General features: G+C 41.7%; 5 protein-coding genes, 3 long non-coding RNA genes and 1 other non-coding gene across 28 annotated transcripts; 4 read left to right on the top strand and 5 right to left on the bottom strand.

Annotated features, from left to right (window-relative positions):
- Positions 1-8,415: 8,415 nt before the first annotated feature.
- Positions 8,416-25,709, bottom strand: LOC146767576 (uncharacterized). The gene is made up of 2 exons (XR_014955118.1): positions 19,561-25,709; positions 8,416-10,956 (listed from the first exon to the last, which is right to left on the bottom strand). It is a non-coding gene; the product is annotated as an uncharacterized LOC146767576 (long non-coding RNA).
- LOC146767577 (uncharacterized) lies at positions 10,946-19,449 on the top strand. The gene is made up of 2 exons (XM_085578745.1): positions 10,946-11,736; positions 17,753-19,449. Exon 2 carries the CDS (start codon positions 17,760-17,762, stop codon positions 19,116-19,118), a length of 1,359 nt encoding a protein of 452 aa, XP_085434871.1. The 5' UTR covers positions 10,946-11,736; positions 17,753-17,759; the 3' UTR covers positions 19,119-19,449.
- A 7-nt stretch (positions 25,710-25,716) lies between the features above and the next one.
- Positions 25,717-32,465, top strand: LOC144246123 (uncharacterized). Its single transcript, XR_013339807.2, has 2 exons — positions 25,717-30,138; positions 32,226-32,465. It is a non-coding gene; the product is annotated as an uncharacterized LOC144246123 (long non-coding RNA).
- Positions 32,466-39,323: 6,858 nt separating this feature from the next.
- ENPP6 (ectonucleotide pyrophosphatase/phosphodiesterase 6) lies at positions 39,324-72,399 on the top strand. Its single transcript, XM_021543890.4, has 8 exons — positions 39,324-39,879; positions 49,819-49,998; positions 55,588-55,699; positions 59,866-60,007; positions 60,913-61,092; positions 63,316-63,453; positions 68,784-68,907; positions 69,684-72,399. The coding sequence occupies exons 1-8, from the start codon at positions 39,624-39,626 to the stop codon at positions 69,905-69,907; spliced, it is 1,356 nt and encodes a 451-aa protein (XP_021399565.3). The 5' UTR covers positions 39,324-39,623; the 3' UTR covers positions 69,908-72,399.
- Positions 39,875-49,823, bottom strand: LOC146767578 (uncharacterized). 2 transcript variants are annotated; one of them, XR_014955117.1, is made up of 4 exons: positions 43,582-49,823; positions 43,399-43,447; positions 42,580-42,917; positions 39,875-41,147 (listed from the first exon to the last, which is right to left on the bottom strand). It is a non-coding gene; the product is annotated as an uncharacterized LOC146767578 (long non-coding RNA). The 2 variants fall into 2 exon arrangements; XR_014955116.1 differs by having other exon boundaries at positions 39,875-42,917.
- Positions 72,400-83,176: 10,777 nt separating the features above from the next.
- On the bottom strand, positions 83,177-225,817 carry STOX2 (storkhead box 2). Of its 16 annotated transcripts, none has more exons than XR_014955114.1 (5): positions 154,056-154,692; positions 102,476-102,628; positions 93,455-95,720; positions 89,949-90,078; positions 83,177-88,850 (listed from the first exon to the last, which is right to left on the bottom strand). XR_014955114.1 is itself a non-coding variant. In XM_085578724.1 (5 exons), the coding sequence occupies exons 2-5, from the start codon at positions 109,024-109,026 to the stop codon at positions 88,655-88,657; spliced, it is 2,688 nt and encodes an 895-aa protein (XP_085434850.1). In that variant the 5' UTR covers positions 109,027-109,087; positions 225,430-225,553; the 3' UTR covers positions 83,177-88,654. The 16 variants fall into 16 exon arrangements, 14 of the variants coding, with proteins under 14 accessions (XP_085434850.1, XP_021399938.2, XP_021399686.2 ...); XM_085578724.1 differs by lacking the exons at positions 89,949-90,078; positions 154,056-154,692 and adding exons at positions 108,954-109,087; positions 225,430-225,553; XM_021544263.4 differs by lacking the exons at positions 89,949-90,078; positions 154,056-154,692 and adding exons at positions 128,348-128,446; positions 181,512-189,819.
- A 16,032-nt stretch (positions 225,818-241,849) lies between these two features.
- TRAPPC11 (trafficking protein particle complex subunit 11) lies at positions 241,850-265,190 on the bottom strand. Its single transcript, XM_021544817.4, has 29 exons — positions 264,775-265,190; positions 263,662-263,831; positions 263,172-263,242; positions 262,216-262,330; positions 259,808-259,907; positions 258,999-259,072; positions 258,680-258,776; positions 257,736-257,869; positions 257,283-257,430; positions 256,739-256,832; positions 256,303-256,382; positions 256,126-256,204; positions 255,990-256,044; positions 254,794-254,939; positions 253,677-253,738; positions 253,442-253,574; positions 252,726-252,856; positions 252,018-252,173; positions 251,365-251,552; positions 251,012-251,160; positions 249,325-249,446; positions 248,541-248,660; positions 248,114-248,179; positions 247,858-248,014; positions 246,172-246,280; positions 245,824-245,915; positions 244,811-244,944; positions 244,273-244,440; positions 241,850-242,827 (listed from the first exon to the last, which is right to left on the bottom strand). The coding sequence occupies exons 1-29, from the start codon at positions 264,979-264,981 to the stop codon at positions 242,783-242,785; spliced, it is 3,402 nt and encodes a 1,133-aa protein (XP_021400492.1). The 5' UTR covers positions 264,982-265,190; the 3' UTR covers positions 241,850-242,782.
- A 265-nt stretch (positions 265,191-265,455) lies between these two features.
- RWDD4 (RWD domain containing 4) lies at positions 265,456-272,957 on the top strand. 4 transcript variants are annotated; one of them, XM_085577925.1, is made up of 8 exons: positions 265,456-265,531; positions 265,713-265,793; positions 268,128-268,237; positions 268,347-268,491; positions 269,256-269,370; positions 270,612-270,661; positions 270,829-270,831; positions 271,942-272,957. In XM_085577925.1, the coding sequence occupies exons 1-8, from the start codon at positions 265,508-265,510 to the stop codon at positions 271,972-271,974; spliced, it is 561 nt and encodes a 186-aa protein (XP_085434051.1). In that variant the 5' UTR covers positions 265,456-265,507; the 3' UTR covers positions 271,975-272,957. The 4 variants fall into 4 exon arrangements, with proteins under 4 accessions (XP_085434051.1, XP_077639027.2, XP_085434050.1 ...); XM_077782901.2 differs by having other exon boundaries at positions 270,829-272,957; XM_085577924.1 differs by lacking the exon at positions 270,829-270,831.
- Positions 272,958-286,065: 13,108 nt separating this feature from the next.
- On the bottom strand, positions 286,066-286,129 carry LOC146767579 (small nucleolar RNA SNORD36). The gene has a single exon (XR_014955273.1). It is a non-coding gene; the product is annotated as a small nucleolar RNA SNORD36 (small nucleolar RNA).
- Positions 286,130-288,358: the final 2,229 nt, after the last annotated feature.

A 288,358-nucleotide genomic window follows, 5' to 3' on the forward strand; every position in this document is an offset into this window, starting at 1 on the left:
TGCACAAAAATGACTGTGTCACAGGGAGATCTGTTACCTGTGCTTGCACAAAGTCATAAAAGCCATCCAGCCTTTAATAACATAACTGCCAGTTCAGCTCTAAAACACTGGGAACGAGGTGCCTGTCCCTTAGCACTACAAGCAATACAAAGTTAATCTTGTGCAATTCTGTGATGTGCTCAGCTGAGATGCCTGCGAGAATCTCTGATGAGAGGCAGGTTAAGGGCCAGGCTCTCAGTACATCCTTACATCTCACTTCCTTAGATGCCTCAGGAAGACACTCCCTGCCCCTGTGCTGCTTCTGGCATCATCCCACTTGGTAGTGCAGGTGGCAGGCCAGGTTGGCTTCATCCCTGCTGCCTCAGGTTAGCTGCTTTTGCCGTCTGTCTGTGAACTACTTTTGCCGACTGGATTTATTGCAAGGGGCTAGTGAGGGGAGTGCTGCCACATGTGTGGGTGTTTCTTAAGCCAGAGAGGGTGTACTGTCTCCCTGCTGATGCTGCAGCAGAAGAAACAGCTCAATGACCTTTCTGGTGAGTGCTTTGAGGGGGATTTCCACCTCTGCATTAACAGCAGCAGGTGCACAATGTTTCTGTCAACAATAATGAAAATAGTAGTGGGGAGGAAGGAAACCATGGGGACCACAAATAGTGCTTTGCCCAGGACCCCAGACTTTCTGAGGAGGCAAAGGCAGTTGCACAAAGGCTTGGGATGCACAAAATTCAGCTATGGTACATTACAGCTTTTCAAATGAGTTTTTTTTCTGTGTGTGGTAGCTTTAAATAACTCAGCAAAGGCACAGAAAGGCCTATCAAAGTTTGGTATATTACTTTTTGATGAGTAGCTGATAGGTCGCTCCTTTGTGCTAGTTCTGCTCTCAATAACACACCCATGATCTAAATAATTCAGCAGCAGCTAAAAGGTGTGTTGCTAAGCTTCTCACCACTAAAACTCCAAGCACTGCCCAGCCTTCTTGGTGAATTTGTGTTCAGATCTAATTTTGGACTGGTGTAAGAAGATGAAATGTCAGTGGAAATAGCTCCTTGTTTTATACAGGCTAATATTGCTGTAGAGACAGTGGAGAGGAATCTGAGTCACTGATTTTATTTTCATTTTGTAAAGAGCACCTCTCTCAGGCCTCTGTGCTCTAGCTGTTCTCGAGAACACCAGATAGTGCCTTCATTCCCTCCACTCTTGAGGTACGGTTTCTCTTATACCCCTCTTTCTGTCCTTTAAAGTTAGTGCCTTTGTATATATTTCTCCAGACTGATTCTTAGGAGAAGATGAACTTTTAAGGTGTCCAAACCAGATAGAAGTATTGGGATTTGCCAAGGTGCTGCCCTGAAACGTGGGGGAGCAGCAGGAAGTTGGGCGGGTGCTATGTGCCCGTTTAGAGATATTATCTCTCACAGTCAGTGGTGTTAAGTTTCAGTTTTCGGTAGTATTTTTACTCTCGGGCAATTTCTTTCTTTCTTTTTTTTTTTTTTAAGAACTTTAAATATTACTGCCACACAAGTCACTCTAACATTTTAAAGGCCACTTTTTGTTCCTGTTGCACATGACAAGGCACAAGTCTGTCAGATACTTTTCTGAATACAGTTCTCTTGAGGGCAAGAAAATATGGACATAGAAACAGGGGTGTAGGCTTGTTTCTGTTCAAGCCCTCAAGAGCTGATGGCTATTAAAGCGTATTTTAGTGCTTGGGGTGGGGTCAGCCTCAGTGCTCTGGAGGCTGTGTCAAGCTTCCAGGTGGTCATGGCATTTGTGTGCACATTCAGCCACCCAGGGATTTGTGGGACTGCTGCAGCTCAGCCCAGCTCCTCCTCCCTTCATTTTTGTTTTCCATTTGGCTTCTGTTATAAATGAAAATTGATCCAGCCAAATTAAAAACAAAAATAAAATATTTATTTTGCAATCAAATTCTATCTAGCCAGCCACAAGGAAAGAACAGTGCCGAGCCTGGGATCGAGTGTGCAACAAGAAGTCAGCCTCAGTAGAGGTTCCCTCTATGCCCACACAGCACCCTCCTGGTACGAGCAGTTTTATAGGGAAAATTCCACCCGAGGCCAGGGTTTCAGCAATCAGTCCTTTTCTTTCCCTTCAAAGTCCCACACATTGATGAAATTTCTTTTCTTGACGTTGGGGTGGAACAATCCAGTGTCCGGTGTTGATGAATCCCCTGGTGTAGGTACGGGAATGGCATTCACATGTATTGGCCCGGAGGATTTCCATGATATCAGTGTCAGGTCGTTGACGATGAGCAGCACCTGGGTGCCCATCTCCAGACCAGCCACATCCATTTACTTGTAAATTAGGTTTTAACATATGCCATGTTTCACTTACGAGGGTGAGGGGGACTCCTAATACAAACGTGTGTGTTTCAACAAATATTCAATATTACATATACCATATTAAAACTACCGTGAATTATATCCACTACACATAACACTTCCCTTCACATCTTTGGTTCCTTTAGCCATTTCACACGTGCACTATGTGACTTCTGCAGCTGGAGTTCGCTTCATATCCTTTCCGGTCTGGTCCTCCTTCGTCCCTCCTCCCTGGCTGCCTTCCTGCCCTCTCCGCCCATCATTCTGTAGGGCCCTGCCAACCCCCTTTGCCTCACCCTCCAATTTTCCCCAGGGGTGTGACTTGGTGCTTTCATCCTCTCCTAAGTAGCCTCCAGCAGTGTTCTGGGCATCTGTAGGGAATACTTCAATCCTGTACCACCCTTGGAGCAGTGTGCTGGTTTTGGCTGGGCCCAAAGTCTTGGACTAAATTAACTTAATGGACATTCTGGAGACACTTGATGGGCATTTTATGAGCATTTTGCAGGGAAAGATATATGTGTATTTTTCAAAGGATGGGAAGGAAGGAGGTGGTGGTTTATTAGGATGTATTGAATACTGTGGGACCTAAGCATGACACAAATGGTGTGGGGTAAGGAGTGGAGAATGTGCTGGTTTCGGCTGGGGTAGAGTTGATTTTCTCCACAGTACTAGGAGGAGTCTATGTTTTGGATTTTGAACCAAAATTGCCCACTGTGTCACCTAAGCCTTTTTGCCTCTAGTGGACAGCCATGTGATGGAAGGGGATAAACCAATTCACACGGACTACATAAAACATGGCATGGAGCAGCCCTAAGTCACCAGTGTGGGGCTTTCCCCTGCCCCAAAACACCGCCCTGCTCCTCCCAGTGCGGCTCACAAAGCATGGGGGTGTGCACCTGCCCCCTCCCACACAGCCCGAGTGCCTCTGGGGGTGCTGCATCCTCCCGTGGGGTGCTGTGGTACCCCACTGTGCACAGCCACAACCCTGCTGCTGCGAGGACAAGAGGACCCTGCAGATGATGCCTTTCTAGGTGGCTTTCCCTAAAAGCCATTTCCCTGAACGCTTCCGCTGCCCCAGCACATTCCGTGTGACTCATCCTTGTATTTGAACATTTTGCAGCTTCCTTTGGCATTTGCCATACTTTTCTGGAGAAAATGAGGTAATTCCTGTTTTGCTGGAAGGCCTTACAGTGCCATGGCTCTGTGCATTTTGGGACAATATTGCTACTCCCGTTTGGAGACACAAGTTTCTTGGTATCACAGAGAGACTTTGTGAGCATTTGGTGTTTATTGGTAGAGGAAAATTTACAGGGAAAATATAAATTATGAGCATTTCAAAGGGTTCTTCTAAAATGAAATATATAAAATGAATTCTATAAAATAATAGAATCTCCTGAGGTTGAAGGGACCCACCAGGATCATCAAAATCCAACTCCTGGCTCTGCACAGGACAACTCCAAGAGTCACACCATGTGCTTGAGAGCATTATCCAAGCACTTCTTGAACTCTGTCAGGTTGATGCTGTGATCACTTCCCCGGGGAGCCTGTTCCAATGCCCAACTACCCTTTGGGTGAAAAGCCTGATATTCAACATAAACCTTCCCTGACACAGCTTCCTGCCTCTCCTGTTAGTCCCATCACTGGTCACCACAGAGAAGACATCACTGCCTGACTCTGCTTCCCCTCACAAAGAAGCTGTAGACCACAATGAGCTCTCCCCTCAGTCTCCAGCTGACTGAGACCTCAGCCACTCTTCACACGGCTTCCCCTCAAGGCCTTTCTAACAGAATGAATAGTTCTACAATTAATTGTGTGTAGATATGGCACTTAGAGACGTGGCTTAGTGGTGAGCTTGGCAGTGTTAGGTTAATGGTTGGACTTGATCTACAAGTAGATGATTCTATGATTAAAATATAAATGCAAGTTTTCTGAAAGAAAAAAATTGAAATACTAGTTTAGAATTGGTTACCTAAAGATCAACAACCCACCCTGCCATGCCTGCCCCCTCGGCTGTTTGGAAGAGTCTGCCAGGGTACCCTCATGTCCTGTGTCAGGCTGAATACACCCTCCTTTGGGAATGCACCCAAATGTCCCAGCCAGCTCCTGCCACAGCCGGAGCCAGTGTGCTCACAAGTGGCACAGCAGCTGGTAAATGTGAGCTGGGGAGCTCCCCACACTGGGACAGCAGGGCTTCTTTCACACAGCCAAGTGGCCACCTCTGCTGAAGTTATCCTCACCTGAGCTTCTTCATTTCATGGGTTTATACTTTTAGGTTCCAGATGGGATAGAAGAAAAGCAAAACCAGAGCAGCATGATAAATAGTAGGGAATTACAGTTATGGTAAGTCTGCATTTATTCATGGAAATCTGGTTAACTAGGTTCTAAATAGTTTTACTTAGGTCTCTGAAGTTTCCATCTGAATAAGGTCTTTAAAAGCAGAGAGATGATAATAAATCAAGTTCACTGCAGGCTTAGCTGCAGGGACAAATTATCCCATTGCACTGATCCACTCTGACTGTATGCAGCAAATGCTAATTTGAGGTAACATAGCCTTGATGAAGGAAAAAAAAGGGGATTAGCTAAAGGAACATCCATCCCAGTAAGTCAGAGTGATGCAATTTTTATTTAGATGCTTTAATTAATCAAACACCATCTTCTTGTGTAAAGAAGCTTCTTGCTGCTCTGTGGGACCCAGAGCATTCAGGTGCAGGACAGCAGTATGCGAGGCCACTTCATCAGAATTATTACCCCTCTCAGTCCCTGTGCACATGATCACCACAGTCCCGCCGAGCTGAAACAATGTCCCAGCTGGGTCACTTCAGGTGAAGCCAACAGGATGTGCACTGGCTCCCCTTCCCTTGGCAGCAGCACAAACATCCCCAGCAGCACGCCGGGAGCTGGTGCCTGTGGCCAGATGCACGCTGTCCAACAGCTGCTGGCTCTAGACAAGAGGTGCTTTTTTTTCTCCTGTGCTAAATGACACACAATGCCAAGCCATTCAATTACCTTACAAAAGAAAGCCTGGTTTCAGCAGGCATGAAGCTGCCTGGGTTATTTGGTCCTCCTTTGGATGTTTTTTCATGTGCTAACTTGAAGTAAGTTGCTACAAAGACAGGCTTCAGCTTCAAAGAGCAGTGTGAGAAAGAGCAAGCTGCCTGCCCTGAGCCAGTTGACCCCAGTGGAAGAGCTGAAGGCATCAGATATGGTTGTCAGGTCATTGGGTGTGACTCCAAAGCCCCCAGATGGATCTGTACCCACCTGGAGACCAAGGATGGAGGAAAAGTGTGCTTGAGGGTTTCTAGAGAGCTGCTGTCATGGGATCTGGGGAGGAACGTCCTGCCCAGCACCTCTGCCACATTTTCCAATGGCTTTTGTTGATCTGGAGACCAGAACATGGTTTGTCCCTTAGAGCTACAACACCTGTCATGTGTATCTTTTTTAGGACAGAGACAGCAATGATATCCTCCAGGATATCCCCACATCAGCTCAGATGCTGGGGTACCTCTGCATCTGGGGTGCAGGGCCTGAATGGCCATACCCTGATGTCCAGAGGGTTTAGGCTGTGGGAACTGCTGTAACTCACAAGCCAATTGCATTTTTCCTAAACACCCCTCCTTGCAGCAAACCAGGTCTGTTTGGCCAAAGCTCAGGTTACCCTTCTGAATGCTGTGTCAGTTTGGGAAGAGTGGGGACCCTCTTTTTTGGAAGGGTAAATCATGCTCTTGAATAAAAATTTGTGCCAAACTTATGCTGAGAATTTTATCTGCCTAAATATAATAAAATTTATATGCATTGGTTGAGGCCAGTTCTTCTGGATTTTTGGCAGAGGCCAAATTGATGAAGACCTTACTCTTAGTAATGTCTAATGGACTCTTAGTAGTGTCCATGACTTCAGCTTCATTTGAAGATCTTTTACATGCTTCTTATTGTAGCAGCAGCACCTTTCACAAAGTTCACTATCCTTTGTTCAGGCAGTAAAGTCCTTCAGCTGCAACCTGCACACCTTCTTATGCATCCAGAAAATTGCAGTAGCTGCTTTTGCTACAGAGCTGCTCTGAAAACTCACACTTGATTGTTTCTCCAGTGGGAATCCCACACTGTCTATCACCTCTGCTTTCCAGGATCCAGGGAAGAGCTTGCCCACCTGGCTCCCAAGCTGCCTACCTTCATGGTTACAAAAAAAACCTGTTTAAATATTTCAGAAACTCTTCAAAAAACGAAATGTTTTAATGGGGTCTCTGACCCTGTTTCTATTTAAAATCCTGCCAAACTGTTTGTCTCCTGCAAATATGGGTGCAGTTACTGTCAGATGGGCAGTACTGCCCAACAGCATTGAGGTCAACTCCATTTTTGTCACAATTGGGCAGCAGTTTTGCAAAAGTCCAACCATATCTTCCACTGAGCCTGAACTTTCATTCTGCTTTTGTATATCTCTGGTAGGTGTTTCTGCTCTGCTTGGAGTCAAACTCCTTTTTTCATTGCTTTCCCTAACTGAGTAAATATGTACTCAGTGCCATGACATTGTTCTTTGGGCTTGGGCTGTTTCCAGCTGATTAATTATTACAGCCATGCCGTAGTTTTTACAACAGGAGGATGGGGGATGTGCGTCAGATTGCTGGCCTGAATGGACCAGTATCCTGTCTCTGAGATTTTGGATAAGTATTTGGACAAGATTATTGGAGCCAGGGCAAGGGAATTTGCCTTGCCAGAGTGAATTTGCCCTTGATAAACCCCCTGCCATTTGCTGATCAGCATTTTGAAGAGTTTGTGAGCTGGAGGTTGTATTCGAATGATTATTTGATCCCAATGGACACACCTTGCACAAATGGGCTCTCTGATATTCCCTGGCAATGAGTTTCTTCATCCAGATATATATTGTGTAAAAAAATACTGCTCTTCAACTGCTTCAGAGCAATTGACTGATAATTTAACCATAAAGCAAGCATTCTGATTCTGTCAGATATACAGGCTAGGAAAGTGATTACATGTTCCCATTTCCCAGAACCATGAATTCACGTGGTGTTACCTGGACAAGCATGTTAGCAAATGACAGTGTTCAGTGAGACTCTCTGGGCACACAGTACTGGTGGAGCCCAAATGACACCTACAACAGTTGGGTTTGCCGAGTCCCTGGGTGACCAAACGGAGACAAGCAGTTGTCCTTCCTCAGCAGTGCTCCCGGGAGAAGGGCGGTCAGGGAGCATCAGCTGGCACAAGCAGCACTTTCAAACTTGAGCAGCCGAGCATGAGCCACTGTGTAACCCATCCCTGCTGCTTCTGGAAGCAATCTGGAGCTGCCTGCCATTGTGCTCCCTGCCCAACCATGAGCTATGTCACTCTGCAAAGAGACAGCATATGCAAATGTCTTGAACATCTGTATTTCCAATTATGCAAGGAAAATAGCCCACTGTGTGCAATCAACAAACATATATTTGAGTTCTTAAAAAAAGATTTTCTTTCAGACCACTGTCTGGTTTTTACTGAGGAGTGTTACTTTCTTTCAGGGGGAATTTCAGGACGCTTGTGGCCACAGCTCGGCCCCACTTTGCCGGATGCAGAAAGCGCCGTGCTGAGCAGAGCTGTGTGTGCTGAGCACCCTGCCAGCCTGCAGCAGCCCCTTCCCCTGGCAGCCCACGGGCATGGGGGGCACACGGTCATGCCTGTGCCTGCACACAGGCTGTCCCTGCAGCGGGAGGGCCAGCAGGCTCTCCCCACCTTTTACTACCTGATAGAAAGCAGAGGTAGCCGAGAGATTTCTTTGGTGACAAAACGGGCCTGGAAACAAGTGTTGTTGTCAGTCACAGGCTGCACATGGCACCCTGTACTTGGGGAACCCCATAAGCTTTAGCCAAAAGCCTAGCCTTGACAGGGATGGGAAGGGGGAGGAGAGGAAGGTAGTACTGCCTGGTTTCTCTGTCCTCTTTGGCTACCCTTTCTTTCCTATTTGAGTGAAAGTGGCCACTGAGTTGAGAAGCTTTTAGGCAGGATTTTCTAACTGCTATGCCACCTGCTTCCCCACAAACCAGGCAGAATCCAATTATTTTCTTCTTATTCACAGGCCTTTCAAAGAAATAAACACAGGTAATCAGGTTTAAGCAGAGATTTATTTAATCTCACTGCCTCACCAATACTTTGACCATTTCAGAGCAGTTGTGGATGAAATGCTGCTTCATTACACAGGAATTGCTCACAAATGCGGGGAGAGCTCCCACCACGCACCCTCGCCTTGGCAGCAGTGTGCATGTGCCGAGCCAGGCTGGCCGTGGTGTCTGTGCCCTGTGCCCTTGGGAGCTGGCAGTGAGAAGGAGCACACTGAACAGCAGCTCTCCCAGGCTGTGTGCTGGCTCCCGGGGCAAGGCCAGCACAGGGGTGGGCAGCAGGGCTCAGCTCTCCCAGCACCCGTGTCTGGAGCTGCTCAGTGCAGGGGCTGCCTGGGCACGGCACGGGACAGGCACAGCACGCTCGCCCTCCTTCCCTCCAGCCCTTTGCACAGGCCTGCTGAATGGGAGAGAGGAGAGAAGAGAAACAGGAACTTCTCTTTGGAATCACATCAGCCCAAAACTGAGAGAAGAAGCGAAAGTTAAGTAAAAGGGACTGTTTTTAGCAAAGGCTGTTGAACTTCCTAACTTCGCAGTGAGCAGTTCCTATGCTACAGTCTGTGGAGGCATGGCTTGATTCAGTGCAAAAGTTTCAGCTCCATATTTCCTGTCACTAATTTGTATTAATTACCAGTTGGCATTATAAGAAACATTCTCTTGGTGTCTTCTAATGCGGAGGGAAATCTCAGACTATCTCTAGAGTGAAATTTAGCAAAAAAGTATTAAAGTCTCAGTTTCTGAGTTACTAGGGAAGCATTAGATGAAACTAGGAGCAGCTTTCTACACCCACTGTGGTTAGTATGACATATCACATACTTATCCTAGCCCAAAAAAGAAACAGCACCTTGACTATTTTTCAGTGCCTGCATCTCTCAAAAAACTCTGGCACAGTAGAAATATGGGCCTGATCTTCAGATGAATGGTTCATAGAATTTTGAGTTGTGAAGGCTGAGAGCAGCATAGTGGGAACTCACACTCAGTAGGGCTTCCAAAAGTGGGTAGGGGTAAGGTTGAATGGCAAGTCAGAAAGATTTTAGCATCAACTCTAGTGCAAATCTAGCTTGTAATCCTATTAAACTCTAGGAAGACAATGTTTGCAGGTACCAGTGACCTCACAGGTACCACCAGGCACTTGTTCACTCTGCTCCAGTGTGAAAAGGACCCTGATATTTCTTCTTGTTTTATCATTTCATGTCCCAGACATGATCAAAACCAATTTTGATCAGAAGAGGCAACCTTTTTTTTCAGAATACAAAAGGAGAAAAAAATGGGATTACCACAAGAATTCTGTTCTGTAGTGTATATGACTAATCCATGAAAGATGCACAGATTTACAACTTCCATGGGAAAATAAATGAAACTATGGCATGTTCCTCCACAGCTTACATAAAGTAAAACTTCATTGTGATGCAGGGATCAAAAAGCAATGTCTCCTCTCAGAGAGACTCAGGATAAAGAGTTTCTTGAAATAACATTGAAAAATACTGTACTGGGCACTTGATAAGCTTCCCATCCTCAGGATGATATTCACATCTGTTGCTCTGGGAATAACAAAACATTTCCTATTTCTTAAACAAAACTAGGCTAAGATGGAATTATAGCTGGGAGCAGATTAATAAATTTCAAAATTAAAATATATGGCAGGACTGTAGCAATTATCTATCAAAACAAAGTCTGTTAAAACTCTAGAAAAATCAGAACTGCCGGTAAATTTAAACGGAAATGTAAACACATGAACACAGAGAGATATAGGCAGCCAAGCACGGCAGAGATGATGGTGCCTCTGTGAGCATGGTGTCAGTCCAACCCCACAATTTTGCGGTAGCACCTCATGGGATACAACCTGCTTCATCTGGTGTGTTCAGCTGAGGGCCCTGGGGCCTTGTTCTTACACAGTTTTGCCTCCATTTATATGAAAGTATATGTGAAAAATTCTGCTGATTTGTTTTCATCAGGTCAGAGTTCCAGATGTTATCCTGGAACTCTTTCCCCTTAGCTGGTATAGACAGTAGTGTATGTCAGTCCAAAACCCCAATTTTATTATTAGTTCTATGAAAGGTCATACCACCATAAGGCCCTGCCTTACCCCATCTTTAGCTTTCCAAGTATGCTGCCACATTGGCTTTTTATAAATTTTTAAAGCAGTTATATCATCTATTTGTTTCAAAAAGCAGTTTAATCCCCCTAGTATGCATGGGAAGATAGACACAAATCTCTTCTCTTCTGATGTCCAGACCCAGCTTATGATTGGTTAGATGACATGCCTAGTTATAGCTCCCTCCCCCAAATATTTACTCTTGGCTGTTGTTACCAACAGCAATCACACCTAATTCATACCTAAGGAGCCAGAATCATCAGCCATTCCCTCAGCTCCAGTTCTGCCTGCTGGTTGAGGAATAAGCTTTCCCCCTCACACAGAGATTTCTTTAAATCCAAGCCTGTAAATAAACTACTTTGAAGTTGGAGTTTCATGTCATTTTTAGGGCAGACTGAAAAATGCTTCTAATAGCAATAAAAAAACTCCCCACCTGTGGGAGGGGACTTGGGAAACTGTCCCCCCGAATTACCCTGGGAGGTGACAGGTGTGTAGTTCCCTGCCTCCCCTGTTATCAATCAGTATGTCTGTCATCCCTTGGTGCTAGAAAATTCTTTGTTCTTTATACCTCCATTGGTTCCTTCCCTGAAACCGCTCTTTCCCTTTACCCTCATTGGTTATAACCCTGCCACTCGACCCTGACTCTGCCCCCGAAGCCTTCCCTCACTGAACGCTTCGTGCCTGGACCCTCCCTCTCTTGTCCCCGTTATAATCCCGATTCCGCCCCCCGTTCGAGGCTCTCAGAGCGAGCTCCCTCCCGGAGTGGTTGCTTTCCCTTCGCTCCCTGAATTGCTGTTCCTCAATAAACGCTCCTGGAAATAAAGCCGCCTGTGTGCCGTCCCGCCTTCATAGAGGAAGATTTCATTACGCTATCCGGCTTCCGAGGACTCGGCTCTCTGACAAGCAGAGTGGTCAGAGACCCAGAAGCCTCAACTGGCGCCCGAACAGACTGGCCCCTCTCACGAGTCAGCCGCAGAGCGTCTCCTCGGCTGCATCGGCTCTGTGATCCGGCTGCCCGAGGACGAAAAGCGCCGTTCGCCGCCAGTTCCACGAGCGGCTGCTCTTCGTTGAAGAAGATCGCCTAACTCGCGGGCTGCAGACACCTCGTCCTGGTTCGACTTCGAGTTTGGGAGCAGACTCCGAACGGGACGAGACCTGCAGCGCTTCCTCTCCCCCTCAGAGGCTTTTTCGTTTTGACAGCGGTCTTTTTGTGGTGAGTTCCTGGTGCCCTGTCTGGCACCCGACCCTGTCTCTTTTCCTTTTCGTTTCTCGCTTTGTCTCTTTGGGGATTTCCTTTTTTCTGCAGTGAGAATGGGCAATCGCTTGTCTCCTGCCCGGCGGGATTTTTACCTCCACGTTAAATCCTCCCTTGTTTTGGGTAACATTTCTTTTAAAAAGAGGGACCTTAAGGCTTTTGTTAATCTTATTTTCGATAACTTCCCTGACACCTCCAGGGATGATTTTTCTTCTCTTATTTTCTGGGGAAATATTGGGAAACTGTTATACGCATTACAAGTAAAGGGGAATTTTTCTGTGGGGCATTTTTTTCCACTTTTTCATTCTATTTACACTTTATTTAAACAAAAGGGTGAGAGTTGGGTTCCCGGTTCTCCTAACCTTCATCCCGCCCCCCCCACTCCTAACCCGGTTTCCCCTAAGGGTGGGTCGGGCAGCAGATCCTGCCATAACCAGGCACAGGGCTGCTACCGTCTCCCTGCTGCTCCCCGCCCCACTCTGTCCTCTCCTCGTCCTGGGACTGGCCATCCCAGTGCGAGCCTTTCCTCTCCCCAAAGCCCTCAAACCCCTGTACCCAGTTTAAAACCATGTTATTCGATTCCTGATCTCTGTCACCACACCTCACAAAATGGCGCCGGCCACATGGCCGAGCAGCCCGCCACCGAGGGACAAAATGGCGCCTCCTCTCCACCTCCTCACTCCCTTCGGGCCCCTGCCAGTCCCCCTCAGGCTCCACCTCCGTCGAGTGCCGCCCCTGCGTCGGGTCCCGCCCCTACCACCGCGTCGATTGTTACGTCGTCGGGACCCGCCCCTCCAGCCCCCATGGCCACACCCCTGGGTGGGCCCCCGGCGGGAGGGACCGGCCTGCAGGAAGGCCACACCCCGGTGGGAGGGACCGGCCTGCAGGAAGGCCACGCCCCGGTGGGAGGGACCGGCCTGCAGGAAGGCCACGCCCCGGTGGGAGGGAACCCCCTGCCGGAAGGCCACACCCCGGTGGGTGAGCCTGGCCACGCCTCCCCTCAGGCCTCTTCTGGTTCCCACGCCACCGGAACCGGAAGTCGGCCTGGCCGGAAGCAGGCCATCTTGGCCTGCCGGGCTTCATGCCACCGAAGCCCACCGGCCAAGGGGAAGGTCCGAGCCCTTGCTCGTCCTGCCTCATCCTCCGATGAGGATGAGGACAGCGGCAGCCCCCGGCACACACCTAGGCCGGGAGGTGGGTGGGCCCGGATCAGGGCAGAGGCAATTAAGGATGGGGATTTAGAACTCGCAAAAGATCTGGGGCCGTTCGCAGCACCTGTGGTGAGGACCAGGGGGCAGCGGCCACACTGGGAGCAACTCCCATATGTGGAGATTAAAGAACTGAGGAAGGCTGCCAAAGACTATGGTCGAGACTCTCCTTTCTTTAAGAATGTATTGGACCTCACTTTCTCGGGCCATACATTGGTCCAGCATGACGTTAAATATATTGCCAAGTCCCTGCTCACTCCCACCGAGCTTTTATTGTGGGACATTCAATGGAGAAAGCTCCTCAAGCCTCTTCTGAAAAAACACAATTTAGCAGAGGCAATTGGAGAGGGAGAGGAAGCCATAGAAGCCCTGGCAGGGGAGGGGGAGTTCAGCCAGCCAGAGGACCAAATACTGTTACCCACGGAGGTCCTAGATGACATCAAGGAGGCTGGCCGAGCGGCACTGTTAAAAATCCCCGATGGGAAAACCCCGCTCCAGAACTTTTCAGCTATTACCCAGGGCCCAGAGGAATCTTTCATAAAATTCGTGGACCGGCTGAGGGAGGCCATCGACCGGCAGATAGACCATCCTGCAGCGAGGGAAGAGCTCCTGAGAAAGATGGCCATGACCAACGCGACAGCCGAGACAAAGAAGATATTAAGGACTTTACCTCAGGACCCCGAACCCACCATCGCACAGATGGTGGAGGCCTGCACGAAAGCCGCCTCCACCGAGACCACTGTCGCCCTTGCAGTAAGTAAGGGGATTGGGGAGGCAATGTTGACGATGAACACCATCCGGTGCTTCGGGTGTGGCCAGATGGGCCACATACAAGCCAACTGCCCATACTGGCCCCCGGAGCAACCACACTACTCGTACACACCCTCCCCAAGACCAATACCCAGGAACCCGATGCCCTACCATCAGCAGGCGGGAAACGGGTCGCGGAGCGCGGGGAGGGGCCGCGCAAGGACAACAAGTGGCCCCTCACAGCGCCCAGGCCTCCCCACCATCCGGGAGGACCGGTGGCCCAGCGGACAGTTCCGGAGGGTTGGCGGAGCCACGACGACGGGCTCCGCCTCTTCCGTAGAATCCGCAACTTAGATTCAGACACTCACCGGGTCCTCAAAAGCTCCATCACTGTGACTCTCCAGGATGAGGACCTGGTGAGAGTTCCCGCTGGGTTCCTGGAACCCCCTTACCGTAATTGTGAGGTAACAGTATTAATACTCGGAGATTGCAGGCTCACACCAGACCGTGTTACCGTCGTTCCTGAAGTGGTGTGTTTTCAGCCGGGGTCCGAGGTCACCGTCTCAGTCGTCTGCCATCAACCACCTTGCACCATCACCAAGGGGCTCCCCTTCGCTGCCATGTACCTCCTCGACGTGGCCGACCTCACCGATCCACCAGCACAGGACTATTTCGCTGGACATGACTCCGGGGAAGACAATTTTGTCTTCCTCACACAAAATGTTTGCAAATCCAGACCAATGATTGAGACTGTTTTATCGCTTCAGGGAAAGTCCATCAAACTGGACCTGATGGCAGACACCGGGGCAGACGTCACCATCATACCCCGGTCAAAGTGGCCCCGCGACTGGGAGTTGGTGCCTCCTTGTGGCACAATCTCCGGAGTGGGAGGAGCTGTCAACTCCATGCGCAGCAAACACCTGGTAAGTGTGGAGGGCCCTGAGGGACAGATTGCCACCATTCGGCCTTTTGTTGTTTCATCTAACATCATGTTATTAGGCAGGGACGTTTTGTCCCAATGGGGTGCCCGCCTCGATATCCCTAGCCCTGCATGGGATTTTTAGTATGGGCCACTGCGGAGCGCACCTCCCCACCGCTGAATTGGAAGACCGATGTTCCAGTGTGGGTGGACCAGTGGCCCCTTGTGGAGGAGAAATTAAAAGCGCTCCATGAATTAGTAGAGGAGCAGGTCCGCCTGGGGCATTTAATACCCTCCACCAGCCCCTGGAACACTCCTGTCTTTGTTATTAAAAAACCTGGCAAAGACAAATGGCGCCTGCTCCAAGACCTGCGCAGGGTCAATGAGGTAATCGAGGACATGGGCCCCCTGCAGCCTGGCCTTCCCTCACCCTCCATGCTTCCCCGGGATTGGCAGCTCGCAGTCATTGACATCAAGGACTGCTTTTTCAACATCCCATTGTATCCCGGAGATGCCCCCAGATTCGCGTTCTCCGTCCCTTCCATCAATAGGGCGGAGCCTTATAAGAGGTACCAATGGGCCACTTTGCCCCAGGGACTGAAAAATTCTCCAGTGCTCTGCCAAACTTTTGTGGCCCAGGTGCTTTCGCCGATCAGAAAGCTGTTCCCTGAAGCGATCATCCTGCATTATATGGATGATGTCTTGATCTGCGCTGAAACACAAGCTTATCTGCAGATCACACTTTCCAAAACTGTTAAAGCCATTAAAGCTGCAGGGTTTGAAATTGCTGAAGAAAAGATCCAGCTGTCAGCGCCATGGAAGTATTTGGGCTTTCACATTACGGGAAGGACTGTCGCGCCCCAATCTGTCACCGTCAAAGACGACCCACGGACCCTGCGGGATCTCCAGCAGATCTGCGGTACCATCACGTGGATCCGACCTCTCCTGGGACTCACCACGGAAGAGCTGGCGCCGCTCTTCAACCTGCTACGAGGAGATGGCGACCTAGCTTCCCCTCGCGAGCTAACACCTGCTGCCAAAGGAGCCCTGGAGAGAGTCGCTGAGGCCATACGATCCCGTCAGGCCCACCGTGTGGATCGGCTCCTTCCCGTCACCCTTGCCATACTGGGTAAGTGCCCAAACTTCCATGGTCTGCTTTTTCAATGGGACGCTGGGCGGAAGGACCCACTCCTTATCATTGAGTGGCTGTTTCTCCCGCACCAACCAGCGAAAACTATTTCAACTCCTGCAGAGTTGATGGCTAGGATAATAATAAAGGCCAGACAACGCCTCCGGACCCTCGCAGGGTGTGACCCGGCGTGCATTTACCTACCTCTTAATTTGGAACAATTGGAATCCCTGCTTCAGACAAACGAAAGTTTGCAAATTGCTTTAGACAGTTACCCTGGACAGATTTCCATTCATTACCCTAAACATAAAATATTCAAAGACACGTTATATTTGGCCCCAAAGTCATTCAAAAATAAAACACCTATTAAAGGTGCTCTCACGGTGTTCACCGATGGGTCGGGAAAATCCCACAAATCGGTGATCACTTGGAAGGACCCGGAGAGTCAGAAGTGGGAGTCTGACATCCAACTGGTTGAGGGTTCCCCCCAGATCGCAGAACTTGCTGCGGTCGTGAGAGCATTCAAAAAATTTCAGCAACCTTTCAATCTGGTAACAGATTCGGCTTATGTTGCCGGGGTAGCAGAACGGGCAGAACACGCCCTGCTCAAAGAAGTTCAAAACAAACAGTTATTCGATTTGCTCACGGAATTAATCTGGCTGATCTCCCACCGAGAGCAACTCTATTATATTATGCACGTCCGGGCTCACACAGACCTGCCAGGAGCTATTGCAGAGGGGAACCGGATGGCCGACCTCCTTGCAATGACATCTCATTACTCTGCACCTGCACTTTCATTAACCTTACCAGACATCTTTGCACAGGCAAGGCTCAGCCATGCGTTTTTCCATCAAAATGCACCTGCCCTTGCCCGACAATTTAAAATATCAAAAGAACAAGCCAAAGCCATACTAGCCACATGCCCAAGCTGTCAGTCCTTCGCCCTTCCACCGCTGCCAACGGGGATAAACCCCCGAGGGTTGGCAGCATTGGAGCTGTGGCAAACAGACATCACTCACTATAATCCTTTTGGCCGCCTGAAATACCTGCATGTGTCCATAGACACATTTTCTGGGGCCGTGTTCGCGTCACTCCACACTGGTGAGAAAACAAAAGATATCATCAAACATCTATTCATGGCATTTGCCACATTAGGAGTCCCAAAAGCCATCAAAACGGACAACGGGCCTGGATTCACCTCGACAAAATTCGCACAATTTCTACAACAATGGGGAATTGCCCATTCCACCGGCATTCCCCATAACCCCACAGGACAGGCAATAGTGGAACGCTCCCACAAAGAGTTAAAAAGGCTGCTAGAACAACAACACGATTCGGCTCTGGCCATGACACCAGTTGAAAGATTATGCAAGGCACTTTATGTTCTTAATTTCTTAAATTGTTCTGACCGAGAGCCGAATCCCCCTGCACTCAGACACTTTTGCAATAACACCAGGGCAGTTTTGAAAGAGCGTCCGCCAGTCCTCATCAGAGACCCAGAATCAAAAATCATCTCAGGGCCGTACCCTCTGATAACGTGGGGGAGAGGGTACGCTTGTGTTTCCACAGCCCAGGGTCCCAAATGGATTCCTGGAAAATACGTCAAACCGTACCTGGAGAGCACTACCACGGACCCCCCAGCGAGGAGCAACCCAGCGACCCCATCACAATCACCACCAGATAATGCAGTGGCGTGGCGACGGAGAAAAAAGAAGAGGACCGGAAGACCACCCAACATCGTCTCCCGGGTCCTCATCACAAGGACATACCTACCTCTGCAAGACTTAACAACTTCCGCCACCCCATCCCCTCCTGTGCCGTTCCCTCTACCCTCATACCTAACCCGTCATCCCTTTACCCCTCCGTCCTGAAATTTATTTTTATTTTTTTATTTTAACCCAAAAGGGGGAGCTGGGGGAGGGGAGGGAACCAAATGTATGTTGGTAATATTGTTTTGTTTAATTTTAGTACTAGGATGGCTGCCAGAACATCATTCACCCAAAAGAAACAACAGAAGATGTCCCACTGCGCCCAGCTGGTTGCAGCCACGCTTTCCATCCTCCTGTGGCTGCATGTAGCAGATGGCTGGGTGGTACCACAGCCGAAAGAAAACGTCTGGATCACGCTGGCAAAGTCCTTGCAGCAGGATAACCTATGTCTGGCCATGGGCAACGTGGACAATCCCCTGTCCACTTGCCTGGTAGGGGTCCCCTTGGTAGCTGATGATTGGCCGGTATCCAATTCCGACCTGCTCCGAACCACGGGTAGGAGGCCTAACCCGGTCGATACTTGGGATGAGTGGACCAAAATTTTGCCCAACAGCAAAGAGGAACCCCAAGAATTGGACTTACTGGGGTCCTCCACAGCTAGATATTGTGTCAAATTCTATTATAGGAGGCCAAGTCAAAATTGGCACGGAATTGACTTGGCCAAAGACACATACCGGAAAGATGTAACACCTATCAGTAAAAAATATAACAGCCAAACCTGGTGCAATTATACTAGCCAGGTGATTTCGGTTTCATCCACTCATCCCAAGACATTGCCCAGGGGGATGTTTCTTATCTGTGGGGACAGAGTATGGTCGGGAATTCCATCTCGGCTCCAGGGAGGCCCATGCAGCCTTGGCAAGCTTGCTACCCTCACTCCAAACAGAACTCAAATTCTAGATTGGAAAAAAGAAAGACAATTGGCACGCACCAAAAGATCATATGCTCAATTCGACGAAAATTGTGACTCCGAAATTTACGATTGGGGAAAAACAAAGAGGGTCGCTGTATCCATCTTTTTACCATGGTATGCAGCAGCTAAGGCCCTCGGTGAGCTTTCTCACCTGGAGTGTTGGATAAGCAAGCATGCCAACGCCTCGTCTGCCGCCCTCTCCGATCTTCTGGCAGACCAGCAAACCACCAGGCAAGCCACATTACAAAACAGAGCGGCTATTGATTTCCTGCTGCTCGCCCATGGCCACAGCTGCGAAGACTTCGAAGGATTGTGTTGCTTCAATTTAACATCACGGAGCACTTCCATCCAAGCCAACATCCAGCAGATCCGGACCGAAGTACAGGACATCAAAACGGAAACTTCGGCTGTGGACCCCGTCCACAAACTATTGATGCAGTGGGGCATTCCCGGGTGGGCAGCCTCCATTTTAAAAGGACTCTTTTGGATTTTCATAATTATCCTTCTGATTTCAGTTGCCTTAACCATCTTCAAAAAGACGCTTACCAAGACTTTGGCAAATATTTATTTAATTAACAAGAACGGGGGAGATGTGGGAGGGGACTTGGGAAACTGTCCCCCCGAATTACCCTGGGAGGTGACAGGTGTGTAGTTCCCTGCCTCCCCTGTTATCAATCAGTATGTCTGTCATCCCTTGGTGCTAGAAAATTCTTTGTTCTTTATACCTCCATTGGTTCCTTCCCTGAAACCGCTCTTTCCCTTTACCCTCATTGGTTATAACCCTGCCACTCGACCCTGACTCTGCCCCCGAAGCCTTCCCTCACTGAACGCTTCGTGCCTGGACCCTCCCTCTCTTGTCCCCGTTATAATCCCGATTCCGCCCCCCGTTCGAGGCTCTCAGAGCGAGCTCCCTCCCGGAGTGGTTGCTTTCCCTTCGCTCCCTGAATTGCTGTTCCTCAATAAACGCTCCTGGAAATAAAGCCGCCTGTGTGCCGTCCCGCCTTCATAGAGGAAGATTTCATTACGCTATCCGGCTTCCGAGGACTCGGCTCTCTGACAAGCAGAGTGGTCAGAGACCCAGAAGCCTCACCCACCCTCCTTTCATTTCAGCTAAGTTTAAAAGAGATCTCATCCAAGTTGTTCATGTAAAAAAACCTCTCACTCCCTCTCTCAAGTGGTTTGATGGGGTTTTACATCTCTATCTGATCTGCAGGGATTTTTTCCGGGCATGTACATAGCGCTGCTGTCCCTGGGGCAAGTAACAGAGCTGCTTCTTGACTCTTGGGCTTCGCTTCAGCTCCTTTCTTAGAAAGTACAAGCCATGCAGAAAACCTTGCTGAAAAGTCACTGCATGCCTTAGAAAGTGAAAAACCTGCTCTTGGGCAGAGCCTGAAAGTCTGACTATTGTCACCATGCCCGAAAGCTCAGAGGCGATGGAGCTCCCACAGCCCTCGGAGGCAGTGGGTGGATGCAGGGGTGGCAGAACACCCCAAGGCCCACCCCTGTGCCCTCCTGTGGCATCACTCTAAGCAATTAGGGAGTAGGCATCATGCAGTTTAATCTCATATTATGTTATGCAGCAGAGACAGTTTAAAAATAGGTTTCTTGGTGCCAGCCCAAGCTTCCCATCCCCTGATGTGTGTCTGAGTCTGGCTATGACAGTCATGGAGGCAAGAGCTTTGTTCAGTAGACCATGAACTGAGCAACTTCTTCTAGCTAGTTTCTGCAGATACTTTGAAGGGTGCCAGTGAAACTGCTGCTGTGGATTTGTTTCGCCTATATTCTGGAATTGAAATTTATCTCTAACAAAAGGGTAGAGGGAAGAAGAAACACTGAGATCTGCACTACTGCAAGTTCTTTGGCAAAGTGGATTTAGATGCAAAGTAGGTGTGCCACGGCCTGGACCAGAATATACAGAAATTAATGTGACACTGAGAAGCAGAGACAGCCCCAGCAGCAACAACTCCTCTCCAGGAGTCCTCAGATGAGGAGTAAGGAAGAATCAGGTATGGCTGCCCTGAGGTGGGGGCATTTCCATCCCCCTCTCCACCAAAGCATTTTTACCATTTCTGGTTTCAGGCTGTGCTGCTCAAACTTCTGCAGAAACCAAGTTACTGTCCCACAGCCCAAGGTTGTCTTACTTGTCACTCCCTAGCAGGCTGAGAGTGTTAAGATCATTCTTGCAATGCATGTTCCCATGGGAAGGTTATCAGAGGGTACCTGTTTTACCATGTGAGTGTGAGTGAGACTACCCCATGACCCACTGGCATACACAAAAACCAGTACACACTTTGGAAAAACTGAACTTTGCATCAGACTGACTTAAATTAGATGTTTTAATGAGAACAACTTACAAGACACCGCCTGTTCTTTCTATCTTCCATATCACATAAAGTTTTGCAGATGGTTTATGAGATGTGATGGTCTGTACTCTTGACAGCTGCAAGATGTTCAGGTTGTTTATAGAGACTAGAAGAGAACAAATTCAGCCTTGGCCCTTTCCCCACCTACATGTGAAGCTATATGTGGAACAAAGTGTCTAATGTTTGCACTGAACCTCGCTTTCACTTGCCAAGCTGAAGACAGGAGGAAACAAGAGCAGAAGACTGCAGGACCTGAATACAATAGCAGATGTTCACTTGAGGCTTCTTTCAACACCCCATTCTGCAATACAGCTTTAATCTCTTCACTGTTATTCTGATCAATACTTCTTTCTGATATGATCTTACAGGGGAGAAAAAGTGCTTCCTGAGGGGATCTACAGCTATGCATCCAGAACAGACACACTAAAGTATCTGTAACCTCAACATGACAGGAAAAAACTTTGCTCTGCCAACACCAGCCCTTCTCAGGCTTGTCATCACTTGGCAATTTTTGGTGTTCAGACATGCTGCTGACAGAAATTGTGTGAGTTGCTTAAACAGGAGAATCTGTGCTCTGAATAATGCCAGTGAATCATCATCAAACTTCTGGGAAAAGGTTTTTACCAAGGTTAGCCAACAGAGCTGTAAAGTCACCTACCTCAGAGAAAAATGTCACACTTAAAGCAACAGAGGGGAAAAGTCTTGGCTAAGTGAGGGAAAGGCTCAAGAATTTATATTACTCTCTGAGGGAATGGATAACTATCATGTGCACTTTTATTTGCTGTGAAATAAATTAGACACAGCAAACAGTAGCATTTATAGAGAATTCTGCCTGGTGTTGCAACAGCTATGAAACTCAAAACTACCAGAAAAGCAAAATCTGGAGCTTTTGCTCAGTGTGTCTTGAAGGGATGGCTCTAAGCTGCTGTGTCTGATAGGTCAGCCTTTCCCTGCCACAAAGTGTGCCAAAAGCTGACACCACATTGTGAGGGTTGGTGTGGCTGAGGAGCTTCATCTACAGAATATGACCTGGCTGACTGAAGTAAGAGCAGTGATGTCTGAAGGCTTGTGTTCCATCCTCCCAGGAAAGGTGCTGTGGTGATCAGGAGCCTGACAACAGGCTGTCTTGCTCTGGAGCAGGTTTCTCACAACACAATGGGACATGGAAAGGCTGGGGAGAATTCTCACTCTTGGATTAAAGGAAAAAGTTTCCAGGAATTAATGATGAATGGCAAGAACAGCTAGGTTGATTTTTGTGATCATTATGTTAAGGACATCTGAGAAGAGTAAAATGTGATTGACAACACATCAAAAAAGTGACTTGCTCAGGGTTTTGTAAGGGGCACATCTTCTCTTGGGACTCTGACAACAAAATACATATGAAATGCAACAAACCAGGACCCCATGTGACTCCAGAACAACTCAAAGTTCCACAAGGATTTTTGAACCACAGAGGTCAGAGATAGATTTCAGGGCACTGTATGGCTGAAGCCATGCAAAAGTGTTACATTTAAGAGATTGAAGAGCACAATACCACTGCCTGAGTAAGGGATCATGCTGCAGAGATCAGGAATGGCATAACAGGTAATGAGCTAAGGTCTAAAGCTTTGCCTTTGTGGGTTCTTAACTCAAAACAAGTGCAACTCCTGGATTCCAGAAAAAGAATGGGTGGGAAGGAAGGGGAGGGGAAGGGGAGGGGAAGGGGAGGGGAGGATTTAAAATCTGATCCAAGGAAATCCTATGTACTTGTTGTAAGTTAAAAGCTTAAAAAGGTACAGTCACTATAGCCACAAAGGCACTAATCTTTATGCTATTTGGCTGGAGAGGCCCAGAAATTCCGATGCACAAGGCTCCTGTTTCTGTGTCACTGTGAATATTGCTGTGAACCATGAATATTTTGTTCATTTTGGCGCTGAGCAGATGGCAAGAAACTGGAAGGGATTCAGACAACAGTAGACATGATTTAGGAGACACTGGAAGAATTGGCTTGAGAAACAAGCAAACAAATGTAAAATGGGATGAGAAATGAGCTAGAGCTCTTTAGAGACTGTAAAACAACTGAGAGGAACTATTTAGTTTTATAGAACAGAATATAAACAAAAGTAATGTGCCATGAGTAACAAAGAGCTTTGCAAAATTAACTCTAGCTGGTCTCACCACACTGATTTAAGTTACCAGTCCTTTTTTCTTGCATCTCAGCTACAACAGGAGCAGCAGCAAGAAAGGCAGTGCAGCCTCCCTCCACTGGCAGCCCCCTGCATGGTGGATTTAAATCCTCACTTCTTCAAGGCTAGAAGTGCACACCAAACTTGGGTGAGCTTGGGTGGCCAGTGCAGATCTGCTGCCATTGTTCCTGCCCCAGTATCTCCAGCAGAGAAGGGATGAAGAAGAAACAGTGGTTGGCAATTTTCACAGCAAGAGCTTTTTGTTGCTGTAAGTAACTCACATCAGCAGATTCTCTGTGGGGGTCTTCAATACATCTGCATGGAGGTGAGTTAATAGAAGCAAACACCTTGATCTGGTGGCACATACCAGAATCCCTTTTTTGAGTGCTGCCAGCTCCAGTGTGCACTGTACACGACTTCACTTGCTCCTTCCAGCTGCCTGAGCAGCAGCTGCTGGGCACTGCTTTCCTCTTTGGCTGCATTACCTGCAGTGCACTAACAGACCAGGAGGCCCCAACAGTTTCAAATTATCTCTCCCACTCCTTCACAAGCCCTGTGCACAGCAGGAGAGCAGGCCAACAGGAGGGGTGGGCTGCCTCTTCAGAACTTCTTGAACTACTAAGGGCCTATTTTTTTTTATCACTTTCATGGCTTGCACATGCACAGAGAGCTGGCAGTGTGCTGAGCATCCTTGCAGCTCCACCCCCTCCCTTTCCAGCACTCATCCCTATTTCTAAAGCAGGCATGAAGCTGCAGATGCCCATACTGAGCCCATGCAAAATATTTCAGCCCATTCACAGCAGACCTTTTCTGTGAGGCATGACTTGCTCCCAGCTGCTGGCCCTTTGTGGGATGTCTGCCCTTGCATCCATGCACTCCCACCCCCATGCACTCATGCAGCAGTGCATTCATTCACCTGCACGCTCATGCACCCACCTCCCATGCACCAGGAATCTGTGTGCCCGGGGAGCCACAGCAGCTCCTGCCAGCACTGCAGCAGTGCTGCTTGCTGCCTCCACTTCAGTGGCCATGGCAACTGTTGTTGTGTAATGAAGTGCTGCCAGGATCTAGGCCAGGAAAAGAGCTTTGTAAAGGAAATGAAAAATAAAAAAAATCAAACCATGGAAAGGCATGATGTTAAGCCAATAAAATCCAAGCACCCCCTCTGCCTGGCGGCACACACACTTTTCCACACTGGCTGCCTGCAATTCAGCCTTGCCACGGCTGACCCGAGGACCAGCAGCTGAAGAGTCACTGCTCAAACCAGTGCATGTGGTTGTTTGTGCTACTATGTTTTCCCCCAGCAATAATGAAGAACAAATTGTATCCACCGCTCATCTAGTTCTTTAAGGAAGTGGTTCAGACAATGAAACACATCTCACTGAGCAGCTAAGCCAACAGAACAGGCTACCTACTGCAAGATGCCAGGCTGGAGCAGCTTAAATACTTGTTATTTTGACCCAGAGTTGTTTGCATTTGCTTTGCTGAAAATCCCTTCATTGAAAGAAGAGGTGTTCTTAAAAGTGTGGGTCCTTGAAGGTCTCTCTAGGTTTGTCTCCATGAGAGGCAAATTCACCAAGGAAGCCGGAGGCCTGGGTGCAGGGATGCCTGAGCACTTTCTGTGCCAGGCAGTTCAGTTCAGATGCAGGAACCTCATCCCTGCTACGGTGAGCCCTTGCCAGGCCAGGGCTGTCCCAAACAAGCATATGGGAAGTACACTGCATCCTATGGAGCTGCAACTCTGCTGGGTTTTGCCTGGGAGATTTCTGAATGCGGCTCATTGCATCATTGCATAACAGGACAGAAGGAAAGACAGGCAGTGGCAGGGAAACTCTCACACTTTTTTTTTTTTTTTTTTTTTTTTTTTTTTTTTTTTTTTTTTAAGTGAAAAAGCAGGAACAGAGGTGAAGGAGCAAGTATTAACTGCCAGCCTTTAATCCCTGGATTCCACAAGGGCATCTCACCTTGGTAGCCTGTAGCCCTTGCCAGGCTGGCCTGCCAGAGAGTGAGGTTGGGAGAATGAGAGGGAAATGGAGAAGGAAGGCTGTTTTCTAAACAAGGAAAGGGGAAATTGCCTCTGTACCCAGAGTGGAAATATGAGGAAATGCTATGTTTTCACTGGGCACTTTCTGTTTTTCTCTCAGGGTTTTCAATCAATACTAACCTTGGTAACTGGTGTCTGTGAGCTAAACACTCCGGGTCAACAATGCTGTGAGGAGAAAAAAGCCATTAACGGAGCTTTAAACTACCTGCAAAAAGTACCCTGGTGAGTGCTGTTTCCCTGCCACTGCTTTCACCCACTGTAAAACCCAAGGTGCCCCATGTCAGTCTGAGCCCAGGAGAGCCCACAGCTCGTGGTTTCTTCAAGGCAGCAATCTCAGCTGCTTTCCCTCTCAATGGCCATGGAACCTCGCCCTGTCAGCCTTCCCTGGCAGATTCCGCAGGTCAGCCTCAGCCTGGGGCGGCGGGGAGCAGGGAAGGTGCAGCTGATGGTCTCCAGGAGATGCTAGCTGCCTTCTGGCACGCCTGGGACAAGGGCAGGAACTTCGCCTGAAAGTTTTCACCCCTTAAAATGTAAAAAGGCGTGTTTATTTAAAAAGGGACTCTGTGCAAGGCCGAGGGAGAGCAGCCTCCTTTCCCCGTGGCCGTGGCAATGCTCCAGCCCCGCTCCCCGCCGGGCTGGAGGCTCCGCGGCTCTCCCCACGCGGCTGCGGGAGCGCCCGCAGCGCGGAGCCGCTCCCGCGTGTTGGCGCTGACATCTAGCGTCGGCAGCGCCCGCCCTCCCGGCGCGTCCGCCCTGAGCGGCAAGGAAGAATGAAGAGGGTTTTCCTTTGGATTAGGACTTTCAGTCTGGTTAGAGACCTGACCCATAAGCCCGCGAGTATCTTTGCTCCATTAAAGACCGAAGAAAATAAACACAGAGCGCTCAGAAGTGGAAATAAATATTGTTAAGGAAAGTTCTCTACCCCAGATTTCCTGTAGCAGAGCGCCGGGTGTCTGATTAAAGCATGGGGGGAACATTAGATAACTGAGTGGTACAGCAGTAGGAACAGCTCAGCCTGGTGGATACGGGAAGGGACCACAAACAAAGGAATCCCTGGGCTTGAATACCCTTGCAGTCTGTGTACCTGTTCCAAAGGTTATTTTTGGGTCTGGGGTCTTCCAGTTGTTCACTGGCTGGACAGTTATCATCCTGTGTCACCTTTCACCTGTGTTTTTCTATTTTTGACTTAGATCTGTTCTGACCTTTCCATAAGGTACAGTCAAAAAAAAAAAAAAAAAGTCATAACAGGCATTTTATCTGAAGCTGCAGAAACAGACTTCAGGCTTATAAATATGTGAAGGAAGAGGAAAACATGTTTGTGCTCTACTTTCTCCAGAAAACTGGGATTGATTCTTGTGCAAGAGGGTTCCCTAGGTCCTGTTGGTCAAAGTCCATAGTGTTTATGCAGCAGTTGACTTTGCTGAAAGGGACAGATGGAGTCAGGGAGCAGATCTTATCATCCTGACAGAGCAGGCATCCTGCCATTGAAGTTTCCCCAGGAAGTTTCCTGTTGCTGTTTAACCTTTAAATATGTGGTCTTTCTTGTCAGATTTCCCATCAGATATCCCATTTCAGGCAACCAGGGAGTTCATACTTTAGTTCAGATGGTGCAGGGAATCTTGTGGAACCATAAACTGTTTGCTCTGTACTCACACTTGAACTTCAGAATGTACACAGAGATACCTTATATTAAACTCTGGCCCATTTAAAGACAAAATAGTCCCTCATATTGGCATGGAGAAACAGCCACTGAAAACAAACCTCTGGAGAGGAACAAGCCTATCACAAACCCCTGCAGTCACTGAAAGCATCCTTTAGTGACAGGTTTCCTCCTGGCTCAGCCACAATATTAGGGGGTTTGGATGGTGGATCCTCTAAGGAGAAAATGGTCTGACATAGCACAGACAATATACATCAGGGGTAGGAGCAAGGGTTTGGGGTTTCATAACCCTGTGCCATACCAAGGCCATCATAGCAATGGGAGAATAAGAGTTTTCTTCCAGGAGCCTTATTCCTGAGCCAGCTATTGCTGGAGGTACCCATTTGGGCAAACACTGCCTCTGCCATGGCAAACTGCAGCAGGAGGGGCTGTTTTGAGGCCGCACCTGAATTATTAAATCTGATGTGTTGGCTCCTAAGAAGAAGACAAAACCTACTACTCTTTTACAATGTATTATTTTAGAGTGAGTGCTGTGGTTTCACATTTCATAAAACCATGTAATGCTCTTGTTTTGAGGAAAGGCATACTAGCAGCTGCACAAAGGCCATGTAAAAAACAATGACTTTGCATGAGTAATCATGAGTTTCTGCCTATGGGCTATCCAGAATGAAACTTAGTTCAGAGACTGGTGCTTCTCTTCTCTTCTTCAGAAGAGCTTTTCCAAGTTCCTCTGATCAGTATCCCATAGATGAAGTTGCTCATTCCAGTGTTTTGGCTGCTTGCAAGTGCTGACTTGCTTCCAGGGCACTTTTGAGTTTTGCCATTTCGCTGGTGGCAGCAATGCTGTGCCACTCTCAGAGAGTTTTCTAAGGAAAATGTCTCACACTGGTGTATGAGCAGCATTTCCCTTTCAGTTTCTTTGACTTCAGATGTGCTTCAAATGCCATCAGTAGGAAAACATTTAATGTCTCATGCAATGTATTTTTAATTCCTATTCATCCAGAATCTTGCTGATAGATGTTCATGTCACACATTTTAAAATAACATGCTTGTAATTAATGTTTAGAAAGTATTGGTCCAATCTACCACTTGCAGGTGATTCCTGTGGCACATTCCAGCATGGCAGCAGTGCTATGCTGATGAGGACTGAATGAGCAGGGGGTGGCACTCCCCAGGGATGTGCCTAACCCCTGTGCAATACTAGTTCCCAAGGGAGAATGGAAATTGGAAATCACATTCCCAGCCTACCAGAGCCTTGAAGGATGCTGGAGATGCTGGGCACAAGGAAGTGCCTGGGGAATGACACAGAGACTGGCAAGGGGCAGTGTGAGATGCTGGCCTTCAGGTGAGAGGAAACCACATCAGAGAGACTCAAGCTGGTGTCAGCTACAGTTACACTGACTCTTTCCCCCAGGAAAGGGAGTGGATAACTCCAGTACTGTGCACAAAGCAGGGCAGCATGTTGGCACATGCAAAGGACCATCTCCTGGATTTGGGCTTCAAACCCAGGTGTGGGAACCTCAATACTTCTCCAGTCCAGCCAGGGTAAGACACAGTTTGTGATGCTCCCTTAAGCATGTTGTAAATCCCTGCCTGCAGTACTGGAAATATTCCTGTTTTTCCTGAGACTCTGCTGCCTCTGGTGCAACCATTTCCAGCTTGTGGAGAAAACTGCAGCTGTGGAGAAGTATAACAAAATAAGTCAAACTCCAAACAAGCAGAGCAAACAAGTTCTTAACCTTATTTTTTTGGAAAAAAGATATCCATTTCAAATGTTTCTTGCACCTGCTAAATGCATTATCAGTGGTGTTGTATCCTGGACGAGCAGTCCTGATGAAAGACAAATAGCTTCTTTGTTGTGATCTGGTGTGCTTGTGACAGCCATTCAGGAGGTGATTTACAACTCTGTGCTGGAAGCTGGACAACCACACTCAGTGCTCACATGGTTGCTCTCCATCGTTTCCAAACTTCCTTGAAAGAGCTAAGCACTTTGCCACCTATTTTCTCTTTCGAAAAACCCTCAGAATGAGGTTTTGCATGTGTTGGACATGCCAAGGAAAATAAGTCCTTATTGGGAATTGGAGGCAGAGGGCCACTGGCCCTGGAGGTTATTACAGGGTGTCCAGTTCCAGCAGCTGACAGCACTGCAGGAAATCTCAGATATTTTTTGCTGCCATGCTCTGGATTAACACATAAGCATAATGTCAGAAGGAAAAACAAAGGAAGTTGAGCCACGTGCTATTAAAACAGACTGAGCAAAGAGCTTGTTTGGTGTCAGGCTGCCCCAGCAGACTGGTGCTGGAGGAACCGCCCGTGCTTTCCACCTCGGGCCACCAGCTGCCTCTGCTCTGCCTAGGTGACCTTAGCCATGCTCTTCCACCCCTCTGCATGGGAGGTGGCCAGGGACATGCCTAACAGGATGTAGCCCAGAACCCAGTACCACAGTCCTGGTCAGCCCTGACCTGTGGCAAACAAGAAGCCATTTTTTCAAATGGGTTTTCACTCAAAAGGCATGGTGGGGCATGGGGGCTGACTGCTTCTGACAACATATCAGAGGAAACAGTTGTGGCATCCAGCACTCACAGGCACAGCACAGGGCTCCCTGGAAACAAGGTGAAAATGAACCTTGGGAACATGAGCTACTTTGCTGTGGCTTTCTGTGCTGCCTACTTAAGGTGGCAGTGAGAGCACATCATTTTGTCAAGACGCATGTGCCATTTTTTGGTGCTATTTGTTTTGGGGATAAAAGAGGAAGGATGAAAAATAAAATTTTTTACTGGTTATCCTGAGCAGAGGAAAGGGCACACTTTCACCTGCTTGTCTGTTCGTGGTCAGTGTGGTGCCTTCCAGCCCATCCCACTCCTCCCTGCCCGGTGCCAGCCTCAGGTATAACTACAGGGAACAGTATGGGCAAACAAGAGCCTGAAGTGATTTGGCTTCATGACAACCTTCCTTGCCCCCAAACAGGTGATAGATCAGGCAGCTGATGTTAGAGGTCTACCAGAAGAAAAGCACCTCTCAGAAAGAATGCAAAGCACTCTGACTTCTGAGATCCCTTGGGATGATGGTTGCCCAAGAAGTAAGCCTTCCTACTGTTTATTTCTCTTCACTTCAGGTAATCAGAGCTTTGTTTAGCTTCTTCTCCAAGAAAACCATAAAACTACCTACAGCTTTAACTTCTCTGAGTCATTACAGCTGAAGGAAACACTCAAGAGCAGCCCAGTGTGGTGGCACTCAGGCAAAAGGGGCAACAGTGTGCACATACATGACACATGCTTGACACATGCAAGAGACACTTGACACATGCTCTCCCTTTGCTTGTTTGACAGTGTCCAGATGGGCTTATCTGGGCTAGAGGAAAAGCTGTGCCACCAGAGGATATGTAAAACAGCAGGACAAGCAGGATCCCCTTGGCTGGAGGCAGGGAGGTCTCTCCACAGGTAGGAGATGGCCCCTGGAATCCAGAGTAATTTACAAAAGAAGGAGAAAAGGAAAGTGGGAGCTCTTCAGGTTTTCAGCTTCTCCTGCCAGCATGAACTGTTGCTTTCTAGAAATGGTGATATTGATTGAAAACATATTGACTTCAGGATGTCCATAGAAAGATAAAAGCATTTTTACAGAGCACTAAATGGGAACCTCCACACTGGGGGCATGTTTCAGGGAAAAGAATGGTACGATTTCACTCAAGTCTATGATAAAGGCCTTGACAGAGCGCAGAAGAATGTCAAATGACAGACTGTCTTCACTACTGGAATTGAAAGATGTGATTATAAATCTCAGTACTGTGGAGAAGAGCAGTAATACAAAGCTACAACTCAAGGTAACAGAAATAGGATGCAGATGTGGCATAGTGAATTCAGAGCAGAAGAAACATCCTATCTGCAACACCCAGTTCCCACTGAAATCCTGCTGAAGTCTGCTTTGACTTGCAGTAAGAGTAATGAGGACAGAAATCAAGGGAATTTGTCTCACACAGAGACCTCTGTGTGTTACACTACAGCATGACATAACTCACACACTGACCCTAGATGCAAAGGGGAAAAGAAAAGAACCTAAAGAGAGATTTTATTTTCTGACTCTACTATTATATAGAATACCAAAAGTGACAGTGAATTGGAGGGTGAAATTACCACCTCTCTAACTACACTGGTCAAACTAACAGTCCATCAATTTTCTCCCCTGACAAAGAACAATGTAAAATAATCATTGTTTATATGAACAGTGTGTGAGAACTGCAGTAAATATATGTAAAGATCAGAAGGTGTAAGAAACTTTTAGGAGAACTTTGAAACTCTCGCAAGAACAGGGCAACATCTGGGTACTCAAATGGAAAATCAGATCAGATACCCCAGGACTGTGGGCTCTTCTAGCTCCTGTTCTCAGATATAAGATTCCTGCCATGGCTGAGACCAGCTCCAGCTATTGGTAATATGTTAGGGTTTTGTAACCTGAGCACAGAGCTGGTGAGAGAATGTAAGGCTGATCCTGATGTCCAGATATGACCGTGCCTTCCTCTAGGGAAGGACGTCATCCATGGTGCTTAGACAGGGATGGGACTTTACCTGTAAGAAAATCTGATGTAGATAAGGCTTTGCTTGAGACGTTGTAGCTTGTTGGTGGAGAAACACCCAAAGCTGGGAAACAGATATAATGAGAAGATTTCTTTACCCAGAGCAGTGGTTGGGTTGTAAACAGCTTCTCTGTGGGAGCAAACTCCCCAGGGGGGCTCAGGAGTCTGCAGGATGAGAACCAGACACTTGTAGTTTCTGAACAATGGGCAAAATTGAGACTTTAATTTGTGTCCTCCAGGTAAGGATTTCAACCTCCAGCATAGCCTTACTAATGAATAAGACACAGTAATGAAAAGCCAGGACTGATGAGATCAAAAATACGAAAGCCAAGATGGACAATTTGCAGTGGCACACAAAAAAAAGTAAGGGCAATTGTAGGCAGCAAACTCTCTGCAGCACAGGGCATGCTTGCTGCAGGCAGCCTGTCAGAGGCCAGCATTTCAGCATTTGGCACCTAATTATAAATATTTTCAGGTTAGCTTAAATAACTACTGTCAGAATAAAGGTCTGTTTCTCTGTTAGATCATGATGTAAGCCCAACTCCCTCAGTTCTTAAGCACTAATGTTCAAAAGTTAAAGCTGAACTCCCTGTAACCTCTGGGCTATAAAGGATGTCAAATTCCAAATATTTTTTACTTTTAAAATGACATTTTATGCTAAACCTGGATAGTTTATTTTGTAGGTATACTAAGCTCAAGCTAATGTTTTAAGTCTCTTTGTGTTCCATGTAGAAATCTAACAGAAAAATCAAACATAGAATATTTTTTTGTTCTTGGAAAGTAGGCACTGGAGTACTTATTTGCAAGATATTTTAACCTCTCAAATTACCCTTCATTTAATGGGAAAAATCTGAAACCTAAATACTTTGCTGAATAGGTCTACATTTGTCTAGCACTAGATGACCATAAGATTGTGCAAGATTGTTAGACTTTAATCTAATACTTTTATCATTTAAGGCTGATGCTTAAGCAAGATCATAAACTGGCAGGAACTGCTGTGCAAGGCACTGGTGGATGTGCAAAATACCAAGTTGTTTTCTTGGAGGAGCCACTACCATATGAATGGATGTGTTGAGTTCAAGTGCTGAGGAACATGTTAGTGGTACAACATAGCAGGATTAGTAACACCTGCTTTATTTGGTTGATTATAGTTTTGTCTTGTTATACTAAATAAACTAAAAAATCTTCACAAACCCACTTATCTTGCCAAGTTTTCATTCCCCACTCACACCATTACATGTTAACATCAGTTTCTAGAACAGCAGTAATCTTCACCACAGTCCCCCACCATTTGAGAAATGACGACACAGTATAGACTAAGTAGAATATACAGTATCCAGGTGCTTAGGAGTGATATCTGGTTTTGCTGTCTAGCAAACTCAACTTTTCTGATTTCAACAGAGAAATGCATTGCACAAGGTCTCCTCAATGAGATAAAAACTTCTGTGTTACAGAACACTGATGTTCAGACAAGCACAGTCTTGGGTTAATAAAGTAGTGATGTTGCAGAGATGTGAGTTATAAATGTTGGGGAAATAGTGGTGGTGGAGATGGGTTGATATCCACGCAAAACTCTAATTCTTTGGAAGGGTTGAAGACTAATTTCAGACCAAGAAAATGACACCCTCCCCTTGAGCTGGACAGTCCTGTGCTCAGGCTGACACATGGGGTGAGGGAGGAGCTGGTCTTGTGTCACATGCCACCATTGGCTGGTGCAGGCTTCCCAGTGTTCCTTGACATGAGTCCTACCTATCTTTCAGTGACAGAGCTTCCCTCTGGAGTGAGTTTAAGCCCACTGGTGAACTCTTTATTTTTTCTTAATTGCCTTCACGACTGCTCGAAAGTAACTCGTAACCCTCTGTGGCTGTGCAGGGTTCAGGTCAAAATTGTTATTCCAACCCACACTAGCCATGCTTTTCCTTAGGGGCCTCTTTTGGGAGCTTATTTGAAGTGAAATTTGCATCCTCTCCTTCCCACCTCAGGTGTGCAGAAGTTCAGCCACTGATATAGGGGGCTGACATCAGGCAGTGCTGACTGGATTCAGTCCTGTTGGAGACATATCCCCCCTGCTGCTGGCCCCCCAACCCTTTTCTTCTCTTTTCAGCTATGAATACCCCTGCAGCAGTTCAGGTATCTGTGTAAAGTGGGCAAGAGTGAGCTGCAATTACTGCCCAAGAGAAGCCATTAAGAGAAGGTTCTCTTGGAGATCTGGGTAGTGATCATATAACACTGGGTTAAGAGAGGGGTTAAGCAAAACACTTGAAAACTTGTCCCAGTGATTAAATACTCCTCTTCCACCCTCTGTAAGAACATAAAGTTCTGGGATGGCTGGAGTGTGTGCTGTTTGTGTTTACCAGCCCTGGGTGCACTTTCTTCCTGTGAATTTGTCCCACCTATGATTTTAGCAGTCAGGGTCTCCAGGGAAAAGGCCTTGCACACCCAAATAGTGCTATGGTGCAAAGAGCCACCCTCTTTGTTCATTCTAGTGACACTTCATGAAAGCACAGCCTGTTCCCCAAGGACACCATTGTCAGGGAGCATTCACAGAGCAGGGCTGACAATCATGTACCAAGCACATGCAGCTCCTTGCAAGGAAACTGGGAGCCAATGAGGGGTCTCCACTAGTTCATTGAATTTCTTCATCTCCAAGAGATATTCTTCAAATAGAAAAGTTATTGATATGACCTGTGATTGTTGTAGTGAAGGACAGAGTAAGAGATTTGGAGAGGTGCTCTCTAAATGTCACAATTGCCTGAACTGAAGCACTTCAAAGAACATTAAATAGCCCCTGGCTGTAAATCAGGGTGGTCACTGTCCCACTTTGATGTACTCCTTATTCAGCACGTTAATGTTTTCAGTAAGGCAAGTCTCATACCAGATAGTTAGAGGAAAACTTTGCCTCAAACAGTGAAAGATCTCTGCTTTCCTCCCGGAAAGCTGGAGTTTCTGGCTTTGAAATGCTCTGTAGCAAACAAGTGTGTGATTTTATTATCTGTACATGATTGACAGCAAGAGCAACCCCCTTCTTTTGTCTTGAATTCCTCATGGATGAACTACTGCATACCACAAGATCACAGAAATAACTGACTTGACATAAAGTATCATCCAGGAAGATCTGAAGGGGCAGCAGATGCTTTGCCTAATGCACACCCCCTTGCAGAAGCATTTGTGAGAATGCACAAGGCAGTAGCAAATAAACTGATACAAAACTTCTGCAGCCAATGACTTCTACCAAGGTAAGACCTTCTGTGAGCTCAGAGGGCTGATACACATATCGCCAGAGGTTTTCTGTGGAAGTCAGCAGTGGGCCTAGCACCATCTGTGACTTTTTTATCTTGGTTTGGTGGGCAGAAGAAGAAGAAGAACCTTAGAATTAAAACTTCAGACTGGCACAAACCCTCTTATTCAAAGAAATGCAAGCAGGTCAAGGATTTTATGTCTGGATGTGGCCTGCATTCTTCTCTAATGACAGAAAAGAAACAACTAAACTAGTCAGGCTGTATTGGCCAAAGTGTTCAACTACTCCTTTGTGTGAAGGAGAACAGGAACTGAAAAGGAATTATAAGTCGTCAATGAGTCATGTTATGATTTCTTTTCTTTCTTTCAGAAGACAAAGAAGGACAAGTTTTCCTCTTAGATTTTCTAGTTCACTGGGGAAAAGGGAAATGGTGTTTTATTTTAGCAGCTGTTGTTCTTGCATGTGCTCCTGAACCTAAGAGCACAGATAGAGTTGCACTGCCAGGAAGGCTGGTGTATCTGACAAGCCAGATGGAGCTATTGGTGTCAGCCCAGAGAATTTTCTTTCATTTCTATTGTTTGTTTGTGATTTCTGTAGGACTGGGGAAGAAAAAATAAATTCAAGGACACTGGAGGCAGTTTTTGCCAAGAGGATTTCTTGAACAATCTAAGTGGTTAAGGATCTTTTCTCAAACAATTTTGGATCAATGTTCAATTTGAGTTGAAGAATTTTCTTTCCTTTATGTATGCTTCTTCCTAAACCCTGTCTAACAGCTAACTAGTGAGGACTGTTGTCCCTAGACACCAGCTCAGGCTCTGTTAGCTTCTGTAAGAGCATTTGTATCAAAATATTGTTGTGCTGGAGTCTCCACGGCCATCTGGGGCTTTGTGCAGACAGGGTGCTTACAAATGAATGTGAACCAAAGCAAATCAACATTGCTTGGCATGAATGAAATGTATTGCTAGGATCTGTCTCTGCCAAGCTAGAGACTGTTTGGCTCCAATCCCACTTTTCAGGGGGATTGTCTGTCAAAACACAAGTTGGTATTATACAGCATCATGGTTACATGGCTCACTAGTCCTTTAACCCCTCTTGGGCCTTACTCTTATTTGTTGAGTGGAAACCTGTAAATTCCAATTCTTAAGGAAGATTTTGAGCTCTGGTACCTCACACCAATTGTCAATCATGCCACTGTCAGCTCAGACAGAGCTTTCTCTTAAGGGGCTGTTAAATAAAAGATTGCAACCTTTTTGAAAGGAAGGCATTATTTCATAATGCCTTAAAATGTTAAGAAGACGTATTTTGTACCATCTCATGATGGAAGCCTGGCTACTTGATCTAACCACCTCAAAAACCTGGTCATCCTTTCAAGGTGAGAGTTCATCTCAGACACTTTACTGTTTCTCCTTTATTATCCCATTCCTTCATGGGCAGCAGCTGCTGTTGCTGCTGAGCCCTGCTGGTAAAACCAGAGGCCATACATTAGAGGACAAGCCAAGGCATCAATGTAAGTGACCTCATGGGTCTGCCAAGAGGTGCATAATAATATTTCCCTCCCCATTTCTGGACATGTTCCTGAGTTCATTCAACATAAGAATGGACATAATAAATTACCACAGTGGCTTGGCCAAGACGTGACACTACAGGTGGCTCCAAGCCCATAACATACAGTTTTTGTTATAGTGAAAATCCACAGTGAGCACTAGTAGAAGTGCTGTCTCTGAACACAAGTTCTGCAGGGCTACCTCTCATCCTGGAAGTCCAGCCGGGGCAGCAGAAGAAGGATGTGCACATGTACCTCAGGAGGCAGATGAAGTGGCAGATCCACAGGCTGAGACCCTGTGGAGTCTGGAGATGGCTGAGAAGAGTGGTGGCTCTCCATAGGTGTGACAGGCAGCACGTGCCATCCCTCAGGCAGGCAGCTGCCCAGGCTGTCACGTCTCCCAGGCTGGTTGCAGCTGCAGCTCGTCCCTGCGGGCAGGGCAGGGCAGTGGCAGCCTTGCACAGGCTGGGACGCTCTCAGAGCACAGAGAAACTGCCCAGGTCACGCAGCCCCGTGGCTCTCCCTTGCACGGCAGGATTTGTGCTTCCCTTCAACGTTCAGGCTAGAGCATGCCAGTAGTGCCTGGCTCTCCCAGGCCATGTCTACTCAGAGGACCAGGACCTTTTATCATCCCATGGGACCACAGACCAGGTTTCCCTCTCATGGGCAGGAAGCTTTATGGATGCCCCAGGGCTCAGCTCTCTCTGACACAAGGTGCAGCACAGCTGTGTGACCCTGGCTTGGTTTTTGCTGAGAAAACTGCTGCTTTACCATGAGAAAATAAATTAACTACAGCCAAGCAAGATAAGGGAAGTCAAAACATAGAATTAAAGTTGTCAAGATGATGATAGCTAGCAATGCAAGGCTTTGAAAGCAAATGTTATATGAAGAGGGATGAAGCCCTGAATGGCTAGGTCCCTATGTTGCTTTAAAGATCCCTGACCTGGAGCTTAGAAATGGTCCAAGTTCTTGGCTCAGGTTTAACTGATGTGAGGGTATGTCCCAAGTGCTGGACTCCAAGGTGGGAATGGAAAAAGGGGCACATGAAAAAAAAAAAATAAAGAGGGGAAAAATGTGTCTGGGCACAAGTCAGAGAGGCACATGTCCATGAAGAGTGCATTTAGCCCACTGCTGGGAGAAAGCATGAGGAATTTTACTGAGACGGTGAACACAAGCACAGGCAGCTGAAGGGCCTGAGCAGTTCTGCTTGGCTGCACTCCTACTCCATCCTCTTCCACCTTCTTGAATGACTACCTCCTACAGAAAGTCCCAGCACCCCTTCCCTGACAGGCCACCTTCTTTCTTGAGGTGGAAGCCCTGTGGGAGAAGGGCATGGACAGAATGTCTCCAGCCATATCCTGGGAGTGGTGACCTGCAGGCAGCAGCTTTGGCTCATGAACACCAACACCCAGTGCAACTGTGCAGAAAGCAAGTCAGGACATGAGGGGGGGTTTGCAAGGGGCTAAATAAGTGTTTGGGGCAAATGGGGCTGAAAGCTGTCTTGCTGACCTTGCTGACCAAATACTGGGCACCAGCTCAGTATTTGCTAAGAGGTAACTGGGTGTGCAGTGGGGAGTTTTGTAAGGAGCAAGGAGAAATTCAGATGCCCACACTGGGGTGGTGGCCAGCTATTGCAGCCTTCCCCAGGTGGAAACATCTGCAAAGGGCATTTCCCACAGTTAGACAATGTTATGAATGCTATGAAATTCTTTTATTTGGGAAAAAGAAAGAAAGTAAAGTGCAGTTATGGTGTGCAACAGGTGCTGGCATTGCATTAGAGGTATAGTTAGGTTTCTGTGAAGGAGAAGAACCTGGTGGTAACTAAAATGTGAACACTGTTTTTTTGTGTGGTTTTTTTGTTGGTTTTTTTTTTTGTTGTTGTTGTTGTTTAAATATGAAATTAGGCACTATCCAGCACTGAATATCGAAATATTATCAACAGTCAATTGTTATCTAGCTGAAGCTAGATTTTTCTGCTGGTGCATCAGGAGCTAGATTAGTCCCAGGGCAGCACAGAGGAAACAGAGAGGACAGGGACCTTTGCAGGGACTCCAGGGCTGAGAGAGGAGAGCCTGCCCAGCTGCTCTGCGCTACTGCCATGCCACGGAAATGCTGGACCTCAGCTCACACATACTGCACTTCCCACCTGCGGAGATGCTTTGTCTTAAGCTCACTCTGAGTTCTATCAGAAGCTGCTGCCGGAGAGATGCGAAGCAAGTGTGCGTTCGCGCTGCTGGAGATGTGAGGCTGTGTTTCAAAGGCTGCAGCCCTTCTCTGCGAGACCCCTGCGAGCAGCAGCCCCGGCGCGGAGCTGGGCTGTGCTGTGCTGGGCTGGGCTGTGCTGGGCTGTGCTGGGCTGTGCTGTGCTGGGCTGTGCTGTGCTGTGCTGGGCTGTGCTGTGCTGTGCTGTGCTGGGCTGTGCTGGGCTATGCTGGGCTGTGCTGGGCTGTGCTGTGCTGTGCTGTGCTGTGCTGAGCTGTGCCGGGCTGTGCTGTGCTGGGCTGTGCCGTGCTGGGCTGTACTGTGCTGGGCTGTGCTGTGCTGTGCTGGGCTGTGCTGTGCTGTGCTGGGCTGTGCTGCACTGGGCTGGGCTGTGCTGGGCTGGGCTGTGCTGGGCTGTGCCGGGCTGTGCTGTGCTGTGCTGTGCTGTGCTGGGCTGTGCTGGGCTGTGCTGGGCTGTGCTGTGCTGTGCTGTGCTGTGCTGTGCTGGGCTGTGCTGGGCTGTGCTGTGCTGTGCTGGGCTGTGCTGTGCTGTGCTGTGCTGTGCTGGGCTGTGCCGGACTGGGCTGTGCTGTGCTGTGCTGGGCTGTGCTGTGCTGTGCTGTGCTGGGCTGTGCTGTGCTGGGCTGTGCCGGGCTGTGCTGTGCTGTGCTGGGCTGGGCTGTGCCGGGCTGTGCTGTGCTGTGCTGTGCTGGGCTGTGCTGTGCTGGGCTGTGCCGGGCTGTGCTGTGCTGTGCTGGGCTGGGCTGTGCCGGGCTGTGCTGTGCTGTGCTGTGCTGGGCTGTGCTGTGCTGTGCTGGGCTGTGCCGGGCTGTGCTGGGCTGTGCCGGGCTGGGCTGTGCCGGGCTGTGCTGTGCTGTGCTGTGCTGTGCTGGGCTGTGCCGGGCTGTGCTGGGCTGTGCCGGGCTGGGCTGTGCTGTGCTGTGCTGTGCTGTGCTGTGCTGTGCTGTGCCGGGCTGTGCTGTGCTGTGCTGTGCTGTGCTGTGCTGTGCTGTGCTGTGCCGGGCTGGGCTCCGTGCGGCGGTGGGAGCGCGCCGGGCGCCGCGGCCCCTCCCCGGCGGGGCCAGCGGGCAGCGTGCCCGCACTGCCTCGGGAGCGTCTGCGGAGCGTCCCGCGATGCTCCAGTTACTTTTATACTGGGTGTTCCCCATCGCTGCGAAGCATTTTTTTTCCGGCATCTGGGAAGGACCAAGCTCTTCCCTCAGCTCGAGGTTAATCATCTGCTTGCAATTAACCTGTGACCTCCCACGTCAGCGGCGCGGGGCAGCGCTGCAGCTTTAACGCGGGCTGGGAGCGGGAGGGGGGCAGCAGTGCCAGGTCCCGGAGCTGCCGCAGATCCCTCGCCCTGCCTGCCATGGAGAGCCGCAGCCTCCTCGCCGCCTTCCTGGCCGCTGTGCTCACCGCCCTCCTGCCGCTTCCCGCCGCCTCCTCGGCCCACCGCAAGCTCCTGGTGTTCCTGCTCGACGGCTTTCGCTTCGACTACATTGATGACAGCGAGCTGGAGGGTCTGCCGGGCTTTCGGGACATTGTGAACATGGGGGTGAAGGTGGATTACATGACCCCAGACTTCCCCAGCCTCTCTTACCCAAATTACTACACACTGATGACGGGTGAGTACTTGTATTTCTGTGCCGTGATGCTCCTCAGAGCTGCCAGCTCCCCGTGCCAAGGTGGAAGGCAGCTCCCTTTCTTCCAAAGATATAAAAATAACCCAAGTCGTGCTTTTAGCTGGGAGTTTAAAAGCACTGTGGCATTACAGCCCTGAATTGTTTCTCTGAATTGTGTTCCAAATTTGGAAATGCTGCCTAGGACTAATTTTTTAAGTTTCATTTTGCTCATCCAAGGTGTAGCTGGGTCCTTACCTGCTGCTATCTCAGCATCATGGTCAGCTCGCCTGGTGCAAGCACCAATGGGGCTCCTGCATATATACAGAACATAGAAACAACTGAGACTGAATGGAAAATGAATACAGAGACTGCTCAGGGGCTTTAATAAAAATGCTTGTGAACTGAGTGTGGTTACACTAAGAACTTATTTTCAGTCAGCGGGTCTGTTTTGGCAAGTTCAGCATTAAATTTCTTCTTAAACTTAGTAGATTTTCTGTTTCCTTAACTTTGCTACAAGTCCTCATATCTGTAATAATTCAAAATAGCCAAATGGAAAAACCGTCAAGATTTTTATTTTTCCTCCCCTGCATTTTTTTTCAGAATGTCCAGGGAAGGCTTTCATAAAATTGAGAGGACAGTCATAGATTTCATGATATTGATTTGCTTCTAATCTTCTGTGGAGGACACTTGATTACAGTGACACGAGGAAGGTACAGAGAGTAGAGCTGTGCCAATTCTTTCAGAGACAGACATCAAGAAAGCAAAAGTTAAATTTAAAAAAAACAACAAAACTATTTTTTTTCCCCTGGAGTTTCTAGTTGGATTGTTCTCTGGAGTTATTGACTAAGAATGAGTTTCCAGCCAATGAGGACTAAGAAAATCTATCCTCTCCTAAGATATGTGGCATCTTCCACTATTCTTGAAACAATGCAGTGCCCAGTAATTCATATACTGCTTGCTAGGAAAGCAAATAGATGCCATTGTAAAACAAAAATCTGACATCAATTGTGCCCAGCTTGTTTTGAAACTGCTTAACTCCTTCTTCCCTCTCTCTCAAGAGAAACACTTCTTTCTTGCTCATCTCTGATCAGAGATATAAAGGCATCACAGGGTTGGTTTCCATTCTTTTTTCATTATTTGGTGCAAATATATGAATGCAGAATAAATGTCGTGACAGAAAACATAGGTGTTCCACTCCAGGCCATGTTCTTTAGGTCTACATAGGCAAACAGACCTAACACTTCATAGGTGCAAAAAATCTTTGGATGGAGCTGTTAAAGAGAGAAGAAAAGTGAGTGACATTTCACTCCTAACCACATTTAGTCATCAATCCTATTAAGTGTCTATACATAAAGTCTATTATCAGCCCTTTGAAGAGTTTTGAAAACCTCCTACTTTGTACTCATGAAGAAGTTTTTTTAAGAGATGAAATACCACTATTGGACTTTTCATATTTTTAGTAGAGTCCTGTCCTCAGTCTGAAGCAATAAGATAGTCTGTGAGACCAAACTCGATCTTCTTGCAAGCCTCCTAGACTTTATGATGAGGATATCAATGCAAATACAGTTTAATTATAAATACCAATTCACCTCCCTAACACATGAGTCACAGTAGTGTTAAGTAGGTCAGGAACCAATTGAGGACTTAGTTTAGGTGATGAACATTGCCCAGAGGAAGATCCAAGACTACCCTTGAGCCCTTGGGGTGTTAGTGAACCCCATGACTGTGTCTTGGCCTGACAGCAGGATAAATCCCATATCTGCACTGTTCTTTCCCTTTGGGGCCATGGTGCCATTTCCACTGAAAGGAGGTTTTATGGGGTAGTGGGGTGAGGAGTGCAGAGCATGTGGCAGATGTAGTGTTCAGTCTGCATCCATTAAATTTGCAAAGCTGGGACAGGTTTTGGAGAAAATTCAGCATGGCAGTGTGACACAAGCATCATGCTATAATGACCTGCTCAGGGAGTGGCAAGCTACTGTTTCCCTGCTGCTGTATGGTCATGGGGAACTTTTCATCCTGTCTCCCCAGCCATGCAGCCCCTCTGCTGCAGGCCAACACAACTGCAACTGCTTTTATTTCTGTTTGTGACTGGGATGTCTGGGAGATAAATGCTGCCATATTTTTTTCTGAGAAATCAGGAACAAATTATTCTTCATGTCTTGTCCTACACTGCTGTTTCAGGAGCTGCTAAGAAAGTCACATTTTAACTTTGAAAACATTTGTATTTGTAGTATATTCAATATACTATCTTCGTAGTATATTGAAGTCTTTCAGCTAAATCAGTTTAAGAAATTGCACATTCCCACCCCTGGCTTGTTCATGATATCCCACTTTGGTTTTTTTTGTTTGTTTTTTGTTTTGATAAATACTCCTGTCCCTTCTTTCTCTGCTCATTCTCAAGGCCTTATGGCTCCACGTCCATCCAGGAGTATTCATGGCTGCCAGGTCTTGGACAACGTGCATAAAAGTGTTTTAGTTTGTGTGTATCTGACTTGCCTCCATCCTTGTGAGCAAAGCCTTTCCTTTCTGTCTACTGCCTTTCACCTCACATCCATGCAACTGTCATGACTCCAGCGTGGTTGAGTTGTTACCAAATGAGAGAGGTTCTCTCTCGTTTCTGTGGCTTTGGAGGAGGACAGTGGACTCTGCCCCTCAGATACCATCACTGCTGGGACAGGTCAGTCTCCTCAGACATGAACTCACCTCCTCTTCCTCCTCCTGCCCAGACCTGCAGGCGGAGGTTATGGAGATCAGCAGCATCAGCCCGAGCTTCTCAGTGCAGATGCCAAGTAGATGCAACTGTAACTGTTGACCAAAAGCCACATATCTAACAGCTGCTAACTAACATATGCTTATGAGAACCACACTCCTTTCTGCTGGGGCAGGTGCTGGGTCAAGCACTGACACAACAGGATGAACAGGGTCCAGTCTGGTGAAATTTTGGAAGGAAAACATGGGAGGGAGGTGGCTTGTTTGTGGTCATGCAGTGCTGCAGGGCTATGGCAGAGATCTTCATGGATCCCCCTCATGCAGCTGTTAACCTGTGAAAAGATAGTTGTTGGAGTTTCACCAAGATACACAGAAAGCCTCAGCCCAAAGCCCAGAGCCTGCTTAGAGGTATTTTCCTTTCCTGTCCAAACTATGAGAAAGAAAACCAGGGCATATAAAAATGTAAAGTCACTAAGTAATTCAGAGTTTGGGATGAAGCTCCAGTCTTCCTGCAAGCCAGGGCGTGGCATCAGGACCTGCTATTTGCTTGAAGAAGCATCAAACAAAAGCCAAATCAGGGCTGGTGCAAGGAGATTTCACTGGCAAGCAACCTGAGAAGCTGTTTCGTTACAAAAACCTGGTGCTGTGCAAGGTAGCTCAAGGATGTGCTAGCTTAAAATCCAACTCTTTGAAAAGCAGTCTTCTCTAGCAACTTCCATTATGCTGTGTTTCTCAGTATTGGCTTTTAGTGTGGCAGAAAGACTCATTTTTAGGTGGTTGGTTTGCTTTCTGAGTTGCTAGAATGAATCCTACCTGGTGTTCCGGCACTGCATGGTGCAGTTACAATATTGCAATTGTTGACCTGAAAAGCATGAAACAGAGAATTAGTAAAAAGGAGATGTTGCAGCTGTGACAGAACAGACTCTCTGTGGGCTTGGCAAGCGAGGTGAGAAGGAGTCCAAATAGGTCCATTCTAAAAGGCTCCCTTAATCATACCATGTGCTGTTTGTTTTGGAAAGGAAGGAATTAAGACCACAAGATATCTTGGGTTGTTATCCTGTGGGGAGTTTTTAATTTTTCCCTTTCCCTGCTGTGGCCTGGCTCTGCAGGGAGCTCTCATGCCAAGTTCAGTGGAAAGTCTGAGGTCTCCCCTGTAAGCACTGCAAGCAGGAGTTACCACTTCAGAGCACTTTGTGCCATGTGTCATGAAAGCTGCTCGTGCTCTGGGTTGGGTCTCCCTTACCTGACAACCTGCAGGTGTTGGAGGGGTGATGAAGGGCTCCCTGCAGCCCAGCTCTCCTGAAGTCCTCCCCAGCTGGGAGCACTCAGGGACACCTCACATTTCCAGCCAGAATAAACATAATCCAGAAAGGGTTTCTTTTCCAAGATCGTAACTAGAAATGAAGTCTTTCTGGCAGGTCTTCCCTTGTGGATGTGCCAGCTGCCTGGTCAGCTGTGCAGCCCCACCTCCAAGAGTCATATTTAACTTGGCCTCCATGGGAAGCAAAGGGAGCCCCTGATTGCAGAGATGGGTGGAGAACTGCTTGGAGAGGAGCCAGCAAGGAGCCTCCATGAGCCTCTTTGGAGAACTCTGATCTTAAATAAGTGACAGAGGGGCTGTGAGGTTCCCTGAAGCTTGAGGGGTGGAGGAAAAGGTAGACCAGAGGACATTGCAATCTCCTGCACCCAGAGTGAGGGCTGTGGCCTTTGCAGGGGTGCCCAGACTCACTGTAACACACTGATGACATGTTTGGCATTGTCTAAAATACAGGGGTGGTGTGTGGTGTTTTCTCAGCCACTGCAGCTCATCCCTACAGATGCCATCACCTTTTCCTCTGCATAGTGGTAGAGAGTGGGGTGACGTGGCAGAGCTCCCACAGATAGGTGACATCAAGGTCCACTCTGCCAGACTGAAGATTTCACCCATCTTCTATGTTTCAACAATCTTCCTTTCACTCCTCACTCTTGATTTTGGCATACTTAACTGCTGAGGGGATTTGGTTGATGATGCCAAAGTCTAACAGTCTACATCTGTTCCCCCTGAGCACAGCAAATCAACATACACTGCACCCCATTTATTCCATGTTTTCTGGGAGAAAATACCTTTTGGGCTCCCAACCCTGGAATCCCCTGGAGTCTGGCTGATGTGCACACATACTTGTATATTTACTGTTTACTGCAACAGTTCTCCTGATTAAAAGCACAGCAGCTCCAGGCCCTTTCCACTCAGAACCTGAAGGAAGCCCAGCCTGGCCATGGTTCCAGTGGATGCCTCTTTTCTGCTGCACAGTTAGTGGCATCCTGACTCCAGCCTCGTCCAGAAAAAGATGCTGACAATTTCTGTTCAGCAGTTAAGCAAGTTCTTAACTGTAAGTAATACCTGCATGTTTTCTGAGGCATAAAAAGTGGAAGGATAGGAGTATAACAGGGAAGTTTATTACATGCACATGAACTAAAACTATCTCTCTACAAGCCTAGAAAAAATCCAGAAGGGCACAAAGTGTACAATGAGTGACAAGGGAAAATTACTTTTTCTGTTTGGTCCTCTCAAACAGCTACAGATGCCAGGAGCAGCAGAGATTTAAAAGACTCTGTTTGTGACATAAAGCTCTGAAATCAAGCCTCTTCCTTTTCTTGAATTCATTAGCTTTCCACTTTTAAAACTCTGTGTTGGGAAGCAAAAGATCATGAGCTGTGGTAACACTGTTAATTGGCAGAGAAAGGGTACTATCCCAGCAAGAACAGGCTGGAAAAGATAGTGGGAACCAGGAGAATTTCCTTTTTCACATTCTTCCTTTCACTTTGTTTACTCACCACCTGCAGAAAAGTTGCAAAGCCAAGCGTCAAGGTTTTTCTCCTTCATACACAAAAAATTGCAAAAATCTGTGTTTGCTTTCTACCAGTTAAAAAAATGGGAACACTTTTAAAATGTAGAACAGAAAGTTTTTTCTAACACAAAGTTCACAATACTACAAATTAAAATACAGAGTTTTTTCCTCTTTATTAGCTACAATCTCACAGCTCACAACTAGTGTACCTACTACCAGCTGTTAGCTAAGTAGTCATTCATGTATCAAGGTACTTCTTAGCCCAGAGCTGAAGTCACTGCCAGAGACTCACACTCTGTCTCATAATGCAGGCAGCATCTTTGTCCATTGTTCTGCCCAGGGCTTGGAGCTTCAGTGCCCTCAAGCTGCATCCAGCTCTGGGGGTTCTGAGTGGTCCCTGAGCCTGCCACAATTCAGAAGAACAATCAACAGCTCAGAGTTCTGACTCTCCAGGGACTCAAGATCTGACTTCCCACACAAGAAAGCATCTGCAAAGCCTCAGCTGGGTGATTTATTAGCAATTATTGTGAACCCAGCCCTGGCCCCATGATGAAAGCATTGAATTAAGAGTTTCAAGCTCTTACTAAATGAGTTCCATTAAGGGGAAAAAAAAAAATAATGCTGTGCATAGCAGAGATTTTTTAATGTGCTTTTTGATGTGATCCTACTTGAATCGCAAAATCTTGTCTGACACAGACTAAGGTGTTCATACTTTGGCTTTGTCTAATATTAGAGGTCATACAAATTTGGACTTTGCCAGCAAACTCCTTTGGAATATGAATTGTCCATGCACATCATACAAGTACTGTTTTTACTTGGGGGTCTGAAGATGGCAGGGCTGCTTTGCCAGGCCAGCATTCCCCTGAGACTTCTCATAACTCTGGCCTTCTCCAGCCTACTTAGGGTTTAGCACATGGGTTTTGTTTTTACCCTGTGGTCTTTCTTGTCAAAGCAGAGCAGGTGAGGCCCATCAGGGGAACAGTAGAGCAGTGCATATATCAAAGCTTAGTTCCTGGGGACAGCAACCACTGTATCTGCTCCAGAACAGGAATATGGTGCTGGTGACTTTTAAGTCCTGCTTTCTTCATCATTATGGGAGGTAGCATGAGCAGAGCAGAGCATTTCCCAAGGCAAGTCTTCTAGCTATTTGCATGGAGGAGCTTAACTATTCCCCAGACTGTATAGCCCTGTGGCAGCCTGTGCTTGCATCTGCCCCCCGACTCATCACTTTCCAGAGAGTGGGAATATCTCAGTGGGACATGAGGAAAGGTCTCACCATAGTGGCAAGGCATAATATTGCATAGCACATTGAGCTAAATGCATGTACTGATGTTCACCATCAGATTATGGTGCCTTTGCTGCATTGGCTAATACGCACACTCTGGGTTCTCTGATAAATCTGATTTGCTCAGTGCAGAGATGGCAAATGGCCCAAGAGCACACACACTGGTTTCCAGATCACACACAGCCAGGGCAGGGTGCTCAGCACTCAGCACTCAGCATTACTGTGCTGCTGCTGTGGGTGGCCCAGTGGCTGTGGGTTCTGCTGGCCTTTTAAATTTCGTCTTTGTTTTGCAGAGATTCATTTGAAGGCTGAAGAAAGTGCCTGGAGACGTGGGAATGTGCTTTAGACAAATGCTGTATGGAGTGTAGTGTCCAAGTAAGCTGTAGCATGCAGACTTGCAAATGCTTTTGCTGGCTCTCTTCCAGAAGGATACAGCAGTTATCATATTCTTGGAAACTATACTATCTTTGTTTTCCTCTGTTGCTTGAGGAAGGAGTAATTTTTACTACAGTTACAGCGAGTTTAAATAGTGACATCTGTATGCTGAAATTGCTTTCTGACCTGTTTCTATTTTTGAAACTCTTAACATTTGATTACAGAGAAAAGCTGCAGTAATGAAAGAAATAATAAGTTCTGCATGTTATGGTGACTCTCTAACACCATGTTGCTATTTTGATAATGATTCAAAAGAAGTAGACTAAAGGTAATTTTCTTAGGCTGGAGAAAACAAGTGAAATTGGGATAGAAAGAAAAAGGGTTGGACGGATTACCCAAAAGAAACTTGAGAAATGGCCTTAATTCTGTGTACAATATCTTGGGGGGAGGGGGCAGGGGCAGAAATCCCAGTTATTCCAGGGCTTTTCAATCTAGTGAGCAAGGATCAGAATAGCCATGGTTGAAGAAACAAAGGCCAAAAATAAAATTAGACATCAGGCATACTTTTGAACATTATTAACTGATGACAAATATTGGGAGGAGCAACAGAAGGAAGAGGTTAATTGCTTGATTATTGATATCTTCCAAGGAGGTCTAGGGTCTTTTTGAGACACAGGCCTCAGGTAAGCAGACATGAATGACATTAAATGGTCAAGTCTTTTGATGTGTTGCTCACCTGATCTTCTTTTCTGACCCTGTTAACCAGGGATGTCTGCAATGAAAACTGATGCCTTATAGTCTTCTAGGCCAGTTTTTCCACAGTAAAAAAAAGGATTTGGAGTCCATAGAAAATTGAATTAATCTAATGTGGAGAACAGAACACTGTCCTCTGTATTAGTTCAAACATTTAGTTAATTTTCCCAACAATACTACAAAGAACAGTCTCCAATCTCTTCCTTAAAAAAGTGGACAAACAGTAGACCTTAAGTCCTATAGGATCAGTAGCAGCTAGAGCTCACTAATTCTATATGAAGACTACTCTATACATCACACCAATCCCTAATATGTAGGTTCCACGCTGACAGAGCTTCAGCACTGACCTGTAAGTTTATGAGGCTGGCACAAATTGCCTGCTGCAGTTAATCCTGTTGATAGATGCTTAGGAATTTGTGAACTTTAGGAAGCTGAGGTTGTCCTGTAAATTGTACAGCTGTGCTTTTGATGCACTATAGAGACTTCCCTTCTATCTCTTTTGAGACTTAGAAAGAGAGCACTTGGCAGCCTGAAGAGAACAGATTACTGCCCATCCAATCCACCAGTTCTCCTATATTAAACCTGTTTGTGTTAGTATGGTAAGTATTGACTGCCACAAACTGAGACTACTTTTTCCTCTGGGAAGGAGGAAATGTTCTGCATAATTGAAATACTTCTTAGTAAGGAAGAAAAGTTCAAAATCCGTTTCAAGATCACATGCCCCCAAAGTATACAGAGTCCTCTGCTTGAAATTACATCTTTTCAGAACAAGAATACCAAGGTTATTTCAGTTCTGATCACCATGCTCAGTTTCAAAATAATCAAATCTTGTTATCTGGATCCCTGCAATAACATGACTCACCAGCTAATGAGGACAGTGTCTATCACATGCTTCAGTCATTGCTTTGTAAGATATGTAAATAAGGAACTTCCAGTACAACTTATTCTTCAACATCTTTTCCCATTTCTGTTAATTCATCTTCAGAATCATTATTAAAATATAGCAGCTTCTCTTCTTGTACAATTACAAGAAGTAGAAGATATCTCTCAGTTATTATATACTAGTTTATTGTAATACAAAGTTACCCAAGGATCCCTCAGTACAGGAAGAGGCCTGAACATGTCTGATGAAGTTATTGCTGTGCCCACAAGCAAGAACAAAGCATGATCATTACAAGGAAAAAAAAAAAGAAAATAAAAACAAACAGTAATGGAAAATAACAGTAACATATAAATGTGCTTGCATAGTTTTTGCCTGTCTGCATAAAAACAATGTGCCCTATGTATCAAGGAAGGGGAAATGCAAATTTCTCAATCTTTATTCTATGTTTCGATATTGTGCTCTTATCACCTTCTGTTCACAGCTTGCTTCCCACAGCCCTCTGGTTGTGAGTGCTGATGGGTACCTTAAAATGGCCTCAGACTTGGCAGGTGTAGGGTGTGTAGAAGGAGCCAGGTGTCAGGCAAACATGTGGCACCCCTGGGCTGCTGCTGACATAGTTTCTGTGTGGGGCTGGGTTTGAAATGTTGAGCAGGACAGAGGGTGCAAGGTTTGTTTCTTCTGGCCTCAGCTGTCTAAAATTTGGCTGCCTGAAGCTGAGAAAAGGCTGTGTTCTTTCTCTACCAATAACTGAGAGCATATACACCTCCAGACACCTGAGATGCCTATCTTAGGGTGGCATGAATTGCTTTCTAGACATGACTCTTCTTATCTGTTGATTGTGAAAGGAACACAGGGGGCTGACAAACTTCAGCAACTAACTTTTGGGTGTCTGAAATGGGGGATTTAGTAATCAAACTGGAGCACCTCAGTGAAAGGTAAGAGTCAGGGAGGTTTTATGAATGGTTGCAAGGTAAGAGATCCCAGAATTCACAACAGGACTTTTCAGCTGATTTACTGGATGATCCACTGGTAGCAGTGGTGGTGCTACCAGCATCCTTCTACTGAAGGACACCAGGCTGATTGTGCTGCTTTTTTCTCCACTCTTGAAGGTCGCCACTGCGAGGTCCATCAGATGACTGGAAACTACATGTGGGACCAGAAAGCAAATGTATCGTTTGATATTGGTGTGAATAAAGAAAGCCTGCTGCCTCTCTGGTGGAATGGATCAGAACCTTTCTGGGTCACAATGATGAAAGCTAAAAAGAATGTTTCCATGTACTACTGGCCAGGTTAGTATGTGAAAAATTGCTGCAATGCACCTTGACATCTGAGCACTCCACATGCTGCAGAAATGGCTCTCTAATACAGCTCTGAAATACAGATAGGAATTTGATGTGTTTTACTAACCAGGCATAGAAATGAATTAGCTTTTATTTGGCCATGATAATTTGCGTATGCTTAGAAAGGAGAAGACTGAAGTGTCACTAGAGGCAGCTTTCCACTAAATGCTAGCTTCAGGAGGGTGCTGGCCTGAGGACTATCCCCTCCTCCATCAACTGCTTTTCCTCTTGCCCACCTGTAACTTCTGCTATGCTGAGTGGTTGCTCCATGAATGGTTCATGGTCCAATGAAAGTTAAACAGTAACCACTCTCCCCCAGTGCTTCTTTGGTTTTAATCTGGAAATTAGTAGCTGAGAGCTGAAGATGATCAGCTCTGTGAGGACAAGAAAATCCAGCTGAAAGCAAAGCATCCTTGTCCTCTAGTCCTCCTTCACTGTTAATTCCTCTGTAATCCCAGTTGCTCTGAGTCTGAGCTATTCATTTGGAGGGACTTGGCCTTTCTGTTCCTCATTTGTTAGATATTGGACCAGTGGAATGACTAGGGATGTGTTATAATGAGTCCTTTATATCAAACAGAAGTCTTGTATCCCCTTAGGCTATACATTTAGGGACTCACATGGAAATAGATGTTCCAGCTGAGCAACCAGACCAAATCCCTTGCAAAGCACCCAGATTCTCAACTCCTTTACCTTCTATCTGCTACCTACCCTGAGTAGTCTGCAGGCATCCTCAATGTGCAGGTGCAGGCGGAGGAGCAGAGCGCTGGTAGAAGAGCTGTACTGAATACAGCCAGTGCCAGCAGGGCAGGGGCAGCTGACTCACGCCATGGGCTCCTGTCCAGCTTGTCTCTGCACCCTGATGCCCATGTGCCTGGCCACAGCCTTTCCATGCAATGTGGCTAAGGCTGTCCTGGCAAAAAGCCCACAATTCTAAGGAATGGGAGGAAAGAGTGAACCAAGACGAAAAACATTGAAAAGCCATCCAAAGTGTTTCTATAGTACTGAAAGGCAAAAAGGTCTGAGGGTGACAATATTGCCTTATGGACCCAGAGGCAGTCAAAGAGTTTACCTCAGCCTGAAAAAAGACTGCTGCCTACTGAAGACGTCTAAGTGATCTAACAGCAAGGCAAATAGTAGGATATAGAAATTATACAAGAATGTAGGAATTATTCCAAAATTTTACAAAAATATCTATTTCTGTAGACTATTCATTTTTAACTACTATTGTAATTGCTCTCAATAGGTATAATTATGTACTGAATAGATGTAACAGCCTACAGAGAGCAGCTGAAATAAAAAAAACAGTATTACTTCCCAGTAAGTGCCTTTGGACTTTACCTAGGTCCTTCATGTTGCCTTTTGAGCAGTGTTTCCCAGGGAGAAAACACACATATACAGAGATACATAGATACATACACATATATATACATGTGTGTATATATATATATATATATATTTATATATATATGCACACATATATATATACATAGGTATCTCTGTGTATATATATATATATATCCCTTTCACTCTGCCTGCAATTTCTATCTGAAAATTGCAAGGAACAAAAGAGACGCCCTATCCCCACTGCTTACACTCCCAAGTGTATGCATTGAACTCTCTTATGACACAGAGGGGGAATTTTTGCATGAATCTGGCATTTTAGCTGTGGACTGCAATTATGATAAAGATCTAAACAGGAAAAGTTTGGGAAACTCTTAACAGGTACTGCAATATATAGCCAAATCATCACACTTTGTTCAGGAGGATGCTATTTTCTCTTTAGCCAGCAATAAAGACAAACAAGGTCAATGAACCATAGCAGGAATGCATTGGAAATGCCAGAGTACCGATTCCCAGGATTAGCTTTTACCAGTGTCATTTCCTTCTCAGAGTCAATTCCAAGATTTGCAATGTCTGAACCCAAAATCTACTGCTTCATTTTCTTCCCTATGTTCCTCTCTCATGTGTAATCACTGCCTAAAGGAAAAAATCCAGACCCCAGCACACAGGAACACAGAATAGGAGAGTTCTCAGATGTGAATAATCACACAGCTTTATCTGTGAGCTTAACATAAACCCAGCAAAGACAACTCATGGGCAGAATGCATTTGAGATCTCTTGATTCTAGAAGCAGAGGAGCCAAACTACTGCCATGCTGGGGGTCCCAAACACCACTTCTGACAAAACATACAGCCTTGCCTTGTAGGAGCGTTTTTCTCCTTTCTTCATGCTGTGCATGGGGTGACAGGCACAGCCTCACACCCAGGTTGCCTGTCCAAAGCACTGCTGCTCCAGCAGGTGGAGAATGCTCAGAGGAGTGCAAGAGCCTCCTGGGCAGTACCACTGAGGTCAAAACCTTGGAGTGGTCCTCACCCTCAGCCCAGTAAGAGCCATCATCCCAGATGCTCAAGCTTCTTCATTTTCCAGCAGCCTATGCAACTACTTTAGCTGAAGTGCAGTGACAACTTCTCTAAACACTGAAATGAGAGACAGAGGGGGGAAGAAAAAAGGCTCTAAGCTCAACTTCTGCCATTTGAACATAATATTTACCAGACAATACAGCTAGTCTGGAAAGTTTTCAAAATCTTCTGTTACGACATGAAGTGTCCAACTGTTAAATAAATGTTTAGAAATGCAATTTAAAGCTGGCACAGATTTAGGTCTCCATGTCAGATAGATAAAGAGGGGTTTATCACTCTGAAAGAAGTCCTTATTCCTGCTCCAATAGTTCAGGTTTTTCAATAAAGGTTTAGCATCATACAAAATGATGCAAAGGTATCTAGCATTGCATCTTAGTAAATAAAGCTTAACTATTTTGTTTAACCAAGAAAAACTTAGCATTCCCTTTGGCTAGCTGCAAATCTGTTGAAATTTTCTTTCCCATAATATCTAAAAGAGAAAAATTTACCATCTGTCCTGGCCTCTACCAAAATGAAATTTAAATATTAAAGTGCCTTCATTTCTTCATGGCCAGTATTTTGGACTTGTAACAAGCCTTAACATTAAAAACACTAATTTAAGTTCTATTCATCATAAAGGCTTTTAAAAAAATAAAAAGATAAAAGGGAAAGGAAGCTCTTGGTGTCTAAATGTCTTGAATTCCCAACGGTACTGTCAATGAACTGCACACTTGAAGACCACTATTTAATGGCCAAAATGATTAAATGATTTCTAATTCTTGCTGCCCTGTAGTCTTTTACATCATGTTCATCACTTGACAATCTAGAAATAGCAAAGATATCTCAGAAACTAAAATATCCCAGTTCCCCAAGAGGTTAATCTCCCAGTTAAAATTATCTCATGAGTAATTCTGAGGAATGTTATTTGAGAAAATTACAAAATCTGATGTCAATATCTGAAGAAAAAAGAGACAAAATGATCATATTAGTCACTGGCTCTGAGCAGTTATCCACCTGAAGTTAAACACAAGGTATTTCTAACTACTTTCAAATGCATTCTTAACTTCTTGCCTGTTTTTGGAGATAATCTTGAGCCAGACTCAACTATGAAAGGAGAAATTGACTCCAAAGTTCCAATTCAGTCCTGAAATACTAGTAAAGCCCACAGTGGACAACTACATCACCTCTAGCATCTGAGGTAGCTGAAAGCCCTTGTTTTGCAGAACATCCTACAAAAGACTGGCACTCTGTGCCTTCAGGGAAGGGGACTTGTGGGTATAACTTCAGGCCATTAATGGAATACATTTTTCTGATTATTTGGTTAAGTATTATCTTGGACCCATCTCTGCTGCATAGTGTAATTTCTTGGGGATGCTGTGTGCAGATGTATAGGAGTTTATTGTGGGGTGATCTAGACAGTCAGTTCTTGTCAAGTAATCTGCTGGCTGTTTATTCAGACTGCAGACAACTCGTGGTTGGATCATGGTGGAGAGATGAACACTGAGGTATTTTCATGCAGAAAGTGGAAGATTACATCATATATTTGGGGCAACAGGGGAAGAATTAAAAATAAGCACCATCCCATAATTTTAATAAAAATAAAAATTAGATATAGCTTCAAGAGTAGGCAAATGTGTTTTTACAGGAAAACAGTTGACTATATTTGATGTTTATTATTGCAAATAATTAATTAATCATGACAGATGGGGTCATTTGAAACACACAAATCATGTGGACACCTGGGAGCTGCTACCACAGGCAAAGAGACTGAATCTGTCATGTGTGCTATTGCCCTTTAACTTTTGGAAAGGATAATTTTCGTCTGACTTATCTGGCTTTCTGCAAATCATTGAAAGTTTTAAAAATTTAAAAAGCTTAAACATTTAATTTTTATAATTTTTCATGGTACTCTTGAACCATCACATCAGAAGACTCCTAGCCAGCTTGGCCTGCAAGCAGTGTGCTTTTCCCTGCGTCCCAGTACTGCACCTGAGTGATGTGAGCTCATGGGAACTGAGATGCAAGACAGACAGACTCTCTTTATTGAGTGTCCCAGTAAGCAAGCCACTGTAAATCACCTCTGCTAGTAGCTCTGCTTGCTCTAGAGCCCTCTCTGTACTTACACCTCCTTCTTATGCCCCAAGAAACAAGTCAACTTATGACAGTCTTTAATGCCTTTCACTTTCCTCCCAAAGGAGAGCCAGATGTCCAGATTCAGGCTTTGGCTTTGAGATGCCTTTTTGACCAGACTGTGTTGCTGTGTACAGAGGCCAATTTGCAAAAGGCGGGGTTTTTTTTTGGTTTTGATTCCTGCTTGTGCCCCTTATTTTCTGATGTGTTTGTGAATACATCAGAAAATGCCTAACTGTGATGGGAGGACTCTGGGGTTGTGGAATGATAATTTGCATTAATCCAGTGTTTCTGGAAGCATACTTCTTTTAAATATTAATATTATTCAGCAGCATAGTAACTGGAGAGCAAAAGGGCAAAGAAACCTCACAAAAACATGTTTTTCTATGTTCAGGGCCATGTTCTCCTGTAGGATTTGTTGCCATAAATTTTTAGGCCACAAAATAGACTTTATTTTGAAAGAAAGGCTGCAAGTTACCAAGAGAGCTAATTGGTTTACACTGTTTTAATAAGACCTCCTGGGAAACAGATACAATAATGGAGAGCCAGTATCACACAATAAAATACAGTTTATAGAGGATATTGCAATGTAAGATACAGCGTGTCTAACTGGAAAGTATTTGCTGAAGTTTCAGAGAACAATATCTAAACCTATTATGTTGGAAGCCGGGAAATGAGGCATTATGGCCATAGAAGTTAAAATATAAACCAGGTGGTGATTTAGGTGGAAATGGTCTGCCATGAGGGAATTAAGCATTTTATTGTGGGAAGGTCACACAGAGACCTTCCTTTTAGAGAGGGAAATAAAAGGGTCCAATGTACAGTTTGCTACAACCACTTGTCAAACTAACCTCTCTCCCCTTTTCCCTTGCCAACCATATGTTTTCCTGCAGGGAAGGCATAAGGTAAGTAATGTCACAGGAGGTTTACAGACCTCAACTTGGATACCAGGGTGTGAGGTCTGTGATCAAGGTGAAATAACAGAGCTTACCACGTTTTTTGCTTGTAGGTTGCGAGGTTGAAATCCTTGGAGTCAGACCAAGTTACTGCCGCGAGTACTTCAGTGTCCCAACAGACAAAAACTTTGCAGATGCCATCAGCGATGCCCTCGAGTCTCTGTGGTACGGCACTAGATTTTTGCAGTGTGGGGATTCCTCTCCCTAGGACAAGTATTTGGATTTACTATCAGGGAGATTTTCAGGATGGGCTTCCAGGTAGGAAGATGAGGGCTAAGACTGCTTTACAGTATCATCATAGGAACAACACCATAACAGATATAAGCCCTTACATTAAGAGCGGAGGGAAAGATGTGCTCCTCTGTTTCTCTGTAGGCTGCAACAAGGAGGAGACTTAACTGCTTTTAATTTGCTGTTTCAAACAACTTCAGGATGAGCCTGTGCATGTCTATTCACTGACCTGCAAGAAAAGTCTTTGTAATGCTTGTATTTAGAGAGGGAATTTGGAAATTCTGAAATTCAGCTCTAGTCACTTGTTTATGAGACTGATGCTTTGGCTTTTTCTTCATTTTAGAACACCTCAAACAAAATATTTTTGGAGAGGGCAAATATGGGTATAGAATAGAGTAGAATAGAAGAGTTCAGTTGGAAGGGACCTACACCAACCATATAGTCCAACTGATGGGAATATATATCTCAGATAACTCCTAGGAAAAACGTATTATCCAGACCCAGCTTTCAAGTTTCACCATCTCTCATCCAAATATTTACAAGAGACAATTCCACAGAGAGTGTAAAATCAGGGAAGATTGCACCACCACATGCAGCACCAATACCTTATTTTGGCTATAACTAACTTCCTCCTTCTAAAGCTTAGTTGGTTCCATAATTAATCCAATCCTAGGAAGCCCTTCTATTTTAATACTTGCAACTGCCATAGCAATTTGTATCCAAAAATTTTTGTATTCAAGTGCTGAGTGTTGATTTTTCTTGAAATAGTCTCCAAAATGGTGAGAGTGCTGTTGGAAAAGTTGCTCCCAGTTGCACACTGGGTCCTGCTGCACAGATGCTCACAAATAAGGGTTGTTTGCAGCATGGGATTAGACAGAAAGTTTCTGAGACCATGTGAGAGGTTTCTCCTGAAATTATTTAGCTTAGATTTAAAGAATATTACCTGCATGTGACATGAAGCCATATGTGCCATAGGAGGCTTTCTGGAGCTTTTGCAATGCTTTTAATTCAGTGAATAAAAAAGGGAATGGAAGATGTAATACAGAAATTGTCTCTGACTTCTGGTAGAAACCCAGAATCACTGTAGAAAGATTTTTGGTCTTGTATCATTTTGAGATGGGTCAAGATATATTTGAACCTTCTTGCCTGGTTTCTGTGAAGTACAGTGTATAAGGGTGCTCAGTGCTGTTTTTCAGCTCTGTAATTGTGAACATGGTTAAAAATGAGGCACAAACTGCTAAAAGTGACAGCCCTTCGAGCTGTTATTATGGGTAGCTGGAGAGTTTCAATAGCTAATTCTGTCCAAGCTACAAGGCTGCCTGTTGCTGTCTGTGGTGGAAAAGGCAAGGGACAAAACAGTGTTGGTGGAACAACTTGCAAGAGGTGAAAGCTGATGATTTCAAGAAAAGTGCAAATCCCTGCCACCAAGATGTCATAAATAACAGCTACAGTCTTCTGAAGTGCCCAAATCCTACAGATCATCGCAGGGCAGCAGGAGGTCCTGCTGGTTGCTGGTGCCTGTTTACACACCATCGCTGCTGAATTTCTTCCTGAGTTCTGTCCCTTTAAACTAAGTGCCCTGTCTCCAACAAGGTGGGAAAGAGGAAAAATGAATGATCTTAGGTAAAATTAATAATCAGGTTTGGGTGTAAATACTGCAGGGACTTAAAGTAAGAAGGGAGGGTATAGAATGAACAGATTAAAAATCTGGTAGGTTTTCCTTATTCTTTCTCTCATCCATCCTCTGCTTATTTCTTTAAGATTTAGAAGAAGTTCCATGCTGCTGTGCCAGTCCATAAGAAGTAAAGCCTCTGAAATGCTTTTATTGCAGGCATATTCATTTAGCAGGATTTAGCATCCCCAAGTAGAAGAGTCTTGAGCTTGTCATCTATATCTTTCACAAGTGCTTTTGACTTTTGAACCTGTTCAAAGGCTGGCAAATGCAGTGTGTTTCCTTTTCACACCCTAGGTAATTGAAAAAGCCCATTAGGCTGAGACTGTCCTTAGCTGTGGCCTGTGGCAAGGGCAGTCTGTTGCCTGGAGCAGTGCCTTGCTCAGTAGCCCTAATGGCAGGTATTAGTTAAAGAATTGCACTTGGGCTCCCAGCATTAGCAAACCTTGCAGGGACTCCAGGGTAGAGAAATATCTAACTCATCAGGGAGCCACTGAGCTTCTCTTGCAAGCAAAGGAAATCATCCTTCAGCAATGTTCTCCAGTCTTTTCAAATAGGTGCTTCAAGACCACTATTTGGACTAAGAATATTCAAAACAAAGTCAAGCATCTGTTTTTGGCAAGTGAAACTAAACCTCCCTTTGAATCTTTTCAGTAACCTACGGGCTGTTGTAATCTACCTACCTTCCTGGAGAGGTGTCCTCAAGTCTGCAATTGTACTTGCAAAGTCTGCTGGTAGAATATGAAATACATTTTGGTGTTGCCGTCAATGCTGTCCAACTTTCTTCAGCAATCTTTTCTAAGTCATTTATTTGGAAAGATACTGGTGATGGAGGAAGACAGGACTAACGGAATACCTCTGTCTAAAGACAGAAATACTTCTCCCATGCAAGCCATGATAAGGGTTTTCTTAGAAAACTCTTTTTTTTTTCCATAAAAAAACAGGCAAAAATGGAAACAAAGTGAAACTCCAGACATGCTGTACCAAATCCTTCAAACCCCTAAGCATGCTGCATTACTGGAGCATCTCCCATTGAAGTGATTAAATATTCTTCCTTACAGCATTGAGTCCTCATAGAGAAATCTCACCACAGCCTAAATGAGATCACTTGTTTTATGCAATAAATCTCTTTCTTAGCTTCTATCTTGATCAAAATGATAATTTACTTACAGGTGAGAAAACATAAATTAGTTTAAGTAGTTCATAATACAGGCACTGCAGCAGAAGAGAACTGTTTCAGTAGGTTCAATGACTGTGTATGCAATAGAGAAATTACAGGGTTAAATTTTAGAAAGTCATTTATGCCTCATACAGATGGAAAGTAATGCTTAAAATGAAACTGAGGAGATGGGAGGGCCACTTCATTTAAATTATTTTAAAATCTTGAGGAGTGAGAAACAACACTGTTCTGCAGGGCCAGCAGTGGAGAAATTCCCACCCTACCAGACATCTTCAGCTTCTCACAGGACTGCTTCTCTGAGGCCTTCCACAAACTGAGAAATGCAAATGACAGATGCTAATTCATTCACTCAGTCCCTCACCTCTGATTTTGCCTCCTCTGTCCCACTCATTACACCAGCCTACACAGGTGTCTTTAATCAGAGATGCTGGACTAACAAGTCCTTTTGTTGGGATCTTCATATGGATGAAAGCATGTAATGTGGATGGCATATTCTGCCATACATTAAGTATTGCACAAGAAGATTTGGTTTGAATTTCAGTAGTATAGGTTTGTGATTTTATCCACACAACTTCTCTCAGGGAGATTTGCAGTGAACAGTAAAGTGATCATGAAAATGAAATTAAGCACTGATGTGTGTGATATCTCCACTAATTAAGCTGAGAGCAATCAATGCAGAAAAGTGCAATCAGCTAAACTTGTGCAATTCTGAGATTACCTTAGTTTCCCTTGCTCATGTTCCTGAATAAAAGCCCCTTCTAAAATCTCATCCCGGTTCATACTGGTTGGTATTTTGTAAGGCAGAGCACATCCTGAGTTAACCTCTGTGGTTTGGAAGACCTCACACAGGAGAAAGCCAAAGTGCCAAACTTTAATTAAAGTACATTTGACTGGTAATTCCCATAATCCTTTTAATAGGGGCATTCAGCACAGAGATCAGAATTTCTTTGTTATTAAAGGGAAAGCTGCCTTCCTAATTCAAAGAGTTTAGTAGAGGACTGCCAGGCCAGCCTGTGCTTGCACGTGGCAGTTTCCACCTGCTGCCTCTGATGGGAGTCTCAGGCAAACTCAGGAGACTCTGGGTGTGAATAATGAGCCCAGCAGTGCAATAGGTGGTAGGACAGCATAGGCTGGAAGCAGAAAACAGGGTTTTGTGGCTCTACATGCTTGTGAAGACAACAATGCCAGTAGCCAGGAGGTCTCCATGTGTGTCAGTCTTTCCCTCCTTGCCCTCTCTCCCACACCCAGCAACAACAGCGCTGAGATGGCCGCAGTGTACTATGAGCGCATTGATGTGGAAGGCCACCACTACGGCCCTTCGTCCCAGCAGCGGAAGAATGCTTTGAAGGAAGTGGACAAAGCCTTGACCAACATGATCTCACTCATCAAGGTGAGTGGCATCCATAAACCCAGCTCCTGTGGTGGAAAAGGCTTTTAAAACTGGTCTTTAAATGGGCACTACCCATTAACTGGTCTTTAAATGGGCACTGCCAAGAGCCCATTTAACATGTGTAACTGAATACAGTAGCTGTAAATTTTTATTTCTTGAGAAACAGGCTACTGAGTTTGTGTGAAAGTCAAGGCATCTTTACCCTGATTATTATTTCCATTGATGACATTATAACCCTCCTGGTAGATTTATACCAGTAGCTCCAGGAAGCCACAAACCAATATATGTGTTGCTCTGTTCATTACTTGTGTTACCAGCTGAACTACATTGCAGGTGAATGTATCAAAACTGTGTGTTTCCTAAGGTTTGTGGAATCAGACAATTACCTTTTATACTGGTTTTTATGACAGTATTCAGATCCCTGTACTTTAAACTTGGTTTTTAAAAAGCATTATTGAAATTATTTTGCAGAGAGAAAATTTTTTGGATAAATGGCAATTCTGTGAATATTTCTGACAATGATAAATGCATGTTGGAGTTTTTATATGTTTCAGTGAAAAGAGGAATATGTATCTTCAATTTCACTAAATAGTAAAAGCTCTAATGCTAAGTGCTCATGTTTGGGAGGGAAAGAGAGAAACACCTCTTCCACAAGTGGTATCATGGCAAAATTGCTGCATGGACTTGTTTTAGAAAAACTCTAGTGCTAACCTCTCAGACTCTTCCAGAGCAGCAAGTAAAACTGGATGTGCACCATTATGGGTGGACCAAGCACATTGCAGGACATTCATGGGCATGATCCTTCTGGTTGACTTCTACAGAATCACTAGAGGTCAAAAGGTGATTTAAATTTTCCAGCAAAGCTCTTACATGGCCCTAAAACTTGTAATGCACTTTCTTCACAGAGAAAAGGCCTTCAGAATGATATCAACGTCCTCCTCTTCTCTGATCATGGGATGACAGACATCTCTTGGGCAGATAAAGTGATTGAGCTGAAAAAATATATCAATATGAGTGATACCATACAAATGAAAGACCGAGGTCCTGTTGTGAGCCTCTGGCCAACTCCAGAGAAGCATGCAGAGGTGAGTGCAGCCTAGTTATACCCCTCAGTTTTGTGTTTTCTCTTAACATCCAAATACTGCTCTCAGAGATGTGTGCGAAAATCAGCTTTTATCAGGAGTCAGATTTTGATCCTGTGACACCCTTGTGATGCTGGCTTCCAAAGAAAAGCCACGCCAAGCAAATTAAAAAGCATGTGTTACATGGCAAGGACACATGCTTTTAAACCCCACCCCTATTAGCTTCTGATAAATAGCTAAAAGATTATAGTTCAAAATGTACTTTTAGGCTTTTATATATATTAGTCAATTTATTGACACTCTAGGTAGGATGTTGAAATTATCTGAAGCAGGTTCAGGTGTTCATATTCCAGTAAACTCCCACTGAGGAACCAACTCCATTAGACCAGAATTGCAAAAAATATTTTTTACAATATTGTCCTTGGAGGAATTTTTTGATGAAGCATGTTGGATTGAGTCAAACATAAAAGCTCAATGCTAGAACTTCAAGGTTTTGAGGGATAAATTAAAACAATAGAGAAAATAATTGAAAATCACTTGAAAATAATCAAAATGTAGTTTCTCTGACTAATAGACAAGTATATTATAGTTAACCTGAAACCAATGCATGAGAAGTCATTACTGCTGTTCTCAGAATATAGATGAGTGGATGCAGAAAATGGGCAAACTGTTCCCCAGGCAAATAGTTTTGGTTTCTACATTATATTTTATCCAGTTACAGTATATTGTAGCCTGTGCAATTTTTTAAAAGAGAATATTTGCTGATCTTTGCTCCCAAACGGTCTCTTCAGGAATTGTGTGTCTGTGATATTGTGAACATTTCAAATTAGTGCCAGAACTGAAAGTTGTCTTAGAGGCATGCATGAGCAATTCACTCACAAGTGCACCACAGGGAATCACAGCATTGATATGCTTGACCCAGAGCTCCCTGGTTTCGTAAGCCAGACCTTCAAACAAGGGCATATTGCAACTTCACACAACCATGGGATTTCATCTGACAAAGTTCTTCCGCACATTCTTCTCTCTCGTTAAACAGCCTAATATTCCAAAGGAGAGTAAAGTACAATGCCTTATACTATAGTTTTGTTTCCTTCCTTCATCTCTTTTCAGGATTTCTTACTGGAGGTCTGCTTCTTAAGAAAAATAAAGTTGATTTTCAGTTTCCCAATATCTAGATTTTCTATTTCTAATGAATTTTAAAGAGCTATGTTTATGAGTTGGAGTGTATTATAAGATAGTGGTTATCATCTCTAAGAATTACCCCATTTCAAAGCACCAGAAGTACTGGTGACCACTCTCTAGCCCCAGTCATGGTGGGAAGAATTGTGCCATCACGCTCTGATCCTGTCCTTTTGGTCACTGCACGTCAATGCACATATCTGGCACATGTATATATGCACAAGGGTGACTTAGCTGAAAGGCTAGTGAAGAACCTTTCATTCTTTGAAGAACTGAGCTATTTATTCCTGAAGATTATTAATATTTAACTTGTTAAAGAACATTATAAAGTCTGGGAACTCAAATAGCTGCCTTCTCTTTGGCATATGAACATCTTTTCCAGGCACTTAAAATATATTTTCTGAATAATTTGGGATGTAATGACATTTGTGTGATTATATTTCAGACAGTATGATTAATATTAATAAACCCTTTGCATGGCATTGTGCAGATTCAAAGCTGCAGGCTTTGGCTAATTAATCTCACATCAGATAACTAACAAAGCAGATAACTGAGCACTATCAATCCCTTGATAGTGATTGACTGGGTAAGTACAAGAAACACAGGTGAGGTGACATTCATTCTCCACTCATGAGCACGAAGAGGGAATGAGTGGCAGATGCTGAAGACAATATCACTTTTCCACACCTGTACACAGTCCACATGGTGCCTTTGATTGTCCCACCACTCCACTTGCTGCCTCCTGGGAAGGTGTGGTTTCTCCTGGTCCGTTTCTGTAGGCTGGTGCATTCACATGTATACATTTATGAACTTGTGTATTATAAATTCACATATGTGTTTATGATCCAAGTTTTAGAATCTCCTAAACCACATAAGCAGCCATGTCCAGCCATGATCTTTGGACAGGCAAAGTCCTGATATGAAAGTGCGGATGATTAGCCATTACAGGGGATTAGCACTTTGCAAATCCAGGTGTTTCCATGTACCCATTAGTGTATTTATGACCTTTACAACCACATGGTGTCCTAACATTCATTCGTTTTGCAGATATATCAAAAATTGAAAGCTGTGGAACACATGGATGTTTATAACATACAGGAAATTCCAAACAGGTTTTTCTACAAAAAAGGAAAATTTGTGTCTCCACTAACTCTTGTGGCTGAAGAAGGATGGTTCATAGTAGAGGTAAAGTATAGAAGCAAAATACTTAGACAGGAACGTGAAAAGGGGCAATATATTGCTGATCATTGAGTTAAAGTCAATGGGCTGACGACAAAACCAATATCAAATTTAGCTGTGTGCTTAAAAGAACTTAACGGTATTGCAGCTATCCTAAACGCAGACAGTTAAGCAGTCAAGATGCCTTTTTTTTCTTTGTTGTCATAAAGCAGTAGTTCTTGTATTTCACATTCCAATTTTGTTGCCTTACTTTTCTTCCCCCCATGCCATCTACCTTCATTTCAGGCACAAAAATAGTGTTTCCATTTCAAGTCCTTATTATTCCCTCCATTCAGCAGTACCTTGTGGCAATTTTTGCTTCTGCCTGGCTTTTCTCCCACTAGACTGTTCTAAAAATGCCCCATTTCTCCCAAGCCCACCAGTCTGAAAAGGGTCAGACTGGAAATTTACTCCTCAGAGATTCCCAGTGCACACACTGAATACCTGGGAACTTGTTAAGCAAAGAACCCAGATATGAAGAGATTTTTCACACTAACTTATTTTCTTACTTTAATTGTTGTTGTTACTTTGTCCTTGTGTTACTACTGGGCACCTCCATATTACAGATACTAATTGCATCTCAGCATAGCTGTCATGGTTTGACACTGGCACAATGCCAGTGCCCCCATGAAAATGTGATCCCTCCCTTGAATGCTGTGAAGAGGAATCTAGAACAGAGCAAAGCAGGCAGGCCCAAGCTTAATAACAGAAAAAAACTTTATTAAACTACTACTACAAAAGAAAAGAGAAAACTAAAGAAGGGAAAAAAAAAAACACACAAAGATCAAATGAAAACCTTGCGAAGCATTCCTCCCCCCACCACCCAACTCCAACAAACCACAGTGAGACACAATCTGGACCCCAATCAGGTTTCCACCCTCCAGACAATCAATACTCAGTCCATCAAGGGAACAGAGTCTCTCCTGTGCCACAGACCCCCCAAGAAACACAGCTCCACATCCTGTGTTTCCATGTCACACATGGCACCACCCGGAGAAAAAGTTTGCCATGGTGACCCTTCTCCTTTCCATGCACAGTGCTCTCACCACTAACTGCATGGATGGACAGACTGCTTTTAGGATTTTTCCTTTCAAGGATGCCCTGCCAAGAGGGGAGAAAACAACAGTTCAGTTTTTCATTGTTTGGGACCACAGTCCCCCCCATTTTCCCCTGGGGCCGAGGGCTCAAGAACAGAGATCTTCTTCTCTTCTCTTTCCTTTCCAGGACAGGGGGCGCCACCAAAAACCCCCTAACCTTTTCTCTGTTCACTCCACTTCTGTCTCTTCCCAGCTGAAGCAGGTCTCTTGACTCACTGGCATCCTCCTAAAACACAGTCCCTCTTGGAGGAGAAGATTTGGTTCAGGTTGTGGCTAACACATAAAAGTCCAGCCAAAAGCCACTCCTTGTCCCCCTCCCATCTAGAATTCCTCCTTCTAACATCCCAGGGTCCAAGGTGTCCCTCTTCCTCTCTTTCAAACCGAGGAGGGGAAGGGAAAATTCACAAAGCTTTCATTTCCCAAGGAAGGGTTGAAAGTCCGAACTCCCAGGGATGGCTCGATGCCCGGACATCCAGCAACTCCCACGCAACTGGGCACCTTGGAGCTTTCCCCCCCCCCGGCTCCTCCTTCCTCGTGGTGGAATCGCTGACAGGACTGCCGCTGTCTCTTTCTCTCTCCCTCTCGGGAGAGAAACTCTGGGGGGGGAATGGAGACATCGCAGATTTCTTCCACCCTTCCATCTGCAGGGGCCAGCCCGGTTCCAGTCCCTCCACCCTTCGGAGTCACCTCCATCAGGCCATGGGCCTTCCCTTCCCCCACCCAGCTCGTGGCTGGGCAGGGGAGAGTTTGCACTGCGGCTGACCGGAACCAAAGAAGCGAGTTCCCCTGGGAATTCTGCTTTCAAACCCTCTGTGTTCTCAGAGGCATGTCTACTTTCAATTGGCCAATATCTAAATTGACCTCTTCCTTCCGTAAAAAATTCTCTTTCCGTGTCAAACCATGACAATAGCTCAGAGGGTGAGACAACTGTGTATCTTCTAAGGAGGTAAACTGAGCAGTGGTATTAAGTGATTTGCCCAAGGCCATACATGAAGCCAGTAAGCTGGCAACAGAACCATGGAGTCATGGATTTCTTTCATGTCCCAGCATAGTGCACTTCCTTGCCTTGTAGGTTATTGTAACTCAGCTGAGCATCTTTCATAGCCTTCAGAGGTACTGCTCACCAAGCTTTGCTCAGTCCACACTACAACATTTCTCACTAGCCAACATTAATTTAGCATAATAGTTTCTACAGCTGAATAAAAATGCACCTCTAAAAAAAACTGATGGGTTTTGAATACAGCTGGGTGAGTACCACATTTCTGATTAAAAAAAAAAAAAAAGCGCATAAAAAGCCAGAGTTAAGATTTAGACAGGTGAAGTAGGAATCTGAAACATTTTCTCCAAAATTATTTTTAAAAAAATACAACTAAACTCTCTCTTACAAAAGTTCAAAATAGAACATTTTTACATATTCTGTAGGAAATAAGAAAGCACTTAAAAATCATTGAAAGTCTGACAAACCTTAATAACAGTGCAGCAAACACTGCTGCTATGATAATTATTTCTGTCTCTCTGCCCATTCCTTCCTATTGTTTCTGATTTTCAAGAATGTCCTCTCATTAATGCTGTCAGATTTTCCTTCTCTTCGGTACATTTTCATTATCTGTGAATGGGATGTGAAAACGAAAGTTTCGTGTCATATTTTTAAAGACATTATTGAGCCTTCTATTATACTTCCTGCCCAAACCACTGAAGAGAGGATGTGCAGCTATTCCCTATCATGCTCCCAGGGTTTTTAAACTCTCCATTAGGTAGTGGAAAGTTAAAAGCTGTTTGAAAAGGGGGATTTTGTTGTTGGTGGTGGTTTTTGAAAGAGACAAAGGGGGTGTACCTGGAAAGTTGTTTTCCTCATGACGGAGCATAGGAACTGAAGCTGGATGAGGAGGGATTTTGTGCTGTATCAAAGCTGATCTGCTCAGCTCAGATATGACCTTGTTCCCTTCACAGGAGTGAGTGGCCCCCATCCTTTGGGCCAAAGATCCCCCCCAGCTGCTCTCCCCTGTGCAACAATGGTGTTAGCCCTCAGGGCTGCATGCTCACTCTGTACCCATCCCAGTGTACTTTCCTAACATTTAGATCAATTGCAGCACATTTTCTAAACATGCACATGCAGGGAAAAGTCCATGGTCTGCAGTCTCAGATATGCCTGTTTCATCTTTGACAAGGATTGCTAGCCCAGGTTTAGTCTGAGTATGAAAATTACGTCTTGGACAAGGAAAAATTACATCCCATTTGGACTTGCCAGGCAGGCACACTAGTGTGCCGCCAGTGTTCTGGCCTCAGAGAAGCCCCAGAAGTTTTTGGGGTTTGCTGTAAGGCAGAGCCTGCTGGTCCAGACAGGCAGTGCTGGGATGCTTGCACAGCCCTGTTCCTCAAGCTACTGTCATTAGTGGTTCCATTTCATGAGCTCTCACTTCAGCTGCAGTTAAGAAAGTTAGTAGTATGTTTTCTGACTCAACTGGCACCAAAAATGATGGTAATTACTGTGCCTTTGCACATTCTGTTGTGAGTAGGTGTCTCCTGATGTCTGGGTAGGTTATGGAAAGCACAGCATCTCCTTCTGCATTTGATATTTCTGTGTCCAGGACATCTGCTAGGACCATGGAAGGGTGTCGGTATGGCAATGTCATGATGCTGCCAAGGAACCACCAGAAATTTAAATGTGACTTCACTTGTCTGAAGCTGATGCTGGCAAATGCTGCGCAGATTGCCTCATGGCAAGCAGCACACTTAAACCCCAGGAATCATGGGGAGCTACAGCATAAGGAGGAGCTATGGCAGGAAGAGGAGAAGGAGCTGGTTTTCTCCTTGGCTTGCTCTGAGCAGGAAAATAGGTGGGGACAAGAAAATATATTTGTTAGCTAAAATAGTTTAATTTCGAACAGATTACCCAGAGAAACTGTGGAGTCGCTCACACTGTAGGTGTTCAAGAACTGTCTGGATGCAATCCTTTGCCATGTGATCTAGGAAAATCCTGCTTGAGCAGGGAGGTTGGACGAGATGATCTACTGTGATCTCTTCTAACATGACCCATTCTGTAGTATTCTGGAATTATCTGGTACTCTGCTATTACATTTTCTTTCTTAAGAAAGAAGATAAAAATTAGACAAAATAAATGTTTATAAGAGGAAAGGGATCCTCAATCTGCTTCACCACCTGCAGGAGCTGCAGCACTTGCCCAAGTGGCAATGTGGGAAACTCTTTTGGGGCATCTTCCGTCCTTCTGTGCCTGAGTGTGAAGGCTAGACCTGGACACTCTAGAGGACTGTGCAGCTCCTTCTCTGTAATTATCACAGAAATTAATGTCATGGGTCTGATGAACTGTCAGTTGATGCTCTTTGTTTAAGTGAAATTCCTGCCATAGTTTTGGGGTAATGTGGAGTGCCACATCTGTCTGCTGCTATCCCTAAGGAGCATGGGGCAGGAGAAACCCATGGACAGGTTGGTCCAGCATTTGATCAGCCCCTAGGGACTGCTGCTCTGACAGATATGGCCCTGTTGTTAACAGCTGTTAATACAAAGCAGGAAGGTAAGGAAGGAATTTGAAAATACATCTTAAGTGCAATATGGGTGAGGAAGAACAAGATTTATAATGACAAATTAATAAAGCATAGATCCACTGAACAAGGAACTAAAACAGAGTATAGGCCACAGAGAGTGGGACTGTCTCAGATCAGAGCCAGTGTTCCCTGGAACAAACCTCATTGCTTTAATATGAAAACAAGCATGGAGAAGAAATAATAATTAGAAAATATCTAGTAGGGGTGATATTTATATTGTTAGGATGACTACTCAAATGGAGCAAAAAATTACTTATTTTTCTAGGGTGTCAATGGCATGTGGGGCAGAACAGCACCCCAGTAAACCCACGGAAGTGCGCTGGGTGGGCGAGTAGTGCAGCAGGCATGGGGAGAGGGCAGCACCTTCCTTACACATGTCACAGATGACTGTTGTACTTTGTGCTTGTGGCAGAACTCTACGTGAGTTGTCCTTCCCTCCCAGCTGGGAGGTGGTTACTTGCTGAGACAGCAAAGCCTGTCAGGAGGGGTGACCCCTCCTGGGCATGAGCTCCTGTGCAGGTCACAGCACAGTGTGGGGCCTGAAGGGGTGGTACAACACATGGAGACACAACACAGCACCCCACAGTGCCCCAGCACAGCAGGCAGGCACTAACCATGCTCTGCTGTTGTCACCCAGAGCAGGGACAAGCTGCCCTACTGGGAGAACGGGACAGGGAGGAAGGAGGCCTGGCAGAATGGTTGGCATGGCTACGACAATGAGCTCATGGACATGAGAGGCTTCTTCCTCGCATATGGACCAGGTACAGTGACACCATTCCTGATGTTCCACTTCCACTGCAGCCCCGTGGCTCTCACCCCTGCATCTCTGCAGCCCATGGCACATCAGGACCCAGATGAAGCACTCTGCGACACCCAAAAATTACAAATAGATGGCAGGATTTCCTCACTATGGAGGGTTTGTTGCACTGCATCTATTTTATAGCTGAAGAAACAGGGCAGAGAGATGTGAAGGGATTTGGTCAGCCTCTCTCTGATGTCCCAGTGCAGTTACTAACTCTTTGGCCTGTTTTCCTAAATTTTGGGCTAAATTTTCAATTCTATTTGAAACGCAGACTTGAAATTCAGACTTGCTACACCAGGGCACTTTCTTTGGGAAGTCTACCTCACTCACCTGTCTGATGGGCAGACACAAAACTCCTGGTTTCTACTTCATCGGGCCCTTTAAACAGGGCAGAGCACCAGGCAGAGCACCAGGCTAATTGTATTGCACCAGTGAAAGCAGAATGTGCAATGCAATTATGTCAGGCTATTACGTCTATCAAGCACATGCACTAAACTAGCTCCTGTACTTAAAAATTCAGGGCTTTTTTTAGTTTTTAGAACAAAATTGGTCTAGAAGCAAAAATAATTAATAAATTTGTTTAAATTAATGTTTTTGCTGAGCTATGCTCTAAATTGTATAGCATGCCACATCCCAGCCTGGTGGGTAAGTCCCAAGAAAGGCAAAGGAGCCCTTGCCTCACAAAACCCCACATTCCAGGGTTGCATGATGCTAACTCCTCTCTTTTGCCTGCAGATTTCCGATCCAACTACCGAGCGCCTCCCATCAGATCTGTGGATGTTTACAACATCATGTGCAGCCTGGCAGGAGTACAGCCACTGCCCAACAATGGCTCCTGGTCCAGGGTGGAGTGCATGCTCCGAAACACAGCCACCCTGGCACCACTCCCACCATGCAGCAGCTGTGTCCTGGCACTAGCTCTGCTCTCCCTGTTCACCAGGCAGATCTCCTTACTGTGAACCCTGAACAATGTCAGTCAGTGTCACCAGCAACTCCATCCTTCTCTGTTTGTTTTCTTAAAGTTCTTCATTTGAATAACGGCTTCATTAATAGAGTGCTGCCCCCCACTCCTCCATTGTGCTCCACCAGGCATGAATCTGACCCATCCTGCATTTACAATGGTTTTAACATGAAGCCAGGTTTTGTGTTGCCCCAAACACAGCTAGGGACAGTGGGGTCACTCACCTAAATTTACAGCACTGCCAGTGAGGGCAGAATCCTGGCTGGGTATCCACAAAATTTTCTGGTGGGTGCACACTCTGAGCATCAAACACATCTCAACCCAGCATCTTTCACTGAGAAGCTCACTCTGGTTTGCCATACTGAGAAGTTCAGGAGTGGAGACCAACCTCTCTGCATTTAGCTGGGTTCATCCTGGCTCATCCCTACATCTCCAGCTCCACCAGCAGCAGAGCCCCATCTTCTCCTTACAGCATCAGCCAAGCCCTGTCTATACAGACACAGTCTTTAAAGAGCCAGGAGCTTTGCTGAGGGACCATAATGCTGAGAGAAGTGGGTCAGCAGGAGAGCAGTGAAAGCATCATAGTTCTCTCAGCTTTTCCTTTATTTTCACCAGCATGAGTACTGGCTCTGCCCATTTCCAGGGCCAGGCTTTCCTCACAGACCACAGTGGAAGGGAAGGCTGGGAAAGAAGAAAGTAACACAAATCTTCCACTTCAAAGCCAATGGAAAAATGAGCAGACATCTGGACACACAAGGGTCAGGAGAACATAGGATGAGGATGCCTGGCATTTAACAGCCTCTCTGCTTTTCCTGGTGAAGACAACATCATCTGATCATATTTTGATGTTTTATACCCAATTGAATTTCTATAGTTTTTTCAACATTTACTGCTCTTCTATCAGATTTTGCTCTCTATACCTCTGCCTGGTGATCAGCAGATGCCTTTATTCTGCAGCAGGGAGATGTACTGATAAATCTCCCACCCTTCCAGCTAATCCTGGTGATTTTTTCCACCATGGACTATCAAGCACAAGTCAAGTTGTAACGGCAAGAGAGGATAGAGCTGTTGCCAGAGGTGCCTTCAGGAGTGCACAGAGCTTTAGCTGATATACCTCTGAACCAAGAGCTTTCAGCAACAAACTGCCTTTGGAAGGACTGAGATCCCTTCCCACGTAAAACAAACCTCTAGAACTTACTACTCCTCTGGATCCAGAGACAAGCACGACCCCAGTATGTGTGCTACAGTGCATTTAAGGGTGAATGACTACACTGTGGGGGAAAAAAAACAAACACCAAATTGAACTTGACAAAAGACTTCTGTAATAGCTGTAAAGATTTATGTAATGTGTTATTAAAGCTCAAGTGAACCATCAAATCAGTTGGAGAAAAATGGAAAAAATCAGGCTTTGTTATTAGACTGTTGAGTATAAAAGGCAATTTAGTGCTTTCAAAGCATTTGCAGTAGCTGTAAAACAAGCACCTATTGTTCAGAGTTCCTTGTTGCTCTTTAATGGACCAGGCTCAATGAAATCACTGGAGCACATTTTTAAAGGAAAAAAAAAAAAAAGGAAAAAAATGTTTAAAAAAAAAAAAAAAGCCAGCATACAAGATACCTAAATTACCAAATTTTGTCTGAAAATCATCAGGATAGATGCCATCAATGCCTGCTAACCCCTCCACAATGTGTCAGTTTAAGTCTTACCAGTGAGCATAAGCCAAGGTCTTCTTACAGAAGAAATGTTTCTAAAGGTATAAGGGTAAAGGTATTCAGCTCCTCAGTTATACGAACGGAAATTGAAAATAACAAATTTGGTCCCTTGATTGTTCCACAGATGGGCTATGACACATGAAATCAAAACTGATCCTTGTGAGTACTTTGTGTAACTCATTTTTGTTAGTGTTCATGTGCAAATACTGAAGGGCAAATCCAATTACAATATGATTTGTTTGCCCTTTATGCAAGAATTGTGTGTATGTTAAAAGATATTTGGTCTGTAAAAGCAAAATTTGATGGCAGACCTTCAAGAAGCTCACTAGCTTCAGGTGAACTACAGCTCATTATTTTTTGGAAAGTGCATCTTTCTTCCTCAGAAATGTCATACCTCTGAATCAATTCACGTTCTCATTCAAAAATCAAGTGTCTTAAGTCTTGCCTATTTTTCCGTATCCTATGCAATGGAGGTGGGTGTATTTTAAAACCTATTTCTGAATGATGTTTTTATACAATGACTGTGAATGAGTAATTCTAAAAATGGTGTTAGAAAAAGCACTTCTTTGTAAATACTGTAAGATTTTTGAAGAAAAAAATAGCCCAAAACCTTCCCTTCAGCACTTTGCCTTTCTTGTTTAATTGCTGCATCAAAGTGTGATAAACAGTGTTTGAGGCTTGTGCTGATTAATTATCAGAAAGAAGAATGATAACATTGTTTAGAAATGGCAAAGTTGTCTGCACATAAATTAAGGACATTAAATGCATCACACAAGATAATGTAGCTTGTATATGCAGTCCTTTTTTCCAGATGTATTTCATTATTTAATAATTTTGAACATCTATCCATTCATCCTTTTGAACATGTCATTCCCACTAGGAAGTGGACATGACAAAACATTTTGCAATTCTAAGAAGAGAGGTGAGCCCAGGATGCTCTCTCCAGACCCACTTCTCTAAGCCTACTCTGCCACCATCACATCGGATGCTTGCACAGAAATTAAGAACATTGTCCCTGGTATGAGGGTGCATTAGGCTGTCCAGAGCACCCCTTTCTCAGTGGGAGATGGTGCAAATGTCAACAAGACCTCGAAAACCAGTGCTACAGGCCTCAGGGACAAGGGGGCCCTACTCCACTCTAAGCTCCACAAACAACAATGTCTATGGAAGAGACTAATTTAATAGAAGTCTCCAAGCCTACTCAGTAGAATTTATCTCCTATATTAACTGACCACAGAGCAGGTAGTGGATGATGGAGGAGGACCAGTGCAGGTACACCAAGTCCTTTAATTTCCAGCAGGACTCCCTCTGAACCAGTAGCACTGCCAAGGTCTGCCAGAGATGCTCCCCTCATGTTCTATGAATATGGGTCCTCAGAAAAGGGAGGTGCTGAGGAACTACCTGCACAAGAATAAGTCTCAGTCAGCTCCCTATAACCGTGCCAAAACTGGCAATTTCACAGCTAAATAAGATGAGCCCTTTTTACCAATGACCTTGGTGGCCATGCAAGTGGCATGGCTGGCTAAGCTCAGTGGGTGAGCCCTCCAGCAGCCTTCTGGATGCAGCCTGTATTGCCTGCACAGACTGCAGCCCCATGGAGACACTTTCTCATTGGCCCAGACACCAGCCTGCACCCCTTACAAGTACAGAGACTTTGCAAATAAGGGGTGAATGAGAAGGGTTTGTGGTGCTGGTCATCTTCCTTGTCTCCTCTAATACATTACAAAATCACAGAGTATTCTGAGTTGGAAGGAACCTGCAAGGATCATCAAGTCCAATTCCTGACCCTTCACAGGACCATCCCCAAGAATCACACCATGAGCCCAAGAGTGATGTCCAAATCCCTCTTGAATTCTGTCAGGCTTGGTGATGTACACCTCAGGGGGAGGTGCAGACCAGATGAACTCTGGCCACTGGGAAGTGAAAGGCATTGGAAAAACTCCGTGTAACATTTCCTCACCTTCTTTTTCCTGTAGGGCTGTAGCAGAGAGGGCAGGTCGCAGCAAATCCAACTGGATTTTTTAAAGAAAACATGGCTTAATAATGAGAAAGGTTTGAAACCCTGTTATTTTAGCACAATATGTCTTTAACAGCTGTTTTAAAAGACAGCTTTCACATACACAGGAAAAGATTTTTTTGTGTAAGTATCGAAACACATCTAAGTTAAAGGAAGGTTCAAAAATAAGAACCTTTCAGGATTGCAGCTGGCTGGACACAGTAATTCTCAAGCTTCACCGAGATGGACTGCATGGATTGTATGGATTGTATGGATTATTCTGGTATTTCAAACACATGGAAATTGCTATGGACTTAAAAACAAGTTTGACGTTATCCCAGATCTGTATCAATGACACCACTTCAGCTCTGCCAGCCCAGTTTCAACAGGAACCGCTCTGAGCTCCGGCACTGCCCTGTCTGTCCCTGCCCAGCCAGGTCTGCCCGAGATGCGGAGCGCCTGGAGCGGCCGCACCGCCGCACCAAGGCTGCTGCCAGTCTGCTGTCCAACGCTGGAGCCGGTCCAGGAGCTCCCCGGCTCTGTTGTACTGAGGAGCCCAGCAGGGGACACAGATTTCCCCACACACCGCCTCTCCCCGCTCCCGCCCTCCTCCCGCCCGCCAGGCGGAGCGGGGCGTTCGCGGCCCTGAGGGCGGGCGGGGGGAGCCGGGCGGGAGGAGCCCGCGCCCCGCCCGCAAACCGCGCCTGGGACAAACGGAATCCCTGCCTTCCGTGGGGAGAGGGAGGATTGGGACTTCTTCCTTCTGCGCTCTCATCGCAGCTTTTCCTCCTTCTCTCCTTTGACTCTCCCGGTACCCTTTGCGCTAGGGCCGATTCCTCCTCACGCCAAACCTGCTGCCTCCACGTAGCACTCTGAGCAAGCTTCCCTCCTGCTCCTGCTCCCACAGAAGAAAGAGTGGGCAGAGCAAGACCTTCCTGTGTTCGTGGCCCTAAACGATCCAAGAGAGGAACCAGCCGGATGTAATCCCCACTCTCAGCACTTGGGCTGAATCTCAAGCTGCCTTTGTTGTTCTTATAGTCTGATCCCACTGGTGGGGAACAAAATAACACAAAAGTAGGGAGGGGAGGGGAGCAGGGGGAGTGATGCGCCTGTGGCTCTTCTACTTGTGTCCACTTGAAGCTTGGCTCGAGGTTGAACACAGAATCCTTGGGTCAGATGTCCCTGCAGTGCCACACTGGGAACTCTGAGCTTTTGTCAGTGCAGTAGAACTCCGACTAAAACAGCCACAGGTAGCAGAGAAATGGTGAGGAGGGATAAGAAGAGTGGTCTGAGGAAGGAGAAATTCAGTGCCCACTTTCCACACCAGCACATTTCAGGGCTTAGCTGAGCTCCAGGGAGTTGATTTTGATCCTCCCTTGGTCGCAGCAAATGAGGCATTTTAGTATCACGATTCTATCTGACTTCAGGAGCAAGGGACACCAGTGCATGCATAGAAGATGTTCCTCTGTCCCTCACCAAGGGGTTGCAGTCAGCCAGCCCCAAAATGTCAGCATCCTCTGCTGGGAACACATAAACAACCAATTTTCTGTGGCTGCCAGAGTGGGCATTGACAGCTCTTGAGCAGCCTTCTGTTTTTCCCAAGAAATTAATAATACAGTAAAACATTACTCATCACCTAGATTCATTGTTTGATGAGTATCAATGAAGGTCTCAAAATTGGATGGAGACCCTGTCATTGTTTCCTTGCCAGATAGAAAAAGGGAGGCTGAGGTGGCATCAGCTGTTGCAAAGTCTTTGGAATGCAGGTCAGGCTTGCAGGGGATCATCCACAATCCCTGCTGAACACTCACTCATCCTTCTGCTCTCATGGGCTGCCTCCATGCAAAGGCTACTGGCCACATAAATGTATTTAACTGGACCATGTGTCCATTAGAGGCAGTTTTAACCTTTCTTCAGCAGTCCCACGTGCTGCCCATCTTACATCACTAAAACAACCAGTGCATTGGCATGCACTGTACCCCCTATTCAGGTTGGTTTTACCCCTGCAAGGACATGACTATACCAAGTGACTCAGCAGGAACCTGCTTCTGATTTCTAAGATGTGCCTCACACATGATCTCTGGGCAGAAGAAGGCTCTGACAAACTAAAAATTAATTTTTTGGAAGGGCATATTTGTTTCCCAATGTATCCATCCATCCATCCATCTGTAAATTGCACTATCCCTTGATACTTATTCCATATATTCTATACTGGTGGAGCTTTGGAGTGTAAGACTTTGTGTCCTTGCTTTTCAGAGTAGGCAGCAATGTGGTTCTCATTCTTACAGCTCATTCATTGTCCACGAGAGTGCAAGGGCTGAGAGAGAGGTAACCCTGCTGACGACATCCCAACTGAGTAGATTCTGTAAGAGAGAGCAAAAGCAGCCCTTGCCCATCCATGGAGGGATTCTCCAAGCATAGCTATAACAAGGAAATAATTTTGGGCTTAAAGATTAAGATTTTGTAGTAGTCTTCAAATAGCAGCTGTGAAAGAAGACAAAAAAAAAAAAAGCAGAATGTTTTTTAAGGTGGAATTCTAGCCAACTGAATTAATTCAGTTTATTAACTGGATTATACAAACTGCTTGCTTACACTGCTGCAGGGGCTGGGTAAAACATCCTGAAACATCCCCTCATTCCTTAATCTCAAGTGGCTCCTTGCAAGAACACATCTGACAAAGAAAAATAACTATTTTTCCCTCTCTAAACAGAATAAAATTGTGAGGGCACTGATCTTTCTTTGCATTTCATACAACTTCTTTTGTAAAAAACAAATGGGATGAACAAACCCAGGTCCTACGTGTCGAGAAGAAGATATTTAATATCCATAATGTGAGGAGCTTTCCAGCAGAAGAAACTCTTCTATGTAGAAATAGCTGAATGCAGCCTGTAAAGACCAGGCAATTAATCACGCACTTGAAGAAACACAACACGCTCATAGAGGCTGAATTTTAAATGCTTGCTGCTCCAGTTTGGACAGTGACAAATTAAGGCCCCCACAAAAGCAGGTGTGGCTCTTGAAGAAGCCCTCTGAGGGCAATTAAGAATGGGAAACCAGCTGGTAACTGTGCAGATGTGACAGCTAGGGCAGCTCAGGAAATTAATACAACGGAGAAGGATGGAGGAATAAATGGTGTAGGAGCCAAGGCAATAGAAACAGGACTTGCTCTCCACAGGGGGTTGCTCCATGGCAAGTGAAGTGTGGGATGTGCAAAGTGGTGACAGCCACATATCCCCATTGCCCTGGAGAGCTGCCACAGACAGGCTTCAAATGAATCTCTCACTGAAGGACCCCAAAAACCACAGAAACTGCTGCTTTTGTGTGTCACACAGTTTTCCCTGATGCCCAGGGGAAGGCTGCATTCAAGGATGTCTGAAGCAGATGGTTGGGCACATCTGAAATTGTCTGCGGTATACCTTGTGATGGAAAAGGCAAGGGATGAGGCCAAGGGTGGATTTTCCCAAGTCAACTTCAATGAGCTCCAATCCAACAGGTAATATCTAGCCAGGTTTCACATACAGTGCTTCATGGTTCCTGGTCAGTTGTCTCCAATGTTCACTGTTCTGAATCAGTCAAGAAAATGATAGTTTGTCCCATTGAAAATACAGCAAATAATTAAGATACACAACAGATTAGAAGGAATTTGTTATTTTCCATTAGGGGTACCATTTAGGAAGTGTGAGCAAAATTATAAATAGTGCAATGCAAACAAACTATGTATCAGTACAAGCCATAGCTCCTCATCCCATTTGCAAAATGATATCTCCATGATTTTCAATACAATTTCTCAGTGCTGTTCCTCACACATCTACTCCTACCCTGCCTCTCTCCACACATCTAGGGTGTATCAGGCATCACTGGGACAGAATTTGCCTTCTACCAAAGTGCAAGCTGGGGGACTGTTGCCATCAGTCTGTTCTTCTAAAGTAGTTTGTTGATAAAAATCTCTTTCCTGTTGTGAATTACATGGACTATTTCTCAGAAAAAGTTGTCAGCACAGATCATTATAGATTACCTTTTCTGTTGTTTTTCCCCCCCTTGTCCACAGGAAAGGTGTACTCCTGTTAATGTTAAGCTTTGGCATCCTTCCAGGAAGCTGAGCAAGACAGCATTTCATTTGAGACTGCTGATAAAAGGGCAGAATGGACAGGTCCTTTACTAGTTTCAACCTCTAAATAAAAAGATCTCTCTAGTGAAGAGCTGCTTGGCCACTTGCCTGACTCTGTGAAGCTGAGTATTCTCTTCTCTCTTGAAAAAAAAGTCTTGTTTTGTTGCCCCTATTTCCAGCACAGTGTTGAAGCATAGGAAATTTTCTGCGTAAAAGGAGCTCTCTTTCTGTGTTCCCCTCCAACATTGGCTGCTTGTCACCAGCATGGGTCATGACAGTCCTAACAGTGCCATTCTAGCCAGAATGCCACATGATAAGGCAGGTGGGCAGCTTCACTGTAAGAAAGTACCATCCACAGTACCTCAGTATCTGGGCACAGATAGTCATTGCAGCACAGAGACCTTCTCTAACAGCTTTCACATGATAAACACACCCTAAGACTGAATAAATTATTTTATAACAAGCTCAGCATCCAGGGTCCCAGCCAGGGACAAGGGCCCCAGCTGGCTAGGAACAAATCCAGCCTCAAAAAGCTGGAATTCTTTGCCAAAAACCCTGCAAGGGTGGGAGAAAGGATGCAACCAGAGAGAGCCATGAACACAGCTTGAGGCTGGACTGAGCACACCAGTAGCAGCCACAGGGTGAAGATTATCTCAGCCAGCACTTCTCCTCTGTTCAAAGGGATGGTAATGGGCTGATTTGGAACTGGCAATAGGCAAAGAGAAGAATCTTATAGAATGATCTGAACTTGTTCTGCATCCCCCTTCCAGTTCCTTTGACAATCACAGCTAGAAATGGAGAAGCTTTCAAGTGGTGTTTAAAAGGTTTCATGCACCCGCATGGCCAACAGAGCCAACAGCAAAACTTCCCTCCAAGAAGGGACAAGAGGAGAAGAAATTGCTTGGTGCTCATCCATCTTCCTGCTGTAATCTGTGGTGTCTTGTGACTGCCCTCAGTGGCTGCACCATCTCCTGGCCCCGGCTGGGCATTGCTCAGGGACACCGCATGCTTACAGTACAACCACAGATACATCAGAATATTCCAGTATCAGTTGCTATTTAAGTCTGCATAAACCATGAAGGCAGGCACACAATCTTCCTGCCTGCCCCACCTCAGCTGGCTTTTGGGAGTTCAGGATCCTCCAGCTTCCCAATAATGTAAAGAATTTTTTCTGCTGTCTTGAACTGATATTCCTTCTCCAGCTGCTGGTCCTAACTGTGAATCCCCTGTTTCAGAAGTACATACTCGCCTTCCTCTGCCCTCGAGTTTTCCCTCTTTATTTTGGTGGACTCTCTCAGGATTTTAAGCCCTGATATTCCAATTGCCTCATTTCCCTTATGGAGAGTGGTATCCACTCTCCTTCTCTTCCCTTTGAGTTGCAGAGATCCCAGTTTGGAAGAAATCTGTGCAGAAGCTGGTTCCTTCTACCTGCAAGCCAATCTGTTCATGGAGACCCATGCCAGAGTTGCATCCCTGACTGCATTATGCATGGCACAAGACAGCAGTCAGGAGACACAGAATTCACATAGTACATGCCAATATAGTCTAGAGATTATACTATTATTTTTATTTTTTCAAAGGAAGAAAGACAAAAAAAAAAAAAAAAAAAAAAAAAAAAAAGCCAGCAGGGGAGACTAACTCCTTTGCTCTTCTCTGCCTTGAGAACCTGGCGGTCTCAGCTGACTGGACCTGATGACCTGCTACTAATCTAGTGTCAAAAAAGGAAGCTTCCTCTTCCACAACATCCCAAGGAACTAATTTTTAGAAAGACAAACAGTTCTGAAACGACAATGGTCTAAATTTAAGGCAATAATCTTCCATTAGTTTCTGGATCAAAAAAGGTCTACCTATCTCCCAGCAATGGTTCCTGCCCCTCTCCTCCTGCCTGACCTGATGCTTCTGCCACGGACTTCAGAGTCCCCTGGAAATTTTCAGCACTCCTTTAGAAGAAAAAACATACTGCTTTGTCTAGGTTAAAAAAGAAGAGGGGAAAAATAATAGGTGGTTGCCGTTTTACTGAGCTGTGCCAGGGTCATGCTTTAGGTACATTTTACAGCTGGACCAGTTTCAAGTATCTTAAAGTCATAATCAGCTTGTGCCACAAAGAAGCACATTAAACTGCAGCAGGATGCACAGTAAGACTTCTCTGAAAGCTTCACCTTGGGCCCAAGCCAAAGGCTTGCACTAATCTGGACAGAGAAGAGCCTCTTGCTCATCACAGCCTCCCCATGATGGGGGTGAGTGGCAGCAAGGGGCTGTGGCCCCACAGCTTTTCAGAGAGGAAGCTGAGTCTGGGGATTTGGCTCAAGGCTACTGAGCAAGGAACAGTGGTGCAGAGGGAAGAGGAAGACCTCACTGTGGAACACCTAGCCCAAAGGTTTGCACTTCTGGGCCCTTAAGTTTGCAGTCTTGCTGGCGACTCCTGGCAGCCACTGCCCAGTGGTACATGCTCAGTGTGTGCGTGGTGCAGACAGCAACAGCAGGCTCCAGGTACATGGGTCATGGGTGTGATTTGCATTCAGACCCTTCCAGTGCACAAGCTGGCCTGTAAAGTTAATTACTTAGGTTCTCATTTTCCAAAACCCAGTTAATAGGATCCAAAAAGGCTGTAGTGCTGTGGCTCTTCTCCAGGTGTGCATCCTCTGGTACAGAAGTTTCATCAGCAAGTGGTGCAGCCCATCTATGCCGAGACTGCAACTTGAACCACAGCACGGTGTGTGGAGACACCCAGGACAGGCCTTGCTGGAACACAGCCCTGCTTGCATCTGAAGTGCCAGTGCTGGTGTACCTTTTGACTTCTGCATGAGGAAAGCCTATGTCCACAGGAGAGGCCCCTGGCTGTGGCTTGTCCTCTCACTACTGGTACACTACTGAACACACTGGAAGCTGCCACTTTGCAGTTTCCTGCCAGAGTGACCCTCTTTGGCACTTAGAAGACAACTGGCCTAATCTGACCAGAAACAAACACAGGGACAAGAGGAAAGAGATTGAGAACTTAAAACAAAAGGCTTCAGGTTTCCCGTAGCAAGCAAGCAAGCAAGCAAGCAAAGTATATAACTATTTCAGTGTTTCATGCACAGCCATGCTGGTAAATTTATTTACTGTCTTTGCTTACTTTCATATAGCTGGCAGAACAGGGTTAGGTTTTATGTGCTTATTAGGATGAGAGAGAAGAAAAAAGATGTTAAATAAAAGTACTAGGGATTTCCCGTTCCTTGTCCTCATTCATCACTTTTGTGACACATGGGCTAAAAATACTTTGCTAAACATGAGGACCTATGGGCATAGAAGAAAGATGCAAGCTCAGCCATCTCCACACAAAACTGCAGGCAGTTATCAAAGCCCCAGCATCACTGACTGCTCAAAATCCTTCTCTCTTCAAGTACCAGTTACAGTGAACACGCGTGTCAGAGCCATGGGCTTCTTCCCTGCAGTTTAGGAAAGGCTAGTAAGTAGAGGCCATTTTCTTCATATCCATTCTGCAAAGCAGAGCTGAATAAATTGTGTTTTTAAGCATTTACCTGAGGCCTTGCTTGATGCCCTGAGGAAGACAGATGTGACCTGGTGTTCCAGTACAGTTAGGGGTTTTGTATCTTCTCTTTGAGCCCTCAAATCACAGAGTTGCTGGACAGAATAGCACATAGTCTTTAAAAAAAACCAGGAGCAGCAGACAGAAGGAGGAAGAGAACTGAAAGGACAAAAATATGGGGCTACATTTACATTCCTAAACATTTTTAAAATTAAAAACTGCAACAGCATGGCTTGAAGGAGTGCTGACAGGAGCACTGCACCTTTCCTGAAGCAGCTGACCAGCTTTTCTTCTCTAAGGTCTTTCTGATGAGCAGGGAAAGTGAAAAAGGAAAAGTAATGGAAAAGTGGGAGAAAGACACTCTTAAGATTAGAATGATGTTTCGAGAGGGTAGGATGAGAAACGGGCCAGAAGAACTGCCATGTTAAGTAACATGTAGGGAAAAAACTCCTCCAACCTGAAGGAAAGTAAATGTCAAAAAGAAGCAGATGAGGGGATTCAATAGAAGAAGGATGTTATAGAAAATAAATTATAAAGAAAACAAGAGACTAAAGAAACAGCTGAGAGGCTGATGGCAAAAAAAGATCTGAAGAGAAGATCTTTTAAACAGTTATCATACAGATACAAGATATCCATAGATACAGAGGAATGTAAATCTACTCAGTGCTCTCAGCAAAAAGGTGTGACCTAACAGCAAGAGAGTAGTTCTTCACCCAAGCAGTGGCCCTAGCCACTTTCAGTATGTTACAGGACATGTTTGACCAAAAAGATGTCATTTGAGAAAGATCTTTAGTTTAACTGTCAGCAGACTAAGTATAAAGAGAATTCAAGCCAGGCTTGCAAGCAAGTTTTAAACTGCATGGTGTGGTAACTTTGGACAACAGTAGTTTCTTTCTAATTAATGATTAGCCTAACTTAGCACCTAAAATACAAGCATACCATAAGGAAAGAAACAAAAACAAAGTGCTCTGTGAGGAGGAAATAGTGCTTGCAAACTTCTCCAGTAACACTGAAAAGGCCTTGAAAGTCTGAGTCTACCAAAACCCCAAATTGACTTTGCCTGTGCAAAGCACTAATGCTGGCCCTAAACCAGCCCTAACCAGACCCTATCTGGTTTTGGGATTTTTCACCTCTGTAATTCAAAATGCACAATTTCATGGATATGGATTAAAGTGGAAGCAGATGCATGAAGGGGAATGAGCTAAGACTAGGAAAAGTGTGGTATTAGTATGTGCCACTAGCAGGTGACAAGCCAAGGTGCACCTATTTCCAAGAGATGCTGGTCTGTTTTTTATCTTACAAATATTGTAAATGTTCTCATGGCACAGCTCTGGTAAATCTCCTGGACCCTAAACTTCCCCCAAACCTTCTTTCAGGTGGTGGTAGAAGGTTGGAAAATGGCACTTGTATATTACATTGTCCACTTAGGCCTTTCCAATCAGCAGCTATCAGTTTTCTTGAAGAATGTTAAAAAAACTCCTTTCTAAAACCCTCTCTCTTGGGTGGACTGGGTCCTTCTTTAGCTCATGAGGATGGAGAGGAGAGGAAAAGAGGGATGTGACACCTGTTGCCCTTGGCATCAGGAGGTTCTAATGGACTTCTCATTTCTTGGAGCTTGGGTGCATCTCAGCTGGACACTCACATTCAGTGGAGATCACACTCTTCCTGCAGCTGTCAACTTCATATCCAGTCCAAGCCAGAAAAAAAGGTGTATTTTCTCCCTTGCACTCTTAATGGCCGAAAGAGCTTTATGGCCCAAAAAAGCATAGGGGAATACGGCAAGTTGTTACAGTGTTTGTTTATCTGAGATTTCTGGTTTGCTGTGCAAGGTTTCCTACGTGAGGGAGAGAAACAGCATGTTAAATGGAAACAGAAGTATACTCTCTAAAAATCACCGATGAGTGCAAAGAATCCACTTAGAACATATAACCAAATGTTATTTAATATCTTAAAAAGTAACACAATCCAAAATGGATATTTCACACAACACTACATAAACAACATGAACACAATATTACCATATGGAGGGACTTTCAAATATAGACTTACAAAAATCCCTGTCCTTTTTTTTCCTTTAAATTATTATACTAAGCATGACAAGTAATCATCATTTACAATATGGTACACTGACACAATAAAAACCATGTTACAAATGTGCTGTTATAAATCAGTAACGTTAGGGAAGACATTTCATGAACTGCAATTATTTCATATGAAATACTATACAATATAAACAGAACATCCATCTTGGATGACCTTTACAGCAACCAGAGACCAAGTAATTTTTAAATTTTTTTTTCAGTGCAAACACATTTATACAAGGCAGTCTTGGCTGCAAAACTCCCTTCTAACATACAGTAAGTCCCACTTGCATTTATTAACTCATTTAAACCTAATGCAACAGCCACATTCAGTCACTCACAGAAAATTACCTGCAGAATTATGATCCCTTTAAACTTAAAATCTCCTCCACATATAAAAGTAACATCTGTGCCAATTACTCCAAGGGCCCTTTCATACATCTGGGTGGGTATCCTTTGGGTGGCTCTAACTGATATACAACACGAGGGCAGTGCACCACATGGAAAATCACCCTTCCGAGGCGGGGCACGCTGGCGGCCGTCACGGATCCCGGCTGGGTGGCTGTGCATTTCAGCAGGGATTCAGCCCAGGCTGCCCTTCCAAAGCCAGGTGCGTGGCCTTCTGCTCCTGCTCTGTGTTTAGTGTCTCAGGGCGGGGGGGAGGAACACGGAAACCCTCAGCTCAGACCTGAGCTTCAATGGAGTTAACGACCCATTCCCATCTCTCTCAGATCCTCAGAGATCAGGGGAGTTATGCCAGATTTACACTCGCATAACTGGAACCAATGTTTAGAGCGCCACTATTAAAGAAGTGTGATAGTCCCATTTTCTTCTAGCACCAGCTTGGCTTTTGGTGGGTCCACTGCATGTGTCTCATGCAGCAATGATGCACTTTACTTATGCTGGGGGAAACATTTTAGATATATAGCCTTTTTTAAAAGAATTTCGTAAAAAATAGAACTTTTCTCTCTAATACTGTACAGTTTTCTTCAGAAGAGCAAAGAGAATTGTAAACTGTGCATATGACACCAGATCAGGAGTGCTATTTGCTTTCTCAACACATCTATTTGAATAATTGTGTAGGGAAAAGCACTATAAAATGTATTTGAAAAACAAATTTTTAATTAACACTACTGTTTCTAAAACCACTGCTGCCAGTACTCGTATGACTGCAAAATTGTTTCTGGAACTGCTAGTCCAACAGTGTCTACAGGGCCGTAAAGTAGTTTCTTACTTAAACAAACTGAATGTGTCTAAAGAATAATTTCAGAATATAGACATTAAACACTTTGGTTAACTGTTAAACTTCCTTCAGTAACTTTTAAAAAGCAGCTAGTTAATAAGTTAGTCTGCAGACTCTTAACCTTTGCTTTTTCCAATGGGCCCAGACAAAAAGCAGGGTCAGTGAACTCTGCCTACCTCACAGGCAAGTGCTTCCAGACCCTCAGGCAAAAAGGTGTGATATAAGTGCAAAGTATTATCTGTGTTCAAGATGGCCTCTGAATACTGGTTTGCTTGTTCTCTTTCCTAACTATGACTACTCCTGGCAAGCATATCGGCCAAGGTTTTCATTAAAATATTTGTTTTCCAATACATTTTTATTTTTAAAGTTGAGTGAACACTGTTTCGCATATAACAGTTATTTTACAGTGGTGCTGGGAGTCAAATGGCTAATGATTTATTCTAAATTTTAACTGAAGTACTTAAAATGGCAAAATTAGCTCAACTGATGATTGTATATTAATTTGCATCAGGATAATGGTACTAGGTTTGCTGAAAGGTGTTCATAAATCGGGATTTGTATATAATGTGATCTACTTAGGTTCAACTGCCACTTTCTTCCTTTGGTTTTTGGAAAAATCTTTCCTCTTGAATGGTGGCTTGCTGCAGCTGGCTACTTTTCAAAAGCCAGATTAATTTCTCTTGGAAACTTGCCCATATTCTTTGAACAACAGGCACATACCTCGAGTAGGGACCCTAATACTGCTCCCAGCAACGTCAGTTAAAGGCTGTTGGTAATTTCTATAGGAGCAAATGCTTTAGATGCACACAATCTAGAGACCAGAGTGCATATCATTAAAGAAAGAGCTGTTTTAACACCCTTGCCAGTTCAGAGAAACCATGACGTACTAATGTTGACAAAGATGGAGGCAAAATAGGGCCCCAAGTATCTGAAGGCTGCCAAGAAAATACCCAGAGTGTCTTCTGTTAAACCCGAAACTGTCAATCATATTTCATAGACTGTAGATGTTTCTAATTTGCTAAATTACAAATACATTTTCAAGTTCTACCAGGCAGAAATTTTAGCAGTAACTGGGGAGAGGATGGAAGGTTTCAGCCTCCCTTTCACTTTTATCCCAATTATGCAGCCTTGTCAAAGTCTTTAAGTGACTCATCTGAAAGCCATCTTTTTAACATTGTAGAAGGAAATTGTGGCAATGGAAACATGATGACTTCATATGCAAGCTTTGACACACAAGAGAACGCCATGACCTAATGCTTCAAAGTTTCTAACCTTGCTTTGTACAATACACTTTTCATGTTGCTGCATTTCATCAAATTCATGGAGGTAGTTATATGTGTAAAAAAAATTACCATAAAAGTAACATGTTGTATTATAATAATACATATTAAGTGTGCAAAATGCCGACAGATTTGTGTTGACCCTTTACAGTTGAACACAACACAGATTCAACCTAATCTAACTCTGTAAACCTTTAAATTGATACATTAGAAGAATGATAGATAAGCAACCACATAATACAAGGCTATGATTTCATCAAAGGATTAGGGTGACATAAAGCACTCAAGCTCCACTCTCGTGGTTTTGTTACCAGAACCTCAAGATGGAATTTTCTTATTTTCCATTGTTGATTTTAAAAGAAAAAAAAAAAAATCAAGATTAGAACGTTTCTATCTGAAACTTCTGTTTACATTCCATATTCCAAGAGTCACATTAATATTGGTACAATGCTATGTCAACATTAATATGACATTTATGTTGTCTGCTGGTCTCTGGGAACTTTAAGAAATAACATACTATACAGTTTATAGGTATGTACTATCACATTTTGTTGGAATTATGCCTTCTGTACAACCAGCTGCCTGCACAAATTCTGATTAGCTTATGACAAACAGTTAGTTCTTCAAAGGTGAAACCTGTTTCTGCTCTTCGCATTTTATACTGCCATTAGTATTTCAGATCATCACTGTAAATTTTTTTACCATTTCAACATTTTTATTTACTGAATTGATACATACTACTGATGTCAGAGCTCATCTCAGAAACAAAATCACAGTCAGCCACTGCATAGTATATGACAATTCCCCACAAGAACTCTGACTCTACAGTTCGCATGGAATAAGTACAGCTGGAGCTACACATCGAATAATAAGATGCGTCATGCAAAGCATTATATGGTAATTAGAGCACATCTTGGAAGGTATGATAAGGCAGAAGGCTAAAGGCCAAGTGACTTTGATAACCAACCAAAAGCACAATAATTTCCTTTATGTGCACTGAAAGGTCTTATTGCTCCTATGAAATGGAAATTATACACTGAAATCAATGAAAACAGACCTGTGCATTGACTATGTATTCTTGACAGAACTGATCGCGTCCAGAGTTAGAAAGCTGTTTTATAAGTAAATGATCTCTATCCGATGGTGTAACATAAGGCTGAATCGTCACTAAAGAATTCCGATGACAATAGAGAACATAAGCGAAGCTCAAATGACTTTGTATACAGAGTAATAAATGTCACCAGAACCTGATGAAAATACTGGGGTTTAATATGTACAGTTGGGTGTCATACCTGTTTACTACAAGAGCTAGATAGGGTAAATGTCCCTTTTCTATGAAACAATTTGGACTGTTGCACATTTTAGTATCTTTATTATTCCACCAATTTGTCTGTTCTGATAAAAAAAGTCAGTTTGTTGCACTACCAGGTTGCATGAGTACCAGAGCAGAATGTGACCCTATACCTAAAATTACTCTTGGAGTTCAACTATCTGTAGAATTTACTCTGCAGTAATTAGCATAGTACTAATTACATTAAAGTAACAGTTTAGGGAGAGCAATTAAGATGTACCATGCCTGCAGGACTCAGATTTCTACTGCAAACCAAGTGGACACATTGAATTTCTAGAAACCAGACATGTCCATAAAATGATAAATTGCAAATAACATCCACTGAATAAAAAGGCCAGAAGTTTATAATTCTCTAAATTTTGTTCTCTGATAATCATTACACTGTATGCTATTTTTAATAGCCTAATTTAGGCACTCTATTTAATAAGCTACATAAAATAGATTTATGTCCTTCCACTAGAAAGAAATCAATTCTTCAGGCCATACTTGTCATTTATATCATAAAGGATATTTTTGTTTCAAGAAATTAGTTATCCTGATTTCTATATTAATGGCAAGTTGCAATACCAGAAGTGACACAAGAATTAGATTATCTTTTTAAAATAAGTGAATTATACTGAAGACATTTAATATATTTTGTGTCACTCCACATTGTGGCTCCATGACAGTTACATCTTTCCCTTCCCTCCCCACTCCCCCCTCTCTGCAAAGGCCCACCTCCTCATGGATGACTACGGAAGGTCAAGTAACAAGTCTCATTAAGTAAACATCTCTTGTATTTTTGAAACAAAAGGAGAAGCTGCCTCCCTTCCCACCCTCCATACCTAGAAAAAAAGCAAATCAAAACAAACCCCAAACCTCCTTTTACTTGCTTAACTAGGTATTTGTAAAATTGTGTCACAAAAATGCACAGTGAAAATGACTGATTAGTATTAATAATTCACATATAGAGCTGAGGTCATGACTTGTCATGTTTGGCATTGTTTTTCCTCATGGTGATCCTGGCTGGTTACTTTCAGCAGTGGCTCAGTTTTTGAAGAAAAAAATTATGAACTCTGCAGCAGAGTTTAGCCTCTGACCAGGGGCATCACACATCTGTGGCATTTTTTTAAATGAAGTTGGCAACTGCATGGACATTGAAAATGCAGATTACACTTACAGTGTCTAGACTTTCATATATGTGCTCAGTTACAATTAAGTGAAGCAAAAAGTGTACATATTATCCCTACTGCTATTCTGTTGCTACAGAGCCGCAAATGTGAAAAGCAATACCTTGAAATAAAGACTTCTTTGTTGCCCCTAGTCTACATAGCAGCACAGTTTAAGTGAACACTAAAACTGTGGTTGAGATGCTTGTGTTATTTTTCCCCAAAGATGTAAACATCAGTCCCAGTGTCGTAAACTTTGCTGTATAGGATGAGACAGACGATCTGAGGCAGGCTGACTATCAGACACTAGTGACAGAAGCTTGCAGGCAGTTACCAGGTTTCTGCAGTTTCTCAGCTTCACTCGTGGGTGGGTCTGCAGTGGCTCGGAAGTTGAATGTTGGGCCTGCACCACCGTGTGCAGGGCTCAGAGCGGGGTTCTGACGTCTGTTGCTTTCAACAATACTTGAAGTGTTGGATGCCAGGCTCTCACGAGTACTGGAATGGAAAAGAAATATATACACAAATTCATATATGGTATGCCTATATATCTATTGACCAGACAGGAAAGGAGAACAGAGTGTTTTATAATCGGTTTCCTCTGTTTGTATGTAATGTCACGTCAATGAAACATTGAATTTTGACAGTACACATATGTTACTCCCAAAATGCGTCCCAGAGGTGCTCAGCAGTCATCATACCATAACACAGGTATAGCACTAAGCACAGATGAAACTGTCACACAAACTGTAAGCTGAACCAGTATCAAGCATCTGGATTTTTCACTCAAGGAAATAGCTTCCATCTTGCACTTGGAATGTGCTAGTTTTCTTTCCTGACTGGTGCAGTTTTGCACAAAGTAGTTCCATCAAATTAGCTCTGTGTCTAGGCAGAGTTAGGACAGCAATCATGTAACACAGCATCCTCTGTTGTCTCCTCTTCTACCTATGTTTTTGTATGCAAAATATTAAATAAAAGTTTTACCTTACATTAAACCCACAATGCTTCTAAATATAACATTTCAGTTTTGCTTTGCAGCTGAGATGATTGCAACTTACCAAGACAATGAGAAATCTTAACTGCCTGATCTGTGATCTTGCCCTGGACAACAACTACTGCTGATATTTCATACAGAAAATGGGCAATATTCCTTTAGTTCTAACGTATCAATTAACCACAAGAGTTACAGGACACGTAACACTTTTAAAGATTAGGCCTTTTAATGATACATCTAATTATGAATGCAGAGAAGCTTGTATTTTAGTCTACAGCTTTTAAAAAGCTCAGCCATGACATGCTAAGGGTACTTTTATCAGTACTACTGTTTCTATTGTCTTTACATTATTGAATAATATTTGATCTCTAAATAATGTGTGCCTGTTCAGGAGCAAATTTGCTTTCAAATATCCATGTAGCCCCCTGGTCATGTATTCTTCACCTCTACCCCTACTTCTTTGTAAAATAACATCACCACTTGCTATGGAGATGTTTGCAGAACACATTTAGAGGACTGAATGCAGTTATTAAATAAGCACTAGAAACAAGGACACTAATGACAAAAATTTCATAGTCAGTTTCAAGTCAACCTAAATTTACCTGCACTGAAAGGGGTAGCTCTTGCCTGCCTTGTGTGGACCTGACCCTGCCACATGTTTCTGCTGCTTCCCTGACTAAGCCTTGCAGGCAGCCAGACAGATCAGGAACCGCTCTCAGTTAAGTACTAGCCCTAAGAAAAAAAAAACAACATTAATGCTAGCATCAAGGGAAAAGTAGGAATGCACAGCTTTAGATGTGGCAGGGGAGAAATGTGTATGTGCATAGCATAAGGGAAGAAAAAAAAAAACTTTTCCTAGTCATCAGGGCAGATTTAAATAATCTTAAACTGACCGAGTCTGCAAAATCAATGAGGCTTCTAGGAAAACTCTCACAGATCTTTTAAACTGACCAAAATGGATAGTACCGATATTTTTCTGCCAATGATAGTTTTATGGTGCATAGTTCCAAAGAGCAATGATGGGTAACACACAGAGTAAATGATTCCTGTGAGCTGCAATGATGTATGGTGCACTTCTCTTCCTCATTTTTTATTCTTCTCCCTCTGCTTTTTAATGAAAATAGATGCAAATCTTAGTTTTCAGAGCTGATTTAGTATTGTATTATTCTTTTTGGGACCACCAATTCCATATCTTCAGACATGCTCAACTCTGATATTACAAACCAACCATTATAACATGTATACACAAAAACTGCATTGAAAATTTTGCATGCAGAGTAATGCCAAAATTAGCTTCCTTTAGGTGACAGGAGCAAAAGTACTATATAAACTCTAAAAATAAAGAAATAACTTTAATTTTGACAGCTAACATTTACTATATATAACTTGCATAAAAGTAATGCACGAAATATTGTGAGACTTTTTTTTTCCCAATGGTGATTAATACCTTCACACATTTTGCACACAAATACTTTGCAAGTCAAATGACCATTGCAAATGTTTTTAACTGCAGCCATTTCTTTCTAAATTTTTGTTACTGTCCTTCTTTCAATTTATCAGGTTTAAAAATATATTTTTTTTCTTTTATAGCGTGAAATTGGTAATTTTGGTTCCCCAAACAATGCTGCATACTTCAATTTGAATTAAAAGATACCACCTCACCTCAGGAAGCAGAGTTATATCACCAGTGGAAGCTAGAAGAACACACCTGAGGAACATCACTCTATGCACAACCTGTTCTTATATTCTTCCCATGGCATCTGCTAAAGGACAGTGTCACACCTACCTGAATCTTACCAGATGGATGCTGGAGGGCTACTTTGTATTTCTGGGAAAAAGGCCATGGAGTACATTTTTTTTAATAAGGTAGGATAATAATAACAACATTATTATTTAGCCAAAGGGCTGAATTCACCCTCAGCTCAATTTATTTTTGGAGACTTATACAAAGAAGCAACCTAAACTTAGCAAAATCACCAAATTTAATAATTTTGATGCAAAGCTAATGAAAAAGCTTTGAAATATCCTATTCTCTCCTAACTGTAGGCCAGTGTCCCAAAACAAAATACACTACAGAATGTTTTGGTTTGGGGTTTGGTTTTTTTTAAGCTTACTTTATGTGACTTTGCCAAAAAATGGTATTTGTTAATAAGTAAACAGTAAAATAAAAAAAAAAATAAAAAAAAAAAGGATGTGGAACACAAACATAATTGAAAGGTGCTCATCTGTTTCCCTTATGATTTAAACAAGGTGGTATAGCAGCACTAAATCCAATATGTTCACCACATCCTGTTCTCTTGCTAGTTAATTTAACATTAATTTTAGCTTTTGTGTAAATAATTAGGGAAGAAAATGTCTACCATTGCATTAATCAGAAACACAAGTTTGATATTTAGCTAGCATACAAAACAGTAGCTCAAGAACCGATTTTCAATCCAGTTGATACCCTATCCTGGAGGTGACTCTCATACTCTGTGGAGTGAGACAGGCTGAGCAAGAAGCAAACACCACAACATACTCTCCCACAAAAACTGACTGCAAGTATAGCACTTTAACTACCGGAAGACATCCTATTTAAAAAAGAAAAGTGCAAACAGTTTCATACGACAGCTCTATGTAAGAAAGATGTCAGGCATCTGCAGAACAATCAATAATATAAATTCAAAGCCTTTTCAAGCTTTTTTTTTAGAGTGGACTCAGTGTTAGTGGTATGATTTACTCAAACAATTTTTCAGGTTTTTTGCTCAGAAAAAATATACATTAGCTAGAATCTCGTTTGAGTTTGATACATCACTGCATGCTGCATCAGGCTCTCTAATTTCTGTCTTGTCATTAACATAAGTGGGACTAACCATCAAATCCAAAGGAATTTCTTTCAGAGTGACAGGACTTCAACTGAAATTGAAATTTAGTCCTGTGTAGAAACAGGAAATCCTTCACGTACCTTTCTGAGAGCCTTTGCTATTGATGTAAAAAAATATATATACTTCTGATGAACAAGAAAACCATTTACAGGGGAAAATAAAAAAAGTGACAAAAAACCCAAAAAAACCCACCCTATTTTTTTCACATAATACCAAATCAGTCTTGAAGGTTTTATTTTTAAACACAGACAATAAATAATTTAAGCTTAAGTAAGCCACTCTAAGAGAACTACTACTGTAAATTATTTCTGTGTTCTTAGAGTCACTGTTCTGAACTCTGATGAGTTGCTATGCAGGCCAAACAAAACTCGTCATGCTCCATTCCATCAAGGACCTAGGACTGCCAAAGGTCAGACAGACAAGGAAGAAGGCTAGCATAAAGGATTCTTAACCTGGAAATGAACTTTTGAAATCTCCAGGGCAGGGAATTCACCAACAACTCTCTCCTTCTCCTCCCTACATTTGTAAGACTTCATGCACACTGAGACTTCCACAATGCCTGAAATCCCTGGAACAGCAATTACTAACCAGTACCACCACACACAAACATCTGGATTCTCTTTCCAAGTATCTTAGACAAGGCACCTCTCTCTCAGCAGTGCTAAGTCACATCTGAAGTTCAAATATCCTTAGCACTTTTAATTTGTAGGAGGAGTGGCTATTCCAGTCTCACCAGTTTGAAATGGTGACCAGATACACTTCCAAAATTTTTGAAGAAAACAAACAAGGAATCCCAGACACATAACAATGTAATTTGTTTTTCTTTTTGTCTGAGCCAAAGATTATGCCACCTGGTCATAACTAGTCTTTTCATATGTCTTGTTGATGGTATCTTAGAGAGAAAGGGAAGGGAAGGGAAGGGAAGAGTATGCAGGAGCTCATCCCTTTTATTCTAAAAGCAAATACAAGTTTAATACAGAAAAAAAAGCATACAGGGAGGTTTTCAGCAAACAGAAAATGAACTAATACAGAGTCAATGCTGCCAATGGTCATTGGTTTCTTACTGTGTGGTGGGAAACCCATACATCTGAATAGAGAATTCCAGAGCTGTAGAAAAAACACTGTCTGAAAACATGTGAAATTTTTTAATACAGCCCTACATTCTGTCACCAATATCACACACCCATAAAACCATAAATGGAACTTCCTAGTCTGTAAAGCTGCAATGAATGTGACAGTCCTACCGTGGAGAGTTGAACCCGCTGTCCACAGTAATGCTGCTGCTGTCCATGCTGTCCAGGCGGGCTGAGTGGGTGGCTCTCTGGTTGTTGCTATTTTCCGTTTCCTTTGGGGTGAGAAGAGTAAGATTCTTCTCAAACTTTCGCTGTAGATCTCTTTCCTTTTCTCTCTCTAGGAGCCATTGCATCGTACCAACATCATCCCTGTTCTTTTCTTCCTCTGCATTTTTGTTGGTTCCTTCCTCTGAGTCGTCATCATCAGATACGTTGTAGTAGTCAAAGGAGGCCTCCTGGTTCCCAGTTGTCTCTTGCTGTCTCTGAGAAACAGGCATGACTTGTGTGACTGAGGTGACCATCGCTTGTTCAAGTTTCTCACATCTGACGGGCAATGTGTCAGAGGGGGTCTTTTGATGGGTTTTTAGCAGAGGTGTGTTAGACTTATGATAACTATTCACAGAAAGAGTGTTGTGCAGAGGCTTAAAGAGTGTATCCTTGCTAAATATTTCTTTCCTTTTATCAAGGCTGCTTGATTCAGTGCTATGGTGTTGAACCAGCCGCCCGTTAGCAATGACCTCTGGAGTTTGGCCAGCAATCACTGAACCAGTGCTTGGGCCTTTTGGGGACTCCTCCTTGTGCACCCCAGGCTCCCTAGAAATATGCTGAGACTGTCTTTCTGTAGGAGTAATTTTTTTTAGCCCATCTGTCCCTGTTAGTGTATCATGATCCTCTTTATTCTTTCCCAGGGGTGATGGAGCAGTAAGCACAGTCTCACTGGATGTGTTGCACTGAAAATAGTCATCAACTGCAGATTTTGTTGTGCAGGAGTTGAGCTCACTATATGATGGCAAATTGTCTGTAGGCTTGCCTTGTTCCAATAGGCTACAAGAACTGGGGGTTTCTACACTGCCACCGGCTATTTCAGGGATGCAAGTCTCTTTGTAGCTTGCGGATGAAATCAGAGCCCTTTGATGACTGAGCGACTGCGATGGTCTTAAGGTACTATCATCAATGTAGGTTTGGCTAGTTGTTTGGTCATCTGGGCTACAGCCTTCACCTATATCTTCAGGTGTACCTAAAGTAGCTGAGCCCAGAGGTCCCTTGGAGTTATCCATGGATCTAGACCTTTCTTTAGCCTTACTGGACCGCTCATTCCTTGATCTTCTATCCTGTGTATGGCTGTGGCTCCGATGGACCTTGGAGTGGGAACTTCCCCTGGAAGGTTCAGGGAAAGGCATTTCAGTTCTTCTTTTAGCCAGTTCACCAGACACATCCCATTCTGGTGTCATGGGAAAGTGAGATTCAATCATGTTAGGATTGCTGTGCATTATATAATTATCTCCCTTGTGTTCTATTATAAAACAGCCTTCCCGTGGGGATCGAGTCAAGGGATCATAGAACTCATACTCCCTTTCAGCAGGTATATCCAAATGAGAGCCATCTGATGGGTCTCCTTTGGACACCCGGGTCTTACTGTGTGACCTCGATTTCCCATGAGACTTTCTGTGATTCCTGCTCTTTTTACTTCGTCCACTGTGGTGAGCTGAAGACCCTGCTTTGCTTCGTTGAGCTTTTTCTTCTTCAAGTTTCTTCATTAGTGCAGTGTGTCTCATGACATTTTCCACAGTCAAATCTGGGTTAATGCGCCTAATAATCTCCATTTCTACCTCTCTAGGTATAGTGGTAGGGGTGTCCTCGTCCCTTAGTGGCCACTCTTCTGGAGGAAACTGGGCAGAGAAATTTGCCAGCTGTTTGGTCTTATCCTTCTTAAAACTTAATCGGAATAATTTGAGTCCAAATTTCTTAGACTGTTTTTCTACATCTTTAGGCTTTGTGAGCGTCTCTGATTTATATGAAAAATTGACAGTACTTTTACTTTTCTCAGTAGGTGGGACCTGACATAATGAAGGAGGACAGTATGAGTCTTTACAGTCTTTTGCTGATTTCCTCTGTAGGGTAGATGCATGCATGCTGTGCATGTCTTCTCTGCAACAGTGGCAGGAGTCGCAGTGGTTTTTGGGTAGTGTTCGGTCCCTGACACATCCCGAGGTGGAGGGAGTTATAGTTCCTTGTTGTGGAGAGGTACATTGAGACCTGTCAGGTATTCTCTCATCCAAATGGTACCATTTACTGTTAGTTCTTATGAGAGATGGTGTTATAAAGTAAGTCTGTGGGGTTACAATGAAATAACCATCCGGAGTTGGGTATATTTTCCTCTCCCGTACAAGCATATTCAAAGTATGTCGAAGGATTTCTGGACTGGGTGTTGGAACTCCTAGAAATAACAGTAAACACATATCAGGAAGTGCATAAAACTGTGTAGGACTCTGGTCTCCCCCTCCCCAGCCAAAAGCTAGTTATACCAATGTGCAAGCTGGAATATGCTGAACAAACAACTCCAGTAAAGCGTCTTGTTAGGCATTCTCTTCTCCGTTTATTTCTCCACTTATCTCCTACACTTCAGACATATCAATTATTAATTAAATAGTAGGCCATTAATAAAGTGCTAGAAAAAACCCCAAGAGAAGTTCTAGTCACTTCCAATGCGCAGGTGACCTTAAGCTACAAGATGGAATCACTGAAAATCAGAGTGTCAAGAAAAATATTCTACTTTTATTCTTCTTCCAACAAAGCATTTATATCCAAATTCACCAGAACTATTCTTATAATGCCTTGTCACATATAAAGCAGTAGTTATTTGTTACTTTGGATGCCTAAGCTGCTTCTCCCACAGAATACTGCAGAGAAAAAAAAGGCAGTTCCTCAAACTGTCCCTTTATCACAAACCTGATTTAACTGATAAGCTCCCCCATTAAAATATGCTTCAACTACATCAGCTGCTTCAAAACAGAGACATCCTTAATGACACAGTTCATCTTCCCCAGAAAGTCTTTTCCATTAGTCTGGAAGTTACAGATTTAGCTCCCAAAAATTTGCTTCTCAGAATTCCTCTTCTTTCAGGTGAGATGTGAGGGACACTATGTAAGTGCATGTATTGCATACTGAAAGAGACAAGTATGACTACCCCACTACAATGGCACATGGTAGACTTGGCACTGTGAACCAGATCCTTCCCATTACCAGTGCACCTGCTGGATACAGTGGCTTGACCAAGTCTTTGATACTTCATTAGCTAAAAAACGAAATTGCATGTTATGTATAGGAGAAAGTTCCATCTAGAGCTAAGGAAAAAAAGAACTGTAGTCCACAAACTAGTTTTTAAAAGTTTGTTTATGCTGAATAAAAAATTAAAATACTTCCATGTTTTAAGTGGAAAAAGCTATCTTCAATCAATACGTTTAACTGAAATGCATTTTAATTCTGAGTACTAGTCTGGTTTACATGTTTAGAACTAAAGACTTTTTTTTTTTTAACAAACATTTGGATGCTCTAATTTGAACAGAAAAAGTTAGTATTATTTATTTGGGGTGTTAGTTTTAAACAAAAGTAATATAGAAAATAAAAAAGAAACAGAGAGCAACTTAGGTTGGAAGAGAACTCATTAATTCATCTGGTCAGTACCTCTACTCCAATCCTGGCCAATTTAGATAAGGTTGGTCAGGACCTTGTCAAGTCAAACTCTGTCTTGAAGAATAGAATTTCAATGCATGCAAAAACATTTCAGTGAAGAATATGCTTTTACAAAAACACTTAATGGAGAAATCTCAGCCAGGGTACCTGCCCCAAACACAGTATCTCCAGGAGCATACAGTGTATGGTCACCAACTCTCCTCCAACATGTCAAAGGTTGGAGCCTGTAAGCTCACTGATCTCCTTGTGACAGCAACACCCATTAAAAGCAATAAGGAAAAGAGAATTTGGACCAATTCCTTAACTCATCCTGTTTCTTGCAACTGGGTTGGAGGCAACATATTCTTACGTCTGACTTTGAGTGTTGTTTGAACTTAGAGACATGACCATACTACTCATATCCGTAACTAAAATCTTAAAATGGAAACAGCAAAGGGTTAAGAACAACATGGACATGAGTGAAAGCAGTTACAATACAAAAGGCACCAGGGAGAATTATACAGGGACATGTGCTGGCTTTGACTGGGGTAGAGTTAATATAGTTCATCCACAGTCCATAGGGCTGAAATATTTGGGTCACTGTGGACACAGGAAGCAAGAGGCCAAGATACAATATAATTTGAGAGCATAAATGAGATTGAAAATTGGGGAAAAAGATATGAAGAATCAGGAGCTTGCATTTTCTTCCCTTTTAATGCAGGTGTCCACAATTTCTGTAATAATCTGAGTGAGAGTAAAAAAAATCCCCAGAACCTCTAGATGAGTTAACATGACAGAAACAACAACAGGTGGGAAAAGCTAAAATCCATGGAGCTGGGGGGAAAAAAGGATTATTTGTCCCTAGCCCAGAATTCTGAATCCCTCTGGACTAAGTAAACTATCTATGGGCTTCCTGTGGATTATGAGGCAAAGCAGGCTGTCCTCTGCGTGAGCTCTTGATAGCACATAGGAACAAGAAGAACAGGTGCACCTGCTCTGCAGCAGCCAACCTCTCTTCCTTCCTCTACATGAACAACCTGCCCCATCCATTGCACTTTCACAGCTTACAAGACTTCAACATGTACTTACCTTTGTGAGAACTTGGTCCTTCATCCTTATTTTACTAAAAAGACTTTTCTTAAGATACTGTTTCAAAAGCATCACAAGACAAATAAAAGGGATGTACATATTTCTCCTGGGAACTTTGAAAAAAGTTAGGGAAACAGACTGAAATGGATGTACTGATGCTTTACGGCAATTTAGGAAAAAATGCACTGCAAACACATAGTAAAAATAAGAATATGTATCTCTCACCCAGTAAACCATAAGTGCTACAATGTGTTGGGTGAGTCTCTAAACAGTGGATGCACAGTAGTTACTTAATTGAGTAACTCCTGTGAATGGAGAATGTGCAGATAAACACCAAGGAAAAAAAATCAGCATGCCTGGCAGTCAAAGATGCTGTAAAGTTAATTGTGTCAGCCTTCTCTCTGGAGGTGAAGCCTATCACTTTTATCACTCCCAGCATACAGTCCATGCTGTGGTTCACTAAGCCAGCAGGGATGACAGCAGATACAGATCTTGGGAGCTCAGCAGTGTCAGCTAAGGGTAGCTATGGGTTTTATTCCAAGCTCTTTTAGGTACTTACAAAAGCAGAAACAGACCCAAACTCAGCTCAGGCTTTCCTGCATGGCAGGACAGGAGCAATGACATTAAAAAAAAGGCAATGGGATACAGAGTGAATACAGATTTCTTGGCTTTCTCAAGACTTTCCTCTTTAAAGCCCACATACCGTCTGTACACAACCTACCCCCCTGCATTCAAAAGTCTCCTTATGATCTCCCTTCCTCCATTAAATAGGAACAAGGGAAAAAAACCCAGTGGCTTACAGATTCTAGCCCATAAAATATTGCATGACAGCAGTGGTGTTATTTAAGATTATGTAGTGGTTTAATAATTCAAAAGCAGAAACTGTCTGGACACTGAATCATCAGACATGTACATTTTCTGTATCTCAAGAGAGTCTACTAGGCCATCCACTGAGCTTCCAGACAGACGATTATGTCTTGTTTGCTACTCACAAAGAACACTGACCTAGTGTGAACTCAGTTAATGTAAGACACTTCTTTTAAGTGCTACACATATAATTCATATATTTAAAGAGTGAAGTTATAAAGGTGATTGTCAGAGGAATTTGCCAGCTTTCAGAAAACTGCTTGGTTCAAAAGTAACCTAGGCCAATATACAAGTATTTTCTACACTGAAATTTTGAAAGTCTTAAAATTATTTAAATATATATGTGGACAGAAATTATGAGGAAAAAAAAAAAAAGACAAATATCCTTATTAAAGGAAGCACAGACTAAGGTTTGGTGTTGTCTTCATCCAGGCTCATACAGATAAGAGGGTCTGTTTGCCAAACACAGAACAGGGGTTACATTCTTAGCTCCTTATACTGGATTTCAAAGATTTACATTTAATGTATGGGATTTAAGCCATGGTCAATAAATTACAAAGCAGGGCTGTTCAAACATCTCATTGTTTAATTCTAAGTTAGAATAATGGAAGCACGTGCATGAGCAGCCCTCTTGCTTTTTTAAAAACACTACAAATAACAAAAACCACAAATAAGACGTACATTATCAATACAAACTTTTTGAATAAAATAAATTAATGAAAAATGCATCTGAAGTAGTACTTAAATGGTGTTAAATCTGCTAAAATGATTTTCTCCTGAGCTGATGCTAAGGCTTAACAAGGGATAAAAGAAATACTCTGATTGGCTCATGAAATACTAGTTAAAGATGTGGAGTGGTTGCTATGTGATGTTATAAATAATTAGCATACCTTATTTCAGACAGAGCCATGGCCCAGATTTATGCCTGCACAATGGCTCAGCAAACTAGAGGGCCAGACAGCAACTGTAAGACCCTGCACTGAGGAAAAAGGTTTATTATTCTTAGGCACTTTTGAGAATAGCATCTGGGGTCCTAGGAAATTTATCTTCACCATGAAATGCAGTGAAGCATCTGTTCATTAAAGCACAAACAACACAGGCAGACAAGTGCTGCTACAGGAAGACATACAGTGAGGTTATGTGATAATAACAGACACATCTACAGTGGTAATGCTCTTCTCTCCCTCAGAACATCAGCCCCTAGTTAGGAAAAATAAACTATCCAAATATGAGAGGCTATCAGATATTTTATAATAGCCACAAAGAATACAAAGACTCAAAAAACTACAGCTGATTTATTACAGGGGTTTGGACAGAAAACTGAAAAGTGTCAGCACAAGTTCTTTTTATTGGAAAGGAGAAAAATTTTGGATAATCCTCATACACTGAGAGAACACGTATGCTTGCTATATTAAATATGTCGTGGCTGGGAGAGAAAGGCATTTCTCTAGTGAGGGGGAAAAATTGGTCAACAAAGGGTGGATGTTTTTTTCTTCAAGTAACTTTCTCTACATTTGGGAAGTAAGGCGCTCTTTTTTTTTTTTCCCTAAATCTCAGACTTGAGAAATTCACATGTTAATGGCTAGTGGAAAAAAAAAAAGGCAGCAAGAGACTATGTGCTAACTTGCCTCAGGCTTCGTCTGAGCAATGTCTACAAAATAATCCAGCCAGCTGAATTATTTTTTTTCATGTTTGGTTCTGTCTAACAAGAATAGCACAACACACCAAGTGAACTGATAATCATGCTCTCAGGAAACTCAAGGGATGTCACCAATAAATTATCATTTCCACAATAAAACAATGTTTATATAAAAATATTGATAGAATCATTGAAAAAATACTTGAAATCTATTAAATTCTTCTAGTACACAGCATACATAGAAAATATAACTTGGGAAAAAATAATCAAAATTAATTAAGAGAATTACAATTGTGAACTTTGCCTTCTTTGCATTCCAACACTTACAAATTTTGCCACTATTTTCAAAATCAGCCTGATAAACAAAATTACAAATAGGGAGAGAAAGCCAGCATTTCCAAAATATGCTTGTGGTGTTTTTTAAAAAGTGCAATTATTAAATGTCAGATAATTGTTTATTCCAAACATAGCACTCAATTGAGAATTATATTTTAAATTCTCAGAATTCAGTATCAGTTATAGCAAAAGACATGTAAATTTCAAGGCTTCAAGTAACTCTTGCTCTAAAATGTAAGCAAAAAAATTCCAGACATCAAAACATGGCTATGGTTAGGCTACCTAGATGAGACCGATGCATCAGTAGTTTTCCTACTGAGGCATTTTTAATTAGCTATGTTTTGCAGCTATAAATAGGTACAAAGGAGAAGTTTCCAAACTACTTTAGCGAACTGTAAACTCAGACACAGAATAAACATCTTGCCCAGGATCATACAAAGCACAAAAGAAAAAGTTCTGCTTTCTCGAGTAGTAAACCTCTGCCCAGCGTCTTAGCGCCTCAATGCAAAAATGTCTCTAACAAGATGCACTTTGCATGAATCACCCACTCCAGACACAAACAGCCAGTAGAGAAACAGCATGTTCAAGAGAACATTCTTGTTATAGGATTCCCTTTTTGTGATGTTACAGCATCTTTAATCCAAGATGGTTTCCATTTACCATTTGATAAATATCAAATGCAGACAAGAATGCCTCTGAAGAGTACACCAGCATTTGTGAACACAGCAAGTGTATCTATAGTTCTCCAAAACTTTTAGTTTAGTCATGGAGAGAGATGTCCTTTTTTTGTTGTTGATTTTCAAGCAAGAAGTAGAAGCCAGAACTGTGTCCAAGAAGCATCTGAGAACTCCTGGAAAGCAGGCTGACACAGTCCTTTCACTTCAAATATAACCTCCCTCCAACACAGGCACATAACTGTTACTGAACTATACTCCTTGCATCAGGCCACACATTGAGAGCCTGCTCTAGGTGAAGGAAGACATGCAGCTAGCTGTGTGGGAAACCTGGTCTTTAGAAGAGAGGCCTCTACAGAGACCTCCATGAGGTTACCTCTTTAGAGGTTGGACAATGACACTTGAACTGGCTGAATGATGTCAACAGAACCCTTATGAGTTATCTACAACTAGCTTGAAAGCCACAAGGTGAAATTAGTTTGCTCTGGCTATGACACATCATGCCTTGCTCTCCATAGTTACTAAAGAAGCCCTGCACTCCTTTGGCTATGATGATAGAAAAGGTTATTTTGTGAGAAAAATCACAAAGAAGCTTATTCTGATACTGTCTGAAAAAAGAAACAAGCCAATATTTTGTTGTTTAGTATTTCAAGTAATTTTTATTACTTACATAAAGTCAGGAATTTGCTCTGCAAAATGCATTTCACTTGAATGGTCTTATCAAAGACAACTCAATTCTCTATATGTTTAAGGATAAAGAAAAAGTTTCAAGATTAAAACCCCAATGTCTCCTTTTACTTTTGGTTAGAATGTCAGGATTAGTCAATATTCCCATCCAGAAGGTACGAGACTTCTTTAACTGCCTTTTCACAGACATGTGCTCATCCAACCGATGATTTATTAATGACTGGTTACCTGGGAAACAGGTGGTTAGGTGCTCCATTAGTGCTTCTTGTGTGACTTGTTTTCGGGCAGAGTTCATTGCTGAGATGGCCAGGCAAAGGATTTCCCCAAGTGGAATAAACTGTGACTGAGTGATGGGAGACATGCTGATGGGTGATACATCACCTGTAAAAAGACAAAAGATGTGCAATGAAGCATTTTGTTTAAAAATCAGCTCATAGGACAAAGAGGTAGAGATACAGCTGGTGAAAATTCAAAGATCTCTGTTTTTTGTACAGAACTGGGGATAAAACCCTTATAATGGAGAACCATCCATCAGCTTATTTCAAAACTTAAGACACAGAGAAGTTTGGAAAATGGGAGATGTATACTATGCAGACACAGTTTCTCAAAGGGTACAATTGACAGGCTCAGAAAAAAGCCAATAAATTAGCACTCATGGCTGCAAAACCTCCTTTTAACATCCTACCAGGTAACTGCACAAACAAAGTAATTGCAAATATTTCTGAGGACATAAAAGGGGAAATTTCACTCCTCTTTCAAAGTATAGATCACCCACTATTTCCATTTGATACAGTATTTTTAATTAATAGTAACAAAGATAAAAAAGTGTTAATGAATAAAAAGTTAATGAATAACATTTTAACTCAGCTGACAAAGCACAGAACACTCTTTAGAGGCCCAAAAAGCAACAAAACACCTTAAGTTTGATACTCTGAATAAACCTCTCCTGGATCTACATGTCAAATGTCTTTGTACAAACTATGTACTTTTTAGAAGAGAAGTTTTAATGGTTTCAGGATGGCCTGAATATTATGTTGTAGCTTTTCTCATTTTGCCTTACAAACTATTCATTAACCTACAGTTAAAAAAAATAATCAAAAAATGTTATGGGAGAAATTACAATTCGACAATACTAGCATGAATACACATATACAAGCCCATTTTAACATACTTCATACAAGTACATAAATCTTTGATTCTGCTCTGTAACTCTTCTTGAAGTGGTAACAGCTCCCTAGTGATCTCAAAGAAAGGAACTAAACAGGCTAAAATATTTTCCTTTTCCAGTGGAAAAGGAGTCATAAAGAGTAACAGACAGAACAAAGAGTCCTTAAATATGAATCCTATTCTGGCCACAGGTCAGTCAACAGCCAGGGATTAAGTTCTACCTAAATTTTGAAATGTCACAAAAATCATCCTATTTCTTGTGTCACAGAGCAACATCTTGTAATTAAATAGTGAATCAAATTACTAGAAATCAATTCAAATTCAAATTTTCATTCTCAATTCAGAAGATCTAATATTTGCCCCATTAATTCTGTATTCCTATTACATCCATTAAACAAGAGCAGCAGCTTCTAAAATTGATTATCAAAATGCATTTACTCAGACATTATGGTGGGAAAAAATTGGTAAGAGTAGTAAATTGCATAGCTGTCTCAGCGAGACTTATGAGCAATATTTTTCAATCACAAGCTCTACAATCTGCTCTACGGCAGTGATACACGTTACCCAAGACACAAGCATGATTTAAAACAACACATTTGTGCTATGCTATCTCCGTATTGCTTTTGCTTAATCAGGCATGACCAGATCAATGCTGCATTCCCTTCCCAGCACAGCAGCATTCCTACCCCTTCAACACAGTGAAGCCCAAGATCCTACTCATTCTTATCTCATCACAGAATTATAACCTTAAAATATAACATTTTCTGGACATTTTTTACTCAAATACACCTAAGAGTTTCTGCCACATGCATTACAGACAACGGCAAAGAAGACACACAGCTTACATGGAAACATGAGAGATACGATTCCATATGACTTGGGAGCAACACCATTTGTTCTCTCATCATTTGAGTACGGATAAAGAACCTCACAGTCATAATATTGCTATTTACTAACAATGATGTCTGCTGTCAGTTTAAACTTGTTCATAGACAAATCTTTGTAATCAGCCACACATAGACTTACCACCTTTGATCACCAGTCACCATAAACTTTGTATAGAGGATCATTTTCTTTAATGATTAGTTTCATGTCTAAGAAGCATCAAAATTAAGGTAGGAATAATACAGATTTAGCTAAGTAATTTAAGAAACTACTGTCTTTAACATAAAGATTATGTGTCATGGGTATGCTTGTGAGAACTGCTAAATTAAGTTCAGTGCAATGTCACACAGATTGACATATATTGGCCACAGCTGAGCTTTAATCTTACCAAGTCCACAGGGCACTGAAACGGGCCCTCTGGTGTCCCGGTTATGCCTGGGTTAGAGCAGCTTTAAGGGAGTCCAGGTAAAGGGCAGGAACTTCTTAATTGTTCTATCTGTATCAAAGACCTGGCAATTTCTCAAACCTAAGCAGCCTGGCAGGAGTATCCCTATGCTGGTTCCCAGCCATGCACTCTCACTGCACAGTGCCTGCACACAGGTGCCAGGATGGGAAAGCAGGAGGAAGACCTTTCTTTCCCTTGCATGGGAATGATCCATTCAGAGGTAACCAGAATGATACTTGGGATGTAGAGAAGGAGGCATAATACTATAATCAGCTTCCTGAAGTGGGAAAGGGACTCAAGGAGTTTTATACTGAACCTTTGCTCTGCAGCCTTGTGGCTGCCCCCAGAGGGATGCTTGGACAAGAAACCAATTGTTCTGCTCATGCCCAGGAGCAGCCCATCCCTCTCCCCTGACTGCCAAGAGCCTGCAGAAATCCACCTCTGAGATCACTTCCAGTCAGGACTTGTTAACTTAAAACTGGATAAGTACAAGCTAAGAAATAATAAAATTTGCCTGATTTTAGTAACTTTGCACAGTTCTTCCTTTTAAAGTAGGCCTTCAGTCTGGAATTGCTTTCTAGGTTAGTGAGTGGAAAACATTCAGTCTATGCTGAGTTTGACTCCCTGCCAGTAGGACTCTTGTCACCAGGAACAAGCCAGGAATTTCCATTGAAATACTAACTATACTTCATATAACTCCTCAATACGAAACATTTAGTATTGATTCTTTAATATTAACACAATTTCTAGAAAAGCATGTTATAGTTAGTATACCAGGGTAACACACATCCTGCTTGCAAATATTTGGGAGCTTGACAACCATTTAATTTACTACAAAGATTATTACAATTGCCTATAAAATAATAACTTAAGTGGCTTTAAATGAAATAGAGATGTTTAAAAAATATTGGTTTATGTGAGGGCGTTTCTGGTTTGTAAGGGACTGTTGTGAGTTAAGGCTTATTCTTTTCCACCAAGTGCTCTTCAGCCCTCTTCATTATGACAAGGAAACTGTCATTTCACCTCTGTCGTGACAAAATTATCTCCATAGCTTGTTCTTCATAAGTGGCTGCTGGAGATAGTTACTAGCTCTTGTTTAAAAAGGCTAGCACATATTTTGAGCAGACCTAGTGATAGAAAGCCAAACTCCCCTCACTCAGGGAAGCTCTAACTTGCCAGATTTCATCTTGTCTGTCCTGTGGCTCTGGGAAATCACACGAACTCTGTGGTTATAGTTAAGTCAACGAATTTCTTTGATGAACAGTAACAGCAAATATCTTGCATCTATGAGATAATGTAATACATTAAAATCAATTACACACATAAACACTGTTAGGCTGTTGAACAGAAGGTTTACTATGACTTCTTTAGGAAAGATCTGCTCAAAAAAAAAGCAGATATGCTTTTCCTAATTTTTTGAAGACCACATCACTTACATAAAACATCTAGCATATGGCTCCTGTTAGCTGTGACTGATGCTTGTCTCAAGCAGCTTTCTTTTGAAATAAAATTACTAGCCTCAACTTTCATATGTTTGTGTTCCCAATTAAATGAAAACTGGAGCTCAGAGAGCAGTTTTCACCAGCTGACTGTATGTTTTGTTCAAACATAAGAAATATACGTGTATATATAGCTCCAGCTCTGTTTCTGCAATGTCTTTCCAAATCTCTCTTAAAATAATAAAAAGTTTTCTAGACTTATTGTATTAAGTGACATTCAATTTTAAAGAATGCCTAAGCACGTAAGAAACAGTGAACAAGAATTGTACTCATGTATGCCTTGGGGATTTGTATTGCTAGCCTGGAGGAAAAATTATTTTTATTACTTAGAACAAAAGATAATGTAGAACATAAAATAAACACTTAGCTCTTACATAGCACTTTTCTTCAGTGGTTTTCAAACACTCTGAAAAACTGGGAACCATAACTATCCTTAACATACAGATGAGAAATTGATGGTCAAACACACCTGGGAATAAAAATTCCCACATCCTGAACCCATATGAGCCAGAACTTTTCCTATGCTCGTTTATCTAGTGTGTCTGTTCTCTGCCAGTCTGGGTAACACTGCTTTGAGAGAAAATGAGGCAGACTACATTCTGTACCATGTATCAGCAATTAATTATCAATTACATGACAGTGATTCCACTGCTGGGAAGAAGTGACCTGGAAGTCAAACTCTTTGTCTCATGAACTTTGCATAAAGATTACTTGAAAAATCACCTCTTGAGTTACAAATGGAACCAATTCAGCACAACCATTGTACATTAATTAAAGAAATTACAGTGCAAAATCATACTATATTAGAATTTATACAGCCTATTCTCTGAAATAGGGAGGAGACCCTCTGATTTACACTCTGCATCCTGTAAAGTACAGCAAGTCAAAGCCCAGTTTCACTTCTTCAGATTCTCAAAACCTTTTTAATCTTTTGTTTCTTATAGCTCAAGACAACCTTTATACATAATTTTTAGCCTGGTTTCCACATAAAATGAGGCTTGCACAATCAGAATCTGTGGATTTCTTTGTGTCAGGGAGATTGGCCCTCACTAGACAAGAGTAGTGATTCTAAAACAAGTGTTTGCTACATATTACATCTATACAGAGCTTCAGGCATAGCAACCTCCCACTAGATAGGACAGAATCCAGTAAAAAAACACTTGACAAGGGAAATCTGACTCCACTACTTTTGCTGCTTACAGAACTACATTATTAATCAGAAAACATCAAGCTAGAGCACAGTAACTCCATGGTATCTCATGATTATAGTGGTTGTTGCAACAGAAATCCCCTACAAAAATTTTCTTGCCAACAGCCTGTTCTCACCAACAGCCTATGATTTCACCCTGGGAAGAACTACAGAAAGGTAATTTTCTAACAAAACTACTTGTAATGGGCAAAGGAGGGCCTAGAATATTAATTTTTTTTTCCAATAATACTAAATGTAAAAAGTCTCTTCTGGGAAAAGTACGCTTTCAGATTTACTTAATGAAGGGACAGATGCTGAAGAACTTAACATGTCTGGCCTGAGCTGCACAGGCCAGACATGTAAGTAGTCTTTTTGCCTCTTTTTGCCCCAAACCCCAACTTGACTGAATTATGCTAATTAAAGAATACTTTGTAAGTAGATGTAGCAAACCTATTCTGATGTGAATTCACAACAAGGATATGTAATTGCCATTTTAAGTTAGACAGTCCCATTTGACTGAACAAAAGGAGGGAAAAGAAGAATATGCAGATTTCTTTGGTATTAACCAGAACTACTGTGAAGTACCTTGAATCTGCACTAGCATGCTTACACAGAAAAGATCACATTTCTCTGACAAAATCAGAAACAAAGAAAATTAGAAGAAATGTTGCTTGTGCTGTTTCCAGACATAGCCTAAATCCTCCTTTTAAGCTACATTTCCTGGAGTATTTTATAAAAAATTCTGTGGATTGTTTTTACTGGACAGATACACATATTAGAGGACTGTTAATAACAACAAAAAATACATAAAATATTTTTCCATTTATTCCTGTTTAAGAGCAGCTTAAACAAAGGCTCAACAAATGCAGTAGTACATTCATTCACTAACCAGCAAGTTCCTTCTGCATCTCTGAAATGCACACCCACCAAAATAAATAATGAATACTTCCAAGAATGTGACCACTCCAAATCTACACAGCCTGAAGAAAACACATCAAACTTACTATAACCAATATAACCTTAACAGAGTTCTAGTTCCTTACTAGTTATTAACTTCAACTGTGTAAATTGATCTTTTTAATCATTCAGACCCAGCTAAAGTCATGATCTCCAGTTTCACCAAGTGGCACCAACTTTCAGAAACAGGTGCTAAATTACCCACAGTCAGCAGACTCGTCTTACAGGCATTCATCCTGTGTATTTCCTGTGATTTAGTTTTCCTTTTCTTTGTTCATGTCCTGTGGCCAGCTGCCTCCTGATTCAAAGTGATATCCCAGCACGTGTTACAACTATGATCATAAAAAGTTTCTGCTGGAGCACGGAACTTTCCCAGAGGATTCAGATGAGGAGACTTCTGTAGCATTGCTTATCCTGGGAAGGAGGTGTGGGGGGACTGTGTTTTTTTAATATATTGTGTGCTTTAGAATGTGTTTCCCCAAACAATATTTTTCAAATGCATTTTTTAATAAATGTCCATGTCTATATTCCTGGCACACAATATGTTAAAAAAGGGGGACTTACCTGAACCCCTATGGTCTGGTTCCATGCTCCAGTACAGTATCCAGAGAAGCTGTGATGTAACAACAATGTGCATATTGGGGCTTTATATCACTGTGGAAGCTGGCTGAATGCAGCATAAGTCAGTGCCACAGGACCTGAAAGAAGAAAAACAAAGCATGCTTTTAGGCATTAATATGCTGAACACCCACCTCTTAAAGCAGGAAATAGGGACATACTGAAGAAAAAAATGCAGTTACCTATGTAGGTCCACTGAAAGGAACACTATTTCACACAATTCTCACATAAGCATGAGAAATAAATGGTTAAGAAATTACAAAGGAGGTGGAGGAGAATCTAAAAGGGACTACAAATATAACTCCCACACAGTGTTTTGCAAACATCTCTCTCTCTTTGCCCTGTTTCCATGGAATGGCTGAAATCACGTTCTGATACCACCCCCTGTTCCGAAGGCACTCACAGTCTTTGCAAAGCACCTCTCCACTGCAGTGCCTCAGGATTCTGCAGTGTCACTCCTCTTCTCCCTGGCTCTCTGCAAAGTGAAGTCATAGGAATGGATCAGCCAACCTGACTTCTCACTACCCTGCCCAGAATCCTTTGTGAACTGAAATGAGTCATCGCTCTGAAAAAATCCACAGCGCAATGTTCCAGGTTTCTCCCTGTGTCTGCGCTGGCTTCTTTGTCTTTGAAATGAAGTGCCTATGCTTCTGGAACAGTGCCCAGCTGCACTGTACAGGATAACAAGCCAGCCTTCTCATTAAGTGGACAAAAAGGCTATTTACATGCATTAGCACAGACAAGTTAAAGCTTTAACCCTCTAGTCAAGATAAAAAAAATCACCCCTAGCATATCTTCTTGATGTAAGGCACATCTCCCCCTTATACACATAAACAAATGCACAGACATATGTGGGCATTCAGATACTTACACAGACCAGTATTTTCTTTAGCTATTCACTATTTTTCATGACACTTACCAGTTTTAGGTCTATTAATTAAAAATAAAGATTTACTCTTTTGTCAGTCCTGAAGAATGCTGTAGATCTAAGTGTAACTCTGAAGCAGCTCTGCTGTACACTAGATCAAAGTTGTGCTGCTGTGAACTGTTAATCAAAAAATTAGCATAGTGGACAAGTTCCTGTAAGCTTATTTTTTATTATCCCATTCACCATTTGGACTTAAAAAAGGGTGAGCCCTGAAACCATGCCAGATAGAAAATGCCAAACTGTTCCAAGTGCCAAGGGCCAGCAGAGCTGCTTCAGCTTCTGCTGCCGCTGACAAAGAAGGTAATGCTTAGAACGAGGTCACTGTGTCAGGATCTCACTCCCAGTGCTAGGTTTTCCTTTACTTGGTGAGGATATGCTAAGGTAAAGTATCAGGAAAACACTGAAGAAATAGGAATATTATATGAGATGAGAGACAGATGCTGCTGTTTCAGAGGAACATTTTTAGTTGTTCTGATTTTCTTTTAAAAGAAGGAAACACTTAAAATTGCCTTTACTGAAAAAGAACTATTTCTAGTCATGACTTAATCATCTAAATCAGACCACTATGCCAAAATGGAGGTGCAAAAGGAAAAAGGTAGTTATGCCACAAAGCACTTCTTTAAAGATTCCTGCACTCCATGCATTCTGAAATTGTTTGAAGCATAGAAGGCACATAATCCATAAAATTTTGGAGCACAGCACTTTAGGATTCACTTGTGCTATGCTGGAATAGGCAGCTCTCCTATGTGTTTCACCAAATGAACACACCAGGTGCTTAGGACTGAATGAAATATAAAAGTCACTACCTCTCTGGCCCTACAACAACCCTGGCAGTGAAAGAGTCCAACCAAGCCTAAAACAGGTCTGAGTGTTTCAAGAGGACAAGTAAATAGCTTGGTTATACAGCTACAGTTTGTTATACCAACAAACATCACTTTTGGTTACAGGTCTGTGGTGGTTGTTAGGCAGCAAAGCCATATAGCAGATTGATTTACAAGTGTAAGGTTAACGGCATGCTTTGCCACACTGGTAGTTACACCAGCAGCCAATCTCTCCATTAAAAGCTGGGGGCTTGCTATACACACAGTCAAAAATTTTTGTGTTCCCTGAAAAGCGTCCTTGGAGGAAATCTTCCTTCAGCTTTACAGAATTTCTGCATTCTCTGGAGCCACAGCATCAGCCACAACACCTCTAATGAATCCAGCTTGACATTTATAACGTTTTGGGTCCCCTAGGATTGTCCTTCAGAAACTCTGGTTTGTCTACTAAGTATATACGCACTTTACAGCAACAAAACCCACTCCATGAAGAAAAAATTAAAAGTGAATTAGAACAAGCACTTATTGAAAGCATAAACAACAGTTCCAATCTTCTTCCTCTTTGCACTAGACAACTGTCACGCAAAGCTAAACGGGCTCATGCATGCAGCACTGTTTTCACAGACGTGCACAGGTTCTTGATGCAGTAGTCTTGCAACTAATACCAAAGTTAAAACTCTGGCAGAAGAAAGCTAAAGGTAATACTGCAGCCCGAATATCTATTCTCTTTACCAAATTTCTCTAGCACTTGAACCCATATTATATGCTCAGGATCAACTCAAGTATTCTGAACAGACTAATACAACTACAAGCTCTTTCAGTGAGACAATTCCTCTTGTATGTGTGATGCCTATGGATACCTGGAATGCACCAAGCACACAAAGACATCTTGTGTGCATGGGCCTGGGCATTCCTTTACTCAAATTCATCAGTTTACAGCACCATTACACAGCCCTTTAAAAAGCAGTATTAACAAAAGCAAGAAGTATCTGATACCTCAAACATAGCAGAGAGCAAAAGTGAGAGACCAGCAGTGGGAAAAATATAATTGAGAAGGTTTAAAAGAGCTTAAGTTGATGGACAAACCAGTGCTGCCATCATCAGTGATGTTATAGCAGTGTGGCCTCATGGGAGGAAGGCTTAGCCAAAATACCACAGGCATTCCCCAACCAGGGCAGATGCTCTGTTCCTCCATCCCACATCTCCCCCCACAGCACAACAGAGGTTGGTACTAAAACAAAAGCTGCCTTATTGATAGCACACAGTACAAACACACCACATACTTCTCTCTGTATAACTCCATGCATGCATGTGCATTCAAATATACCAGTACAACATACAGTATAGCCTAACATCAATCTTGATCACACACTGAGGAAGCAGATGATGTAAAAATCCCAATTTCTTTTTTTGCACACACTCCTTTGTCAAACTCTACATTAGTTTGCATATATCCTTCAGTCCTTGCAAGTCAGGGCCTGGGATTCCCCTGCTTTGCCACAGCCCTTTCCCGATCACTAGAGGGAACTCAAGAGATGGAAAGGAATGGGCTAAAATGGGAACACACGCACACAGACCCACACATGTGATAACACATGAGAGAAAACAAAAAAGCTTAAAAAAGAACATGGTCAAAAGAAGCCAAGAAGGTTATCAAGGGTGCAAGTCTGTCTCACCTGTACTAGTTACCCTAACTTCAGTGGCTAAAATCAGCCATCAGTGCTCAGCAATTGTAGCTGCAGAGACCATAGTCACCACAGGATCATAAAATATTCTGAGTTGGAAGGGACCCACAAGGATCATCAAGTCCAACAGTAGTAAATAGCTTATAAAGAGACCAAACCTGTAACCTTGATGTTATTAGAACCATGTTCCAACCAACTGAGCTTATTTCAGTGTCGGTCATCATGACCACCTCTACAAGAATGAACTTCACAAAGCAGGAACCACCCAGACACTACACTAGGAACACAGCTCAGGAACCCTGTGGCCTCAGAAGAAACTAGATTATGGAACATCAGAAAGATACCAATTTACACTTCCATTTCTTTAGGAAATCTCTTAATACTAGAAATGTTGACATATTATTGCTCTACTAACAACAACTTACTTGCAGTATGCTAATAAGTTCTGCTTGACTTACCTGAACAAATCTCCTGGTTCTTTAAGAAATCACAAGAGGAAACATGATCAGGGCATTAAGTTCACCAAAATCTCAACAAGTAATGCCCATCTGTTTCTGTGCTAATGTTGTCTAGGAACTAAATATCCTTCCTTGTTTTTTTCTTACTCCTGCTACTTACACCCCAGTTTATTAGCAGAGAACACACCTCCCCTCCTTCAGATGTCAGATCACTGGCTTTTAAAAATCATACTCTTCTAGTGTTCTTTTGTATGTCTGCTCTTCCTGTCCCTTTAACCTGTTAGAGGACTCCTCTACACTTTAACTTACGTAACTTTCCTTTAAAGTAACAACCAGAATTCTGCACCATATTCTAGTGTTCCAGCTGACCTCCCACCTGCATCAGAAATTGGAATTTCCTTACTTTTAGTATACCTTATACCTTACACCCTGCTTTTTTCCCCAAAGCTGTATTTTATTGGTGGCTCACTGTCACCCTACAAAAGAGCAAGTAGTTCCAGTTAACCTTTTTATGCTGACTGCAAGTGAGTTTGAAGCAAATATTCCTAGGTTTAACTCCCAAGACCATGATCTTCAACAGCTCACTCTGTGGATATGATTAAGGGTCTTTGATCATCCAATTCTTCTCAGCTGTTATCCATTTCTAAGCATGTCTGCTTACCACATTCTAAAAAAGAATCTCAAAACCTAAGACCAAAAACAAACAATGCTTCAAGTGTTACCTAATGCAGGACAGAATCATGATCCAGTGTGACACTTGCTAATACAACCGCCCAGGAAACAGCATTTGAATGAAAACATCAAGTCTTAAACCAAGGCAACCAATACAACTCCCTCCCTCAAAAAGCCCACTAGGTAAAACAATTGTGTCTTTTTAGAATTCAACTACTAAATGAGGCTTCTTTAAATTATAGCTCACTGGAAAGTATGTGATATTTTAAACCACACAGAAGAATCCTGTAACATATTTTGTTGCTAGGACAAAATGAGAAGGGAGAAGGGTTTGGGGCTTTTTCATAGAAATCTGCTATTATCAAATTAATTTGACCCGTGTTAATGCTATATTGTAATCAACCACACCAACACCCCACCCCCTCAAAAACAAAGCCTGCCTGTTCTCTGGCAGCAAACAGCAAACACAAGGAAAGATAGAAGCATTTAAAAAATCTGACACTAGAGGAGGTTTGGCAAGAGAGAGTAAGCAAATGAGAAACAAAAGAAACAAAACCCAACAAACAAAGATAAACCTAGATGTATTCTTATAAAAATTTTAAAAACACAGATAAAAATACTCCTTTCCAAACACTGCTGAAAGCACAAAACACGGCTGTTGAAGGTCTTAACAACATGTCTTCACTATCCTCTTCAATTTAGCCAGTACACATGCAGTGTGGCTGGAGATGCTGCAGCAAATATTCAGCAAGAATCTGGTCAGCAGAAAAAATTCTTGAAAGGTGATTATTCTTGAAAGGTGGTAATTATCAACATGGCCCAAAGACATAGTGCACTCTCTCTCATTTATATTGACTGCTGTAACCATTAAAAGATTTTTAGCCCAAAGACAGTACTGCAGTGGTTACAGCTTTTCAAACCAATAGTGATGACTGGCAGATAACATCAGGTTAAAATAAGAACCTGCAACACTGAACACAAGTCCCATGGTACTGCAGCAGCCTTTAACAGCTCAGTTTTTCCTGGCTAGAAGAGAACTGATGAAAAGGCCAGGCATGGAATCAATTAAATTAGTGCAAAAGTGCTTTTAAAGAGAAAAGGTTATATGCTCCAAAGACTTAGCAGTTGAGAGTTTACTGGGTCATTTTTTTCCCTGTGGTCGAGAGCAGAGTTTTCAATATGGCTGGAGTACCTTTAAGAATATGTACTTTAAAGTGAAATTGAAATATTTTACCCCTCAATACATGAAGAAGCTGTATTAGTATATTCTGTCCCTATGTTCTACCTGCATGAGGTAGATGCAATGACCCTTGCTCCCCACAGTGATTCAAAATTCTTTCAAATTCTGTCCTTTGGTCTCACCTGTGTGGGGGTTAGCTGTGAGGATGGGAACAAAGGAAATGCCAGGGCACAACAGTTCAGAAACTCACCAAATCTTCTGCCTCCTTCATGCTCATCAATCATCTTACAGAGGAAGCATTAGAAATCCAACAGCACACATTACCACCAGTGTATACTGCACCTTAAAAGGAAATGCTCTAATTCCAGACTAGAAACAGTTCTTTTGAGATCCTCAGGGACTGGCATATTTTGACTTTTTATCCCAATGAGTACAACTATAACCAAATGCAGCAATCAAAACCTACCTCCCCAGATAAATGACAGTACCTGGAATCAGGGGTTCCCCACAATTAAACGACTCACTGGATGAAATATTTCCTCCTGTCCATTTCACAAATCTTTTACTTTTGAATCTTACTGAGTACTTATTTACAGGAAGCACTAAACTAAAACCTACAACAGATGTTTTACTACTGTTAAAACACTAATACCTCTCTACCTGCTGCTCTACTATTTTTAAATGAAATTTTCTGAAATCTGAAAATTGCCTTGTACATGAGCCATAAAACCAAACACAGTATCCAAAAGGATAAAACTACCAATTTCACAGAGCAATCTCTCTTCCATGACTTCTTACATACCTCCTCATTTATAGTCATAAGTTTAGACTTTTAATTACCACTCCTGACTCATCTAACACATTCACCACTAACTCCAGAAACACGCAGAGACCATGCTCCTAAAAAAGCACAAAACTTAACAAATTTAAGCACTATTTTGTCAGTGCCCACTGCACTGCTTTATACTACAGTGCTGATGTCACTACTCTGCAGAATTGCTCAGCTGTTTCACTCAGCTGTCGCTAGTCCCTTCTGAAACCCTCCTCAGCAGTCTTAATGAACCTGAACAACTGCGATCTGACAGACAGGGTTACCACTTCATTACCCATTCTATCCTTCAGATTTTTCATATAGCTATTAAACACCACACATTTGGTATTGATCTGTGCTGCACAAAGCACCACTAACCATTTACAGGGTCCAGAAGTGGCCATCCTTCTTTTTTCTCCTCTGTATACTAAACTGAGCTTGACAAGACTTCTCTTTTGGACTTTCACCAAGCATTTATAAAGCACTAGAGCGTGGAGTTCTTGTGCTCCCTGAGTGTTGCTATGACCCATTTTTCTGAAAGATGAGAGCACATAAAAATAGTTGTCTCTTTGCCCTCTTAGTATAGAGAGACCTAAACTGGGATATCAAGGCTAGATCCCTGAGATGATCTCAGGAGCTGATGATGATGATCTCACCTTCAACTGAACTAAACCAAAAGGCTAGCAAAAGGGGAATCAAGATAACTTCTTTAATAGATTTCACAAGTAACCACAGGACACAGTGAGAAAAAAGTAATGCATCAAAAAATGTTGAAATCAAATAACAGAGGATATATAAACTCAAACTCTGAATTACAACATTTTATGCTCTAGCAAGATAGTAATTTTCTAACACACATTAAAACAACAAAGTAAGTAATTCCTTACATCTTATCACCATGTTGTAATTCCTTACTCCTGGTCATAAGAAAAAAGGCCTTATAGTTACCACCATATTCTTTCAACAAGCAATCTCCACAGGCACTACTTTAACTCACCCAGATCTTACGGGCCTGAGGGCACCTTCTACTGAGGTAAAAAAATGTTTTGGTCAGAACCAGAGCTTGAGAAGGCTCTCTACTGCAAAAGCATTTCTGATTATCAGTAAACATGACACTGCACATGGTCAAGGGGATGGTACATGCCCCTCTCTCACCTGGCCACCCACTTTGTGAGGCTGGAACTGCGGCAGAGACCAGATACTTCTACAGGGGATGCAAGTAATTCTGAATGCACTTTTTGAAACCCCTGCTGCTCTTCCCATCTGAATAACTACAAGCTTTAAAGAGTTTATATAGAGGCTACCTAAAGAAAAACCTAGGCTATAAAGACTGCATTAGCAGCAGCAGAAGAAAGAGAGAAAAACAAGAAACAATATAAGAGAGAACACAGGAAAGGTTAAAAGCAAATGTGAGGAAAGAGCTGGGTTTTGTTTGATTCTTAAAGCAGGCAGTGCAGCATCTGAGATGTTACTTCTGAAAGACTTGTTAAAACAATCTAAATGCTTAGCACAGCTAAATGGAAGCAGAAATAATAACCAAATGCTACGAAATAAAATTAGTACCTCCAGCCATAGGAAGGCTGGAGAAAAAATAAGGATCTACAGAATTGCTGGAATAAGCAAAGTGGGAATGGCTGCATGTATCACTGAAGAAATAAGTGAACAAAGGTCAGTTGTTTTGTGACAGCTGATCTGCATGTGCTTTGCATCAAGTGGTGCTTGCCTTTGTTTTGTTTTCTGGGCTGACCTTCACCACCTCCACACAAAGGATTCAGTGAAAGCCTTCACTCAAAGTCTCAATTAAAAGCCCGAAAAAACAAATATATCTTGTGCTGCAGACCCAAGCCTGAGCCCAGGTGTCAACGACCCAGCAAAGTCAGCATCCCCAGCAAGCACCAAGATCCTGCCAAAGTTACCTACATATTACTACACTGCCTTGGAAAGAGCCCTCCTCTCTTCCCAGTTTCTGGAACAGGCAGAATAGCTAAAAAGGAACATTTATCTTCATATCCAAAAGGCTGCTTCTAAGCTTTTATGATGAAAGATCAAAGCTAGGGGAAGGGTGGGAGCTTACGGGACAGTCAAGAAAGTTGAGAGTAAATTAGTAGTGTGCATGCTAATAAGACACACAACATCACTAAAGGAGTATGTTGATGGTTTGGGCAGTTTGAACAGAAACACGTGAAAGCAGTTCAGCATGTCATCACCAATACTGTCATTAGAAATGTTCTGCTGCTTTATGAGCAGCTCTTAAAAACACACATGCATGTGTAGTTTCATACAAAGTTGGTGTAAACCACAAGAACTTGAAAATATAAGGCTACCCAAAGTGTGTCATGCATGGTCTGCAAAGCCTATGCATAGTGCATGTGAATTTTTGCTTTAAAAAGTAGTATTTCATTTCTGGTACTGCATTTAACTGAGTTATTCCAACATGGATTTGTTATGCAGTATCCAGTTTGATACATGCTCAGAACATAATTTGGAGAACATCTGTGTAACAGGGATAAGATGGAAACTCACCTCAGGGCTTTGTTCTAAAGACTAATTTACTGTCAGAACTATCTTGGTGTAACTATACCTATGCAAATAGCCATTTATTCTGGAGTAAGAGTGTTTTGTTTAACCTGATTTAGCTTGCACAACTTCCAGAAGTTTTATCAGTGGGGTTGGTAGTACATGCGCAATCCTGCTAAATTCATCTGCATGACCTTTTGTATCATGCATAAAAGGGTGAAAGTTAAAAATTAAATAAACAATAGTAAAAATAAAATACTAATTTTTTTACAGGCAAGCATATGTCTTCCTGTTGTTCAATCATATGATCATGATGCATTCAAAAACTAAATGTTTAAACAAATGAATTAACTTTCTACTAGTATTTTTTTTTCTGGGCTCTGATAGCTTCAGTCTTCAAGAGTACATAACCACTGACACTTAGAGTCGCAAGTATTTAGAGGCGCATATGGCTTCTGTTGCCATATGTTGTTTCTAATAGTTGCAGCCTGAGTTTCAACCTTTATCTCCATTGAATGCTACTGTACTACCAGTATTTCTTACATCAAGACTTACTGAGAAGCCTAATTTTACGCACTCATCTCTGGAACATGGCACAGAAGCTCAAACTCAAATGTAAAAAGAATCCAGGTATGTAAGATATCTGGAAATACCGGGAAGTCTTGGACCCATATCCTTCACATTTCAGTTTACAAACAAGAGCCTAAAAGTCTACTTGAGGGCATAATGGTTTGGATGTGATTTACATTCTTTTGCCTTGCTCCTGACAAACATCTTTTGATAGAAGTTTTGATGTAACTACTGTTTCCAATAAAAGTTTTCAGGTTACAAAATCATATTCTTAAGAGGTATGCAGGGTTCTTGCTTTTAGAGAGTATAATTCTGGTATTCTTCATATCTTTGGAGATTGAGGATACAAAAACCTAGCGTAGCTACCCAGTGACAGTTTTCTTCCTTATGACATAACTTCCTTCAAGGGCAAAAATTACCTTGAAAACATAATCACCACGTATTTTCCGTTCACACGCAGCCTCTAATCATCTCATTCATCACCTAGGTAGACAGATATGATGCAATTCTGTTTGCCAGATACTGCTCCTTAGGAAGCACTTGCAGAATACCAAAAGATTATTAACTGCCCCCCAGGCCTCCAGGGTGAGTCATCTTCAACTATGGCTTCCACCAAGAGTGAAGTCACAGCATTGGCTTTCTGATATCACAGCATTCTCTGCGGCAACAGCCTATGAGGTCACAAATAAAGGATTATCACTTTGTTGCGGGATTAAGGGAACTAAGAAGCTGGTCTGTCAGGAGATGGGTTTTACTCCAAATAATGGGCATTAAGAGAATGCTGAAAATAAATGGGTTGTAAATTGTCTTTGTCTGGCATACATCCTTTTTTTGATAATAGTGTAAAATAAGGTACTGCTTTCATTAACAGCTCCTAAATAATGGAATGATCTGCAGGCTACCACCTGAGCTATTATATGGGAGATGAATTTGGAAACAACTTTCGTACCTTTGGACTCCTCAGTCATTTGATTTTGCAAGTGTAGACATCAGTCAGACCACTCTCCTCAAGGGTCTGCTGGTTAGTTTATTCACAAGCATTCAAAGCTAGTAATAAGTTTCAGAAAGCGACTAGAAAAAAAAATAGAAAAGGAAGTCTGGAAATATCTGCTGGGGGAAGGAGGGATAAAAGGAAGGGAGATACCGGATCACAACAGACTTATCAGATTATTCACAGAAATCCTATGGCAAATGCATGCTTACAGATGCAGACTTTTCCCATATTTTTGAAGTAATTACCCACTTTTCTAGATGCCTGGAAACTCAGGCTGCCTGATGTCTGGAAACTAGCTACTATATGTATATAGTCCTATCTCACATGTGCAGCAGGTCCAACACATCAGGTGTACTATGTATGCATAATTTATCCCTCAGGGACTGTCCCAGAATTTAAAATTAAGATCTAAAAATCCTAAAAGAGACTGGCTTGTAATTTTCAGTCTGACCTGTGATGCAATCAGTACAATCAATTGTACAGTGTGAGAGGATCTTGTAACTTCAGGAAGATTTTTTACTAAGGCCCTACAGGAGGTGTTAGGAGATACTTCCAGTACTATGAGTGTAGGCACTAATACCAATTTCCGTTCTAGAACTGGAAGAAAATATTAGACAGATTTGCAGCAGCTGATGAAGGCTTCACCTGGAGTCTCACCCACCAGTCTGGAAAATTTATATTTTTATTTTGCAGTAGGACAACTACTAAAAACGTTGAGAAAAAACAACACAGACGGGCTGACGAGATGTTTCACGATGTTGTAAATAGGCTTTGAAATTTTGCAACCTATTTAAAAACGTTGTTTCTTTTGCCCTTCAGCACTAGCAATAAAGAACCTCAAAGGAAGCGCTTAGATAGACCAGACTTACTCGCTTCGCCACTGAGCTCTGCAGCTTTCTAGGGCAGTGGGGAGCGGCCGGGCCGAGCCATGCCGTGAGACACGAGCCACCGCCGTGCCGTGAGACACGAGCGCCCGGAACGCTGCGGAGACGCTCGGCCGCTACCAGCAGCGCCACTCGCTGCGGGCCCGCTGAGCCCCGCCGGCCCAAGCCGATGCCGAGCACCCGGGCCAGCACCACCCGGAACGCTGCGGAGACGCTCGGCCGCTACCAGCAGCGCCACTCGCTGCAGGCCCGCTGAGCCCCGCCGGCCCAAGCCGATGCCGAGCACCCGGGCCAGCACCACCCGCGCCTCCCGGGGGAAGCACAGCCCGCCCGTCGGCGGGGCGGGAGAGCAGCGCGGCCTCCCGCCGCCCCGCGCTGCTGCCCAAGCTTTTAACGCGCAGCAAGGCGGGCAACCGAGCCAAATGGGGAAGGACCGCCCGGCCCGGCCCGGCCCGGCCCGGCCCGGCGGCTCCCGGGTACCGGGACGCGGCACCTCCGGCAGCGCCGAGGCGCCGCCGCCCGCCCCCCGCCGTGGCAACGCGGGGCCCGGTCCCCACACCTCCCATCCCGAACCCAGCACGGAAAGCTGACATCGCCTTAGGGTCCCCGAAACAGGGAGAAAAAGCAATATGCGCCTAGTCGGAAGACGGGACGTTGCTCCCACCTTTGCACGACATTTTCAACCAAAACCCAGCACAGTGTTCTCTTCTACAAAGGCCGCCCACGCCCCAGCCATTTTGGATGCATGAGCAACTCCCACAGGACATGCACCCCTGTGTGCTGCTGCTGCTTCAGGAACGGCCAAAATCCCGGAAAGGGAGAACTCAGGAATAGAAACAGAAGGGGGGTTTTGTTGATTGGTTTATTTGGCCTGCAGGTCGGGGGGCTTTGTGTTTTTGTTCGAGGTTGTTGATTTTACATGATGGTAAAGCAGATTTCCATCCCATTAATCTACAAACACTGTCCTCCCAAGAAACCCTGGGGTTGGTACTCCAAAAAAGCACTACAGGAACGAAAACACCTTTGCCTTCCTGAGGGCAGTGTTGTGATGGGATGTGTGCCGCTGATGACAGAAATAAATCTGAACAGACTAAATCCATCTCCCACTTCAAAAGTACTTCAGAACACCCATCAAGTATTTTCTGCAACTTTTCAATTCAACATAGCTTCATGATTGATCCAAGGTTTTTGCTGTTCTGTTTTTAGCGTTTAAGGGGGTCAAAGGACCAACACCAAAATGCTCCTCTCTGGCTGCTATTGAGTAGCATCTGAACTTGTGCAAAAACTTCAGCTGATTAGCCACCCATATTTAGAAAGAAGTTATTGTCTAAAAGGGCAAGCATAATGGAAACATTTTTGCACAAGAAGTCTAGAAAGACCCACTACCTCTATTTTTAATGGATACAGAAGGTTCTATGACCAAAATATGGTTTTTCCAAACAGTGATCAGCACACATGCTAAAAACCACAGCTATAGAGCAAATTGAAAGCTAAATCAAACCACATTGTCCATCTCCCTTGGTTCCATCAAAAGCAAGCAGGAGAATTAGTTTATGAAGGCAAATCACAGGGTAACAATAGGTGCCTCCTGTGGATCCTGAGGATGAATTTGAACTTTGCTCTGAACCTGGGCTGAGGACTTTCTTCACAAATGTGCATCTTGGTTTTTATCTCATTTACCATCGCATGGTCCTCAGGCATCAGCAACATACACAGTCTAACCACACCTAGCTGATGAATATTTAGAAGAAAGCTGAAGCAGTATTACAGTCACAGTAATTCAGTGTTTGGGACACAGGAGGTGTTTGCAGTGTGCTGTGGTCAAGAATCAGCACCATGACCTCGTCCTCCTTCAGCACTCAGGCACAGAGGGACCTGAGATCAGACTAGGAGCCAATTAACCACTCATTCAGCCTGAATTTCATTATTCCTCTCTTTATAAGCTTATCCATTGTTTCTAGTACTTAAGGAAGATGCACAATTTGTGCTTTAATGCACACATTAAAGTACAAATGCTTTAATTCCAAACTGTGACATACAAACCACTACTGGAGATAAGGTGAACTAAACAGAAACTTTCCACTTGAACAATAGATTAAAAAGATCAAGAAGGTAACTCAGCAGAGTAATACCAATTTTGAAAGGCAATTGCCAATCCCTCCAAGCAAGACTGAGAACTACTTGATGGCAGCACAAGTGCTAGGATCTCCCTCACCCTGCAACTACACTCTGGAAATGCACAAACAGTATTCACAAGACCACTGGCACTGCCCTTTCATAATAAATGAAGAGCTGAGTGGGGGAAAAAAAACAAAAAACCAACCAACCAACCAACTCCTCTGTAAATCAAATTTCCCCATGCCAGGCAGTATAGAAGAGCAAGAGCATGTGGTTCCTATGATCATGCAACCTCTGGCATAAAGGAAATCCCAGGCCAATACTCAGCATAGAAGCTACAAGCGAAGACAGTGCAAAATTGTTTTCAAAAGCCATATGACCATATTCTGTCTAGCCTATACATCAATTTCACATAATATTGCTTTGGCTTCTCTGTTTGTCAATAATCTCCAAGACCTTTGCATGCTGGCAATGGTATTTCCTTCACTAATGTCACTGACATCCATTGCTTTCTCTACAAGTCAAATATGAGGAACTGCTTCTTTAGTGGATGACAACAGCTCTGTCTGGCATTGTACAAGATCTAGAAGACTGGCAGTCCTGAAGGACTTCACAGCCAAGCTCAGACAGAGCCAACATATTTCAGATACAATGGTTATCTCTGAGGCCATGGAAGCAATACAATCACTTCCTCCTTGCAAGCTTCAGCTTAACATACTCCTCAATTACTGCTATTATTAAAGTTCCTTTGAAAAAAAAAAAAAAAGTCTCAAAATAATTTATCAGTTTTGGTGTATGACTTTGGGACCAATCACCTACCTTCAGTTATTAAAACATTTATGATTGCCTTTTCCCTCAAGTACAGGAGGAAGAATTTGGCAATCAACTAGGGAAGACAAGCTGACTGACAATAGCTTACAGCTGAACTAGCAACTGCTCAACCAAATTGTACCATCCATAGAATATGTGCCATGAATATTAGCTATAATCAATAGCCATGATTTCTATTGGCATATCTTGTTTGCATTTCAAGAAAATAACAAAAGAATCTGATGCTCACATATTTCTGCAGTACTTAAAAGTAAAGAATCCCTTAGTTTTCTCCACATAGTTTCTGTTAACTGAAACCCTGGAATTATCTAATTACTACCTCCATATACAGGATTTGCTGAGATACTAAAACTCTGAAGCTGTAAGCTTACAGGTGTTTTTGCTCTTTTCTCCTTCACTGCTAACAGGAAAGATTATGGCAAAGATTAACTAGACTAGGCACTCAATTTGTTCCAACATCTTACTCCTCTCAGATGCTGGTTTAAAAATGTCGACCTGAACTGAACCAATGATCATCAAGCAAATTAGTTACCGCAAGAACCAAATTTGAGACCCTACACTTACTAGTAAGAACTCTGGGAGTTTCTCAAACAGCAGACTTGGATTCTTCCAACCACCAGGAAAAGCTCCAGGACAGACCTAGCACACTCCACACTACTAACCCCTGCAGGAAAACAGCTTTGATTCAAAAGGAAGGGATGGTCAAGATGTTGGAAAGCTACTCAAGACATTTGTGTTGCATTCAGTGCTGTGACAGGAACTAAAGAGAAAGGTATCTACATCAGATTCATGCTGCCCATGTGGGAAAGCTCACTGGCCATTCACATAGTTTTTGTGGTCTGTATTGAACACTGTGGTTAAGCAGTTACTCAGCTCACATTAACAGAGCTGACCAGGTCAGAGAGAGCTCTGGCCTGCCTATACAGCTCCTAGTACATGCCATATGTTTGGCCCCTTCAGACTTCATTTATTTTGAAATTTAAGTCTCTAGAAAACCTTATTGAATAGTTCATTCAAAATGGTATCTCCCATGCCAGAAATCTTTCATTTATAAGAGAGTCATAGGGTTAAACAGGAAATAAAAAGACCAAACATACCAATTCTTGAAACACTCACATCAGATGTATGATGGAAATTATGTACTCATCTGTGCTAGAACCTGACAAGAAAATAGTGTTGGGTATCATAATTGCTACTTCAGATGGCCTGAGGAATTTATCACCATGCTGGTGGTATTCTGTGGTACTTCTCCTTTGTTCACAGGAAAATGAAAGTCCTTGCACAGACAAGTCATCATTTGTCTGTGTATTCATCATAGATGCCTAACTGCACAACAGAGCTACCCAACCTAAAGACCATCCATTGCTGTCCTCATCCAGGACAGCCCACATTTATGCTTGATCTGCTCTCATGAGTTAGTTTAGGGAGCTAACCTAGCAGGAGGCTACTCTTGCCAAAAAAAAAAAAAAAAAATGTATGCCAAACTCTGACTGGGTGACCTGTTAAAGACAGAGGAGATCCTGCCTCAGAGCAAAATAGGAGGCAGTCTGCCACAGGCAGTGGAGAAGCAGGACCTCCTGCTTTGGGAGGTAGCAGTTACAGGTAGGAACTGCTCAGTTATCACAAAACTGCATGGTAAAATGGCCACTCACCACTAAAATGACTGACGCAGACACCATCCTGACAGCGGGTCCATGTGACAGCTGAATTTTCAAAGGGCTTTAAAAAGGCTTGCTAAATTCCATTCATTTTCATGGCATCCAGATTCAGATCTATCAGCACTGGTTTCAACTACAAAGGGCAAGTTTTGCAAAATCAAGCTTTGTTTATCATATCTGACAGACCATCAAGACTTAAACAAAGTAAAGACATGCAGCTGGAATAAACAAGGATGTAAGTAGCAAGCACACATTCCAAGAATATGTTTAAAAATAGTGCTGTTCTTACAGAGACAGATGTATCCATTTTCATCAGTAGTTCCAAAGATCTGGTAAAAACCATTCTTTGCAATAACTGAGCTTCCCAAGGAATATGGTCTATTAGACATCAGATATTGACCATTCTAGTGGAAAGTAACATGCAGAACACAGGAAGGATCCTGCATTTCTCCATGCACTGCTGCAATATCTCCCCAGAACACAAATGACATAGTCTCAAAGAATGGCAGACGTCCTACTGTGTAGAATACAATTCCACTGATATTAAAATTTATTAGAAAACCATACTTTTTTACATATTAATTTTAGAAAGAGGGAGAAATATTTTGACAAATGTCAGAACTTCCTGTTATGGCATTCCTGCAAAACTGTTTCTTTCTCTCCCTTCAAATTAGGTTGCTCTAAAAGACTGCATTAGGTAGAGCAATATTTAAAATATTTAAACAGTCAAATTTGAAACAAACCAGTCTGATCCTGCTGGAATTAAGTGCTCTATGTGATCTAAATATACGGGGTTTTGGATTTTCTTCCACATGAAATCTGTCTACTTTGGAGGTCTGTTTCAAATCAGAAAACAATTTCCTTAGAATCCCAAAACCTCTACAAAATAGAGCCTCTACCTACTAGTCAACTGTATGCAAGCTTCAAATTTTACAAAACAAGTTTCAACATATGTCCTTAAAAAATATCAAGTATCATGTATTTCCTCATGTGAAATTTGAGAATCTTAACACATTAGTTTAAAATGAAAACTCTCGTTTAGTCTGAGCTGGATTGAAGAGTTTTTCCCTTGCTCTGTATCTCAATCTGTGTTTTATTGATTTATCTTGTGAACACAAGTCTTGATTGACTTGCATGTGTTTATAAATATGTATGTACAACTCAGAGTACGAAAGCAGAAACAGCATTACATCAGCCTCAACACCTGCACCATGTTGACTGAAGCAGAGAAGACTGTCTATTGTTTCTCCTCCTTATTAATGTCTGCCTTCCCAGCCTTACAAATGCCTTACTGCTCTTTCAGTAACATAAATCATGCTGACTCTCTCTGACTTGCAATTTCTACTGTGACTGGGAGAGGCAGGTCTTGAAAGGAAAAAAAAAAACAAACAAAACCCCAACAATAAACTGTGAAAATATCTAACAAATATCCTTATGATTTTTATAATGACATCTGCCCCAAGTGCCCATTTGTGTGGAAAATGTTTAAATTGCTTCATTTAAAAAAGTCTACAGTCCTAAGGGAGCTTTTAGAATTATATACAAAACATTTTCATGCAGATGGAGGACATTAAGTACTTCATGCATGCAAGAAGGAAAAAAAAAGCTTGAAGAAATGTTACAAGAAGAAAGCAGGAATATTTTAAGTCTGACACAGAGATCTTGTTCATCACAAACACAGAGAAAACAAACTGAAAAGAAACCAAAAGGAAACAGCTGATATACTATAGAACAGAGTCTCTCCAAAAACTTACTCGGCATCTAATGTGACCATCTCAACAATCCTTCTTCTAAGCTAAAATGTAAACCTTAAAAAGTACCTAATTTTGCACCACAGAAGTTTACTACTCTTTAAGCTGAGATATGCATTTAGGTAGAACAAAAGGTAAGGATCCAAGTCAGCCAGCACTGGGGGAGACACTCGCCATACGTCACCCAGAAAACAGCAGTTTCAGCAAACAGGAAATCCAGACTGGAACTGAGACCAAGACTGCTAGCCATAACAGCAGTGAGTAATGGCAGTAATTTTAAGAGAACAGTGGGGACAAAATCTGGTTTAAAAATTGACTACTTATGGAAATGTTTAATGGTCACCTGCAGCAGTTGCAAGAGGTGGGACTCAAAGACCCCAAGTGCATCTATCTTCAGAATCAGGCCCCTACCAGAAGGCAGCTGTGGGAAGGATGTTACCTGGAAAAGCATCTGAATACTTGGAAAACAGGCTACAAAGGAGCAAGCATTGAGACAAACCCCTGAAGGGCAGCACGACTGCTTTGAAATTTTTTTTTTTTAATTTCCAACTTGATTCTGAAGCGATAACATCATGCCACAAGCAAAGGAACCAGAATAGCAATGTTGTCTAGAGCATGATTTCATCCTCCCCACCTTTCAAGTTGCTTATCGGCTCCAAGGGACACTGACAAGCTTAGCCGCACAGGCTTGCTGCTGGAAGAATGTGAAGCTAGCAGGGTTTTTCAGGTCAGGCTGGACCCAGTACAATGCTGCAGATTAAGCAGCTTCAGTGAAAGAGGTGGAAGTCTTGGGAGCAGAAGACAATTTGCTCCTGGGATTAAGATTTGGAGCACCTAACCAAGCATTTAGGTTGGAAGGGACTGCCAGGTCTCAGTTTGTTCCTACTTTGATGTTCAAGCGACCCGAGAGGGTAACCTTTCTGGTATGAACAAATCATACTAAGCAAGGCATTCTGTATCACCCATTTCTAAAGTATACAAATATATCCTGGGAAAACAAGTTTTTGTTGCTGCATGGCCAAAGTTCCCAAACTGTTTTAAAGATCTGCTGTGGTTTTGTCTTAAAGCTCATCAATGCTCAAAGCCCATGAAAAACTGTCATATTCTCACTGCTTGTGAACATACCAAATAGCAATTATAAACAAGCATTGTGAAAAGAGGATCCAACTGGTGGACAGGCTCTTGAAACTTGAACACAACATTCAGACATTTTTCTCTCATTTCTGTGATCTTATGCCTGAGTTCTGCTGACAAGAGTAGATTATCTGCAAGTCTTTCTACTGCCTCTTATTGGAGCCCAGATCCTTAATAGCATTATTTGCTATGCATTATCTATTACCAAGATGTAAAAGAGACAAGTCCTATGACATAATTCCTGCCCCTCACAAAGTGAAGCACCTAACACCAGCTGTTTTAAATGTCAATTTAATGTTAAATAGCGTCTCACAAAACAAGGCAGACATACCACTGGAAATGTCCCCATGTTCCAAATGCCTCTCTTGTATTGGATGCATCATTCTTGTAACTTTGCAACAGTCAGGGCTATTCATTAAACAGCTATTAGCTGAAAAAAATAAAATGTCCATTAAAAAGTAGCACCAACTTTCTGAAAGTGCAGTAAATTGAGACACAGATAAACTTTCAGAAGCAGAAAAGGATTTTAGCTAGCAACTCCATCCTGAACCACTGTTTTATCTAAGTGGATTTTGTACTTTTATAGAAAGCTGCCACAATAATCCCGGTAAACTCTGAGCATGTGAAAAGAAAAAAAAAGAGGGAAAAAAAAAAAGAAAATAAAATTATGATCTTTCAGGAATACCCCAGATGCTGCCATGCAATCTCTTCAGAAAGAGAATTCCTTATATTGAGAGTTGATTTTGTGCCACTTTCTATTATAAACTCAAAAGATGTACATAATAATATATGGGTGAAAGTGATTTAAAATGTATTTCTAATAATGTTTTAATAAGGACCTGCTTCAGGAATTATTCATACAAACTATTTCCGTTTGTTAAAGCCATTATCCCTATTCTCTGACTAACCCCCTACACCCCTTTCAAAAGAGGAAAAAAACCAAAGCAAAACCCAACAAAACCAAAAAACCAGAGAACAATTTAAATGTTTTGATGTGACAAATGCCAGACTCCAATGCTCATAAATGTGCTTGAACAATGCATTTGAAACTCTCATCCCAGCACCTTGCATCTTCAAATCATCTCCTGAGCTCATTCAAAATGCAAGCACTTTAAATGTACAAACATGGAAAGAACCTTCCAGCTCTTGTAAAGAAGATAATGAATCACAAAGTTAACTTTTTACTTTCAAGATGACTCTCAATCGTTGCTTCTGTGATTTTAGTTTCAGCCTCACCCCATCCCGATCCTGGCATGTTCTGCTCCAGAACACACAGAGAGATCAGAAAAGCTTTGCTTAAGATTCAGAAATAAGATAAAAAGTACAGGTAACTAGAAGTGTGCTCTATCCTGCCTGAAAAGATGAGGAGAGGGCTGATAGTGATAGGGGACAGCAAAAGAGCACACAAGAGCACACATGATATAATAAAGGGAAATGCTCTTCCAGAATGAGATGGAAAATGAATGAAGCAGGGGTGGAGATGGAGCAGGAAGGGATCTAAACAGTTATGAAGAAAAAATAGAGACAGTTTTTAAACTAATGAGAGAAAAAACATATACAGCTTTACGGAAATGGATGCAATTTTTAAAATTTAGGCTAAAAGGCAAATGAACAAAAGCTTTAAAGTAAAAGGTGAGAGAGAGACCTATCCTGAGCAGGTTTCCAGTACACGTTGATACCGTGCATTATGAAGCCCTGGATTTTTAAGGGGGAGGTGTCGGGAAAAATTATTTTCCTTCAAAGCAAACAGAAGCTATGACTAGGGCAGACCTACAAGCAAACAAGCATCAGCACCCTTGGCTACCCAGACCAAAGAGACAGAATTAACAAACTCTTCAGCTGGCTGTGGGAATGAAGGGATGGCCCATTGTGGATGGCACATGTAAACCACTGCTAAATAGGCATCCTGAACACATTTTCTAAGCATCTGTTTGGATACAGGCCTCCACTGCTGGCCTGGAAAATGGCAGGACTGGGAGCAGGGTGGAAACCACAGCCTCCAATTGCTGCTCAGCAGTTTTAATCACAGGATAACCTGGTGATGTGGAGAGGAAGAATTTCTGCCCAGTTTACAGCAGAAGTTGTAATTCCTCCCAGGCAGCAGCACCTTCACTTCATTCCCACAACCCACTATCCAAAGCTGATTCTCAAAAACTTTTCTGGCAGTTGGAGGTTTGGTAATTTTCAGGTTTTTGTTTGTTGGTTTGGAGGGGGTGGGTGAGCTTTGGGGGCTGCAGGATTGTTTTGAAGGTGTTTTTATATTTTATTTTTCTTTCTTGGTCCACTATCAGGGTGTAATTAAGGTTCAAAGTTAAGAAAGAAAGAGAACCAGCTCTGAGTCAGCAATCAGCTCAACATCCTGTTAATATCATCCTGTTAATCTCTCCCAGTCTAGGCATGTAATCTACCTGAGAGGTAAATTAAGTTTCCAGTGGTTGCCTCCATGGGTTACCAATCTCTATTGCTTTTTATACAGGCATAATGTCTCCTAAGAATACACAAACAGGTATTACACTTTACTTCCACGAACCCCATTCACTTCATAGTAGAACTTATACCTCCAGACAAGGAATATAAGCTTAGTTAGAAATTAGAAGCTCTATTTCCCCATGCACTAAGACATCCCTTACTCTACTTTAGATTTAAAGAAAAATACAACTGAGTACAAGCAGCTAGAATTAGGTTTTTTTTTCCCTTCCAGTGTTTTAACTTGTTAACAAATCAAGCTTGTTTCACAGTCTCGAGGTGTTAGTTCTCAGGAAAAAAAAGATTAGCAAGCTATAGTCATAGCTTTTAACAAGTTCTCAAAGTTCCATAATACCTCATAAAACAAGTATCACTTACATCCCCACCACCCAGCACAGTGACCCATATTGAACATGTGCCACAACAGCAAATGCACACCATTTCCCTTACAGCACTGTTCAGTCAAGTCAAACTGAGATGTGAGAATATGGTACCCCGCATTTCCGTTTTTCCCCTTTTCCCATCCTTAGTGATGACAGGTATCAGGTCTGTAAACCAGCTTTGTCTTGAACAACCCTCAGGCAAACATTACCAAGTCTTGCCTTGCAGACTTCATGAGGAACTTCACCTGCAGCTGTGGTAGGACCATTCTGGCGATTCTGGTAGCCACAATGATTGGGAGGCAGACAGGCAATGCCCATTGCTCTCCCAATGTCTTGGGAAAACAGGAATTAATATCAAATCACTAGAAAGAGGTGACCTAGATGCTAAACAACATCCTACATCCTCGCTGCTGACAGGACTATTCATTTCAGAGTGGACAGGCTCTATTTTACCAACAGTTTTCTCCATTTATATGCACACACTCCCTAACGCACACACATGCACACACAGGTTCTCATTATCAGACAACGGTTGAATGATTGAGGGTTAAGAATTATTCCTATCTCTTTTTACCTTGTTGATAGTTTCAAAACAAAAATCAATTCAATGTATGTATCATTTATAGAAATTGGTTTTAACTCAGCTGTTCCACACAGGGATTGGGAAGCTAATGGCTCTGCTGCAAAAAAGACTGAATAAAAGCTCCCAAAGGATGATTTATTCCACACTACCCAAATTCCAAAGCGAGGTTTCTCTTGCACATAATAGTTAATAATCTGGATTCTTCTTTGCTGCACTATTATTTCACTGGCAGAATTTACTGGCAGTATAAAATATAGGAGAATATTTTATTCTTCATATATTTTGCACCTCCATCTCTTTTGCATCTTATCTCTTTCAGGACATACAGTTTAAGGCTTCACAGCATTTACAGTCCTTTATTTTATGCGCCCAACACAACAGGTACCCAAGTGCAATAAAAAATGAGTAATTATGATAAGAATAGAAGTGCAATTTCTCCTCAGGTACACATCAGGCACCTGAATTTAGGTGAAGTCTCTGTGCTTGTAGAGTCAAGACTTGAATTGCTGGTCATCGACAGGTCACTGACAATACAAAAGAAGAGCAGTGCTGTGTTGGGATAGTGAGGAAGAGCCAAGTCCAAGACTTACCCAGCAGAGGTCAGGCTAAACCAAAACTTCACTGTCATTATGGGTCCTAAGAAATTGTCTCAGGTCATTCCCACTGTTTCCCTCAGAATCAAACAACAAGTATCTTTACAATATGACAGATACCTAAGAATTACTCTGAAAATCAATTTAAAACAGAAAAAAATTAAGTTTGTTGGACAATATACCCTTGAAAAATACTAAGACAAAAGCATCTGCACCAAACATTTGAAGAACACAGTATTATTGTTGCAATAAAATTGGTTAATTAAATAAGAATGAAAATCCACTGTAGCAACATAAACAAAACATTGTGCATACTCTCCAAGAGTATTTCAAGCAAATTTTGTGCTGATACATAGTGATGTATCTGATATCCAATATGCTGATAGAATAGTAAATGCTTCTAAAAATGCACATTGATATAAGTATTCATAATGACAAGAGGCATCATGAAGGGTCTCAAGAATTTGGGAGTCATCTGTCCACAAAATCAAAACAAAAGCATCACACATTTAGCATAAAAAGCAGAAGACAGAAAAAACTTAAAACAAGACTCATGGAGATAGAATAAAGTAAGCCTGCATAATGTGCTCATATGCATGACAAAGACTCTATATAGCCTCCCACAGCTTTCAAATAAAAATGCAAAAATACTATAAAAACCCAACAAAGGAGATGCAGTGTTTAGTTTCTCAGTAAGTTGCATTGAAACAAACTAAACAGTAGAGAATGTACAAAAAATGCACAGAGAAGTTAAAAAGTGCAGCATCAACCATGTCTGTGTACTTGTGATATGTACACATATATGCAAACATGCATTACTTGTTAAAAAAACTTTTCTTCTACAGTCAACATAAGTGTTGGGGGGGAGGTCTGAAGCATGTGAATAAGATTTTAGCACAGGTAAGATGTTCAGTGATATTTCTTATGACAGCTAATACTAGAACATTGCAGACAATGCTAATTACACCCTGAATATTGTTTGAATCAAGGGGTTTGACACATCATCCAACACTGATTATGGCAAGCAGCAACACTGCATTTCACAGGGGAATACATCAGTGCTGTTACGCAATCATTACCTTAAGGAAGTAAAGCACCCTAAGCTTGACCTAAGCAGTTGGTAGGCAGTGAGTTGTTTATGCTTAAAATGCCTAAATTTACAATCCAGGGCAATGGATTTTACAGTCTTTCTTGTTGCAGCACAGGCACCAGCACTCTAGGTCATGCTCTAGTCTCCTTTTGTTGCTGCTTACCAGAGAATGTCAAGATTGGTGGAGTCAACTTTGGATTGCCTCTGGGCCTCTCCCCTTGCCCTGCTCTGTGGGCATAGAAAGGTTTGATTACAACTGTCTCCCTGAAGATGCATGCAGAAGTCTTGTCTCAGAACACACCTTTTTTTTCCCTAATAGTCACCCAACTCAGAGCTTGTGCACTGTCCTCTAAAGGCATTCCTAAAACTGCTTTATGGTCTCTGCGCTGAGGATCGTTTACTTTCAAGCAGATCACAGGCTTTGAGATGCAGCTCTATTCCTCTTGTTCCACACTAAGCGGACACATGCCGTTCAAAGGTTTGCAATTACAATATTTACAGCAGAACTAGAACTGGCTTGCAACCTACCTATATTGATATTTACACTTTTCTGAAGGGCTGCTTTCAAGTCTTGGCTGTGCAGAAAGTTTAAAAGAAAATGACCCACCTCAAGGGAAATAGCGAGTTCCTAAATCACTGCTCTATTTTTGTAGGACAGAGTTTTATCCACAGAACACATGTACAAACCTTTCAGCTCTGATTAATAAAGAAAATATGGTCACATAAAAGATACTGCAGGGATGCCAGAAACTGTACTTTTCTAAGTACAGTTAATGTGGAATCCACATTAATGTGATTTCTTTAGCATGCACATTCTACAAGGATTTAAAAGACTACACCTGATATGTTAGAGAAGCAACATAGAGAGTGTTATATTTATTAATTCAACAACAGTTTCAACTGAGGATGAAATGAAATACAAATGACTACGAAATACTACCATTACTCTTTAAATACCTCTTCTGCAAAGCCAGAATCAATTACAGTGATTGCAAAAGCTGGAACAGCCTCCCTCATTACCTGAAAACTACTCAAACTTGGGATGAAGTCAGAAAAGACACAATCAATGTAATGAAAACAAGACAGACAACACCAGTGCTCCTCCGGACATGGCCCATTCATCTGTGCATCCTGCAGACAATTCTTCTATCTGCCATGCCAGCCACCCTTGTTCCATCTTGCAGCCAGTGATTAATTACACTTCAGTGCAGCAATTCATCCAAGTCGGACCTTTGAAACAGAAAGACACTGTGGGAATCTTCTGCTTTGCTTTTTAAGCACTTCCCTCCAGTGGTAAAACTGAAAGTAATAAAGCTACATGGTATCAGAAGGTAGGATTTCTGTATTTTTGACTGCCTTGTGGTACAGAGAAAAAACCCCAACCTGTTATGCATCTTCATATTAAGTACTGAGCTGTCATTTATTACATCAATGTTCAATGAAAGATTCTCTGATGGAAGGAAAACACTTTCCAAACCCAACATGTGTGTTATACATTTAGATTTGAAAAGTGCTTTCCTTCCACTGAAGAAGCAACACTGTTCTGTTCTGCAGCAATGTGTGCTGATATCCCAGTTTAGAACTCACTGCACTTTGCCAGCCATGGAAATGTCTAATTGCATTCTGCTCTTCCAATCCAGAACTCCTTGTACTGCTGCTATCACCACTTTTTTGTGTACCTCCATGCTCGTTTTGACAGCTCCTGTTAAAAACTAGCCACAACGTAAGCCTAGTTTAGACAGGCAAATCACCTCACTCATACAAAGGCAATCTTCAAGCCTGCCTCAGTAAATTAAACTTATAAGAAAATAATGAGAAGCATTCCCATGGGCTCATCTGAAATGTGGTGCTAGCTATGAGATGCAGCCCTGAATAATTCTAGCACAAGTCCACCTTCAGAGACAAAATACACAGAATTTGAGAACAGGGTAGTGTTTTCCCCTTCTGTTTTGTTTATTCTTGCCAATGTAACTACATACTTTTTTGGGTGGAGGAAGAGCAACAAGTTACAAAATTGCATGAAAAATAAGAACAAAGACACAGAAGTGTTATGCAACCAATAAAATCATTATTCTTTGCAACTAAAGCAATAAATGGCTAGGTTTAACAAATTATTCTACTAGGTAAGATCATTAATGACAAAATGAGTAGCTGTTGAATTAAGAATGCAATTGACTTTAGCATGGTCTTCAAACTTTCGCTTGAAGCCAGTGTGATTTGATTTGCATGTAGTACTCCCCAAGTAAATTAACAGAATTTGCTTTGATTTAAAAAGCATTCTTTGAGCACAAATATTCAAATCCTCTTGAGAGGAATGCTGTGGCCTCACACAGGTGGACTACAATAATCTGATATCCATTCCAATATGAATTTTTCCTATGATCTTGATACTCAAGGTGTTCAGTCAGATGCCAGTCTGTACAGGCTATTGGGATGACTGGAGGCAGGGTCTGGAAGAGCCTGCACATTCTTACTGAATGTAATATAAGTTCTCATGGCAAACTTATTATGCATGTCATACAACACTCAACAGCAATTAGTATTTGCCAATTCAGATATATCTGTATCCTATGAATTATGTTATCATCTTTGGATGTGTTAGCAACAGCTATTCAAGTAATGAAAGTGTAAAATGTGGCCTTAATGCCATTAACCTACGTATACTTTGAATAGAATATTTATAATGAAAAATCAGAAGTCAAGACCTAAGTAGCGTTCTTGTTATATTTCTTGATGCATTGTTAGATTTTGCTAGTGATGCTACAGAGTTTGTGCATGTTTGGGATTTTCTCCTTTGTTTTCCTGGCAGGACCAGGGAAGTCCCAGGGCTGAGACTGGTGGAGAGGCAGTGTTCCCAAGGACTGTACAATAGAGCAGTGTTTCCTAAAGTAGGTTATGTGAAGGACAAGCAGAAAGGCATCAGAGGGAGGGGTGACTGTGGAAAATATGGATGACATCATCCTCAGCATTAGCAGATCTTTGAAAATACGTGGCAGTGATTTATTGTCCTGGTAGATGATAAGGAGCTATGCTTCCAAAAGTTGGAAAAGTGCAGACCTATCCCAGTGTTTCCTTGTTTCACTGAATCCTTTTAACTAACTAGTTCTGGAAACATGGACAACTTGGTTATAAATGACCACGTGCTCAGCCTTTGTCTTAAGCTTATGCCCAGATGACCCATTTTGCACATTTCAACCAAGAATAAAGTGACCTCATTTTCAAAAGTGCTGAGCACCAGCTGTTCCTATTGTATTCACAAACTGCACTATAGGTTCCTGTTTTCAAATTCTTGACCTCAAAAGAATTTTGAGGCAGCAGGGTAGTTATATATTCTTCCACTTGCCATATGCCTATTTATTTTAGTTCAAATATAAAAGTCTGGGTCAACTACTTTAAAATCCTGAATGTCCTAAAACCTGAACAAGTACTTTTGTCACTAGAACTTAAGTGCAACCTAAGTGAGCCACGTGATCTAAAAAAAAAAAATTTGCACAGAAGAATGACTAGGTTGAAAGTCAGAGAATTTTGGCTTTCACTCCTGGTTTCTTTTTTATTCCTTTCTTTCTAATGAATGGTCTAAAAATGGGGGAACAATAGCATCCCAGATGCTACATCTGAATTTGTATTTCTGGGATTAAGTTTCTGTGTTACCTGCTACATAAAGTTAGGTTAAAAAAAATTCAAGATCATTTTGCTATAACTTTTGGGTAGCGACTTTTCCCTAACAGGTATTTTGTATTTTTAAACTGTTATTTATGTAGTTTTAAACTGTTAATTGAACATACCACTATCATCTTCGGACAAAAGATCACACTGCTTGTGCAAACAATAAATACTACTACCTTATCTTTCCCTCAAACCATAAAGATTCAAATCAGCAAAATCAACAAAACAACTTACCCACAAATCACAAAACTAGTCATGCTGATGATCAGTGCACAATATTTGATTTTTAAATCAAGCTGGTTTTTAATAAAAAGATAGCAAGAAAACCTCAAAATAGATTGAACTTGCTATGACTTCTTGTTGATCTCTACTGAGAAGACACTGTTTTGCACTGCATTGCATCCCATAAAAAAGCATTTGGACTATCTCTAAGGAAAGCACTACTGCTTTTGGGCATAAAGTCAATGAATCTATATAAAGCCAATACATAAATGTACACCACCTAATAATAAAAAAATCATAAATAGAATTCTCTCTCCAAATACAGTATTTTATTATTCACAGTATTATTCTCTTCAACTTGAAAATAAATTTATTGTATCCCAAACCCAATCTTGATACCTTACTTATGTTAATTAGTCAGAGTTCTATTCTGATTCCCCTGTAAAAGTAAACCTGGTCTTGCTTTGTACTTCTAGCTCTGCCTGTGTTTCACAACAGTAGAAAGCAAAGTTGTGGGAAGGAAGCTTTTCTGAAAGCGGGGTCATTGGGTGGGACCCACCAACCCAGAAGAGGGGAGGGTGAGATAAAAGTAGGAGGTTTCAAGGTAAAGGCCAGGAGCAAAAATGTATTGCAGTTGCACAGATAGACTCTCAGCTCTGAGAACCAGAAGCAAAGCAGACATACCAGTAGCTCAAAATCAGTGGTTTGATACGGTTTTCTGAAATTCTCTTCATACTTGCTGACATTTTACAGGTCAAATTGTCTACAAATGCAACAGGAAACTATCTGAAAGTTGCTGGTAAAGTGCATATGAAGAGGTAAAACATTTTATTTTGAAAAGAATTATGAATAGACGCTGTCAGATCACCTAAAGTCCTAAGATGTATGAAGGTGTTTAAGAAGACAACGCAAGATAACAGCAGAGGACACAAATAAAAATTGTCTCTTTCTCTTGGTGACAGTCTTTGAAATACAACTTGTTTCCTTGGTGTGAGAAAGATTTGTCAGTGACCTTTTGAGAAAAAATGGCTATAAATCCTGCCAAAAACAGCTTATAAATCCCTTCACACATCAGTACTTCTGGCTTCACTTGTTCTGTACTGCTGATGCTCTGAGAATCACCAGAAAGCACATCCCATCCTTGACCTCCAAAGCCAGACCACAGTATTTCCAAGCTTTGCACTACTGGCAAGGCACAGAGGTTTGCTAACATCACAAGAAGAGCTGGCTGGTCTTGTTTGATTAACTATCCTAAGAAAAGCTATCAATTCAATATTAATTTGATCCTTAATGCATTTCTTCCATGTAAATTATAGCTGCAAACACAATGAGGTCATCTTCTATAATCATGAATGCATGACAAGCAACATAAGATTCCAACTTCGGTGATTCACACACTAAAAGAAAAAACTAAGCAGCAAATGTGAATTTCTTATCTACAAAAGCAGGCTGTCTTTTCATTTCAAAGAACAAAACCAATACAACAGACCCACCCATACCAAGAAATATCTGAGCAGAACTATGATTTCTAGATCACTTTAAACAAGCCATATATATACTCTTTATATACTCTCACTGCTGCTCTGAACTGGTTTCAGGCAGCTTTTGCAGTTTTTCAACACAACAGTAGCCATGATAGTCAACGAATTAGCTTGCAATACACCCATCCTTTCACAAATGCCTGGTCAGACAGACTTGGTGGCAGGCCATCAGCTCAAGGGGTCCAGTTCAAGGGGTCTCAGAGACCCACCACCCTACTCATGACTGTATCATCCAAACCCCTTTTGGCTGTGAAAGAGGTGGCAAGAGGGCTGGCAAAGGATTTACATTCATATTAGTATTTTTATACAAAAGACTTCAAAAAATGGCAAAGCTGAGATGCAAATATAAAGAGAAGATTTAAATGCAACTACCAAGATTAGTTCTTGCAATTAAACTCACTAGACTTTGGCCTTTTCCTTCTGATGACATTTGTGTCTCCAAATATAAAAGTAGTCAGGCCAAGAAAAATATCCAAAATGCTCACATATAAAATGCAGCTGCTTAGCATGTGTCATTACCACACTGACTTCAAAAATACTGAGCAACTTAAACCTGCAAGCCACTTGGCTTTAGCTAGAGATAAATGCCTGAGATAAGAGAGGTTTAATTGTTCAATGTAATACTGTCGCATTACTGTAGCATTTATATAAACATTTGCTAACACTGCACTTCATATATTTCATTTCAGTGTTGTCAAGTACTGCTAAATGTTCCAGCTTTATTTATGGTCTGCTCCTGTAATATTTACACATTCAATGTTCCCCCTGATGCCAAATTAAATATACTATCCTAGCTTCAAAGTAGAAGAAACACACTTTACAACAGAGGGCATAGCCTACAGGTTTCTAGCAGTTACCTAGCTTATTCCTCTCCACTGCTGAAAGAGGAAAGGGGAGAATTGGAAAAGAATGTGTTTGTTAATTTGTGAAGAGAACATGAAATTGGGATTAAGGATAGCTTTGGGTTTAACTGTAATTTTTCTATAACCTAACTATTAAGTAAATTATAATATATATCTGAAATTAAGATCCCCACAGAGGAGACATGTTTGTAGACTTCTTGGACAGTTTGGTTTCATAATGGAATGTGTGGTCTGACACTGCTGTCTCTCTTAGTACTGTTCTTCCACATCAGAGCTCTTGGACAGCCTCAAGCAAACTTGACAGAGGGGAGTAGCCTCAAAAGTCTTATGCTCCCAAAAGTCCTGGTGGCCCACCACAAGGTGTACTGAGGTAAGACTGAAGCCAAAGCCGACATAGAAAGAGACATCAAACTCCCTAGAAGGGAAAGATGAGAGAAAGGGATGGAAAACACAGCTCATAAAGACTTCCTGTTTATCCACTTTAATAGCTGGTTGTGACTAGCAGGGAAGAGTCCTGCAGCCTCCACTCAAAGAAATCTCCCTTTGAATATTTCAGTTTTCTGCCTGCTTTTCTATTGAAAAATCAAGGGGAGGGACTGCTATATTGCAATGACAGCAAAGCACAGGTCAGAATCATGGAAAGGAAAGGCAAACTTTGTGATGTCACACCAGCACACATTTCAGCAAGGCATGACATCTCACCACAAAACCAGGCATTGTGCCCTGATTTTAGGACCGTCTGCAAGTAATACTCAGCAGTATTCTGACTCCAGAATACTGGCTCCAGGTCTTCCCCTTCTGTCACCTACATGCTTTAGACATAAGTGCCTCAGGGTCCCACCCTCTACCTGAGCACCAAGAGCTGTAGATCCTTCCTTTCACCACTGTGCAAGCAGGGGATTGCCAGCCTACATGCACATGGGAGACCACACTGAGGGAGCCACTGCCACACTAGTGACAGCACTCGTTCCAATGACAGCTACTGCAAAGATAGGTATGGTATTACTCCATGGCAGCGCAATCTTCCTTATAATCAGACAATTAGGAATTAAAAAAAAAAAACAAAAAAAACACCACTAATAAGCCTGATGGTTTTCATACTGCAAATGATCATTGGTCTTCATGATCGTTGGTCTTCCCTGAGCATCAAGTGAAGTCCAATTTTGTCACCTGGCTCTGTCTACAGAAACCATTCTACAGTTGCCAGCAATGGACTCAACAGCCTTGCTTTTTGCTCTCATGTTACAATAAACTAGCAATAACTCAGGTAAAAATCAATAGAATTGTACTGGTATACAAAAGAATCTGACCCCGTGGTCTATTAGGTGATTTTTAATGATCCAACAATTAGAGAAACCAAATTAAACATTTAACATTTGACCTTTGCTGCTTCTAAATTAGCTAATAGAGATTAAGAGCACATACTTTTTTCAAGAGTTCACAAAAGAAGATTTCAAATCCTGCAAATGACATTTGATATGTTTTCAATGTGCACTAGAGTTTAAAATGCTATTTTTTAAATGTAGAATAGTAGCTTCAGACTCTAAAATCATGGACTTTGGAGGTACTCTGATTAAGCATCCACTAGACAGACTGGATCCTGGACTGGAGTGGATGGAAGTCAATGTCCTGTGAGAATCTCAGTGCTAAAATGGTGTTTAAGAACATTTATGCAAATAAAACAATAAGTGACAAATTCAAAGACTGCTGAGAGGAAATCCTTCAAATTTTTTTATACTGAAGTCTATTATGAATATTTCATCACTTTTATCATATTTACTATTTTATATATCCTATATTTTCTACCATTTGCATTGTTTTTTCTATGTTTATATTTCACTCTTGCTAGAAAACGTATCTCCAACATCAATTACAATTACTAACAGCATGCACATCTAAATAAACACCTGCACATGTACAGAAAGCATAAACAAAATACACTCATATTGGTATAAAATCCAGCCTCCTCAAGTAAAACATATTAAATGGATGTGCTCTGATGTTACATTAACAAGTAATATATAGAACCATCAGAAGAAGGGTGGAGAATAAAATGGGCCGTCTTAAAAAGAACATACATATGAATACACATGTGTAAAGTAAAAGTATATTAACATGTATGAATATATTATGGCACTCAGCACATGCAGCAAAGTTATTTTGAACATACACAGCAAATAGATGATTCCTGTGAGCATCACTGAATGTGCACAGTGGATCTCTTGGGAGAGCTGGACCATGTGCAGTACATTCACAATCTCTGGAAGAACCACTACACACAGTTGTCTCCATCCACTTCTACACAACACACCTGAAATTTATTTCAGAAAGCATATTTCTATTATGCTGGTCTATGAATTGACAGATCTTGGGGACATAATTTGATGGATACTTAGGCAGCTTTGCAGAGAGAATGGCGACTGTATTCAGCTCTACACTTCACCAGTGTTTTCAAAGGCAACTCACTGAGTACATGAATAGAGTTAGTTCAGGCCCATATGAAGATCCAGGTATGTGGATTTTGCAATCCATCCCGTGCATCAGTCTTCAGAGATGGTGAACATTTGCCTTCTGCAAAAAACACCACTTTTACAGATATACAATGTGTCATAAGCTCAGGAAGCCATGCTGTAAAGTTATGGCCTTTAGCTACTAGCTGAACCAAGATTAAAGTTGTGAGCCAGTCAATGCCTCCAAAATAAGGAAAAGGGATGCCTTGGAGACATGAAACATTAGGACCCACTTCTGCATCCTTTTCTCAGGTCAACAGCTGTCTTGAAACAGCAGTTCCGCTTTACCAATAAGCAGAAGACTTGGAAACAACTAATGCCTTGGCACGAGAGCCTGCTTGCAATTTGAATCAGGAGTTGACATTTTTGGAATGTCAAGAGTTGATACAACAAGAAATTCCTGCTTAATGCAAGCCTTTCATCTAGGCATGTCACCTTCAAGGTGAGATGGCTCATGAGGCCCAGAATTCAGAGGGAAAGGAAAGGAAGGAACTGAGAGGAGAAAATTATGTGAAAGGAGTAAATGGAATTACAGAAATAATTAACAAATGTTTCTTTCATAACTTCAGAAAAGAATGTGTGATGACATGAATCCTATTGATATCCTAGTTACAGGAATCTGCAATGTCTGTGTTGTTTGGAGAGATGGGATTAATGTTTCCTCTTGACCTAACAGCTTATCTGCTGGTTTTCTACTACCAAAAATACCAAGAACCTCAAAACCTCCTTCACATGTGCATATATTCCTCATTATTAGGAAAAGCAGCAAAAGAAGACTGGATGAAACCTAATGTCAGTTTAGTATTGACAATGCACACAACTTGAGGCTGCCACAGTGCAGCTCCTCTCATGCAAGCAAAGCAGTTGTCACTCCCCTAACACTGCCTGGTATCACAGGCAGTGATACCAGGCAGTGTACCTGTAGTGTACCTGCAAGCAAAACATCATGAGGACTGCTAAACCAACTGTATTGCCTGAACCAGCTGACAAAGGATGGGAAGCACACTGGGGGGAGCACCACACGCACTTGCTTTCTCCTTCCACTTCCTTAGATACCTGTTTGTGGTAATAGCTAGACACAGCAAAGTGGGCAAGACAGACCTGGGTCTTAACTGGCACAGCCACTCTCAGGTTCTTACTTGTTGCTGGAAAAACACAATCCAAAAGTGCTATTGCATGGCATCATATGCCAGAGCAGGTTTTAGATGCTTTTTTTCTCCTTGCTGGTCCCCATAGCAAAATAGCCCTCCCAAAGTTATGCACAGCAATCATATGCATGCATCCACCCATTCAGGAACACATAAGAGGTCAAATGCTCTGATCTGAAAAACAGGTTTGAAGCCAGTTTGCTGTTAGAGATAAAATGACATTTCCCATGGGTAACTGTACTGTCAGACAATTTTGACACGCCTAGTACTAACAAAGTTTGGTTTGACACCAACACACTAGTAAAATTCAGTATCACCACCTTTTTGTATGCTTTCTCACCACTCGATCCACACCATCCTATTCAACTGCTACATTAATTAGTGAATGAATTATGATGAAACAGGCATCTTGAGCTTTTTACCTCAACTCTTTTAACTTATCTTTTCATGATTTAACTCTAATTGCAATCTACAGTGAAACACTTCACTGTACTTAAGTACACTGCTGTGGGTGTGAAAAACGGATCACTGTTAGGATAAAAAAATAACCATGAAAAGCCAAGTGTACTGTATTGTAGAGCTTGTTAGTCTGTTTCGAACAATCATCACTGCCATGAAAACTGAGTAAGATTATCATCTGGTAGACAGAAAAAATGTATCAATTTTGAAATGAGCTCAGAGACATGCAAATGAAGGACTAATAGTCCTGGTTTAAATATAGCCAGTTTAATGACTTAAATTGAAATCTAAGGGTGAGCTGGTAAAAGTGAAGCATACTTCTTGTGACCAGAACATAACATCAGCCTTCTCTGGCAGAACAGCAACTCTGCCCATGACTCCTCTTTTTGTGCTCTGCCACCATACACACCCTTTATTTCTAGTAAACCTGCCTCAGTTTCTCTAGCTGTCCAATCTGTGGCCCTAATTCAAAGCCAGACTCCAATTAAAAGGTAGCATTATTCAGCAGTTAAGCTACATCCTCGTCAACCTTTCCAATTCTCCTATGTAGGCAAAGAATATGTGCAAGAGAGACGGGTACATGCATTGTTCATGGAAGGAGCACTGCTGTGTGTTAAAGTTTCCTATCTAAACAGTCAACCAAAACTTTGTGCACTTTTCCCACTAAAGGACCCTTGGGGGCTTAAGGTAGAACCATTAGCTCACGCACACAGAGCACAGGCTCACCACATATCAAATTAAATAAACTTACATAAATCATATCTGACTGTGCTGCACAACAGGCAATATGGCTGGTCACATCTGGTGAAAAGTTATTGTATGTGGCTCTAGTATAAACAATATACCTCACATAGCTACTTCAACTTCTTGTGAAAAGAGGTAGTTAAGAACAGGATTTTTAAAGCAAGGTTTCTAAAACATGCCAGAATTTTACACCTATGGTTGCTGAAGAATATTTCTGCAATTAAAATAATTACACAGACTGAACCTAAGATTGATTCAGAGAAAGATGCCTCATAATTCTAACAAAAAACAAAAACTGCAAAATGTTTCATTTAGAGATGGCTATATATTTTTCCAACAAAACTGGAAGTTGCTCAGAAACTGAGATTTCATTAAAGCTGGAAGGAGAAAAACACAGAAAACCATTTCTTGCTTCTCTGTTCTGTGAAAACATTTCAGTCAAATCCATTCCTATGCAGACATCCCATGCAAATACAATTTTATGATTTCACTCTTGAAATTCAATGCTTATGGAACATTTGTATCTAAAGAGAAAGATACAGTCTTTGACTGGCCTAGTGCAAGGGGAGGAGGTCAGTGCACAGACCAACAGCCAGCCAATCTGCTCCCACCTCCTCATCCATGAAACTGCCCTGAAACCAGAGGCTGAGGGATTGCTTGGGTCTTGGGTGAACTTTCCATGGCCACTGGTACTTGTCCTCCGTCTCTCAAAACAGATGTACTGCAGACACGCCCAATTTACAAGTGGAGGTTGCAGCTGTTCCAAACTTCATGTTATAGGCAATAAACTTCTGCTCTGAAGTTTCTGGCCACTCTACTCACCCAGCAATGCAGCAATTACACCTAAAATGACACAAATCTGAAGAAAACTTGTAAAAAATATTTCTGCTTCACTCTGTTTAAAAAAATATTTAGTTTAAGGGCTCACATGTTGTGAAACAGGTCACAGTATGGTCTAAGAATGCAAATTCTTACAAAAGCAGAATTTAGACTGTCCTATGAAAATGAAGAATACTACTTCACTCTAAAATATTCTGAAAATTTAAGAGGCAAAGTTAAGTATCACAATGAAATCTAGTACATCATCTTTACTGGCTTACAGGATAAACAGTCCAATTATAGCATTTACAACATTATCACATATTGTCAGAAGGTCATCTACAAACTAGGTCACAGGTCATCAACAGGAAATTCATAGGAAATTATGGAGGAAATTAAAAGAACACAAATGGGCAAAGAAACTAATTTATACAATCTAGGTTCTCCCAGCACAGCTTCCTGTGTTATGATGAACTCAGCTTTCATACTGAACTTTGCCTTTTCCAGGCCGCATTAGGTAAGTATTTCTGACTGTCTATTATACTCTCTATGCCTCAAAATGTGGAGGTCAGATTCAATAAAAAGAGCCATTCTGGGTTTTTTTTTTTCTTTAAACAATATAGCTGGGAAAGGAAATAGTAACTAGAAAATGTGTTTTGAGATCATTAAATGCAGATTTATCATTACTGGTACCTCAACAATGGGTGCACAAGATGCTTCATTGACACAAAGACCAGGAGGCGAGGACAAATACCACCCAAAGACAAGAAGACATTCTCATAGCCCTTCAGTTCCAGCATCCCAGACAAACTGCACCTTGATCATGTTTGAGAAGATGACAAGTAGTATCTGTGTGCCTGTTCTACTCTCACATTAGACATGCTTTTCAAAATAAAACCCCTGGTTAGTAAGGCATAGGAATAGAGAGAGCTACAGTTCATCTAGGTTATCTGGACAACTGTTGAAAAGAAAAACTGCTGAACAGAAGCAGTTACTGCTTAATTGTCTAGAGCTGAAAGCTGAATGCACTGTACTGCCTATACCTTTAATGTTATCACACAGAAACAAAAGTTAGGAGTAACTTTGCTGTCTCTCTTCTTGCTCCTCCTAAATAAAAAGACCTAATATAAATGTTATCAACTTTTCCTTCATTCTTTTTCACAATGTCCAAACACGCATGTAAGGTCCACAAAATAAAAGCAGTTCAAGTTCATTCTTACTCTGGTGCTTTTACACCTTATGAGATTCAATAAAGACACTGAGATATGTTTTCTCAGTATCACAGCTTGAAACTTCTAGTGAATTGTGCATTTGTAGCTATCTTCTGCAGATAGTATTTCCCACTGAAGCAACAAGAAACACTCATATACTTTTAAAATTATAGGAATCACATAATCTACAATTTGATGAAAAACAGAACTGTTTTTGGTTTGTGAGTTGATTGACAAGGTAGCAGTGATAAGCAGTACGGAATAACACTCATGTCACATCATTTACTGATGGTATTATAAAGAGGCTCTCTTTTTTGGCTTGCAGGAAGTGAGATGGAAAATTCTAAGAACTCAGTGTTGATTTGAACACAGGATTTCCCCTGCAGAACGAGGACTGCTACGTTCACACTAAACACACCTATTACTGGATGTCTGTTCTTACATGCCATTACCAAATCAAAGCCTGGGTTGTGAAAGGATCCTTCTTTTATGATGGGCAATATTACAGTATAAAACAAAGGAAAAGATTCTCCTACTGAACAGATTAAAACAGAAGTGCAGAGAACTGCAGAAGCAGTTAAAAGTACCCAGGAAAACAAAGTCAATGAGTGATACAACTGGGAATACTTCCCTCACCTACTAACATTCAAACCCAGTGATTTTAATCTCTCTTGGAGGGAAGGAAAAAGGAAAGTTGCTATCTTCTTTATAATGAATTCAAGCCTGTTGAAAATCAAGTTTTCTTCTTTCAGTTACCTTTTGCAGCCTGTTTAAAAGCTGCCAATACAGATCAGGATTCTGTCTAAACTAGACTGTTCTACCCACTCCATCATGCTGAACACCCAAATATACTTGCTATAAAGCCAGGTCTTCTATTTCCCCACCCCCCTCCACAGGCAAATTGAGCAAGATAATTCCAGCACCTATATGTCATCCAAGAGTGAGAAACAAAACAGCATCAGTGGAGCAGCCAACTCAATAAAATATGCTGAAAAAAGGAAGCCAGTAGCTATAAACTATTTTCATACCCTGCTACAGGCAGTCACTTGAGAGCAACAAATTCTGGTTTGGGAAATTCTTGCAAGTTCAATATTCAAGCATTTTCCCTAGGACTACTCTGGTTGCTACTGGCCTTGATATGAAAAATTCTGCAAGAACAAGTACAGAAGCACAATTTTCTGAAACTCTTAGAAAAGCTTTTAACCCTTGTTTCTGCTTCCCGACCTATCTAATTAATCTAGAAAAAAAGACCTATAAATGAAAGTGTACAGTTTAAGTTCAGGCACTCAGGTCTTACTTTCAATGGTCATTATCCTTTTTTCCTCTTCTGATAAAAATTAAACCCAATGGTTGGACAGAATTGCATGAAGTATTAATTAGTTACTTCTTACAAGAGGCAAACCATATTTCTAAGCTGAGATTTACATCTACACCACCAAACCCATCAGATATTCAGTTTTGGCAATTCAATGGTAGTTTTGTCATTTAAACTAATGGAAAGTATAATGTTTTTCAAGGAAAAAAAAATATTATTAACACTGTGTTATTTAGCAGTTCTTGCACAAGCTCTAACTTAGCTAACAATTTTGGGTCATGACTGATACTGTCTAGCCACTTCCAATAAGAAAAAGCATACATAAAAGCATGTAAAAGCATGCTTAGGGGGATCCAAGAGGAACTGTACCTGATATTTTTTCAGCACTGCTTTACTTGAGTCATGGCCCAGAATTTTGGATTTGATTTTGTTTTAATGCTGTTCATAGAGATATTCTACAACCTGCTATAGGATACAAAGCAGAGTCATGCTAAAGAACCTTCCAGAAAACTGAAATCCCCAATTTTTTGAGGATTTCTGCAGTGCTTAGTAAAACAGAATCTTTCTGGTCTTCTAATTGTACTTAAATGTCTTTAAACTGTGCAAAGAATGTTACAAAGATAGTAGTTTACTCTGGGATGAACTCTCCAGCATACAAACGAAGGCCTATTGTTCACAACTGAACAGGTCATCAAGCTAACCCAGGGTGATCTGCAGAATTCTCACATTTCAGCCTGCTCCAACAAATAATGCATTTTGCAAAGATATGGCTGCTATTCAATTCCAAAATGGCAAGATATTCAACACCCTTCAGGTTCATCAAGTGTTGCTAACAGGGTATAACCTCTACACCTGTGAAAGAGTGGAATGAATCAGTACTGTGTTCTGAACCCTTGTCTACTCTTGAAAGAGGAGCTTCCTGTATCTTCAGTAGTCTATCATGATACCTAGTGTGCATATAGAAAGATTACTTCAGTCACTGCACTACCACAAAACATAACTAGAAATGTAGTCAGATGCAGACTGACACTCCAATACAAATGTCAATGACAGCCTTTGGTGACTCGATCCTGGAGCACGTCTGTGCCCCTCAACTTGGCCAAAGATCCAAGCAAACCAGCAGAGAGAACATGGAGACTTTGAATGCAAGCAGAACAAGGGGCTAGGAAGGAAAAATAATCTGGAACTTAGCAGAGATGAGTGGTTTGAACTGAGATAGAAACATGAACGTGTCTAGGTAAGATAGGCACACACACAGTCTTCTCTTTTTTGATTTTACTCCTAATGCCATGAAGAAAAGAGACACTCTGGATCCCCACACTCACAGGTCACAACAACCAGGAAGAGCAAGGGGTACTCAACTGCAGTTTGGTCAGCTGAATGCACAAGCAGTGCTCAGGACACTGTCCCCAGCTCGGTCTAACAGTAAACTCATGGGTATGCAGAAAATGTCTTGGTACCTGGTGGGCAAGGACCAGGCACACATGTGACATAAAAACACAGGCCTGGGCACAGCACTGTATATGAGCTAATACCACACATACAATTGCAGGAATGAAAAGAGGGACTCTACAGGAGAGAAGAACTTGTCTTTTGTATTCTTTTAGTCAAGAAACAGAGGAGAAAACAAAATTAAGTAGAAACTGTGCAAAAATGACTGGTCCATGAACTAGAACCAAGTTTGTGGTCTGAACACACAGCATACTTAGATCCTTCCCCCATATCAGAATGCAGTCAGTGAAAGTTCCTAATCCTCTGTCAAGGTAAGTGGATGCCACAGAGACCAAAAGGGACTGGGAAGACACAGTGAGCCCAGTAGTAACCTCCCAAGCAATAAAGCAGGCACAGCCCCTGAACTAACTGAACAGAGTGACCCTCTCAGGGTTCACCAGTCCACGACAGACTGAAGCAAAAGAGACAGAGCAGGATCCAGGAGGTAAAGCTGGTTCTACTAGTCATTGACACCATACACTCTCAGTTTTTATTGTCCCAGCAATGGGTCTGGCATAAAACAACATACAACTATTCAGAAGTCAGGGAAGCAAAGAGATCACATTACTGTTAAGAAGATATATGGGAAGGTGTTTCTTAATACCTATTTAAAAAAAAAAGGTGATGCAATACTGATTATTTCATTAAATATTAATTACAATACAGCTGCTTTCAAGCTACATCTTCTTTTAGATAACTGAATTACGGGACAGGAGAACTGAATGAGCTTTTTGTGTATCTGGCACTTCTCAATTATGTTAAACTGAGTTCTTCAGTTAATGTGTAATTATCTCCAAATACTAATCTTTAGACTTAGAGGTTCAAGCTTAAAAAAAAAAAAATACTTAGGACTTTTTAAATTTACTCAGATGACTCTCAAGATCCTTCTTACTGTTGAAGAGTTTGTCCTAGACCTTTCATCAAACATTCCTGAAAGAGAGAATGAGGTTGCCTTTTCCTCCGAACAATTTTAATTTGCATACAGATACCATCAGTTGGATAGCAGGGTTACATACTTCTCTCCTTTCCCTTCTACTTGAACTTGGTAATCAAACTCCAGTAACAGCAGGGAATACTGAGACTGAATTTTACTCTTCAACTTTGAAGGACTGAAACCTCTGCACAGAAAATGTAAAGCAAAGAGCACTAAAGTAACTGCACACTTTTCAAAGATAACCTCCAAACAACCATGCTCTGGAATTAGTTTTTACCATTGCAGAAAGCTCTTCAGACATTCCTTCATGTTGTGACTGTCACCCTAGATCACCTCCATCTCAAACTGACATGTTACCTCCAACATCAAAATTGTCAATTAAAGTAAATTAAGCAGGCTGCAGGAAAAGTTGTTTCTTTCAAGAGCGTTACTCAGTTCTGGTAATATTTAATGGCTGGGTCAATCACAGGGTGTAGCTCCTCTCTCTGCTAAAACAAAATCCAGAAGTTGCTTTTGTATTTAGAAGGAAAAAAGGGGAAAAAAAATAGCAAGAAGCTTCCAGTATTTGAAAAGCTATATATATTATTTCATTTAACTATTTGGAGATCTCCTAAGTTGCATTACATTTTATCCTGCTTGGCAGTTGCATATGATTTTTTTATTTTCCCTTGAATTAAGCAGAAATATATCAAAAACTTCAAGTATACTTCCCCCTTTTCAGTAAGAGGTACTATATACATGTAGATGAATTGTACTGGATTCAAACTTTCACCCTCTCCTCTCACACAAGGTCGAAGCTCTACACTGTTGTAATTTTCTTTTTCAGTGTTTTTTTCTCCAAGACAGTCCTCCATTGGGAAATTAATATTCTGCATGAACAATGAACTCCTTGCATGGCCTTTGAACCTAGCGGTTGCTAGGAGGCCTAAAGAAACCCTGGAGTACAGCCTATTTAATAGCACGTATCAAGAGATTATTCAGAAGCAAAAATGTGTGATTTTCTAAATTGTCTGCTTTTTTCCCTCCTTACTTCCATCTCCATTCATCTGTCAAACAATCTTTAGATTTCATATGAATTGCATCTGCATCAATTTTCTATAATTATGGGCAGTTTGTTCCCCAAGTATTGAAAATGTGACTGGCCAGCCACCAATACTGCTTCAAATCAAGCAAATATCAAACTGCTCCTTACTCAATTTTACTGAAAAGGCTACTTAAAATCAGATGTGCTTCACCACTGTAGCATGAGGTTTGCACTCCCATTATAAATATGCTTCTGCTTAGAGACTATTTTCCTCATACAAAACACCATGGCATTGACTGCAGCAGCATTACTCAGTATTTCTCTGTGCTGAAAGAAATATATATAGCTTCTCCATGCTCAATTCAGGCATACTTGAATATTAACATTTCAAGCTTTTTAGCATCTTAATGAAGGTTGTTTGATTGTATGCATTTCCGTATTTCCCCAAGCACAGTAATTGAGACAAAACCCCAAGGTTTCTTTCCCAGCCTCCACCCCCATTCCAAACAATGAGGCATTTAATTAAAAGATAACCACAACAATGTTAATGGTGATGAGGTTAAATGGTTGGATAAACAGAATGCAGCCCTCTGAAAAGTCCATGTGTTTTGGGACCCTTTCTCCCCTACAACACTCTGGGTGACAAAGAAAGTATTTGTATTCCTCATCCCCACAATTTTTACACCAGTGGACTTCCTACAAATTTCCTGCAAGGAAGAGAGTTTCCCTCAAATAGTGAGAGGTGTTTAGACACAGTAGCTATTCCGCCCAAAACTAATATTTGGAAAGGCAGTGGACAAGGATCCTTTAGAAATAAATGAATGTGGCAACTATCCATTACGAGAGAACAATTACATTTCCAGATAAACACCTAACAACAACAACCAAAAACCCAACAAAAACCAACAAATATTTGCTGATTTGAATTTTCGTTGTGTTCTCCCTCCAAAAACTTCAGCAAATTAGTAAAACTTGATATTTGTTCTTCACCTTCAGTTGTTGCAATTGAAATCGGTATCCTCTATATTCATAAACAAGTATTCTTGGTCTGGAGATTACTTTTAAAAATCTATAGCAGATTGAAATTCTGTGCCCCCAACTACCTTTCAAGGACACAGGTATCTGCCAACAGATACAGGATGACATATCTGATTCTGCAGATTGCTGATGTTCAACTGTCTGGTTGGCTTGTACCAATCTTGCCAACATAAAGCTTTCACAGAGCCAGAACACTTTGCTCAAGAATTAAAAACAAGCAAGAACCACACCACTTGGCACAAAATGCTCACGTAAGCTCCTTCTCTTTTAAATATGGGCTTTCACACTGAAAGAAAGGCCTAAAAAGTACTGTCTTCAACAGATCTGACACAGGGTATCTTACACTGGGAATACCAGGACAGTCACCCAGAATAAGAAAAATCTTGGCACTATTGTCAGATTCAACTTTCCAGACACTTTCAGGTCCTGCAGCACCAACGGAACAAGTCAACCACTCCACCAACACAACCATTCTCCTCTTCTTCAGCTGTTCAAGCATAATTTATCCTTGTTGTTTCCACTCACTATGTGACTTCCCAGGAACCAGAGCACTGACTGCCAAAATGGCACAATACTCATACACAAGCAAATTTTTCAATAAAATTGAAAATTCATATTATTTCTCTTGTATTTGGGCATTAAAGAAAACAACAGTCGCAAGGCATTTTTTAAAGATGAAATACCAATCCTGACTAAAGAGATATGTCTATTAGGGCCAGAGACAGGAAAGTGAACATATAACTGAAAACCACAATATTTGGCTCAACCTTTGCAGCAGAAATGGGGTGGGAGGGGACAGCAGTACAGGGCTGGAGACATTTTCAGTAATGCATTATAAATACCTTAGTTTTCTCCTTTAAAGGAATCTGCCAACTCAACCTAAATTGTGCCTCAGAGGGAAAACGTGCCTTTGTGATAAATTGGAATTTGCCATCATAATAAAGAAACATTATGTCCTATCACCACAATAAACAGGCAGCAGAACAACAAAGGAGGTTTCCAGGATTTTCTGCCCCCGGCCCCCTCCCCACCAGCATTTTCCCAAGTCTTCTTTTGGGTGTTTATGAAATGCCTTAATTCTAAGGCCATTAAGATGTATTTCTGGAAGGAGCAGATTCTACTAACAGTACTGAGGCTTTCCAAAATCTCACCAGCACTCCATCGGAGGCCAAGCCTCTCTCTGATGCCTGCCTTTCCCTGCGCTGTTTTTTTGTTTTGTTTGTGCTTTCTCTTTCCCATGCACAAACATGTTGGTGCAATGTCCATTATTTCCCTACAGCCTTCCTTGAAAGCCACTGACAAATGACTATACATGCACGTGTGTGTTCCACCACACACACAGGTCCGGTCTCTTTCTACACCTCAAAAAGCAAATGCAAATGTGTTTACAGTCATTTTCACCAACACATGCCTTGCCATTGCAGAAACATGCAGCTGAAAGCCTGAGAGTCTGTAACAAGACAACTGCGTTTGCAACCACAAGTAACCCTTTTCCTTTCCAAAATGGAAAAACCATGAAAACCTGATGAGTTAACTAGAGTTAACTGCATTTAAAGAGGAATGTGTGGGAGAGCAGTAAATATCCAGCACATGCTTTTACGCACAAAAGGCGCAAAGGGCTCCATGCTCCGCACATCCAGTCATTTTTGTCTGCTCTTCCACAACATAGATGCAACCGTTTTTCTCACACATTTTATTTCACTAGACTAATAGATTTTAAACACCATATTGCGAGGACACCACTGTGAATCTTGCAGACGTACAAAATGGTGGATGTATGCTATTTTTTTTTTTTTTTTCTTTGCATTATTCCTAACAACTCAGCCTCCCGATCGCAGGCTCCCCTCCGTACCCACCAACACAGCCTTCCCGGGCAGACACACATCGCGAAGCAGCCTCGCAATCAAGCTCTCTCGCATACACAAATTATGTTACAAACCTGATGTCATGTAGCCCCGTGATGCCTGGGAAATAAAAGCTGGGGGGAAGTGCTTGTGCAGTCGGTAGTCCTTCTCGCTGCGGGACCTCATGCGATCTGAGGCCCGGTCGGAGAAGTCGGAGCTAGGCCAGGCCCGCCGCAAGGTCGTACTCCGCGTCTTCTTCATGCTGAGGATGCCCGAGCCTACTCCTCCCGCCGCAGCATGGGTCAGGGGTGCGCGCTGCCGGGCATCAGCCTAGCGCGGGCACCGCCGGGGCGCAACCTGCGCGCATCTCGCCGCTCCCTCTTCTAGGGCGCCAGCCGCAGGTCCCTTCCTTTTTTTTTTTTTTCTCCCTCGAATGATCCAATTTTACACACGTCCCACAATGCATTACACTTCATTTGCAATCGGTCCGGCTTACAGCTCCCAGATTTGCGTGGAGGAAAGGCACGTTATGTGGCTTCTCAGGCAAAAAAAGGAATGGGGGGGAGGGGGAGCTGGAGGGGGGCTGGGGACCAGAGATGTGCAGCGTGGGAGCTCGGGGGTCCCAAACAATGGCCCAATTCAGCCCGGCCGTGCTTAGCCAACTGTGAGCCCCGACACAAAAGGCCCAAACAAACGAGGAAAATCCCGCGGCCGCCGGCTGCGACCCCGACCGCGGCGCGCCCGGCGCTGGGGAGGAGGCGGCAGCTCCCGGCGCGGCGGGAGGAGCGGCGGGAGGAGGAGGAGGGAGAGGAGGAGGAGGAGGAGGAGGAGGAGGAGGAGGAGGAGGGCGGGCCCACAGACGCCTCTCCCGGCCGCGGGACGAGCGGATGCAGTTGCGACTCCCCCACCCGCCGCCACTGCCGCCGCCTCCTTCCACTTCAGCCCCGCGGCGCCCGGGCGGCCGGCAGCGGCCCGCGGCCCCCGGTAGCGCCGCGCCTCGCCGTGGTCGGCGCCGGCCCTCGCTCGCCTGTCCCCGGGGCTGGATCCCCGCCGGCTCCGCGCTGGGGAGGGCCGGCGCGGGGGGGGATGCCACCGGGGAGAGCGCCGGCCGCTCCGCCCGCCTGCCCGGCCCGCCCGCCGCCTGCCCTCCGGCCCGCCGCGCACGGAGCGCCGGGCGCCGCGCCGCCGCCCGGGCTCATGCCACTCCCGCCGGGCCCCTGCCGGTCCCCGCGCTCCCCCGCGCGCGTACAAAGCCCCGTGCACGGCAGGGACCCGGCCCCCTCCCTCCTGCTCCGCCTCCTTTCCGTCCGTTCTTCCTTCCTTCCTGCCTGGCGGCGGCGGGGACGGCGGAGCGCCGGGGCCGGTGCGCAGCGCTGGGTACCCCGCACCGCCGGGCTGCCAACACGGAGAGAAGCGGGCCGGGCCTGGCCATCGGCCCCTTCGGGCGCCGCTGCCGCCCCGGGACAGCCGCGGGCGAATGGACACAAGCGAGGGAAGGGCGCCGGGACAGATGTGCATCCCCGGGGCACCCCCGCGCAGAGCCTGCGGGGTTCACCCGCGCATCCTCCGCCGCCTTTCCCCATCGGCGCCTGAAGAACCGGCTCTCGCAGGAGGGCCCAGTCGGCCACACCGCCACACTGAAAAACCACCACACTCCGCAAGGGTATCCAGGACACCCGGGCTGCCCCCCTCGCTGGCGGGAGGGGGGTTCCCACCCTCTCACAGTGGTTCAGACATCTGCTCCCAGGGCACCCTCTTGAGTGGGGCCTGGCCACCCGGGCATTTTATGAACTCCAGTTAACCACAACTGTGCAAAGGGACTCGGTTCCTCTTCTGCAAGACAGCTCTGAGCACGCTTGGTGTCAGGTGCTGCCACCGTTATCCACGGGGACAACTGCAATGCAGGGATGTGAAAATGTTGCTTTTGCAGCTTTGTTAAATTACTCATATGTTTGCATTTTTATAATTAATCCTTCTTACAGTGGTTTGTGTCATGTTTCTAAGAGCATGGTAAAACACAGGACTGTAATTTTCTAACTGGCAATTTTCCATAGTGGTGAACCAGAAAAAGGATGACCATCAGTGATCAAACTTAACACCAAAGCCAGTGGATCATGAGATATTATCCCTTAGCTGTCTTGCTGCTTGGCTATGGGTTAGTCACTTCAGCAGCCACCTCAGCCCATCTGGCTGCGCTACTGCGGGCAGCACACACCACAGAATTATTCAGGTGTTCGTTTACAGCAGTCCATTTCATATGAGAATATATATGTTAATGAAACTCAGCAAGAAAGTTAAAAGCTAAATGCTATGGGATTCTTTCTCATTCAGCCTCATCTTTTTCCAACTGTGAAAAGCTTATCAGGAAAGACGTTTCCACTGATGCTTTGTATACTGGTAGCAACAGGAAAAAGCTAAGATGAGAAAAAAGATGGCCTAGAGCTTCTATAATAAAAACATAAGATTTTCCATCATAAAACTTACTCATCAAGCAATTTACTCATCAACCTACGCAAAGCTTGTAATAGAGCATGTTTTCACCCTTAGACCAGAAAAACCATAAGAACTTTCAGAATCATTCCATTTTTCTCCTTGAAGGCTGAGGTTGGGGTAGGTTGGTTTGCACTACCTAGCTAAGTCAAACCTAAAAAATTTACCTATTTTACCAGATATAGAAGCAAATTAAATTCTATCTAGGAGTATAAATTCACATTGCACTATCTGAACATTGAATGAATGATGGCTTTGCCTTTCCAGTAGTCAAGAAGTGGTTGTATATAGCTGGCCAGCTAACTTCAACTTATTACTGAGCTAAACTCAACTTTTCTGCTAGTCTGGACACAGCTCTAGATATCAATCTGTTCCATTAAAAGACGATACAAGACAGGAGACAAATAGGAATCGGCAATGAGGAGGAAAAATGAGGTCAAGAAGTAGAAAGACAGAACAAAGCAGGACAAACACACACAACAACAAACAAGACCACAGTGATCTTTACACTGGCTTTCTGTATAATTATTCCCAACTAAAATAATCTAACAAGTATCAAATAAAAAAAGATCCGATGGCTCTGCATCTGCACACACCCAATTCTTTTCAAGCAATTTGCTGTGCACTAATGAACTGGTGACAGTGCACAGAAGTCTTTTAAGTGGCTTTAATTGACTTAATTTGTACACTTCCATGAATTGTCATATATGTCATGTATGTCATATATACATTACATATAATTAACACATGGTATCGTCTACTTATCAGTTGTAGGAATTAGAGCAGTTCATAGTTTTGGGTACAGATAATGACCCCATTTTCATTATGTGGTAATTTTAAATGGTAATAATTTGCTCATAAAACTATGAAAGGAGGAGGGAATGAGAGAAATAAGCAATTGTAATGGTTTGACCATCTAGCAAGGCCAATTTTCCCTTCCCATATGTGAGGAAATCTGTTTAAAATCAATTTTAAAATGTCTCAGTATTAAGACATTGTTCCTGTGATCAGCTATAGTTCCTTTTATTAAGTCTTCTCACAGTTATCTTGTTTGGTTTCAGCTTAAAGTCTACTGACATGGTATCTGAAAGAGTACTCCTCTTTGAAGAGAGGAATTCAGAGCAAGTTTCCTCCTGCTCTTGAATTGTTTGAAGTCAGGTGTTGTTACTGGGATGAATCAAATATATAATTAAAGACCAAGTTTAAGTTTGGGCTGTTTTGTTTGGAATAAGAGCTAGAACTTTGAGTGTAATTGATTTTTTTGCTTCAGTGGCCAAACTGAAATAAAACTATTTTCTTCATGTGATGTGAAAGATAAAATTTGAGAGCTTAAAAAAAACCAAAAATCAAAAAAAAGCACCAAACAAATCCACAACATTTTAGTTATTTTAATTTTGGGGGTTTTTTTTGTTTTTTTTTTTTTAAATAAAGGAAAATAAATTTCTGGATTCATATAGCTATGTCAGAGCAGAGTAAGGAAAAGATTCTCAGCTATGGAAATCATCTAATAGATGATTACCTTGCTAGAAGTAAGGAAAAATTCTTCTTCCAGGCATGAATTATAGTAATGGGAATCTGAACACTTGGTAGTGATGAGAAAAATTGAGATGGTGGCAAAGCTTGGTAGTTTTGGGTTTTTTTATTCATCCCTAATTGTTTGGACGGGGTTTTGGTTTGGGTTTTGATTTTTTGTTTGTTTTTTGGGAAGATTTTTTGTTTAATAAGGGAAAGGTTAAACTCAGAAGCTTTTTATTGAGAATCAGATAAAGCATTCATTTTTATAATCTGGTATTTAAAGTCCAACAGGAACCATCTGTATCTTGCATTATTAGAGGGAAAGGTGATGCTTGGATAAATAGACCATAGAGATCTTGGGGAAAAGGTCTGAACTAAACAAAAATTAGGCATCCTGCTTCATTCATAACCCTATGAGGAATTGGCAATAGGAGAGTACATTTCAAAAATACAGATTTAACATTATGAATTTCAAAAAAGACAGTTCCATGTCAGACATTACAAAGGATTCTTATATGTTCAAACACAACCCTCCTTCAGTCCCAGCTCATAAGGAGCCTGAAGTCTTTTGGAGAAACAATTCAAAATCTTTGCTTCTGAAAATCTGTTTTATCTTCTAAAAAGTAAGAAAACAAATATGACTAAGAATATCTATTGCATGTGATCTTAATAAACACTTACTAGTTGCCTGTTGAGCAGGCCTGTTTCCATTTTGTAGATGGAAGATGTATAAAAGAAAAGGACATACTTGCCCAAGAAAACTGTAGGAAATCAGTGACAAATGCACTGGTAAAACTTTGAGACCTCAGCTCCTATTTCAAGGTTCATTTTTCCTTATCTGAAAAATAATTATATAGCAGAGTACAATATGGTGAGCTGTATATATATTTCTCTGCATGTGTATCTGCATGCGTGCTTGTACGTATATGGCAATTGCTCACATGTAATGTTGTATTTCAAGTTTCAGCTGGGACTACTGTTTTTTTTTTCCTCCCTATGACAAACAAGTTTCCATAGGGACAGCAGCAAGCTTCAGTAAGAGGGTGTGCTGGTGTTACTGCCTTAGCTACTTCCTTGACTTGGGGACTGACTGCAGGAGGTTTGTCAAATTAAATAAGCACACAAGACAAATACTAAAATAAAAAAAGGCAAAATAATAGGACATGCAAGGAAGAAATCAATCTCCCTCTTCACTAAGACAAGCTACACCTCTAAAATAATTTTCTCTCAAACTATGCAGTCAAAGCCTGCGTTCTCCCTTACTCTGTCACTACCTTGCCTGTTGCACACTGCCTGATCTGTCTGCCTCACGGGGGAAATTAGAAGGGCTTCATTTTACTACTGTCAGCTGAGCTGGTGCCTGACAAGTACCCAACACCACTGGGGGAGCTAACACTAACAAGATGCCAAGTGCCACACAGAGTTTTGTGGCATCACACTGCAGGTCTATGATATGGGTCCTTTTCCTATGTCCAGCTTCAGCAACAAGCACTACAAATAACATTGGTAATACTGGGACACACGGGACACTTTGCACTAAAGAAGGCCACAGTCACAGGCAACCACGTAAAACGGGGCAGAGGGTCCTTCTGTGGCCTATGAAAACAAAACCATCACATTCTGTAACATTTTAAGAGGGGGAGATAGGTTGCTGTGAGATTCTGGGAAGCAATTGCAGGGTTTTTGAAAGTAGGAGAGAGAGAGCAGAAAGAAATAAACAAAAAATAAAGTGGGGAAAAAAGCCTGTAGTACAAGCAGTAGTAAAGGAGATGAGAAGGAGAAAAAATGGAGTGTGAGAAGAGGTGGGGAAAATGTAATTATGAACTTGTGAAAAACCCCAAGCTTATGTATGATATCACAGGCCTTGGTAATCTATAGGTTCATTAGATTTACAGCTCTGCACAATAGAGTTCCTGAGAAAATACATTGCCAGAATCTCTAACATTATAAATCCATGAAAAAGAAAGTTTTCCATGTCAGAAACTCACCATTTTCATGTGTGGATTCTTTTACCTCTCTATTAACAAAAGTTAAGAACTCAGACTCTAGTAGACATGTTTTTAAGCAATACTTTATGGGTTAAGGAGATCTGGCAATACACTGGAATTGTCTTTGTCTGTAGGAAGCACTACTTTTCTCTTCCAGATTTTTGTAATTAGATATACTAGCAAGAATAAACCAGAAAACTCACTCACAACCTTTCACATCGGTCCTTAGACTTCTGACACTAAAACTATTAATTTGTTACCTCTCACTAATACTTGTTACTCAAATATGCAAGAGAAGCTAAGTAATTGTAACCCATGCTTGTGATCCAGGTCACAAAAAGAGGCAGCCTTTCTTGATGGATTTATTGGCAAGGGAAAAGTTGGGCTTGCCCAGACAACTCTCTTCTTGAAGAGAACATTTGAGAAACTCCACCAAAAAGGGAAAGAAAAAAATCCCAAAGGCAAAGGTATAAGTGAAAAAAATTCCAAATAGAAAAAAAGAAAAATATTTCAAAGCCTATCACAAGCAAGTCTTCAGTCTTGCTATCAGGTTGGGTTATACCATGGTAGTAATTCTGGCTTACTTACAGCACCTCTTAAACTAGTTTCAGATCATATTTCTCTCAGTGTTATGCTTTGGGAATGTGTGATGACAGGAATGCAGCGCTGCTGCTGCACACGTGCTGTAGTTCACCAATTCATTTTTCTGTGTGCTGCCTTATGTGCTGTGGTATTTATTTTAACTTGCACAAATTTAAGAAAAACCTGTCTGGGAAATGAGAAGAAAGGCTCCCCTGTTTTCATTCTTTTTTTGCGTGCCAGACCTTCTGATTGCATTTTTGCTTCCTCTGCACAGAAGACACTTGATGCAGAAGATTTTTAAATCTGGATACCCAAATCTTCCTAAAAGCTAGCGTACAAGCAGGAACACTTGTAGGATGCAGCTTTTGTTTTGATACATCCTTTTCCTCTTCTATTATCACTGACTCAAAGCAAGTTAGATAAAATGGTTGGAAGCTGGGCTTGTAACTCCTCAGTGCACAAAATCAACGAGAGAGGGAGACAAGTCATGAATCCTGCACAAATTTCCTCTCACATATAACAGAATTCTAAACCTTCAATTCAAATCACAAGTCAATTCATTCACCGGCTGTTCTTCCAAAGGACATAGTAGTAAAAGATATGCCAAAAATGCTGGCCTCAACTTTCTTGTTTTCCACTGGTGTCACATATCATTAGTACCCTGGCATTTAAGTAACATACTGATATATGGGGACCAGCTGTACTGTAAGTTAGAATAACAGCCTAACCTTCTGCTTTGGGAGTTGAAACAATGGAGAGCAAGAAGTCAACAGCCAGTGTAGATCCCACTAGCAGTAAAAGCCATCACAAATTATCTTCCTAGAGATTAATTCCCACATCTCTATGTCTCTCTATTCCCATTCCTCCACAGAGCCTATATTGCAAAGATGGCACCATGCATGTGCAGGCCTTGGGCTCTTGTGAAAATTCTGGGTGCTACATCAACATAAACAAGGGGATTCTGCAGGTATATTTTAAAGAAAAATCCACTAAGAAAAGAAGGCCCTTGGCAGTAAGAAGTGGGCAGTGTTGCAGTGTTTTGCATCTTGCATGGCTTGCACTGTCCTGCAAGGAGGACAATGAATGTATTTGATGGGCAGTCCTAAAAGCAGCATACCAAAGGAACTAAATCCCAGCAGCTGCTATAACACTGCAGAACATTTGCTGAATAACTAAGGGCCCTCTCAAAATTCTTGCTTATACAGCTGTACAATATAGTGAGTGTATTTTCTGGATGCATATATATAGCATGCACAAGAGGAAGAGATCTTTAAAACTTTAGAAAAATTGGGAGTAGCCTCCTGAAAAGAGGCTACTCCACCCTTTGTAAACAACCTCTTGTCATTCAGTTACTTCCATATGTGCATGAAACTCTGCCTAAATTAAATAGGCTTTCAAAATAGTGGTTTAGTACTGAAAATGTATGTTTTTTACCCATAAGTTTGAAAAAATGTAAACAAGGATAAACTTATAAATTAAAAAGCACCAATTTCTCACCTCACAGAAAAATAATTCAATCACTTCTTAGATATTTTACTATAGTCTCAGATTCAGAGGCTGTCTCATTGGCACATACATTTAGGTATGAAAAAAGTCTAGAGAAGAATCATAAGAACAGACGAAAATTACATGACTATAGATGCCTGATTCAAAGGCTTCTGGAAAATAAATGCAAAATCATCAGTCTGCTTGTTCTCTGGACCAGACTGCAGCACTGCAGAATCAGTTTGTGCCTGTGAAGGTGGTACTCTTTGGTCATTTGGCGTTTGTCCCTTATCTTCTGATTCTGCAGTAGCACCCATCAGAACGATAATTCCACTCCTGGGACATCTACCCTGACTACCCCTGGTTACTACAGCTTGTTGCCATCCTCCACTTGGCTTCTGATATTACCCACCTGTGTGTAACCAGAGACAATTTCCCATTGCCCTGTTCAGATGAAGGTTTATGCAGGCACTACTTGCACTTGCCTCTCTGTAGAAGCTGTTCTTAGCACTTCTCCTGAATGCAGAGATTTTTGTATTCTAGTAGAGGAACAAGAAAAAGACATTTTATAGCACTGGGTCTCAAACTTCTCCCACCACCTTTTAAGAAAGTTAAACTCTTCCTCAATGCTCTAGTGCAACAAAATAATTTTTGTCTTACTAAGTGTCACCCTACACAACAGTAGCAATCTGCTAAAACAAAAGTATCAACCACAGGGAGCTCTGCTACTTTATTTTTCTATATATCCTTCTATATTATTGTGAGGCTGTCAGTTGCTTTGTTATTAATGAATATGGCTTTATACACAAAGAGAGGCTTAAATCCAGGAGAGCACTGTTACCTCCCAGATTTCTGCGGGGTAAGATCTTTGACTCTTCTGTGGAGCTAAGCAGAAGGGAGTAGCATCCAAAGCCTCACCTTAGCAAAATGTTTCTAGCACAACACTGAAGTGTCATACCAGATACAAGAACACTTCTGGTATGATTTTTTCAACCTATAACTTTCTAACCAGATCAAGGATAAGAACAAGTGAAACATGTAGATGTTATGAAGAAAAAAATTCCCTTACGACAAAGGAGTATTATTGTGATTATCAAAATAAACTGAATAAACTGTGAAATTAGGAAAAGTAAATTAATATCAAATTAGAAAATTTAATCAGAAATTTCCTTTGTAATTCTGAAAAATGCACTCCTCACTTCTACCACAAAACCATATTACAATCTATCACAAAACTGTATTACATCCTTTAAAGCACATGAATGGCATTAGCATAGGATAAAATTTCTTTCAAAATGCTTTATGTATTACAATGAACTTTTGTAAGGCACAGAGAACCACTGACATTTAAAATTTCCAGAAACCCAAGAAATATCTTTCTCAAAAGAAACAAACATCTTACGTGAGACCATTTACGTGAAAGTAAAATTTCCTAGCTTTAGAATTCTGTTTGAAAGAATCATGTACAAAATTAAGAGCTAGAAACTCTAGTCTTCATTAAAACTGATCACTATTGAGCTGAACTCAATACCTACACAACCCAACTGTGGTAAATCTTATTAGTTATGGTGATGATCTCAGAAACTTTAGCAAGGAGTCACCATGTTCCCATACATAAAAATTTCAAATGCTTTGTACCCCCAGCTATTCCAGGAATCAGCAAATACTCAGGACAAATGTTTCATAGATTGTTGTATTAAGTAAAAGAAACTCCAAATGCATGGTGCTCAGCAACTTGTCTTTGATCTCTTTCTTAATGGGGGAGATGTTTAATAACCTTTCCATCTCTCAGTCAGTGTAAAGTAAATCAGGCAATCTGCCTTCACAACTGGCAGGGTTCAGATTTGTCAGAGCATGATGCTAGTGTCAAATTGTTTTTGTCTTCCTTCCTCTCTAAAGATGGATCTTACTATTATCCCAGATGATGGAACCAAGACAAAATAAACACAGACATCAGGACTGAAACAATGATAGACTATCTGAAAAGTTATTTAAGTGCCCACAGTCATCCAAGGAGTAAAAAGTTATAAAAACAAGTACTTCTTTTTATTGCCCATATCCCCATGTCATTGCTGAGGTACTTAAAAAAACCACAAACCCTGTGGATTTCTACCCACCGCATAGTAATTACTGAAATAACAAAGAATTGGAAAAAAAGTATTTCCAAAGCCTGATGCTATTACTGAACTGCCAGTGAAAAAATTCTCACTAACACCCCTTAAATCTATCCTCCTGCATTCCCTAATCTGAACACAAAAGGTTGGGTTTAAACACCCACCCCCCCACCCTGAGATTAAAAACGCCTGCAGTTTTCAGCTTTGGGCCAGCACTGACAATACTTTAAATCCTTGGCTACTGGCTTCATGAAGACACAGCCTACAGAGAGTCCCCCAAAGTTCTTTGAAATGTTAAATACAAAGCAGGAGGAGGTCATAAAGGAAATATTCTTTACAAAAGCAATGGATATCATATGCAGGCTTTTCAAATACATTTCTCAGTTGCTTTGCTTCCAGCTACCATTTTCTCAATCCTGCATTATCTGAAGCTTTTGAAATAAAATTCAGGAATTAAATAAAGCACACAAATTAGTGTTTTAAGCAGGTGCCAATATATGAATTTGTTACCTTTTAGCTATCATAAATCTCTCCTATATAAATATATTGTATCCTGGAAAAACCAATTATTTACCTAATAAATGGTCCTATAGCAATTACTAAAAGTCCAGCTATGTAGAAGTAACATATAGGTTTTATTGCATCATCTTCTGTAGCATCTGCCAAATTACTGCTATAGAAGCCAGTGTGGTTCCCTGATGCCCTAGAAATCCAGCTATCTTTCTGCCAAGAGCCTTCTAGGAACAGGGATTGAGAAACCTGTTTTATCCCCTCTTATCCCATAAACTAACAAGCCTTTTTTCCACTGCAGCTTTTCTCAACAAAATTAGGTAATTATGCAGGATGGGATTTTCAAGGTAGGTAAAAGGAAAAAAAACAATCAGTTTAGCATACCAGCTTTGCCAAGTACTGTCACCTCAAACTCTGAGAGACTTGCTTGCAGTGTGGAGGAGGAGGCAAACACAGTGATGCCCTGCTACTGACATAAGACCCAGCTGTAAGCAATGAGCTTTGTGGTTCAAAACTGTTGGTAGGGGGTTACATTTTCCTGTCCACTTCCATTCTTGTGGAGGAAAACAGGATGGTAGGAGCCTTACTTCTGTCCTGTGTCTCACTCTGAACACTCAGTGTCTCTCCTTTCTCATTTGGGTATCATAAACTCAATGACAAAATGAGTTTTACATTCATTTTTACATTCATTTTGAAGATCTTGTGTTTGGCTTGCTTGTCTCATAAGGTCTTGTGAGTCCTATCCATACTAGCTTCTGACAAGCTGTTCCATCAAACATACATAAAAACATCTCTGCCCAAATTTTCAAATTGTGTACTTGAGGAGAAAAGTAACTGGTTGTCATAGTGATGTTCACAGTCTGAGGAGCCTTTGGACTTCAGTGTCATGAAAGGTACCAGGAGTTTAAAACCTCCAACTAGATGAAGTGTTTAATGGAAGCAAGTTCTCTGCTTTTCACATCAGTATAATATTGGGGAACCTGCACAAGAGGGAAAGCCTGTTGACAGAAATGTTCCAGCTACAAAAAGAGTGAAAGGTTACAGCAAGCTCAGGAACATCACATGCTTTTGGCAAGGTGAGACAGAGGAAGATGAAAAGCAAAGAAGGGTGAGCAGAATTATTGTTCCTCGATGATTAAACAAGCACAGAAACTATGATTACAGAAAACAGACATCTTTTATGACATGCCAAACTAGCACACAGAGAAACATGCCTCAGTAATTCAGTCATACAGGCAGTATTGGCTCTCCACAGTTTGAAAGAAGATGAGGGTCTTCTGATACAGAGGCTCTGCCCCGACTCCCTGCTTTAGACCAGTGAAGCAGCACAAAGCCTTTGAAGTGTCTGGAGAACGGGCACTGCTGCCTGTAGCCCTGGCAGCCAAAAATGCTCCTTGCATTCAATCTTCACTCTTCATGGCAGGAATCAACTCAAGATACACAGTGATCTCTGCCTCTCTGTTGGACTCCTTACCCCTATAAAACAAGTAAGAACAAACCCCAGGCAGCTGTAACCTGAACCTAGGCTTCAGCAAAGCATACAGCTAAAAAAGCATCCCTAAAGAAACCCTAATAGGAAGGCAATTTATTGTTGAAGGAGATCAGATCCATAGAACTTCCTAGGAATGAGAAGCAATGATTCAACAGACAGAGTTCAGTCTTGCCTTGCCTCACATTGCATGTAGTATCAACTACTATCAGTCTGCTTGGTTTATCCAAGAGGAAAAGATAATATTTCAGTATGAAATTAAAGTCCTGGTTCTCTATGTGCTCAACTAAAGCAACCAACCATGCATTACTTGCAAAAGAATGTTGACGACTAAACAGTATTTGGGGTTTTTTAAAATCACATCTTTCTGGTAAGACTTGTCCATTTTCATGAGACCTATACCACAAACATTATAAAAGTAAGATATTTTCATAATTGTATGAAATTGTATTCTTGTTTCTGTGTTACCAAAGAAATTTCTACCACATTTTATTTTGTTCCTATTTAAAGAAAAAAAAACCTAAACCAAACAGGAACACTGATCCCTGAGCATGTGACTACAATAATGCAGATTTCTCTTTTAGTGGACTGTGGTGTTGAGCAGGCCATTTCAAAAATGGCAAGATCTTGGTTCAGAGGATGTCTGAACATATTCCTGTCTATCTTTACCATTTCAGAAAACTGCATTTTCTCTGACTGCTACACCTTGAAAATCTGTGCAAAGCTTGGTGATTTCAGAATCAATAGATTTCAGTCCAAGAGAAGACAGATAGAAACACAAATTTCACCATATCCAACTTCTCATAACAGTATTCCAGCACCCCAGAACAATCAGAGAAGAAACTGAAATGTTATAACTCATATAATAATGTACAAGAGACTTAAGCATACCAACTCAAGTATGCTTCAGTCTCTTGTTAGTAAATTCAGTGGTCAAAACCAAAACCAAATTCAGAAAACATTGTCTCTGCCTTCTTGAAGAAAAAATATGATACTATCCACCTTTGATGGCAAGAAGTGCCTAATCTCTTTTCAAAGCAGAGGCATAGAGTCATTTATAGAGATGTATACAGCAATGTGAAGTTACAAGAAGAACTGAAAGCAGCAACACCTCAGAAATAGTGGAGGCAAGTTATCAGATACTTAATGCTCCTATTAATTATGTTTACGCAAGTTTCAAGATATTCCTGCACAAGGTAGGGTTTCACATTTACTGAAAAGGGGGCTACTCATTCTGGATGAAAATTAAGTAACTCCAGCAACAAAACAGTTACTCAGACAAACTGGATAAATCATGTTCATAATTCATATATAAATGTTCATTTTTTGCTTGGCATTTTTGAAGTAATTTCTTTTCTGGATATCATGATTTTCACAGTCAGAAATAAAACATAGACACTCAACATTCCCAAGGATGTCTGCACCAAAAGAATTATGTGAAGATGGAAAGCTGAAGCACCTTAATTTGGATACATTTTTTGTATCCAAAGAGCAAGCAACAAAAACAGAGTCACAGAGAGAAACAGATGGCCAGTGAGTTATCACTCCTGATCTGATGACTTATGTGGGCTCAACTTGTTTATTTACTCACATATTTGCAAAAAAGTAACTTTCCTTATGTTAGCAGCAGCAATATTGTATATTATGTGTATCAGATACACAGTACATACTTCTACCTAGACACAAGACAGGGAGCATCAGGTGTTTACCCTCTAATTGCGGGCTCTCCCGCAATCACAAAGGTCACGCTTGACCCTTCCCAGGGCCAGGGAGTTAAATGAATGATGTCTAACACCACAGCTCAAGAAAGGGTTAAAAGAGGCTCAGTGTTACAGCTGCCCTTCTCACTGTCTTGGAGACCGGACAGAAGTGCTCAGGTCCTCGGGGGCAAGGAAGTGAGTCTGTAATTACTGGCTGTACCCTTGACACCACCCAGTCTGTAATTACCAGCTATATCCTTTACGCTATTTGGGAACTGCTACCTCTCTCTGTTCACTACTCCCTGTTGATGCAACCCCCACGCTAACCTTGCATGATGCATGACAAAAATACTGTCATATGGTCCTGAAGCAACAGGCACCATTTGTGTGTCATTGAGTCCTGTCAAATGAACCGTCCTCGAAAATACAGATTCCTGTTAGATCATCTCACCCCTCTTTAGGACTGATCTCATTATCTTCACTTTAATTGTTCTCATTATCTTCTGGGCATAGAAAAATAATACAGCCTTTCTAAGGACATTAAATCCAATTATGTATAAACAAAGTGTTTGGAAAAGAGTTAAAATATTTCAGCTAACAAATTGCTGAAAATCAGGAAAGATTAGTGTGTGACCACTTGACTCCCTGATAATCACCAGAAAGTATTTTTTAGCTGCAGTTAGAAGAATGCTACTGCCCTCAGCTACGGTTAACCATCAGCCTTAAAATTGTAAAGGCAACTGATAATCACCTCCTAGCCTGCAAAGAGCAGGCAATGGACAAAGAGCTTCTGCATTATTTTCCCACTAGCAAAGTTTCACTGTGTTCTTGTGGTGCAACTGAAGTAAGTAAAGGATTCAAAGTAGTCAGTGTAATTTTATGTACTGGAAGAGTCCTGAAAGTAGAGGAAGATATTTTTCAGTAGATTCTTCAAATTGCCAGGATGTAAATGTGATGAAGAATACATTATAGGCACCCTCATGGAGCAGTATGTGCTGGTAAGATTGACGTGGGATGGTTGCATTTATTAGCTGGTTAAGGATCAGATCCTCTTCATAGGTATATTACCATGGGGACAGACACGGGAGTGTCTTTAAATAAACTGCTGACCTCCAAACAACTCCTGCAACAATATCCCTGCAGTCCTGAGGGCTTGAATGGGACCACAGGTACAGCAGATCCCACAGCAGCAGTCTGGAGACTGAAACCCAAAAGAAGCAATCAGGTACAGTGAAAGAAAGCTGACCTCTAAGCAGGATGTTCCCTTCTGACCCACCAACATCTGGTGCAAGACAGGCTGGTGCTGTATCTGGTGCAGCATCTGAGCTGTGTGAAGTGCAGAGAATTCTACTCCCATCATTCCACCCACTCCGTGGTGTAGGAAGTGCTGCACAGACAGACTTCAAGAACACCATCTGCTTCAGCTGTGGCATTTGACTCCCTTCCTCCAGCATGTAATATTCTGAGATGGTCTAAGCACACTAATACAATCCCACATTTTACATGTCTGTAAGCCAAGAATCAACAAACAAAGTCAAAATATACTTTTCATCTCCCATAACATTGCTTTTAGTTTTCTAACTGGATTTGCTTGCAGTGTTTCTTAAAAGAAAAAAAAAACATCATAAAACTCCAGGGGAGCATGAAACTCTTATTTCAATAAAAATTAATAGGCATAAACACATGCCATACTTACAACTGCACAGTAATGTAAAGTCTAGAGAGGAAACAATATTTTTTTTTCCCGTGGTGCCTTTATTCATTCTACTACAAAGAATAACACTAAATTTCATACATTAATGCAAACACAACAAAAACTTCCATCCAGATCAGGAAAAAAGTTTTTCCTAAATACGTGAAATCACTAACTACACTGCACTAACTTCACATCTGCACTTCAAAATGAAAAGAAAAAAAAAATCCAAGTACTTGGGCTGTCACGTCACTGTGGTTTATTAATCACACACAACTGTATGGTCTATTAATTATAGAAAAGATATATATTACTTACAGGATTTATGTATCTTGGAATGCAAGTAACTGAAATAGCCCCCCAGTGCTCTTGGAGGTATGACAGGTAGTTAGACAGAGGCACACAACAACATGGCACACTCTTTTTAAAAGCTGTTCAGTGATTTGCAGTATCTTTAAGGATGATATTTTAAAATTTATTTTTTACAGAAGTCCAAAGTGCCACAACTGCAAAAATGACCACTTGGCTCTTACTAGGCTTCAGAATCCCAGGGAAAAAAACAAGCAGAAAATCAGTTCCCAGCAGATTCCAACAGAGAGTCCTAAAGAGAAACACCCTGGCACACTGCTTGCTCTCCAGAGTGTTCCAGGGAACTCACCCAGCACCATGCTGGAAGCAGAGTTATAAAAAGTCCTCACATCTTCTATTGCCAACCCTACACCTTAACAAGAGATTAAAAAAATGTTCCTCATGCATCTATTGTCTGTGGACTATATATCTGCTTTCCCTCAACAAACAAGCACAGATAGAAGGACAAGGTAGCTTTTGACACACACAGATACAAATTATCTCAATCTTTCATTTATTTTGAATGCTAAAATACCTGTACAATGCCTTTTAAAAAAATAATTTAAAGGATTTAAATTTTTCCTCAACTTCATGATAAAACTGTTCTTTTTGACATGGGGAAGAAGGGCATAGGAAAATAAGGAACATACTTTTAACACAGCAGTGATTTAAGGCAGGAAGAATGAAGACTGCTCACTGAGCTCATCACCACACAAAAACCTTTCACCCATCAAAGGAAGCCCCACCAGCCCCAGGCTCAAGTTGCCATCAGCTTATGTCTGATAACTGGTTCTGCCCCACCTCAGCCCCCTTCCCAGCGGGCGTGCTTTCATGTCTCTAGACCATCCCAGCAGGCCCACCACGGGCACTTTCTGCTCAGGGCTAGAAAGAAGGAGAAAGCAGAACATGAGATACTGATGCTGATGTGAAATTGTATATGCAAATAAGCAAATGCACTAACTCCAAGCAATGGGATTATTTCCGATTCTCATAAGACACAGAAGTTGCCAAACTGAGAAAAATACAAAACTGTTACATGAAATGCAAAAGGATTTCAGTTTGAGTATTTGCATGTGGACAGGACTGGCTTGTTTGGGATGATTAAAGCAATGCAGATCAAACCTTGAATGGGTACTTCTGAGCACCTCCAAGCCCAGGCAGGGTAGCCAGCCATGGAAAAGCCCAGCCAAGGGAAAATATGTTCCTCCAGAGGCTGGCAAAAATAAGATGCCCCTAGCGCCTGCTTGCTCCAAGCATGCACAGCATTATGCACCCCTGGCATCTCCACACCCTGCTCTGCAGGGGCACTGCTGGCACAGGCAGGAAGGAGCGCTGCTGGGGCAGGGGAGCAGCCCAGCAACAGGCTGGGTCCCTGGTCCTCCTGTGCAAGCCCCGGCAAGGGCTGCAGCTGCGTGAGATGGGCTCCCCACCAGGAACAGCCCGTGCAGGGCAGGGATCAACGAGATGGAGCCAAAGGCTCCCTTCAAAGGCGTCCGGCCCTGCCCTTGACTCCGGCACTGCTCTGCTGGGCAGACACACAGCGGATGTGCCACGTGCAGCTCCAACTCCCTGCCAGGACTGGCTGCCTTTCCACAAGAAGACAAGGCTGGACTTCCTACTGTGGCCAAAGGACTTGTGCAATGAATGCACATTAATTTAGTCCAGAATTCTATGTTTTGGTCATTTGAATAGCAGATGGCATTTGTAACCAGCTCAAACACCATGACTGTCAGGATAAGACATTAAAGAAAGCAGCTATTCACTTCACTAATCAAACATTCTGCATGCTGGAGATGTATTAGTGAACCAACTGAATACATGAGATCAGGGATGAAACATAAAGAGCACAATTATTTGGTTCAAACTACTTTAGGAAGTCATTCAACAACAAAAAAAGTACAAGAAGGTAGCATTTGGAAACATTTGAAGAAACACATTCTTAAATGAGGCTTGAAAGCCATCTGAAATAAATACAGCAGAACTCTTCCAGAGGCAGGGGTTTATAAATATGATTTATAGTCTAATAGCTAAGCAATGAATGTAGTCTGTCATGCACCTGAAATTGCTTTACATTTGTGATTCATTTTGCACAAGAACTGCTTTCAACAGCTGGTTGTTTTTTTTTTTTAGATGTTAATTATAAGTCCCTTATAATAGAGGAAACTCCCCAGCAATCCCCAGGTCAATCTAGTCCAATATTTAGTATACAAAAGAGGCAGCAGTACAGAGCCAGGGAAGAATAAGGTGGCACTTACACCTTCTCATAACAGTCTCTGTCTTACTCCATTTTCAGCTCAAAGGATTCGCTGTACCTGCTCTGCTTCATCTATTGAGTAATCTCTGTGAGGCTTCTCTGCCAAAGGCTTGCCCAGTCTTTCCATCAGCCTGTGTAAAGTTTTTGCACTCACAGCATTGTCTGAAGTCCTGCAAGTCCTGCCTCTGGCATGAAGAATCACCTCCATTCATTTTAAATCCATCTCCCTCTAGTTTTATTTCCCCTCAAATTATTTTCACTGAAGAAGCAGTTCACCTCTTCATCTCTTACCATGAAGAATGTTTTCATCCCTGACAGGCAACAAACTATTGCCTTATTTTAATTTATTTTTTAACCAGGCAAATTGAATGTACTCAAAAGATGGTAGTGATATAAACTACTTTCTAGTGTAGAGTTATGAAACTTGTAATGAACCATCATACACACTTTTTATATCATACAGCTTCCAGAGAAGTTTAGATTATTTTAGTATTGAGAGAAGTGGTTATGTCATTGTACAAAATATTGCTGTTGAAATAATCAAAATACTTCTGTCTCTAGTCTTGTGGTGGTTGGCAAATTCTTCAGACTTTAGCCCTGATTTTCTGGGAGTTCATGTACATCATCATGGTAGGATGAGAAATCTGTCTTGGTCTTCCTCATTTTCACCATGATGGTGCCTGGAAACTTATGAAGAATCATAATGACAGTGATGACTGCAAATCAACTCAGAAAATGAGTTGACATAACATTTGATTTTTTTTTTTCCCCAGAACGTAAACCTGCTAACAGACTGCCCTTGGATAGGCTGAGCCGACTCTCTAAATTTTGAAGCCAAAATGTAACAAATATGACAAAAACACACACAAAAAAGTAATAGTGAGTAATTGAGATCTGTAAGAAGTACTCTAAAGGCAGCAATCTGGGTAATGAAGAAAAAAAAAAGCAGAATTTTCCTGTACTTTAAAAGCTCTGCTTAGTGCCCTCTGCTGCATACAGAGGTAATATGCAAAGCATCACTGAACAATGACATCATCTGATATTAACACAATATGTTGCATCCATGACAAATATTTATTTCCTTAATTGCCCTTGTTTTCTAAAAATACTAATAAATTATGCAAATATCTTCAGTACCAGCTTAAAGCAGATGTTTTTTACATTCTCTCTTCCCATGTAGTATCCTGTGCTCTGCCTGCAAGCAAGCTGTCACCTCGTCTCCCACATCTTATATAGTGGGAAATTCATGCTGAGTGAGTCGAGATGCTGGGAGGGGGGAGTGTACGGCACCCTCAGCATGAGATTTAATCATGAGATGCTCATGACAGCTGAACAGCTCAGTGGGACCAGGTCTACACACCGCCCCTGACACTCCTACGAAACTCAAGGAAGTGGGAAGTGCCCATCTCTCCCTGTTCTCAGCTAAAAGAAACAAAACAAAGACAAACATAACAGAAGGTCAAGCCTCCAACGCAATTTTAGACTTCCAAATAAATGTGCATTAGGAGTCTATAAAAGGTCTTCATGCACAACATGAAAGAGGTAAATGCAAACCAGAGCAACTGCGACCCCGAAAAGGATTAATTGATTGTCTGACAGAACTGAGGAGGTCTCCTAATGTGGAATACAAATATTTGATCTGATTCTGAAATCTTATCTCCTGCCTTTAAGAAGATTAATGGAAATTCTTTTGCAGCTGACTATTATTTCTGATCCATTTCATGAACTAAGAATATTTTCCATTGTGCATTTTAAATAGTTTATTAGCATTCTACTAAAAATCAAATCAACAAAGTTGATCACAATTAAAACCTGTTCAAGGAAGTGAGGACATAAAAAAATGTCATTTGCATGCATTCACACTGCATTAAACAGGCATGTCACACATGTGTCCGGACATGAAAACATAACATGTGAAAACATAAGGTATCTAATTTTGCATGAGACATGAAGCATTCAAGGTCTCCACATTGTACTTGAACCAAAACTTGCATGAAGACGTTATGGCAGTAAAGTTGTTCTTAAAAAAAACTTTTTCCAAACTGATAATCCTTGTTCTAGCCTGGTTAAGGAAGCTTTCATAGAAGGAGGAAGAATTAATTCATACATCCTTTTTCTATCTTAAACACACTGAGTACAGGCAGACAGTTAATATCATTGCTGTGCTTGGTCCCGCCCAATGAATCTATGTAACTGGCAAAGTTTCATGCTTCCCCTTTATTTTTCCTTTGAATAAACTGACAAGAAAAGGGAAGCACAGGCAACTGGTTTCCTTTGTCCACCTTCCTTCCCCCTGGAGGAAAGCAAGGGAGCTGTCCTTCCCACTTCTCTCATTCCTGCCCAGGAGCTAAGCTAGGATTGTGCCAGATAGTCCAGTCCTAAGCTTTTGGTATGTTTTTTTCCTAGAAATCATGGGGCTCCAGTAGAATCCGTCTGAAGCAAAAAGAGCATGGTAGGCACTTCAGTGGAGGAAAGGAAAGATCACTGCCATCACTCCTGCAGCCTGCATGTCCCCCTGATGATCCAAAGTGAGACAAGATGCTTGGGACTCTGCTCCATGGACACAAGCCACTCCATCCAGCTCATCCTGCAGCCCTGCTGAATGCATGGTATCTCTGCTGGGTGACAGGAGTAGGGCAATGGTGATGCCAAACATCTATTTAAATCAGGGCTGAGAAGCATCACACATCAGACAATCTTCAAGAATTTGGCAAGTCTGCTTTAGAGCTGTGTTGGCTGGTTGAAGTCAGCCTTTTCCTGTTTAAAATGAGCTAATCTGCATTTCATTGCTAAGGCTTTACCTGGGAGTGGTCAGCACAATGAAACCAACCCAGTGGCACACAAACTGACACTCCTGCTTTTTTCTCAATAGTCAATTCATAAATATGCTACCAGGCATCAGCTGAGCATTCTCTACACTATTAACCCCAGGGCTTTTACTTGGGATGCCAAATAATTCAAATAACTTTACATTTGTCATGAGCAAAGAGTATGCATGCAGCTGCAGCACCTCACATGACTCAATTCGAGCCTTTAATCTAGACAGGACCTTGATCCAAGGGCAACTCAAATGAGTCCGCAGGTAGAACATTGCGTGGGCTTCTGCTTGCTACCTGAGAAGGTAATGTAATGCTCCACTTGTTCACATGAATGCCTGCATCTTTCCTTGTAGTCAAGGAAACATTTTTATTATGCTTTCATTTTTAAAAAGTCCAAAGGACATTGCTCTTCTAAAGGCTCTTGATAATTCTTTATATCATCTAGAGCAGAAACACTTCTCTTTCACACTGAACAGTACAGAATCACAAAGACATGGGCACAATGCCTCCTGAGCCCATGGGAAACAATCCCCCCACCCCCCCAAACCATCCTCTTCAGCAGGGTTTAATGAGTGCTTCACAACCATTATTTTTGCTCATAATAACCACAGTCACGAAGCAAGTCTCCCCTACAGCAAAAAGAAAGTATTTCATAAGGATCCTTGCATAATTTCAGGTAAAGCATGTTAGTTTCCAGTTCTCCCTGTACCTTATGAAAATATCCAGTTGCCAAGACCCTGAGGTGATGCAATAATACCCCAAGTGCATTGCCTTGTGGACAAGGACACCCTTCCAGTACAACAGCCCAGATTCAAGCACCCCTCACTTGAATCCCCAGGTATTTTCTCTCATATCCCTGTGTAGCTGGTATGAAGCAGAAGCCCTGGAGAAATACATAGTATGTGGTCACGTATTTTGTCATGCTCTCAGCTGTAAAACGGCAACCATAACATATCCCTCCCTAAAGGACTGGTGATCACAGAGACAGAAAAATGTCACATACATTCTGGTACAGAGATAGCAAAGTCCATATATATACTCCAAAAGAGGTTTTGTCCATCACAACCCACAGGCAGGAGAGCATCAGAACTTTAGGTTGTACCAGAAATTAAATACCTGCCATTTCTTAAGCTGAAAGCAATTGCCCTCAGGTATTTTAACTTTACATTTCAGCACATAAATTTCCAAGGTATTTTAAGAAGAACAGAAAGAGTGTTACATACATCCACATCCTACACTACATGCATACAACCCTAAATATCTGCTTTCTTACATTGTAGAAAGCCATTATCCTAGAACATATTGCCCTGATGAGCTTAATGTTGCTTCTACCATTTTTGCCCTCAAGAGTGCTTTGTGCCAAGTTTACAGACTTTAAAAGTTATTCTTTCTTCTTTCCTGATCTTAACCCAAAACACTAATTTTCTGTGCGATATACTCGGTAATATATATGCAAAATACCTATTGGCACCAGCAACCACTATGTGACATAAAATTTAAACTAAATTTAAAAAATAATTCAGATTAGACAGATTATATTGGATGTTGCCCATGGAACTTGATCCTGAACTTCAGCACACATGTTCTCATCTTGAGCAACATGAGATGATAGGGAAGGCTGTGGTTACTTTGTGAGGAAGCAGGAACAAGAGAGAGCTGCATCCCCAGCACTAAAGGCCTGGAGGGTGCTCCTGGGCAGCTCCCAGCTGGAACTGATGGCTTTATCAACTGGTGCCCTTCAGCAAAGTACCTGAGGTGTACACTGGGTGCTGGGAAGTTCTCCTTAGTCTTGCAATTTCTTAGGCAATCCCAGAACCCTTCTGGCTGCTGCTACTTTAAAGGCTGTGTGGTCAGACAGAGCACATATTTTCCAACATAACTAAAAGTTTCTCATGGAATGTAGGCCATGGTGAGAAAATTTTCATTTTCTAGCTCTTGGTAAAAGCAGAACCTCCCAAGTCAAAGAAAAGATACTCCCTTAAGCCAAAATCAAGTTATATGCTGCTGCAAACAAAACCAGTTTTAGAGCTCCTCTCTCTCACCTCCTGCTTCCCTTAAAAAAAAGGAAAAGCCCCACATGCTTAGAATGCAGTGCATCTGGTGGCCTAAATATGGGTGTTACCAGATTCCCCACTGACATAAAGAGGTCAGAATTTGAGAAGCTGAGAAATGACTTAAGCTTCCACAAGAAAACTTGACCTGGAATAATTAACCTGAGAACAACACCAGAACAATGTCCTAGAAAGCTCATTTCCAAGACAAGTTTCTGCTGGGAAAAGTTTAATACTTCAGGACTGTTGAGAGTAAGTTCTCACATTTACACCTGACAGTTAATTCATTTGGACATGCAATACTTTTAGAACCAATGTAAAAAAAACAACTACCTTTTGCTACATCATTTCCTAACCTCCTTACAAAAATGCTAGGTGTAACATGCCACCATATCTAGCATCTTCCTACAGTATAAAGGAAAATTTTTTTATGCAGTTGCAAAACCATCAAGCTCCTTTGAGAAACATCTTTGTCTTCCAGGATGCTTCTCACCCTAATTACCAAGGACCACTCCTTTTCACCTTTACAAGTTCTGATACACGTAAAAAATGTTTTCTTCAACTATAGTCAGCATTTTTAACATTTCTTTTTCCTCAAATGTGAGAAGTAAAATAAAATACCGTGTTCTGTCCTTAAATAAAATTTGCCTGCACAGCTACTTTTGATCCACGAGTACTTGTTCTCCCTCCCAATTTTTTCTGCCAACCACCCCCAACAAGACACACTCAGATTATTCGACTGGGGTTTTTTTATTAGCCATCTGTTGTGCAGATAAACCCATGAAAAAAATTACAAATCAAAGAAACAGAGGCAGAGAAATGGGCTTTCACTAACCTTTTGCTAGGGTGGGGAGGCTGAAACGACCTGTGAAGGTTGAGCCAAAAGGGACTAAAGCAGGCTGCAGGTTTGCTCTAGTCGGCTGTTGAGCAAGTGAGCAAGCAGGGAGAGCTGGTGGCTTGGGAGGGAAGGAGGAGCACACCAGGGCAGATGAGTCATTAGCTACTAAATTAGAGAATAAGCAGCTTGGAATTGCAAATAACTGTATGCAGTCCGGGAAGTGGCAAAGAAGAGACGCTTTCTATTAAACTGCCCTGAACTGACAAACATCTGCACTTTTCACTCTGTAGAGAGTCTGGCCCTGCCTCCTCTGCCAGCTTTTTTTGTGTGCCAGCAGCAGGCTTCTCCCAGCAGCTGCAGACCTTGATTTTCATTGGGAACACCAGCTAGGTTAGCAGGAAAGCACAGAGAGCTGGCGTGCAGTACACACACCTGGGAAGGAGCGCTGGAGAGCCGCAATCGCTCCTGGGCATCCCTCATTCCTGCAAACCTTCCATTGTGGGAGGTGTTCTCTGCACCAGGTACAAGTCTTTTTATGGTCAAGATAGTTACAACGGTGCCAAAATGCTGAGATTGCTGAAGCTGCTTTGATGGCCTAAGAAGGTCTGCAAAAGCAAGGGAGACATGATGAGTCTCCACAATAAAATTTTCAAAAACACTGGTGAGGAAAAGTCAACAAATAAAAAGAAAACCACAACCTCTGACCTACACCTTTGTTGCCTAATTTTCTATATTCTATGCTAGAACATACCTCTGCTGACTGTAAAACATAAAACTTGTAATTATGAAGCTGAACACATTTTTATTATGGTTCGATGGTTATGGGTGAAGTAACTTTTAAAAGCAAAATGACTAGAGACCTTTCACAACCAGAATCTCAGATGTCATTTGAAAAGCAAGAGGATTCAGATTCAAACCCAACAGTTTCAAACCTGAGAAAGGTGTGAGAACCCCGGACTTGCTCTGGGGTCTTGTGTGGTGGTAAAGTCTCTCCTCCAACCCGTGCTTCCAAAGAAAAACTCCACAGCCTCTTGCTGTTCGGTCTCAAGGCAGTTTCTTGTTGGTTATCTAAAAGCTTGTCTTCTTGGGCTGCAGCTGTTTGATCAGCGGCCCAGGCAGAGGCACACACACACCCTGACACCCTTAATGTCTGGTGTCTTCTTCTTCTCTCTCCCCGTCCAGGGCTGCTGCTATCTTTTATACGATATATTATGTATTATATGTTTACAGTTTTTCCCCAATACCTACTACCTATATTACAACGTGCTTTTCTACTCTAAATGAATCCGTGCCAGCATCACCGAGAACATGGAGGCAGGGAAGAAGAAGGAGGAAGAACAGGATCAGCCCACTTTCCTCCATCTTAGAACTTCTGACCCCCATGTACAAAGTAAAAAACCCCCTGTACAGATGCTAAAACCCCCCTGTACAATACTAAAAAAAATTTCCCTCAACTTTGTAACTATTTTTATTATACTATCTAACCTTTTGTGACTGCTTGTTCCACCTTCAAAGTTGGTAACTCATTCCATGGCTCAAACTCAAAATCACAGCTGTTTCCAGCTGCCTGCCAGGGTCTAAAATGCCTCTGACCAAGGCCTGGAACCTCTAAAAATGTCTGAGAGACATTTTGAGTTCCAACAAGAAAGACTGTGCAGAAGCCAAAACACCAAAGACCTTAATTTCCCAGACAACATTTATATAGGAGAAGAGTTTTTTCAGTGGGGTCAACAAGCTCCTCATTGTACTCAAAACATTTCTGGTCTAATATAACAAAAAAATTGTGAGAGTAATCAGATATCATCTATATATTATTATATTTTAATTTATTTCTTATTATACTTTATTTATATGTTTATATTTATATATTTATTTTTTACAAAATCTTGCAGGATGTGCTCACAAGCTTTCAATGTCATTGCTGCAGATTAATCACAGACTAACCCTCAGCCCACATGAAAATAATACCTCCTCACACCCCCCTCTGAATAAAATTATTAGCCTTAAAGCACCCCATCCTATTTTGACTGCTTTTTTGTTCACATTTCCACTCACAAAATAATTCCTAATCCCTCTTTTTGAGCAGGTTCTGCTTTGTTTTCTGTAATCATCCTCACAAGGTATGACAAGGGAACAGGTCATAGCATCACCATGCCTCACGGTCTTCTCCAGCAGCACCCTCTGCCCTGCGCTGTACGAGTCCTTGCTTAGTGGTTAGCATTAAGCTTTCATGTTAGTGACTAACCTATACTTCTGAGAGTCTGTGGTGCCTTGCCCAGGTTTAGCAAATAATTATGCTTTTAGTGTTTCTGCCTTAGTTGATGCTAAGACTTGAGTTCTTTTCTCCTGCTAGCAGAAATGCAAATACATATTAAAGTAAAATGCATCTTTTCCATTACAATTTCCAGTTTTACAATCTTCTACCAGTTAGTTCCACATATTTCTGCTTCTTGGGCTCTTTGTAGCTGATATTTCTCTTTAGACACCTACAGCTATATAGCACAGGAAGATCATATTTATTTCTATACCCCTCTCAGATCACTTTTTGATGACAGAAATGTTACAAACAGTCTGGCGCACCTTCAGTCTACAGCACATCTATTCTGTGAATATAAAGGGAGACTTTGCTTTCCAGTCCAGTCAAACCAATATATTTAAATGAGTAAAGGGAAAGAGAGAAAAAAAAAAAAAAAGTACTACTTCTATAACATAATTGCACACTTATAAATAGCATGCTTTCCATGTGTGTCAGATATCAAATAGCTTAATGACAACTGATAACTGGCTGATTTCTGCAATCTGCCATCAGCTGCTATTTTCAAGAGAACATGAGCTATTCCTAATACTGTAGTTCAACTCCACTCAGTTGTGTAGGAAGCTTAAATTTTTCAACCAGATGGCAGGTATATGCTATTTTAACCAAAATCCTGTTTTAAGAACAGTGGTTGGTATAAAGACAGTGCTTAACAAGCCATGAGGAATAATAATAAAAAAAAAGTAGATAACTACATAATATCATTTAATATTGGCCTTTAAAAATATAACATACTTATAAACAGCAACAGATGGGCAGGCAATCAGGCTGCATGACCTCCTTTGCTGGGAAAAACAAGGTGTTTAGTTTAGTTTTTTTTTTAATTAAACTTCAGCTTTTATTCTCAAAATATACTTTGTAGAACTAGGATGTGATTTTCCTCATGTGTATATCAAGCCAAAAAGCCTCTTCTCCCTGAGTCAAGCAGGGATGAGCTGTTTGGCTGCATTATAGTGTGATTAATCCCTGCAACTGCTTTTACACCCAACAGAGGGAAAAAGCCATCTCTAGAATACAGGGTTTGATATGATAGAAATAACTTGTTGTTAAACATCTCTATCATTAGAGCAATGTCTACTAATTAGGAAATAAATAATTTACACTGGCATTTCTACAGTAGCAGAAGACATTATCCTGGCTTTTTTCGCTGATGTCTCCTAAATAGCAACAGAAACAGTAGCTGTGAAATCCACTTTACATGTCACAGAAGCAAAGTAATTCTGCATTTTTCAGAAGTGCCATAGCCTGGATATTTTTCCCTGCACCCCTCTAACAAACATCAGTGCCTTCTGGGATCTGACCCACTGCAGTCTCATTTTGCTGCCCATAACATAGGACATGGTTCCCCCCTCTGTACTTACATTATGTCTGGAATCCTCTCCTCAAGCACAAATGGAGAATCAAGGGGAGAAGTAGAGTCTGTGTGACTGAGCAGCGCACTAGAACACCCCAGGTGATCACTGTGGCTTCTCCTCTCTGCTGTGTCAAGAGAGTTCCCTTGTATTCAAAGCTCATTTCAATGGGGAAGATCTGATGTCCTACTAGTCAAGCACACTGAGCCTTTAGATCCTTTAACACCCTACCAAAGCATTTACCAGTAGATGTCTCTATATTTACTCTTGTCTTTTTTTGGATATATGCCTATGCAAGAAGAAAGCAAATTCTCTTTATATTTCACACCCATTCGCACTACTTTTTTTTAGGGTGTTGCTGAAAGAAAAAATTCCCTAGCTAGCTCAGCTCCAAATGGCCAACTACACAGCCATTTATTTCCCTCTGGTTATCCTGACTGAGTTCTTTTCCCACACATTCCTGATGTGGTGAATGACTTGTCTGAGCAAGCAAGATAATGCTTTAGGCAGCAGATTAGAAAATGCAAAAGCACAGTGAGTCCTATAGGCACCTCCTGGGTTGCATCCTGCCAGTGAGGCTTGGTTTTCTATCCCCAGCTGAAGCTGCAGAAGGTGCCTATCTCTCTCTAGGCTTACACTGGGGATCTCAGGCCCTGAGTGAGGTGCTACAATAGCCCCATGTCCCAGCCCTGTGTCTGAACACAAACAGAGAGAATTATTTCTGCCAGCAGTGAACACCAAGGTTCAGCCCTGCTATTAACTGCAGTGGCAACTACCAGGCTGCCAGTCCAGGGCAGACTGTTTCAGCCAGGACACCTACTGGGGAGAAAGGAGGACAGACAGCCCAGGAGCACCACCATGCCTACTGCATCACTTATATGTGGCTGTGGCAAAAAGGTCAAGGAAAACCAGCAATAGAAGAGGTTGTGCTGGTTTTCACCACCTGGATCGGCAGGATGGCTTTGCTTGCCCCGTACCTACCCCCAAAAAAGGACAAAGCAGGGCCTCATCCCTTGCACCCACCTCTTCATGGCAGGGAGCACCATGTAGAAGTGTCCTAGACTTGTGGGGTCATTACTTACACTGCCTCCTAAACAAAGAGTCTCAGGAATATCATCTACAGAGAGAACAGTGCCACATACTTACCTCTGACCACTCGGAGTGCCACGTGGTAACAAACATCAAAATATCAAGAGTTTCCTGGAACAGGTTGCCCAACAGAGATGCGCAGTCCACACCTCTGGCCCAGTCTCTCCTGACCTGGATCAAGCCTTGAACAACCTTGCCTGATCTCACAGCTGGTACTGCTCTAAGAAGGAGCTTCTGGAATCCTCTTCTGTTTGACTGCACTCAAACAAATGCATTGCTGACCACTGACTCTCCAGCCAGCAAGTTTGCACAAGCTCAGCACCCTCACAAGGATTTTGAAGCAAATCAACTACAAAAGCACAGGAAGGTACCCTTCTCCAGCCAGGAAGATCTCCAGACCAGGGTTCTGCTAATGACTAATAGCTCACACTGAAGAGCTCCTAACACATACAGGGTTGGGAGTCAAAAAGTGCAGAAATAAACAATGTCTGAGTTATAAAGATGGATTTTATGGATCTTTACATAAGCTTTAACTTCTACCACTTTATCTGTAAGCTTTTACTATAGAGTTTACTAGTTTGTGTTTTTACACTGATAGAAAAATCTATATGGAACAAGCAAGAATAAAGATATCACTTTATAAATATTTAGAATAACTTAAAATTTGTTGTCATATTAAAATATTTACTGGAATTGGGAGTGAATTTTACACATGGCAACAATAAAACAATGGTGAGAAGGAACACCCTCGCACCTCTTTTCACAGGCTCTTCACTTGAAATTGCAATTACAGTGATCTAAGTAGGAAAACAATTGACTTAAAAAAAAAAAAAAAAAAACCTGTAATAAAAGAAAACACTGTTTTAAGTTTGCAGGGAGATCCTGAATCACAGGTGTGCCTGATCCATGGAGAACACCGCAGCTGCTGGCAGGATGGGTCTGTCAGCTGCACCTCATCCTCCTCCCTCAGACAGTGCTCAAGAGCTTGCCTGAGATACCCAGGGTCACATCCCCACTGCTCAGCAGTGCAGAGAGGCACAACAACTTCTCCTGGGCAGGAGCATTGTTAGGGGCCATTGCAAGGCAGGAACAAAACCTCTTCCTGCTGCAAAGACATCCCAAGAGCTTCAGCACCTTGCAATGCCGATCAGTCTGGCTCCCTTCCATCTGACTCATGCCCACGTACCAACACAGCTGGCACACAGCTGTGCAGGAAGGGAAGCCACGTTTCTCCCCTGAGGGGAAGCTTGACTCATGCCAAAAGGTATTCCAGCCTGGATCTCAGGAGCAGTATCCACCTGTCCTCCCTAACACCAAGAAATTTTTTAGCTCATTCCCAGTGCTCAGCCCAAGAGCCTCAGCAATTTGGGCTTACCACACCTGGGCAGCAGTGGTCCCACAAGGGGCAGAAGGGTTTATGGACAGAGTGATGTACTTCAGATCCCAGATCCCATTTAAAATTTGACAGGAGAGAAAAGGGAAAAAAAGAAGAAGAAAAAACAAATTTAAAAATATACGACAGATTTGTCCACAGAAACCTGTAACACAGACAGACAGCAGCCCTGTTATCATTGCTGCAGCTGGTATAAAGACAGCACGTTTTCATGCTGCAGTCACATTTCCAGCTTCTTCTCAGACCTACCTGGAGGGACTGAATAATTTGCATCTCTCTTTTTCCCATATTATTTGCACATTCCACATATTATTTGCATTTGTCGTGAAAGGGTGGAGAATAATAGTGCTTACTACAAGAAATAAATACATTTAAAAAACAAATCAGTCGGTGCTGCCAGTCAGACAGATGCAAAAGTTGACAAAATACAGCCTTTCATTATTTTTTCATTCCAACCAATGCACAAAATACATGAAATATAAAAGAGTGCCTCACATAGATTTTTTCCAGCTGAATGGAGCTTTGACAGTAAAGAACACTGCATTTTTCACATAATAAAATGTGATTTTCCATCAATTTTACCAGTAATGAAAATGTAACATACAGCACAATCGCTTGAAAGCCAAGAATTTGAAGCCAAGGGTGAGGTTAGAAGTTGCAAAACTGGGAGCCTCAAGGGAAGAGAAGTGGTGGATAGACAAGAACTGGTTCTCTGCCACTCACTGAGTTTTCTACAGAGTCCCCCTCCCTCGCAAAAGGGCTCCCCCTCCTCCTGTTCCTGGTGCTCAATGGGAGGGGCAGCCAGAGCAAAACCATCCATCTGGTTCCCATCACAGGAAGGACTGCCTAGGCTAGCTCCTGCCAAAGCCTGTCACTAGCAATCAGCACAAGAGGGAACATGAGAAAACACAGCACAGCTAAGACAACAAACCTAATACTTTTAATACACTAATCATAACAGCAGTACTCAATTTTGCTCTTTATAGAAATATCACAGGAGTCAGATGGGTCATCCTGGTAGCCTCATTTTATCTGGGAAATTAATGTAACAGGCAACACAAATGTTATTTTCTTATGCCACAGTAGATCCATCAGCACCTATTAGAAGCATCTACAGGAGTGAAATATAGCAAAGAAGGATAATTTGATTAAGCAGGTGCAAAACCTTGCTACATATTAAGACACTGTCTCCTTTTAGCTACAGTATAATAGACACAGCATTTAAATCCTAATGCTGCCACTGTAGCCCAAGATCTAGTATTTTATGAAAGCTTGGAGAGATGATGATCAAACTGCCCATGTTCTCTTGCCACAGAAGCTCACCACAACCCTTCCCACCTCCCTTAGCCTTGCCAACCATGTGGAGCAATGCCAGCATTTCCACAGTTTCCACAAACTGCTTATCTTGTATATCATCCTTTAAAATCTATTTTAACACTCTCCCATTTCAGATGGCCAGCGGTGAAAAAAGAGTGAAACCTACATCCAAGTGGTCTATAGCAATACCTCCTACAGCTACTGCCATGGGAATGAAGATCTACAGGGATATGAGGACCTTGTACCACTGGGTACTGCACACAAATCAAAACAGAATTGCCAGCTGGACTTTACAGGCATAACTTTCCCCTACCTCAGCACTATAATCACACGCTCCCCTAATTACTGAGTAAGAGTGGCTGCTAATTACCTATCCAGAGTAATGAAATCTGACTAGGGTCAAAAGTGATCTGACAGTAGGGAACAGAGAGAGGCAGCAAGCTCTAATCCTCTGCTGTTCTCCTGACCTGCCTCAAACCTTAAACCAGTTCCCTCGGGGTTTGTTCTCCTCCCTACAGGTTACACAAACTCCTTGTGTAAAGTGCTTCTCCAGGTCTCTGAGAGACACATTTTCCCCATCACTTTGACAAGAACTGCCCCCACTCTGCTGGCACAATCCTGCCACCCTGGAAGAGCACACTGGAGCAGCTGAACACTTTGGGATCTCCAGGAAAGCAACCTGAGATCAGCTTTGCATCACAACACCTCCCTTGAGCTCCTTGCACCAGAGTAACAGCAATAGCACAACTAACACTCACACAGCAGCAACCAAAACTGATTAATTTCTTCATAAACACCTCCACTTCCTACAGTTTCCTGTACTGGAAGAAGGGGACCAAGATAAGAAATGAAGAAACCTCCTTCAGGAAGAATTACCAGGTCACTGCCTAAGGATGACATGGCTCAGACTCCCTCAGGACTGTCCCAGGCACATCACTATCACCTGGCTTGCCTCTCTCTATCCCCCTGTTTTTGTTAGGCTTTGTTCCCACGCACATCTAAGAATATTCTGGTGAGTGAATACGAATAACAGCTCTTTCTTCCTCCTTTCAGGAAACTATTTCCCCATTTGTTTCTCTCCTCTCCCTGCTTCGGTATTTAGCTGCAAACGTTAATGATCCATTTAAGAAGAGGAAAGCACCTTCTAGGAATGACTTGCCCCAGGCTATTCCATGAGGTGCTCAGAAGTAAATCCCATAATTTATACCCTCTTTGGTCAAAGAGGAACATACCCAAGACCAAAGAAAAGCATAGACAGTGAGAGAGATGGAAAGGGAGAGGAGATTGCCATGTTCTCTCTTGCACACTTTGCTGTTTCTTATTCTAGTGCTTTAAAAAAGTAAAGACTACTGGAATATCAGGGCTGAGCCCCAGGCCAAGTCTGCTCTGACTTGCTGCCATATAATCAATGAGAAACTTTTCAAAATGTCTTCTTTCTTCCCCATTGCACATTTATGTCTCAGCCTGCTACACAGAAGCTAAGACAAGCCTCCAGGGGCTCAGACAGGCATCAGTGCCACATCCCAGGATGACACCACATCTGAGGGTAAGGCAGCTCTGCTGCAGGAACCTGGCAGTCCTTACCCCTGACCTGGCTGCCTTCATCACACCTCCTGTCCTTCATTCCTGCTGTCTTGGCTTGACACTGCACGCTCACCTGTAGGTTGGTAACAGGCTGTGTGCTGGTTGGACTCCTTCAGGTTGCTTACTGGATCCTGGTGGCCATTCCCCCTCCCAGGAATAAGATGCACAACCATGGGATATGAACAGGAATAGGCTATAGAGCACTGCACATCCAAGAGAGCTACAGAGCAGGACAAGATGCAGAATAAGGACAGACAGCTCAATGAAAAGTAGCTTTGAACTAAGAGGTGTGGTGAAAACAGAAGCTGACCCCTAAAAAACGAACAAAGACGGTTGAGGAAGGGCAAGCCATCTGCTGTAGACTGAGCAGCTGGGATTGTGAAAGAAACAACCAGGTTACTGCTGATGGATTGATGAATGAGCAGGTCAATTTTTCTTCTAGACCTCCCATGATAAGAAGATGGGAAATGGTGTGTTAAAATCTTCATGAGGTAGAGCTAACAGAAATGTATCTCCCATTTATCCCTTAAAAGTCATGGATCACGAAGGGTTTTCCTCCCTTTCACCATTCTTCTCACCTCTGAAGCATTTCCCCTGTCTTTCTGCACTGTAAATCTACACTTTAAAATAGCATAAGATACTGTGTATAGGTAGCCAGCCTGTTGCTTAGGCACGGTCAAACCTAAACAATATAAAGAAGAAAAAAAGTAAAGGGGAAGAGATATGGGGTGAGCTGTGTAGACAGGCAATGCGGCCCTGGTGTTATTGAAACATGCTGAAGCACCATTTGCACAACTTTTAACTCCCTAGTTTTCACAAGCTTAAAAATGCAAATACAAAATCTGACTGCAAGGCAGAAAGTTGGGAGCTCAAGTTTCAGCTCAGAACTACATTCCCAGTGCTGTTGTACTTAAGGTTATAAAAATAATACCTCTATACTGAAAAGGCTGATTTGGCATGCCTCTAAAAAAAAAAAAAAACCCTGATATAATTTGGAGATGTAGAAAAGGAACATCAGTATAAAACATACTCTTCATCAGCTGATCACTTATCACTTGTTTTTAAGTGACTACATATATACCATTTTCACAAAAGTGTTTGCCAAAAATTCAATAAAGCTTCTGAATATGAAGGAGTACCTCAATGCTGTTTGGTTATCCTACATTGGCAAAACAACTTTGGACAGATTTTAAATGCATAATGCTTGCTATTATATAGACTGCATACACTACACTTAGCAGAGAAGTACCCAAAAATTGTAAAAATATATTCAGGACTATTCATGTTGGAAAAAAAAACATACTTCCCTTTCCTTTCAATTACTGCAAGGCCAAATGGAGCAGGCTGCAAGGAGAGGGCAAGCACCCTTGCTCAATACCTCAATATCTTGCTTGAGAACACACCAAGCACTCAGGCTCTGCTCTCTGCACCCTTCCCAGAGCCCATCTGAGATCCCTGAGCTTCAAACTACATCAGGGCAGCTGAGCTGTGATGAACTATCCTCATTAATGCTGAACTTTGTTTTGATGAGGTAAATGAAAAATTATGTTTGTGCACTAAGTGGACTATAAATCACCAAGGCATTTAGCCTCTTACCTTAGTACTGTCAAACATACTTTGCAATGGCCAAACACAATCCGTATGATGAATTTATGTAGCTGAAGTCTTCAGACCACCAGTAATTTCTGCCTTAAAACCCTCATGACTAAGAAGAGAGGCAGGACAAAAAGGAAAATAGGAATAAGTACCAGTGACCTGAAGTGGCTCAGATTTCCCAGAGAACATGACAAGCGGACGCAGAATAAAATCATCCAGAGTTGAAAAGGCAGAGCTAATACTTTCAACTTTGCATTTCTATAATCTCACATGTCTGAGCAGAAAGATGGGTGCTTGCAGAAATTGGTGCAAAACATGGGATCTGTGGAGGCTGAGCCACAGATCAGATTTGGAAAGGACTCTGCCTTGGTCCACTGCTGGGGCAGACTTGCATCCATTACTGTTTCAGCTCAGCTCACCTCCTATGGGGTCTGTCTGGGGATCCACTGCTGCCAAAGATCCCACAAAAATAGAGGGCCACAATGCATTTCCTCCCTTTTCTCAGAATCATAGACTGCTTTGGGTTGGAAGGGACCTCTAAAGGTCCAAATCCCTGCCATGCACAGTGACATCTTCAACTGGATCATGTTGCTCAGAGCACCAACCAGCCTGACCTTGAATGTTCCCAGAAATGGGGCATCTACTTCCTCTCTGGACAAACTGTTCCAGTGCCTCACCACCCTCATAAAAATTTCCTTATATCCACCCTAAATCCCTCTTTTAACTTAAAACCATAACCACCATAACCACCATAACCACCACTTATGCTATCTATAAATGCCCTGCTAAAAAGTTTGTCCCCATCTTTCTTAGGTTAGGTATTAGAAAAAAGGCTTTTCATCCATAGGGTATTAGGAAATGGTCACGGCACCAAGCCTGACAGAGCTCAAGAAACCTCTGAACAATATTCTCCAGCACCTGGTGTGATTCTTGGGAATGGTTCTGTCCAGGGCCAGGAGTTGCACTCAATGATCCTTCTCAGTCCCTTCTAACTCAGCTTATTCTGTAATTCTAAGCCTCTTTTAGGTACTGGAAGGCTGCTCAAAGACCTCCTCAGAGCCTTCTGTTCTCCAGGCTGAACAGCCCCAACTCAACCTGTCACCACACAAATGCTCTAGCTCTCCAATAATTTTTACGGCCGTTCTCTGGACCCGCTCCATCACGTCCTCGGCTCTACTGTGCTGCGGATCCCAGAGCTGGATGCAGCACTCCAGGTGGAGGTCTCAGAGAAGCGGAGTAGAGGGGCAGAATCATCTCCCCTCTTGCCGGCTGCTGAGACGATGTTTATCTTTAAACGGGCTGGATCCGAGGGCGGGAGCCCTCCCCGGCGCCGCCCGCCGGAGCCGCTCAGGGCCGGGCGCCATCGGCGCGCCTGGAGGGGCCTCTAGCGGCTCCCGCCGGGCGCTCGGAGCCGCCCCTCGTCCGCCCCTCGTCCGCCCGCACCCGGGCGGGCTCACCGGGCACCCTGCCACCGCGCACCCCGTGCCCTTCGCTTCCCAGAGGCGGCTGCCGGCGCTGCTGAAAGCGCAGCAGCACAACCAGGCGGTGCTGGCGAGGATGCCAAGCGACCCGCGGCTGTCACCCATGCTGCTGCCACCGGCCCCGCGCCCACCGGACAGCAGCTTTGCTGCTTGCCAAGGGTTTGCCATCCTCAGCTATGGATAGCTCAGCCCCTGACCTCTGGAAGAGGCACCCCAACAACTGGACAGCCAGCATGCTTGGGGTGAGCAAGCTACAGACAGCCCAGATAACTTTAATCTCATTTTTCTTCCTGTTTCCTGCAATGAAACCTGGATTTGCAGCATTAACTGGGTCAACTCTTACAGTATATCAACATTCAGTGAGGCTGAAGGCTCGGATGACTTCAGGACTGTATTTGCTGCATCACAGATAAACACCCCACTGACCCTGCCAGTGTTCCCACATGGGGATGCACTTAGGCAGTAGTCAAATGTTCATGGAAACATTTGCAGTGACAGAAATTCCCACTAACAGCAAGTTCAGCACAATCACATCAGAGTCACTTGTTTAACCCCATTTAGAAGTGGAACACCAAAGGGAATGCAAGCCTAGGCCCCACTGCATTCCACTCACTTCCAAGCCCTAAATTTATGGATAAAGTCACTAAATAATACTGCTCAGGTGGAAAGGGACCTTCTTGCTCAAAGTAGGGCCAACCCTGACTTCATGTGATGTTGCCCAGGGCTTGGTTTACCTGGGCCTTGAAAACCTCTGAGAACAAAGCTCCTAGAGTCTCTTTAGGCAAGTTATCAATGCACAGTTTTCCCCATGGACATAGTCTTACCTTAATATTTTCTCAGGAAATCCGACTCAAGTTTGCAATCCTTGTTCCCTGGAGCTGGCTACATCTTTTCATCAACTTTCCCATAGATAGGGGCAGGTTGTAGTAAGGTCTCCTCCAAAGCCATCTCCTCAGGGCTGAACAAACCCCTGTCCCTCAGTCTCTTCTTCCAGAGTACATGATCCAGGCCCCTGGCAATCAGAAGCCCAGCCATTTGACTGTTTCACACAATGCGCCACTCATATTTTATAGAAAGTAATAAAAATGCTTAAAATACATGTGTGAAGCCACAGGTCCAAATTTCAATAGCCCTCCAACAAAAAAGTAACAAATCTACCAGCTATGCATTTATTTAAACGAAAGGCAGACAGCAGAGGCCATCTATGTTTAAAAAAAATAAAAGCAACCCTCCTTCAAGGCAGCAGAGGGAACCTACTTACCATTTTTCACTTAGCTCTCTGTGAAATACACATTAACATACTTAACTCCTTGAAAACTTAATGCCTTCAAGAGAAGTCATGCTCCAAAATGCTAGCATGCATTATACCAAAAGAGTCTTCCGATTCACATACAAACAGGAGTATAATGATCATATGTTGCAGGTAAATTACTTGCAGGAAGGTCGTATTAGAAAATAACATGTTGCAGTCCCAGAGACTGTACTCAGTGCCAAGCACTTGGGAACGCTACAAGAATGATTAGGACCTTTGTATATGTTGATGGGAACAGCAATAATTAAGTGTTATGAGCTCTGAATACAACTCCCAGGTGAAGAAAGCACAGGAGGCATATCTGGCCAGCCTAGGAGATTACTGTTGCAGCAGTCCTCCTCCTCTGCTACAGCCACAAGCCACATCCTTGGGCAGAGCTGCTAGAAGTGCCAGTCAGAGCAAGCCCAGTTCTTGTACGTGTTCAGGGGCCCTGGCAAGTCACTGCTGCATAAGTAGGAAAGCCAGACTCTACACAAAATGACATTTGTACACATATTTGAGTTGACACTGTCAAGAACTGCGACCTAAATGCTGGCACAAACACAGCACCCCAGCTCAGGGACACCAAAAAAAATAGATTCAGCTGCCTTTTTAAAATCTGGGAACTGACACCAAAACCACCCAGCCAGACTGGTTAGCTGGCTATTCCACTCCTCTGCATCAGAATCAGGATATCCAGCCTCCTCCCCAAGTGAGCTGGAAAGATGAGTTGTCACCATGACAGAACTGCATGGGGATATGATGAGATCACCAGCAAGGCTCCCACTGACCTCAGGTAAACTCTAGAAAACACCATGACAGGCTCCAGAGAAACTCAACGAAGGCAAAAATTAATATCACTACTCTTTAGTATGAGAAAAAAAGTAATTTCTTGTTCTTTTCCCATACATTTCTTGGGATATCACTTGAAAGCCTCTCTCCAACTAAAGGCTAATCACTCTTTTTCCCCCATTAGTTATATTTCAAAGGTAAAACCATCACTTATTTAGACCAAGAAGGTATCAAAACAGTCAGTGAACAGTGCAGACTCTTTGAGAACTACAGTTGATCTGGAAGACATGTCTTTATTGTTTCAGCTGCACTCAGTCAAAATTTTTTGAACTAACCAGCACAAAAAAAAAATCTCCATTACTACTCAGTATGCCAAAGCATACTTGAACTGCTTCAACATGCTATGCTGGAATTAAAACAAAGAGTTATTTCAGGTCTGTTTTAATTCATTACTAATGTGTCGACTGTTCTAGGATCCTTTGCCAAGAGCAGCTACCCTTTTCTGAGAGCTAATGAAGTTAAGATCAAAAGCACTGAGTCCTGGACCAGACCAGTGGCAGAGATCAGGTGGAACTGCAGGGCTGAGCAGTGCAGTGTGTGGTGCCTGGCAGAGATGTGACGTTTAAAGCATGGACCAGAAGTGAATTAAAGTTTAGGACTGTTGCTTACTGTACAAGATCGACTTCCCCAGGTTAGCTACTTCCCTCTTGGCTACCCAGGAGGGTGTACAGAGATCAATAGCAGCATCTATCGGCAGCAGGTCATTTCCGAACTGGTGTTAACCACTACCTCTCTGTCTCTGTTTGAGACACTTGCAGAGGAAGTCAGCTAAGGATCACATATGGTTATAAACAGGGAGTGCATGATATAGATACCAATGTTGTGTCCTGGTCTGTAAGGGTGAGCTGCAGTGCTGGGGAGCTGCAGGGAGCCCTCCTCCCTTCTAATTCCAGTGATCTCTAGAGCTCAACATCACACAGGCTGGACAGCAGATACAACTTGCTAATCCACCCCTGCAGCTCTACACTTCTTGGAGTGTTTTGGGAAGAGGCTGTGAGGCATGGATGCGTTGCCAGCACTGAAGGGAACAGCCAGGAGGCAATGAATTCAGTGTCAAGGGCAGAAGCAGGGCTGGAGCAGTGAAGATGAATCTCACCCTGTGTGAAAGAGGCTACAAAATGCTTTGAGAATGACCCAGTGCACCATGACAGGGAGACAATCTGTACATAAACACGACGGATCAATGGAGAGACTCCCACCTGCACAAGCATGTTCACAGCACAAGAAGTGTCACAGCACCCAGCCAGAGCTGGGGCCTGGCTACAAAGGGCTGGCAACCAGGGTGTCAATTCATAATGCATCCGTAAACACCTTTATTTCTCTAGAGCTACATCAAGGTCTGGAAGCAGAAAAAACAGTTACTCCAAACCAAAACTTGGCACAGTGCCTCTGCTTGTGATTATTTAAGAGCCAACACATTCCCAGAACAGTTAATAGCTCTGTGCTCTGCTCAGAAAGAAGGACTCCACAGGAACAAAAGTGGAATAGAGAGAGAGGCAGCAGTGCCACCAAAGTTATGAACAGGTCTGGAAATGGGTTAGGCATCAATGACACATAGCTTCTGCAAGGACCCCCAAAGCACAGAGCTGGAGGGTATCATAGGCACAGTTCAAAAGGCAGCTATTTCTTTCTGCTATCAGCTGTGAGGCTTCAGATGGAGGCTTTGTCCAATCTGGGAAATAACCCTTTCAAACAAAAGGCAGGCACATTTGGCCTAGAGTCTGAGAAGCAAGCAACAAGAGCCAAAAAACATTTGGAATCATGATTTATAGGGAAAAGCTCAGATGCTTAAGAGGTTACACAGGTGGCAAATACATCCTGAGAATATAGAGACCCGAAGCCAGGAAACTGTTTGAAAAGGATGGTCAGCAATTGTTCTACTACACAAAAAAGAACAAAACCTTACTATACACCTAATAATTTTGGAGGATATCATGAAAAGACGGAGAGTAAAGGCCTAACACAGAATTTGTTGATGAGTTGTGAAGTCACCCTCATCAGAGGTTTTGAAAATAAGCATCTAGCCTTCTCAGGGGCAAGGAGATGGATTAGAAGACACCTTTAAGTTGCTTCTGACCTTGAATAGAGTATTCTATTTCCACTGGTATGCCCTTTTTTGTCAGTAGGCTTTGATTACTAACCTTAAAAAAAATCTTGCTCTTCACTGACTTCTGTGATGCCAATTCTCATTTTCTTCCTTCTTATTTTGTTTAGTCAACAGATTGTACACCTCTGTATCAAACTACAGGGAATGAAACTTCTTGTGTTCATATATATAATGGATATGATGGACACAGAAAACACCAGCTCTGCCAGCTTTAAAACAAAATACATTGATTTACTCACAGTTGAGTCTTGCACAACATCCCCAGACACTAGCTTATCAAAAATAAATAGTGAATTTTGCTGAGTAGCAGGAAGTCAGAGGTGATGGGCAGCAGGGAATAACTGAAAGATTTAAAACCAGTATGTAATAGTCAGATCTGTTTCCTGTTTCCAGAGGTAAAGGAATTTCCCATTTCCAGAACTGGCTATTTAAAGAAAATCCTGACAACAGAGAGTTTGGGGTTGGGTTGCTTTCCTAATAATGCCAATGAAAATAAATTAATAGGGCTGGTGTTCCTGAGCTCATTCTTTGGAGAGGAGTGGCCTCTCATTTGCAAGCCCCACAGATGACCACACACTGTCAGGCACCTCAGTGTTGGAGGATGAAGAGGAGGTTGTGGCACTGGAAGGCCCAGCAAACACCCACAGCCTCTGCAAGAGGGCTCTGCCATCAGCCTCTTATTTCAGTTCATGCCATAAATACTGAAGTTAATCCAGACTGACTAGTAGGAACACAGGAAAAGCAAAGGGCCCTACAGCCAGCTAAAAATCTTAGCTGCCGCAATTATTTGATGAAATACACAAAGGCTTATTTTCTCTAAACATGAAGCTGGATTCTTTTTGTTCCAGCTGTTTTTGCAGTCGATCAGGGAGGGAAAAATAGTTTTCTTTTTTTAATCCTAGATTGTTCACTTGTGGAGTATCTTTTTCATGCTGTCATTTTAAAGGTTTTCATCTCTGCTCCAGGGCAGTTCAAACAGCTAAAAAAATGGGGTGGAAAAATGTGTACTGAAAGGTGCAGCCCTGCTGGAAACTATGGGAGAGCTCTGACCTCCTCACTATAAAAAAGGTTTGATGTTGGAAGTGCACCCGTGTTGTACACTGCATTTTGAAAATGTGAAGATTCCATAGATTTTAAGTAGCTAAAATTGCTTTTAATTTTTTTTTGTTTGTTTATTTAAGTTACATGTGCAGGTTTTCAACACTTAAGAAGAAAAATTCTGTCCAGGTTTGGTCTTGAAGAAAAGAAAGCTGTGTGGTCCTTTGTACTGTATTGCATCAGAGTTTCATAGTAATTTGTGAAGGAAAACCAAACTGGTTTGCAGGGGTTAGCTGGGCCCAGGACTTTCACACAGGAGGTCATGAAGGTAGAGGGAAGCTGGTGCTACTTGGGGACACAGCCAGGCAGTGTGACACCCACCACTCTGCCCAGCTCACATGTGCACAGGCTTATAGCTAGGACTCTTCCACAGCAGTAGAGGTAAAAAATCCACAACGAGGTATTTCTAGGGATGGAAGCAAAGCAGCCTGTGACCAGTGTTCTGCTTCCTGCTCTCCAGGGGCCCACTTTATTCTTCTATACATAAAATGACACAGGGCTCAAAGCTGCACACTCCATGTTTTCATTTTAATCAATGAACAAAAACACTAGGACTCTGAAATTGTCCTGATCTACAAGTAGAGAGCAGTACCTGAGAAATTCCACCAGTCTTCATAACACAGCAGTCTTCTGATGCTCCTCTTATTCCTGACTCCACAGGAACACAGTCTTGCCCATCTGCCAGTTAGGCAAAGCACGTTTAAGCAGGCACAAATTTCAGGGAGAGAAAAGGAGTGGAAGAGGACTGCCACCAACTACCCTTCAACTCCCTTGTATCACTCCTGTGATTAAGGGAACTGGAAAGATTTGTTATGGGGAAACATGAGGGATGCCCAAATCCAAACAGGGAAGCAGATAACAAATACAAATGGGTAGAGGGCAGGGGATGAGGCTTCTCTAGCTAACACTTCACATGATGCAGGGCTACACATAGTGCTGGTTTTGCAATGCTTTTTCTGGATGGAGGCAATTTAAAAAAGAAAAGTTGCTTCAGATATTTGCAACATTGAAATTAAGCATTCTTTTGTTATTGGTATTATCTCAGCTGTGAAGTATTTGGGGCATTTGAGTCAATGCATAGACAAGTGTCAAAAAGATTGAAAAAACAGATTTCCTGCCATTTTTCACATTGAAACAGATGCCCAATGGAAACTGGCCTCCTCACCCCAGCTGCCAAAACCCAAATTGCCTACTGCAAAAGACTGGTCTATTTTTCCTGGACAATTTTTCCACCTGTTTCCTGGTAAGTAATGACACCCAAGAGCAGGGAAACAGCAGTGTTTAAGGGTCATGGTCATAGCACTACCCACATGGATCTGTGCAAAATCTGTGCTCCAGATCCATTCTCATGGATTCTCTCTGGAATTTCAGAGCAGGCTAGACACAGCCAAGGACACACAAGAAGGTTTACAAAAGATTTTCACAGTGGCATTTGATTTTCTTTCCACAAGTAACAACACCTACTTGCAGCTAACAGCTATCATAGACCTTGCCAGAGCTGTCATGATCAGAGCATGCAGAAGCTGCAAACACTACTGCATGCATTTCACAGAGACTATGGTATTTGCCATGATACCATAAGATTCTCAGTATGTAACCACAGCAGCATTCCCAGGATCTCAGGGCTTGAAAAGGCACAGAGCTTGGGGTGTGTTCACTCAGCTCCAAACCATTAAAAATGCTAAAAGGCAATTACCTCCTCACTCACTCTCCCTGCAGAGAAATACCACAATGGCCACACCAAGCCCCCAACAGCATCACCAAGAGCCATGTGAGACATTTCGTACCAGAGAAGGATCAAAGCTGCCTCCTGACCCCCAGAAACAGAGCAGACATTGAAATAAGACTGCAGAATCATGACCAAAAGTCAGCATTAATACAGCACAAGTTGCTACTTAAGTAAGTTACCCAGTAATGTGAAGCATCAAACCTCCAAGACCTGCAGTCATTCAGAAATTCTGGAAAAAGGCAAAATCAGCTCAGATTTCAAAAGTAGCAAAGCAAGTGCAAGCTTGACAGCAAGCATTCTGCAGTTCCCGACCTTTGGAAAGTATTGGAAAAAGTATTAGGTAGGGGGAAAAAATTTAAAATTAGTACATGCCTAGACTGCCTCTTCCCTACTGTTTTACAACTTCCCCAACATACCTCTCCCATGAGGTGGAGGTGGCTGGCAGGGATAAGAAAGAGCTCCTGAGGTCAGCAGTAATAACCTAAGTGACACGACTGATGAGAGCAGAAATCAGTAAGCCTGGCTTACATGCTCACCTTCATCATTGCTAACACCAGTGGGAAGCATTTGCCAAGACTAATCTGGTCTAGACCACAGCAAGGCACCAGACTGTGTGCAAGAGGCTACAAAATGCTTTGAGAATGACCAGACTCACTACACTGGGAGAAACGTATGCAGGGGAACCAGAAATGATGTTTTCTTTTCAATGTCAAAATCACAGACCAGAGCGAGTTGCTCCAGTTCTTGGCATGTGAACTGTCTCCCACATAACACAAATGAGGACATCAGGTATTAAACTGAGGGCTTGTTGAATGGGAAACTTTAAGTGTGGGATGGTGCAGGGTTTTCCCCCCTCATCATGTACAACTTGTGGCCTCGATCCTGCATATTTCTGGCTTTTTGCACTGTGATTTAAGCTACAGTGACTTCAGTTGGAATTAGTAAGAAAGCTTGCACACCAAGAAAATATTTAGGCAGTATTTCAAAACAAGTTCTGGGCTTGGGGTTTAGGCATAACTGTGAAAAAAAGAATCACAGTATGTAGGCTTGAAAAAGTTAGTGCGAAATGTTCTAACACCATTCCTACAAAAACTTTGTGATCATCATGAACTATTTGGTGCACAAATAATTCTCAAAACCTAAGTACCTGCAGACCACATGCAGAATCTAGATCTAAGTTATTCAGGCCATTCAGATAAAAAAGCAATTACTTGTGGCATAAAACAAAATACAGTGTCACTTCCATCTTGTTCTTTTATAGCAAAACCAAATCCAATGTATCTACTTAAACTTTTCATTGATGTTGAGACACCATTACATTTAGTAACTTCCATTTCACATAAAAGCTGTGGCAATCAATGGAAGAGACAACAGCTCTATGGAGCAGAAGGAGAAAAGATGGTGGCTTAGACACACAGAAAAGATATCATTAGCATCAACTCCATTAAACAGGAGAAACGGCAACGAAACTAGAAAAGAATAAAAAAGCAGAAGGAGAAAAGCAAATAATATGTCAGGTAGGTCACACTACACAGGAAAATGGCTAGGCTGAAACTAGTTCACAGACAGCTGGTATGCTCCAATAGTCAGACTTTTTTCAGATCGCATAAAATTTTTATTTCAGCTGCTTAAAAGAGAAATCTGTGTTCTCCAATCTATCTGGAGGCCATAACTTTGTTACTGGAAGATATTGCTATTGGCAGAAACTGGGTAAGAGCTATGAAATCAAATATTTATTTGCTTGTAAATTCAGGGGCACTAAGAACCACTTACACTTAAATATTCATTTTACCTTTGTGCTTACATCTGTGCAGAACTTTTGGACCACTATTATCTCCCCAAAATTTTCATAGAGTAACATGTGACTCTGAAGTCAGATTGCTCCTTAAAAACATTACAAAAATCACACGACTTTGAAGATCAGCTCCAACACCCCTTAAAAGGATTGCCAGCTGCTTTCAGGTGGGGCAGCCTTAGAGTCAGGAGACTGAGGAACAACTAATGACAGCAAGTCTTGCATTTTGAAACTGTCTCCTCCTACACGTGGTTTCTAGAGTGAGACCAGGACACATTGGATACTCTTCAAATCCAAGGCATAAGCCTTTGCCTATAGCCTTGGTAGAAATAGTGTAATGCTATGGCACAATAAAATTCTTAGTACAATTGCTCCATATACTTTTTTCTAAACTACTGATTTTTTTTTAAGGTTTAAACATTTTCCTTTTAAACTGGAAGATTTAAAATAGGTATCAATATTGTAGATACATTTGCTATTACATGTCTATCTATATATCTATACCTGTTCTCAGAAGGTCAGGACACCTCTGGACAGCACACAGCCCTCTGGGGCTGGTTTGGCCTGCCTCCAAATTTTCAAGTCTACTCCAAAGCAGATTCCTCCTGGGATAAATTTAATCCTGTAAAAAGCAGTAACAACATGCTATCCACACTCACAGAGTGTGCCTTAAAGACCCCAGATCTGAAAAGTCATTCACCACTAATTTGCTAGGGAAAGAGAAATTGGTATTCCCACACCCTGTGACTTTGCTTCCCATACCCAGGGAAACAGAGGCACTAATATGCCTTGACCCAGACCCACACAGCAACTGCTCAGGGCTGACAGATGTGTATTTCACCACATACCTATGACAACAGCTTACATGGATTAGCTGGCTTGACTCACTTCTCTTTTGAAATACGAATACAGCTTAATATTACCTAGGAAGTGGCACTGCCTGTATATCCAGGCTCCCTGGTCAAAAGAGAAAAAGGTTCCTTTATTCAAGTCTGAAGCATGGTTTCCCCCTGCAAGTTTTCATTCCCTTCTCCTCCTCACCTTTTGAAGTGGCCAGCTGACTAATGCCAGCTGTATTTGCCATACTCTAGGTCACATCCCAACTGGGCAGGCTGGTAGCACTGCCCAGATAGATATGGGAAGTCCAGGTTTCCCAAACATGGGTGTTCCTCTGCATGGTCAGACAAACTGAGTACAAGTAGTAGGCCAAATAATTAAATAGCAAGCTTATATTTGGTGCTTTTCATCCATACACGCCAAACACATTAAAAGAGAGGCAGTGTATTATTACTATTATTGCTGTTTGCTATACATGGAAACTGAGGCATGGAGAGATGAATTTCCCTATTAGGTTCACCTAGTGGGTTGGAACAAAGCTTGGGAGGGGACTTGTTAGCACAAGTTTGAACCTAAATAGCAAAGAAAACTAAGTTATTATCTGCATTCCATCAACTGCTGAACCATATGGTTAGATGTGGGCATGAGTCCAAGCAAAGCATCCAAATGACTCCTTGAGCTCTAATGCAACAAATAAAACCCAAAACTTACATCCACATATTAATCAGTGTAATCCCTTAAGCTTTGTCTGTGTTTCTACTGACACTATGTTATGAGGATCTATGCTGAAACTTTAATGAAGGATAAACCCAGCAGATGAGCACTGTCTCTAACTCTACATACACCTGATCCCACCTTCCCAAAGCTCTCAGCTTCCAAGAGGTTTTTTTTACCTTTGACTATAAGCACTCCTGGTAAGATGGTACTTTAACAAAGATTTGCTACGAGCACCTTGGTTCCTGATTACATCTCAAGCACGTGTCAGGAAGATTACTGCACACACTAATTACTCTTTATCTGAATCAGAGATTCTGAGATTTAATAATTCAGAGTCTGAGACACAAGAACGAGCAAGTCTTCTGTTATTAAATATTGTACACTTTACCAAATAGAAGAAAAAGGAAATGAAAACCAGATATAAACGACCTTTGTTTCCTTTGAAAACTGCTTTGTTCTGCTGCCCCACTGCTTGAAGCAGATGAACTCATGTACACCAAGAAATGAGGAAAATTAATCAAGGGATGTAGGGCAGGAGAGATAAGCCTTACATAGGCACCCTGTGCTGATGGGCTGGATATGCAGAGATTTTCTGTATGTTTAAAATTACATTTTCTTGGGCTTCTGCTCTCAAATCTTGAATCAAGCAATCTTGGATTGCAAGTTCTGCCCTTGAAGACCTGCCAGAGAGCCTCCAAGGAAAAGCAGGGAGAAGACAAAAAGACATACCATGACTGCTCCACTAGCTCTGAAATCAGACAAGCATGCCCAAACCAGAGTGGATGCAGCAACACTACTTCATGTCTCATATCCAGGGGCTTCTGCTCCTCTGTATTTTAAGGGTTTGGGCATTTTACCCATTTTACTCTATGCATCGAGGAGTAAACAAAGCAGGTACTCTGACAAAAGGCTGTTTCTCCACAAAAGCTTACCGTTTACATCCTCCATAAATTTGCAGACAACCAGCAAGTAACTTCTGAAGTGGCGGGGATTTTTTCCTTTCTTACAAAGGTCAGCCTAAGAATTTAACCTCACTGAAAGGAAATGCCACAATAAGGATAAGTTTACCAGAGCTGTTAAAAAATATTTCAGTACCAGGTTAGGATGCTGTTTATCTCCTAGGCTAGACTAAAATGTGAAAGCACCCTTATGTAGAAAGGTGCCCACCTGCTTTAGACCAAGATGGACAGACAAGGAGAACTAAGCAGAACAACAAAGAGCAGTTGTGTTGAGGCTGAGCATTGAAAGGTGGCTGGACATGCTACAGAAATGGCATCTCCACACCAAGGTATGAAGGTATCCAGTGGAGGCAACCACAATGGGTATTTCAATATAGCAAAAGTAAGGCCCAGCCAACCCAGAAAGACACTGCAAGCACACACAAAAGAGCCCTTCCTCACCAGCTTGATGGGCAAGGGTGACACAGGAAACAATACCTGGTAGACAGGAGGAAAATGAGGTAGAGCCTGGAGCAGCTGAAAGACTTGTGCCAAGGGCAGCAATAGCAAGTTTCCAGTGCAGGTGAGCCAATGGTTGCACAGGCTAAAGAGCTGGGGGAAACAGGGACATGGTTTATGTACACGTGTGTGCATGCCTGCGTCAGGTGAGCCGCCAGGAAAGAGGTCTCAGTGATGATGGCAAGAGGTAATTATAGCCTGCAAAAGTTGGAGCTCGTAAAAATGGAATTAGATTTCCTCAAAAGTTTGCAGCAGCCAATTTTGCATGTAGTCTGGATGCAAGGGATGAGCAAAAGACTAAACAAATACTCACTTTGTGTCCAAATGAGATAGGGTAGGCAAAAATTGTGAAGGGATCAAGAAAAGGTGTTTGGTAGGGAGGGTAAGGAAATGGCTCATACCAGCAGTAAGCTACTGAGAGGAGTGTCAAGAGAAAGGCAATGAAAGGCTAAGTGGGAAGCAATGAACAAGGGAGAGCAGGTGAGCAGTATGGAAAGGGTAGCCAAGACCATGCAGGCTTGTGTACAGGGGGCAAGGGACTGGGCTGGTGAGAGCCAACAGGAATCTGCAGGACAGCCCAGAAAAGGGGCAGGGCCAGCAAGACATCTGGAGAAGTCAGTGAGGATCTGGGGATAAGGAAGGAGGAGAGTTGAAAGCAAAGTAGTCAAACACAGATGGCAAAAGGTCACAGTGGCCTGGCCAAGAAAGAGTGTTGAGACAAGAGATGTGAAGGTAAATCAAAGTTTAAGAAGAAAAATTTCCTCATGCACAGCAGAAAAACTGTGGGGAAGACAGAGGAAAAACCCCAGAACTTTTATATATCACAGATATCAGAACCCCAAACAGACATAACCCACAGGCACAAGTCAGGAGTTTATACAAGTGTTTTACCTTCTGCCTGAGCCTGAAATACCTCAGACCAAACATACACATTTTACAGGGTACAATTAAACTCTGCTCTCCTTCCCACCCCTCTGCAGAGGAAAACCAAAGCCTGCCAAGATCCCTTTTACTTCATAATTTCCTTTCTTACTACACCATGAAATTAAACCAGCACAGTAACAAGATTCAGAGAGATCGGTGTTTATTTCCCTTTGCTGTGTAGGGTGCAGTCCAGCCAGAACAATGACGACAATTATTTCCTACAATTATTACCACATTTCACACCCTTTCCTCTGGGTTATGAGAAGCAGCACCCCTTCCTTGACAACACCTACAGTGAATTTCCTTCCTCACCTGCCAATGGTCCAATCTTTATGGGTTTTTCACTCTGTCCCCTCCCCCTCCATAAAGAAATAGGGTTTCATTTTTTACCTGAAACAACTCAGTCCTCAATTTCATCAAAAGAAAATAATTCACTTGGCACTTGTTAAAATAATTTTTACAACAATCAAAAATCTCATTTACGCAATTATTGCCCAATTCAGAAGCAACATTTTGTTATTTAAACCATCACTAACTTCTGGCACAAGGCCCTGTCTGGCCCATCACAACACAAGGCTGTCTGTTTTTCTGCATAGCAAAGGGGACTGTTCTGCATGTTTTCTGCAAGGATAGCTTTGGTTTATCACTACCTCATCACTACTGGATGCTACAACACCATTCCCTTGATGACACTACCAGTTTTAAAGGGGTGGTCATTTTACCCCTACAAACTTCCATCGCTCCAAATCCACTAATTTAGACAGAAGGGATTTCTTAATTTCTTGGTGCAATTCTGAACTGGTTTAGTTGCAGATCCTCCAGGGGTGTATAAACAGTGAGCCAGAGAGTACCAGCCATTTTCAAGAGCTCTCCAACAACATCCCTGTTAAATTCACTCCAAGGGAATGCCGTAACAGTAGAAGGACATGCAGCAAGGTCTTCAACTTTATTTTTATTTTGTAGATGAATAAGACTGAAACAAAAGCATTTGTTTTCCCAAGGCCTGAAGAGTCAGTCACAATGCACAAGGAAAAATATGTGTGAGATGTAAATAATCTGTGTGAGATGCTAAAACAATATACTTTAAATCAAATATATAAGCTTTGCAGATCACATTTAAATTCCATGCACCTTGTCATCTCTCTGTATGGGAAAACAAATAATTTTATAGGAGAAAAATGCTTTATCTCGATTTGACTGAAACACCCTGTGCATTAATGAGGGTGATTTGAGGAGAGTTATGCAGAAGTTTGCACCAAGAGACAAGAAACCTCTTCAAATCACAGTGCAAAATGAATGTTTTGGAACCAGAAATCTCCTTTTTCTGATAGCTAGAAGATGCTTGCAGGCACATCTTTGCCAGACACTGCCCATCCACAGGCTCAAACACATCCTGCCTTGGATACAACTTCAGCTTCCTGACCCACCTCCTCTTCCTCCTTTCCTGGTAACACTCTTTAATTACAACCGAGATAAAATAGCTAAATGGCCACTAGCAGGCTAATAAGCACTACATACCTACGTGCCTAATTTCAGAAGATTGCATCAAGCATTCCTTGTCAAGCTGAAACTGCTCACAGGGCTATGGGATCAGCACTTAAACAAAGTATGTGTATTTTGCAGGAGAGAAAAAGCAGGAGAAGTATCACCTTTAAACAAGGTCATGGGAGAAAAATACAACTATTTCTTAGCCTTCTTTACCCGTCAGATAGGTCTAAAACACAGTACAGCTTGACAGCAGCACTCAACCACCCTGCATTCTTCACTGGGATAATTACACCCATAATAGCTGACCCTCTGTTCTGCACTGCGTCAAAGGGGTTTGCCTTTTGTAACATAAACCCAAGAAATGGCTTAGAGCAAAATGAGTTAGGCTTTACCAGTCATCCAGCAAGACACACATACCTTTGCTTCCACAAGACTACTAATAAGCTGGACAAAGCCATTACAGAATCAATTAAGTTGGAAAAGACCTCCAAGATCAAGTCCAGCCCACAAGAGAAGTAAGAGAGAGGGTGAAACCAGTAGGTTTATGCAGTTCAGTGCAAGTGAAGATGCAGGCTGGAATGCTGCTCTATAAAAAAGTTTACCCACAGGAAAGATAAAGGCTTGATTTTACAACATTCTGTCACTATTTTAGAAGTGGAGAGCAAGTACCATAATGCCAACAGAAGACTACAGGGATAAATCCTCCAAAATATGCAGCAAAGCAACCCTACACAATGGCAAAGAAACCCACTGGATTGCACACTAATGCATCTTACCTCATCTGGACTTTTTAATGGGGTAGAATAGTTTGGAAGAAGAGAAGAATGGGAAACAAAAATGCAGTGATAAAACTCACCTCCTCAAGAAGCCACTCTTGCCTATTCTGTTCACATTTCGATCAATAAATACTCTATATCTAACATCACATTACACTTACAGATTACTTCTAAATCTTCTAGATAGAGAATCTTTTGGACATCCTATTTACACAAAGGCCAAAGCCCTGAAACCCCAGCCACAATCAGGACATACTGCCACCATCACAGCACAATATACACACATACATGTACAAGACCCACAGGATGACCTATGTGGCATTTCCTCTCCAAATGAATCTACAATATACAGATGTTCTCTCCACTTTTACTATTTCTGTCCAATTTCTTTCTTTCCATTCTTTCTTCCCTCTGTTCTCCATAGCACTGACACCAGATGTAACCCATACCACGACGATGTCTCCCAGCCACCAATCTGGTTGACTGGGCCAGCCTGATCATACAAAGGACAAAGCTCTGATATTAGGATTTGCTCCTGAAAGTTTTCATTTTCTTAAGCTTGAAGATCAGATTCCCTTGCATGCAATTGCAGCATAAATCCTCCTGAATATACAATCTTACTTTTTACTGTTTGCAGGTATCAGTGCAATAAATGGTCTGTCAACAATCTGTTTGGTGCACTGCACAGCAGACTGAAGCATAAGGGAACAATTATCCCAAAGCACCCACGGGATTTAAAGATTTCTCCTAGGATCTAGCATTTCACAAGGTGCTTTGCCACTGTAGGACTTGGTCTGGCTGAGCCAAACTAGCAGGTACAAGTAAAGATTTTTAGAAAATTATTCAATAATGCTGAAGCCACCGCAGCAAGAAAAAACTACTGCAAAGGAATAAACATTCCAGAATTTCTTCTTTCTCCTCAGTCTGCCACACCAACATCTGCAAGCCTTGCTCCTAGAGCTGTTGTAAGTCTGTCTTGCACACAAGCACAGCGACTAAGAATGCAGTCCCCAACATGCCCAGCTTCCCCTCTTACTACCCCAACAAATTGCCAACACCCAATCTGTCTCCACCATACCTGGAATTTTTGGATATGCATGGCTCAGCTTTGTTTGCTCTAGGGCTGGCAAAGCTAAGTAAATTTTGGGGACTCACCATTATAGGTTGTGTCTGCTCTAGGTAAGTCCCAGGAGCACACCGAAAAGCTCTCGCTTCAGCTCAGGACATCCTGTTCAACCAGTCCTTGAGCAGATTTGGGCAGAGGAAGATTTCCAAGTAACTACTTTTCAAACCATCACATGAGATGGTGTAAGGAAGGTCTCTCTCAAGGGAGCATCTTGCTCCTTGGAAATATTTACTTGTAGAGGGCCCAGCTACTTCTGTCATTCCTACTACCTGTTGCATACAGTATTATACAACAAGCCAAAAGTCATTCTTTCTGGCTGACCCAATCTTAAGGAGTCACACCAATAGAAAAAAAAAGCCACTATGTCTGTTCCATGCTATGTCATTTGCCATGCTGAATTGTTCCAGCAGGAAATTTTTTTTAAATAGAAATAAAGAAAAACAGAACAAAAAACCAAAAACAAACAAAAAATTCCTAAGCAACAATTAGACATGAGCAAAAATCCTTAATGAGACCCTGTGTGAGATCCTGCATTCCACAGAAGTTCAGCAAGTATATTTTGAATTGTCAAAGTTTCACATCACACATATAGCAATAAAGCACTTTTTTCTTTTATCAGAGGTGTTAATGAACTGTTATCCTTGTCTTGCTCATGCTATTCAACAGACGTGACAAAAGAATTCTCTACACTTCCCTAGATCTGGATATTATTCCAAATGGTACTTCATGGTCACGCTATGGAAAATATTCACCTGAGTAAACACGACAGTCATTATAAGTATCCCTATGAAGAGGCATTTAATCTCCTCTTCTGGCATCTGAAGAGACCAAAAACCACTAATGTGCTGAACTCAGTTTGTTCCAAGCTCAGCACTTTTAAATAAAACAGCCCATTTTGAAATCAATACTGGAGCAAATATCTCCTTTTGTAAGGAGCCCCTGACACCAAGAACCCCTAGCTTCATGTAGGTCCTTACAACTCTATAATGAGCCCCTGGGAGGTCCCCAGGTTTTTCTTTCAGCAATGGGGGCAAATTCCTTAAACTCACTTTTCTGGTCCTTGAAGCACATTATCAGATGAAAAAAGCGATGTGTCTGTAAAAGTGGAAGGAAGATTGTATAATAGGTGGCATACCAGTGCACTGACCCCCTTCAACCCACAATGGGAATTCAAACCAGCACTTCCAGGCTGGCATCTTCTGCTCAGTGCACCCGTGCTTTGCTTTTCAGTTCCTGTCTCCTGTGCCACCTGCCCACCTCCCAGCCAAGCCAAACCCACATGGCTCTGAGACTGCAGACCAGAGATTCAGTGGCCACTGGCACAACACAGAGCAGAAAAGGGAGCATCTCCACACACAGCTCCTGTGAACTCTGCTGGGAGCCACCTGTGGCTACAAAAACCAGCTCCAAATTAGTCACAGGGGGAGCTAGGAATGGTCTGGCAGCACACAAAGAAGTTCTTGTGTATGCCAAATTTTTCTTCTGTGAATGTATCCATTTACTTTTGAAAAGTTTTGGGTTTGGAGGGAGGAAAGGATGGTCTTTTGTTTGGGTTTTTATGAGAAATCTTTAATGTAAGATATAGAGGATACAAAAAGTCTAAAACATTATTTATTCATTGTTTTATTAGGTTTTCTGAAAACATGTCTCTTTTGTTTGTTTCAGACTTACCTCCTAATATTTTAATTTGATGCTCCCAAATCCTTACATCAGAAAAAAAAAAAAAAAAAACCAACCCAAACAGGAAAAACATAATTGCTCAGCTCATTATCTCCCAGGACTCAGAATTCAGTCAGTTTCCACAATATAGCTGCTACATGCAAAAATTATTCTCCAAACCTCAAGAACACCTGTCCTTGCATCTTTTCTAGTTCCCTTGCTTTTTAAAATTGGTATTCTACCACCTTCCATTTTATTACCTATTTCTTAAACCATCAATTTATTGGAAAAAAAAACTCCTGAGCATACATTAAGTTCAAACCAAACTGGCAAAACACTAAGTTTCAAAAAATCAAAGAGGAAGCTTAAGTTTGTGCCTTTGTTCTATTTATTTCTATTCTATTTCTCTTTTTGTTATCAACTTGAGTATGTTCTCAAATAATTTCATATTATTTAGACAGAAAATGTCCAAGTACTTTGTTGCCTAAAGAAGACTTAGCAAAAACCTTTGGTCCAGTTGTCTGGTCAGCCAGAATAAATACTAGAACTTCTGCAATGGAAAAGCTGTGACCTTCAAAGAAAAAATAAAAACTGCAGTTACCAAGGTGATTCACACCCTTGCTTTTAAATATACCTAACAAGCATGTTCTTGAAAGGAAAAAAGACATTTTAATTGTGTTTGTTGTGCATCTGCATTCTCAGCATTGTCCAGTCATCAGCATGAATTCCTGGACATGAATGCCAGGAGTGTGGGTGCCCAGGCCACCACCACAAACAATAACAGACAACCTGACACCCAACACAAACACTAAATGGGGAAGGAAATTATTTAAATGAGTGGCTAGTGGACTGAAAGAAGGAAATATAAACTGCATCAACAATAATCCTTTTAACATAACATCTATATTTCCCCCACCCTGTTTACAATGCAGAATAATAAATTTTGCAAATTTCCAAAGAAACAGAATGATGCTTTTACTTTCAAGAAGTCAGGAGCTAACAGCATGAGATAACTTGCCCATACACTGCTAGCTAGTCAAAAAGGAAAAAAAAAATTGCCATCTAATAAAGCCAAAACACAGACTCCTGTCTAATAAAGTCAGGCATGCCCTTACCAATGTATTAGTCAGACAGGCAGCTCTAGATTCTACATTTAGAAATGCAGAAAATCTTGTACGTATTTGCCTGGGCTTGCAAATGCCACTATATCACATTTCTGGCAATGCTTTGGGCAGTGTATTTTGTATGTTACATCATCAGAAAAGGTTTAGAATCTTGCTCAGTTGGCAGCAAACTTTGCTTGCATATATAAACTTCTCAATTGTTTAAATGTTAAACAGAGTAACTAGGACACATAAGCAGAGAATTGCTTGATTGTCTTCCATTGTCCCTTCTACAATTCACTGAAAGCAGCCACTTACAGCACCACAAATAAAGCTACAGTTTGTGCAAAAGAGAACAGAAAAGTGAGGAAATGGATATTAAAGAAAGAATTAGACAAAGTGCAAAGTCTGCATTTCATATATTCTTTTTCTCCTGTGCTCCCCTTAGCTTGAGGCATCTCTATTTCTCATTTCACTGAAAATACCTTTCTAACTCCTACTATCAGTAGGAAATTCCCACTGATGGAAATGAAAGGTGGATCTTTCATGTAAGAAAGGATGGGAAGGTCTATAGCTCCCAAGCCTCCCTCTCCCAATAACCCACCACGGTTTAAGTAACAGCTTCTACAAGGGTCATCCATCTACTTTGCTTCTTCCTTTAATAAGACCCTTTTCAGATCTGCTGTGGTGCAGGTGCCCAAATCCACTGACCAGACACACAGAACACAGCCAATCTCACCAGGAGCAGATTAACAGATCTGTTGTATTGGAAATTGTAGCAGATGAGCCAAAATGCTCACAAACTTTGTATGTTTTCTGTGGGTTTACTGACATTACCATGCAAAAATATATACCTAGGGTACTTTTTTTTTTTTTTTAATGTAAGTTGTTTATTCAGACAATGAATTCTGTGCAAGTCAATGAACCATGCTTTTGTACTCCAAAGGGTATCTGTCAGACGGCAGAAACACTAAGAATAGTAAGAATGATCAATTTCTTCTCCTCCCCTCTATTCTGAGACAAACTTCAAGGCCTGCAGCCTCCATTAGACACTTTCTGCCACAGCTGAGGAAAGAATAAAGTAAGGAGATAAGAAGGATATGTTGTCTAAGAGTAGTTTGAGAGTTTAAATTCTGATGAAGAACATGATTTAATGAGCTGAGTAAAAAGACTGGGGTTGCACAAGGAGCAGGTCAACTGCAGAGAGAAAAGTCACAAAAAAAGTGGGAAAATGAGATTATGAGAGGAAGAAAAAGCACTTGATTATTTGTTTTCCATAACTTCCAGTCACCAAATCATTAAAACCTAACTTCTCAGCATTTAAAATTAAAGAAAGGGCAGGGTTTCTGTACACTTCAAAAAATCTATCAAGATTACCTACAGCAGCTATTGCTGGGACTTAAAAAAAAAAAGTTTATATCGTGGATTAAGTGTTTAAAAAAAATATTTCCCAAGACAAGCATGGTAAGAAAAGCTTCTATAAAAAGCTGTTGGCAACTACTAGTCTGTCAATCACCTTAAGGATCTGTCAAAACACAGAAATATATCTGAGGCCGACTGGGGAAGGAGCTACACTTCTTTTTTTTTAGAGAAACACATTTCAATTAAAGGCAACAGCTGCCTAATCCCATTCAGAGCTGTGCACTCAAAAAAGTATTCTATTTGCCTCAAGAAAGCCACTGTCCAAACAGTGTGGATGGGAGACACAGCCAGACAGCACTAGGTGCTCCTGGATCCCCCATTATGCAGAGGCAGAAAGACCAGGGGAACCTGTTAGGCAGGAGCCAAGGCTCCAAAAGGACCTGTCCCCAGCAAAACATGTGGGAATTGGGGAAATCATCCACAAGATCCACCAGAGCTGCTGTCTTCAGCAGGGCATTACAGCTTAGATGATGGGAACAATTTACCCAATGTCATGGCTGTAAGCAGGAGGTCAGATCAGAGACCCATGGAGGTTTCTTCCTATAAAAATTACCTTATGATTCATATTTTTTGAGGACTATAATGCAGAGAAGATAAGGCACCTGAACTCACTTTTCCTCTATCCTCATTTCAGGTTAGGTTTTTGCCTTTGAGATGGCTCATTGTGGGCTCCCATGTCAGAGCAAAGGCTGTGTGACCTCCTCGATGCTGACCCACACCAGCTCAAATCACTGTGGCAGTGCAGATACAGAGAGAAGTTCAGTTCCTGCTAAGTGTAAGGAGGGCTATAGTACTGCAGTAAAACATCTGGAAATGGACCTGTGCCTTTCTCAATGAAGTGTAAACAGAAAGAAAAAAGGATAGCACTGGCACAGATCAACTCCAGCACTTCCCACATCTACCTAGTATGTTCCAGTGGTTGGTTTCTCAGCCCCACTTTTCTCACACTGTTTGGCATCATGCCTTTGCCTTAACCATCTCATGTTTTTAAGGATCAAAAACATGCCCTTTACAAAACACACTGACTTCAAAGCATAGTATCACCATATCCATCTCAAGAGCCAACTTTTGAAGGCTCAGCCTCAGCTAGCACCAAATGCAGTGGAATTTCTGGAGCCATCAGGAAAGATGAGATGAAGGTCTCTGAAGAAGGTGGATTTTGTAGAAGCAGGTAGAGCAGAGCCAGCAGGAGAATGATGATGCTGGAAGCAGTGAGGCAGGTAGGCTGAGAAGGGATAGGCTGTTCAGGGCACTTTATCAGACTGGTGTGATCCTGGCACAAAGCCATTGCTGGAGAAGATGACAAGAGCTAACATGCTGGCATGAGCTTTTAAGCAGAGAGATAGCATTGAGAAAAGGTCAGTCATGGATAAAGGTAAAAGCCACACTTGCTAAGTTCACAGAAAAAGAAATTCAAAAGGCAGAAAGCAAAAAGCCCTGAGGAATTCACAGCAATAGCTCAGTTTGTAAAGGAGAGTTACCGTATCCCAGCACTGCAGTCTGGATAAACCCAAGCTGGCTTTAATCTAGGAACTCAAGTCTCTTTTTGCAGCAGCTCATCACAGGCTCCCTGAGCAGCAAGGGGAATTAGACACTGCTGAAAACCGTAATTATTGCTGGAGCTGAAGAAGAATGCAAACTACACCTGAGCTGGCTACTTCAAAACTAGCTCAGATATATTTATGTTCAGCTGAAACACATGCAGGAAAAATCAAGGAGCCCAAGGCTGAAAGAAACCTTAGTCATCCTGCAGAAGTACTGAGACCTGTGGTTTCAGGAAGCGAAAGGAAATATACCCTTCAAGATACCACTTCTCTTTCCACCTCTGCTTTTCCAGGACAAAAGTAGGTCACTTCCTCAGATGTACTTCTGGGCATTGCCACAGAGAGAAGAGACCCTACCGACGAACCTTAAAAGGACTGCACTGACAAACATGCTTCAGTAGAAGATGCAGAGATGCCTTGAGGGGCAAATTTTGTATTTTCTTACCACAATTAGAAAGAACAAGCCTGCAAGAAGCCATATACAGTACTAAAAGATACAGGTAATGTCACATAAGAATTACTATCTTGCAGTTTGTTAAAAGAAACATCATATAAATCATGAGAGGCTCCAGTTCCATTCTGTGTAATCACCATATTATATGGTATATTGGTCATATACCAAGAGTACAAGACCACAGACTGGGACAGTATGACACGTCTCCTCTTACACCTATTGACCCATTGGGCCCTGCTCTAATTTTCTTATTTACCAACCAGAGCAAATAAAGCAAGGATAGCCATTTATGAACTAATAGATATTTATGGCTCCAGATTCAAGCCAAACACGTATCTAAGAATCTGCAATTGCAAACTCACCACAGTTCTACTAAAGCCTTCAAGACTTATGCATGCTACTCATTAATGGAGTAGGCTGAGGACTGCCACAAAAAGTAATTACTATTGCCCAAGTGGTGAGAAAACAAGTAAAGCAAATCCAGGCAGGTTTTAAGCAAGAATTCTTTGCCTTGCTGCCTATTTACAGATTACCTCTCATTCACTACTAACGTCATATGTGTATTATTATATAAGATTTTGTGAGAGCACCTAAGGGCTTTAGCCCCAGCTCAGCACTGCAGTGCCTCGCACATCAATGTGACAGTCACCAAGTTCTCTGCCCCAAGACTTGTGCTCTCAAACACAAGGCAAGGAACAGTGCTTGGACCAAGCTTTCCAGCCTGCAGTCAAACTCCCAGTCATCCCTGCTGCTCCAAAAGTTACAACCACAGGTGTTCTTGAAGAAAAGATGATGAAGAAAAGGTGCAGAGGGTTCAGAGTAGCTGTCACAGATGATAAATTGTGAATTATTTGAAGGGATAGTTTGGTAAGTCTGCAGCATACTCATAGGGGAGCACAAACTTCAGCTGTGTGGGTACCTGTTCATTCAGGTGTAAAATGGTGGGGTTGGTGAAGTCAGTTTTCAGCTTGGGGTCTGCAGGTCTCCAAGTGATTTGATCCACAAACAGATAAAAGTGAAAAGCACTGCTTACATTTGCTGTATTTTCACTGGAAACTCAGCAATCTGCAAACTAAAGGAAGGTGCAGATCATGACACTAGTGGATTGTTACTCACCAGGACAGGAGGCAGCATAAACGACCCAAATAGGTGTGCAAGCCAACAAGCAAAAGTGCTCCCAGCACAAAAAGAAAGGAAAAATTGAAATAACACATCCCAGCTGTTAAATATTGTCCCAAGTAGTGGACAAAATTCTATCAAAATTATTTCCTTTGTACCCCAGTCACTCATCACAAAAATCAACACTGAAGACTGCACTCACTTTTCTTCCATCTCACCAGATGACTGGTATATAGTAGTTCCCAACAGACTGGATATGTTTCGGCCTTTCTCTCAACACAAACATTGAAGAGACTAGAAAGATATCACTGGGATTAATTTAAGTAACCACTGAAACCTGAAGCCAAATGATTATCCAAGCAGAAAAATTGAAAAGACTCATGTGCTGGCACACAGATGAATCTGCTTTCCCCCTTTAAGAACAAATATGTCATTGAATGAGACTAGTTATTGACAGAGAGAAGCAGAGCAATGATAGATGTAGTGATTCTGACACTAAAACATTTTACAGCCATACTGCACTTGAAAGACAGCCAAGAAGCAAGTCCCTACAGACCTTCCAACAGCTATTTGGCATCAGCTTCACTGAGGAGCTCTATCTGTACACCTCTAGCAAAGACAAACTAACAATAAAAAAAATACCTTGGAAACAAAACCAAAGACCTTGAATTAATAAGAAATCTATAAGCTAAAGGCTACAAGCTACTGCCATAAATAAAAAATGACAAGACAATAGTCACTAATTCTTACACAAGGAAAGAAATCAGAATGATTGTAGGTTAAGTTGCCTACTTTTTATGACTTTGTTTCTACTGACAGAGTATTAAGAATTCCTCTTCATACTTTTATTGAAGTATAAATTAATATTTCCTCTTCATATTTTCCTGAAGTCACCTACAAAAGCTGGGTAAGCTCTTCTGCTATTTTGTTCTCAGAGTACTGTATACATATACAATATGTATATGTATATGGAAAATACAAATGCAAAGAATACCAGTCTTGGATTCCCAAGCTAAATTCTCAAAGGGCTCCTGGTTTAGACACAGGTGACCCACTCTGGGATTAACCAAGAAGAGATTCCTCTGGCAAATCTCTTAACAACAGTCAGGCAAATGCAAGAATATATGACATGCCTATATTCAAGAACTGCGACTCCTCCACTAGACTCAGACTTAACTTACTATAAGCACATGTGGGGATCTGTACCTTGTTGAATCAAAACTACTCAAAGTAATGGAAAACCTCTGTTCATTCAGCACTTAAAACACTACATACACCCTCATACACATGTCTACATGAAGCAAGCCCAGCTGAAAATTGCCCTAAGTTTCCAGCAGGGAATACTTATGCACACAAAATTTCTTTGAGAAACACTGCAAAGCTTCATGGCCCTATGTGCCCCATATTCTTCCATCCCCATGTTGCAGACACATCCCAATCTCCTGAAAGATGGAGAAACCATGTAGCTAGACCCCCAAAGAGCATCAAGCACAATTAAAGTTTTCATTTTTCATAAAAGCATAAAAGCAGAAAAAAGCATAAAAGCAGAACAGACCTGATACCTATCAACCTTGCTTCCCTACTACTGGAAGCATTATGTCCAAGATGATTTCATTTCACTAAAAGGCTGGCTGGCCTCCCTTCTCTTTTGGTTTCCCACTCTTTCCAGATGTTCATTTTCATAAAGGAGGATTCCCTACAAAGCTGACATCTGGTCTGAAGATAACTGCTTGAAAAACAAACATTTTTCTAGAACATCTAAGATTGCAGAGATTTAGAGTTATTTCTCCAGGCTCAGGGGCTGGAGCACCTGTTTTTATCCACTGTTTAGTCCTTTGTGACTTTTCCTCTCTGCAGCTTCTCACAAAACTGTAATTTTTCCCTCAGGCTACCCAGGAATTTTCAGTCAGTAACACCAGTAAGATTTTTTTTTTTTAATCCAGTAGGATAATTGTGATAAACCAGCAATTATGGCAGTGAAGTGTAGTGTCCTCAAAACTTTTTCCCTCCACACCTCAGGGACAGTTGTAAATGTGCCCCTTTCAATTATTTTTATTATGATTAAACCAGGAAGAAAATTCCTTCTCCCTTTTATTTATTTTCAATAACCCCTTCTGCTAATATTGTTTAGTATGTTGGATACTGCATATGCTTTAAAACAGTCTAAAAATCCTGGTTTTCAACTGGTTAAACCACCTTGTGAACCTGTGACTAACTAGGACATCCCTATGGCCCTGGCGAGTTGCTGCCTCCCCACAGCTGGACCAGGGCCACTCAGGTGACACCAGGCACCTGTAAATATCTGTTCAGGTTCATCCAGCTGTCTATAACCTTCTCCTCCTTTGAGCCATATAAACACTGAGTAAGGGGCAGTCTACCAGGACCTCCTTCCTCTACTCTCCAGTGCTGTGGATATTTCCCCTTGAGCTCATGAGGTGTGCCTGCATCAGCCTGGACCACCCCACTAGACAGGGACTACCTGGAAAGCCTTACCAGAAGCAGCAGGCACACCAAGTGGATGGAAATCTTCACATGGGTGCTGACCTACTCCTGACTTCACCAGCCAGAGCACCTCAACAGCACCCTCAGATTTAGTAATGTGTACGTGTTGCCCTGAGCAGAGACAGTGGAGACAAAGGAGGCCCTTCACAGAAACCCAAAGAAAACACTCGGCTTTCTCTTAATGCCAGGTATCGTTATTTCATCTGTCAGTGAAAAGGGAACTTGTTTGGACATAGCCCAAATAGCCATAGCCCATATAGCCCTGCAATATGCACAAGCAGGAGAGCAAACATTTAATGTCAGTCTGCTGGACTGGGAGTCAAGGGCATGGTCCAGTTCTACACATGCTGAAGAGCGGCTGGAAGGCTCAAGGGCAGGCTAAGGACTACTGGCACCCAAAAATCACAATATTAATCCTTTGAGTAAAGCTCCCCTGAAAGAAAAGCAATTTTAAAAAACCAGAAACAAACAAACAAACAAAAACCTCCCAAAAAACCCAACTCCTACCCCCAAAAATACAAAAAAACCAAAATATACCAAACATACAGAAGTTCATCGCAACATCACATGGAACTGCCAGGACTTCAGTTACTTCTTTAGAACTCAAACACAAGAAATTAACAGGCAGTGATAAACCTTATTTATGTCAAATTTATCTCTTTGTAAAGGGACATAAATAATAAACTGTATGCCCTGCTACTGGCACAGTAGCAGGATTCTGTAACCTCATGTACCCAAGGATACTGTTAACACAAGGTAAGTAGACATGATATATTTATTAGGCCATTAAGCCTTTTTCCCAATGGCCTGGAGAAAGGCTGCTGCATCCAGAAAACTATTTCCTCCATATTCTTTGCATATAGAAAGATATCCATGGATATTATGAGCAGAAAATACAACTATAATCTGAAAAAGTTAATATTAATTTTTCTTCTTTAGCTAAAAGTTTTGCTAAACTTGCAATAGGGCTTTTTAAAGAAAAAAAAATCAATCCATTTTTAAAAAAGAAGTACTCATTTTATAACCTTTCAATAATACCAAAGACTCTGCTGCCAAATCTCAAATACACTGGCAGCACCCAGCTTGTTCTAATGCTAATAATACACTGCAAGTTTTACAGCTGCAGCGAAAACACAATCCTTGCAGTTTCACTCCTTCCCAGGAGCCTCTGAACACCCAGTGAGAGAAGACATTGCAGCACATGCAACTGCAAAGCAGCAGATAAGCAGGAGTTACTGGAGCTGCAGTTACTGATGAGGATGGACATAGCAATGCATCTGCCCTGCTACCAATGCAGGGGAACAGAGACACTTGCTCAGCCACAGACCAGCCCCAGCACATACCTTTATTCCCCTTTTGCTGGCACCAGAAGGAGGAATCAGCCTGCCTCGTGGCCAGCCCAGTCCTGGAGGCCACTTTAGTTTTGGCCACATAATTGTGAAAGCCATTGGGCCACCATCCAAGAGCCCATTCTGCTCTCAGTGGGATTCCCCACACTGGGGCCAGCAACAGGTCCTTCAGAATTCTCATCCTCCTCTAAAGACATGCATGAGCCAGCATAGGTACCCTCTGAAGCACTGACAGTCACCAAAAACTGCTTTAAAACTCAAGCTTCTGGAATATACCCAAACCAAGCACTTTGGGTAGAAGCATTTTACACAGTCACAATATACCATAAATAATCAAATTTGGAGTTGTTTCCCAGAGCTTAAGTGAATTGGTCTGCACTTCTAAAAGAGCAATCTTTGAATACATCTGCATGTCCCTTTATTAATTATCTGATGGTGGAATTCAAGGTCAATCTAAAAGGCTGCTGTATTTTACTCCAACTTCTGCTATTTTGGTAACCCATCCTGTCCTCATGTGCAAGAACAACAAAGTCCCATATTACATGGATTAGAATTCTATCCAACTCCAGAAAAGACACTACAGAAGTCATTACACTGTGCATTAATTGAGTGCACAGAACACTAACTTGCTTTCATAAGAAAATCAAATATAGCTTAGCAAGTGTTGATAGTAATATCACACCATTGCTTTTCGGTTACAGGGGAAAAAATGAAACTAAAAGAACCCCTATTCAGATTCAGGGTAGTCATTGACCTTTGAATGTATACTCAAATGCTACTGCAGCTCAGAACAGGACGCCAGTTTAAAAAGGAGGCGTGAAGGCCTGCTCAAATATCAACATGAAAATACTTTGTTTCATCAAAATATATGTGTTTGTACATTCTTTACATTCAGATATTTCTCATCACGGGTCTCAGGTGAAATCCCAAGTCATAAACAGAGGGATCAAGTACACCAGACAGAAGAAAGCATGTTTACATATTAGGTGAAGGGATTTTATTCCAAGCATGTAATAGCCTTAAAAATCTCTCCAGATCTGGCCCACCCAGGGAGCAGTTTCACTATCAGAAACCAGAGACTGCAATAACATTCCCAGAAGTCAACATCATTAGAAAATAATCAAAATATTTATGTTTTTATATTTAAAACAAAGAAGAAAAAGTTTGGAGACAGCTTAATTTTTCAGAACCCTGTTAAATTTCTGTTATTGCAAAAAAACTATTAAGAAATTCCTTCCATCCTAATATTTCACAGCCTCAGTTTCTGCAGAGGAAACCACCATCTGGTTGCAGTTTTTATTTTCTCTGAACAATTCAGGCTTTCCTTGACTACTAAAAGAAAAGAGAAGCCTGCTTATCATGCTTGCCATAGCCAAAGGAAGGAGTGATGTTGCTTGGGAGGCAGCTTTTGATGCCAGGAGTTTTGGAGGACACCCAATCCATCTGGGTTGCACCTTTTCTGCTACACTCTCCAAAAGAGTGTCTAAAATGCAGACAAGAATGTGGTAATGCCTTGGCACATCCTGTTGGGGGACAAGCTGTGATTCTCCTGGCCTGCAGAAAGGAGGAGAGATTTACCATCCAAAAGCATGGCCTGAGGAAACAGCACCAGAATTGCTGTGAGAGAGCACCAACTTTGTTATCATTGCTTTTACAAAAGAGCTGAAATAAAGACCTGCCAGCCAAGCCCAGGGACAGCAGTGTTTTCAGACACAGTTGACCCTTCCTAGCACCTTTCTCTGTGCACTAAATGCACATTTCTCCAGGCTCAGGGGCTGGAGCACCTGTCTCACAGAGACAAACTGAGAAGACTCTGGGGAGGCTTTCTAGTACCTTTCAGTACCTAAAGGAGGCCGACAAGAGAGCTAGAGTACTTTTCACAAGGGCATGCAGTGACAGGACAAGGGAAATGGCCTTAAACTGAAAGAGAGAAGGTTTAGCATAGATACTCTGACAAAATTCTTTACTGTGAGGGTGGTGAGCTGCTGCAACAAGCTGTCAAAAGAAGCTATGGGTGTCCCATCCCTGGAAGCACTTAAAAGCAGATTGGATGGAGCTCTGAGCAACCTGGCCTACTGGAAGGTTCCCTGGCCACAGCACAGGGGTTGGAATGAGTTTATTGTTAAAGTCCCTTCCAGCCCAAGCCATTCTATGAATCAAAACTCATTTAAAGCAAAATTTTGAACTGTGGCAACACACATAGAAGGTCTGTACTTTGTCAATTAAAATCATTATAGTTTGATAAGTACAGCATTTAACAACATGACTCTTATTAGTAAATTAGGAAGATGGACGAAAGGGGAAACACAACTGAGTTTTCATGCCACAAAATGGTAAAAATTAGTGGGCAGGATGGAGATGCCTGTGACTTGCTCCATGGTTATCCACTGCATGGCCCCTGGACACCTCATTCACCTCAGTCTTCTTAAATCCAAAAATGACTACGTAAAAGAGTGGGACAGATGGAAAGGTGATTTAATGACTGGTCTGGTGGCACATGATGCTGGCAGCCCAGAAGCCCACTTAAGTGCTGGCAATAACACCTGACAAGGGCTTCATTCAGTGCACACCCACTGCGCTGCTCCCTGGCAAAAACAAGGGCCCTTTGAGGAAGGAATGTGGAACATTTAATTAAAGACCAGACCCTCATGCACAAACAGATGGAGAGAGTGAGAGATCTCTTGCTTTGTCAAAGCTCCATGGCCAAGGGCTGCTCTTGGCCACCAGTTTCCTTACAGCATTGCTTTTCACACAGAGCATGCACTTAACTTGCAAGGCTGGATGACTTATCTGCCACCAGAAAAGATGCTTTCCTATACAGTGGTGCTCTTTGTGGGGAGGAAGGAGGTGGGGAGACAGTACTAGATGGCTATTAACCTTATAAATCCTTCCCTTGAGTTGCACAATGAATACCACAGATCTATGTATTTGACTTTGCTTTTTCAAGAGAAGCTGCTTTGTGTGAAAAAATGAAATAAAATAGCCCATATCTTTCTTTCCCTTGTGTTCTTTTTACTTTCTCAATACATTTTTGATGACTAGCACTAGCCTTGCAGGCCATCCACAGTTTTCTTTAAAGAGCAGAGAGCAATTCTGACTCTAAGACTTCATTCCCACAACACAAGCACAAACCACATACTGAGAAATCAGGCACTTTATATGCAGTCCATACTCATTTAGCTCTTGTCTCTGTCTCCCCAGCCTCTGAAAGCTGCTTTTATAAATTACATTAAAGGCCCAACCCAACACTTGTGAGCAATGAAGTTCTTTACTCAGAGTTGTGAGTAAATTCCTAAGTACTTCAGTCTGGCCATAAGCTTAAGTTTACCCTTTATTTTCAGGCTGCAATAGCCACCTCACAGATATAAAAAGTGCTTAGTGAATATCTAACTGACTCTAGGTTGGAGTTGTAAAGAAGGAGAAAAAAATTGTTGTTTAAATCCACTGAATTTCTCATGGCAATACCACAAGGCATACAAAAGGTGTAGTTGAATGTGTGGTAAAGTCATTGGAGGTTTTACTACTATGAAACCTAATGCCCAGATTCTGAAAATAAATTCTCATTATATAAAGGAGATAACTGGCAGAGAAAAAAGGAATTCATGATTTATAAATGTCTATAGATGAATAATATTTAATATCCAACAGTCTACACTTCACCATAATCATCCACTAATGACTGCAAAACTGATTGTGAAAATTACCAAACCTAAACTAGCGGGGTGTTAATTTAATTTTTTGGTGGCATGAGAGGATATGGCAGGGAGAGAAAAGAAAGGGAGCACTTAGCTCCAACTCCCAGCGTGGCAAAAAAAGTTTCCCCCCTATGCTTGGCCAAGCAGGAACAATGCACAACAGCCCAGCCCTGCCGACTTTGCTGAATTATAACTCCTGCTAGTTAGTTTAATTATTGCACATACATTTCTTAAAAACTCCATCTGAACTTCAGCTTCTAATTGGAGAAATTGCCCTGGGCATGGCCAAAGGGTTATTATAAAGTTTGGTCATTTCTTTTCAAGCAATCTTTACAAAAGGGCATGGCCCTTCTGTGAAGCATATGAAAACCTCTCAAAGATGCCCATTGTCCGTGACACAGAAATCAAGAGCAAGAGATACAGAAGGCAGTCTCATCTGGGAACACAAAAGGCGATGAAGACATGAAAATGAGGTGGAACATCCTGCTACACCGACAGCACCTAACACAAGAGCTGAAAAGTTAAAAAAAAAAAAAAAAAAACCAGCTCTCAGGAAGACAAATATTTGTGAGTGCAAATAGAAGGTGTGTCAAAAAAAGAAATCTTATTAAAATACTAACGCTCATTAAAGATTTAAGTTGCAAAAGTCCTGCAAAGTTACAAAAGAGCTTCCGAAGACAATGAATTGCATCACTGGACCTATAGATTTGCATAAGGCTTCCTTGACCCCCTAAATCAACATATTAAGCAAGTGCTGGTTTGGGGATTCTGTTTATTCAAAGACTACTTATGTTTCCCAAAGTTTCCCATTTGCCAACTTAAAACCTCGATACACCCAACAATTTCCTAATATCCGAATCACTTTGATCACTGCAAAACTGGTAACTGAGCAGGCTTTTATGGCGTAACCATTTAGTTCAAGAAAACTGCCAGAGGAGTAAGTTTAAAAGTCACACATGAATCACTTCATCAGCCATACCCTCCAGCCCTAAGATGTCAATGCTATAAGCAAATTTCTCATGTGCTTCATATTCCTCCTGTATTTAATTCTAAGGTCTAATTTTATAATTCAATTCTTCAGAATCTCATGTGGATTTTCATCTCTTCACTTTGTGGCTCAGGTACACCTGCACCGAGCACAATAGGACTGTCCAATCCCTGCTAACTACAAATTATACTTTCATAAACTTTTCATTATCAAGCCAGGATGACTAAAAGGTGGGAAGACTATTCAGCAGTGAGTCGCTCCTGGTTTACATTTTACAATTCCAGCAGCAGAACACATGCTATGCATATTAGAGATCTAGTATTCCCTCCTCCTCACCAGCTATATTTTCCTCCAGATATTATCTCCACAGCCACCACAACCCACCAGAGCCAAGGCTCTGGACCACAGAGAAAAAAAAAGCACCAGCAACATCAGCAGAGTTTTGAAAGTCAGTCTGCAGTTGTGATTTCTGGGTCACGTTAGCATTTAACATAATATAGGGGAAGTATTGTCCAACTACCTCTGCATGGAGGTTGTGCAGCTGAGGAGACATTTCTGTCCCTTGTCCCATGCTAGACAGTATCAGGAGGTTGGGAGCTGCCCCCACACCCACCCTGGGGCAGGCAGCTGGTCATCCAGGTACTCCATCCCAGCTGGATGCCAGGGGCAGGTGAGGCACCCCCACCTGCCTGCAAAGAGACAGACAGCTGAGAAATCAGACAAGAACCAACCCAACAACTTATCACAGCATTTTCCAGGTATTCTAATGGCCCTGAGGTGCAGAGGAAGACCCCTTGGTCAGTCCCCCCATGCACCCCCCGCCACACACACTGTCCAGGCATGGCAACCCTTATTACCACCACAGCATGGGGACTACCAGCTGGACCAGAGCAAGAGAAAACAACATCACCTTCATCAAAAACACTGTGCTACTTTTCCCCCCTTGACCCTACCAGTTATTTATTAACAAGAGTAAAATATTACTATTCTGCAACTCCCAGCAGGCAGGTTTTCCTATCAGCCTAAGATACCAACCACATTCTGTAAAGCTAAAAAGCATTGGAGCTTTTTCTTTTTGTCTATGTGTTGTTTGCTGCTTTAATGAAACAAAGTAGATAATAAAGTGTGAGAGAGTTCTTCAATAAGTCACAGTCACTCACACATTAGCTACCTAATTATGCTGAAAATACAATTACATGCATTTAAGCAGATGCTCATGCCCACAGGCCAAGCCCATTATTTTGACAATTCTTTAACTTTACAGTAAGTGCAAGTTGAATCTACTTAGATACAAGACCTGAATTATCAGTCTGGGAGTGGAAAAAAAAACAGCGGAAAAAAAATAAAAGTCAATCAGTTCCTTCTATCATATTTAGCACAGCTAAGGCACTAGACAACAGGCAAGACTCCAACAGGTCCTCGCTCTTCTTTCATAGCCTTTAATCAAATGCTGAGAGGCATTTGCTAATTTTAAAGCCAAATGAAACTCTGGCTCCAGTCTTTTGTAAATTTGCAGCAAAGATAACCCCCCAAAGGAATGCATATTATTTGCACACCAGTGAGCTTACTTATTAACATGAACTTCTAGCAAAAGTTTTGTTTCCATATTTTAAGATAGGCCACAAAGACCTGTTTACATTCCTTGGGTGGCTTTAGTAAAGTCAAGGTCAGAATGCACCTTTCCACAGCCCTCCTGGGCAGCAGGCTGAGGAATGTCACTCAATAAGCAAGGTCCAGCAACACCCCAAAAATCAAACACTGACCCTGATACTCCATCAGGTGACAAGGCCAATTCAAAAGCTCTTTATCTTCCATCCAACTGCAGCCAAAAAGCCCAGATGAGCTTGGCTGAGCAGCTAGTTCTAACCACAGCCTGACTTCTTGTCTTCTCCAGATAGTGGTGGACCATGCAAAAGTTCTCTATCACCTGCTCTGCAGCACTTTGTCATCTGAGGTTCAAAGGAAAATTTGCTTTTTTGAGGAAAAAAGGTCCATCCGTTCATTTTTAACAGGGCAACTTGTCTTGACCTCCCCTCTCAGCTCAGAAGAAAATGGTAATATTCAAGTAAGTCTGATGGGGAAATAGTGAGTGACAGACAAGTGTCTGACAACTCTGCAAGAGACAAGACTGCTATTAACTAGAAATTATATGAGTTAGCATTGCTTGTTCAAAAGGACAGAGGCAGCTAAAAATATTCAAAAGCCAGATTAAAAACAGGAAACTGGAAAACCTTGAATATTTATGTTCCATTCTTTTCAGGAGCCCTACTCAGCTAATTTTTTTTTTAAAGAAATGCATCCTGTTTTAGGGGTCTGAAACTGCCAGCACAGAGAGAGCATCTCTAGCTTTGTGACCTGTTCATGGTGCCTGCTGCATAGGACATAGATTTTATAAATTGTACGCAAGAAAAAGACAGTTTGCCTCACCATCACTGCAGCAGCCACGGGAAGTAGTTAAGCCAGCAATAAACCAAATTCTCACAGTTTTCCTTCTCTCTACGAGAGAACCTGTATGTTTCAAGCTGTGATGAATATTGAGTTGCCTTAAATCTTAAGAAAAACTTTTGCTCTGCTGTTCTTCACAACTCTCTACCCACCAAATAGCCACAGCTTTATATCTTAGGGTTTGGGGGCGGTGGTGGAGGGGTTGGGTTGTGTTTTTTTGGCCATGTTGCTTTTTCTTTTTCTGTCAAAATAAGTGTGGAAACATTTTCGCTCTCTATGCAAGGATATTTTCGTTTCCCAGAGAAAGTTCAGGATGAGGTGTGCTTTGTCCTGGCCACTGCACACTCATGGGATTCCCTTAGGGAATCACGCTGTACCTTGAAACTAAGGCCCACCACGGCACAACAGACTTGCCGTTCGTAGCCTCAAAAGCCACCTGCCTTGCACCTCAAAAAAAACACGTTACTTATCTCCTACTACTGCTTCTCGCCGGGAAAGACACCTCCACAGCAACGCTGGGATACAAGTTTCATATAGCACATAGAGCCGAATATAAAGTAAAATATTGTTTCAGCACACCTGGAAATACTAAACAAAACTTCTAACTTCCGAGCGAAGCAGCCCCGGGAGCACGCTGCGGGCGGAGCCGGCCCGCAGGAGGCCGGCGGGCATTTCATCCTGCAGGGGGTATATTCCAACTCTTCCAGTTTACGTTTTCACCCTCGCCCGCTAATGGGAACGGGCGAACGCGCCTCTCAACCGACCGCACAGCCGTGGCCGGCAGCTCTCCCGGAGAGCACCACTTACCGCATCCCCGCAATGCCACCGCTCCCATCCCGGCTCGCCCCCTCCGCGCACACCCGCTTTTGGGAGCTAAAACCCCGCGGCGGGGTGGGCCGTGCTTTCCGCCCCGCTCCCCGACCCCGCCGGGTCCCTGCGGCGGTGCCCGGGGCAGCTCCGCGGGCCCCGGCCCGGCCCGGCGGCACCTACCCAGGCACTTGATGTGGAAGCCGCTGGGGGGCTTGAGGGAGCGGCGCGCCCAGCCCTGCCGCAGCACCTCCAGGTGCTCCTCCTTGCCCTGCACCAGCAGCACCTGCTCGTCGATCCAGCCCAGGAAGAAGGTCTCGGCCACCGCCGCCGTGGCTCGCCGGTCCCAGAAGTGCTGCATGTTCTCCCGCTTGAAGTCCGCGAAGATCTCGTAGCCGATGCGGTGGCGGCCCAGCTCCGCCGCCGGCCCCGCAGGGGCACCGGCCCCGGCACCGCCGGCACCGTCGCCCCCCGGCCGCCCCCCGGCCGCAGCGTCCAGGACGATGGCCAGGGAGTGCGGGGCGATCTGCAGGCACCGCTCCGCCCTGCGCGGCATGGCCGCTCACCGCCCGCCGCCGGGCACGGGCACGGGCACGGGCACGGGCACGGGCACGGGCACGGACATAGCTCCCCGCGGCCGCGCCGCCTCCCGCGGCCGGCTGTCCGCGCTCCGCGCCGCTCCGCCCCCGCCGCGGCCCGGCCCGGCCCGCTCCGCCCCCGGCACACCCCCGGCGCGGTCCGGTGCCGCGGGAGAGGCGCGGACGGGAGCCCGCCGCTGTCGGTTCCGCGGCGGGCGGCGGCCGCTGTCTCCCGGCCGGGAGGTCCGCACGCCCTGCAACCCGCTGCTCCCCGCCTCACGCTTCCCTGTCCCAGCACGGGAGCACCGTCCCGAGAGGGGAAACGAACCCAATCCCTGTCCCGGCCGGCAGTTTAGGCTTCCCGACACCATCCCTCCTCCCCACCTCTGGGAGATACTCACCCTTCCTTTCCACTAGTGAAGCATTCCCTAGCCACATCCAGATTATCCCAGCAAGTCTTATAATTCCTTATACTTTTGTTTCTTCCAGTGGCTGCACATCTGTAAGAAACATACACAGTGAGTAACACTGACCCTGCCATGTCCGAACATCTCTCTCTTCACTCCCTGTAATCCTGAGTCACTTTGTGTCTTAGTGGTACTGAAATGTGGAGGAAGTGTAAGCTTCATTCCTAGCTTCTGTAGCTTTTTTCCAACAATTTAATATTTTGCATCCTCTGTGTTCTGGATCACCAGCTGCCTGTGAGGCTCAAGGTAGAGCTCAGGAAAACTGAGCAAGGTGCAAAAAGAACTGGAGGGATCCTTGCTGGCAGTGCAAGTCTGGCAGCTGGGTTGTGCATCAAGGTGGTAGGTGGCTGCTGAGCTGCAGGTGCTGGCAACAAGGTGCTTGTCATGCTTGTGAGAGGGCAGATTTAGGAACTTCACTTCTATCTTCTGTTGGAACGCTCAAACCCACAGCAAAACTGAGTCTCAATTCTGAAAAGATTCTTGAATTTCTGAATGGTCTATAGCTGTTGGACACCTTGGTGGTGTGTGAAATGTGAGTGGCCTCAGCAGCAACTCTCACCTTGCCCCAGGGAGCAGGGCATCATGGCACTTCGGCCATGGGCAGTGAAGCATGAGAATACACCAGAAAGACAAATGATACAAGGAAGAAATCTACTGTAGAGAAGCAAGGGCAAAAGTGCAGGCAGAAGAGAGGTGAGTGAGAGGAGAGAGCAGGCAGCAGCCACTTTGCCAGGCAGCAGCATGAGAGTTGCAGCCACAACACTCCATGATGTGCACAAATTAAAATGTTTTACCTGTTGCTTCTGTGTTCACTCATATCAACATCCCTTGACCTATTTGGTCTTCTTAAACTATCAACCATTTGGTTCTAAATCTCATTCAAATCCTGTGCCGCTTGCCAACTGACTTCATCCAATTCCTTCTCTGGGTTTCATTCAGTGCTGTCACTGTACTGTGGAAGGTCAAATTCACCAGTATCTCAGAGTTTTACAATGAAACAAGTTGTATGAAACTCACGTTTCCAAAGGGCAAATCAGAGGTTAAATAAATCATTCTGTAAGTCATTTTGAGCCAGGAGCAGAGAGTATTAATACTCATTTTGCAAATCTCTATTCCTTCCCAAGTCTCAAGCACAGCAAGATCTCAAGAGCTTCTCACCACAGCCAGGAATAGTTCTAATGTTGCTGCTATCAGGGTTTCAAAGGAGCTCTTTTATTAAGCTTTGCAAGAGGACCCCTCCAGAACCCTCATTGTACTCCAAAATGCTTCCCAAAGTTCAAAGTTCAGCCACTGGTTGTCTGTCAAAAGACCTACCTAGTCTTACTGTGCTGAAACTACTGTCATGATCTTGTCATATTCATGTTATTCTTACCTTGTGCCTTCCTCCTCTGCGTTATATCAGCCTTTTATCTTGCCCATCATACTGGCATTTCAGTTCTCTGGGCAGGGCCCACCTTTGTGTAGGTTTTATGTGCAGCACATCAAATTGACATGTCAACTGCTGAGAACAGTCACCAGGTAACTTCAGGGCTTGGAAGAGTTTTCATTTTTATTCCTACCTGCAGAACAAAGGAGCCAGATTAAGACCTCTAACTGTTTTTAGGCTTTGCCTACAGCCCCCAAATCCCAAGTGCTAGCCAAATCTGTGATCCTTCTGCTGCCTCTGACATAAACACATGTTCAGTGTGGCATGCCCGTCAGCCTTTGGTCATGGCATCAGTGTAGCTCTCTCCATTAGCTGAGCTCCTTTTCCCTTCAATACTGACTTCTGAAGCAATGGGTGTGACAAAACGTGCCACACAGTCATTTCCCTCCTCCTTGCATTAAAGTCTGTGGGCTGTCACCTCTTACCTCCTGTAAAGGCTGGTCCCCAGCCTGCTAGTCCTCTCCCACCCTGCTTTCAACACCTTTTCCTTCATGCCACTTCAGGCCTCTGTTGGACCTCCCTCCTCCCTCCTCCCTCCCTCCCTCTCTCCCACCTTTCCTCTCCTTTTCAGTATGCTGTCTCTCTGCTGCTTGCACACATGTAGTGTCACACACAAGTGTGATGACAAGGCAATGAAAGAGGGCATGCAATAATTTGTCCAACACTTGTCAGATGAAGCTGTAGCACAAACCAAAATACACTGTGTGCTAGGGGTTAGGTGTTGTCCCCACAGAAGCCAGTGCCAGGGTTGCCTAAGCAAGATCTTGAGGGCCCTGTTAAGAAACGCCCAGGGCCAGAGGATAGGCTGTGGACAACAGATATGTAGCTGAGTAAACTGCCCATCATTCATTACTTCCCTTTTTTTCCATCTCCTTATTGAGCCAGACATTTTTTATCCTCAGAATTTGGGGTGTTTGGTTTATTTTTGTTTACTTACATTTTTTTGCTTGTGGGTTTCATGTTGAATAGCATCTCTTCCCTTTTCATTTGTTCACTTCAAGGGTCTTGTTCCAAGATATCAACATCTATTGCCAGACTAAAGCCCATCTGGTATTTCCCAGTAGAAATATAAGAGAGAAGACAGCCTACAATCTTTTTATAGCCAAATTATGAAAGCAGGTGATGTGGAACTCCTCAGTGCTTCTGAAGTGTTTGGAAAGGCAGAAATTTACGTTGCTAGCAGGACAAAACCCATGAAGATTTAGACACTCTCTCTGAAATACATCAGTGGTGCAGGAGGGAGCAGTGGTGGAGCTCAGGGGTGGCATTTCTGCTGTAAACATTGTCCCATTTAAAACTTCCTGGGAAAAGGGTATTCCCCCAGAATTCATCCAAGGCAACAAAATGGAAAAGCAAGGCTGAGGTAGAATACATAGTGATTGTGCATCCCTGGATTGTACATAATAAGGGAAGTTACAGAATTTCACAGCCAACACAATATGACAGCAAGTGATCTGCTTCAGATGCAGTACTCAAGCAGTACATCAGCAAGTGCCTTCTGGAAGAGGTTTTGAAAGACACTTTCCTATCAGAAAATTATTTTTAAATCTCTCCAGTCATTTTATACAAGACATGTACCTTCCCTCCCCCTCAGCATTGCCACCTGTCATGACAGTCCTGGATAATTCCCAGCCCAGTCAACTCACTCCCAGGAAGAAGCTTCTCTTGTCATTGTGTGGATCTTCAGGTGGTTGAAGTGTGTTTGGCACAAAACTGCCAGCTACAGGATGGTCTTTTAAGATATTTCTGACAGGATTTTTTTTTAACACACTTGCATGTATTCCCATGTGGAAGGCTGACTGAAGCTTGAGACTCGCACTGGTGGTGCAGTCGCACAGCTCAGTGCAACTGCCATTGTCAAAAATGGCACTGACTGCAGCCCTAATGAGACAAGAGAATGCAGACCTCAATAATAAATTTTGAGAAGTGTTACACCCTCCTCCTGCCCCATTTGAGACTTACATGAGTCTGACTAGGCTTTCCTGGACATGGAGTCAATGTAAACTGGGTCTGGCTTTGCTGCTGCAGGGGTGCAGAAGAAGAACCAGGAGCAGGTGTGTTGGTATACATGGGCTGGATGCTGCTCTTCTCATCATACTGTGAGAAAAAACAGGAGCAATCTTAGAAGAGTGAATGTTCTAAAACAGCAGATCATGAGTGGTGGTGGGGACCTGCACCTAAGGAAAGTAAAATGGTGGAAGTGGCATACTAGTAGTTATTCATTAAAACTCTTCCCAGAAATGTGGCATCCTTTGTAGGTAACTATAGTTCTACATTCACCTAGTTTGCATCACTTGATGACACTTATTTGCCACCCAGAATTTCTAAAATAATACCATGGGTAGCTTCACCCTTTTGTTTTGGTAACCAGTTTTTGCAATACAGGGATAATAATCTCACATTTCTGAAGTCCCTTGAAGCCCGCTATTAAAAATCAGGAATGGCTGTTCCTCTGTCTCTGCTCTGGTAGGAGCCAAGTAATTCTGTGTTCAGTCCTGTCCTGCCATCCTCCATCAAGAAGCCCTGCTCAGAAATCCTTGCTCAGTGTTCCCAGTGAAGTCAATGGGAGTTTCCTGCTGCAGAGTGATGAGCTGGGTCCAAACTAAACACTCAACTAATAAACACAGCAGGAAATAGCTGACTGCATAATTTTTAAGCTCTGTGCTTTTACCTGACTCAGACACTGGCATCAAGAAGGATCCTAGGGGCAGGATGTGACCCAAGGGAGGAGAGGAGATTCCAGGTTATGGGCAGGCATGTCTATCTTCTTCTTCAGGAAAATCTTTGGCAACAGTGTTAAACCTTTGCAGCTAGGTGAGTGCTGCTTGGATAGATGAGCTGGTAGGTAGGCTATTATCTATTGTCTGCTTAACAATGGCCTACACATACTGGGGAAGTTACAACTGACTAGGAGGAAAATCACCTCCCAGCAGACACTGAAAACAAATTTCCGCTTTACTCACAATACAGGTACAGGTTTCTCACATTGAAACTCAGGTGCCTATGTTTAGACATGCAAGTAACACAGCACTAAAACACCTGGATTGGAAAACTCTTTAATTTTATTTATGTATGAATTTGCAAAGAGGGAAACAAGATTTGCAGATGTTTTTAAAAAAGGTATGCAGCTGGCAACAGAAGTGTGAGGTTAAAGGGGCCAGAATAGATTTTCTGCACAGGAAATTCTTGACTCTAAATTAATAGAGGCAAGAGAAGAGTATGTTTTTATGTTGGCTTTCTAATTTTTTTTTCTAAAGATGTTTTTATGTGCCTTCCAACCTATATTTTTCTCTTACCTGCTATGGTATTGATGATTGCTTTTGGCCAGATTACAGTCAGACACTAAGGTAGGCGCTTAGGTGATGTATTTGACCAAGACAGGATTTATTTCAAACTCTGCAATGGTACACTACTGAAGCCATAAAGGACTCAATACATGGAGGAAACATACCATTTTAATTATGGAAATGGCACACCAGTTTGCCTTCAAAAAGATGTGCTTGTCATGTTGCCTTGGGAGAACTACTGAAACATTGAGACAGCACTGATACACAAAAAGAACTAGGGTTTGTTTTTATTATTCCCCCACCAGCAATAGAAAGAGCTTGTGAATGAAATGGCCATTAATTTTCATGAGTGCTTTGGAAGAAAGAGCAGTAAAATCTATTTCTCTACTATTTTTCATATTTTGTTTTACAGCCTGTGGCCTGAGCCAGCCTAGGAAAGGCATGTGGTTGATCCCTGGCAGATCTCATATTGCCAAATTTATGGTGCCAAAGTCAGACCAAGGAGATCAGAAGTTTGTCCCCAGCCTTGGCATTTTAATCTGAATTTTCTCTACTTTGAATAGAATGCTTTCCTCCTAGTCCCTTTCCATGTAATACAAGGCAAGCCCTCTAGGTGCTGGGGGTAGTGCAAAACTGCAGAACAAAATTCCAGTGAGATACCTATACCCTAAGAGTATGCAAAGGTAAATGGTATACATAGGCAAAGTGAGATGAAGGGAAATCCTTGTTCATGTAACATGCATAGCCAAGAGCTGCAACCCATACTGGCTCAGTTTTCCTGTAGGAAGGCCATTAGACTGTGGGCCAAAATGATAGTGATGACCTGTGACTCCACATTTTAATTTTGGCAAATACATTTTGTGCCTAAGCAAGAAAGCAAGGCAGGCAGAGTTGATCACTTCTAAATGAACAATTAAATTAACTCTTCTACCTTCCAGAAGAATTTAATCAGGGGCTGCTATTACAATGCCCACCTGTGGTAAAAAAGAAATTTAAAACAGGATTCTGCACGACAAGGCACCCTGCAGCCAGGTTGATCAGCACAGAGGGTGAGAGAACCAGAGCTGGGCATGGCTTTGTAAGCAGCCTTTGCTCTGCCCTGGTGGCAGGGCTGTGGGTGACAAGTAGACATTGGTCTCAGCTGAACAGCTCTGATGTGAGCTTGAAAAGGATAGGAATACCACATCTCTAACTCAAACTGCAGCTATAAAGAACTGAATTTTTGGGAACCATACAATCCACCCCTGCAGGCAGAGGTGAGAGCTTTCACTGGTGCCCACTGGCATGGGGGAAGCTGGCACAAGGTGCCTGAAGGACAAGTTTGTGCATGTTGGCTTTGGTGAGAATCCCATGGTGGCACAAACATAGGGTGGCTTTTCCAGATCACAAGATGGGAAAACTCTACAGTCATTTGTTTTTTGGATGGCAGCTTCTTTTTTCTAACTGGGCAAAAGGAAAGTGACTGGTGCTGCTAGTTTCAGATAAAAGCTCTTTGAGATTTTGCCCTGCTCTTCAGAGAGACAGGCAGACACCCATACTGATACACAGCTCAAGGGTACAATATATCAAGATACAAGGAGGCTCTACCTGTGCCATAGCATTCTTGCTCTTCCTGATGGGAAGCAGAGGCTGAATGATGGACTTGCTCTCTGTACCCAGTCTGTGACATCTTCCCACTTTCTGTGCACTGATCCACTGACCGTGACCAAGTTCAGAAAATGTGACCCAGGCTCACAGTCTCCCTCTAGGCCCCCCTAAACCAAGGGCTTGTCTTTCCCACAGAGCTTTACAGGAAGAGAATTTCTACAATCAAGCATAGGAAAATGCCTGTGGGAATCAGAACTAACCCCTATCAATGTCTTTGCAGGTAGGGAAAGGCTGGAGGCAGCAAAGAATATTGGATAACCTGCCCACCGTGGGTTTTGATTCTCTGCTCTCCTTGCTGCTTCTCCAGTCACTACCAACCCATCAACATGCTTTTAACTCATCTATGCTTTGTCTTGATCAGGATACCAATATTTGGTGTTTCCTCACTTGATACAGATGTCTCTGGGAAAGGACAAAATATCCCTGAAAAATAAATTACAGCTGCCTACAAAAAACAACTATTACTTTTAAAAACAGACCGATACCGGTCACACTGTGCTGTGACACGTTTTCTTTTGCTCTTTTAACTGGTGAAGGGTGGTGGAATAGCCCAGCAAATGCTCACATGCACAGGGAAGGAGGTAACAGATCCCGTCTCCAACAGGACCTGCTGCAGCTCTTCCAGCACTGCTTTTGTACCCGCCAGGTGAGTGCCAAGAACTGGCACACATCCAGGTTACAATGTCAGCCAGCCATCAGCTAGCTTCTTCTCTCCTCCATCATTTTCATTTCACTCAGAGCAAAGGGACAAATATGAAGGCTGATGGGCTAGATGCTCACCTTCAGGTCCCCTCTGGCAACAAGGAATTGGTGAAAGGGGTGGTGGGTGGATGTAAGAGATTTTATTCCTGGTTTAATAGCTCTTCATTATAGCTAAGCCTTTTGCATAAACAGCAATTTGGCTCCCATCTCCTGAACATTTCTCCCTTGTATTAGCCTTCTATAATGGCTGTAATTACAGTTGCAAGCTCTGCTTTTATTTTATGGGAGCTGAGGTAAACCTGCCCAGTGTCCCAAGTGTTGATCCTCAAGTACAGCCATGTCTGTGAGGCAGTGTCTCCATGCAGTGGGGATCTAATAAAGGGTGAGTCACAGCAAAGATCTGCCAGTTTCCTCACTAGCTCTGTCTGCTCTCAGGACTGATCTCTCTTGCAGGTAATTTTAAGCAGCTACCAAGCTACTTTCCTGCCTCTTCTCTTTGTCTTGGCTTGCCAAGATTAGACAGTTTAACCAATGACCCCAGTTGTCATCAATCTCAATATTGAGTGCAATATTTCCAAGAAAATAAGGCACTTTTCTGTGAAGATAGGCATTTATGAACTATTTGTGAAACCATTTTAGCTAAAGAAGACAGACAGCTCTATTTTGTGCCTAATATTGTCTGACAGGTGTGGACACACCCTGTGATGTCTTTCTTGTCATCTTGACTAGAAGGTCAAGAGTCTACGTTTGACAGAGAATTGCCTTTGGCACTCCAACAAAAAATGAAAACACAGCAGCATCCAGAAAAAAAACAACAAACCCCTTTGTAAACCAGATGTGCCAGATTTAACATTTCCCAGAGCTTAATTCCTTTTAAGTTTCATAACTCCTCTTTGAAGATTATCCATGGACTCAACACCAGGCTAAATCAGAAAGTTTAGCTTTTGTTCTTCTATTAGCCATTATCAGCTTACTGTTTTAAACATCCCAGGGATGGTGGGCAGTGTCTTTCTTCTCTCCTCTCCCCTCCCTCCATTTTCATGCTTTGCCTAGGAACCTCTGTGCAATACCACCATGCATTTCCCTGCCATTCCCAGAATGCAGCTGAGATCCACTATGGAAAAAGAGAGCAGGGGCTGACCTCAATCACCACAGCAGTGCTATGGTTCTGGGGAGAGATCTCAGTCCCACCAGGATAAGAAGGTTGAGTTCAGAAAGTTCACCAAAAGCTCAAGAGCTCAATAGTGGGACCATAAGAGATATCAGGTAAGCTCTCCTTGGTTATTTCTTTGGCAACGCACATTTCAGCAACTAAATCTCAGACCACTCCATTGTTATTTACCAATGGGCATTTGTCAGACTCAGGATAAAATACAGTTTCCTGCTAAGGTAATGAAGATGATGCCTATAAATTAATTTTGTGTGGGTTTTGAAATGAGATTCCCTGTTTGTATAAAAATGGACACATCACTGCTTCATATTTGTGCAGAAGAGAGTTCTATGTTAGTAGCCAGGAATCAGATCATTTATTTCCAAGGAAGCAGTGGGAATTAGTAGTTTTTATCATGGGTTTTAAGGGAGGAGCTTTGCCAGGATATGCATTAAATTTACAAAAAACTCCTTAGGCTTTTCCTTCTCTTTGCCATAGGAAATGCTGCAAGTTACAGACCCAACAGCCACCTTTTCTATTAGCTACTTCCACATACTGAAAGGGCACATTCAGACATGCTGCAGCAACCAGCTGTGGTCAACCCATACTTGACTTTTTGACCCTTTTTGAGGCCAACCTACTGCTGCTTTCAAAGGCTGGATGGTTTCCAGGAGGATCACACCAACCCAGGCATTGGAAGGGGGGAAGGAGACAAGAAATCTTAGGGTTTCCTTGCTGCCTTTTTAGCTCATACTAACTCATTGTACAAAACACTTGAGGCAGTGTACCTGGAAAGACCCCTGTGGTGAGCAGAGCTGGAGATAACCCTGCTCTGACTGGCTGGTGGCTGTGGCAATCCTGCTTCAGCAGGTGCCACTGGATGGTGCTGTATGGAGCGGAGCAGGAACAGTTGTGTTTGCTGCTAATCTGAACCTCAGCAGCTTATTTTTCAAACTTGATCTTTTTGACATGCAGAGCAATGTGCATGAAGTCTGTGGGGGCTCAGGCAGAGAGCACTGTGTCTTGCCCTTCATCCTCAGCTGTGGGATTCTTGGGGGAAAATTGAAAGCACAAAAGGGTACAGCTGATAGCAGAACATCAGCGAGACACCCGGCAAGCACTGAAAGCCAAGGATGGAAGAAGTTCATTTGAGAATGTCCTGGCAGACCCACTGCTCCAGCAGTGCTGGTTTAGGTAGTCCTAGCAGTTTGGCTTCCATTCATTAACTTCCTCTTCTCCATTGCCGAAGGATAAGAAGGGGAGGAGGGAGGTGGCATCCAGGCCAGGGTAAAGAGGGTATGGCTAGATCAGCCCTCTTCTTGAGGCTTCTTCAGGCTCCGCAAGAGTACTTCACACTCACGGGTCATCACTACTCCTGGTCTACAGTTTTTCAGGATTCCTTGCCTAGTCCTCTTTCCATGGCCTGTTGGGTTTTTCTCTCATGCTGTTTAACCATTACAGACCCCAGCATTCAGTTTTTCCCTGCAATAATCTTTCAATCAAACCAATCTTCCTTCCATCCTTTGTGAATGGGATAGAGGAACCTCCAAGAGATCCTGATCGTGGTTTTCAGGAGACAGTCATTGGTTTTACAGCCTAACAAGGCAGGTTACTTCCAGTAAAGTCATGCAGCAGAGTTCAAACAGCCTGCATCTGTAGATCACCTCACATGGATGAAGTAATAAAACATCAAATTAATTTACCTAGAAATAGGACAGCAATCACAAGCCAAAGTTCACTACAATGATTTGCATTACAGTAACAAACAAAAAGCTTAATCATAGCTGTACATCTCTATTTCCCTTCAGAAAACACTATGCCCTCTCCTCATCATGGATAGCTCATAACTGATCATGCACATAGCTAATCCTGGCTTTCCTCTAGCAATGAAATTCCAGGTAAATCCCATGTGCTCTGCTTAGCAGTGCATGCTTCATCTCATGGAGTAACCATGGCACAAAGTGCCAGTTCTCCCCAGTGCAAATGGGCACAGCAGCTTTTCAATCAGTGAAGCAATATCAGGTTGCTCCTGCAAAAAGCATGACCTCCTTAGGGAAAAATAACCAGGAATTAGAAAAACATTTCTGTTAAAATTAGCTGGTGTACACAGTAATACATTGCTGAGGGGATAAAACATTCCTATCTCACTACCTAAAAACTCCTTCAGTGAATTCATTAATCATTCTTATCAGCATCCCTTTGTTCCTGGGCTATAAGAGTATTTGAACTAAAAGTTTCTCAAGTCCAAATCCACTCTAAGTGATGAGTATCTTTGGGGTCATAAATTAATTCAAGCAATTGTTATGTTAGCCACATGAAAGTCTTCCATGGAAGAGTAGTGACCCTAAGAGAGAGTGAGATTTTACTAAAGAGAAGTTTTGTCTGACCTCTCTGCAACCTCCTAGCCAGGTAAATATCTTATAAACATCTTATAAGGTGATTTTTGTAGTAGGTAGAGAATTAGCATTTTTCCTGTTAGAAAGAGGCTGGTGTTTGAAAACTGGACTAAAATAACTTTATTTTGCTTTATAATTTCCTAATGTAGGTGCACAGAGAAACCATTGGAAAACCAAATAGAGAGCATTTATATATCTTAGAGTACATTTCTATTTTCCTTCCCTCTGTAATTATCATATATGTTTTGATACTTATCATTACAAGTGTTTACATAGTCACTAGTAGACTATTTTGAGAAAGCAATCCATTACTGAATGTATATGTGCAAGTACCAAGCTTCCAGGAGATGCTGAGGTGGGATTCTTTGATGTCAGTTACAAAACAGAGGGTGTATATATCTATATATCTGTATGTGTACCTATGTGCTTATGCCAGGCTTACAGCTGGTGATTCTGGAGGGACAAGGTACTGGCTGCTGTAAAGCAGGTCCATGGTTTTGTTTACTTTATGGCTAGAGCAGGCACTTGGAATGCCCCTGGCTGAGGGTGCAAGACAGCCACCCCACCTCTGCTGCTCATGAATGCATGGGCCAAGAAGATTTCTATTATGGCATTGTAAAAAAAATCAGGCTAAGTTCATCCCAATGAACTTGAATGTCTTCTGTGTGGGACAGGGAACTGAAATATAAGGGGTTTCATCCTCATTTAGGTATTCATTGTTGTTTTACTGGAATTTATTTATTTCACTGGCATACAAAGGTATGAGTACATATACATGTACACATATATAAAAGCTACATAATGAGAACCAACTGGATTCAACATATTTCAGCTAATTACTTATTAAAATAGTTTGGGAAACGAGTAGTTTTAATACTGGTTAGCAAAAAAAAAAAAAAAAAAAAAAGTAAAAAAATAATTACAAGTTCAAGATTTACCCTTACCTACTCTAAAGTATTAGTAACTGCTAAAGAGTAACTGCTAAAGAGTACAGAAAAGTTAAACTTTCTCTATGCAAAATAATTTATGTGGGGAAAGTATGCACATGTTCTAAAGTAAATATACTGTTGGAGGAGGAACAGTTAGACTTCTAGAAAGATTAACTGAAACTTCAGCATTAAGGTCAGCTTTGAACATCCCAATGGAATCAGATACTTCTTAGCAACTTCTAAAAGCAGGCAAAAAAGTGTCACCTACAAGTTTTAACTTACTTTCCAGGGGTAAATTTCTGACTCTCAGATCTTCCCATGCCACTGGCAAATTGAGATGATAGCAACCAACAGGCATAGTTAACATAGTTTTGCATTGATACAACACATCCTACAAGAATGGCTGTACAAACTTGATTGCCTTTGCACAGTAACGTATTCCTCAGCAAATTATACAGGAAATTTTGACATAATTTTTTTAAATAACTGGAATAAAATATTTACATTTTGTTCAGGTAAGGGAATTAATATTGTCTTGAATAAATCTTTGTGTACTTTAAACTTTTATTCAAATACATAAATGCCGGGGTTTACTTCTCCAACACTTGCCATCTCTTTGGCAGAAAAACACTGAGACATATACAGTTCTAGTGTCCTAAAATCTTGTTCATTCCTATTATTATTTGCAACATTTATTCCTTACCTACTCCAAATTAAAACTGAGCTTCACAAAGGCTGCTGTCACCATACTTCATCCTGCTGCACTGCTCAGTCATAGCATGCACTATACTCTGTGGGGTAAATGAAGACAAATCTCAGAGCTCTATGGAGATTGGAAACTTCCCTGAGCCCTGCACCAGGCTCAGGGTAATGCCCAGGTACTTCTACAGCAGAAGGGTGCATATGCATGTTCCCATGTGAGACAATGCCAAGCAGTACTCACTCCTAGTCTGAGACTGAGGGAGCTATCTCACAATAAGGCTTTAATTATGGAAAACATGGGCACAACCTCACAGGAGGTTCCAAAATGATCTGCTGTAGAAATGAAGTAAGGGTTTTTGCAGGAGTACTTTGCCCTGAACAAACAGAAAGCTGAAGCATGTGTGGCATCCAAGGTGCTGAGTTCTGGGGCCCTGGAAAGGCAGAGACCTGTTAGTTCCATGACTAAATGCAGAAATCAGAGTTCATTCTAGAGAAAATTTGCAGAACTTTTTGAGAAAAAAATGTGTCAAGAAATACAATAACATAGACTTCAAACAGAAGGCCCCAGTGCCCTCTGAAAGCCAGGATCTATTTGCATGGGCAAGCAAGCAAGCAGGAAGGCCACTGCCTGGGTGTGAAGGGAACCTTAAAACAATTCTATTGAAAAGCAGTGAGCTTGCTCCTGGGCCCTCTCTGGCAGCAAGGGGAAAGGCAGAGTCACATTCTGCATGGATGATATTCTTGCCAGTAGATAAGATTGCTGACATCCAAAAGCAGAGAACAGCTGGGATAAGTTTTGACCAGCTTGCAGTAAGTCTGGATGAATCTGTATCTGTGTTATCTGAAGTCAGCTCTGTGGATTTTTGCAGATAGATGTAGCCCAGCTGCATGCTAGCTCTTAAACTTAGCAGGATTAAACAGGTTCCAGGTGGCATGTAACTCTTCTAGGGTTTACTCCAGCAGAAACCTCAAAGCAGATGAAACAACTATTCCCCCTTATCTACTTCTATCAGACTACAGTACCCAGAACCATCCCTGCAGAGCTTTAAAGAAACTGCTCTCTGTAATTATTTTACACATTATATAAACTTATTTTCTGAACTTCATTTAAGAACAATGATTAATTGGAATATACACTATTTTTTATTGACAACACAACTCACTTCACAGCTGCTCAAGAACCACATTCCTGGTGAGGTACGAAGTGTTATAATCATGAACTATTTTACAACCCAGTGTGGCAAGGCAATAGGACAAAGCTACTTGATGAGCAGGAGCTGCCTCAAGTGTCTGTCATGGCACATCTGTTACACTCAAAGCAGAGAGATGCAAAACACTCTGCATGGGCATCCTGAATCTGAGAGAGCTAAACACAGTCACAAGTCCTGCACAGTTCCCTATCCTCCACTTCAGTTAAACAGGTAGCATGCCTAATCCTTGGAATACAGTAGAGATTGCTCCTCTTAGCTCCAGAAGTCTCTTGCCAAAACCATTGGGAGGACTGGGAAGGTACTTCAGTGTAAGATACCCACGTTGCTCTCCTTTAGTCTAACTTCTTCCCTGAAAAGACATGAAGGAGCAGGAGCTTGTTGTTGGAAAATGAAGCAGCAGAGGAGGTTTAAGGAAGGAGGTGCCTTTGAGGTTTTTTTCTTCTTCCTACTTGAGACACAGTAACCTCAAACCTGAAGGAGGTCCTAGCAGAAGTACTCTTACCCCTAAGGGGCTTCCAATCTTCAAGGTGAAGACAGAGAAAGCATGAAGAGAAACAACTTGTTCATCCAAAAAGGAAGCTGGTTAGAACCATAAACTCCTCTATGAATCAACAATCTGAGAATACTTCATGTAAGACCCTAAAAAGGAAGCTAAAATTAAAATCTTCCTTTTAAACCTTCACTTTTCCTTAACTTCCTATAACTAGAGTTTAGTGGTTGGAAGAAATGAAGAAGAAACAGAGTACTTTCTCCACTCCATTGTTTGCTATAGGCCAGATCTGAGGGGATGAGATGTGTTCTCCTCCCAAGCACTGAGATGGGACAATTTCTCCCCCTCACACCAAGTAGCATAAAATGGGAGGAAATTACAGTGCTAGGGCTAGGTCTCCAGCTCAGTAGCAGTTTGAGCATGTCCAGCTCTATCTTTTTTCCCCCTGAATGCTATTTTTAAACTAGTCTATATGTAGCTTTTCTTTGATACTTAATTAGTTACAATTAAAATAGACTACATTTATGTAGTATAAATTGGAGTGTGACTGGTCCTTATCAAACTACAGTAAATAATAAAAAATTTGCACTTACACTGAAATATGTGAATATATCTCCTTAAGACTTCCAAAAGGATTTGGGTTATGAATCACAAACATTCTCCTCAGCATTAGAATCTTGTGAGTCAGAATGATAGTCATCATTAATCACTGCTCGAGCATTTTTAACAAGGTGGCTCCTGCTTGCTGCATGTTTTCATTCACATCAGTAATTTACATAGCATAAAAGGTGTGCCAAGCACTTCAGAGACAATTAGCACAAAAATATCTGCTTTGTAGTGTTTACAGCTATAATAAGATCGTATGAAAAAAGAAAGGATTCCCTCTGTAAATGAAAGAACAGGAATTGTGACTATGGCAAAGTAGCAAGCTTTTCCATGGTGTGGGATATGCCTGCATTTCTGTTTTTCCTTATTATTCTTACTATTCACAATTTTAAGTAGGAATGTATTTACACAATTCCCTTAAGACTTCAACATTGTTGTAACCATGGAAGTATTCTATGTCATCCCCTTTCTGAAAGGGATAAAAACCACTGTTAGACTGTTTTGGGGGTGGGGGAAGGCACCCAATTCTCCACCAAACACTTACACTACTTGCATCAACATGTCTTTTAAGAAGCAGTAACAGAGGTGCCAGCATTGATGCAATCTGAGTGACTACTTAAGAGAAAAAAATATCTGGAAAAGAAATACATTTTCCACTCTAAAAAAAAAAAAAAAAAAAAAGAAAGAAACAGAGAAAGATAAGATACCTATTCCATGACTGGCACTTAGTTCAGTACATTTAAGCAAAGAATAAGGAATGTATAATTTGTTCTTCCCAGTACAGTTTGTCAGTCATCTTCTTATCCCTATCTATACATTGGAAAAACCCTCATAATACAACTACCTCTGCACTCCGTGGAAAAAGAGTATATCCTCACACATATTTTTTCAGGACTTCACTCATGCTTTCCTTCAAGTATCACACCTGTTATTTTGGACCTCAATGCCATAGATGGAAGTGTCAGTCCACAAGTGAGATAAGAGTTATGAAAGAACTGTGAAAGCAATGCAGTTAGGGACAGTTTCAGAAGTACTGTCACAAGCAGTTTATTAGAACTTCACTTTGACAATAAATAAGGTTTTTCCCAAGCAATCAAAAGGTAATTATTTAGAAAGATAAACAACGCAATTTTTCACAATGCAATTTTTTATATATACATATTTTACTGCACTTTACACACCAGTTCATCCAGAGCTGTACAACAGTAGGATGTTTATTTTTTAAATTCACACAGCAGGAGAATATCAAGACATGTCTTTAATCTGGAAACTGTGTGTAAAAGCAACCCCAAACCACACCAGCTCCAGGTTGGATAGTCCAACTGGTATGACTGAATCTCTGTTCTTTAGACTAGCTGCTGAATTCAAAATTGGATGTATGGCTTACCCAGGAGAAACAGTGCCTTTTGAGAGTTATGGTTTTAAAGGACTAGTAAGCTGCCCAATTGCAACAGCATGATGTAGCCATTTGTAATTTACAGTGCTACTGCACAACCTGCTGTGTCTTCAACACAAGTGGCACAGGACAAACCTCTGTAAAAATATGATAATTTTCAATGTTGTAAATCTCTAATAGTAAACACAAACTTCACACTTTGCACTGTTAACTGTGAAAACATCTTTCAGGTTTGGTCAAGTGAATTAGCATTTCTTAAATATTCAAGACATTTAATATGCCTCAATAATACTTCTAAGAGTTTGACATTCAAAATTTACTTCAAAAGAATGCTCCCGTTAAATAAAGCACCAAGATTTCCCCACGTGTTTATTCCTTAAAGAAAGTCTATGAAACAATAGCTTTTTTTTAAACATTAGTTCTGCTAAGTTGTAATTTCAAAATAAAATTTAATTCTCATGGTTTGATCAAAGCCTTGTTTTGAAAGTGAGCTTTACATATTCTGTGCAACATCCCATTTCTTTAAGTGCAGAAGTACAGGTCTTAAAGTTATGCAGCTGCAATTGAGTTGTCATCTGCTTGACGACCCTGAGGCTTTAAGAAAATAAAGACAGATAATTAAAAAATTACCCCAAAACAAAACAAGCTGCCCAAACAAACTCCCCTCAAAAACCCAAACCCAACCAAAAAACCCACATCCAGGCAAAAATGATAGACTAGGAATAACTCTGCAATACACTATTTTACAATGCAGTAAAATAGTGTTGTCAATGTAGCTCTGGTACCCAAGTGTAGCATTAAGCTTATCCTACTTCTAAAGGTTTCCAATGGTGGCACAAACAACATGACATCCAACTGAAATTTCAGTTTGGCCCCTAGAGGCCTCAGCTCCTCAACTGCCCTGGTAAATGCCCTCTCCACACACATCTGCACAGCTCAGACAATGCCTGGCTGATCAGAGCACCGAGCACTACTGTAGTATAGAAAGCTGATAAGTATTATTGTAAAACAGGAATTAGACTGACAATTTCTTGGAGAAATTTTAAGCAACACCACTAGAAATAGGAGAGCAAGGAAGTAGTTCTAAAGAAGAAAAACATCCTTACAATAAGCTTTTTGATGTTCGGACAACTCCAAAGCAAAAGCAAAGCAGTCTGAAGCTTGAGAATCCACAGGAGTTTTATGAAGACCATGCTTTTGAGAAAAAATGCTCTTCTATTTACTTAGGAGGACACCCTGACAACCAGTCTTGAAGAGCCAGTGACTACCAGCATACTCGAAAAGTAAATTCTGCCTATCTCTTTTGGTTAAAACAAAATTGAAATAATGCCAGGCCCGTTTCCTGGAAACATGATTACAGATGTCTGAACAAGTCCAGCTCAAATCATATAAACAAGTCTTTGGGCTCCTTGCTTGTTAAAAGTCTGAATAAAAAGTGAACAAAATATTCCAGAGACAGCAGCAGTGGAATGAGAAACCACTGGTTTGGGCAAATGGATTTAAATGATTCTTAAGAAGTAAAAAGATCTGTTTTTCATGGCATGACTGAACAGACTTCAGTTATACCACCTATGAAAAAAATCTACACTGATTCACTGACAGAATGGGTTTTTAGAAGTTATTTAGGGAGATGTGGGATGCTGCAGTGTCTCTGAACCTAGTCATATGTGTTGCTCAAACACTTTTTTCAGAAGTGCTATGAATCATGATATTAAAAGTATTTGATTACTTAGCTTGCTCTACTATGCTCAAAATAGAGGCAATTTTAAAACTCATTTTACAGAGTCAGACATGGAATAGAACAACAGAGACATAACGAGCACTTTCAGTTAGTTCACCTTGTGGTAGCCAAATACATACTGCACTGAAACAGATTTCCTAAAGATTTGGGCTGACAACACCAATGCACAACACAATATTTTTCAAAGCGAGTAACCCTTTTACAAGCTGAACATTTTAGTCTGCTTAGAGACACTCAGCTGTGAACATAGCTGGGGTGGCTGTCCCCAGAATCTACAAGTCACTCCTCACTGCCTTACCTTTACAAAAATGTGTGTTGGTATGAAACGTCTGAGCAACTGATTGGTGAAGTTTGGGAATCGCATCAGGTTAACATGAAGAGAAGGTAACTGCTGATAGCCAGCCATCAGAGGATAGAAGTTGTATAACATTTCCTGCTGTGAGCCAGGAAGGATTCGTAGCCGGATCTTAAAAAAAGAAGACAAGAAAGCCACAACCATAGGTAAGTTCTGTGTCCAAAAGCTCTGCCTACTTTCTATTTATGCACTAGTTACTTTCTGAAGCTGTAAAGGATGCAACTAATTTCCAATTCTAGTTAAACTATTGCTTCTATACTGAAACACCATAAACAACATGACAAACAGCTTCTAGGCAGGCTTCCATCTAGCCCTTTTTAAAATGGAGTCTGCATTCATATATTCTTCTAGACAGAATTTACCATACTTTAAACATCTAAAAAACAATGAGTTTTTCCTCTATACATCAGTGTAAATCTAAACAATGTATTCTTCACTAACAGATAAACCAGCAGGATCAGTGGATGTGGGAATTCTGTACCTGTTTAAGGCCAGAGAACATGAAGGCATCACTGGGTTCCACAGACACCTCCACATCCTGGACTAAATTGGTCTTATTTTGTAGGTGATACCTGACAGGTAAGGACTCCCGGACTCGACCAAATGATGGCAGATCTTTGGAAAGAAAGTAAGTTATCTCAAATACAAAATACATCTTCAAGTTCCACAAAAAAAAAGTCTATTCCAAAAAGAAGTGAAAAGTTAATAAAAAAAGATACAAGAACTAGGCATCTAAACCCTTCTGGCAAGTTTCTTTAGAAACAGATTAAACAACAGAACACAGCTTCTTTACAGTTTTTCAGTATCATATTTTGACATCTAGTTACAAACCTCCCAGCTGCTAACACTGCCCAAGAATACTAACTAGGAAGTCACTTCCATTGCTGCTGACTATTTTCAGCTTACTAAAATCTAATAACATATTGTCAGGAAGCTCCTTCAAAGTGTAACATGATAGGTGGACAATGGAAGAATCTCAGTACGTATGAAACCAAGCAGAGGAAAGCATTGAAATTATGTGTGTTTGGTGGACATTTCAATCCCCCTCTGTTCTTGTGCAGGTGAAGTGCTGTAAGAGAAACATTTCACCCAACAAGCATCTACAGCTCTTCAGTCTGTTTCTTCCTGGGATGCACCCAGAATGTGGGTGGATGGAACAACTGCTGCCATAGGCATCTAGAGAAACCGACTGGGAAGGCAGCACCAGCAGAGCTAACTCCAGTCTCTATGCTGCTGCATAACACAGGTTGAGTATTATTTCAGCTCCATTGACAGCTTTTAGAACATCTGTGTAACTACCTACCTACTTTTCCCTTCAAGTGGGGAAAGAAGAGCAAGCCTTGAGGCAGTTTCTTTCTCTAGCTCCATAATATTCAGCACCATTTTTCTGTATTTTGCTACAGTCATTGAAACTCTGGGTGCTGTAAATTGTGGCTTTCTTTAAAATTCTGATTAGGACATGTATGTTTGGTCATGTTGCCAAATTAATATTACCTGCATTAACATGGAGGGGAATGCTCTCTACAATCACATGTGGTAGAGTGATGACTGTGTTAACAACAGGTACACTTTCCACAGGTGAACTTCTGCAGGAAAAAGTCAAATGCAGACCATGTTGAATATTATACTACATAAAGTATCGAGTAAGTATACAAACTAAGTAGTAATTAGTAGGCCCAAAGTCTAAACAGTGCTTCTTACAGGAAAACACAAAACTTTTTTGTTTGTTTTTTGCACTCCTCCCCACTTCCAAAAAATCCCAAACCCAACATCTCACTATCATTCCTAAAAAAAAAAAAATCGGCTTACTTCCTCTCCTTATCAAGGCCAAGAAACGCTTACCTCTTCCAGGAAATGATATAACATCCAGTTGCCACTCCACTAGCATTAGTAACTGGAGGACATCGAAGGCAAAAGCATTCACTGGCACTCTCACCTGTCTGTAAAACAACTATCAGCAAGATTTTGTTTAAAATCAAAGCATAACAGCAGCCTAAGCCACTAAGTCTAGAAATGCAATATGACACAAACACAAGCATTCAGGCAGAAAGGCCTTTGAAGTGCTCTGCAAAGTACACCTACCAAATGTATAAATCCAATAGATTGGGAAGTATTCTAATACATGAAAGGGTAACATACATGCCACTTTACTTTCTGAACAGCATTATGATATCTTTAACGTAAACCAAGAATGAGTCATTGCAAATTTAGTGCTCATAAACACACACAAGAAGCAAAATAATGCCAATTCAAATTCTACACTTCTACAGCAGATTCCAAGACATCAGCATAAGATGCCTCTGATGCTTGAAAATTAAAATGAACATGAAAACATCCCCTCTCCCTCTGAAATGGATAAGAGCAGGGGAAGAGAAGAAATACAAGAAAAAACTACTGGCTTTTCAGTGAAACTGAGTTCTCACTTTTTCTTTTCTTTTTTCTCTACTCAAATAAACTAAAAAAATAGAGTGCCTTTACATGTAGAAAGTGATTTTTAAAAGTATAGGCTTTGTTATTTCAAAATTTATCATTAATATTTAAAAAAAAAACATCAACCAAAAGATGGACAGCTGAACAGTTGATAGCCCTACAGGTTCACATGTCCTGGCACTTAGCTCTTTAGGAGCATCAATCAGAAGCCATGAAGCACAAGGTGCCAGAGCTGAAGATGAAATATCAGTTTAAAGACTAAAGGATCTGGGAAATAACTGCTTTTTGCCAGGCAACCCTTGAATCAACAGAGCAAGCAGAGCCTTACAAGTCCTTGATTACAGGAGTGGACAGCTGCCCCACAGTCAGGCAGCCACCTAGAACACCTCACTGCATCCACAGTTTTGATGGAACACATAATTCACACCTCTGATAATTCACACCTTTGCCACAAATACAAAGACAATGTTTTGTTGGAAGATTTTGGATCAGCTCTACTTTTAAGTACTCCACTTAACTTCAAAGCTAACATACTGCAGTTTTAATGGCTGAGATCTTCAAGATAACTTTTTAAAATGCAAATAATAGGTTATAGAGCTGTGGTAATATTAAAAAAAAATAAAAACTACTGGTTGTTCTTTATAACCTACCCTTTCTAGCTTCACATTTTTTACTTTGGGGCTGCAATCATGGACATGGATCACTGACCTCTGGATACTGCCTCTATCACATGGCAAAGTGGATTCCAGAAAGTATATATGGCCCAGAAACACTGGAAATACTGAGTATCATTCAATACGGATATCTAAGAAGCTGCATTTCAGAAGTATTTCAGGTGCTTTCCCTCATGTCTATTATATTTAGAATTTTATTTACCATCCAGCATTCAAGTCTATTTAGTTGACCTAGTGAAGCAGAACTACATTCCAAAGCATGCTGCAGTCCAAGTTGTATTCTGGCAAGCAACTGGAGTACTAAGCAGCTTTCTTCTACTTACAGTTCAATAAGGAAACATTATTTAACACATCTCCCTTTATTACTCCCAATTTATGCAAAAAAGTATCCTCCTGATAGAGAACATACTTTAAGAAAACTTACCATTCTCCACATAAGATTCCAGTTGATCTACTGGGGTCATAGAAGCTGACAGTTGTAACTTGCTTGTTACAATAGTGAGAGGCCAAGGAGAGGCACTCAGGATGTCTGTCATCAGTAAAAATGGTATATCTGCAAATACTCTGTCCAAGTGCTCCAGCTGTCAAGACACACACAAGCTCTGACTATTTCTAACTAAACAGGGTGTGACTCCAAAGTACTGTGATTCCAAAACATGAACAACTTTTCAAACACATACCTTTGTGGAGACAAATTTGACAGCAACATCAAAAGGAAATACTGTGTCTATGGTTACAGTTTCATCCTTTAGAGGCAAAGAATGGGATGGGAACAATAGAGGAAAAAAAGTTATATTCAGCTTAAGGCCTGGCTATTGAAGTCAAAGATTATTAATATAAAGTTACTTTTAATCATTATTTTAATCAAGTCTTCACCAGAGAAGAATGTATCTTTAAAGATATTTACGAACAAATAAAGAAAACTTTTCTTCTGCTAATAGTTATAGTACTGCTTAGGCTAAAAAGGGCTACCATACTGCTGACATAGCATTTATTCTATCTTCTAGAAAGGATTCTAAGATACTCAAAATTACAGGTTTTAGAGTATTTCTTGTATTGCACAAATTTTTCTGTACAAAATGCTAATAGTGCATCTTTAAAACCTACCCGGTGACACCTGCAGAGGATTTCTTTCCCCTCAACAACAGTGTTGATTAAGTAAGAAATGTAAAACAGAAACATTCTTGCACCAACTGTTCCACAACGGATGTATATTGGTTTTTCCAGCTGCAAAATAAAGGAGACTGTGTGAGCTATAGATAAACTATATTCTATACTAATTAGGTCTAGAGCTGTCCAAAGCTGTTAATCATCTGACTTGGTCCAACAGGGCAACAATAGAATGGGCATTATTTTGACCATAATGTATCTCATAGAATGCACAATCTGGATCATGCAGCAAATTATTTTAACCAGAGCAGCACAACTCCAGCTGCTTCACCAAATTTGCTCCAGATGCTAGTCTGTTACTTTAACAATGCAAAAACAGAACCGTAACTGTGTAATATATGACATAACCAACTTCTAACTAACTAGTCACAACTTCAGTTTAGTCCATATTTGATCCTCTACCCTCTTGAATCACATTTGCTGATTATTATCTACTGTCCATTAAGCAGTGCATTTCATTAGCAGCTGAAGTTAGCCTCCTTATTTTATATCTCCTTCCTGTATCATCAAACCCAGAACATATCTGATTATCCAATTTAGTCTAAAAGTCTCATTAAAGGAATACTAAACTACATGTAAACAGTAGGCAAAATATGCCATAAACATTTAATGAATCGGTTCAGATACTAGAAAGTAAACCAAAGTTTGTCTAAGGGAGTCTTTTATTAGTTGGTCCCTATTTTCTTGAGTGTGATCTAGAAGTAAGGTTTTAAGCCTTGACCTTTTCCCCTGGTTGCAAGTCTCCTACAGGGATATCAGGAAGCAGTGCAGGAAAAGAGTCATCACATGCATCTGTTCCATGAAGAGTCACCTGAGTTTTCTGAGTCAGGTTAGCGTCTTGCCCTAGGATTAAAAACAGTGTTCATATCCACACAAGTTTACATCACTAAAACATGAAAACAATAACTAAAAAAAAAATCTCTAAAAGCAATGCATGAGGAATTAACACAATTCATTTTGCCAAGAGAATCTTTCAAAAGTACCAGCAGAAGATAGATTTGATAACACCTCAAAATTTTCCAAGTTGAAGCATTTGTACCCTTGCAAGTTTATTGTTTCATCTCTTTGGGCCAGGAAAAAAGAATTTCAAAAATCAGAAATCATATATAGATATTCCCTATCATATAAGTAATACAACAGGATTATGTGATTCAAGTTTTTCCTGATATTCTATAATGAAATAGAAAGGAAGTTTCACTGTTCTGTGATTCTTTTGTTTTCAAGAACATGGTTTAATGATTTCACATATTTTAAAAACTTTTCTTTCAAGTCGGTGTTGAAAATAAATTAAAAGCAATGTATATATGTTAAATGACACCATTCTTCAGCCAGAGCCTAACTAGAATAATGGCATTACTGCAATTACATGGGATAATTTTCAAAGCAAAACAAGCCACATCTTGCCAAAGAGTTACTACTGTGGAAAATACATCACCTTCCCTATAAGTGAAATGTCAGATTTCCATTGTTCTTTTAATGCAATCAGCAAACCCACACTGACCTTGCATATCCCAAGTTAAAGAGATTAGATCAAGCAAGGAAAAAAAAACAAACTAAGAAAACACAGACCATCTATTAAACAGTGCTTCAGGAGCCAAGCCCAAACATCCAATTAAACAAGCTTCTAGAATACTCCAGTGACTTTAATGAACCATACAACTCCATAGAAAACAGGGTTCTATTTCAGAATACACAGAACATTTGGCATCCTATAGGCTAGTGACTTAAAAAATACTTTTGTCTTTCCGGATAATTGCTAAAAAGAGGAATACTGAGTATAACATTTGGGCTTCACACACTGAAAACTGTCAGCAATATCTATATGGAGATAGCTAGGACTCAGACATATAATATTTGCATTTTTTTCCTTTGCTTTCTAAAACATACTGCTTCAGTGCTCCATTCTTCCCCAAATTTCTAGTGGTCTAAAAATCAAACCATGTTGTCCAGGGCAGGGAAAACAAAAAAATCAGAGTGGGGGTGAGAGAAAACCCAGTCTAAAAAACTATGTCTATACTTAGAAAACATTTATCTAGCATTGTCTAGTGCTGTCAGCTCAGCAAGAAAAAGATTTCTGTTTGGGGAGAAGAAAACTTTAGTTACAAGCAAAATTAATAAAAATTTAGAAAATAATATAAAAGCTTTCATGTTTTCTTTCAAACTTGTAAAGATTTATATTCTGAAAATACCCATGTAAGCCCCACAGACAAGCAGTGGTTAAAATAAACATAATTGAATGAGTCTGTCAGCTGTTGTTCTTACCACTGGTATTTCATCATTCCCAACTTCAATGTTGGTTTGGCTTTTAATTACTGCAAGAAAACAGTTTACTGTACTTCTCTGCATTGCATCCACAAAAACGAGTCGATTATGAGACTGCTGGATTAAATGAAAATAACCCCAAGTACCTGGCTTTAAACCTGCTGTAAGCTTGACATCTTTGGCCACTGTCTCCTCATGTGACTGGACTGTCACAATCAAACAATACATTTCATTAGTCAGGGCAGGAGGTTCATGACGGAGCTGAACAGAAATATTTGGCACTCTAGAAATGATCCTTTAAGAGAAAAGACTCAGTTATTGTATCTTTCTTAAATAACATGCTTTTAAGCCTAGTTTAAAGGAGGCTAAAATACCCTATTGTTTAAGAAAGTCCCCACAATTGGTGGCCTATTAAACTAAGAGATGTGAGACTCCTGAAAAACAGCATAATGGGAACAACTCAAAAAAAAAAGACTAGTCTGGAACCCCAGTTACTCACATCGTGCTTGCCTGAATAGTCAAAGTGTCCCAGTGCACCTCATTGTCTGGAAGCTTAGGTCTTCTCTTGAAGGACCGTGATGCCTGCAATGCTTCTTGAGATGAAGAAGCATCTCCCCCTCCTCCTCGCCAGTTCAGAATCACACAGCGGCCAGATTCACTTCCCAGGATCAAATCCACAGAAGTGATCTGACAGACACAAATTTAAACACCCATTGGTGAGTCTTCTGATCACCTGTTGTAGGAATATAGTTTTCCAACACAGACAGACATAATAAATACATGTACCATCAAAAAGCTTCTGACAGGTTGGAGACTGAGGACCTCCACCACCCCGGGATTTCATTTAATGAAACAGCAGTGGAAAAAGTATCCAGGTGCAAGCAGTGTAATGGGCTGCAATTTCCTACCTTCCCATAGCAGTATACCAGCACTCACTTTTTAAGTATTATGCATTTTTTTAAAAAAAGGATGACATTTTCTTGAAACAATTCTCAAATTTTTGTGGCTTTCGTCATGTTTTGTCATTGTCAATAGTTTCACAAATTCAGACATTCAGAACTGCAGTTTTTAACTGGTGCTAGATTAGGGGCACATCGTAGTTTGAGTTCATTGTACGTAACAGTAAGAAGGGTACAAAACAAATGGACAAACCTCAATCTTCTTTCCTACATCTTCAGTTTTTGCAACGAATTTAAAAGAGAACTTTCTTGTTTTGCCAGGCACTAAGCACATTGTTCCTTGTGATGACTGTTCTAGAATATCACTTTTCTGATAGGCTTCTTCTACAACACAGTATTGGTTGTAATCCTACAATGGAGAAGCGGGGAAAAAAGTTGATTCATTTAGATGGAAGACATCTTTAGAGAGTAACGGCAATGTAGCAAATATTAAGGGTCTGTGTTACTGGATCAAACTGCATGGGTTTTTGCTACTTTTCACAATATCACAGTTAAACTAGCAAGTAATTACAGTGCAATTCTTTGACACAAGATATCCATTATATTAATATAACTTCTTGAATCAGAAGAAATAAGACATTAAAATGATCCTTCTGAAACTTTAGCAAGCTTCATAAAAAAACAGATGAACTAACAATATGAACTAATGAGATGAACTAATGATGATAGATATGACAAATGAACTAATCAAACTGCATTTCAGAGTCTTATTCCAGTATAAATATATTTGTCAAAAGCAATAGATAATGCATTAAAAAGCCAAGCATCTTTCACTTTAGAATTAACATTTCTTTTTGGCAAAACTTTTGATTTTTTTTTAATGCTTAAAACTAATAAAATGTTACTCCATTCTTATTATCTGTTTCTATCACTAGGTCAGAGATATATAGAACACATGTACCTGATTATTGAAACTGATGCAGAGCTTAGAAAACCTGATAGGATGAGGACAATCGGCTCTCAAGTACACATCAAACTGCACAGGAACATCAACATGAAAACTAGGAGCAAGAAATTTTGCTTTGCACTGTACTGGAATTAAAAAAGAAAAGAAAAAGCAAAAAGAAACAAGAAGTAGGTGTTAACGTGAACTGTAACATTAAATTCCAGAAGCACACTCCTGAAATGATTGTGGCAAGAACTGTTCTGTGTATACTCTTACAACTCTGTTTTGCAAGTGGACAAATTTGGTAACTAGCACTGTGACAGAAAGTCACTTTTCAGCACTTGGCCAAAACCTTTGCACAGGAGAGATGCAGATGTCGAGTAGAAAATAGATAGTCCCGTACTCTTGGATGTCATGCATGCCCTCTTTTCAATGGGAAGTATTACTCTGCACACATTCTGTCCTCTTTCCTCAGAATCCTACTTCACAGCACACCAGAATATCAGAAATCTTACAAAAATAGGGAATTCTTTAGTAATCTATATCAGGGATAAGAGATCACTGACTTCTCTCAATATTTCTTATCTTGTTGATTTAGACAAGGAGCAGACCAAGGCTGTAGCACTGTTGTTAGTTTTAATACATCCTTCATATTTTCAACCTAATTAGTTTTTTCAAGGTTTAACTACATCCGAATTTATGATCTGGTGTAAATTTTCTTTCTTACTTACCAAATGGTATAAAGTCTTGGACCTCTATTGTAAAAATATTACTGCCTGCCAAGGAAACACGGTCAGCCCACAATTTCTGTGATGCTTTCACAGCAGCAGTGTCACAATCAGGTTCAGGATCAGGGCTTTCATTCTGCAGGCAGGCAAAGGATTACAAAGAACAATAAAAGAAGGTTACCAGACACTGACCACTCTTAGGATTATTTGAAATGGTAATAGGAGTTCTGCCACTTACCATCAGAACTTTTATGAGATTTTTTTCTATTCGTGATTTCTGATCTTCTTTAAGAGTAGATGCTAATGAAGAGAACAAAAAAAAGATTACAAGACAGAAGCAAGGGTCTCTTTTTTCTTAACAGTAAATCTTCCTCTTAGATTGCATCTTTCAAATAACACATTCCAAAGGGAAAAAATTCTACCATCCATCTACCATAACAAAGGACATTCCCATTTTAAATGTTTCCTCTTACTTTCACTGGAACCAAGTAAAATATTTTTTTCTTAGATAAGCATGTTGTAATTTATTGGAGCAAAGCCTCAGAAGAACAATGCTTATACCTCTTTGTTGTTTATGTTTAAAAACAGAAGCAAGCATAGACAAGTCTGGAACACACAAAGAAGCCACCTCAGATAATACTGGAATAAAACAACTGCACCTTCCTGTCACCTTCATTTCACAGAAGGCGATAGGAAGAAACAAGGACTACTTAAAATAAGCATTCTTTTCTTGAATAAAGGTGGTTTTGCATCATTTCTATTCTTCAATACAGAGCAGCCTGACTAGCTCTAGGAAGATGCAAACCCATTACCACTGGCACTAATAGTGGTATTAGCAATTTAGGGCCCCAAAGGATTATTTCTGCAATGTCAAGGAGCAGGCATTACACAGACCAGAGTGCTTGCATTTTTACTGTGGAGCCACCCTATGCCACATTTTTCCCCTAAAACACCCCGTGTACATAGTTCATCAGCAGAGTGCCATAAAGACTCCTGGAGAAGCATATTTGGGATATTAAAGTCCAGAAAAATCATGTTAGTTTTGTTACTAGGAAAAATGTTTTTCTCTTTTAGCTGTACTACTGTTCTTTGCAATCCCAAAGCTCCGGAAGTTCCTGTTACATTATTTGAACAGTCTCAAATGAAGCTCTGTGTCTCTGATATCCTAACACAGTCTATTTGAATGCAATTAATTTTATAATTGAAGAAATACAACTCAACTCTCAGTGTAGCACAGAAAGTAGTGAAAATCCAGCACAAGTACACAGTTACTTTGTAGTCAAATAATTTGAAGTACTGTAAGCACTGTGTCTGACAATGATTTGTCATATTTCAAAATATTAATAGAAGATTACCTCTGCCCAGTAGCTCTAAAGAGTATGTGATATAATCTTTCAGCTGGGCCATCAGATATGAACATTTGAGTGCTGTTGTCAATATGGAAGTGAGGAGGGTCCACCATCCTTCACTGCGATAATCACACATAACGTAATCCAATAGCCTGCAAAACAGTCAAGTTGAGAGGAAACAAGTTATGCTTACTAAAATGCTTTAGAAGCATGCATTTTTTTTGTATCATTAATACAAAATTCATCTTCACTAATACAAATGCTAGATTAAAGTCTACTGTTTATCCAAGGCAATGATTTATTGAAAACAGCATGGAACTATGATAAAGAAACATTTATTCCCTGAATTTTCTATTTCTAGATAGAAAATTTTTCATAAGAGAACAACAGGAAAACTCATCTGTCTTCACATAAAGAACTAGCAAAACAGCAACTGGACAGAAGTGCTTAGTCCAATATCACATTAAAAATATGCCTTACTATTGAATATGCAGTAAGTATTTAGAAAAGGAAATCAAACCTCCACAATAAAGTCCCCTTCCAAACTCAAGAAATTTAGAGTTCCTTAAGCCAACAGCTTCTTTTCTCTCCTACTTCCCATCCCCCTACAAGGGTTTCAAAGGTCCACAACATATGCATCAATCTTTATCAGGCAAAACCACACACCTTAATATGTTCCAAACACTGTTTGCTGTTACTAACAAAGCAGAGAAGTGATTTTTTTTAAACTCTTCTCAACTATTTAAGACAAGAATTTCTGCCTTCTTCAGAAAAATCCACCTAACACAAACAAAAAAGTGCCCGTTCATAGAGCAATTAGGCTTGACACAAATTAATCTGCTTATCCTAGCCTATCTTCTCTTCCATGCAAAGTCCAGTCACCTACTAACAAGTAAATACATCTCTCCTACTTCAAACAAAAGAGAGAGACAGCATTCAGTGAGTTAGATATAGATAATTTGCCAATATGGCAAATTCCCACAACAGCTCATAGCAGGAAGTTTTTATGCTCTAATAACTGACTCGTATGTTTTAGTTTCTTTTATAAAAGTGGGGTTCATAGACTCAATAGCTTGTGCTTCAATCACAACCGATACAAGGGGCGTCTCATACAAGCTTCCAACATTATTCCATAGCAATTAGACATGGGGGTCTTAGTGAGAAGGCAGCACATAAAAGAAGCAATCATAAATGATACTCACTTCAAAGCTTTGGCATAATCTTTAGCATAGTAATATTCTTCTCCCATTTGAACCACTGGAAAAAAAAGTTCTCAATCAGTACTGAAAGCCTTTGCAAAATTAAATTTTAAAAATGTATCTGGTTATCTATACTTACTCAAATGACTTTTCATTCTTGGACATTTGTATTTCTTGAACTGTGCGACAGCATTACTCAACAAAGTGATTATTAGCTCCTAGTGGATAAAACCATTATTGAAATCATTATATATGCAAACATTAGGGTCATGTTAAAACAACTTTTTTTTTTTTTTTTTTTAAGAATAAAACTTACTGAGTGGAGAACATTTTTCTCTTTTAGCTGTAGGGATAAAATCCCCATCTTCTCCTTTTCAGGATCAGAAAGATCAAAGCCTGCATAAGACAATGAAAAAACCCATGAAACTGGAATTCTGTCCAGACCCAAAGGGAACAATTTATACCATGAGCAACATGTAATGCAAGTTTCAACTCAAACACATTCACACATTCTATTACCTCACAGGCAGCTACATCTCCCTAGAAGGAAAATTCTAGAACACAATTATTTTTCCCCATGCTTTTAAGAATCTACACAAAATCAGCAAATTACAATAAAACCACCTAGTCCTTATACTGCATATTTTAGTATTTAAAGTGTGTATGTTAAGACAAATTAGTTCTTTTCTAATCTGATATCAAGTAAGGATTCATAAATAAGCTCATATTTCTGTAGCAGTAGACAAACATACTTAATATTCCTTGACGCCATGGTCTTTGCCCATAAAAGTCAAGCACTCCAGTTTGCGTTTCCAGGGGATCTGGATTGGGATATGTCACAGAGGACTGTAAATTCAAATATAGTAATTAAAAGGGGTTCTGTTTTGTATTCTGCCAGGCAAGTGTTAGAAAAACACTAAAACAATACCCTCCCCATATCCTAGTACCAATGCTCTTGTTTCTCTGCTTCCTGTAAGTCACCAGAGACAGTGCACATATAAACATACTAGAAAAACAAAGTGAGTTTTCAAGTATCCAGATATGCACAAATATATTAAAAAAAAATTTAAAACATGTCAGAATTATTTGTAAATAAATAAATATTAATGTATTTGTCCTGGGGCAACCTTATCCATACATTACAAATACACGTAATATTAACAAGCATCACAAAGACACATATCTTTTCCTCAGAATTCATTTACACGTATTACAGATTGTTCCACTTCCACTTAAAACTACATTAGGAATTCACTATCTGGTTAATTACAAAGCATTTTTCCCCTCACAACTTACATCATGGTTACAAAGCATACTTGCTAGTTGTTTCCGTTCCTGTGCATAGTAGGCTGCCTGCTGGTAATAAAACCCTGGATTCTGAGTTTGAATTGCTGTCAATCCCAGCTTAATTGCTTCATCAAACAAGTCACCAAAAGCCTGAAACCTGTTTAAAAAAATTCATAACCAAGATTATGTATAGAACAGCAATATGAACTAAAAGGTACCCTATAAATAAAAGTTCTGGTTACTCAAGACAGATATTTCTGTGAACTTTGGCATCTAAGCTCCATGGCTGCATTTGCTCATACTCTCTTCATTCAAAGACAGAAGTAGTCAATTCAAACACAACAACAGTGTATTTTACATTCTTGTGTATCTCTTAGAGAGCTAAGAATTTGTATCTTGACTAGACAAGTAAATATTTTTAAGTTCACTGTTTATCTAAAACACTACTAAGCAAAAACATACTGTTTAGACATCCAGGCAGCATGCTCAAAAGCCAGTTCTGCACTTCCTATTTTTTTCTTGCATAGGTCAATATGCTTCCTGAACTGTGCAATAGCATCCAGTGGAGTATTATGTTGAAAACAGAGGCGACAAATCTAGGAATAGATAAAAGTAAAATGAAAAACCACTGTTAGGCTGTTAAGGATTAGCACTCAACCCTGCCACTCCCCCAACTAATTCTACATATTTCTGAGGAGCAAAATTGTGTAAAAAACAAAGGATGAAAAATTTATGGTTTGCATCTGTAAACCATAATGCACTACACCTGAAACCATGTGGTTCTCTATTTTATCTAATACTATTTATCATCCCCTTCTTGCCCAAGCCATCAATGGAAGAGTGCATAACTCACTGCCAAATATAACAGGGAATTTCAGAGCTTCTAGAAAGATTATTATTTTGAAGCCTGCAGTACACAAATGGAATTCGATGGAGTACAACTCCAAGATTCTTGTAAGTGGTGGGATAGTTTTGCTTTACCTAAAAGCCCTCAAAATACCACTAAAGTATGGACTGAGTCTTAGAGAGTTACTTTCTTCCCCCTAACAAGCAGTAACTGAACTATATTGGCCTAAGTTTTGCAAGAAGACAAAAATATTCAAGGAACAAGCAGCCTTGGTGTTCATTCTCCCTGCACAGAGTAAGAGATCCTAGTGTTTCAGAAGACTGCATCTCAAATGAACTCAAATCCTTCAAGATAATCCCAAACTTCAGCTAAGGATCTTTCTTTTGTGTGGAATTCAGAAGTCTCTGTAAGTCCGAGCATAAATGGTGTTCCAATGCTAACTCTTTCTAATCCATCTCTGTAAAAGCAATATAAAACTGAACTTTACAACCTTTCCCCATTAAAGGTGCATCAACCTTTTTAAGTAATAGATGTCAAAGACTAGAAATACAGTTGTTACCTTGTAATTTATAAATCCTGCCATGGTCTTGATTTCCAGCATGTTTGTTTCATGAGCCCTCAATTCATGCACAAGATTATATGCAGTTCTGTAATTCCTAAGCAGTAATAATTAGAGTTAAATCACACATGACAATAAAGTTCTATAAAAGGACTGCCAACAGTGAAAAACAGCCTTCCAACCAGAGCATTCTTCCCAGTGAAGAACTTGCCCCTTACATACATGTTTAAATAATTTTGCATTCAGGAAAATATTTGTCAGTTTATGGCTTAGCTGTAATTTGGGGAAGAGAGGGTGGGGAAGATAACGTAAGTCTTACTTGAGAGCATTCTGTGTATCCTGTTTCAGCTCACTGAAGAAGGCTATTTTGAACTGGTGTCTAACAAACAAAAGCTGCAAAACACAACCAGTGTACATCATTCACAAAATCCAAACATACCTTGTTACCTACAAAGAGATACAGGTGGTGACTTCAGAGGTTTACATAATACAGCACTTTACCTGAAAAAGTGACTGTGCAACTGTTTCCTAATAGTTCTGTCTGCCACCATGATACAAGAGTGATCTTTCAATAGATTTAATCTATTCAAAGCCTGCTACCCTGACACAAGGGAAAGGCTTTGTAACACCCCAAAATCCCTATGCCAACAGAGCTGATTGTGGTTTGGAGCACACCACTTGGATTCCAGCTTCCAAGAGACAAAGCTGGCAATTGCAACAGAACATAATGTGTCTGAGTGCATTTGAAAAGCAAAAGTTAAAAACTGAAATCAAGTGCAATTCTGAGTACAAAATATCTAAGGGAAACATATCCCACAATTTAAGATACCACACTCAAATAGGTTAAACCATGTAGATAAATTAGAAGTTTTTCTTTTTTTAATCTGAGAACTTTATTTTGCCCTGCGGGTCTTCTAAGGAAGATATGAGAAAGACAAATGTAAGAACAAAACAAATCAAAATAAAAGTTTAAATTGCAGAAAATGGAATCAGATTTACTTCCTATACTAAGAGAGGACATCTCAAATTGGAAGAGAGGAATAAAAACATTTAAGTAACAAACAGTTATTTTCATGTTTTAATATGCAATATAGCTTGCACAGTATTTCAAAAATAGGGTAACATTACCTGATGAGTGGTTTTGTTCAAGAACTCCTTATGAGATTTAACTCTTCTTATTTCTGTATAATAATAAGTTTGTGCATGCTCATAGAAAGCATTTTCCAACCTGCAAAAAAGTTGCTCATAAGTTTCACAAAGTTTCTCCCACATACAAAGAAATTCTTAAGTTCTTCAAAATAAGTTACTTTTAATCATGTTTGTTTTACTGTTGGCAAAGGACCTTGTGGTATTACTAAACTCCTCAAAGTTACCACACAGGGTAAGAGTCTGCACACAAAAACCTTTTACAAAAGGGGTAGTAGTAAGTAGGACAAGTAAATTGAGAGCTTTATATACTAACTTCTCATACAACAAACTCTAGTATTTAATTTAAGATAATCTCAGGATAAGCTGTTCTGATTTTGCAAGGTAACAGAAAGATGAAAGATGCCCTTAAGTCAAAACAAGAAAACCCTGCAGAGGCTCACAGAATATGTCTGAAATGCATCTGTTTGCTGGTGGAAGGAATTCAAAGGAAAAAAACAGCAGTAAATAAAATTTTGAGGGTTCAGACTAGGTCTCATCATTCTGTCCAAACATCAATAGCTACCTCTTGCAGAGGTAACAATGGAACTTGTCTTCAAGAGAGATAGCCCACAGCAACTCACAGGGAGAGAGGACAAAGAGGACAAGAACACCAAATGCAATATGAGACTGAGGAGCATCTAAGGAGCTTATGTTGTATGATCAAGCTGTAAGGAGTAGAATCAACTAGAACAAGATCAAAAGCCAGGAGAGGAATACATGCAACAGCACTGACACATGCAAAAAATAAAGGCTGAAGTACCAGTTCTGTCCTTATAATCTCAATTTAGCACCAAAAAACATATGCAAAGCTCGAAGTAATGACTACTTTATTTTGATCAATTCCAGTGGCAGTTTGTGAGCAGCCTGGATACAATAGCAGCATTAATTTATGTTGACATTTATTCTGTTTACATATAAATATGAGGGTTAGCTTCAGACTGTGACTCCTCCTCTCCCTGAGGATATATTGAAAAATTTAAACTAATTATAGTAAAACATGCTTTGACTTAGTTTGAGCCCATCTTTTTAGAGCTACGCAAAAGTGTCTGCCTTCCCCCAGTCTGCTTTTGAGAGGCCTTCCTACATTATTTGAAGTTGTAGTCCATGTAAATATCAAAACAGAAGGCACAAGAAATGTATAAAATGGCAAAGACATAATATTTGCAACCAGATAGATGCCACTTAACATGAACAGGAGAAAACTACATGGCCAGGAAGTGGAAGGGGAGAAAAAGACCAAAGGCCTCCTAAGAGATAAACCTAAAAACATATTTTTATGGAAAATCATTTCAAACTAGAAGGGGCAAAACCACTGTAGAAGTAGAAAAGCCCACTTTACCTCTACCTGAAGAACATTCTTGGGATATATACTAATATTTCTTTAAAAGCAACATCTCTGACTGTCATTATTCAACCTCTCAGAGAAATGAAATTGTGCAGAATTCATCAGAATAATCTGAAGAATTCCAGCAAACAGGTAAAACGTTCACTGCTGGTCTACAACCAGTGTTCCACATAGCATTCATCTGAACCCATGACCTCTCAAATTCTCCATTAGAATCATGGAATTGTTTAGATTGGAAAAGACCTTTAAGATCATCAAATGTAACTGTCAACCTATTACCAAGTCCATCACTAAGCCCATCCTACTGTCCCTAAGCAGAATATATGCATCTTTTAAATACACCTTCAATGGTGACTCAACCTCTTCCCTAGGCAGCCTGTTCCAATGCATAACTCCTCTGGTGAAGAAATTTTTCCTACTATCCAATCTAAATCTCCCCTGATGCAACTTAGGCCATTTCTTCTCACCCTACAGCTTGAAGGGAAGCCCTGGGGAAGAGACCAACCATCCACTACAGCCTTCTTTCAGGGAGTTGTAGAGACCAATAATGTCTTCCCTGAGCCTCCTCTTCTACAGACTAAAGACCCCCAGCTCTCTCCGCTGCTCCTCATAAGGCTTTTGCTCCAGACCCTTCACCAGCTCTGTTGCCCTTCCCTGGACACACTCAAACACCTTAATATCTTTCTTGCACTGAAGTGCACAGAACCGGACACAGGACTGCATGGATTTCCATCAGCTATCTCCACTGAGCCAGCAGAATGAAGGCCCTTGCTAGCACACCAGTATTTCAACACTGGCATGCTGACCCGAGGCTTATTTTTAGTGAAACTGGTTTTATCCCTTTCCCACTTTAAGTCTAGTTTAGAGCTCTGCTAACTATTGTGTGCAGATCCCTCTTCCCCTTTGAGACAAGTGTTCACCACCTGCTGCTAGCGGGCTAGGTGCCATATAAGCCAACCCACAGACTGCAAACAGAGCAAGACAGGGGTTTATGGTCACTTACCTTATAATATAGCCAACAAGATGATCAGTGTGGGGAAGTACAAAGAGTGATTTTCCAGAGAGGTCACAAGCATTACATAAGGCTGCAGCCCTCTCTGATGCAATAACATCTTCCCCTAGTGAAGTCAAAGAAAGGACAAGTAAGTGTATGTGGTGCTGCAATGTCAAAGTTTAAATGTCAGGTTATGAACCTTAGGTAGACCAAATGATCTAAACAGTATTGAAAAACCTAATAAAGATAAAACCGAGAGCAGATTCTTTCTTACTTCTTTCAGAGTACTATGTGCTTCATCCAGCAGAACACATACAGAAACTTTCTAGCAGTTTTAAACAAAAAATTACAAGTATAATGTAAGTTTTTCATCTCTCACAGAATTAAATATCCCGTGTCTTGAGAAATAAAATAGTATCCAGGAAAGACAAACACATATAGCAGGTAGAGGAAAAAAAAAAAAAAAAAAAAGGTTTGCCAGACACTAGAAAGCACACAGTAGCTCTACAGAAATGTAAAGTTAAAGTGTATCACATTTCACAGTTCCACGTCGCTCTAAAATGTTATTGATTAAAACTAGTTAAGACAAAAGATCTCTGTAGGTACCAAATACTCTTCCTCTAAGTTCTCAATGGTTTTACTGGTTTACCTGTGTTTACAATGCAACTTGCTTACAAGAAGGCAGGTCAGATGTATTGCCGTATAAACATCTCTGATACTGTCTATCAAAAAATGCACTTGGACTTAAGAGGAAGAAGTTAGGGATAAAAGCATCAAATGTTTAGGGTCAACTGCCCAGAATGCTCTTTTTATCCTTACACCTTTCTGCAATCACAGTGCATTTAATGAATGTAGATGACATCAGATGAAGAACCACAGATAATGTGACAACCCAAAGTCAGCTCAGTCCACTGGGCCTTCTGAAAAATGAGAACACCACAACTGTACATAGAGTTTTCAAGTACCTGGAGGCAATGGTGTTTTTTTCTGAATCAAAACCACAGCAACTTTGGTATTTCTTCCCTGCAAACTCTGCCTAAAATAAAGACAACATAGTACAGTGTCAAGGTTTCACTTCTTATTTCTGAATAACCAGAAAAAAAAAAATCAGTCTAGATGGAAGCACTGGAAGAATGCTACAAAGGTGAAAAACCCAAATGACACAATATGCTCAATCATTCAGAGAATGCGATCTTCCTTCTTTTGGGACAATTCTGCTGAGTTTAGCAAGTAAAATTTTAGGGGCTGTTTTTACTTAAGTAAAATAAGTAACAGTTTTACAAATAAACCATTAAAAAATTCTTTACTGTGAGTTGTATATTAAAAAGCAAAGTTCAAGTTCCCCTTAACTCATGTTTAAGAAAAAATATTCTATGTTCTAGAATGCAAACAGATTCTCCAATTCACACTTACATTAGCTTGCAGTACATTATGAAGCAAGTGAAAAAAATCTACCTGACAATTTCAACTCGAGTAGCACACTCCAGCTGTTTTTCCTTCCACTGTGGCTCATCCCAGTCCAGTTCATAGAATACCACCACAAGTGCTGGAACCAAATTCAGGTGTTTGTTCATCCAACCAGTCTTCAAGATTCCTTTTGGAATATACCACTCATAGGATGTCCGCTGAAAATATTGAAGATATTGAAGCAAGCTACAAAAACCATTTACAAATATTTATAGCACAAGAAATGGCATATTCTCTACATTCTTGTCACTAAATATGTTTGTCATCTTGCCTTTAACATTGTTCCCTTCAAGCTTTTGCTTCCTATTAAGCCATTTCCCTCTACAGCTCAGGCATCAGGGCCTGATATCAGCAGCAAAGAACAACAGATTCCAGGAAAACTAGAGAGGAGGGTTAAGTTCAGTTGCAAGTCTCATACACTGCCATGAAATGCTAGGCTCAATTGAAAACAATGGTTTTAGATTATTTGTCTTTGCCAGCATCATGGAACTATGTAGTTTCCTAACAGCTAAACTCATTGACATTGCTTCTTAACTTGCCATTGCAAAGCAGAGAGAATAGCAGAGATATTCTTTCTGCTGTGTTTCACTCAGTTAAAGTGACATGTTTTGTAAAAAAAAAGCCTGATAGGTCAGGTTAGGGTTTTTTTGTTGTTGTTGTTGTTGTTTTTTGGGTTTTTTTTTTTTCAGAACACATTATCTAGTTTCTCCAGAGTTGAGTATTGGGTTTCATTAAAGATCAAATTTTACAGGGTACGTTAATGCTATGTAGAAGAGCAGCAAGTACTTTAAAAAGCAAACCATATGGGCTTTCTTTGCTTCTGGCTCATGAGCTAAGGCATCCCTAGGTTTCCTATGCACAAGCAGCACTCCATCACAACGCCCTCGCCTGCTCCTTCGCCCTCACTTGAAGCTCCCACACTTTCCCTCAGAACTGGGGGAAGAGGCAGCCGGGGTCCGGCAGAGTGCGGCGGCAGCCGGCCGCAGCCCAGGCAGAGCGGAGCATGGCCCGTGCCCGCAGGGAGCACCGAGTCCCGCTCCCGGGGCAGCGGGCGGGACCCAGCCAGGACGGGGCGCAGCCGGGGCCGGCGCCGCTCGCTACCTTCGTCCTGCACTTGGGGTACTCGTGGTCGCCGGGCAGCACTTTGAAGGAGATAGGGACGCGGTCGGCTCTGCGGTTGGCGCAGAAGGCGTCCCACACGGCGCGGTGCACGGCGTTGTACACCACGTCCAGGCCGGTGAGCGTGACGAACGCCATGGGCCGGCAGCACAGCTCCACCGGGAAGTCCCAGTGAGACGGAGGGGTCATCCTGCGCCCGGGACGGCGGCCTGCGAGGCCGCGGGACGGCGGCGGAAGGGCGGCCCAAGCCGGCCACAAGAGCGCCCCGTTGTCCCGGGCCCGTGCTCCCCCGCAGCGGGATGGAGCCGGGAAGCGCCGGGAAGCGCCAGCTGGGAGCGGCCGCGGGTCACGGGAGGCGGTGCGGGCGGGCCGCCGCCTCAGGAAGCGAGCGCCGGGCAGCGTCAGAGGGGCAGCGAGAGCGGCCAATCGGCGCCTCCGCTGCACCCCTCGGACCAGTCAGGAGCGCCCGCGCGGGGACGTCACTGCGAAGCAGCCAGTGAGAGGAAGGAGGAAGCGCGGGGGGACGCGCAGCCGGCCAATGGCAGGGCAGGGGGCGGGGCCCGCGGGTGCCCCGCGCTGCCCTCGGGGAAGGCGCGTCCGTGCGAGTCCGGCGGGGCTGCGCCAGCCAGGCCCGCCCAGCCCCGGCGGCTGCGGGGCCGGGCCGGGCCCGAGGGAGCGGGGCTGGGAGCCGGGCTGGGAGCGCGGAGCTCCGGGCATGGCGGCCAACGAGGACCAGGAGGTGAGTTCCGGGCCCCGCTGCCCGAGGGAGAGCGGAACCAGGGCCGGGAGGGCGGCATAGAGGCGGCGGCAGGAGGGAGCTGGGCGGCGGCGGGGCGGGCGCGGCGTCGCGCTGGGAGCCCGTCGGTGCGAGCGCCGTGCCGGGCCGCGGTCGGTAACCTCTGCTCTGGCCCTGGCTGCAGATGGAGCTGGAAGCGCTGCGCTCCATCTACGAGGGAGACCTGTGCTTCAGGGAGCTCAGCCCGGTGTCCTTCCAGTACAGGGTAAGGCCAAGCTACACCTTGAAGTTACTTTGCTGCCTTGCAGTTGCCGCACTAGGGGCGAAAGAGGTATCCGATGTGCAGTAAAGGATAGATCCGCAGGGCGATTTTTCAGCATGTTTGGTACAACAGTGCTTCATAGCACAGAGTGTCATATATGTGAACCTGCTCCCAGCATGGATTTATTACAGAATCACAGAACGGGTGAGGTTGGAAGGAGCCACAGTGGATCATTTGGTCCAATCTCCCTGCTCAAGCAGGGTAATCCTAGAGCACAGGGCACAGGATTGTGTCCAGATGGTTTCTGAAAATCTACAGCGAGGGAGACTCCACAACATCTCTGAATAATCTGTTCCAGTGCTCGGTCACTGCACATTAAAGGAATTCTTCCTTATACTCAGGCTGAACTTCCTGTCTGTCAGTTTCTGCCGGTTTCCTCTTGCCCTGTTGCTTGGCAGCACAAGCCATTTGTCCCTGAGCCAGGCATGTCTGTGCCCTGCATAGCCAGAACTGTCAAGTTCTCTGTAGGAGCCAACCTGCTGTGTAATATTTACCCTAACAGGTCAGAAATGGTGAGATGTATAGAGATGTTTCTATGTAAAATTTGGAGCCTTTGTTAACTGCTCGGTTACAAGGTTCCAGTCTCTTGTCCAAAGATTACTGATCATGTCTTGTTTACCTGCTAAGGAGAAAATCCACAAAATGCTTTGGGCGTGTGCACTCAGGGTCTCATCAGAACAAACATGCAGGGACATGACATAAGCTTAAGGTACACAACTAGATTCTGGCATTAAATTCCCACCAGCTTTCTCAGATTTAAAAACCTGGAAGTTCTTCTGGACACAGACTGAGGCAGATCTTTTGATGGCTATAAAACTTTACTTAGGCACCTATGGGACAGAAGGGAGACTTCTGAAAATGCCATATGCCTGTTTCAGGGAGAAACCATCTAAAATCACCTTTCTGTGTCTTCTCAAATAACTTAAGAATAATATCACTAATTGTAATGGGAATCAGCTCAATTAATTAACGCACTTGGAATCCCAGCTGTGTAAGAGTAGCCTTTCTTCATTTATTGGATCATTCTTAATAAATTTAATTTATTTAAAATGGAAAATATGACATGCCTACAAGCCTAAAGTGTGTCATTGTACTTTTCACTAGCTTTGGTTGTTGCTGATTTTTATTAGACAAAAAATAATTTAGGATAGTTAGGATAACTCAAATACAATAAAACTTAGTGTCAATAATACATCTTTCCCATTAAGAAAAAATTGTCATGTGAGAAGTCATAATGCAAGTAAGTGCATGAGAAGATAGAAAGAATTTGTGGGACTTTGTAGGATTTGCACTGCATAGAGAGTGCTTTCCTCAGAGAACCCTGTGAACACTGCAGCCAGTTCTGCTCTTGGTAGCAGTGGGAAATTAACTGTAAATGCCTTGAAAAAGTTGCAGATTTTTGATTTAAAGTCTTACTTATTTTACCACTAAACAAGTGGTTTTGAATGTCAGTCTAGTCTGCTGAAACAGATATTGTAAATAAGAAAGCAGCAATTTTTTGTTTACTTTTTTAATTTTGAAGAACCATAGCATTACCTTGATTAGGACTTCTCTTGTGGACACACTTTATTCTACATAGTTAGATAAAGGCTGATTTTTATAATGAGGCAAATAAGGGAAAATTTTGTGTGGTTTTAGAAGCCTTACTGTGCTCATCTTCCAAATCCTTGTGTAAAGCAGTTATTTTTGATTGTATGTCAGTAGTATGCAGTAATTTTTTTTTTTTTTAAATCCAGACTCATTCTACTGACTTCTTAAGTCTTTTACATACTGGGAAATAAAATACCTGTAGGTATAAGACATAAATATTGATATTCTTACCCATTATTTTTGCAATCTTAGCTTACTAGTTTATTATCATCTTTATTTCAAACCTGTCTTGTAGCTCGTTTTCATGTTCCTCTGTGCTTAGATGCATGGAGGGGGGGAAAGGCTTCATATTTTCTGTTCTCATATGTGATAGTATAATATTTGGCTTGAAGATATTACAAAGTAGCTTTTAAGCAAAGGAATTTAAAAACCAACCATAAAAAGAGATTTGATGGTTTCTGCTGCTTCTTCTAGAATGAAAATCTGCAGGTTCAGTGTTAATATTGATGTCTAAAATTTAATGTTCTTTCTAGGTAACAGCTTTATTTTCTAACTGATAACTCTCAAGATTGTCTCAAGGTATTTTGATGGTCTAAAAGAAGTAATAGACTTTTGTATTGGCTTCATAATCCTCAGAAAGTGACTGGAAACTGTTGATTTATAAAGTTGGGGTTTTTCTTTCTTCAGATAGGAGAAAGTGGAGATCCCAAAGCCTTTCTAATAGAAGTTTCTTGGCCAGAAACATATCCACAAACAGCACCAGTCATATCAATGGATGCTTTCTTCAACAACACAATGTAAGTATTTGTGACAGCTTCACTCTCTGGCCTTCTGGTGGGGGCTCTTTCTTTGAAAAGCTTTTTATCACCTGTCTAGTTTACAGTTGAATTTAATGATTTCTTTTAGATCTTCAGCTATTAAGCAAAGTATATTGGATAAATTAATGGTAGAAGTTGAAGCAAATCTTGGAACTGCAATGACATACACACTTTTTGAATATGCCAAAGACAATAAGGAGGTGTTCATGGAAAATCAACCTGTTAACACTGTGGTATGTAGATAAATTCAGTTTTTAATTTTGTGCCTTTAAAACTGAAAAAAAAAATTGATTATTATAACCTGAATACTTTAGCGTTCTAAGCTGTAAATCAGTTCATTGGTTATACATGTTAGTGGTTGAAAGTGGCACGCAAAGTATGGTGCCACAATGCTCTGTGGTGGTAATTGTTCTATTTGATAGTTATTTTGCTGTTACACCAAAATATTTGCAGCCTGCTGTTATGTCCCACAGGATAACATTAAAATAGAGACTTTGAGCAGAAGCAAAAAAAAGGAAGCTGAAACAGAGATGTGTCTGTTGAGGATTGGAGGGCTGGCAATTTATTGCAGCCTTCTTGGGATTGTATAAGTGCACCTCCAGGGTCTTAAAGTAGTCAGGCTGGGTCAGTTTGTGGCTTTTGGGTTGTGTAAGTTCATTGTTTGCCATGATGGTGCAGCAGATCTGTTTTGAGGAGGAAGGAATGATTTCTCTGTGTGACATCTGAATCCATTCAGACTAAAGCACACTCTATGATTCAATTTTAAAAGTGAAAAAGGTGCCCTTTGCAACTGGAAGAGAATAATTCCAGTTTCTAACACATTTTTTTAAAAGTACAGCCCTGATTATATGTGGATTAAAAGCTGCAGGGTGCTGACAGCATCACTTCTTTCTGACAGTCAAGGTATTACAGTATGTCCGGTTCAGAAATCACATCACACAGGAATATACGTGGAACTAATATGCAAACTGTTTACAACCACTTTTATCCTTCTCAGACTTCAGTAAGCAATAGTATTTCAATTGGAACTCCTGATGTGCCACCAAGTAAGAAAAAAGAGAAAAAGGAGCAGTTATCCAAAACCCAGAAACGAAAACTAGCCGATAAAACAGGTTTGTTCGTTATAATAATCTTTGCTTTGATCAGTATGAAAATCCAAATTTTATAGCAAGGACAGCTGGATAGAGCAATAGTAACTAGTAATTTGTTTATTAGATCAACCACTCTAGGTCTGTGGTCTCCATTTTATTTGTTCTAGATGAATAATTCTTGCCTGAGATGTTAGTTCTGGTGACAGCAACTTTCTATGGAGTTATGATTTAATGACATCTTTATTTTATTTCAGTTGGTAACAAAAAATAAATTTTCAAAAAACACTTGTGGAAGGAGACGATTTGGGACCTCTAAAAATTTACTTTAAGCAAAAAATTCAGTTTGTTGCTGAGCTCTCATCAACATTTTAATAATTCACATTATTAAAAATGAAATTTCTAAACAAAAGTATTTTATTAGGAACCCAAAATAAAGCATCTAATTTATTTTGCATTCTAGAAACAGAAGTGTTTCTGCAGATACTTAATGCTTTCAATGAAATAGAAGAATTTTGATTGAAAATGTTGATTACTTCAGTTAATTTTGCTGATGAGCCTTTCATGTTCACCTTCAGTTTTCAATAATGATCTGGATAATACTGTCCTGTTGTAGCAATACGTTGTACCCTGTGATAGTGATTTCTGCATATAATCTACCTAACCTAATGTTTAATTGGCAAGCTTAATGTTAACTGTATAAATGTAATTCTTTGACAGAATTCATCATTGCTGGTTAGCCCAGCTCATATTGGAGCTACCTTCTAAACTAAATTTCAGGTGAACTGAGGTGTTTTTATTTAAACTGAATTACTTTGAATCACATAATCAGAGGATCACCAAGGTTGGAAGAGACCTTCAAGTTCATCTATCCAACTGTCGACCCATCACCACCATAATCATCCCTAAACCTATCCCCAAGTGCCACATCCAGACACCTCTGGACCACTTCCAGAGACAGCGACTCCACCACATTCCTAGGCCACTTACTCCAATACCTAACTACTCTTTCAGTGAAAAATGTTTTTTTGAAATCTAAGCTTAACCTCTCCTGGCACAGCTTAAGGCCATTTCATTTCCTCCTTTCACTTTGAGGTTGGTTGAAGAACACACTGTGTTTAAGACTTTAAAATCTGTTTCTGTTCTCATGGCTTCAGAGTGCAGAAATTGAGGGGTTTGGATATTTAACATTTTGTGGGTCAATTTTGAAGAAAGAGAAATAATCCCCTTAGCTTGTGTGCTGAAATTAAAATCTTTTTCTGCAGATAACAAAGGAGAGCTTCCACGAGGATGGAACTGGGTTGACGTAATAAAGGTAAAGTGAGTGTATTATATACAGTATTGTGAACATGCTGTGTATATAAATTAAAAATTATTTGTACTTATATCTGAAGAAAACTGATCTAATAATTTTTTTCTTGCTTTTCTTCCTAACTATGTTTGGATTTGACTTTGATGTCTGATTAATATCTATGTGTCCAGCATGTAAGTATTTTCAAGTTCTCTTTTATTACTCTTTTCTTTGAAAGATTTGTAAGAAAGAGTAAGAACTGCTTCTTATTTTAGATTGTAATTTACAAATTTCTCAAAAGCTTTAAAATGCTAGTTCTTCTGAATATTTGTCTGAAAGATTTCGCTCTTTGAACTTCATTGGTTTCTTTTTTATTTACTGCGCAATTAGATTTTAATTTTGTGATAAGAGGACTTTGCTAACCAAATGCATTGCAAATATTCTGTCTTCATATGACAAGAAGATTTAAAATAATGTTAGTAGTGCTTCCAGGTTCTGGAAGGCAGTGGATAAGTAAAACATAAAAGGGAGCTGTCCCAGGTGGGAGCACCTTGCTGTCTCCTACAAGCCTTATTCTCTGCTACAACTCTTCCAGTGAATAATCCTTTTCTGCTTGCTCCCTCAGTATTGATTTCTTCCACCCTCTTGTCTTTGCTGATTCAGTAAAAATCACTGCCTGACAATTTTGAAAGCAAAGTATTTTATTTTACACAGTTGAGGTAATTTTCACCAGTTCCAGTTGTTAAATAAAAGCAAGTAAATGATGAAAGTTTGGGCAGAGTCCTTCTGAGTTAAAAGTGTCTGTTTATAGTGGATGTCTTGGTTTTCAGATAGATGTCATGATAGGCATGCTACTTTTAATAATTATAAGCCTAGCTTTAAAAGGTGAGAAATACTAATTAATGTTACTATCTATTTTTATATTGTTTAAGTTTCTGTATGGGAATTCTCTCAGACATGTGTGAAGATAATGTTCCATTACTTCATCTTTTTTTTTTCTTTTGGAGAGCTGGTGATAAAGCCTTCAAATTAAATAGCAACAGGGCCCTGAGGTTTTTCTGGGGTTTATTTGTGGTTTTTTGGGTTTTTTTTTAATTTCAACTTTCATGATCAGGAAATAAGTGTTTAAGTTTAAGAATTAATTTTTGATGGTTTTCAGTCTTTTGATATAGTATCAAAGTCAGTCTGTATTGTTAATTAAGTATCAGCATGTTCAGTGTGAGATGGAAATAATGTTCTTGTTTCCTAATAAATGTAATTACAGTCTAAACTTTGAATACTTTCTTTTTGTGTCTCTTTTATAGTTAAGCAAAACTGGTTCTAAAGATGATGAATAAAGGACTTTGGTACAAGGAAGCTCCACCTTTTAATACAGTGCAGTTCTGGCTCACCATCTCTCTCTTAATAACTTTCATATTTGTTGAAGTAAACATTTTATAAAGCTTGATTTCCTAACTTGTAAATCTAGTCACACAAGCTTATCTAGAGACCATGTGGTCATCTTCAGAAAAATCAACCAACAAACTTGCCTTAAATGAAGGTTAGAATGTGACAAAGGATATAGAGAGCCGGTGTGATGAATAGTCCTGAAGTGTTTATTAATTTATATTTAGTCTGTAGTAAAATCCTGTTATAGTGAACCCAATGATACTGTAAACATTTCTTGATGTTCTTATTCCAATTGAAGAAAAAAGCACTATAACAGTGATGGTGGCTTGATAGTTTAATTCATCAAAATAAATTGTTCCATGGAAGTAAGAACTTTGTCATTTGTTTATCTAGTATGAACCAGAAGGAGAACATACAATTTGCTGCATTGCAAAACAGGCTAGAGCTTATGTTCTCATTTTCACTAGTTGCTGGCTGAAATACTAAATACTAGTGAAAGCAAGGCCAAATATTCCAGTCTGTTCAAAAATGAATGGTTATAGCAGGAGTGCAGCTTCTTTATTCTCCACAATATCTGATCTGTTGGTCTTTCTCCAGTGTCCATATTTACAGACAGTGGGATGTCTGAGGGGGGGCAAAAGTGCTTTCTTGCACATGTCTCAATGACTGTTGGGATTTTGTAGCTGTTTCATTGGAGAAATAGGCATTCTTTGGAGGGATTTGCTGACTAAGTGGTGGGACAGTGGAAATCAGTAATCCATCAAACGTTTTGGGAGAACTTCTTTGTGAGACTTTTTTTCCTTATCTGCTCTCTTGTATAGGGAGAAGTCATCTTTACTGTATGAACTGTTATTGAATACAAGATGCCTTAATGTATTTTATTATTTTTGTTTGTTTTGAGATGAACTTTAATAAATGCCTATTTATCTGCTGTGGTATGTGTTTATTGTTTTAAATTCTGTATTGCCTACTGCACTTTTCACTTTGCAAAATTGAACTGGAAAAGACTGTTACAAAGAAAGAGTTCTTAAAAATTGCTGGAAGAATTCTATCTTCCCTCTTGTGGTATGTATTTACATGATCTTCAGGGTGGCTGTGTTTGTTATTGATAGGAGGATCAGTCACCTTACCAGAAGCACAGGGCAGTATCCATTGTGTTCAGTACACACAGAGCAAGTCCAGTGTCCCTTTGGAAGAGTGTGCTCCACTGTGTACAGCATCCATCATTTCAGAAAGTCTGGTTTCTTTTTGAACTCTACTCTCATGTAGTAAAATGTTGTGAAGTACAGAAAGGAGGACTTTTCTGAGCAATGCAGCCTTGCCTTTGACATAAACTGGAGGTTCGTGGCTGCAGTCTGAGCAAAAGCGCCGGGCACAGAGTGCCAGTGCCAGGAGAAGTTGCTGTGGCAGTACACGGTGAACCTGTAGCAGGGAAGGGCATTTAGTTTTAGTCTCTGCCAGCACCAGGATAGGCAGGACTCTATTCATGAGTTCTCCAAGGGGAATTAACATGTATCATTGGTGTATAAATCAAGTTGCTATGACAATTTATCTGAATAGATAGTTATGAGAGGGTGTGGGAGGGACAAATAAGAATGGCATCTCTTGCCTTCCATAGTGTTACTGTGTGTAACTTGGTAATCTTGTGAAATGCATGCTTTTTCAGATCCTAGTCTGCCTGTAAAGCCCATGCATTCGTGGAGATAACTGAGTTTTCTCTGGTTCTGTTAGTAAATGTAATTACTTTGAAGTCTAATTTCACAGGAAATATTTTGCATTGGAAATTTTTAGACCCATTTTTTGCTTCTGTGTAAATTGTGAAAGGTGATTTGTGTCGTTCAGACCATTTTCTGATATGTGATGGCTGGAACAGGATAATTTAAAGAATCTGGGTACTTCATATTATGGAGAGGCCTGAGCAGTGATAAATGAGAGTAAGGAAAAATCTAATGATTCTTATTAAGCAAGGCACAATTGTAAATAAGAGATCATGACTCCTGAAGGAATTCTAAACACTGTTGAAAAATCTACTGCCACCCTTTTTTTTTTTTTTTTTTTTAATGAAGACCTAATGGCAGTGGAAAATCAGTGATTACTCATCAGGATGAGAGTCTCTTGATTATATGGCTACACCCTCTATTTAAATTAATGAGTTTTGCAGTAGATCTTTGGCCTGAGAAGACAAGTGTCAATACTAGTAACAGTAAATAAAAGGTAGTAAATGTCTAGTATGCTGTGGGTACCATGACCAGAGATACCCCATTGCACTCTAATGTACCAGATTGCAGGGAGTAATGCAGACTGCCTTTAAGTATGTTGAATAGAGAGGTGATTACTCAGCAGTGTGTGCCTAGCATATCCTGCACACCCCCCCTTGGTCAGTCTGACACAGGTACACTGAAATCAAGGCTGATAATTTCTGCAGTCCTGTTCTGACTGGTTGTATGTGGCGTGGATAGATAAAGAGTGCCCAACTGATGAGTAAAAGACCAGTAGGTAAAAAACCAGCATTTCTCCACAGAGGACCTGTGGCAAAAGTGCAAATCTAAGGATACTGTCCTCATCTGAGGCAATACAAATGATTTTGGGTTATACTGTGAAATTTGTGCTATGAAAATCCTTTAGCTGGTCTGAACCTGAAATAATTTCCTTTTGGAAATTGTTTTCTTCAACAATATGGCACACTAAGCTCTTGCAGTTAACAGCAGAATGAAGTGAGGAGGAGATGTTCATTCAAGAGAGAGAATACCAGAAGTGTGAGAATTCTGGGTGGATTGGAGAAGGAACTGGATGGGGGAAAACATCCTTGTAAGGAAAACTAGAAGAGCATAGGGGATAAATTTTCACTGCTGCAGGACAATACAACAAAACAAAAGCTAAATTCTGGCATGAGTTTGGAATATGGTAAAGGACAAGAGGATTGTAGATGTTTTTCTGTTGCTCTGGTTTCTTTCACCAACATGGATTTGGCTTCATCTCAGAATGGGTCTGTTCTTGTGTCTGTGAGAAGAATTTCTGTTTGCCTGACTGTTACGTTTCCTGTTACTCTCTTTCTGAGCCCATGTAAGGAGCCTATGAAAGCTTGGTGTACTCTCAGAAATAACTTAAGACAAAGCATATTGACTAGGCACTGGAAAACCACTAACTGTTTGTCCTACCTCTCCTTCATTCAGAGCAAAGTGAGGAGTGACTCCAAATGTCTTAATTACACAAGACATGAAAATCTACATCCAGGCCCTGATGTCCCGTCAGACTGAGAATGTTACATAGCTGTCCCTTGCTACTGTGTCTGAGCATTCATGCCTGTGGTTCCTACGGATGTTGTGTTTGAAGTATCCGTGTTAAAAATAGGGCAGAAATTTGAAAACTCTTGTTGTGGTTAGCTACTACAAGTTGTTTATGTTGTGAGATGGGATAAGGTCATAGTGACAGGGGAAGCCAAGCTGTAACTACAGAGCTTTACTGGAGAGGAGTGAGGGTGTGTGGGTGTCTCTGAGGGCAGAGTTGCTTCTGCAGTGTCTGCTAATGGTCAGAAAGGGAAAATTAGCCTGCTCTGAGTTCGGAAGATACCGTTCAAGAAGTGATACAGAAGGAAGAAAGAAATCTTTTTCTCAAACAATCACCTGCTATAATGTCATTGAAAGACAATAAACACAGCCTTGACTGAATTTGCTCTTCAGAGTAGAATATTTAAATCAAGTATCTCTGTCAGTAATGCATTTTTTGATTTCCTGCAGGTAAAACAAATGTGAATAAAGCATTGTTATGTGAAGAGCTGCTGTTCCACTGTAGAGAACCATTTGTTCTCTACCTATAGTGAAAATGATGCTTCAATTGGCCTTGAAGACACAGATTTTAAATAGCTCAGGGAGAAGGTTGCAGCCCATCAATAAAACATAGACAGCCTCTGTAGATGGTTAACAAATTTTTCCAGCATTATCAGTTTTGTATTTTTCTGTGAAGATCAGCACTTGAGTATTACCAGGTTTTAGTGAACGGGTATATTGCATAATTATGATTTTCCTTTCCCCTCCTCATGCCATATGTGTTTAGATGATAAAAGTACAGGATGTCATATAGAAATTTATTTCCAAAATTAAAATAGTGCTAAAGGAAAGGAGATAATCCTGCTCAGCAGTAAGGATGTGCCAAAATTAAAGCTGGCTATGTGATGTTTATATAAAAAAGAAGATTTTCTTTCTGTGACTGTGTGGTTTTTTTGGGTTTGTTTGTGGGTTGTTTTTTTCCCCCAGTAGAGTCCAAACAGATGGTTGGTGCTTTCCTTCCTAGTGTTCCTGTTGGTGGGAAAGTAATACAAAACCTGAGTTTTAGTTCTCTCCTAAGGCTGAAAACAGAAAAAAGTTTTCACTTAGTGAAAGCAAGTAAAATAACAGAGCTGTCCCTGAAACAAAGTGGACCTTTGAATAGGATGACCAGGTGTTGGAGCAAATTAATTTGCTTTAATAAAATATACTGGATCCGAGTGGTTTAGTCTGCTTCAGAGTCTATCTTCATGTTGTGGATTTGTGCCTTATAAATGCTTATGAATTATTTTATCTTTTACACAGAAAGGTGCATTGGGTGGGGGAGCAAGAAAATAGAAACTACTGTGTGGTATTTATGCCTCACATCTGAAATGAGTTAAGATAAATCGGTGTCATGTCACATATAATATAATGCACAAGGTACAATGTGTCACTCCTGTTTTATTTTCTTGTGTTTTGAATGTATGTAATTGAGACCTCTACTACAATCTCTGGACAAAATTTGGCAGAATCTCCTTGTGATCATCACAATGATTTTTGTTTCACAGACACAAGCTCTACTCTGTTAGATGCTGTACTGATTAACACAGAGGAAGAAGGGCATGTCATTGTCTTGCAAGTTCAGGAAATGAGAAAAATTCTATGAGGAGACACATGCTAAATAGGAAAAGCAAATACTCAGCTTCTTTGGATATCTGTTTAGGGAGAAAAGATGACAGTAGAAGTGAAGAGTAGAAGAAGGAGGAAGGATCTTGAATTTGGAGCCTTAAGAACATGGTTGGTTAGTCTTCTAAAAATTACAGATGATAAACATATGTTGTTTCTCTGTATGTTAAAATATCTCTTAAGGTATTTTTAAAAGATGGTAAAATATTTTTTAAAGTGTTACTAGTAAACCCTTGAGGAGAGGAAAGAATGTCACCAGAAAAAATTATACACAGGAAAAAAATCTAGAAATTTTGATTTGAAGCTGTGGGATTCTTTTATATCAAGCAAATGCAATTTCTGTTATGTGAAGAAGTGGAGACAACTCTAAAATCTCACTTCCTCTTTTCTGCAGGATTCTGAGTAGTTTAATATTTTAAGTGTTGTAAGCTCAGAATTTTATCTGCTGGAAGGAAGGGGAGTGCATAAAATTTGGATTTAGTTGTACATTTTGCAGATTTAAATGCAGTTCATCAGTATTTAAATCTCCAGTTAAATGTGTGTCTTGTAAGCAGAATGGTTAAAATGTGATTTGCTATGCATGTATGTACACAATCTTGGTGAGATACATCATTACATCATATCACTTCAGGTATCAATGTACAAAGATTATCTGTAAGAGTATCTGTCTTATTTGAGAAATATTTATCCTGTGACTCGATCAAAGCTTCTGCCATCAAACACAGCAAAATAATCAAAACTGCAATGATTTTTTTTTTTAAGTTACAACAGCCTGATCTTACTAGGCTTATTTGTGCTAGAATCAGAGGCAGAAAGAAATGCATTAATGGAAGAATGTTTTCCTCAATTACACAATTACTGTAAAGAAAGAGGTTGTAACTCCAGCTGATGGACCTGAGGTGGGGGCTTCCAAGTGGTGCCAGAAATTATCACCATCATGTTTCACTTCCTCTGGAAATTTTGAGGAAGTATCAGAGATGAGATATCAAAGCTTTGTTGTATGGTTTTCCAGATATTTGTTTTTAGTTCTGGAATTCTATTGAATTTCTACTTTTACAGAACAGTAAGTGGCATTATTGGTTTTGGTATGTAAAGAAAGAGCATATTGTAAATCTAGAACGCAAAAGAGGAAGCGGCAGTAATACAAAGTCTTGACTGATGCAGACCATAAGAAACCTTGATAGGTTTGTGCTAGATTAGGTTTTTGTGTAGATTAGGTTTGTATTTGTGTCCTTGAATGTGTGGGTTTTTCCCATTGTTTTCAGGTTTGATGAGGCAAAAGCCTGATAATCTCATCATCTCAGGAATATTATGAAAGAAAATCTTCTAATTACTTAAAGGTATAATTAGAAGAATTAACTGACATAATGCAAAAGCAGACACTGTTCTGTTGTGTCTCATGGGGTATCAAAAGAGATCATTCTGACCAAAAAAGCAGTGGAGGCAGATGGTAATCAAGCAGGTGTTACTCAACACTTCTTGGGAACTGGCAAATCATCAAAAGTGAAAATGGAGTTCATTCTAAGAGAGAATTGTACTCAGACATTTCAGATGAGCAGGATCTGTTTAATGTGTCATCTTCATTCCCAGAAGGAAGCTGAAATAGAAGGAAATCAGATTTGACAAGCAGGACTTCCCTCTCATGAAGCTGTGCTGGCTGGGACTGATGGCTGCATTGTCCTCCAGGTGTTTTTCAGTATCTTCCAGAAGAGTTTTTTCCATGATTTTACCTGGTACTGAAATGAGACTGACAGGCCTGTAACTTCCAGGGTCCTCCCTCTTGCCCTTCTTGAATATCAGGGCAGTATCACCCAGCTTCCAGTCTACTGGGATCTCTCTGGATTCTGAAAACCACTCAAAAATCAAGAGCGGTTTTGCAATGACATCAGCTAACTCCTTGAGGATTCTCAAATGAATCCCCTTAGGCCCTGTAGATTTTTAGGGATCCAGCTGAAGCAGCAGATCCTGCTCAGCTTCAGGATCAACTGGGATGAGCCCTGGTCTTCCATCTTACGGCACTGAAATCCCCTTGTTTCCTCATCTGTGTTGAAGACACAAGCAAAGAACACCTTAAACACCTCTGCCTGGTCCTTGTTTGTGAAGTGACCATCCTCAACCTGTAACAGGCCAGTGTTATTTTTCACTGCCTGTTGCTTTCAATATATTTGACAAAAACCTTTCATTGTCCCTGACAGTTCTGGCCAGCTTCATCTCCAGCTGAGCTTTGGCTGCACAAATTTTCTCCCTACAGTGGCAAGAAGCATCTCTATATTCTTCCCGTGTCACCTGACCTTGCTTCCACTGGGCATACACCTTTCCTTTTTTCTCCTTATTTGCAAGAAAGGGTCCCTGTTCAGCCAAAAGAGCCTTCTGCCTTGTCTGACTTCTGATATTTTGGAATTGTTGCTCCTGTGCTCTTAGGAGCAACAGCAGGTGATATTTAAAAAGTAACCAGCATTGATGGACCCCAGCACCAACAAAAACATTTTCCCAGATTTCACTTACTAGTTTCCTGAGTAACCCAAAATCTGCTCTTCTCATGTCCATTTTGTTGCAAATACTTACAGACTGCAGCCTGCCAGGTGAGTGCAGAATTCTCTCTGTTCAGGAGTTGTTTGGTAAAGGAGTAAATATGCATTTCTTTCCAATCTGTTAAAGAGATTAATTTATTCTTCATTAAAAACGTGATTCACTTATTTAATCAATGGAAATCTAATTGAGAAGCACTTACGTGAAAAAATACTGAGTCTGAAGAGTTTCCTTCAACATTTTATTGTGCAAATTAATTCTGTATTTAAATGAGCAGCAGTGCTTTTCTCATTAGAGCATGAAGTACAGCACTGGAAGATATTATCTGAAGGAAAATAATCCCTGAGCCTTTATTGATGATGCTGGTTACACTGTCATCAAATAGATATATGAGATTTTATCCCCTTCTTGGAGATGGTGTAACTTTCCCAGTTGAGATACATACTTGTTAAAACAAGTCTCAAATCCACATCTGTCCATCTGCCAAACTGTGCAGCAATCTGGTAGGCAAGAGCTGCACCTACCTTGAGAAATGGTGTTCTTTAATCATGTTTTATGATTAGAGCAACTTCTTAACTTTCCAGTATGTTCTCACAGCTTGTCTTGTAGTGATGTTCATAACACATTTTTCAGGGATATTTTCAGCAGAGATCAGCGCACAGGCAGCAAGAGAAGAACAAATGGCTGAGCACTTTCCAGAAACTGCATAACAGATTTCAGGAGTATGTTCCTCTTGCTCTCAGAGAGGAAGCATCCACTGAGCTTCTGGAGACAGGTGAGACTAGAAACACAAAATTAGGAGAAGGGCATTCAGCCAGAATTATCATCAATACATTATTTCCTAAAAGAGGGGGATTTAGTTTTAGATTAGTTTTAGATTAGAAGATATCATGGGTTTTGGCATTCCTCAGAATCTTGTGGTAGGACAAGCAATACTTTACTGAGAGGGTTACCACTGTAATAAATATGTAAAATGGACATTATTTTGCAATAACCCTAAATGCCTTTTCCGGTTCAGTGTGTTTTTAAATCCACATTAATGTATGTAACTCTTTTTACATACATTAAAGGCAGTTGCCTTGCTCTTCAGGCAACTCTTTAGGCTCTACTAGAGGAGCAGAAAGCCTGGAGTTCGGCCAAACAAAATAAAACACATGCTGTGAAATGCTATTTAACTGCAGAGAATAAAATGACTGCTGCAGAGTAGTCTTAATAACACAATAATAGTTTAACAGCTAAGCCACAGACTTCATGAGCTTCTTACAAACAAATCTTTTCTGGGTTCACTATTAAGAACAAAGGAAAATCAGGTATTTTCTCTGAGGTTCAAAGGGGTTGTACATCAGAGCTAATGAAATCACTTAGTACTTCTTTCTTAGCACAGAACTATGATTATTGTAAGCACATTTAAACAAATGTGCTCTGTCCCCAGCCCTTCACCACATGGAAGATTCAGTCCTACATGTCTACAGACATGTCTGTCTGTACTTTATATGATTTGCATGTAAGGCCCTCACCTCATAAAAGCCTTATGTTACTTAATGTAAGTGCAAACATACGAAGCAGCATAAGGGGAGAGGAGCAAATTATAATAATTCTGGAAGAGGTTTCTCGGGTATTTTATCCATTGCTTAGAATTCCAATTAAAATTGCATATCTTGTGAAGAGCTTCTGATATCAAGTTCTTATTTGTACCTGAAAATTGGATGGTTTCCTTTTTTAAAAGGAGAAAAATATTAATAAGAAAGAAACATCTTTTGTAAGTCCTGCAGCTTCTTTCACAATGAAAGTTGTGATGTAAAACACATGCCTGCAGCTTAGTTATCAAGGAGTCATAAAATGCTTGGGAGGGACCTTTAAGGGTCATCTAGTTCAACTCCCCTGCAATGACATCTTGAACAGAGCTCCATGCAATCCTACCTTGAATGTTTCCACAGAGAGGACATCCACCACCTCTCTGGACAATCTGTTCCTATGTTTCACCAACCCCATCATAAAAATCTTCCTCATCTTCAGTCTGAATCTATGCTCTTTAAGTTTAAAACCATTACCCTTTGTCCTAGAACAATAGGCCCTGCTGAAATGTTTGTCCCCATCTTTATTAGAAGCCCCCTCTAAGTCGTGACAGGCCAGAATCTGGTCTCCACAGAACTTTCTCTTATCTAGGCTGAACGACCCCTAGCCTTAGTCTTCAGAGAAGATGTGCTCTAGCCCTCTGAGCATTTTTGTGGCCCTCTCCTAGACTAGCTCTAACAGGTCTTTCTTGTGCTGGGGACCTCAGCTGGATGCAGGTGGTGTCTCATGAGAGCAAAGCAGAGGAGCAGAACCCCCTTCCTTGTCCTGCTGTCCATGCTGCTTTGCATGCAGCCCAGGACATGTTTGGCTTTCTGGGCTGCCAGCACACATTGCCAAGTCATCTCCAGCTCTCATCCACTGAGCTATCTTCACATGTAATGTAATTCCATAAGCAGTGTCATGAATAGGCTGTACAGTTGCTTAAGTTGAACCTCAGCCTGAACAGTATAGTTGTGGTCCATTGAAGAACATGAATTTACCTGACCATTCTTATCCCAAATGTTTTCATACTCAACTGCAGTGTTCTGATGGGAACATTGGGGGCTTTTTTTCCAAAATAACTCTCAGTATGTAATTCAGACCAACAAACAAGTTTCTGAATGAAAGAACCAACACAGAGATGCAAGAACTAATGTTTGATTATTTGTGCCTATTGTATGGCAGAAAAGAGAGCAGAAAAGTACGATTCATTCTAAGCCTCTTCTATTGGATTGCTGATGTTGGCAACATTTCTATGCATTTTTATGAGGTAATCAAAGTATAAGTACTATTTTGTAGAGGAGAATTTACTGATTTTAGTTTAACATAATAATTATAACAAGTTGCCATTATCATAACTGACGTATTTGGGATACAGTGATACAGTCTGCACATTGTCCTTGTGGAAGGACTTAGATTTGGGCCCAAGTATATAAATTATAAAATACACTGTAGATTTCAGTTATTTCAGCAGATAAATAGGTGGGCATACATGTTTTGTAGATAAGATAATCACGGATTTAAAAGCATAGTTTTCTTTTTCTTTGAAACTAAGCTCATTTTAACAAATGAAGACTCTGGGGTGTGAAATTTACCAAATAATTAATATTTTCTGAATCCTGGCAACAAAATTCTTTTTAGAAAGGGCATCAACCTTTATGCCTTTGATGTGCTTTAATCCTAGCCAGTAATTAAGTATCACACGGATGCTTGATCACTCCACCCAATACCCATGGTGAAGAAAAAGAATAATGAAAAAAAACCCCAAAAACTCACAGGTTGAGATAAGAACAGTTGATGAATTGAAAAAGAATGAAATATACTACTAATAATAGTAAAAAAAATAATAATTGTAATGCAAAGGAGAGAGAATAATAAAGAAGGACAAGAGGTGCACAGTCCAGTGCTCACCACCTGCTGACCAATGCCCAGCCTGTCCCTGACCAGCCATCAGTGGCCTTTGACCAGCTTTCCCCAAATGTATGTCCTGAGCATGACATTCCATGGTATGGAATATCCCTTTGGCCAGTTCAGGTCAGATGTCCTGGCCATGCTCCCTCACAGAGTTTTGTGCATCAGGGGCAGAGCCTGGGACACTGAAAAGTCCTTGACTTCAGGTAAGCACTACTTGGCAACAACCAAACATCAGTGTGTTATCAATATCATTCTCACACTGGATCCAAAACACAGCACCATTCCAGCTACCAGAAAACAAATTAACTCCATCTCACCTGAAACCAGGACAGCTCAAAGTATCAGCCAAGAAATCTAAGTGATTGTTCTCATAAAAACAAATTGTGTTTAACTAGTTCTTCATTTTAATCAGTGTTAGATGCTGAGAATCAGTTTCTGCATGGACTGAAACCCCCACCTCTTCTCTGAATTCAAAGGGAGTTCTGTTCTGACAGGAACTTTGTGTCTTCTACTTCTCAGCACAAATGTGTGAAGTTGTAGCTTTAATTCTGATCTCTGTTGTAATCATTGCTCATCCAGTGTATTTATCTGTATTTTGACAAAAATATAGCAGCCTGCAGCTTCTTTCATTTTTTTTTGTGGTTACCTTTAGCAGTAATTGCTGGTCTCTGGGGTATGGTTTACCCACCAGAGGGAGCTGAAGCCAAGAGCAGTCTGGTTTTCATAGAATCATACAATCATTTAGGTTGGAAAAGATCTGAAAGATCACAGGGTCCAACCATTAACCCACGTCCATCATTAAGGTAGATCCCTAAGTGCCACAGCTACTTGTCTTTTAAATAACTCCAGGGATGGTCACTCAACCTCTTCCCTGGGCAGCCTGTTCCAATTCTTGGCAGCCCTTTTGGTGAAAAAAATTTTCCTAAAATCCGATCAGCCATCCTCTGGAGCAACTTTCAATACTCAGGAGGTTGCCAGGTGAAAATCATCTCTTACACTTCACAGAGCTTTGGATTTGGGCATTTGTCCTCAAGTTAGCTTGGAAACAGATGGTGACCAGGTAGGAAATAATTTTGCCTCCCTGTGCTAAGTTATTACCTCTTTTGGGAACCCTCATTTCAGTGTCAAAGCAGGCAAAGCAAAACCTTGTGATGTACATGTCATCATTCTTTGGTTTTTATGTATGCAGTTCTTGTGACATGAATAAAGACACTAGAATTGTACAAAATAGGAATAACTGAGAATAAACTAGTCATCATTAGGAAAATTAGGCCAGGTAGAAGTAAGTGTGAATAGGCTTTCAGTCTTTAAAATGAAATCTCTCAAAATTCTTGACTACAAACAGTAGGCCAGTACTGACATAGGCAATGAAGCAGGAACTCCTTGGGGTGTTTATTTTTGGTAAACAGTTGATCAAGGTGAAAGGGGATTTATTGTTCTAGTTCTACTTAGTTAAATTATAAGATCAATTTGTATTTCATAAAAAAAAATCTTCTTTTGATTTAGAATATGGAAGAAGTGCTGGTCCTTGAGGACAAATGGGTTAATTTCTACACATTTCTTTCTGCACTTGGAGTAAGTCAACCTCAGAAAAATAAGTAGATGTAGAGACATAGAGATTAGCAGTGAGAAGTGATCAAGACCAGCTTCTTATACCATTTCTGAGTTGTAGCTGACCACACAAATAAAAACAGTCTTTAGAAAGCGGTGGAGTTGACTTCATTATACTACAAAAGGCAGGAAAGCTCACACAGCTAATTACAGCTGAGCAATTGTGTCCAAAGCTGGTCCGTTCTGCCCGTGCTATTTGCTCAAATCATTGTAATTTTCAGTGCCATGGCATCCTTTGACTTCTGCTAAACGGTCAGTCTCCTGGTCATGAGAATTTTGACTGACAGGAGACAGAAACTTCCCTAGGTTGTAGTTAAATTTGCTTTCTACACTAATTATGGCTTAACAGCCTCTTAGACTTCCTAAGGCATTTTTTTCAGTTTCAGTGTTGTCTTGCAAAAATGGTAACAGTCGCATCAAGTAACCTCAGTTTCAGCTCAGGTTTCTGTTCCTTGACAGTATTTTCTCATGTCCTTCAAAGGAAGGTACAAGACAGTTTATATCAAATTGCTGTCTAATAGACTTTACTTAATGGCTTCCTCAGTTGGAGGTTGCCTTATATACTGTAGCGTGAAGTTTTAATACCTTTTTTTTTAAATGTCTAACTTATGAAGGGCTCATTATCCTTTTCAGCATTTCAGAGAGGTGAACTTATTGCTCTATTTATTTTGCTTATTAATTTAGTTAATAATAGGATAACTTGTCAGGACTTTTAATAGGTATTTTCCAACATTTCAATGGAAATGAGTTTGTCAAATGTAGAAAATAAAAAGAGAAAGGTAAAAATTTAAAAAAATATTAGGAGACTCATTAATTTCAAAACCAAAACAAACCTTAAATTATGCAATTTACAATTGTGTCTCTCAGCAGTAGCTGTTGGATAAATTATGCACACTTTGTATGTCCACTTAAGGATTTTCTTAATTGAAAAAATAGAACAGGAGAAAATTCCACATCTCTTTTGGAAGGTATATTATAATTTCTTTCAGAAGTTAGCTAGCTATAAAATGGCCCTTCACTTTGCTTTCTATAGGGTTTTCTTATTACTTTATATGTTTCTCCTAATTATTTCTGACATCTTTTTAGTTCTCTCTCTGCACTTCATTCCTGCTGTTATTTCAATCTCTGTTTCAATTCTCTCGTTTGGATTTTTTTTTTCTCTTTTGCTTTGTATATGGGTTATACTTTCACATTCTCTGTTTCTTATTTGATTTTCCTTCCGCTTAGAATTTTATTGCCTCATACTTCATTCTGAGGTCAGGAAAGGGAAAGGAATACATGCCAACTACAAACTCAGGAAATATACTCAGCTCTGTATCTTTTTTTTTTATTATTTCAAGGTTTTGATCTGATGGACTCATGCCAGTTGCTGCATGAAATACTCATTTCTTCAGCACATACTACTATACACAGGAATTTCTCCATACTTACATCAGGAAATTCAGTGAAAGATTATATTCCATGTGTTTATAGACTGGTAGAAAGTATTTTTCCTCATTGAGAATTCAGGATTAAAAAGTTCCTCTTCATAACTCAACTGAATATCAACCTTCCATCATTATTTTTTTGAGAACTCAGGTCTTTTAATAATTTCCTTATGTTTACTCCATTGCTGTATAATTGATATATTGTCATTATAGAAACCAAATCCAAATTTATAAGGGATTCCAAGGATAAATTTTGTAGGTTTGCATTCTCTCATCTCTTCAGCAATCTTCTGTATCTTCCACTAACAAAATGCTACTCAAGTACTTCTTCCAAACATAATTTGAAGGTCATTATTTCCTGGTTTGATATACCAGTCTGGCATGCAACTTTATGTTTATTGAGATTGTCAAACTGAATTTTCTGAGAACTAGATTTGTGGTAATGTAGTGCAGGAGTGTTCTCTCAGTTGGTGTCATATTCCCAGTGTCAGCTCAGGGTTCATTATAAATCTTTGCTGTGTAAATATTGTAGTCATGTAAAAAAAATGATGGGTTTCCTAAGGGTGACCACTTCTGTAGCATATAATGCTAGGAAAGGATGGTTGTAATTACTAATGCAGTATGTTTGACAGGACTTGAATGATGAGGTTTAGGACGAGTGTCTGCTACTCACATTAATTTGATTTTTCAAATGTCACTGACAATACTCTATATCAAAGACAGAAATAATTTGCTAAGGTAAATGCAGGAGTTAATTGCTAGGAGTTAAGACACAGTGTTAGAAAGAAAATTGATGTAGAAGGAAGGGAGCAATAGACCATAAATACAAGAGATTGTAAAGGGAATCATCCAAAGTGTCTGCTGGTATCCTTATTCTGTCCTGGTTTTTATCATTGGAAGTATATAAAACTAGATTTGCAGATAGTGGTGACACTGAGAGGACAGCAAATCATAATGAATGCTGCATCTAGATTCAGTGCAGGCAGAGGCAGGAGATGGGGCAAAATATTTTGAAAATAGCAAAATCAAACTACATTAAAAATCCCAACTACAATACATGACAATCTTACAGCATTAAAATGTGCAGTTAACTAGAGTATTTAGCAATGTGATCATTTTTATTCCTGAACTGTCACTACTATGGCACTCCTCCCCTTCCCAGTCATGTCATAGTTGGTATGAAAAGTCCAAATCCGGCTGCATCAGAGCATGTGGGGGTTATTCTGTACCTTAGCTGATTCTGACAGTATAGACCTGACATTGTCACATAGCTCTTGCACTGCGTTGAGCATACACATCTGGAAACAATTCATTCTTCCTTGTATATGCACTTAAGTCTCTAGGTTTTATTTAGTAGTGTGATACCTTAATGCTACAGATATGGTTTTTTTCTATTTTAATTAACTCTTCCTTTGTACAGAATAGAAAAGAAGCCAGGGTATTCAGTGCTAGCAAAGGAGATGTGGTTGTTAAATTGATATGTTGGGATTCTGTGGCCATTGTTCAGGGAGAAGCTGTAACTAATGACTAATTCCCTATGATCTTTAGCAAGTAAATGTTTAGAAACTTTATTTTTGCTTCTTCAGAAAAGGAAGTAGTGCACAGTTTAAAAAAAAATATTTTGGCGGTGGCCCATGAGGTCTTCAAGAGCATCTTTTCAAAATACTTCTGTTTTTGAAAATTGAACTGGAAGTTTTTCAGCAACTGTAGGTTGTTGAGCTTTTACCCACAGTTTTTTAATCTGGCTGTGTTTTGTGTGAAGGCAGGAGGTTTCAGCTCTTTTACACCTCCATTCAACTTCCAGATTCTGGTACCTGCATCCTATCATGCCCAGCAGTTGCTCCAAGAGCAAATCCTGTATTACTCCATTATTTTCAGAAGGGTTAGCAGGGCTGCCTTGACTTTTCCCTTACATAAGTTTGACCCTAAAATATTCTTCATAGAGCATGTTTTCTTTTCATATAATCTTAGAAAGTTTAAAGCAATTGCTGTTAAGAAGTGCCTCCCTCCAGCTATGAACAGCTCTGCTGTTCCTTACAGAGCAGCAAGTAGAACCTTTCAGTGTTAGCACCTTTGTCTACTCTCACACTGTTCAGGATTGCTGCCATGACTTTATTTGCATCTGCTTCATTAAGTATCTGGGAAATAATCTCATGGCATTAATCCATGTTGCAGACACTGCTGAGATAATACTCTCGGATGTGAAGACCACAGGCATATGGCCCAGTTACTTTCAGTTCACCCTGGAGGTGAGTGGTTCCATTTCAGTTGCCATTTATTAGAAAAGGAGAATTGTTTCTTTGGGTTTGATTAATTTCTGAAGGTATTAAGCAAATGGAAATTTCAAACTATTGCAACAGTTGCCC

This window comes from Lonchura striata, chromosome 4, assembly GCF_050655825.1.
Source record: "Lonchura striata isolate lonStrDom1 chromosome 4, ASM5065582v1, whole genome shotgun sequence".
Taxonomy (NCBI): domain Eukaryota; kingdom Metazoa; phylum Chordata; class Aves; order Passeriformes; family Estrildidae; genus Lonchura; species Lonchura striata.

Coding starts and splice junctions, on each gene's coding strand:
- TRAPPC11 (XM_021544817.4), bottom strand. CDS start 264,981: ATGACCCCTCCGTCTCACTGGGACTTCCCGGTGGAGCTGTGCTGCCGG. Junction 263,243..263,661: donor ACTCGAGTTGAAATTGTCAG/GTAGATTTTTTT, acceptor TCTTTATTTTAG/GCAGAGTTTGCAGGGAAGAA. Junction 256,833..257,282: donor GTATGCTTTGTAACCATGAT/GTAAGTTGTGAG, acceptor TTGAATTTACAG/TCCTCTGTGACATATCCCAA.
- RWDD4 (XM_077782901.2), top strand. CDS start 265,508: ATGGCGGCCAACGAGGACCAGGAG. Junction 265,532..265,712: donor CGGCCAACGAGGACCAGGAG/GTGAGTTCCGGG, acceptor CCCTGGCTGCAG/ATGGAGCTGGAAGCGCTGCG. Junction 265,794..268,127: donor CGGTGTCCTTCCAGTACAGG/GTAAGGCCAAGC, acceptor TTCTTTCTTCAG/ATAGGAGAAAGTGGAGATCC.
- ENPP6 (XM_021543890.4), top strand. CDS start 39,624: ATGGAGAGCCGCAGCCTCCTCGCCGCCTTCCTGGCCGCTGTGCTCACC. Junction 39,880..49,818: donor TTACTACACACTGATGACGG/GTGAGTACTTGT, acceptor CCACTCTTGAAG/GTCGCCACTGCGAGGTCCAT. Junction 60,008..60,912: donor ACATGATCTCACTCATCAAG/GTGAGTGGCATC, acceptor CTTTCTTCACAG/AGAAAAGGCCTTCAGAATGA.
- STOX2 (XM_031504730.3), bottom strand. CDS start 225,802: ATGCCGCGCAGGGCGGAGCGGTGCCTGCAGATCGCCCCGCACTCCCTG. Junction 102,629..225,429: donor CTTCCACATCAAGTGCCTGG/GTAGGTGCCGCC, acceptor GTCTTTTTACAG/GTGATGTATCACCCATCAGC. Junction 88,851..93,454: donor AGCGGGTTCAACTCTCCACG/GTAGGACTGTCA, acceptor TTTCCATTCCAG/TACTCGTGAGAGCCTGGCAT.
- LOC146767577 (XM_085578745.1), top strand. CDS start 17,760: ATGGCTGCCAGAACATCATTCACCCAAAAGAAACAACAGAAGATGTCC.